The following is a 243793-nucleotide window of genomic DNA, read 5'->3' on the forward strand; positions in this document are numbered from 1 at the left end:
TCTGAGCCATGACCATGTGGCAAGCACAATACTAGGTTTTAAAGATACATTATCTCTAATTCCTCCCTAATCATGTAAGGGCAATATTACTCCCATTTTATAGAGGTTATGTAATAATTAGTAACTTACTCATGATCAGGCTGTTTGCAGAGTGAAGCACTGAGTTGAAGGACAGTGTTCAGATCTGCCTCAAAAGGGTTCAGGGAAGCTTCTGGAAAGAGATACTCTTCAATCAGGATTTTGAAGAATCGGTAGGGGTTTTCTAGGAGCCCAGATGGGGAAGGCATTAAATGCCACAGCACCTCTGTGAGTCTGCTGCAGGATTGGAACTGCAAGCAGGAGTTCCCTAGGCCCCAGGGGTCTTTATGCCCCACACCAGGGAATGCTAAACAGGACCATGGTTCCCTGCACCCACCCGGGTCACCATCACCTTCTGTCCCCTAAGACCATATTAGATCCTACATGAAGGGTGATTATTCATTTTTTTTAGGTTTATTTACTTATTTTGAGAGAGAAAACATGCGAACAAGCGGGGGGGGGGGGGGGGGCGGGGAGAGAGAGAGAGAGAGAGAGAGAGAGAGAGAGAGAGAATCCCAAGCAGGCTTTGCACTGTCAGCACAGAGCCTAATGCGCAGCTTGAACAAGAGTCAGACACTCAACCGGCTGAGCCACCCAGGTGCCCCAAGGGTGATTATTTTAGAGAGAATACAGTCAGCAGGCCTATAATCTCAAAGGATTTCCACTGAGGCCCAGAACTGAAATAATTATATGGAGGTGGAGTCCCTCACCCCATGTCTGTTGACCTAGCCAAGGGCACATCAAGTGAGGGGTGTGGGTTGGGATCTCCAGGGGGGCTGAGAAGCACTGACTGGACTGGAGTCAGGGAGATAGCCTCAATGACCTTGAGAAGACCCTACCAGATTTGGGGCAGATAAATGAAACCTCTTCTTTCATTACAGTCATTTCCCGTGCACTCTTTCCCTCTGCCTGTTCACTCCTCTCACACCCAACAGCAGCTGCAGAGGAGGCAGCCATCTTGGTGCAGTCACAGGTCTGGCGGACTGAGTCAGGATGTGGCATTAGGATCCATCTGGCTGGTTCCACACCCGGGGAAATCTGGACTCATCATCATTAACATTCTGTTTCTCTACGCAGATCAAGGAGAAGCAGGCATCCCGCACTAAGGACAGTGGCAAGGGGGAGACTCCTGGAGTAAAGCAGCCTTCAGAGCCCAGATCCCAAGTGTCAGGGCCACCCACACTCAGCACAGGGAGGGACTTCCAGAGAGGTGGGAGTTTTGAGGCAGATGGTGGGGAAAACTGTAGGACTGCAAGGTGGTGAGGCTTTGGTGTATGTGACACACAGGATTTCAGGTGTTCTTCAAACTCCTGCTTGAATAATGTGACTTTGGAGGAAGGAGGATGGACAAGGTACAGCCTTGAGCCCCACCAGCCTTCCACCCTCTCCTTGAAGCAGCCCCCACCAACCTCACAGGCCTAGTTCAACCCTCACATCAAGAAGCAGCCCTGGGCGAGAATGGCCCCCACAAGAAGCAAGAAGCATGTGCACATTCCAATAGAACACTCAAAGAGGCAATTATTTCTGGGCTGCCTATCCCAGCCCACAGTATCAGCAGCCAGGTTTCCAGAGCTGCTGTCATTGCCCCTGGCTGTTGGCAAAATTAAACTTATTGAGAAAAGAGACTGAGCTGGCCGGCAGCTCAAAGGGGTTGGAATCATTTGCTCGCCTGAGGCTGTCGGTGTGGGACTAGAGGCATAGGGAGTGGGGGTGGGGACATGGAGGAAATTATGGAGCAGGCCAAGTAGCATGGTAGACCCCCACCAGGGAGCACTCATCTGTACCATGTATACATTGAAGTGTGCACGGAACATGTGTCAAGGCTGCATGTCATCGGCCAAGATGTGCCCTCGGTATGGGCAGAGGCCCTGGTGCTCTTGATTGCCTCTGCAGCCCCAGTGCCTGGCACATAGTAAATGCTCAATAAATAGATGCTGAGGGGCGCCTGGGTGGCTCAGTCGGTTAAGCGTCCGACTTCGGCTCAGGTCACAATCTCGCGGTCCGCGGGTTCGAGCCCCGCGTCGGGCTCTGGGCTGATGGCTCAGAGCCTGGAGCCTGCTTCCGATTCTGTGTTTCCCTCTCTCTCTGCCCCTCCCCCGTTCATGCTGTGTCTCTCTCTGTCTGAAAAATAAATAAACGTTAAAAAAAAATTAAAAAAAAAAAATAGATGCTGAGTCCTGAATGAATGTGCACACTTAGACACCAGGCTGGAGTCTTGTCCTAAACACTGTGAGAATCTTCCCAGCCTTTCATCCAACACAGGTCACATGGAGGTACCTTGAGGAGTGCATCAGTGCCCTGCCTCCTTACTCTTTTCATGGAATGCTGCTGCAGGAAACTTAGTAAGTTCCCAAAAAAGTGACACGAAGGAGGGGGCAGTGGCCTGGTTGGACACCTTCCATAGAAGAGGTGCCTTCTGGGCCCTGAGACCACCGAAGTTCCCTCTTCCATTTGCATCAGGAATATTTGCCACCCAGACCAGCTTCCACCTGTCCCTTCTGATGTGAGCAGCTCATCCCTCCTGTCTTAAGCCTCCCTCTCCAGCCTTACTTGTGTCCATTTTAATCTATGGGATTAAATGATATGGGATTAAAAATGGGCACACATCTTTAATCTATGGGATTAAATGATATGGGATTAAATATGGGCACACATCTTGTGCCCCACTTCAAATTCACTCAATCTCACCTCTTACTCTGGCCACTGGTGTGCCAAACAGCTCTACACTGGCTTCATCAGTTCATGGGGTGTGATCTGACAGCACCTCACCCTCAGACCCCTGACCTTGTCCTCTGGCTGCCCCAGGACTTCTTTGTGGCCAGCCAACTTCTCAGGGCAACTCTTGACAGAGCAGGTGGGAACCCCTGAAGAAATGTTTCCCTTTTACTTGCCCCAGGTGATGGTTCAAGATCCTTCATAAATCTTCGCAGAATGTACCTGGTTGCTTGAAGCTGTGACCAACTCAGTAATACTTTCAGACATTTTCTCCTGAGGTCTTCTTGGCTCTGTCCTCTGACCCTCACCCCTGCTTTCCAGATCAGAGCCTTTGTCCCCATGGTTGGCTTTCAGGGGAATTCTGACCTCATCACTTCCCTTTGCCTGCTGCCCTCTCTGCCCCAGCCACCCTGGTTTCCTTTCTGTTCTTCGACTCTTTGCCACCTCAGAACTTTCAAACAAGCTTTTCCCACTACTTGGAGTGCTTTTTCTCTCTGCTTGACCCCTTGGCTGAGACCTGCAGTAGGCAGCCATGAGAAGGAAGATCCAGGAAAAGAACGTACCAGGCCAAAAGAATAGGAGTCCCAAGGCAAGAATGAAGTTGGCATGTTCAGGGTATGGCAAGGTTTTTGTGGCTAGAGGAGAGTTAAAGAGAAGAGGGTCAAAATGTCCCAAATGCGTTTTGGACAGGACAGGTTCCAGACCAAGTGTGGTTTTGTGGACCATAGTAGAGAGTACACATTTTTTTAAATTAATTAATTAAGTAATTAATTAATTTTGTTTTGTTTATTTTGAGAGAGAGAGAATGAGCAGGGGAGGGGCAGAGAGAGAGGGAGAGAGAGAATCCCAAGCAGGCTCACGCTGTCAGCACAAGCCTGACATGGGTCCTGAACCCATGAACCGTGAGATTACAACCCAAACCAAAACCAAGAGTCAGACACTCAACCAACTAAGCCACCCAGACGTCCTGAGAGTGTGCATTATAAAAAAAAAATTTTTAACGTTTATTTATTATTGATAGACAGAAACAAAGCATGAGCATGGGAGGGGCCGAGAGAGAGAGACACAGAATCCAAAGCAGGCTCCAGGCTCTGAGCTGTCAGCACAGAGCCAAATGCGGGGCTCGAACTCACAAACCGAGAGATCATGACCTGAGCCGAAGTCGGATGCTTAACTGACTGAGCCACCCAGGTGCCCCGAGAGTGTGCATTTTAAATGCATCAGGAGGCAAGCTCCGTGAGAACAGGGATTATGTTTTTTGATTCACTGCTGGGCCCCAGTATGAGGTAGGCATTCAACACATGTATGTGAAATGAATGCATACAATCTTTGCCTATATCCATGTCCTAACCACTCCTTGCCCCACACAGGTGACCGAGTAGTCCTCTCTTTTAAGATGACAGCTCTGGGGAGGGAGAGGGTCAGGCTGGATTTGTTTTATCCTGAGAGAATCATCTGGAAGTTCTTGCTCTGGGCACTGATTCTCCTTTCCCCCCCTCCCCTCTCTCACCTTCCCCTCTCCCTCTCTTCTCTTTTCCTACACTCAGTCCTAATGCTATTGCTCACTTATCTGCTCACACTGGGCTCTGCTCCTGACACCATTACTCACCTTCGTTGGTTCTTAGCTTCCTTAATGAGCAGCTATCTTATCTTCAGTCTGTGACAGGTCTCTTCCTGCCTGCCGCTTCCTGGGGAAACTAAGGTCTGGGGTGGGAGGGTAAGGCTCAGAGAAGGGCCCCAGTCTTCCTCCCTGCTCCTCTCCATGGTCTGAGGTAGATGAGAGAACAGAAAAAATGATTATCTCTGGGCAAAGGGGGAGGCAAGTGGAAGACAGCTGAAGTTTAGGGGTAGATTATAAAGGGAGGACCTGGCGTTCCTGCTGGGAAGAGTCCAAGGTAATAGGCTAAGATACCAACAGGAGGAATGGAGGCAGGACTGAAGGGGATTGAACCTGTTCTGTCAGGCGACTGAGGCCAGAGAGCCTCTGCTTGGCTAATGGTGTTTCCTGGCGTGGAAGACTCTGCCCTGTTACTGTTCTCCATGTGTGAAGGCAGGGAGATGACAGCATAACCTCTCAGAGGCCCTGCCAAATACCAGAGAACACTTGATTGAGATTCCTTGGTTACCATTGGTTGATCTGAGGCACCCTGGGTAGTCACCTCCACCAAGGGGCCAGGGTGACAGGGTTTCCATGCTGCTGTGCCACTGTAAGATACTGTACCTGGCAGGGGCCCTTCAGAAAATAGATGGCACACTCAGATGGTACATTGGACAGGGGGAAATGAAAGGAATATTTCCTGAGTGGGGTTACAGGAAACAACAAAGGACCCAGAGGTACCCAGGGCCTAGCCACAGAAGAAAGAGTTTGTAAGTTCTCAGCTAGAAGAGGAATGGATAGAGGAGGGAGTGGTATTGCCAGAACCTGGTGAGAGCTATATGTGGGAGAGCCATTGCCCCACAGGAGCTGTGGCCTTTTTTTTTTTTTTTTTTTCTTTAATATCATGAGCCAAAACCAAGAGTCAGATACTTAACCAACTGAGCCACCCAGGTGCCTTGTAGGAGGTATGGCCTTCTGTAAAGGAATTCAGCTGCTGATGGGACGCCTGGGTGGCTCAGTCAGTTGAACATCCACTTTGGCTCACGTCATGATCTCACAGTTTGTGAGTTCGAGCCCCACATCATACTCTGTGCTGACGGCTCAGAGCCTGGAGCCTGCTTCAGATTCTGTGTCTCCCTCTCTCTCTGCCCCTTCCCCGGTCTGTCTCTGTCTCTCTGTCTCTCTCCACCCCCCTCTCTCAAAAGTAAATAAACATTAAAAAAAAAAACAACAGAAATACAGCTGCTGCCAACACCGAGGCCCAGCAGTGGGGTGGAGGGGAGGGAATAAATACCCCTACCTCTCTCTCCTTTCATCAACTTATCTCCTGCCAGGCCTCCCATTGACCAAACCCAACAAGGAGATGAGGGCAAGGAGCCAGGGAACAGAAGAGAAAAGAATGGTGAGTAAATAAAAAACCTTTTATCTTCTCCTGATACTACCCACTCATAAGCTTGCTTGGTTGCTAAAAGGCTTCCAAGTCTCTGTACCACCTATGCCCAGAACTCATTCCATCTCTTAAGCTGAGGTGGACCAAGACTGGGCCAGGTTCAGGAGAGGCTCCAACCATGTGGAGGTGGAGTTCATATGCCACGAATCTACCTCTATTCCAGCTGTTCAACATCAGGACTCCCAGATGGCCCCATTTTCTTCATGTCAGGCTTTAGGAACAGCCAGGCTGTGTAATTATACTTTGCTAAAAAACCACTGCTGCTATTAGACTTTGTTTCAACTAGATGAAGCAGAAGGTTGCTCCCTGCTTTCCCCTGCATGGGCACTGGCCCCTTATCCTCTACAATTACTTTTTTCTTAAAAGATTTTATTTTATTTTAAATGTTTATTTTTTTATTTAGAGAGTGAGAGAGAGTGTGTGCACATGTGTGGGAGGTGGAGAGAGTGAATCCCAAGTGGGGATTCTTGATGTCTGTAAATGTAGATTTTGACACATGGCTTGATCCCACAAACCATGGGATCCTGACCTAAGCTAAAATCAAAAGTTGAACCCTTAACCAACTGAGCCACCCAGGTGCCCCATAAGATTTTTTTTTTTTAAGTAATCTAGGGGCACCTGGGTGGCTCATTCAGTCAAGCATCTGACTTTGGCTCAGGTCATGATCAACAGTTCGTGAGTTTGAGCCCCACATTGGCCTCTGTGCTGACAGCTCAGAGCCTGGAGCCTGTTTCAGATTCTGTGTGCCTCTCTCACTCTGCCCCTCACCTGTCTCTCTCTCTCAAGAATAAACATTAAAAAAATTTTTGTTAAAGTAATCTCTACACCTAGTGTGGGGCTCTCACTCACAATTCTGAGATCAAGAGTCGCATGCTCCACCAACTGAGCCAGCCATGTGCCCCTGAAATTCCATTTTGGTATGAGGAGACTAGGGAAAGTTGGGGAGCACCCTGACCCTCTTAGCATTTCAGAGACTGAGAAAGGGCCTGTTCCTGATTGACTTATCATTGAAATGGCAAATCCTGCCTTCCTCCCCCTTAGAACAATTAAATTATTAAATTGAATAGGTTTGTTTTCAACACTGTCTGAGTTCCCACCCTGACCCTCAATTTGTCCCCTCCTCCACATGAGCGCATTTCTTACCTGGTCACTCTGAAGACCTCTAAGGGAGGGACTTGAGGAACTAAGCTGTGGAGTCTATGGGTCCAGTCATAAATGTATACTGTATTATTCAGGGTTCTCCGGAGAAACAGAATCAATAAGAACTACAGCCATAGATGTAAAATAGGAAATGAGATTTATTATAAGGAATTGGCTCACACAATTATGGAGACTGAGAAGTCCCAGGATCTGCCATCTACAAGATGGAGACCTAGAGAAGAAGGGGTATAATTCTCAGGCCTGAGAGCCTGAGAATTAATGGTGTAGATTCTAGTCTGGATCTAAAGGCTTCCGAAGCAGGAACTTGGAGGGAAGCAGAAGACCAATGTTCCAGATCATGCAGTCAGGCAGAGAGGGAATTCAACCTTCTTCCACCTTTTTGTTCCGTTTGGGCCTTCAACAGATTGGTTAATTCTTTTTTTTTTTTTTTTTTTTTTAATGTTTATTTATTTTGAGAGAGAGAGAGAGCAAGCAGGGTAGGGGGCAGAGAGAGAGGGCGAGGATCCCAAGCAGGCTCTGTGCTGTTAGAGAAGAGCCCGATGTGGGGCTCGAACCCATGAATCGTGAGTTCATGACCTGAGCCTAAATCAGGAATTGTGTACTTAACCAACTGAGCCACCCAAGTGCCCCCAGATTGGTTAATTCTATGTGACAACTTAACTGGGACACAGGACGCCCTGATACGTGGTTAAGCATTATTACCTACCTGCACTGGCCAGGGAGGAGGGTGTTAGTCAATCCACTTCACTCCATGCACCAATTCTAGTGCCAATCTACTCCATAAACACCCTCACAGACATATCCAGGTATAACATTTAACCAGATATCTGGACACCCTCTGTGCCAGTCAAGTTGACACCTAAAATTAATCATCACAGATACCTACAAGCTCAGGTAATTGCTCCATCTTCCCTCTCTCTTCACCCTCCAAGGCCAAATAGGCCCTAGGTTTTCCCAATGTTCACACCTCATAGAAAATTACTGTTATGGCCTTTCCACTATCCATTTCCCCTAGCACCAGCTTTGGGGATTTGTCTTGGGGCACTGCTTCAGCATTTATAATCTTGGTGGATTGTTAATGAAGACCCCCTCCATTGCTTGGCCAAGGGCTTGACATGTGACCCAAGCTAGGCCAATTAGATGGTCTTTTTCTTAAATCTTGCATGGGATGACATGAAAAAAGAATTCATCGATCCCCAAGGTGGTACCCTGAAGGGATTATCCCTTAGCCCCAGCTCCCTTGATTTCACTGTCTTGGTTCCTCATCTTTCTGGGATAGCCTCTTCAGTATTTTCTTTGGTTCTTTGAGCCATCCTCTTTTCTTTCTAATATAATCATTTTTTGCTTAAGTTAGCTAGCATTTTTCTGTTGCTTACAACTAAACAGTCTTACCTTAAAATTCTTTCTTAGAGGAGCTGAGTGGTCTGCTCCTCTAGTGGGCTCATATCTGGAATCTCTGGATTGGATTAAAATCTTTTTTAGTCCTGGAATGAGACAAATGTTTGTCATGTCTCCTCTCAAGAACCCATTCTTTATTGCCTGACTCATCAGGATCCACTCCCAGCCTGACTTCTAGGTCTCTACACTCAGGTCACAGCCTGAAATAGCCACAATTATCTCTCTTGACTCCATATCACAAGTCCTACAGCCCGGTCAGGCTGATCTCCTTGTTATTTCCCCAAAATAGCAAACTCATTCCTATGCTGTGCCTTTGCTCGTGATGTTCTCGGACACCCGATAAGCCATTGGCCCTCTGTTGAGTGTCTGAGCCCCTCTCAGACTTTCAAACCTTAGGCCACATCTTGCCTCTTCCTTTCCCAAGGCTGTGCACTATCAGGCCCACAGTAGCTTCTGGATCAAGCACTTCAATGGGCTCTTTTTGATGTGGGACAGAACAAGTGATTTCTCTGGTCGAGCCTTATTTCTTTGGTAGGCTTAATTCTTTGAGGACTGAGTACAGGCTCCAGGTGTTTTGGTACTTTTCTTGTATGGGCCTCAGCATTGAGCACAAGGCTGGATGTACTGTGGGTAACTCATGCTTATTTCTCCAACAGCCCTCATTTGGAAATTGCCTTGGTCCTATAACCTACATTCTTCACTCATTTATCCAACATTTATTAAGCAGCTACTAAGTGTGGGTACTAAGCTACGCTCTGGAGGTTCACAATGAATAAAACATGGTGAAGGAATTCACAGTCTATGGCCAAGATTTATTGAGAATTAGGTGTAGCAGAATGACATATTGAAAAAATAACTGTCTAGTTTTTTTCAGCTGTAGGCTCACCCCAGAGGAATGAAAGGCATTCCACCACTCCTGGGGGAGAGTCAGAAGTTGTGTCCTTGACTTTCTTGACCCCCAGCAGGATTTGTGTGTTTCTACATAGAAAGGAAAATCTGCAAGCAGTGAGTTGCCCAGAAGACAACTTCCACACAGGCTTTCTTAACAGTTTAGGATCGGAGGTTTAATGCTTCCTGGACTGAAAATGGATGAGCCCAACTCAGGTGGGTGAGTTGGAGTTCTCAAGACTAGAAAGGGGAGGAAGGTATGAATTCCATCAGAGCAGGAACCTGAGCTCACATGAATGCAGGTTCTCTGATGTGGGAGGACCTAGAGGGAAGAATATTTAGGTGAACAAATACATGATAGTAACAGTTTCTATTTTTTGCACATTTACTCTATGCCAGGCACTGTGTTAAGCACTTTATATATATTCATTTATCTCTCCCAAGAACTCTATCAAGTAAGTACTATTATTTTTTCCATTTTACAGATGAGGCAAAGAAAAATTAAATGAGTTTCCCAGGTTATGGGTCTGAGGATCAAACCCAGGCAATCATTGAGTGCCATACATGACTGTGAGGACTGAGCACAGGGACACAGTTTGGGGAGGCTTGGTTAAACTTGTCACAGACAAGATAGAGCTGCCTCAGAACCCCCACCTTCAGGAGAACCTCCACATTCCAGGAAGAAGGCATAGCTGTGGCAACTGGAACAAACCGAGGTCGAGATAATCTTGGAAAGAAGGGGCATTTATCGATCAGCTATGGCCAAAGTAATGCTGCATAACAATCACGAAATTTCAGTACACACAGCAATGAACATTTGTTTAGTGTATGTGTTTAGCAACCAGTTGGGAGCTAATTGCTTATAGGGTGGCTTTGGCTGGGATAGTTTTGCTCTGCCCCATGTGTCTTTCATCTTCCTTCCAGGATCAGTCGGCTAGTAGGGGGATGTTCATCTCATGGAGATGGAGGAAGCACAAGAATAACAGCCCCAGTGCACAAGCCTATTTTAAATCTTTGTTTATGTCAAGTCTGCTAAAATACTCCTGGTCAAAACAAGTCATGTGGCCAAGCCTAGAGTCGAGGGTTGGAGAAACACACTGCCCAAAGGAGCAACCTGCATAGTTACCTGGCAAAGAACGTAGTTGTATAATCCTGTTACCTAGGAGGCAGTGAAGAGATGGAACAATAATCTAGTGTTCCAACAGAACTTAACCTGGACTTAATTTTGATTTAGAGAGACAATGAAATCTTACATTATATCGTGGAGCAGTTCATGCCTGTTACAAAGATAAATTCTATCCTCAGGGACCACAAAACTTGCTATGTGAATATTTAAATGTTTAGTTTTTATTTTAGTGAAAACTTTTTTTTTTTTAATGTTTATTTATTTTGAGAGAGAGAGCACATGCACAAGAGTGAGAGCAGAGGAAGGGCAGAGAAAGGGGGAGAGAATCGTATGCAGGCTCCATCCCACCAACCAACAAGACCATGACCTGAGCCGAAACCAAGAGTTGGACACTCAACCTACTGGGCCACTCAGGCACCCCTATTTTAGTGAAAATTGTAAAAATACCTCTTCACAAAAACATTCTTTGGATGGCCTCGTTGCCTTACAATTTTCAGAGCTCCATTGATCACCAAGAGTATCAACATTTAACTTTTTAAATTTTTTTTTAACCTTTATGTATTTTTGAGACAGAGACAGAGCATGAACGGGGGAGGGGCAGAGAGAGAGGGAGACACAGAATCCGAAGCAGGCTCCAGGCTCCAAGCCATCAGCCCAGAGCCCGACGTGGGGCTCGAACTCACGGACCACGAGATAGTGACCTGAGTTGAAGTTGGATGCTTAACCGACTGAGCCACCCAGGCGCCCCTCAGCATTTAACTTTTTAATATAGGTTTTTCAAACTAGGGTCTGTATTCTTAGGAAGCCATGCATTTTCAAGGTTGGGAAACATTAGTGAGAATGATACAAAACAGAGAATGTATACAGGAGGCCCAGGTACCGTGCTATAGGGCAGGTCTGGGGCTCAGGACAGGATTTATGGTGCCTTGCAGGGAAGCAGTGGTGGCACTTAAATAGGTCTTGAAAAATGGCAGGGTGGCGTCCTAGGGATAATTTCCAGGTTCCTTCTCTGTATGGAAATAACCAGATTCCTCATTTCTGGGACTTTTCTAGGTAGGGAGCTCTACCTTCCATATCTGCAAACGTGGAATTTGTTCTTGCATGTTTTTGCATCAGGGCTTTGTCCTTCACCTTCACAGATATGCTGCTAATTATAGCATTTGAAGAGGAGGCTGGGGAGTATAATGGCTAAGCTCCCTGGCTTTGAAGCCAGGTCAACCAGGGTTCAAATCATGAGTTTGACTATTGCTAGCTCTGCGCCCTTAGGCAAGTTGCTTGAACTCCAGGAGCTAGTTTCCTCCACTGAAGAAGCGAATCCTCATTCTCTAATGGGGTGTTTAAAGATTTACTACTCATCAATGAAGACTGGGCTTTCTTCATGGGAATATTTTTGACTTCTGATTAAATTTTGTTAATGGTTGTAGGATGATCTGGGTTTCCTATTTTAGGTTGAATCAGTATTAGTAAGTTATATGTGTCAAGCAATTTGTCTATTTCACATATATCTTCAATTTTATTGGTACAAAATTATTCATAATATTCTCTTCATTTCTTTCTAATACCTGAAGCGTCCATAACAATATCCCTCTTTTTACTTCTTTTTTTAAATTAAAAAAAAATTTAATGTTTATTTATTTTTGAGAGAAAGAGATAGAGAGAGAGACACACACACAGAGCATGCGCAGGGGAGGGGCAGTGAGAGATAGAGACAGAATCTGAAGTAGGCTCCAGGCTCTGAGTTATCAGCACAGAGCCCAACGCGGGGCTCAAACTCACAAGCTGTGAGATCATGACCTGAACTGAAATTGGACACTGAACTGATTGAGCCACTCAGGTGCCCCCATCTTTAAAAAAAAAAAAAAAAAAAATTTAAATCCCTCTTTTTCATTCTGAAATTGTTTATTTTTTTTTTCTTTCAAGTTTTTCTTGGTCACTATCATGAGAAATTCATCGGTTTTCACAGAATTGGCTTTTGGCTTGGCTGATCTTCTCTATTGCATATTTGGTTTCTGTTTCTTCAATTTCTATTTTTTATCTTGCTATTTCCTTCTTCATTATTTGAGTTTATTTTGCTGTATTTTTTTTCTAACTTATTAAGATATATCCTTAGCTCATTAATTTTCAATCATCTTGCTTTCTGACATGTGCATTTAAGGTTCTACATTTCCTTTGGAAGCTTAAATGGAAAAGATATACTCAAGTGCCTGGTCCCAAATAGGCACTCAGTAAACATTTTATCATTTCTATCATCATCACTGTCCAGGGTCAATTGTTATGAGACTCCCTAGCACAGTTTCTAGCTCTCTAAGGTGACATATGTCCCCTGAGTTTTCAACAGCAGACTCTATGAAGACTTATTTTGGGCCACAGATCTCCTCCCTTTTTGGGTTTTGGGGAGACTTCCTCTGGAGGAGAAGGTAGGGCATAGAGAGGGGCATGTGCCTTTGGCCCCATCTTTCTCAGGGAGCTCAGAAGTTCTCTTCCTAAGATGGCTGGCAAGGGCCCAGGCCCATGGAAAGTGTGAACTCTAGCCTGCAGGCCTGTGGCAGATTATATTTTCCAGAATTGGTCCAATACTATCTCCCACCCCACATGCTTTTTTAGACTTTGCTGTTCCCCCGTCAAGAGGCAGAGTATACTTCCCCTCCCTTTGAGTCCTGAGGGCTCCCTTATACATTCTAGATTACAGTGGAAGTAGTGCTGAGAAACTTCCTTGGCTTTGTGATGAGAGGAGATGAAGCTGCCACCTTGTTAGCTGAAAAACTCATGTTTAGAGCCCTGAGTCACCACATAGGAAGTCCATCTACCATGCAATCACCTTGTTGTGAGGAAGCCAGAGCACTTAGAGAGGTCATGTGTAGGCACTCTGGTCTCTAGTCCTAATCTTCAGGTCAGGGTGCCTGGGTGGCTCAGTCGGTTAAGCATCTGACTTGAGCTCAGGTCATAATCTCATGGTTCATGAATTCAAGCCCCACAGCGGACTCTTGGATCCTCTGTCTCCCTCTTTCTGCCTCTCTCTCCCTCTTTCTCTCTCTCTCTCTTTCTCTATCTCTCCCCCAAATAAATAAATAAATAAATAAATAAATAAATAATAAAAATCTTAAAAAAAACCAAAACTGTACTGATCTTCAAGTCAATCCAGCCCAAGCACCAGATATGTGAGTAAATGAGCCTTTGGGGATTCTAGCCCCGAACTGTTGAGAGACCCATATCCTTTTAATCTTATCAGCTGAGGCCTCAGACATTGAGAAACAGAAACAACCATCCCCACACCGTGCCCCATCCAAATTCTTGATCCAGAGAATGATAAACGTAAAAAAAAAAAAATGATTGTTTTGAGCTCTAAGCTTTTTGCTACACAGCAATAGATAACTGGAACAAGTGCTCATTATCTCCTCTGGCACCTCACTGCTCCACCACATGCCTTCAACCTCCATCATGCTCTGTTGAATGCTTTGGATTTCCCACTTCGGTCCGAGCAGAGCCTGCAGAAACAGCATAGCAGAGGTCTTTTGCGTGAGTCCTGTGGGAGAATACTGGAAATGGAGATTCTGTGATTCTATCAATTTGTCTAAACTGAGCTCTCCTAAAACCTTTGGTTCCCAACTTTTCCATGTGCTAAGATCTCCTATATCTCATTTAAAAAGCTGGGCATCTCCCATGTAATGTTGGTTGTACTTGGAGTGTGGCTTCATAACATAGCTCACGTCTATGGAGACCTTACTAAGTGCTGAGCACTATGCTGAGTATTTTACATACATTATCCTCCTGAACCTAATAACAAAGCTTGTGCTCAGGTTCTAGCTCACAGGGTTCCTAATAGCCGCCTCAGTGGTAGAGCAGTTTTATATTTGAGAGAGACAGAGACAGAGACAGAGAGAGAGAGCTAGGGAGAGGCAGAGAGAGCAGGAGACACAGAATCCGAAGCAGACTCCAGGCTCTGAGCTGTCAGTACAGAACCTGATGCGGGGCTTGAACTTAGGGATCGTGAGATCATGACCTGAGTGGAAGTCAGACGCTTAACTGACTGAGCCACCCAGGCGCCCAATTGTCCTCATTTCTGATCTTGCTCTTCTAACCTCAGGGCTGATAGTGTGATTTCCTGCAATCACTAATCTTTGGATAACCTCGTCTCCCTCTTTTTGCTCCTCTAGCCCTTCCCACATGTTTGTTACCAATTCCTCAAACTAAATTCCTCCTACTGGAAAAATCTAGAGTGATTTCTGATTTTTCCTGAGTGTCTTTTGACTGATATACTTGGCTTTACAAAACTTCGTATAACCTAAGCTTTATTCAACTCTCCAACCTCATCTCCAGTCATTCTCCATCCTGCTCATCAAGCTTCAGCCACGCCTATCTCCTTTCTCTTCCTCAAATAACTGCAGCCTTTCCTTGCCTTGGGGCCTTTGCACCTGTCATTCCTAATGCTTGGAAGGCTTTTCCTCCAGCACTTTGCAAAGCTGGCTCCTTCCCATGCCTCGAGTCTCAGCATAAATGTCAGCTTTGCCGAGCATCCCTCTCTGACTAGAACCTAGTGTGAGCTTACCCCTCACCTAAGTACTCTTATCACATCCCTCTTTTATTGTCTCCACAGCACTTATTACTAGCTGACCTTATCATGCTGATCTATTCCTTAACTTGTTTATTGTCTGCTGATTTATGCCTTAACTTGTTTATTATCTTTTTTGCAGACTAAAATGAAACTCTGAAGGGGCAGAGAGCTTGTCTGTCTTGTTTGTTACTGTATCCAGGGGCTGGCACGGAGTTGATACTTAATATATATTTTTGAGTGAATGAATGATGGAGTGAGTGATGTGCAAGCCTCTACTCAGGCCTGAGATATGCCTGGCCCCTGCTGATATGTTTAACATTGGAGGTTACCCAAGGGAGAGGTCTCCCTGCCTCCCTTGAGGCAGGACCACCAAGGTTTCTGCTCAGCAACAGGGCCCTGAGCTCCACTTGTGCCTTCATGCAGGCACCTCCTGGGCAGTGGGAGGCTTCCCTGTGGCTTTGCCTCTGTCTTCTGGCATGTTCTAGTCAGCCTGTTTCTTTCCATGCTTCCAGCAGGCTGCAGGGCATTAATGATTAAAAGTGCAAACCTGCCCAGGGCCAGTATCAATTAGACCACATGCCCACAATGTAGGCAGCTCATTAATTCCAATAAGCTAGGACCCCCTCTCAGAAAGCTTTTGCATCCGTGTACCACAGGTGATAACTATAAAGAAAAAACAAGATTGTTGAAAATTAATTTCACTGATCATCACATTCTTATCAAACAATAAGAAGCAGAAAGTTTCTGTTACATAAACATGTAACTGAAACCACTGCTATAATAACAAGCTGAATCCAAAAAAATACAATGGAATTCACACTGTAATACAACTCTAAAGAGCCATTATATTTTTCTTTGAAGAAATTATGACCAAATAAATTATGGTATCTTACTCTGTACAAAACAAAACAAAAACTCATTTTACTGCTATTGTGGAATAGAGTAGCCAGCAGGATGAAGCTTTCTTTGCAAGGTTGGATTTTCCACCAGGTCATCTTGTCCATCTCCCTGCCTCTGGGGAGACCTCTTTTTTTGTTTTAAAATCTTTAGTTTGGGGGTATCCTCTGGATACCAGGCTAGCTGATGCAGGCAGAGGAAACACACAGAAGTGACATAGAAACCTTTATAAGAACACTGGGAGTACAATTTCCAACAAAGTTTGAAAAAGGCATTGGGAGAAGCTGAGTCTGGGATAGGACCTGGGTTTGACCAAGCCAAGAAGGGCAGAAGAGTCTAGCCAAAGGCTGGCCTGCCCTGGACTCATTTACCAGCAATTGCATGCCCTTCCCCAGTCCAGGAACCCCTGGCTGGGCAGGTGGATGGGGTGGGGATGAGAGCCTCTGAACGCTCCCGGAGGCCGGCAGGCATAGTCACTTTGCCATCTTTCTATTATTTGTTCCCAATTCCTCTACATTAGGTTAACTAAACCATTCACCATTCCTTGTCTAAGTTTCCCACTTTCCCTCTTCTGTGGCTTTCTCATGCTGTTCCTCTGCTAGAATGCCCTCTCTTCTTCTATACCCATCTAGATCCTCTGGTATTGTTCAAGACTCAGCCGTAAAGCCACTTCCTCCAAGATGCCTTCTCTGATCTCTCCCCTTTGAACTCCTAATGCCTTCATCAAGGACTCTGATCACTTTCTCTTGTATAATGAGCATTTATGTGCTTGTACCCCTTTGTAATGATTATATTATCTTCCCCAATTGTTCACTTCTCTCTATAAAAGTACTGTGAATCACCATGCATAGCGATGTTAGTTTCAAGTCCTCCCCATGGAAGCAGGATACTTACCTTGTTGCAATCAGATTTGGTCATGTGACTTGCTGGCCAATCAAATGGCAATAGAAGTGATCAGAGCAGAAGCTTTAGGAGCCATCACAGTATCCTCTTTATCCTGTGCCACAGAATGGCATGTCCTATCCTAGAGTGAAAAAGACTCTTGGAGCTGAGCCAAAGCTCACCTGAAGCTGAGGAGCAAGAACTAAAGCACTGCTGTTTATAAACCACAAAGATTTTGTATTGTTTGTTACCACAACAAAGCTAACCTGAACTAACAAAGCTTTCCTGAACTTCAAGCTCCTTGGGGCAGATCACATCTTATTCATGATTTGTCTCCTCTCCTTCGTAAACCTGGCACAGAGCTAGGGTCACTTAGAGGCTTAAGTAACTGTTTACTGAGTGAGCAAATAAGTAAACAAACCTATCATTTACTGAGCGCCCCTGTAAGAATCCCTGACCTGGTATAGTGCTCTGCAGTTCACAATGTGGTTTTACAGACACTGTTTCAGTGGGTCTCAGAACAGCCCTGTGAGAACAGTGAGGGAGAGTGGACATCTGCTACTTTTTGTCTGCCTCACATCCCAGTTAGTGTCTGTCCAATATCTCCTATTCCGCTTGACTCTGCTGGGACTTCTAGGGGTATAAGAGTAGTCCCTCTAGTCCCAGGGGTAGGCATGTGACCCAGGTCTGCCCAATCCCAGGATCTCATCCTCTGGATACAGTGACTGGACCAGAGATAGGCATATGCCCTGAATAGGGCCAATCAGAACCCTTTCCTGAGAGGAGGTGCAGACCCAGAAGAAAGGTGTCTAGAGAGAGTTCCATGGGAAATCTCAAGAGGACACTCACTGTTCTGTAATCTTCCCATATTTATTCGACATGATCAAAGCTTCTACCTCATAACTTCTGTCTCTTCAAACATCTTTCACTCTCTTCATCCCTCACTTTCAGCTGATGACCTTGCCTCATCCCTCATGGAGAAAAGAAAAGCAATTTGAAGTGCCTCCTCATTTTCCTGGCACCAGCTCTACTTCCCTACCTGTATGTGTCCTCCATGATTTGCCTTCCCTCTTTATACAGTGGATTGAGTGTCTCTGCTTCCATCACTAGAAGAACATGTTCAATATCATACAAACATTCTCTAATATATTCCAGCTTTACAACATAAACAACTCTCCCATTACCCACATTTCCCTCTGTTGTCACCCAGTTTTTCTATGTGTCATGGCAAAACTTTTTGAATTTGAAAGAGTTGTGTATAGCTGCTGTCTGACTTTCTCCCTCAACATCCTCTCTTCAGCCCCTCCGGGTGAGCTTCCATCCCCACTGCTCCACTGAAATTAATCATGTTGGCATCACCACTGGTCTGAATGCTGCTGGGTCTGAGAGCCACGTCTCAGCAAGGTTGACCGCTACTTCCATCTTGAAACTTCTCTCCTCTTGGTTTCTTGGACACCACATTCTCCTGGTTTTCTACCTCACTGACCACTTCTTCTCATTCTTCTATGCCGGCTCCTTCTCTTCCACAAACCACTAAATATTGGACAGCCCCAGAGCTCAACCTAGTACCCTTTCTATTCTCTATCTACATCTAGTCCCTAGGCTGGTTTTCTATGACTGCCAAATTAATATCTCCAAAGCAGACCTCTCCTCTGAACGTCATCCTTATATATCTATCAGCCCACTTAACATCCCCTTTCATGAGACTTTATAGGTTGAATTGTCTCCCCAAAATATATGTTGAAGTCCTAACCTCTTGTACCTATGAATATGGCCTTTTTTGGAAATAAGGTCTTTGCAGATATAATCAAGTTAAGATTAGGTCATAAGGGGTTAGGGTGGCCCTACGGTCAGTATGACTGGTATCCTTATAAGAAGAGGAGAAGACATAAAGACAAGAGACACACAGGGAGAATGCTTTGTGAATACAGAGGCAGATATTGGAATTATGTATCCATAGGCCATGGATTGCTGGCAATGCCAAGATCTAGGAGGGAGACATGGAACAGATTCTTCCTCAGAGCAGCCAGAAGGAACCAACCTTACTGACGCCTTGGTTTCAGACTTCAGACCTCCAGAACTGTGAGAGGATACATTTCTGTTGTTTTAAACCACCCAATTTGTGGTCATTTATTACAGCAACCCTAAGAAACTGCTACTACATCTAATCAGCATCTCAAATTTAATGTGATCAGAATAGAACTCTTATCCCCACCCATGCCCTAATCCATTCCTCCCCTAGCCTTTCCCCTAAACCCTCCTTCCACCCTGACCCCTGGCCTCCTTTCCATATAGTAACCAGAGTTTTCTTGTTTTTTTGTTTCAAGTTTTTATCTAAATTCTAGTTAGTTAGCATATAGTGTAATAATGATTTCAGGAATAGAATGTGATTCATCATTTTCATATAACACCCCAGTACTCATCCCAACAAGTGTCCTCCTTAATGCCCATCATAAATCTAGCCCTTCCCCCCACCCACCTCCCACCATCAACCCTGTTTATTCTCTATAGTTGAGAGTCTCTTATGATTTGCTTCCCTTTCTTTTTCCCCTTCCCCTATGTTCATCTGGTTTGTTTCTTAAATTCTTCATATGAGTAAAATCATATGGTGTTTGTATTTCTCTGACTGATTTGTTTTGCTTAGCATAATACACTCTAGCTCCATCCACGCCGTTACAAATGGCAAGGTTTCATTCATTTTTTTACATTTTTTTTTAAACTTTAGAGACCACATCCACATGAATAGGGGAAAGGGCAGAGAGAGAGAGAGAGAGAGAGAGAGAGAGAGAGAGAGAGAGAAACTTAAGCAAGCTCTGTGCTCAGTGTAAAGCCAGACACAGGGCTTGATCCCATGACCCTGGGATCCTGACCTGAGCCAAAATTAAGAGTTGGCTGCTCAATCGACTGAGCCACTCAGGTGCCCCAAGATTTCATTCTTTTTGATCCCTGAGTAATATTCTACTGTCTATATGAACCACATCTTCTTTATCCATTCATCAGTCAATGGACATTTGGGCTCTTTCCTTACTTTGGCTTTGTTGACAATGCTACTATAAACATCGGGGTGCATGTGTCCCCTCAAATCAGTATTTTTGTATCCTTTGGGTAAATACCTAGTAGTACAGCTACTGGGTTATAGGATAGTTTTGTTTTTAACTTTTTGAGGAACCTCCACACTGTTCTCCAAAGTAGCTGCACCTGTTGGTGTGCATTCCCAGCAACAGTGTAAGAGGTTCCCCTTTCTCTACATCCTGGCCAACAGCTGTTGTTTCCTGTGTTGTTAATTTTAGCTATTCTGACTGGTTCGACGTGGTACTTTTGATTTGTATTTCCCTAATGATGAGTAATGTTGAGCATTTTTCGTGTGTCCGTCAGCCACCTGGATGTTCTCTTTGGAAAAAAGTCTATTCATGTCTTCTGCCCATTTCTTCACTGTATTATTTGTTTTTTGGGTGTTGAGTTTTGGTAAGTTCTTTATAGATTTTGGATACTAACCCTTCATCAGGTATGTCATTTGCAAATATCTTCTCCCATTTTGTAGATTGCCTTTTAGTTTTGTTGATTGTTTCCTTTGCTGTGCAGAAGCTTTTTATCTTGATGAAGTCCCAATAGTTCATTTTTGCTTTTGTTTTCCTTGTCTCCAGAGGCGACCAGTGTTCTTTTTAAAACATAAGTTAGATGATCTCTGTTGTTTCAAACCCTTCAAAGGCTTCCCACAGTCCTTTGAAAGTAATAAAAGTTCCATATCTTGGCCTACAAGATCCTTTGTGATCTGGCCCCTGCATCCTCTTGGTTGTCATCTCTTATTGTTCTTTTCTTGGCTCACTGCTCTCCACCCACACTGGCTCCCTTCTGTTTCTTGAACAAACTCATTCCTCACTTGGGACCTTTTCACTGAGTATTTGCTCTGTCTGGAGCATAGATGTGTCCAAAATGACCTTTCCTGACCACCTAACATAAAGAGGACCCAGTCTCTAAGTGTTAGTTCCTTCATGGGAGAGCATGTTCCTGTGTGTTGAGTCCATGGCTCCAGTCCCTGTAACCTTGGTTCTGGGCTTCCTTTGACCCTCTGATTAGAATTCTCCCAAGTCTGTGAATCAGTGCATTCAGTTTTTGTTTAAGAATTTGAGAGAGGGGCACCTGGATGGCTCAGTCGGTTGAGCGTCCGACTTCGGCTCAGGTCATGATCTCGTGGTTTGTGAGTTTGAGTCCCGTGTTGAGCTCTGTGCTGTGACAGTTCGGAGCCTGGAGCCCAATTCGGATTTTGTGTCTCCCTCTCTCTCTCTGCCCCTTCCCTGCTCGTGCTCTCTCAAAAATGAATAAGCGTTAAAAAAATTAAAAAAAAAAGAATTTGAGAGAGATTTCTGACACTTTCAGTAGAAAGTCCTACCTAATCAAAAGCTAAGCCTAGTCTCTACAAAGGACCCCATCCCGAAGAATGTTGTTTGTTTGTCCAGGCCCTTCCTGTGCAAGAAGCCCTGCTGGCTTTAGATTAGCATCTTCCAACTTTCTTTTTTCTCTTTTTTAAAAAACATTGTTTTTGCCATCTTCCAACTTTCTATCCTGTGATAGGAAAAGGCCGTTTCCAGCTTCTACCAAGAGAAGAGGGAAGCTGAGCTCACAGTTATCTACTAAATGTCTTCACCCCACCAACCAGCTGTCAGAGTTTCCCTGACCCTTGTCTCCTTGCAGACTGAGGAGGAAGCAGAGCAAGATGAAAGAATGTAGAGAGAAAGGAGCCTCGGGGATGTGTCCGTGTGATCTGCAGTTTGCTACCAACCCCAAAGTGTTGAAAAGAGCTCTGTAGCACCTTGTGATGATGATCACAATTGCATTTACTGGGCACATTCTGGATGCCAAGCACCATGTTAGGACTTTAATAATAATAGCTCATCAACTGCTACCGTTAGGGGAGTGCAGTCTCTGGACCAGGCACAGTGCTAGGCGCTCTAGAAACTGTAGAACACCTATTTCTCACAACATTTTTCTGAAGTAGATATTGCTATCCCCACCCAACAGATGTAGAAACAGATTCAGTGAGCAGAAGGGACTTGCCAGGTAGTTTCTACTGCAAAGCTGTGATCTTCCTTCTGCATGGCATTGCCTCTTTGCTAAACCTCCTGCCACCTGATTCCCAGAGTAAGAACAACCTGTGACTCAATGCAGGTACTAGGACCTGCAACTCTCCTGTTTCAGCCAGTGAGTCACCAGAATGAGGACCTGCACCCCAGGAATCTGACCCCAAGGAAGCTGTCTCCAGCCCTTTTTCGGCAGTGCTTTGGAGGAAGATATTAAAGCCTGAGTCACTTCCCTGGGAACTTCCTTGCAGAGACGGTCCCCAGAGGAAGATATTGCAGGATTCTGAGCTGGACTGTGCAGGGGGCTGATTCCTGCCAACTGCCAAAGGTGATTTGCCTCTGCCTGTTCACGTCACTGCAGCAAGGGTAGGCTTGGAGCAGTGTCCCAGCAGGAGCTTCTCCAGATGCGGACAGGCCTGGTCAGGAGCTGCCGGGGTGAGACAAGTACTATGTATAGTAGGCCCCTGGGGGTGGAGGTCTGGGAAGGGGATGGAGTGGGCATATGACACCAAGAAAATGATTCTTAAGGCCTCCTCCTAGGGGCCTACACAGAATGGCAACCTGAGATTCTGTGGGTCAGGGTTGAGGCCATATTAGTGAAAGGCCTTCAGCCTGACCCCCCTGTAGAGGACAGTGAGGCCACTGGTGTGAGCACATGCCATGGCCAAGAACTCAGCAGGGATTTGGCAGGCAAGTATCAGGAGCCACAGGCTGGATATTGGCACAGACCTGAGGGTCCAGAGAGAGCCCTACATGGCATGTTGGTGATGGAAGACTTTTAGGGACCTGGATTCCAGCCTCCTTATTGAACAGATGTAGAAACCACAGCCCTGGTAGGGGAGGTGAGCTGCTTCAGGTCCCATAGCAAATGAGTAATAGAGCTGGCACCTCCCACATCCTGTACCTCCAGGTGAGAAAGTCCCCATCTCTTCCTTGCTCTAACACTAAAAATAGGACAGGAAATACAGGAGGGGAGCAGTATTTAGCATGGCTGCTTTGGGAGGGCCCCTGTGTTTGAGCCCATGTGATGTCCCCTGAGTATCCCTGGAAAGCCAAGTTGGCATTCCGAGTTGTGTGGGTGTGGTTCACTCTTGTGCCAGTCACACACCAGCCCACCTCTAAACACAGAAGGGTGTTCCCCAAACCCTCTGGGCACAGCGTCTTTGCCTGTGATTTTCCTCTGATGATATCTTGTTTTGCCAACTAAATTAAGACTATGACAGAGAACAGAGACTACCTCTAGCAGTTTAGTTCAATTAAGATTTCACATCAACAAATTAAAATGCATTCTCACCGTCTGCAAAGTAAATCTGCCTGCATTTAGAAGGAGGCTCTGACATTTGCTGTTCAGACACCTTAGCCAATGTGAGCTGCATGTCAAAGAGGACCACCCACCCCTTCTGGGACTGGTTTGGGGGTGTAGGGCCAGGGCTCGTCTCCAGGGACCTACTGCTCTGGGCCAGGGCTTCCCAGTCATGAGTGTGAGGACTAGGCTAAAACTCCAGTAAACTTTTCACTGGTTCTCTGTAAAATGATAAAAACAAGAAGAATGTAGTCACATTTACCATAAATCTAAACCAGTGCCAACTAAAGGACTATCAACAAATACTTCTTTTTTTTTTAATGTTTTAATTTTATTTTTGAGAGAGAGACAGAGAGATAGAATGTGAGCAGGGGAGGGGCAGAGAGAGAGGGAGACACAGAATCTGAAGCATGATCCAGGCTGTGAGCCATCAGCACAGAGCCCGATGTGGGGCTTGAACTCTCAAACTGCAAGATCATGACCTGAGCCAAAGTTGTCACTTAACTGACTGAGCCACCCAGGCATCCCAACAAATACTTCTTGAGTGTGTAATTCATTGGTAACTCTTCAAGGGACCGAGGATACACCAATGAACAAAACAGACCAAAATCCTGGCTCTTCTAGAGCTTTCTTCTGTGGGGGAAAGACAGACAATAGACAATACAAATGGATGAAATGCACAATCAGTTTGAGAGTGAGAAGAGCTATGGGGAAAAAATAAAAGTAGGACAGAGGATAGAGAGTACAGAGGGCAAAAGGATTTGTAATTTTATTTTATTTTTTAAATATTTTATTTTTTTTAATGTTTAATTATTTTTGAGAAAGTGAGAGAGTGAGCAGAGGGATGAGGTGGGGGGTGGGGTGCAGAAGATTTGAAGCGGGCTCTGTGCCGACAGCAGAAAGACCGATGTGGGGCTTGAACTCATGAATTATGATATCATGACCTGAGCTGAAGTCAGATGCTTAACCAACTAAGCCATCCACATGCCCCAGGATTTATAATTTTATTTTATTTTATTTTCAGGATTTATAATTTTAAATAGGGAATTTGGGAAGGTCTCTATGAGAAGGTGACAATTGAGTCAAGTCCTGGAAATGTGGGGAGTGATTGATGTAGATTTGGGAGGTGTGGGAGGCAGCACTCGGGGCAGGGAGTGCAAAGGCTACTGGGGGATTGGTGGGTGTGTGTATGGCGAATGCTGAATGAGCAGGAGCCAGGAAGAGGAGAGGATGTTGGAGCAACAGGACTGGAGGCCTGGAGGCCATTGTACAGCCTTCAGATGATTCTCTTACTGAACAGGAAGCCAGCACAGGGTTGGAGCAGAGAAGAGGCTTTGTTTTCAAAATGAACAGGATGGCTGTGGCTGCTCTGTGGAGCACAGACAGAAGGAAGGCAAGGCTGGGACCAGGGAGAAGACCCAACAGGAGACTATTGTGTTACCTGAAGTGAGTTATGGTGATGGCCAGAGTGACAGCTGAGGAACTGAGGGGCACATCGGCTCAAAATACTTGATACCAGTAAGCATTTAAGGGCAGCAGCCCCTTGAGATCTTTGCCAAGTGCCGAATCTGTGCCACTATTAAAGCTCTCAAGTCCTTAGTAGTGGCACATAGACTGTCCACAACGTGGTCTCCAAAAAGTGGACGTTTTCCTCTGTAAAATTAGATGGATGATATTTTCTTTCTATACAAGGCAGGTAAAGAGTGTTTTCTCCATGAATATTGGAACAGAATTAGAATGGAAGTCCCATGAGGGCAGGTACTGTGCCCACATCCTGTTCTCAGATCTTCCCCAGCACCTATTTCAAGGGCCAGGACATGAGTACCCCCCAAATACTTGTTGAATGAGTGAATAAGCACCCTTTCTCCCACATTTTAGGTAGGAATTAAAACAGATTAAATAAACTCGGAAAATGTTACCTTAAAAAAAATAACTCAGAGGGCTTTTTAAAAATGTTTATGTATTTATTTTGAGAAAGAGAGAGGAAGAGAGAGAGACAGACAGACAGAGACAGCGTGAGTGGGGGATGGGCAATGAGAGAGGGAGAGAGAGAATCCCAAGCAGGCTCTGAGCTGTCAGTGCAGAGCCGGTTGTGGGGCTTGATCCCACAAACCATAAGATCATGACCTGAGCAAAAATCAAGAGTCAGACACTTAATGCCCAGGTACCCCCAGAGGGCTATTTGTAGGTAGAGTTTTTCATTTTTGTTTTGTTTTCTCTAAATATAAAGAGTTGTGGGGGCACCTGGTTGGCTCAGTTGGTGGAGCATGCAACTCTTGATCTCAGGGTTGTGAGTTCGAGTCCCACATTGGGTACAGAGATTACTTAAAAAAAAAAAATCTTAAAAAAAAAAAAGAATTGTCATTACATAGGTTAGGTTTTTGCTTCTAAAGGATTTGGGTAACTTAGGGGTTGTTTCTTGGTTTATCCCTTCCTCTTCTTTTCTGTTTCCGTTCTCCCACTTCCTCTGTAATCTGAATTGGCCGTCATGTAAAACCAAGTAGAGTTTTATGCTTCCTGTTTCTACTATTTAAAGTGGGTAAGTGGAATGTTTTTGATTTCTATCTCTTAGAAAAACCCAAGAAGTAAATTAAATTCTTTTTTACTTGTGTAACTTTCAATTGATTTTTCTCTCACTGTGTGTCAGCATTTCCACTTTCTGAGGCTCAGAAGTTGATACCACTTCCTGGTGAGAAGGAAAACACACCCAACATGCTACTCTGAACTGCCTACCACTTCAGACTTCTCCCCTATTTAACTTGCATCGTAATTTGCATAGATCTACATATGTTATGCAATCATCCTACTCTCTTACATTTATGCCTAAAATAATTTTTGCTTTTATGGTGTTTTTCTTCTCTGCTGCCTTCTTCATTTCTTACTGGTCTTGAGATTGAGATTTTTGTGAGAGGAATCAATGAAAGGTCAAAGAGACAGATATACTACCCAAACAGCCATAGAGGAGAGAAAGACTAGGGAGCAGCATGGTGAAATTGTCTCTTATTAATTCCCGAAATGTTCACTGTGCACCTACTATGTACTAGGCTATGTGCCAGGTGCTAGGAATACAGCAGTGAGCAAGCCAGGCACAGTTCTTACTCACATGGAGCTCATGTTCTATTGAGGAAAAGAGACAATAAACAAGTAAACACATAAATAAACACATAATCTTTAATACTAATACGTGCTGAAATGAAAACATAGTGACTGGAAAACTAGATTGGGTAGTTCATAGAAAGTCATTCTGGAAGTGACATTTGAGCTGAGGCCTGAAGTAATAAGGAGGGTGGAACAGTTTCCCAGACAGTGGGAACAGCCTTGAAATGAGAATGAGCTTGGAGAGCGTGAGGAGCAGAAAGGAATTTTATCATTTAGCATTCTTTTAATGGGAATAAAGAGAAGTAGCCACAATTCAAAATGGCACAATAAGAAGAAATTTTATTACCTCACGTAAAGAAGCCTGGGAGCAGGATGGGTAGGGTTCCTAAGGATGTTTTTTTTTTTTTTCTTTTAATGTTGATTTTTGAGAGAGAGAGAATACCTATGCACAAGTGGGGGAAGGACAGAAAGAGGGAGACAGAGGATCCAAAGCAGGCTCCATGTTGACAGCAAAGAGCACTCTGTGGGTGGGGCTCGAACCCATGGAACTGCGAGATCATGACCTGAGCCAAAGTCAGATTCTTAATGGACTGAGCCACCCAGGCACCCCTAAGGGTGGTTAATTTAGGAAATGAACATCACTTAGGGCCAAAATACTGCCTTCTTTCTGCTCAGCCATCCTCTTGTGCTGACTTTTTCTAGATGCCAAGATGGCTGCCAAAATTCCAACTCTGTACAACTTCCTCATCCTCAGTGAACAGAGGCAGAGAGAAGAGGGCTAACCTTTCCCTTTTCAGAACAGGGAAGCTCTTCCCCTGTCTCTATGCAGATTTCCCTTCACATGTCATAACAGCAAAATTTCACCACATGGCCATTCCCAAACTGGTCATTTTAGGGGATGAATGACTCAGATTTGTTGAGAGTTGGGCAGGAGAACAACATACCTTCTAATGAACTTCATTGAAGGACCAATGCTCCCAATTTCTGACAAAAACCAGGCTTCTGAGAGTGAAACTAGGCTTATGTGAGCAAGGAAGAAGTGGGGAATGGTTGACTGTAAGTTGGTGCTCAAGAATATACGCCTCAGGAGGCCGGTGTGGCCAGAGCGCTCGTATAGAGGTGATGTAGATGGGATTGAGGAAATGCAGAGTCTGTTTTAGGTTCTTCAAATGTAATTTTTCAGAACCATGTTAGTCTCTATAGGCCTTACCCCATTTTGCACCAATTACCCCCTCCAGCATGGTCCCTACCCCTGGCCCTCAGGTATCAGACACTGACTCTAATGCTAGTTGATGATACTGGGTAAGTCAGTTCTTTTGCTTAAGTCTTAGTTTCATTATCTACAGACATGACACGACAATATTTGTCCTGCTGGTGTGTCAGGGAGGTTGTAAAGATCAAATGGCAGAATATCTGCATGTCCTTTGACATGTGCCATAGTTATTATTATTGCTATTAGTGTCATTCATCTTCCAAGAGAAACAAAGGGGTTTTAAATTCTGAACAGTCACATCCTCCAGCTTCCTGGGAAGGGACAGCTGTCATTTTGGAAAGCTGTGCACTCTAAGAAGGTATGGGGGACAGCCTTGGGCACCCTTTTGCTCTTTGTTCCCCTTGATCTTTCCTCTACATCACCAACACCCTCTTCCCCACCAACAGCTTTTTGTGCTTCACCTCAGAGATGTCCTTAGAAATAAGCTGGGCTGATGTCTGATGTCCAATACAATGCAAGCTAAAGCTGGCTGAGTTATTATCTTTTTTCCTTGATAAAAAGAGTGAATGTATTTTCATTACTGGCAGAGTGCTTTTAGCCAGTGCGGACAATTAAGCCTTGGAAATGTAGCAATCCATTTCACACTGAGAAGAGATTTGAGGGATGACTTTCAGCAAACACCCAGGCCCTGGAGGGACCAAAAATGTGGCCACTGTGCCCAACAATAAAAAGCTATAGAGTCTTTGTGGTAATAAAGTAAAGCAACTCCCCACTGTCCCCAGGCAATTTGCCCCATAGAGATATGCTGCTGTTGGTCGTGCTGTGGGCATGAGAGCTGTGAACCTGACACTTTCCACACATACCTCCAGACCCTTCTCAGCCATCCTCCTCCTGGTTCTTCCTGGGGGAAGGAAGGAAGGAGTTCCATATTATGGGCAGTGGCTTCTACCAAATGTTACCTTTTAGGTTCAGACATTCTGCATGACTTTTCTTCATGATCTTTTGATCATCTCCCTCACCTCTCAAGTTAGAACCAATGTCCAAAGCACCAGATCTCTGAGACCAACAGGTTGTCCATTCCAAAGCTACTGGATCAGTGGAGCTGCTCTCCTCCAGGGCATGACAACTCTCCTCCCTCCTTCCCACACTTCTTTCTTTTTTCTGCTGTTTGGTTCCTTCTTTCTTAAATGATCAATTAGCAACTCTCATTTCCAACCCCTAGAAGCAGAGGTGAGATGACCACTTCCCATCTTCCCTGTCCCAACCCAAAGTGAAGGAAAGGGTCTTAAGCTGCAGATTCTTGGAAGCAACAAATTTGCTTGTAGTATGGCTTATCTGGCTACACATCTGTCTCCTCACTTATACTTACATCAACTGGGGCCACCTCCATCTCTGCCTCTTCTGCAACCAGCCCAGTGCCTGGGATAGGCAGCTCTCCTGATGTTTGACAAATGAGTCAATGAATGAACAAAACCACCTATGGGTTTGTTTATTTCTCATGGCTTTATCTTTTTGTTCTGTCCAACACCCACAGCTCCCCCCATTATAACTTTATAATTAGAAATTACTTCTGAGATGCAGGGACTGAGTATCAGTGGAATGATAGCAATCTGGTCTATTATTACAATTTTTTTCTTAAACCACTTAAGCTCTAGTTTCCCTCCTGTTTACCGTTAGAAGGGATGATCCCTAATCAGTTGTGAACTTTTGCCTGCCTGGAGGAAGTAAGAGGAGAGGGATGAGGTGGTTGTCCAAGCTTATTATCTTCTCCATTACTCAGGCGTGTTCCCCGGAGCTTTTGCATGATTTTATTTTAATGCTGTTATTTGTATTAGGCGGGTCTCCAGCTCAGCCAGGCCAAAAAAGGAGGTGGGGAAACCAGGGAGTTGCTGATGGAAAAATAAATACCCTGAAGGTTCATGATGATCTGACCATGGCTTTAATATGAAGCAAATTTTCTCTAACCTACTTTCCTACACTCAGCATTTCTGCTAGAAATAATTTGTAATTATCAAACTCCAGTTAGGCTAGAAGGCTCCTTGCAAAAGACTTTGATGTGATTAGGGAAAGGCTTGGAAATATAATTTGCATGCTTCTGTCCTTTCTGCATATGACATTCCTGGAGAAGGCACCTTGTCCATCCTGGCAGGAGAAATTCCAAGGGGAGATAGGAGCTGGGAACCAGAATTCAGGGTCAGAACACCTGCTGCTCCAAGACTGGCCAAAGAATAAGATGCTTTCCTGGAATATAATGAGCCTGAGAGATTTCACATCTCAGTATTTGAGAATTGAGAGTTAGTGAGTGGCCCAAAGTGAGACAATGGTATGTGCATGGTGACCAACAGCTGTGCCTAGCACTTCAGCATGAAGGCACTTTGGTAATTGCCCAGCACCCAGCATGGGTCATTCTAGAGGAGTCCTGGTCTTGCTCCTGGTTGAGAAATAGTGATAATTCCCACTATCCCCTCTCACATCTTAATCCTTCAGCAATGCAACAGCTGAGTCAAGGAAGGACACAAGTTAAGCAAGATATGGTGAAAAATACAAAATATTGTTGAAAGAAATTAAAGAAAACCCAAATAAGTGGAAAGACATCCCATGTTCATGGAAGACTCAACATTGTTAAGATGACAGTACTCTCCAAAATAATCTACAGATTCAACTCAATTCCTAGCAAAATCCTAACTGCCTCACACCAAGATAAAACTTGAACAAACTGAAAATCAACAATTTTTCTTAGATACCACAGAAACTGAAGTCACAGGACAAACCATCACCCTGAAAATTGGAGAGACAGATGAATACAAATACAGTTTACCTGAAGCAGAAGATATTGGAGCCAGGAACCAAGAAGAATGAAGTACTGATGCATGCTACAGTATCAATGAACCTTGGAAATAATATGCTATGTGAAAGAAGCCAGTCACAAGACCACACATTATATGATTCCCTTGATATGAAATATCCAGAGAATGCAAATCCACAGAGACAGAAACTAGATTAATGGTGACCAGGGCTATGGTGAGTGGGAAATGAGAAGTGACTGCTAATGGATACAGGTTTCTTTTTGGGGTGATGAAAATGTTCTAGTGTTAGATTGTGATGATGGTTGCACTGTTTTGTGACTATATTAAAAATTATTGAATTGTACATTTTAAAATAATAGTATGCCGTGTTGAATTAAGCTAAGCAAAGATGATTTGAGATAGGAAGCCCAAATTTCCCATCAGATTCAACTTGTAGACCATCTTTGAGAACCAGAGCCTTTGTAGATCCCATCCTTTTACCTGCTGTCACTTCTCCACAAGGCACTCCCTGTGTTTTGCTGATTTGATAGGAAGAAGTCTGGAGAATGGAAAAAGAGTGAGGAAGGGGGCTGAAGCGAGGTATCTGGGGTGCCTGTCTGGCTCAGCAGGTAGAGCATGTGACTCATGATTTCAGGGTTGTGAGTTCAAGCCCCAAGTTCGGTGTAGAGATTACTTAAAAAATAAAATCTTTGAAAGAAAGAGAAGGAAGGAAGGAAGGAAGGAAGGAAGGAAGGAAAGGAAAGGAAAGGAAGAAGGGAGGGAAGAAGAAAGGGGTCTAAGACTGGGAAATGCTTAAAACAAGGCTCCAGACCCTTGTGATCCCAGCCTGCACAAAGCCATCTCCTCTGTGAAGTCTCCCTGTTTTTTCCCCCTAAAGCTTTTTATCCAACAACATCGTTTTGACCCAAAGATCTCACACTGGATCCTTTACTGCCTTATATAGAATCTCTGACTGTTCCATAAAGAGCTGTTTTACTTTTTCCAGACATGTGTCCCCTCCATAGTGACACCACAACCACCTGCACGGAAGGATCCCTGTTTTAGTCTCACAGATCCTTTTTTTTTTTTTTTTTGAATAATTTCTATGCTCAGGGCACCTGGGTGGCTCAGTCACTTGGGCATCTGACTTTGGCTCAAGTCATGATCTCACAGTTCATGGGTTTGAACCCCTCATTGGGCCCTGTGCTGACAGCTCAGAGCTTGGAGCCTGCTTTCAATTCTGTGTCTCCCTCTCTCTCTGTCCTTCACCTACTCACACTCTGTCTTTCTCTCTCAAAAATAAGTAAAACATTAAAAAAAAAAAAGTAATCTCTATGCCCAATGTGGGGCTTGAACTCACGACCCTGAGATCTAGATTTGCATGCTCTACCAACTGAAGACAGCCAGGTACCCCTCTCACAGACCCTTAATGCAGGAAAGAACTTTGGTCAATTCCTGGCTTTCCTTGCCTAATTTAAATGTAGCCCAACTGTCAGACCCTTGGGTTTATCCAAGTCTCCCAGCCTCCTGGAGTTATCCTTCCCTCCATGTTCAGTCACGCTGCCCTCCACCCTTATGTAAAATCTTATGTAAAATAGGAAACCTCATGCTCTCAACTGTAGGTCTTTGAGAATTCTTGAGGGCTGGTTGTGGGTAGCGTTTAAGAAAACGGCTTTGGAGTATGGGTTCACATTCCAGCTCTGCCACTTAGTTTTGGTAGACCTTGGAAAACTCATTTAGCTTCTCTGTGCCTCAATTTTCTTATATATGAAATGGGGACAGTCAGAGCTCCTCCTTCATAGAGTTGATATGTACATTAAATGAGTTACTAGTAATATATGGATATAAAGCACTGAGAATTATAGGGGTGCTTGGGTGGTTCAGTCGGTTAAGCGTCCGACTTCGGCTCAGTTCATGATTACATGGCTCATGAGTTCAAGCCCCACGTCAGTCTTCTGCTGACAGCTCATAGCCTGGAGTTTCTGATTCTATGTCTCCCTCTCTCTCTCTGCCCCTCCCCCTCTCACACTCTGTCTGTCTGTCTCTCTCTCTCTCAAAAATTATAAATAAACCTTAAAAAAAAGAACTATATCTGCCACTCCACAAGTGCTGGAAGTGTATTTGCTCTTGCTATCTGTATCTGTTGAATTCTTGACCTACTCTGCACCCCATCCCTTTCTCCTCTCATGCTGCCAATATCTCTTCACTCTCCAAAGTATCCCTAATTAAAGACTAAGTGTGGTAATCCTACTAAAAGCTTGAGCAAAACAAAAGGGGCCACATACCACACAGCCATCAACTTACAAACGTGTCTTTGGCATCATTGTTATTTAAAGTCCCTGGTTATTCCTGCCACTAGATATCTCTCAACCACTGTCTAACCCTTCTTCTCTAATGCTAGCCTCCTGTCTTTTTGTGTACACCCACTTTCCATCAACACTTTCTCACATGTCCTCCCCCTTTCCCTCAGCCCCTTGCCCGGAAACTCAAGATTTCATAAGGGAGAAATTCACCTGTCTTGCTAAGCCTCACTGCATGAGGTGGGCAGAGGGGTGTGGGGACTGGCAGGGATATGTATCTTTTATATCCAAAGAGTCCTTTCTACTAAACATGGCTCTCTTATTACCAAGACTTAAAGAGGCCCAGCCCCAGTGTTCACCTAGGCAGGAAGAAGTTACCATCTCCCTAAGGAAAGCACTGCACATGCAGTAGAAGCTACGTAAAGCCCACACTGCACAAAGCACTAGCCAAAATACAGCATAAATAAAAGCAGCTTCTTTGTGCCACTTGGCTGACATAATTTGTTAGTAGGCCCAGATGATTGGGGAGTTATTGTTTTCAAGGGAGGGTCGGAGGTGATATTTCAGCCTATTAAGGCTTCTGCTTCCCAAGGCCTGATTTTCCTCTGGCACAGCATTGAACTTTTTCTTGAGCTGCCAAGGAAGGCAGGATTTCAGCCGAAGGTAATTTATGTTAATTTTTTCCCTTTCTGGTCCATTAAATTTTGTGATGTTAATATATATTACATGGGGCCTCCTTGCTGCTTGAGCTGCAGTATCCATTGGGTGCTGCAGGGTCCCCGCAGGGGGCTGCCTGCCCGCACAACTAACTTCCAGGGCCCCGTGCCTGCCCTTCCTGTACTGCGGGTGGCAGGGGGAGGGGACTTTCCACTGTTGGAGGCTTTCCTGAAGGGAGGTTGGCTCCCCTCTGCTTAGATGAAAGTTAATGATCCCCTGTAGTGGGACTACTGGAAACTCTGGGAGGGTAATGCTGCTGATGAAGACCTTCTCTGGGCGTTTCTTTGGAGTTCCTTTTGGCCACCCTCGTTCTAAGCTCAGTTTGATAGAATGCTAATGGAGGATCTCCTGAAAGAGGCTAGGGAGGAATAAATTGAGCAACACACATTTTTTTTAAAGTTTATTTATTTTGAGAGAGAGAGAGAGAGAGGGACTGTGAGCAGGGGAGGGGCAGAGAGAGGAGAGAGAGAATCCCAAGCAGGCTCCAAGCTGTCAGCACAGAGCCCCACGAGAGGCTGCATCCCATAAACCATGATCTCACGATCATGACCTGAGCTAAAATCAAGAGTCAGACACTTAACCAACTGAGCCACCCAGGTTCCCTCCCCGCCCACACACACTTTTTAAGTGAGCAACACACATTTCATGAGCATCTATTACATGTGCTTTCTTGAGGGGTTTGGCTTGGAGGATTACAACAGGAATTAAAAAGTAAATAAAATAGTAATAAAAAAACACTCCCCGTCCTGCAGGTGTTTTCTTTCTTGATCGTTGGAGGATGAGGAAAAGGAAAGATGTACACAAGTACAGTCAGTTCTGTTACAAGGTGATGTGGAGTTGTGCAAAATCCCTTAGGGCTTAAGGGAAAAAAGGGGTTGGGGGCACAACAGTGACAAGTCCACCAATGACACATTAAAAAAAAATAGGAACTTAATAAAAATGGTAGCACAGCTTTATGGGTGTTAAGTGGTTAAGAAAAACATAAATACTATGGTAGATATGGCACTTTGAAGTGAAAAAGTGAAGTCGGCCTGTGGAAGTGGATGTTGGGAAAGTTGCAGCTTGGGACTGGTTGTGAAGTGGTGGAGCAAGGGTTCTCTGAAATTTGACAGACTGTTGTGACAGTAGGTGTGGATGGCTCCCCACATGCTCTGTGTGTGCCATTTGAGTGTGTTTTGTAATTTCTATGTGGGTTGGTTCAGGTGGGGGCATTTGTTACGTGGTCACCTAGTATTTCCTGTGGATGAAGTGGCCCCAGAGCAAATGAGAAATTTCCATTTTTACTCCGATGAACAGCAAGTTTCCATGTTGGGTTGTGTTGTTTTTTTCCCCCCAAGCCTGGTCTCACTAATGGGACTATCCTGGAGTGGGTGGGAGACAGGAGGGTGTCCTGGAGGGCAGCCAGATTGGCAAGAAATCTAGAGTCAGGGATCGTCTGAACCGTGTAGACCTGAATCCCGCTTGTTGGCTGTACTCCTGAGGGAGTGCACTGGAGAGGCTGGACCCCCAACAGCCCCCTGCCTCAAGTCTGGCCTCCACATAGCAGTACTTCCTGATCCAAAGGGACCAGTGGGCTGGGATTATAGATGTGTCTGTCAGGGGTGTCCTATGTGGCTGACATGTGGAAGAACCTCCCTGATCCTGCCTGAGACACTGAGCTCTGTGGGGATGGGCAGAATGGCTGGGCTTCAGTGTTCCACCACCCTCAAGAGATGAGTATTTGCAGTCATCTGTAAGTGAGTTTGAGGAAGAGAAAGAAATGTAGTTACTTGAGAAGCATTGTGGATGGACTGGTGTTTGGACTTGAATATGAGGGAGACTAGAAAGATTAGGAGGTGGGGTTGGGAATGGTGAGTGCTTCTACGACATAGATTCCACATTCTGAGTCCAATAGCCAACTTCAGAGTATCTTCTGGGACCTTATCAAGGGGTGTAAAGGATCCTCTCAGGGACGCCTGGGTGGCTCAGTCTGTTGAGCATCCCAGTCTTGATTTCAGCACCGGTCATGATCCCAGAGTCATGGGAACAAGCCCCGTGCTGAGCCTTGAGCCTGCTTAAGATTCTCTCTCTCTCTCTCTCTCTCTCTCTCTCTCTCTCTCTGTCTCTCTTTCTCTAAAATACATACATAAATAAAGAGATACTTTCATTCAGGTAATTCAATAAACATTGGTAAAGAACAACTTTTAATCTTTTTTCATTTTGAGGAGGGTGGGTATTACATACTCGGATATCTGTGCCAAGACAAAGATAATAAATACCTCTCTCCAGCAGGTGAAATAAAGGATGCAGGGCAAAAAAATCTGGGTTTGAATCCCAGGTTCCTGTCAGGCTAGCTGTGTGAAGCTCAGTTAATTAACTACTTTCTTCAGAGCCTCAGTTTACCCATAAAATGGGGCCCTCATAGATTTGAAATGAGGAATACATAATATATATAAAATTATCTTGAAAGAGCCCAGTAAATGCTAATTCCCCTTTTCCATAGAACTAGCCAAAGCTGCTGCTAGTAGCTTTGGCCCCAGAATCTTCTTGCGGTATGCTGCCTGATGTCTCCACTGTTTGACCTGGATTCTCCATGGCTTGCTCAGATCCCTTCATGGCTTTTTCTCGCCTGCATTAATTCTAAGCACCTGCTTGTTATTAAAGCAAAATTCTCTCCTTGCCTGGTGCCTTATGATCTGAAAGAGCAGCTGTAAATAGAAAGCGTGCTCCCTATGATGCAGCACTATTGGCATTTTGCTCTTTAAAGGTTAATGGCCAGGGCTGTACCTTTAGAAAACTCGGGCTACAGTACTCACCAGAAATTATTGCACAGGGAGGCAGGGCTGAGAGGGGGAGGGTGTTGGAGTTCTGCGGAGTGGCATGGTGATTTCTGTAGGAAGAAGGGTACATTCTGGAAGAAAAGATGGGTCATTGGAAGCCCCCAGCCATGAGAGGTAGCAGGACTGTGGCTTCCTTCTCGCCTCTTTCCTGGACTGACTTATTGCCTGTCCCTTGCTGGAGAGAGAGACAGCGAGCGAGCGCTCCTGGGAGGATTTGTGGTGATAATTCAGAGCCTGATCATGCTTCAGTTGCAATTTATTTAAAGTTGACAATAGGGTTCCTGCCTTTTATAAGCAGATTCCCAGCACTTGAATCTCTGAGCCTGGATTTTTTTTTGTCATGATGAGAAAGTAGTTAAATTTCACACTTATTATAGCACCTGGCACTTGACACCCTCCAGAGACTTTAAAAACAAATGAAATAAAACCCTCAGCACCACTGTAAACAGGGAAGAGGGAAGAGAGACCAGATCCCATATCCCCTCTCCACAGGAGACAAACTCGCCTCACCTCCACCTCATTTTTTTTAGGCCAGTCTTCAAAGGGCTTTTGATTGGTCATCAGACAGGTGCTAGCTCAGAGCATCTCCTGGAGGTCAGGATCTGCCTGAAAAGTGGGTCAATCTGGCACCAGCATACAAGCCTAACCTACTGGACATAAGACTTCCAGACCCAGGAATCCTGCTCCAGCTTCCTGATCTCAGTATCAGATAATAATAACCAGTTAGAGAAGCTAGATGAATCTTTGTCAAATGTGTCCAGTTGTTGAAGTAGGTGGGCATATCTGCCCAGGGATGAAAAGGTGAATGCAGGATGGGCAGTGTGATTCAGCTGAGGGAAAAAAAAAGTACAACCATATGATTTCTCCCCAACCCTACAATCCAGTGAGTCCTGATATCCCATCCCTGATTGGGTCCCTATTGAAAAAACAGTGGCCTTTAGAGTCAGAAACCTGAGTTGACATTGTCCTTCTGCTGCTTAATAGCCTTAAAACTTAATTTCTCCAAGTCTCAGTTTCCACATCTGTGCAACAGGAATACAATACTGTTATGGTTTTCTATTGCTGTGTATCTAACAATCCCAAACTTAGTGGTATAAAAAAACAACCCATTTGTCATGCTCACAGAATCTGTGGGTCACTAATTTGGACAAGGCACGATGAGAATGGGTTGTTTCTGCTGCATGATATCTGGGGTTCATCTGGGATGACCCGAAACTGGGGTCACTTGGGACTGTTGACCTTAGTATATATTCATGGCCTCTCCACGTGGTTTGGGCTTCCTCTCAGCACCAAGCATAGTGCCCCTGGGCTCTGGGACTTCTTACATGATGACTCATGGTTCTGACAATGAGTATCCCAGCCAATGGGGCAGGAACTTCATGGCCTTTGATGATATGGCAGTGAAAGCATAGCACTATTTCTATCTTACTCTGCAGTCAAAGAAGTCACCAGTCTGGCCAGATTCAAGGGAAGAGTACATAGAGTTGACACCATCTCTCAGAAACGGGGGATCAAAGAGTTTGAAGCCATTCTAAACCTACCACCAAAACCTCTCTCTCTCTTGGATCCTGTTACTAATGAAATAATAATACTATACATAGTAGAGCTTCAATAAATACTATCCTGTATCTCCCTATCTCCTTTATGCCTTCCAGAACAATTTGCCCTCACTCCAAAGGAGAAGATCACAACCATATTGCCAAAATAACTAAAATTGCTTTGGTCTTTTCTGTCTTATGTCCCTTTCTAGACTATTACAAAGCCTGGGGAAATGGTCCCTCCCTGCCAAATCTTAGGGTGATGACCTGGGCCAGGCAGATGGTTTAATGACCCTTGGGTATTTTCAGATCTACTTCTCACAGCAAATTAAAAGAGGGAAAACTAAGTCCAGAGCTTGAACCCTCTGCTGATAGGGAAGCCAGCCATGTGATTCAGTTCTAAGCGTGTCCACACCTTGTGCTACAGCTTTAAGATAATTCTTTATTTGAGTGTGTACTTCCTTCATGCCCTCTAAGGAAACAATCCAGGGAGGTGTTTACATCTTGGAAAGAGCAGTCCAATGAGGCAAATAGACTGAATCAGAGGAGGGCTTCCAGGTTTGGAGCCCACACAGAGAACACAAATTCCAGTTATAAAATCCATCTCCAACCTTTCTTGAGGTCCAAGTTTTGTTTACTCTTGCAAGTTCGCTTCTTTTGTTCACAGAGAGAGTAGAAGCTTTGAGGGGCTTAGAGAAAGACCTCTTACACCAAATCATTCTCACAAGACCACAAGGAAGAGGTGAGTGTAAAGGAATCAGGAACATAAGGCTTCTTTCCCCCCTGAGATTGTATAAAGGAGCGTAAATTAAGGGAATAAACTACTATGGGAAAGAAAAGTGTGAAGTGTTCTAGCCAACTTTGAGGCTTTTTTTTTTTTTTAAGTTTTTTTAAATGTTTATTTTTGAGAGGGAGAGAGACAGAGCTTGAGCAGGGTAGGGTCAGAGAGAGGGTGACAGAGAATCCAAAGTAGGCTCCAGGCTCCAAGCTTTCAGCACAGAGCCTGACGTGGGGCTCAAACCCATGAACTGTGAGATCACGACCTGAGCCAAAGTTGGACGCTGAACAAACTGTGCCACCCAGGTGCCCCTGAGGCTTGGCAAGCACCTTTGGAATCAGGTTGTACTGCTTTCTGTTGGGGCTACCAAGTGATGCTGGTGAGCAGGTAGACAATGGGAACCATATGGGACAAGCAGAAAGGCTCTGGTTATCAAGGGTAACGTTAAAGCATGAAAGGTGGTATATTATTTATTGCTCTGTAACAAATTACCCCCAAAATATAGTGGCTTAAAAAGATGTATTATCTCACACAGTTTCTGAGGGTCAGAAATCAGGGAGCAGCTTAGCGAGGTGGTTCTCTCTCAGGAGGTTGCATCACCTGGGGCTCAACTGGAGCTGGAGGATCTGCTTCTCAGATGAGTCACCCATGTAGCTGTCTGCTGGAAGTCTCAGTTTCTCCGCAGAGATATTTGTGATATGGCAGCTGAATTTCAGAGCAAATGATCTGAGAGAGAGCCCAAGACAGAAGCTGGGGGCGCCTGGGTGACTCAGTGGGTTAAGTGTCTGACTCTTGATTTCAGCTCAGGTCATGATCTCATGGTTCTTAAGATGGAGCCCCATGTCGGGCTCCACGCCGACAGCACAGATCCTGCTTGGGATTCTGACTCCCCCAACGCCCCTTTCTGCCCCTTCCCCTGCTTGCGCGCACACACGTGTGTTCTCTTTCTCTCAAAATAAATAAATAAACTTAAAAAAAAAAATCTGCAGTGTCTTTTATACCCTAATCTCAGAAATTACAATTACGTTATGTCTGCAGGGTTGTTTTTTTTTTTTTTTAGATTTTATTTTTTATTTTTAAGTAATCTCTACACCTGACGCAGGGCTTGAACTAACAACCCCAAGATCAAGAGTTGCATGCTCTACTAAGGCGCCCCACTTCTGCTGTTTTATTTTGGTCATATACACTGACTCTGTCACAGTGTTGGAAGGAATTAGGCCAGCTGTATGTATCAGGAGGTAAGGATTACTGGAGGCTGGATACAGATGGGTGGGGCCCAGAGCCCAGGAGGGCAAGCGGTCTGGGCTCTTCCCCTGAGGCTTTTTGGTTCAGAGAAGGGCAACCTTTCTATGATCTCCACCCCATTTCTGTCTTCTCCACCCCTAATGAGCTGTAAACTCTGAGGACAGGGACTGTGTAACTGTGTCTATCTTATTCATTGCTCCTCCTAGTGCCTGGCACATCTGGTACATAGTAAAGACCTTGATAAATGTTTGTTGATTAACGAGACACATAGGAAAAGACCAAAGTAGATTAGGCTAAAAACAAAAAAAACCCATGGTAAATTGGATTAAGGTATTGAATTCCAGGCTCAGGAATGTGGACTTTGTATCATGGGTGATGGGAAGCTACTGGGCCAGGCACCTTTAGGCCCAGTTTGTATGCAGGCTCTGGCTGCTTCTGCTGCCTAGAACACTCGTCACAACTCCTGCCCAGCATTAAAGAAGGGTAACTAATAACAGAACAAAGTGTTGGAGAAAACAGGGTGTGTGTGGGTGTGTGTGTGTGTGTGTGTGTGTGTGTGTGTGTGTACAAAAGCTCCAGTAGAAGAAAAATATTCCAAGCCCAAAGCAAAGGAAAAAGGAATGGATGGAGATTCAAAGACATTTTGAGGTGGGGAAGAGAGACCTTTCCAGGCCACAGGGATCAGAGAAAGGAGGCAGAGTGAGAGACTTTGCACTGCCTTGCCTGGCTACTGGGAGTGATGAGGGAAAGGGAGGGGCTGTTTAGTTTCAAGGGATAGAAACCCCAAACTGGCTCAAGGTCAGGGCTGTTGATTAGAAGGCTCCTGCGGCTGCTGTTGCCCTGTCCGAGTCCTCTCGGTGCTCATCTCTGTACCAGAGCCTGCTTACAGCAGCACCTGGGACCCTGCCTGAGGGCTTCATTCTGGCCAAGGGAACACTTGGCCTCTGCACAGGATAAATGGGAAGTGCCAGGGAGTTCATGGGTCATCTCCAGAAGCAGCTCTCAGCTCTCAACCAATGACAGAAGTGTGTGTGTAGCCCAGCTTCCTCATTCCTAAGCAGGGCCCGCCCTGAGGCACCTCCCACATTGTCCGGTAGAGTTCCCGCAGTTCTGAGCTCCAGTTGTCCGAGTAGTAATTTAACACCTTACAGCACACCCTCTTATGGCTTCCTTCCCTTCTTTGTCTCACTTTCTCACTCCCTACCAGTGCTTCCTGGAGTCACCTCCTAAATAGAGTATTTGTGCTTGAACCCCTGTTTCAGGGTTTGTTTTGGAGGAACCCAAACCAAGACAGACATCTCACAAAACACAAGCATAGATGTCAGTCTTTAGGTCTAACTTGGAGGACATGAAAGGCAGGGCCTGCTTTTCCAAAGCCCAGTGTCAAGATGAAGTGCTTACAAGATGCTTCTCCCTCTTACAGTCTAGCTCAGGTGGTTATTACGCTAACAAGAGTCCCTGTCTTTTGTCTCCATCTTTTCAAAACCTGCCTTCTAATTGCCTCGTTTGGTATGTGCCACTGAGCTCATCTTATGTCTGATGTATCTGAAAGAGCTTCATAAATGGAAAAGCCTTGAGCAAACGGAACAGGTGGAGAAGGGGGGAGAAGAAGAAAGAGGAGGAGGAAGAAGAACAAGAGGCAGGAAGATGGAGGGGCTAGAAAGTAGCACACATAATGCATAATGCAGCGTCAGACACAGGAGGCAAGGGCAGGGCAAGGGGAGGCAGGTCACAGAAAGCGGCCAGAGCTGGGGGCTGAGCTTTTGTAAGAAGCTGAAATAAAGCCTGTGAATAGCATACATGGGCCTCTGCTTGCAGCTAGTTTTTCAACTCTCCTTGGCTTCTTTTTAAGTTCCAGCAGGCTGACATGTGGTAGACTGGAGCTGCATTGGCGATGCTGGGCTGCTCACAGCTGTGCGGCATTTCTTTGTTTTCCTCTCTCGTGTCTGTCTGTATCCACTGGCAACTAGCAGGGTGGGTCCCGGGAGGGGTGCCTCAGAGGACCTGCAGAACTGAGGCATAGGCTCTCCTGGGCTGTGTGGTACTCCGAGCACAAGGATCCCTCCCTGGAGCTGACCTGCAGACCACCGGGCACACAGTATGGGCTTTCTTCAAAGCTGAAATCCTGGGGTGGGGCAAGGGTGAGAGTGGACCCTGAGGAGCGGGGGAGGAGGGGCTTGGGTCAAATGTCAGCTAGGCCAACCCAGACCTCTGGGCTTTCTGGGGGAGATCAGGCAAGGACTGCAAATGTGATGGACAAAGAATGTGGGGGTGGCTGGGATGAAAGCTCCCTTTGCCCTTTTCCCCAGAGGAGACTCTGCTTGTTGCCTTCCTGGAATCCTCCTGCCAGGAGAGCTGGAGTGAGGAAAAAGGCTGGGTTTGCTACTCCTGGGGCTGGGAGGTGGAGAATTGTTGAGAGCTGAGGCAACAGGCCTGGGGAGGGTGAGGTAATGGCTCAAACCGGGGTGAGGCCGATTTGGGGTGGGTAAAGTCTTTGTTGTGTTCATTCATTCATGCATGCATTCATTCACACATTCATCTACTTGCAGACTTTTATTAGATTCCTGCTGAGCGCTGAAGCTGCTCAGGTGCACAAAGCTTCCTGATTTGCGTGTCAGGTTGCTGCCCTGGGGATGGCTCACCTGCTGTGGTGGAACCGATGTTTTTCTGTTCTCTGAGGAGCAAATTACAATCGTTCAGGCACAGGGGGTAGGTATGACTTTCAGACTGCTGCCTGTGGAGGGGATGAGCTTACAGGGGTAGGAGGTCTGGCAGGATTGGTGTGTCTCACTTTCCTGCCCTTCCCCCACATTCCTCTGGGCTCTGAGGGTAGGTACACTCCTGTCTTTCGAAGCATGTCCTTTTTACTTGGGCAATCTGCCCTTTTGCTTCTGCAGTTTTCCACTCCAGTCCACAGATTGGAAGGAACTTGCAAGATGATATATTTTCCCTTCCTTCCATCCCTTCTCTTTCCTTTCCTTCTAGTATTTACTGGCCATCTACCAAGAGCCTGGCACTGTACCAGGTACCTTCCTTAAGGCTGTTGAGAAGAAATGGTGCTTTCCCTGACAAGAAGTATTCTGTTGTCATTCCTCTCTCTCTGGCCACAGGGAACTACATAGAGGGGGCTTTTCTCCCTCTCTTTTTCTCTGCCTCAGTTCATTTCTCTGAAGTCCCAAAAGCTAGCCCTTGGCTCCCTTCTTGTGGACAGTCCATTACAGCCTCCCTTCCTTTCCCCATTTTCTGTGACATCTAGGGGCCAGATGAGGCCAAGGTACCCTGGGTCCTGTTCTCTCTGCCTGTGTCCATCTGTGAGCACTGTGGCCACATTAGGGCCTCTGGGATCAAGCTCTTGGGAGCCAGGACATTTTCTCACAAACCCTGAGGAGACCTAAACTACTACAGCTTTCTGGATGCCAAAGGTTCCTTCCCATGTGGCTCTTGCCTCAATAACCTATTCGCATTTGTGTGTGTGTGTGTGTGTGTTTTGGGGTTGGGTGTTTTTTTTTGGGATTTGTTTCTGCCTCAGGCACATTTTCTCTGTAATTTTTGGAACCCAAATATAAGGGAAATCTCATTTGCTCTGTTCTGACTCATTTACAATTAAATACACTTGTTCCCATCTGTGTCTGTATACATCTGCATACATTTGCTATAGCATCGCCCTTAATTTTGGAAAATGATGCGGCTAGTGTTATTTTTACCCTGATTCCCAAACTGGCTGAGAAGACCAGTGGGTGTTCACCCACCCAGTGACAACCCCCACCCAGGCCTGTCCCTGAGGGAGGTAGTGACATTTCTTCCATGGGCAGGGCATGCAGACCCCTGGTGGGTACTGCTTTTTGTGCTTGCCTGTCTTAGGGCTCCAGCTACAAGGACTGAGGGTGTTCCTGTCCATTTCAGTGCCAAGGCCTCATTGACCACAGACACTGGCCTTGACTCCCTAGGCCACTGCTGGCAGCTGCTTCACCATGCACTGAACTTGGATGTGGGAGTGGAAGGCTTTCTGACTTTCAAGGAAGATAACATTAAAGAAGTACTGCCAGGTCATCTTAGCCCATCCCTCCCAGCCTGGGAGAAGTGAGGAGCTGTCTTCACTGTTCAGAGGGATGTGGTGGCATGTGTGGGTGCTGCCTCACCTACATACCTAAAAATACCACACTGTGGTTTTCTACTGCTTTTTTCCCCCAAAAAACCTAAGTTACTTCATAAAGATATTCACATTTAATGAGATGGTGGTGCCTGTCAGCACACTTCGAGCCTTTTTGATATTTTCTCATTAAATACTTTTATTTATACTCATATGCTAAAATAGAACATGGCTGGGTGCCTGGGTGGCATAGTCCGTTAAACATCTAACTTTGGCTCGGGTCATGATCTCATGATTGGTGAGGTTCGAGCCCCACGTAGGATGAGCTAGGGTCCTGATTTGGACTCCACACTCTGTCTCCATCTCTGTCTCTCTTCTCTTTCTGCCCCTCGTGGGATTCTCTCTTTGGCCCTCTCTCTCTCTGCCCCTCACTCACGCTATCTCTCTCTCTCTCTCAGGAAAATAATAAATAAAATAAAATAAAATAGAAGGTGGCCAAGAAAAATTATAGGATGCAGAAAATAAGATGTCAATTGCTGTTAATCAAAAGAAAAATGACTCTTGATTTTGACTCAGGTCATGATCTCAAAGTGCATGAGTTCGAGTCCTACGATGGGCTCTGTGCTGACAGTGCAGAGCCTGCTCGGGATTCTCTCTCTCCCTCTCTCTCTGCCCCTCCCACCCTCACGTTCTCTCTCTCTCAAAATAAATAAAACTTTTATTAAAAATATCAAAACGATACTTGAAACAATACTTACTATCTCCTTATCTCTAACCTATGATGGAAATTCTGTGATGGGCAGTGCTGCTGCTGTTGTTGATTAATAATTGAGATCTACTCAGGGAAAGGCCAAGCTTTCATATTTTTTCTACATCACTTCCAAGACCCTAGACTCCTTTCTTCATGTTGAACCAACTGCACTCTTAAGAGGTATCATGAGATGATGTAGCATCATCCAGGGTGTCTTCCTCTTGCCTAACGCAGCTTTAGGCTGAGAAACACCGATCCATGGGCACCAGTTATAACCGAGGGTCCTCTTTGTGTCTGGCTTTACCTTGGTCCTATAACTCCACGGAGATGGAGACGCTGTCATCTCTGTCCTCAGAGAGCTGAATGGTTGGCCAATATTTCTAGTCTGAGGCTAGGGATCAGTTAGCTTCACTCCTCCGGTAGGTTCCTGAGTATCTACTTTTTGAAAGCCTTTACCCAGCCAAGACCTCGACTGGGTGAGGTCTTATCGCCTGCACAGTCTGAGTTGCTGCTGCTACACACACACGCACACCCACATGTACACATATACACACACGCACATCTTCCTTCATCATTTTTGACAGTTGTGGGCAGAGTCAGCTGCTCCTTAGACAATCAAGCCTATTATAGGTATCCCCCTTTGCCTAGGTTCTAGTCCTATAATGCCTCTTAAAATGTCTTCTCTTTTGCCTGGTTAACTTCTTACCATTCCTCGGGTCTTGACTTAGATACTCCTTTCTCCAAGAAGCCAGGTTGGGCTTGGAGGCCCCACACTGACCCACACAGCAGTGTATTGTAATTGCTTGGTGATGTGTCTGGTTCCACTAGCCTGTATACTTTCTGGAGTCAAGTGCTGTGTCTGTCTTATACCCCTTGTGCCTGGACAGGGCCTGGTATTTGGTAGCTGTTTAATAAATATGTATTAAATGAATGGATGAATGAATGCATTCCTGAACTAAGTCACTTTATAGAAACCAAGCTCCTTAAAGTTATTTCCATCCAATTCATCCTGTGGGAGAAACCAGTTTCTTTAAAGAGAAACTAATATGCAGAGATAAACATCTAGAGAGATCTACCTCATAATGAAACTAAGATGGCAATAGTTGAAAACGATCTGGGGTAGTAGAATAACAGGGGAATTTATTTTTATTAAAAAATTTTTTTTAATGTTTGTTTCCTTTAGAGAGAGAGAGAGACAGAGCACGAGCAGGGGAGGGGCAGACAGAGAGGGAGATACAGAATCTGAAGCAGGCTTCAGGCTCTGAGCTGTCAGCACAGAGCCCGATGCAGGTCTCAAACTCATGAACTTGACCCAAGTGAGATCATGACTTGACCCAAAGTGGGACACAACCAACTGAGCCACCCAGGCACCCTGAATAACAGGTGAATTTAATTTTCTTCTTTTTACTGGCATGTGATTCTATAATGAGATATATAACAAAAGAAGTTTTGAAAAGAATATACTATGTAAACTGAGGAGTTAATTTTTTAAAAAAAATTTTAATGTTTGTTTGAGAGAGAGAGAGAGAGAGAGAGAGAGAGAGAGAGCTGGGGAGGGGCAGAGAGAGAGGGAGACACAGAATCTGAAGCAGGCTCCAGGCTCTGAGCTGTCAGCACAGAGTCCAATGTGGGGCTTGAACTCATGAACTGTGAGATCATGACCTGAGCCAAAGTCAGCTGCTTGATCAACTGAGCCACCCAGGTGCCCCAATTTTTTTTTAAGAGAGAGAGAGTACGGGAGAGGGGCAGAAAGAAAGGGAGAGAGAGAATCTTAAACAGGCTCCATGTCCAGTGCTAAGCCTGATGTGGGCTTGATCTCATGAAGGTGAGATCATGACCTGAGCCAAAATCAAGAGTTGGATACTCAGCCGACTGGCACCCAGGCACCCTGAGGAGTTAATGTTTAATGGGTATGAGGTTTCAGTTTGGGAAGATGAAAAGGTTCTGAAGATGAATGACAATGATGGTTGCACAACAATGTGAATGTACGTAATGCCACTGATCTGTATATTTAAAAATAGCTAAAATGATAAACTTGGAAAATTTCATGTTATGTATATTTTACCACATGCACACAAAAGTTGCCCATCAGAGGAGTCTCATGTTGGGCAGGAATGGCCCGGCTCTGGCACCCCTGCTGTGGGTCAGAGGCTGAGAGTGGCCCAGAACAAGCAAGGCCTTGGTGTGGATGCTGTGATGAGTCTCAAGGTGGCCCAACTCTGTCCACCGCAACAGTTCTTTCAAAGGGAGATCTGAGCAGTGCGTCTCCATGGTCACCACGGCTGTGTGATGCCTCTGGACTCACACCTGGTCCAACACGCAGGTCTGGCACTTTCTGGCTCTGTGATCATCGTCAAATTATTCTACTTCCCGGTGTGTGCCTTAGTTTCTCTATTAAACAGAGGTGATGATGTTCATTCCTACCTTATAGTGTGTTACATAAATGAGCTAATATATATAAAGTGCTTAGAACATTACCTGTCCTAAAGTATGCTGTTTGTAAGAATTTGCTAGTATAACCACAAAGCATTTACTGTGATAAAGGCTCGGTGATAATAAGCCTGTTTGATTACTTCCAAAGAGCCTCCCGACAACCATGAGAGTCAGGTAATCTTTCCATTTAGAGGTGAGGAAATTGACACTTGGTGAGGCCACACAAACAATTAGAATGGAGCCCTGAGGAGGTCACAGGTGGCCTAACTCCAGTTCAGATCACATGCTAGGCAGTGCTGCATCCTGATCAGCCCTTTGCCCGTGGTGCTGGCTCTGGCCCCATTCTGAGAGAAGGGCTCCCTCCTGGTACTTGTCTTCAAGGATAGCATCTTCATCGTCATCATTATCAATAATTGCCATCATCTTCAGCTTCATCAGCATCAGCATCTGCATCATCCAAAAGGGCTTTATTAAAAGCACCTAATTACACATTCTGCTGTTCTGTATTTTAGACAACAATAATTACACACACGTTCTAGGAGCTTAGCAACTAAATCTTGGATGAGCACGTTAAGAGCTCCCAAATAGCAGAATAAAGGCACTGCTAATAGAGCAACTCACTCCTTGGGCAGGCTGCTGGACCTCTGTGAGTCTCACTGATAGGATAAAAATTACTTCCCTTCCCCATAGACCATAGTGAGATAAAGTTTGAGGACATGCTTGGAGGGGTGGGAAGCACTGTGCAAACTTTAGCTGTCACTTTTCTGGGCCTCTTTGTTTAATCCTGCAAGAGTTGATAGTGAGCATTCTCCTGTACTCCTATCCATGGCAGTCCATGAATGACGAGAGGCAGGGTCTTTTGGGATATACCCACCCCCTTTTGCTCTGCATTATCACAATTTAATGTGGTATTATTCTCCTGGTTTGGTCCATAGGGAAGAGGGTGCCTCTCTGCTGGAGGTCTAGATTTGTGACAACCCCTCCTACCATGGCTTCCTTATCCATGTTTCTCTGAACCACATTTTCCTATGTAGTCAGTCAACAAACATTCGTGAAGTGCCTACTGTGTGCTGATTACTGTCTTGTGTACTAGAGAGAAGGAGGTAAATGAATGCCTGCCTTTAGGAGTTCACAAACGTGGGCACGTGGGGCAAATAGAGGTAAATGTCTCATTGCAATACAGTAACAGTGCCTTGACAAAGGTGTGTACCAGGCTTGAATATCTAGGAGGATTTCAGCATTTGGAAGAAAAGAGAAAATGAGTGTGGAAGTGAGGAGGTTGGTGGCCAGGAAGGGAGGAAAGTCGTTCCAGGTTGTAGGCATTAGGGGCTATCATTAGCAAGGTAGGTCTGAAGACCTCCACCCACCTCCATCCCTCCAAAGCTTAGGGAACATTGCAGGGATGGAGTAGGATGAAGATAGGCCAGGACTGTTCATTCATTCAGCACCACCATGTGCCAGACATTGTTCTAGATACTGGGGATGAAACAGTGAACAAGAACCAAGCAGCAGACAAGAGCCAAGCTGTCAGGCCACATCCTAGAGGGAGAAGACCAACAATCAGCAAGTAGATAAACAACTAATTTTAGATGGTGACATATGCTATGAAGAAAATACAGTGGGATGATGAGATAGAGAGTGACTCTCCAGCTATCTTAGAGTGGGTTGTCAGGGAGGCCAAATTGAGAAAGTACCATTTAATTTGAGACTCGAATGATAAGAAGGTACTACCACAGGGATATCTGGGGAAAGGGCCCTCTAGGCAGGGGGACAGCTGGTGGAAGGGGGTGTTCCCAAGGGCCCTGTAGGCTGGGCTAAATTGTTTAGATTTTATCCTGTAACAATGGGAAGCCATCTGAGGCAGGAAGGATGCACCTAGGCAACATTTTGGAAATCTCACCCTGGTGTCCTGGGCCTTAGTCTCAAGGAGACACAGGACACCTTCTCCCCACCCCTGAATCTAAAGACCCCTTGGAGGGCAGACCAATCAGAAGACATTGCCCACTGCCAGGCTAAAATGGCTTTGGTCTAGAGAGCTAGATGTTTGGCTGGAAGTTCAAGATGAAAGCAAAATGCTGAGTGCAAATGATACTAGTCTGGGTGTGTGTGTGGTGGGGGGAGGGTTGTCCATAACCTCACCTTAAGCAAATTAATGAAAGGAATAAACCATTGATATCTGAAGGGCCCTTGCTCTGTCCACCACATTATGGCCCATGAGGCTAGAGGAAACTGGGTTCCCTGGTGTGCCCAGTTATGGAGACCCAGATAAGTTGTTGCTCAGCACAACCAGCAGATGTCTTTTGAATTAATTAATCCTGCTGGTCCTGTGCTGGGCTGTGGACAGTGGGAAGAGGCAGTAATAGAGTGGCCAAATAGGGTGGCCAAACTCATTTGCTAAACTAGCCCTCCCTCAGCTCAGAAAGCCTGAAGAGGGATTTCCATGAAAGCCTAACACCTATTTTCAGTAAGATCTCTTCTAGATAAAGTATGGCAGGTTGTGAGGGCACAGCCAGTTTTCTCTGTGTGTCCAGAGAAGTTCCTAATACTTCAATCGGCCTGGTCTTTCTCCTGCGTAAAGTCCTTCAGCAATTTCCTGCTGCCCTCAGAATGAAGTTCAAAAGATTCTAATCCTGCTTTACCTCTCCATTCTCTTTAATCTTGCTGTGCCTTGCTACTATACAGCCCAGCCATATTGAACACTTGGCTTTTTTCCAGAATCCGGTGTGTTTTCTGTTGCCTCCATGTCTTTGCATAGGCCGTTCTATCGTCCTGGAATGCCTTCTCTTCCCCCCTGTAACTCACCTCACCTGGCTAACTTCTACTTATCCTTCAGGACTCAGCTTAGATGTCAGACAGTGTTTCCCAGTCCACCTAGCTGGGGCTGGCCCACAGTACTCTCTCCCTACTCTTTCCCCAGCTTTATTGAGGTATAATTGACAATCTTCCTCTCCTTTTCTACCTAAAATTTCTACTTAAAATACATAGCTGCAGCTCATGCTTCAGGGCTCCTGAGCCCTCCCGGACTATACCAGGCTCCCCTCCTATCCAGTCACATCATTTGTCTTCCATAGGTCATATCACAATGGGTAATGATAGGTCTGTGTGTTTAATTGATGTATCTCCTCCACTAATCTGTAAACACCATGGGGATACGTGCCTTGTCTGTTTAGTTCACCATTGTATCTTAAGACCTGGGCACATAAGTATTTACTAAATGAATGAATGAATGAATTCTTCTGGGTTCCCATGTCACATGGAGATTATTCCCAGCACAGCACTTAGCTCATTATAAGAGACTATGTACTCCTGTGTCTCTCCAATGGTCTTGTAAGCTCCTTGAGGGGAGGAATAATGCTTTTGTCACCATGATTTCCAGTGCTTGGCACATTGCCTGGCAATTAGGCACCCAAAAAATATTCTGAATAGATGAATAGATGAATGAATGATGATAGGCATTCACTTATGTTCTCTTACACTCCATTCTTAATACAACAAAGTGACTATTTACTTATTTATTTACTATTTATTTAAAAAAAATTTTTTGTTTAACGTTTTTATTTATTTTTGAGAGAGAGAGAGAGACAGAGCATGAACGGGGGAGGGTCAGAGAGAGAGGGAGACACAGAATCTGAAACAGGCTCCAGGCTCTGAGCAGTCAGCACAGAGCCCGACGCGGGGGTCGAACCCACATACCGTGAGATCGTGACCTGAGCCGAAGTCGGACGCTTAACCGACTGAGCCACCCAGGTGGCCCTATTTACTATTTATTTTTAATGATATAGGCTCCACTCCCAATGTGGGGCTTGAACTCATGATCCTAGATCAAGAGTTGTAGTCTCTATTGGCTGAGCCAGCCAGGCACCTCAAAGTGACCTTTTAAAAATGCAAATCAGGGGCACCTGGGTGGCTCACTTGGTTGAGCTTCTGACTCTTGGGCTCAGGTCATGATTTCACATTTTGTGGGATCAAGCTCCCCACTGGTGCGGAGTCTGCGTGGGATTCTCTCTCTCCCTCTGTATCTTCCCCTTCTCTCTCTCTCTCTTGCTCTCGCTCTCTCTCGCACTCTCTCTCACTCAAAATAAATAAATAAACTTAAAAAAATAATTAAAAATACAAATCAGATCATTTTCACTCCAATTCTTAATCCCCTGGGAGCCTCCTGCTGCTTTTAAAGGATAATCCAAACTCCTTATTGTCACCTACAGAGCCTTCCACTGATTTGGCTCCTGCCTACTTTTGTGGCCTTATCTAGTGCTACTCTTTTCCTCATTTACTACCCCTCAGTACAATGGCCTTCTTTTTCTTCCTTGAATATGCCATGCTTATTCCCATCCTGGGGCTTTTGCACATGCAGTTTCCTCCTCTGGGACATTTGGCTCCATCACCATGCTCTTCTGGTCATTCAAGTCTCAGCTCAAACACCATCTTTTTAGTGAGGCCTTTCCTGACCTATCTAAATGAGCATGCTTCTTCCACATCACTCTTAATATTTACTGTATTTGAAATCATATTGTCCATTTAATTGTTACCTTACTGTCTTTCTCCTTTTCTAAAATGTAAATTTCATGAGGGCTGCTCACTACTGTATCTCCAGGGTCTAGTACAATGTGTGTCATATAATAGGTGCTCTGAAATATTTGTTGATTGAACAAATGAATGGACAAATGAATATGATAATTGTCTTCAGTGATAGAGGGGCAGGTTTCTGCCAGGCTCCTAGGCAGATGGAAGAGTGATTTATTGTGATTAAAGAAATAAAGAAGCCAGACCGGTAAGAACCAGTCCAGATTGTAGGTTTGCCATGCTCCACTGGGAGCTCCTGTAGTCCGGGAATCCCAGGGCCTACTCAGCCCAGTAGAGTCCAGTCAACCCAGAATCAGATTCATTCTGGGTAAACAAAAAGCAAAGGCTGACTTGGCTTCCATTTTAAGTTCTCTTGTATGCAGAATGCTTGTATGCAGACCTACAGGAGGATGTAAAGATTACAAGCAGGAGCATGTAAAGATTCCTGGCAGATGTATCTCTCTGCTTTGTTCCAGTGGATTTTATTTTCCTCAAAGTTTCTTAGAATCTAGAAAAATTGTTGTCAGGCAACAGAAGCAATGAATGGAGACACATGACTCATTCACCAATACATCTGAGATCTAAAGTGTAATAGTTTAATTCCATTTATGCTACAATGCAACAATTCTTATTTTGATCACACTTTTCATACTCCTATGAAAATCTAAAAATGCCAGACAAAAAAAGAATTTTTAGAATAGTGAATACAAAGAACCAGGTTTTCATAATAAAGCCCACTGATACTCTTCAAGAGAAGAATAAAGCCCATCCCCACTCCTCCATTCCCTCCCCTTTTTAAAAGACTTATTTTTAGATAAAATTTTGCTTCGTTGTCACAGTCTTTAACTTTTTTCCTTTCAAGTTCCCTTTTCCATTGTCATCAACAAAAATATGAGCACGAAAGGGGAGGGAAGTGTTTGTTTTTGTGTACACATCTTTGATCATATCAGAGAGGAGAGAATCATGAACACCCGCTGCTGACTGATTTTAAGAACTAAATCTTGATTTTACTTTCTGCAGGGAAGATGAATAGTATGAATAAAGAGAACCTTACACATGTGTTATAAGTGTCAAGGGCCTTAGTTTGATGTTTTTATTTTATTTATTAAAATTTTTTTTCATGTTTACTTTTTAGAGAGAGAGAGAGAGAGAGACAGAGCATGCGTGGGAGGGGTAGAGAGAGAGTGAGACACAGAATCCAAAGCAGGCTTCAAGCCGTCAGCACAGAGCCCGAACTCGTGGGGCTCAAACTCATGAACCGTTAGATCATGGCCTGAGCTGAAGTTGGACACTTAACCAACTGAGCCACCCAGGCGCCCTGATTTTTTTATTTAAAACCTAACCCAGTGGAGGCACCTGGATGGCTCAGATGGTTGAGAGTGTGACTTTGGCTCAGGTCACGATCTCCTAGTTTGTGGGTTCAAGCCTCACATCAGCCTCTCTCCTGTCGGCACAGAGCCCGCTTCTGATCCTCTGCCCCCTCTGTCTGTCCCTTCTCCACCTGTCTTCATATGCATGCGTGCGGTGCTCTCTCTCTCTCTCTCTCAAAAATAAGAACATTAAAAAAAAATAAACAAACCTAAGAGAGACAAGTGAGCCCTTGGCCTCCCCCCACCCCCAAGACCCCAGCCAGCCCCATTTGTCAAATTGGAGCTATGCAAAAAGACAAAATGCATACAGCTTAAGAATCTGGAATTTAAATTATTTCCATCATGATGTAGTCTTGACATGAAAACTGTTTGAATTTGGGTTTTCAACAAAAAGTTTTTACAAGGCATTGATATTCAGAGGCTAAGTGGGGGTCGTTAAGAGTCTGATTCTGGATTCTGGGGGATTTGGGTCCTAGCACTGCCACATATTCCCAGTGTGACCTGAATCTATGTTTTCTCATCTATAGAATGAGGAAAACAGTAGTAACTGTTTCAGGATTGTTGAGAGGCTTGGGTGACACATGAAGTTCTTAGCACAAAGCTTGGCATATACCAAAGACTTGTTAGCTATGAGCTATTATTATTTTCAGTTATGGAGTCTTAAAATAATTTTTTTACATTTTATTTATTTAAGTAATCTCTATGCTCCATGTGGGGCTTGAACTGACGACCCTGAGATCAAGAGTTGCATGCTCTACTAACCGAGTCAGTCAGGTGCCCCTAAAGTAATTATTATTGTATGAGCAAATGAATTAATGAGTGAGTTGTAAGTATACTTGACTTGACTTTGTTTTCTGTCTGGGCTTAGAATAGTTATGAGTGTTTTCTCAACTCTGGCTGCATATTAGAATCAATTTGGGAGATTTAAAAATTGCTTAGTCCCTACCTAGGAAGAGTTGAATCCCTGCTTCTGGTGGTGGTGCCTGGGTATGATATATTTTCTTTAATAACGCTTTTTTTTAGTTTATTTTAATTTTTAAAAGAAAGTTTTATTTATTTATTTTGAGACAGAGAATGCAAGCAGGGTAGGGGCAGAGAGAGGAGAGAGAGAATCTCAAGCAGGCTCCATGGTGTCAGCATAAAGCCTGATGCGGGGCTTGAACTCATGAACTGTGACACCATGACCTAAGCCAAAGACAGACACTTAACCGACTGAGCCACCCAGGTACCCTATTTGAGAGAGAGAGAGAAAGAAAGAGAGAGAGAGAGATTGTGTGAACACTAGTGGGGCAAGGGCAGAGAGAACGAGAGAGAATCCCAAGCAGGCTTCACGCTGTCACCCAGAGCCTGACGTAGGGCTCAATCTCAGGAACTGTGAGCTCACGAGCTGAAATCAAGAGTCAGATGCTCAACTGACTGAGCCACCCAGGCACCCCCTAGGTATCATATTTTAAAAAGATTTCCAGGGGCGTCTGGGTGGCTCAGTGGGTTAAGCGGCCGACTTCAGCTCAGGTCATGATCTCGGGGTCCGTGGGTTCGAACCCCGCGTCAGGCTCTGTGCTGACAGCTCAGAGACTGGAGCCTGTTTCAGATTCTGTGTCTCCCTCTCTCTGACCCTCCCCCGTTCATGCTCTGTCTCTCTCTGTCTCAAAAATAAATAAACATTAAAAAAAAATTAAAAAAAAAAAAAAGATTTCCAGTGGCGCCTGGGTGGCTCAGTTGGTTAAGTGTCCAACCCTTAGTTTCAACTCAGGTCATGATCCCAGGGCCATGGGATTGAGTCCTGTGTCAGGCTCCGCGCGGAGCTTAGGATTCTCTCCCTCTGCCCCTCTCCCCAACTTGGTGCTTGCGCTCTCTTAAAAAAACAAACAAAAACTCTCCAGGTGATTCTGATGTGCAGCCTGAGTTGTGAATTACTGAGCTATACAGAATGAGGACAAACCTTCCAGGGTGGCAGGGCTTTACTGCTTTCCCCCCACCTGTCTGGAGAGAAATAGGCAATCAGGGCCATCAGGCATTCATTTGTCTTTGACCCTCATGTGGTCCTACACAGTGGTTTTACCTTTAGTTTTTATTGACTCTTGTCCAAATCTGACCCTCTTTGTTAGCTTTCTTCAGGTTAAGCTAAGAGTCACTTTGATCTCTTCTATGGGACTTAATATTGGTGGTGGTCGTGTGTGTGTGTGTGTGTGTGTGTGTGTGTGTGTGTTCATTATTTCACGGCCACAACAAGGTAAAGATTTTCCAACTTTTCATTCCAAGGCTGCCAAGCCAGTTCTCATCTTCATCAGTTTTGGAACTTCACTCATTTGGTTTTACCTTCCTTAAGGGTTGTGAAGTGCCTCCCATGAGATAATATCCTGGAAAAGTGCTTTGCAAACTGTGAAGATATTTAACCAGTCCAATGTAGATAAATAAGAACAAAACTGTCATAATGTAGAGTCTCCAAAATGATCTCTGATAGTTCATCTTTATTGACATGTTGACATTATTTTGTGTAACTTTTTAGAACATTCCATAAAGCCTTGCTGATTCTTTTCATTGTTTTTCTATTACATTCTTAGTGTAGTTTAACCCTCATGATTATGTGCTCTATGTTCAGCAACCTGAAGTAAGTTGAAACCTTAATGCAAGGTTAACTAAATGCAAGCCTCAACCCAAATGTCATCAATTGACATTAGTGAACAATTTCTTGGCTTCACTGCCACTTGGTTTTCCTCCCATATCTATGGCCACTCATTCTTTCTGCCAATATATTTTATAAAGTTTTATTTATTTAAATAATCTCTGTATCCAACAAGGGGCTCAAACTCATGACCATGAGATCAAGAGTTACATGCTTTATTGACTGAGCCAGCCAGGCGACCCTGCAAATATTTTTAAAGTGCATTTTATGTTCCAGGTACTATGCAGAAGCAGAGAAGTGGAAAAAGTCAGAAAGATTCCTGTCCTCATGAAACTTAGAATCTAATGGAGGATACAGAAAATAAACCAGTAGACAAACAAGGCAATTCTAGAGAGGGATGAGTGCTATAGAGAGTAGAAATAAGGTAATGTGGTAGAGAGTGGCTGGGGTGTGGGGGTGTGGTCAGGGAAGGCCTCTCTGACCAGGCGATGTCAAAATTGGTCCTTAAGAATGAGAAGCAGAGGCAGGGATGGATAGGCAAAGCGTAGCAGATTTTCAGGACAGTGAAAATACTTTGTACAGTATTATAATGACAGATGCATGTTACTACACGTTTGTCCAAACCTGTAGAATATACACCAAGAGTCAAATGTAATGTAAACTGTGGCTTTGGATGAATATGATGGGTCAATATAGGCTCATCAGTTTTAACAAATGTACTACTCTGGTGGGGAACACTGATAATGGGGGAGGCTATGAATGTGTGGATACAAGGTCTATATGGGAAATCACTACCTCTCTCAATTTTGTCATGAACCTAAAACTGTTCCAAAAAGAATAAAATATTTTAAAAATGGCTGAAAAGATTGGGGAAAAAACAGTGTAAGTGATCTAAAAAATCCAGCATACAGACAGACACTAAATAAAATATTTAATTAAAAAATAAAAGAAAAAGAAGGAGGCAAGATGAAGAATTAGGGCAAAGAGATTTCCAAGTAGAGGGCGCAGGAAATTGACAAGATCATGATGTAGGAAAGGAAAAGGAGGGCTCTGGGGCTGCAGAAGGGAACTCGGTCTCCCGTTCTAGCTCTTCTTTCTCTTAAAAGTTGATCTTGGGCCTCCATCTTTTCTTTCTGCACGTTCTCCAGGTGCAGATGAGTCCCATACCTCTATCTCCACTCGGCCTTTCCTGAGTTCAAGATTTGGATATACTGCCGTCTACAGGATATCTCTTCTTAGATGTCTGGTAGGTACTAAAACTAAGCATGACAGAAAACAGCTCTTTGTCTGCATTGTTTTCCACGCTATCTGTACCTCCTTTACCTCCAGAGCTCTCCATCTGGGTCAGTGGCACCATAATTTCTTCAGCTGATCAAGTCAGAAAGCTCCATATCCAATCTATTGGCAAGACTAAGGATCTTCTGTCCTTTTGCATAGGTCCCAAATCTATCCACTTTTTTCCATGCACCACCCTTATATACTATTCTATATACAGAAAACCTAAAAGTGCTCTTAACTCCTCTCCCAGCATGTAATCACAAAACTTTGCTGTGTATTGTTACACACTTGTAACCATTCATTCAACTGAGTACCTCTTATCTGCCAGGCACAGTTCTAGGTGCTGGAACCACAACAATGAACAGAAAAATTTACCTGCTTTAACAACACTTACATTCTAATGGAGAAGACAGATAGTAAGTAAATAAGTGCTCATATAATGTATTAGGTGGTGACTAGTGCTATGAAGTACAGTAGGATAAAGAAATAAAATGGAAGGACACATGGCTGGTTCAGTGGTGGGGTGTCCAAATCTCAATTTCAGTTCAGGTCATGATCCCAGGGTCACGGAACTGAGCCCCTCATCTGGCTCCACACTGATCAAGGAGCCTGCTTAAGATTCTCTCTTTTTCTCCCTTTGCCCCTCTCCCCCACTCATGTGCTCTCTCTCTCTCTCTCAAAAAAAAAAAATAAATTAAAATTTAAAAATATCTTTAAAAAATACGAAATATAATGGAGAGGGTAGGGGAGGGAAGTGGGTGCTAGTGGTATTTTATGAAGGGCAGTTAGTGAATGCCGCTTGAACAAGGAGACCTTTGAGATCTGAATGAAGCCATGGGGTGAAATAAAATGCTATAGGGGGAAGACCATTCCAAGCATAAGGAACTGGAAATGCAAAGGCCATGAGGCAGGAAAGTGCCTGATGTGTTATGGAAAAGTACAGGGCAGTAGGGAAAGATGTAGGGGAAAAGCCAAAGATGGGTCTGAGGTTGCTAGGCAAGATCTTGTAGATTTTATTCTGAGTGAGATAGGACAAACTGGAGGGTTCTGAACAGATGATATGTTTTAAATGGCTTAGCAGCTATGAGAAAAGAGCATTAAAATGGATATGTATATGTTGTTCAAACATAAATAGGGTATCATGTGCACTGCTTTACAATCTGCTTTCTTCCAAAGTAAAATTTTTAAAAACAAAATATGATCATATTATCTCTTTGTGTAAAATCCTTTGTAGTGTCCCCTTCCCCTCGTAGTAAAGTGTGAAGCCTTAAAAAGCCCTCTCCAGTCTGGCCTCTGCTTACCTCACCAGCTCCTAAATCAGAGAACTTCTTTTCCTGTAATGGGACTCAGGGCCTTCAAAGTTCCTTGTCCCTTGGTCTAGAATCAAACTCTTTCCTTCCCTCCCTATCCATTTTGTCATTGTCTTTTTTTAAGGTCCCACTTATTCATTCTTTCATTCATTCAACAAATATTTATTGAGGGATCTGCTATGTACCAGGCACTATTCTAGGCATCAAAGACATAGCACTGAATAAAATAGACAACCATTCTCACTCTCATGAGGCTTAAATTCTGGTGGAAAACAGGAGAAAACAATAAGTTAAAAAATAAATATATAAATATAAATATAAGTATGACTTTATATGTCAGATGGTGATATACTCTAAGGAGAAATAAAAAGCAAGGAAAGAGGGATGGGGATGTTGGAGGAAATGGTTGCAATTTTAAATAGGGTGGCCAAGAGGCCTCCCTCAAAAAGTGACAGCTGAGCCTAGACCTGGGGGAGGTGAGAGAGTGTGAGTCAGGCAGTTATTTGAAGGAGAGCATTCCAGGCAGAAAGCAAAGGCCCTAAGGGGAGAGCCTGCCTGATGGGTTCCAGGAATAGTAAAGAGGCCAGTGTGTCAGAGAAATGTGTAGGAGCAGGTAAGGTCTGCAGGCCCTTATAAGGACCTTGCCTTTTCCTCTGGGTGGGATAGGAGCCATTGGAGGATTCTGGGCAGAGTAGGAGTGACATGTATGGACTTATATTTTAACAGAATCACTCCAGCTGCTGAAATAAGAGTAGACTGTGGGAGGCAAGGGCAAAAGTAAGGAGACCAGTTAGGAGGCTTCTGTGAAATTCAAGTAAGTGATAATGATGGCTTGATTCAGGATGTTAACAGTGGAAATGGTATAAAATACACACACACACACACACACACACACACACACACACACACACACACTACATTTTGAAGGTAGAGGCACAGGATTGGTTGAGTAATCAGATATAAAATGTGTGAGGAAAAGATCATGGTCAAGGATGATTCCAAGGTTTTTGGCCTAAACAACTAGAAGAACGGAGTTGCCATTTAATGAAAGGAAGAAAACTGTGGGATCAGCAGGTTTGGACAGTTGTCAGGAAATCAGTTTTAGACATATAGACATATAAAGTGAAATGTCTAGATGCCTACTAGGTATCCAAATGGAGGTATCAAGTAGGGAAATGAATATGGGAGTTAGAATTCAAGGGAAAGGTTCAGGTTGCAACATAAACCTGGAATTGTCAGCATATTTAATGCCAAAAGATTGGATGAGGTCGCCAATGGGTTTATGGCAGACAAAGGGGTCTGAGGATGGATCCTGGGACACTGTAACATCAGTTCTTAAACTTTTGGATCTCAAGAATCTTCTACACTCTTAAAACTTTTTGAGGATCTCAAAGAGCTTTTGTTTATGTGAGTTTTGTCTGTCAATGTTTACTGTATTATTACATTATCATCAAAACATCTTTTAAAGCAAAATGACAATGTTGTCGAAAACAAAAGGAAATTTAGGGAGAAGTGTCATTATTATTTGCATTTTTGCAAATCTCTTTAACTGTCCGGTTTAATAAAAGGTAACTGGATTCTCCATCTGCTTCTGCGTTCTGTGTGATGCCATATGATACATCATGTCGTCTGGAACACTATAGTGTACACCATGAGAGACTGGGAGTGAAAAAGGCAAATGATATTCTAATATTATTATGAAAATAGTTTTCACCTTACTACCCGCCCCCCCCCCCCAAAAAAAAAAAAAAGGGACTCAGGAGTCCTTGGAGTGCACTTTGAGAACTGCTGCTCTAACATTTAAAGGTTGGGAGGATTTAGAAGGAATCTCCAAAGGAGAATAAGAAGTTGCAGCTAGGGATGCTGAAGAAACTCAGAAGAACCTAGTGTCCTGGAGGCCCAATGAAGATCGTGTGTCAAGAAGGAGAGTGATCAAGCACTGATGATGGTAAAAGTCATCTGTGCACGAGACTGACCACTGGATTTGGCATCATGGAGGTTATCAGAGACCTTGATGAAAGCAATTTTGGTAGAGAGGCGAGTGCTAAAGTATGACCGGCGTGAGTCATAACATAAAGGTCACTTCCTCAGGTCGCTGAACCCAGCCTAGGTTAATTTCCCCCTCATATCTACTTCTATCTCTCTTCTATCTTCACACTTGACTTTCTTTTTATAGTTTTACCTGTTTTAATAGCTGTCTCTTCCATTATATTTTAAGTTGTGTGAGAAGAGCATCAGGGTAGTTTTATTCTCTATCGTGTCATGGTTCCCCCACCACCTGGCACAAAGGAAGTGCCTGGGACATGGTGAAAGCTCAAGTCTTCCTGGTAAGCTTTTCAAGGTTTCTCAGAGGTAGAAAGCTGACTCCCCTAGTTTACAGGGCATACTGCAAGTCCCTTAGCATATCCTTTTTGTCACCTGACCCTTCTCTTCTCAAAACAACCCTTGCGCTTTCATCTTTAAGGCCTTTGCACTGCTATAACAAAATACCACAGACTGAGAAATTTATTTCTCATAGTTCTGGGGACTGGAAAGTCCAAGATCAAGGTATCAGCATGGTAACATTCTGGTGAGAGTTCTCTTCCTCTCTTTGTGGTTCATAGAGCCTTCTTGCTGTGTCCTCACATGGCAGAAGGGGCAAGGGATGTCTCTGGGGCCTCTTTTATAAGGGCACTAATCCCATTCCAGAGGGCTCCACCCTTATGACCTAGTCATCTCCCCAAAGTCCCTCTCCTAATACCATGAGTTTTGGCACTAGGTTTTCAAAATATGAACTTTTGGGGACATAAATATTAAACCTATAGTAGGGCCTTATGCTTAGAATGGCTTCATGAATACTCTGCTGTCTTGAAATTGTTAATAATTTTTGAACAAGGGGCCTCACAAGTTAAGTAGCTGCTCCTGAGTGAAGTGATGGATATACAAAGGTATGGAGTATAATCCCTTAACTGTCTCTTGTTGGTTCAAACAGATATTTATTGATTGATTACTATGTTCTGAGGTAGCCAAGTGTGGTAGTGGGGGGAAGCCATGGCATTCCAGGCAAGGGAGACTACAGGAGCAAAGACTCTGAAGACAGAAAGAGAATGGGGTGTATTGGGGCAAGAATGGCTTGTTAAGGTCTCTCTCTTTGAAGTTTGTTCTCTCCCTTCATGGTCCTCTATTGTGCCTTGTCCACATCTCTTACCTAGCAGAAACCCAGAGTGCTTTGAATTACCGTGGGCACATTCACCTGTAGATGTTAACTTCGCACTGTCTAGGGGATGAGCATTGAGCTGGGGTGTTGGAGGAAATACAGGTTTTGTTTTCCAGGAGTTTGTATTCCCTGGGGGAGAAGGAGATGTGAGTAGTAAAGGGTAAACATGTTGTGGGCAGTCTCCCTAGTACCCTACTCAGTGCTCAGCACCAAGATTGCAGTGGGTACTGGGTCTTGCATTATTTTGGATTTCTAGGCCAATACTGAAATCAACCTTGTTCATCACCCCAGGATGAAGGAGTTGAAACTTTTAGGTTTTTTTTTTTTTTAAATCAGGCTGACAGTGAATATGTAATTGTTTTGTTTGTTTTTTGTTTTGTTTGTTTTGAAGTTATTTTAGAGCATTCACCAGGAAGATAAGGAAGGGTGGGGATAAACATTCCCTAAATGGCTTGAGGGGTAGGGATAAAAGCCAGGTCCATCAAGTGTGTGTCTGTGTGTGCAGGGGGCAATCACAAGAGGGGTTCCTGCTGTGACATGTTCCTTGTCCTTCAACCGGAGGTATCTTGGCTTCCGGATCTGTCAAGTGAGGGGATGAGTTAGGTGATTTCAAGGAGGCCTTCCACCTCACATTGTAAGGTCCCTGGATTCTAGTTCCACTCCGCCTCAAGCTGTGAGGCCAGTTTCCTTCCGTAAAATCAGTGTGTGGGCCTAGACTACTTTTCTGGAAGACTGTTACTCGGGAGCACCTGTGGCACTCCTCAGAGGAGCGTCCACAGGACTGCGTCGCCGCGCCCAGTCCCTGAGCCACCGGCTGGGGGGTGGGGCCAGCGCGGGCAGCGCCGGGAGACTCACCTGTGCGCGGAGCGGTGACTCACCTGCCCTCCCCCGCTCGCGGGCTGTTCCAGGAGTCACCGCTCCTCCTACTTCTCGGAGCGGGGATGGGTGTCACTCCCGGCCCGAAAGCCCACTGGGGCCTTGGGATGAAGTAACTCAGGGGTGAAGGGCGGAGAGCAAGAGGTCCTCCTGGGGGTCCCGCCTCGGCGTCGCCAACGTCTCTCCGTCGGGACCTCACCCCCAAGGCGAGGGCCTGGAAAGCGGGGCGACGGCGGGAGGCGCCGGGAAGAGCGCGCCGGAGGGAGGTGCCGGGAAGGGCGGGCGGGGCCGGGGCCGCGGGCGGGGGGCGGGGGCGCCGCGCTGCCCATTTCCTCTTCGGAGCCGGACTGGAGGGAGACAAAGCGGCGACCGTCGGCTTCGGGCCTCGGGAATTCTTCCTGCGCTCGCCCCACTCGCCGCAGGTAACTCTTCAGGCGGACGCGGGCTCCGCACCCGGGCTGAGGGGCTCCTCTTGTGGGCGGGCCGGCCACGGTCTTCTCCGCGACGCCGCCCTGAATCGGGCTTCTGAAGGGCTGCGGTGCGGCGCCCGACCGGTTTCTCTTGCGGGGCCCCCGGCCTGCGCCCTGGAGGGGCGAGCGGGCGGGGCCGCCTCTTCCTGGCGTTGGGGAAGTTGAGGGGCCGCAGTGGCTGGAGCGGAGCGAGCTGCAGCCCCCGCGCGGACGCGCCATTTCCTCCCGGGAAAGTTTCTCCCGGTTTCTAAACTTTGTCGCGGCCGACTCGGCGCGCGCGCCCGACCCCCTCGGCCGCCTTCCTTGTGGAGCGGAGGCTGCGCGCTGTTTCCGGTACGGGAGTGGCGGAGAGTTGAGCTTTCCTGTGAAGTGATTGTGGTTTGTGGTTTCCGTGGTCGCACCCTCCTCCCCCGCCTCCGAAACTTGGCTGGCGGGTGGACGTGAGGATTGCGGAGCCCCAGCTCCCGCACGCGCGGCCGGGGCGAATGTGAGGGTGCAGTGCTGTCTTCCTCGGACCGGGTCTGGCTGGGAAGGTGCGCCACACCCGAGTGGACTTTTGGCGTGTACCAAGTTAACCTTTGTTGTGCAATTACTCAGTCTATTCGTGCTGGTTAATAGGACGTACTTCCCTCTGGTTAGTTCTGGTATTCACGGGTGGCGTTGGAGTCTTTCTTGTGGACTTTTAAAGGAGTGTGCGTGTGTGAAGCACTTGTTGGAACAAATGTGGACCGAATGCCTGACCCTGGCTTGAAGGCAGGAATGGCTTCCCAACAATGCAGGCGGCAGTTGGCTCAAACCAGGATTGGCAGACACCCTCATGTCCTCCTGCCTCTCTAACATTTTTTTGGTGTTTGTTTTGTACAGAATCTACAGTTTAGAAGATTATGTTAAGATATGGTAAGTCTCCAAATAAACTTAGGGCATATCGTATATATGTTGAAGGAAACGGTTACATCATTGTATTGTTGCCACAGGACAAGCATTTCCATGAGAGGATATTTTTTTTTTTTTGGCACTGACTTTTTAAAGGACACTACAGGTATATGTTACTTTAAGAAAATGTAAGTTAAATTACTGTTATTAATTAAATAAATTAAAATAATTTATACAAATTTAATTGTTATTTTGTTTCATAAGATGTTAAAAGTGGAGAAATTACCGATAGCCTCTCGCCAGTTATTTATCCTTCTTAACTTTTAAAAAATAACTGTTTTATCCACTTTTCTTTCAGACCCACAGATGATTTAAGATGTCGTCTGTGCCCCCCCAAGAGTTGACAGTGTAATGTAGGGAAGGTATATAGCCTAGATGTCTTGCAGGGCAGACCCTAACAGTACTTGTGGATGGGTCAAATTTTATACACTACTAACGATAAAAGAAACTTGAGGACACATGGAGAGGGGGCTAATAAGTTTTGTTTGGAGAAGTCCAGAAAGGCTTCTGGAAGAGAATGGCATTTGAACTGGATGAAACATAAGTAGGGTTTTGTCAGTGGAGGAAACATAAAAGAGAAGAGGAGTTTGTGGAATTGTGACATAACTCTTCTGGTTTTCCTTAAATTTTTGGCTCTTTTCAGTTGTTTTTTTTTTTTTTTTTTTTTTTCCAGTCTACTCATGCCCGAGATTCTATCCAACATGTCTCAGTTTTTCACACCATTGACGTGGCATCACCTTCATTCCCATCATCAACATTTCATTCCAGACAGTGATTGAGAGATCAGGGGTGCCTTTTCCACGGTGAGAATCTCTTCTCACAGTCTCCCTGTCTTCAAACTTAGATACTAAAGTCCAAGCTTCTCTTCTTGTCGTGGATGTCTCACCTGACCTACATGGTCACCTGTACACCAGAGAGCTGAGTGTCCTAGGGGCTTCTCAGCCTCAGCATGCCCAGAATGAGACACTTTTCTGGAAACCTAAACCACATGTGGAGATCAGCAGTAACTGGTAGGGTCCTGGAATTTTTTTTGAGAAAGTAATAGCCTGAGACATGACGGACAGACTGGTTGTTGCAGGTGGTGGTGTGTAGTGCTAGTGAAGATCTGGGCAAGGGAACACTGTCCTCTGCTTGTGTTGAAGGTCCTGAGATAGGAATGAACTTCATGTGGTTTGAGACCTAAGAGAAGACCTGTATATCTTGAAAACTTTTGGGGTGGGGAGAAGGCCTCACATGAGATTGCAGAATGCCAGGTCACATGTTTGAATTTTATGCTAAGAGCTGTAAGCAGCTATTGTGGGGAGTTTCATGATCTGGTTTTTTTGTTTTTTTGTTTTTTTTTTAAAGTTTATTTATTTACTTAAAAAATTTTTTTAATGTTTATTTTTGAGGGAGAGGCAGAGTACGAGTAGGGAGGGGCTGAGTGAGAGGGAGACACAGGATCCAAAGCAAGCTCTAGGCTCTGTCCGTGATGTCAGCATGGAGCCCTGTCAGCATGGAGCCTGACACGGGGCTTAAACTCATGAACTGTGAGATCATGATCTGAGCCAAAGTAGGACGCCCAACCGACTGAGCCACCCAAGCGCCCGAGGTTCACTTATTTATTTTTGAGAGAGAGAGAGAGAGAGAGAGGGAGGGAGAGAGAGGGAAGTGTGAGTGGGGGAGGGGCAGAGAGCAGGAAGGAGAGAGAATCCCAAGCAGGCTCCACACTGTCAGTGCGGAGCCCAGCACAGGCCGAAGCCATGAATGGCGAGATTGTGACGCGAGCGGAAGTCCAAGGCTCAACCCACTGAGCCACCCAGGCGCCTTTCATGACCTGATTTTTTAAAGGAAGAGCACTCCTGCTTGTGCTTCGAAGCCTTGTGTACAAATGAAAATAGGGAGTTAAGCAAGGAAGATGGTGGGAATGCAGTGGTGGGGATAAAGGGAGCTGTATTTTGGGGAAATGAGACAGGACTTAAATATGGATTGGATGTAGGGGTGTAGGCTTATCTGTAACTATTTCCTCAATGATACCCCTGCTCCCATTGTATTTTGTCCCTTTCACGATGAGCTTTTAGTCATATCTCATGACTCAAGTTAGCCCTTTCCTTTCTGGTAGCAAACCTTCTCACCAGGAGGTGTCCTGCATTGTATTGTACCTTATTACTGATGTCCCTGCTTGCTTTTTCCTCCAGGAAGTGGGCTTCTGAGCCCCTTGATAACCTTAGCATTTGACTTGGTACCTTGCCTGGAGGGCAAATTAGATACTTGTTGAATGAATGAGGAAAAAGTGGCTTCTCAGCTTGGAGTCTAGCTTGTGGGTGGAACTGTGATGGATGAGGCAGTAGTCTGATTATGGCAAACTGAAAACCATCTCCATTCCATTCTTCTTCCTTTTCTACCCGTATCTAATCAGAGATGAAATCTTCTCCATCCAGTGTTCATCTTACATTAATTACTTTTTTCTGTTTTCTCTACTTCCACCGTAGTTTAGATTATCTTATCTTTGAACTATCAAAACTACTTGTTCTCGGGATAAATTGTTCTATTATTGTTTGCTTTGGTGCCTTTTTCATATTTTTTCCTTTGCCTGGAGCACTGTTCTCTTTTTCATCCATCTGACAAACTCATTTACTCTTTAAAACCCACCTTAGATGTCACTGCCTCTGGTTTTCTCTTAGAACTCAGTGCTTCTTGGGTCGTTTGTACATATTCTGTGGTTGCATCTTTTATACTGTTTGGTAAATATTTTTATGTATGCCTTCCTCCCAGCTGGGGGTTTCTTAGAAGTGAGGTCTAGGCTTTTATTTTTGACAAAACTTAAAGTATGATATACATGTAGAAGAGTGCTCAAATCATAAGAGTACCTGCTTATTGAAGTAGTTGAGCGAAGACCATCACATCCACTATCCAGACCAAGAAACAGTAAATTACCAGCCAGTACTCTGGAAATCCCTTCTTATCAGTTTGAAGTCACTACCTGTCTCTGTGCTCATTTCAGTTTTTAATCTGATATTTGGGAACATTATAGTTGCCATAGTTAGTTGAGTGTCATAGTGTTAATTAGTGTTTGCCATAGTTAGTTGAGTGTCTTCCTGTCTTCCCCTCCAGCTTTTCAGTCTTTATACCTAAGCAGAACTCACATTCATTTGAGAAACTTATTACTATCGCCTTGCTGAACTGGTCAGACTCTGGTTGGCATTCAAGGGCTTCTGAATTCTGGCCCTAACTTAACTTGTTCAAGTTTATTTTCTACTGTAAATTCAAATTAATTTTCTACTTACAGTAGACGTATGTGTTCTCTGCACCTGCCAGCCATTCATACTAGAGTGCCTCATCCTTCTCTGACACAAATGCCATCCATTTATGAAGGCTTATTAACATGTTTTACCATTGAGACATTTTTCATCATTGCTGAAATGATCTTTAATTGATGAGAAATCTAAAATTTGCCCCTGATTATGACATTCTCACTATCCTGTTTTTTGGTATTTTTTTTTTTTTGTGTTTTTTGGTGGTTAAATATATGTAACAAAATGTACCGTTTAATTATTTTTATGTATACTGGTGGCATTGAGTATATTCACGTTTTTGTGAACTTACCACTGCGATCCATATCTGGAATTTTTTTCATTTTCCCAAACTGAAACTTCATATTCGTTAAACAGTAACTCCCCATTTTGCCTCTCTTCAGTCCCCTGACAACCACCATTGTACTTTTCTTCTCTTAAATTTGATTACTGTAGGCACCTTACGTAGGTGGAATACTACAGTCTTTGTTCTTATGTGACTGGTTTATTTTACTTAGCATAATACCTTCAGGGTTCACCTGTGTTGTAGCATGTGTCAGAATTTCCTTTCTTTTTTAGGCAGAATGATACTCCATTATCTCTTCATCTGTTGATGGATACTTCGGTTGCTAGCACTTTTTGGCTGTTAATAACACATCTTCACCAACACTTGTTATTTTCTTTCTTTTTAAAAATTTTATTATTAATGAGAGAGAGACAGAGTGAGTGCATGTGCATGCGAGCTGGGGAGCAACAGAGAGCAGAGGAGGGAGAGAGAACTCCAAGCAGGCTCTGCCCTGTCAGCGGGGAGCCTGTCGCAGGGCTTCATCTCAAGAACTATGAGATAATGACATGAGCCAAAATCAAGAGTCAGTGCTTCAAAACCACAGTGAGATACCACCTTACACCTGTCAGGCTGGCTAACATTAACAACTCAGGCAACAACAGACGTTGGTGAGGATGCGGAGACAGAGGATGTCTTTTGCATTGCTGGTGGGAATGCAAGCTGGAGAAGCCACTCTGGAGGAGGTTCCTCAAAACATTAAAAATAGAACTACCCTACGACCCAGCTAATTGCACTACTAGGTATTTATTGAAGCGATACAGGTGTTCTGTTTTGAAGGGATACATGCACCCCAATTTTATAGCAGCACTATCAACAACAGCCAAAGTATGGAAAGAGCCCAATGTCCATGAATGGATGAATGAATAAGGAAGATATGGTGTGTGTGTACACAGACACCCCCCCCCCCCCACAGTGGAGTATTACTCGGCAATCAAAAAGAATGACATCTTGCCATTTGCAACTAAGTGGATGGAACTAGAGGGTATTACGCTAAGTGAAATTAGTCAGAGAAAGGCAAATATCATAGGACTTCACACATATGACGACTTTAAGGGATAAAACAAATGAACATAAGGGAAGGGAAACAAAAATAATATAAAAACGGAGAGGGACGAAACATAAGAGACTCTTAAATATGGAGAACAAACAGAGGGTTACTGGAGGGGTTTTGGGGGTGTGGGCTAAATGGGTAAGGGGCATTAGGGAATCTACTCCTGAAATCATTGTTGCACTATATGCTAACTAATTTGGATGTAAATTAAAAAAAATAAATTAAAAAATGTCAATAACCCATTGAGCCACCCAGGCGCCTTTCTTTTCTTTCTTCCTTTCTTCCTTTCTTCCTTTCTTCCTTTCTTCCTTTCTTCCTTAATAGCCATCCTAATGGAAGTGAGGTGGTATTTCTTTGCAGTTTTGATTTGCATTTCTCTGATAAGTGATGTTGAGTATCTTTTCATGTGCTTATGATCCATTTGTATATTTTCTTTGAGGAAATCTCTGTGCAAGAGTTTTAATTGGGTTGTTAGCTCCCTACCCCCCTTTTGAGTTATAGGAGTTTTTTATGTGTTCTGGATTTTAAAAAAATTCCAGCATAGTTAACATACAGTGTTACAGTTTCAGGTATATGGTGTAGTGATTCAACAATTCTGTGCATTACTTAATGCTCATCATAATAAGTGTATCCTTAATTCACCTATTTCACTCACCCCCACCCACCTCCCCTCTGGTAGCCATCATTTATAGTTAAGTGTCTGTTTTTTGGTTGTCTTTTTTTTCTTTGTTTTGTTAAATTGTACATATGAGTCAAATCATATGGTATTTGTCTTTCTCTGATTCATTTCACTTAGCATTATATTTTCTGGATCCATCCATGTAGCAAATGGCAAGATTTCATTCTTTTTTTATGGCCGAGTAATATTCCAGTGTGTGTGTGTGTGTGTGTGTGTGTGTGTGTGTGTTTTGTAACACACACCCCACATCTACTTCATCCATTCATCAATCGATGGGCACTTGGGCTGCTTCCATAATTTGGCTATTGTAAATAATATTGCAATAAACATAAGGATGCATGTATCTTTTTGAATTAGTGTTTTCATATTCTCTGGGTAAATATCCAATAGTGGGTGTACATTCTGGATATTTATTACTTTTCAGTATATGATTTGTAAATATTTTTTCTAAGTTTATGGGCTGATAATGTCCTTTGATTCATGAAACTTTTACATTTTGATCAAGGTCAGCTTATCTGGTTTTTCTTTTGTTGTTTGTGCTTTTGGTGTCATGTATAAATCATTGCCAAATCCCATAGCATGGAGCTTTTTATGCTTTTTTTCTCCCCTCAACTACACTGTGGACATCTTGAGGGAAGGAACTAAGTTACTATTGTAGCTGCTTTACCCTTCAGCACAGTGAGCACATGGTGAACAAGGAGAAAGTAGGGAAACATTTTTTTTAATGTAATTTTTAAATGGTCATAACGAACACTCAAGATTTATGTGTAGGGTGGGGTGTTTCCTGCTCTTGGTGATTTGTCATTGATTATGTCTGTCTCATGAATTAGGATGATAATGTGTTTTTAGGCGTTAGACAGTGTGTGAGCACAGGAGGGGCAGAGAGAGAGGGAGACAGAATCCAAAGCAGGCTCCAGGCTCTGAGCTGTGAACAGTGAGATCATGACCTGAGCCACCCAGGTGCCCCAGGGAGGAGTTTTGGGTTTTTTTTAATGTTTATTTATTTATTTTTTTATTTTGAGAGAGAAAGGACGGGAGGGGCAGAGAGAAAGGAAGAGAGAATCACAATTAGGCTGTGTGCTGCCAGTGCAGAGCTGGATGCAGGGCTTTGAAGTCAGGAACCATGAGATCAGGACCTGAGAAATCAGGAGTTGGACACTCAACCAGCTGAGCTACCTAGCCTGCCTTAGGAGTTTTTAATCTTTTAAGTCCCAGCTGGAGAGCTTAGAGTTTGAACTTTGCTATCTGTGTAATGAATAAGAGAATTTATGAAGTATATTTATTTAAACTTCTAATGTGATAAAATGATAAAATTTAATTCCTGAACAGGAAATTTTTTTATTCATATTAAGTGGGTTGTCTTGCAAGTAAAACTAGTGAGCTAGTTCAGTACTTAAATAGCATTAAATTGCAGGTTTACCTTCCTTAAGACTCTTCTAGACCTTAAAATCTTTTGGTAGATGCCGAGCTCCTTCAGGGTAATTACATCCTTCTGAATCTTTGACTCCTATGATACCTGACTCATTTTTTTTTTTAAATTTTTTTTTTTTAACGTTTATTTATTTTTGAGACAGAGAGAGACAGAGCATGAACGGGGGAGGGGCAGAGAGAGAGGGAGACACAGAATCGGAAGCAGGCTCCAGGCTCTGAGCCATCAGCCCAGAGCCCGATGCGGGGCTCGAACTCACGGACCGCGAGATCGTGACCTGAGCTGAAGTCGGACGCTTAACCGACTGCGCCACCCAGGCGCCCCTGACTCATTTTTTTAATTAAAAATTTTTTTAAATGTTTATTTACTTTTGAGAGAGAGAGACAATGAGACAGTATGAGTGGGGGAGGGGCAGAGAAAGGGAGATGCAGAATGCAAAGGAGGCTCCAGGCTCTGAGCTGTCAGCATAGAATCAAGCTCATGACCTGAGCCGAAGATGGTTGAAGATGGATGCTTAACCGACTGAGCCACCCAGGTGGCCCAATTCATTTATAAAGCCATATCAGATACTCTTCAATAAATACTGAATTAGTTATAGTAGGTATACATATGCTATATATAGGATTGTGCCAAGGGGTGGAGGCATGGTTTTACATCCAGTTTATTAAAGTTAAAAAAAATTTTTTTTTTTTAATGTTTATTCATTTTTGAGAAACAGAGACAGAGCATGAGTGAGGGAGGGGCAGAGAGAGAGGGAGACAGCCAGTCAAAGCAGGCTCCAGGCTCTGAGCTGTCAGCACAGAGCCCGAAGCTGGGCATGAACTCATGGACCACGAGATCATGACCTAAGTTGAAGTCAGACGCTTAACTGGCTGAGCCACCCAGGCGCCCCTTATTAAAAAAGTTTTTTGTAATAAAACTCATAGCACCTAAAGATAGACACTGGTAATGTTTTGGTGTACATCCTCTAATCTTTGTTTTTGGGTATGTATATTGACAATAACTTTTATAAAAATTAGTTTTTACTTTGTCTTCTTTTGTAATCTACTGTTCATTTGTCATAATTTGAACATTTCCCCTATTAGTAGGATAAGATTAACCTTTATTTTATGTATCCCTTTGAAAAAGGAAACACCACCAAATATACTAGACAATAACATCAATTGTAAGACCCATCCAGATGTTAGAGGCTTAAAAATGTGAAATATGTATGCTTTAGAACTGATGATATATGATTAATTGCACAGTACTGATATAGCATATTAATGATCGCCGACTATTCCATTTTGTAGGTTCTTTTTGATCAGCCCTATTAGACATTTAGTTTGCTTGTAGAGCCGTGTTAGTGTAGCTCAATCTTCTCCCCATCTTTGATTATTTCTTGAGGTTAACTTGGAAAAGGTTTCCTACTCTTAAAGTATTTTTTAAATTATAGTTAAACATACATAAGATAAAACTTCCCATTTTAATAGTTGTTAAGTGTACACTTCAGTGGCCTTAAATACATTTATGATGTTGTGCAACCATCATCACTATCTATTTTTGGAACTTTTTTTGTCATCCGAAACAGAAACTTTGTATGTATTTGACAGTGACTTCCCATCCTCCCCTCTACCCAGCCTCTGATAACCTCTCTTCTACTTACTGTCTTTATGAATTTGCCTATTTTAGGTACTTCATATAAGTGGAACCATACAATATTTGTCCTTTTGTGTCTGGCTTATTTCACTTATTGATACAATGTTTTTAAGGTTCATTCATGTTGTAGCATGTGTCAGAATTTCCTTTTTTTTTCCCTTAAAATTTTTATTGTGGCGAAATAAACATAAAATGTACTATCAATGGGGTGCCTGGTTGGCTCAGTCGATTAAGCATCTGACCTTGGCTCAGGTCTTGATGTCGCAGTGAGTTAGAGCCCTGTGTTGGGCTCTGTGCTGACAGCTCAGAGCCTGGAGCTTGCTTCGGATTTTGTGTCTTCTTCCTCTCTCTCTACCCCTCCCCTGGCTCTCACTCTCTCTCAAAAGTAAACATTAAAAAATTCAATAAAATTTGCTACCATTGATTAATGATATAGTTTAAATATTTATTTTGAGAGTGAGAATCCCAGGCAGGCTGTGTGCTGACAGGGGAGAGAGAGACTGATGTGGGCTCATTTGTGACCTGAGCTGAAATCAAGAGTTGGTCGCTCAACGGATTGAGCCACCCAGGTGCCCTTTTGTGTTTTTTTAGAGAGATAAAGAGAGATTGTGTGCACGTGTGTGTAAGAGAGCGAGCGTGGGGGAGGGCCAAGGGAGAGACAAAATCTCAAGCAGGCTCCATGCCAAGTGGGGAGCCCCATGCAGGACTCAATCTCAGAACCCTGAGCTAAAATCAAGAGTTGGGATGCTTAACTGACTGAGCCACCCATTTGTCCCTAAAATTTACTCTTACTTGTTTTAAGCCTACAGTTCTGTGATATTAATTACATTTATGTTGCAGTGCAACCTTACCACCATACATTTCTAGAAATCTTTTTATCTTGTAAAAGTAAAACAACTCCCCATTTTTATTAAACAACATTATGAACTCCCCATTTCTTTCTTACTCCAGTTTCTGGCAGCCACTATTCTACTTTGTCTCTTTGACTGCTCTTGGTACTTCATAAAAGAATCATGTAGCATTTGTCTTTATGTCTTGTTTTACTTATTAACTATTTACTTATTAACTAATTCACTTATTAACATATACTATGTCTGTATGTCTTGTTTTACTTATTAACATAATATCCTCAAGATTCATTCATGTGGTAGCATATGAAAATTTCCTTCCTTTTTAAGGCTGAATAATGTTTTATCATATGTATGTATATATACACACACCACATTATGCTTATTCATTCATTTCTTGATGAATGATTACTTCCATATTTTAGCTACTGTGAATGCTGCTATGAACATGAATGTACAAATATCTCTTGGAGACCCTGCTTTCACTTTTGGATATACCCAGAAGTGGAATTGCTGGATTATAGGGTACATTTATTTTTAATTTTTTGAGGAACTGTCAAACTTACCACTTTACATTCCTACCAGCAGTGCCCAAGGGCTCTAATTTCTCTATATCTTTGTCAATACTTGATATTTTCTTTTTTTCTTTTTTTTTATGGTAGCCATCCTAATGTATTTGAGGTGGTATTACATTGTAGTTTGTTTTTTTTTTTTAATTTTTTAACGTTTATTTATTTTTGAGAGACAGAACATCAGCAAGGGAGGGGCAGAGAGAGAGGGAGACACAGAATCCAAACCAGGCTCCAGGCTCTGAGCTGTCAGCACAGAGCCTGAAGCAGGGCTCGAACTTAACAAACTGTGAGATCATGACTTGAGCCGAGGTCGGATGCTTAACCAAGCGACCCACACGCCCTCATTGTAGTTTTGATTTGCGTTTCCTAATGATTGGTGATGTTGAATATCTTTCATGTGTTTTTTAGACATCCCTATATCTCTGGAGAAATGTCTATTCAAATCCTTTGCACATCATTGGGTTGTTGTTTGGTTTTTAGTTTTAGGAGTTTTCTCTATTTTCTGAGTATTAATCCCTTATCACATATGACTTGAAAATACTTTCTTCCATTCTCTGGGTTGCCTTTTGATTCTGGTAATAGTATCCGTTGATACACAAAAGTTTTCATTTTGATGAAGTTCAATTTATCTATTTTTTTCTTTTGTTACCTGTGTCTTTGGTGCCATATACAGGAAGTCATTGCCAAATCCAGTGTCATGAAACTTTTACCTGTGTTTTCTTGTAAGTTTTATGGTTTTAGCTCCTACATTTAGGTCTTTGATTCATTTTGAGTTTATTTTTCTTTATGATGTTAGGTAATGGTTCAACATCATTCATTTGCAGGTGGTTACGCAAGTTTACTCAAGACCATTTGTTGAAAAGACTGTCTTTTCCTCATTGACTGATTTTGACACCTTTGTCAAAAATCATTTGACAGTAAATGTCAAATTTGACTGTAAATGTCATTTCTTTCTGGACTGTCTGTTCTGTTCTGTTGGTCTATATGTCTGTCTTTATGCCAGTACCACACTGTTTTGATTACTGTAGCTTTGTGTTAAGCTGATGTCAAAATAGCTCTTGAAGCTAACAATATTTTGTATTATTCTGTGGTTTAGTTGTATGTATATGCTGTTGTGAAAATCAAATGAATCCATTTAACTTTCCTGTGTTTTGATTGTTGAAGTGATTACACAATTGTTTGAATTTGTTAAAACTCAAGGAATAGTATAACAGAGTGAATTTTAGTGCATATGAAAAGTGATACAATAGGTAAAAATAGGTTTTTTTCAAGTTTGATTACTTCCTCAGCCCAAATCATTTTTTCCTCATGAGTGACTGTGAAGCCACACCATTAAAAGTAAAAGTATTCTGGGGCGCCTGGGTGGCTTAGTCGGTTAAGCGTCCAACTTCGGCTCAGGTCATGATCTCACGGTCCGTGAGTTCGAGCCCTGCGTCGGGCTCTCTGCTGACAGCTCAGAGCCTGGAGCCTGTTTCCGATTCTGTGTCTCCCTCTCTCTCTGACCCTCCCCCGTTCATGCTCTGTCTCTCTCTGTCTCAAAAATAAATAAACATTAAAAAAAAAAAAGTAAAAGTATTCAAGGGATTTTCATTATAATGTCCATGTTAGCAGATTTAAGTCTTTTTTTTTTTTTTTTTTTAATGTTTACTAACTTTGAGAGAAAGAGAGAGCATGTGTGTGAGTATGAGTGGGGGAGGGACAGAGAGTGAGGGAGAGAGAGAATCCCAAGCAGGCTCCCCACAATTCTGTCAGTGCAGAGACAGGACTTGACATGCTCAATCTCAGGAACTGTGAGAGATCATGACCTGAGCCGAAATTATGAGTCAGAAACTCATGAGTCAGATGCTCCAGGTGCCCCTGGAGGATTTAAGTCATATTAGTACCTTCTATTTTCTTTTAAGAAAAAAAGTTAAATACATCAGGCATCTGTGAGCACTTCATGGAACAACAGTTCCTAAAATTTGCCCAGATTGTGAGTGTGCTAGCTTCCAGACCTTAAGGGTGTTTGTACAGTGTGTTGATCAGCTCAGCCCCTCACATGGTGGGCTGGCTTGAACGTGCTGAACAGTGTGGGGAAGTGGACAGTCTGGCTTGACTTGCCCTGTCTCATGCTGTTTGCTCACTTGCAAGAGCACTATACTAAATTTATGTGTTATTGAAAGTTCAAAATGTGCAGAAATAACCATGCTTCAAAATAAAACTTCAACATTGCTCTTTCTCTGTTGGAGCTGCTAAATGTTCATTATTTTCTTCTTTAGTTTTTTTCATAGCTATCAAACTTCTCTATGTGTGCCCCTAGCCCCATTTCTAATGGAGCTTGAAATTAACATGATTTCTGTTTACTTGTTGATGGACTGTCATCTATCAACCCCAGTTTTTGATAGTGATTTAATTTGTGCTTTTTCAGTGGCTCAAGTTTGGAGTAATGCATATAATGTAAATATGATTTGAAAGGCAACTTTGAGTGTTCCTTAAAAAAAATTTTTTTCTTAATGTTTATTTATTTTTGAGAGAGACAGAGACAGAATGCGAGTTGGTTAGGGGCAGAGAGAGAGGGAGACACAATCCGAAGCAGACTCCAGGCTCCAAGCCGTCAGCACAGAGCCTGACCTGGGGCTCGAACTCACGTGCTGTGAAATCATGACCTGAGCAGCAGTCGGCTGCTGAACTGACTGAGCCACCCAGGCGCCCCTTGAGTGTTATTTTAAATGTTTGTAATATAGATTGGTCATTTGGAACAAGTATTACATGAATAGTGTGATTTGCTTTAAAAACATTTTTTTTTAATTTGAATTTGTTTTTTTAATGTTTATTTATGTATTTTGAGAGGAAGAAGAGAGAGAGAGCGGGCTCACAAGCAGGGGAAGGGCAGAGAGGGAGAGGTGGAATACCAAACAGGCTCTGTCAGCACAGAGCCTGATGTGCTGTCACAAACTGAGATCATGACCTGAGCCAGGATCCAGAGTTGGATGCTTGGTGCGCCTGGGTGGCTCAGTTGGTTAAGAGTCTGACTCTTGATCTTGGCCCAGATCATGATCTCATGGTTCTTCGTGGGTTTGAGCCCTGTGTCTTTGCTGACAAGTGCAGAGCCCACTTGGAATTTTCTCTCCTTCTCTCCGCCTCTACCCTACTCGTGCTTGTTCTCTCTCTCTCTCTCTCTAAAATAAATAAATAAACTTGGAAAAATTTAAAAAAAAAAAAAAAAAGATGCTTAACCGGCTGAGCTGCCCAGGTGCCCTGGGTTTTAAAATTTGTTGTCAGCTGGGGGCGCCTGGGTGGCTCACTGGGTTAAGCATTGGACTCTTGATTTGGGTTCAGGTCATGATCTCATGGTACTTGGAATACAGCCCCAAGTCAGGCTCCATGCTGACAGAGCAGAGCCTGCTTGGAATTCTCTCTGCCTCTTTATCTCTGTCTTTCTTTCTCTCTGTCCCTCCCCCTCCCCCTTGCACTCTCACTCTGTCTCAAAAATAAAGTAAATATACTTAAAAATTTTTGTCGTCTGTCCCATGTTCCAATTATAGTAGAAGAGCAGGAATTACACTGTGGAAGTTGTTATAATTTTAAGCTGTAAAGTTTTTTTAAAAGAGACTTCCAGGGCTTTAGAGAAGAAACAAACTATCATTTGCCTTAAAATATTGTAATGAATAATTTATTATTATTTTTAAAAAATATTTATTTTGAGACAGCGTGTGTGGGTGCATGCAAGCAGGGGAGGAGCAGAGAGAGGAAAGAGAATCCCAAGCACGCTCCTCCATTTACTGACTGAGCCACCCAGGTGCCCCTGTAATGAATAATTTGATCCAGTTTAATCTCAGTGTTAAATAACTGGTCTTATTCCTTAATTGCTGATTTAAAGACTAGTTCTATCCTGGATTGCTTAATTTTGGCTATTGCATTTAATTGTATTGAGCTGTGGATTTCCCTCATTTTCTTATTCTGAGATTTCATTATTAAATATTGTCATAAATAAGTGGACCATCATTTACATTTTCAAAATGTTTTATTGTATCATTTTTGTTTTGTTTTGTTTTTGTTAATATTTGACATGAATTGAAGATGTGAATTGGAAGCCTGTTTAATTATTAGGTTACATAATCCTCTACTGGTTTATTAACCAGGTATAACTGCAGACTGTTCTGAAAACTGAAAGTGCTATCATAACTCAGGAAATGCATTCAGTGTGGCCCATTTCAAGTGACATGAAGGATAGGAGCCTTTGCTAATAGTCTGTTTACCCTGTGCAGCTCTGATACATGCTTTTCTTTGCAAGCAAAGATGCATTGTTAACTATTCTCTCATGGTATGATGAATATTTCATTATGTTAAATATTTCAATATTAATCTAGACTCTTAATCATGGTTTGTGAAAAATGATAGTGCAGTGAATAAGGCAGAAGCTGAAAGGGTAAGTCAGTGTTCATGGGGTTTTCTGTTTGTGGGGATCTCTGAATTGGTAAAGGTTTCTTACAGTCATCTTTTATCATTTTCTTGCTTCCTTGGACCTAAGGGTCATCATATTCTTAGAAAAGCTGTAGTCTGACTTTGAAGTGTATCTTTAGAAACCTGTCATTTTGCAGAGAAGTGGCTAAGTGAAATGTGAGCTTGATCTCTTGGGAGGAGGAGGGAAAACCAGGGAAATGGCAATACTTGAGAGAAATTTAAGCTTCTTTGGGGTCATTAAGACCAGTGAAAGACATAATGTTTTCTAGGTATCTTTATTGAGTCAGGGTCAGAGGCAGCATTTAGTTTGCTTTATCTCTACTTCAGTGGGAAGGGTTCAATTAAATACAATAAGTCTGCCTTTCAAAGCACATGCTGGGAGATGTTAAGAATGTGTAAGTCACCTTTGCTAACCTCAAGAAGTTTACAAACTAATGGGATTATTAGTCTTGCTATATCAGTCTATACTTACTTTTGCTAATCTGTAAGAAGAGACATTTCTTATTTCTTTCCACAAGTGCTAATGTTGCTAAATGAAACCTAAAACAGTCAAGGCTGGTATTAATCATTTATAGATTGTTACTAGGTGAAAGTTATCATGCTCAAAAAAGCCATGGTCCCTGTGTTCAAAGGGGAGTTCCCAGTTTCCTGGGAGACAAATGCACTGACAGTGCTGTGTGGCAAGTACTATAATAGAGATACTTGTGAAGTGCTGGGGGAACCCAGAAAAGAGGCAACAGCTCTTTCTGTGGGAGCAGAGGATATTTGTGTGAGTCTTGAAGGAAGATGGAAAAGTCTGGAAAGATGCTTTGGGCAGAGGAAAGGGCTTTTATAAAGGCCTGAAGACATGAATGTGCATTGGAGAAGAATTTCATGGAGTGGATGTAGGTGACTAGTCTGTTAGGCTAGTTGCAGTCAGGTTTGTAGACAGGAGTTTGGGTTTCACCCTGTTTGTGGTGGGGAAGTAGTCCCTTAGCCTTTGAGGAGTGGATTCTATGATAATGATAAATTAGGCTGTCTGGATAATGATTGGAAATGAGAAGACTTCTAGATATTTTAAACCAGAATGTAGGCCAGAGCCCAGAGATAGGAAGGGTTAGTAGAGTCAGGTATTTACTGATGTACAGAGGAGGGGTAGGGAAGAGGATGAGAGGCCTAGAGTCTCCTTCTAGGGTAGCTGGTTGGGTGCATCTTTGGTCAGCAGAAATGGAGAAAGCCAAAGAGGGAGAAGATTTGGAGGAAAAAGCTTGGCTTATGGCCTATGGAGTTTGAATAACTTAGCTCTTCAGTTGCTTGTTGGGAAAAGTCCTTTAGATTGGGGAAATGCTGCTCTGGCCACTTCTGACATTCACTGTGGTAGCTGTGAAAAGGTGGAGTTTGCTGCTTTGTTTTTTGGAGGGTGGATGGGTAGAGGGGTTGGTTTTAGGGTTTCTTAAGTAGTATTATAAACTATAAGAATAGAATGGGTCCAGTGTATTTAAAAAATATATATGTGTATATATTAAATATATATAATTAAAAAATATATATTTTAAATATGTTTAAGTAATCTCTACACCCAGTGTGGGGCTTGAACTCAAAACCCTGAGATCAAGAATCAACGTGCTCTTCTGACTGAGCCAGCCAGGTGCCCAGGGCCCAAAGTATTTTTAAATTGGGAAAGATAAAGACCAAACCTCTAATGCCTTTGATTTCTTTGCTTATCTTCAAACCTTATTTTTTGTCATTTAAATATTTATCTTCTATTTTTCACTCATGTTTGTTCTTGGAAGTCATCAAGGTTCTTTGTTGCCATTGTCTCCTCTTATAGCCTGAAACAGTATCCTTCCCCTCCTCTCCTTCAAGAGATCCTCAGTGAGGACTCCCTGACCTTTTGGGGACTCCCTCCTGGATATTCCTCTTGTATACTGATGTATTATAACTATTTTCTGTTGTATTGTAACTGTTTTCCTGTCTAGACTGAGCTCTTTCCCCCACTTTTTTTTTTTTTTTTTGAAAATCTTCAAATGTATAGAAAAGTTGAAAGTAATAGAGTGAGCACTTGATTCATCAATTCACTTAGATTCACCAGTTGTTAACATTTTTCATGTTTGCTCAGTTGCTTTATATAAGCTTTTTTTGAGGCATTTGATAGTGAACTGTTGATACCAGGGAACTTCACCCTTAAATTCTTCAGCATATAATTCCTAAGAATAAGACACTGCCTTTACCTAACTACAGTATCACATGAGAAATTCTATGTCACAGGAGAAATTTTACATTGATATAGTAACATAATTCCATTTAAAGAGAGGTCCAAAAATCTTGTTGGTTCTCCCTGGGAACTTAGGAACTTGGGAGAAATGCAGACTCTTACATCCTACCCTAGACCTACTAAATCACAATTTGCCTTTTAGTAAGATTCCCAGAAGTACTTACTGATCTCATGGTATAGTCCATAGTCCTATTAAATTCAAACCGTTGTCCCAGTGATGTTTTTTATAGTTTTTTTTTTTTTTTTTTTAATGCAGGAATCAATAAAAGATCACATAGTGCATTTAGTTGTCATGTCTCTGTAAAGTATTTCTGTCTCCCTCGTCAAATTGGCACTTTGGAAGAGTTTAGGCCCGTTTTGTAGATGCTCTACGGTTTGGATTGGTCTGATTGTTTTAATTTTTGGCAGTACTATGTATATGATGATGTATCTTTCTGAGGGCATCACAACAATTGTCACATTGTTCTGGTGGTGATGCCAAGTTTAAACACGTGATTAATTAGCATCTGCCAGATTTCTCCCTTGTAAAGATACCTATTTCCTTTTGTACTGTTGGGGAGGAAGAATTTCCTTTACCCTTAAGATCCTTCTAGCTGGACTAAGAACCAAATAGACATTAGAGTGATTAATAGGAGAAAATCGAATTTAATAATGCACGTAAGGTGGGGCACCTGGGTGGCTCAGTTGGAAGACCATGCAACTCTTGATACCGGGTTTGTGAGTTCAAGCCCCATGTTGGGTGTAGAGATTACTTAAAAATAAAATAATAAAAAAAAAAAAGTGTATGCAAGGGGAATCTAAGCAAACATGGAAATTCCAGACAGGCAACAAAATGCTTATATGAGCTAAGGAGAAAGATAGGGGCCTAAGGATATGAAGGAGAGAAAGACCATTAGAAGGAAGGTGAAAGGAGACATTTGGAAAACAAAGGTTGCCCTATTAGTAGATAATTTTCTTAGGTAAAGATAATTTGTTAATAGCTGTCTTCCTAATACAAGCAGGCAGTTGAGGGGGAGGTAGAGAGCTTTTACTGAATCTGCTGGGTTTTGATTGCTTTTAATTCAAAATGTTCATGCCAAAGCGGCCCATTTGGAGGAGGCCTGCCCCTGGTCCTCACAGTACTTAATAATTAATTGCTGTGATGATCTGATAGGGAATTCTTTAAGAAAAAAAAAATTTTAATGTTTATTTATTTTTGAGAGGGAGAGAGAACAAGCAGGGGAGGGGCAGAGAGAAAGGAAGACATAGGATCCGAAGCGGGTTCTGTGCTGACAGCAGAGAGCCTGATGTGGGGCTCAGACTCACAAACCTTGAGATCATGACCTGAGCTGAGTTGGCCACTTAACCGACTGAGCCACCCAGGTACCCCTTTTTAATTGTTTTTTTTTTTTAATGTTTATTTATTTTTGAGAGAGAGGGAGACACATGGAACGTGAGCAGGGGAGGGGCAGAGAGAGAGGGAGACAGAATTTGAAGCAGGCTCAAGGCTCTGAGCTAGCAGCACAGAGCTGAACATGGGGCCCAAACTCGAAAACCCTGAGATCATGACCTGAACCAAAGTCAGAAGCTTAACCAACTGAGCCATCCAGGTGCCCCTAAGAGGGATTTCTAATTAGTCTTTTTGTCCCTTGCATGTAGCAGGATCCTAGGATGTGGTAGATGGTCAGTGAATGGCAAAATAGATTATCACTAATGACAAAATTAGTTTCACCAGTATTAGAGACAATTCTTATTTTCACTTTCAGTCTGGGTAACTTCCTAGACTCATTCCAAGTTCAGGCATCTTTTCTCCTGGCTCTCCAAGAGTACAGTCCTCTTCCTGTGGGCTTCTCCTCAGCTGTGTGAAAAATTTCTCTGCCTTTTAGTCTCATTGTTCTAAAACAAAAACCTCTTTTCCCTTTTGTCTCTCATTTCTTTTGTGTGAGTCCAGATGCTGGTTTCATCTTACTTGCTTTTTTGACCAGAGTCATTCCAGTTTCTTATGGAAACAGGGACTTCCTGTGCGTCTATAATCAGTTGTCTGTTACAGTGACTTAGTGCAGCTTTCTGAGGAACACTCTTCTGTTGTTCATGGTCTCAGCCATATGGGGTAGAAGGTGAATACAGGAATAGAGATATTCAGTTCATACTGTATAAACACTCACTTCAGCAGCTTTGGAGCTTTTTGTTTTTTCCTTCCCTTGATCTTATGTGTTTTCTTGTTGTGTGTTCCAGACACATAGGCCTTCTCTTTCTCTAAGTCCCGGGAGATGTACTTTGTTACCTCAGCCTGAACGCTTTTCCCCCAGAAACTTACTTGCTTGACTCTTCCCTTGACTTTCAAATTTAATTTAAAAAGTTATCAAGATAGAAAGGTCCTTGAAGGATCCCATCTAATTCCATTACCATTGTCCTGGTTAATTTTCTTCCTAACGCTAATATAGTCTAGTTTACTTATTTATCCTATTACTATACTGTTGTTTCATGAAGGCAGGGTTTTTTGGTTTTGTACCATGCTGTTAGGAATAGTGCATACATGGAGAAAGCACTCAAATATGTGCTGTTGGAGTTGCTGAATGGTTGACTGAATATTGTTTCTTTAGTTTTACCTTTTGTCCTTTGCTTAGTGCTTTTGCTAATCATTGTGTCTCCTGATGATTGTGGAATGACAGTGTTTTCATTCAGCTGTTCTTGTGTTTCCTTACTGTTTTTGGTGCTCTCAAGAAAACAAGAAAAGGAACATAATAAGTGATTAAAAGTTTTATTACAAAAATAATTATAATTTTTATAAAATAATCATTATCATCACAATCGTTAAAAATTAATAAATATCTAGCCAAGTGTCCTTTTTCTCATAGATTTGTATACCTGAAAGGAAAGGGACAGCTTCTACTATGTGCCATATAAGTGCCTGATATAAAATGTATTTGGGTATGATGATCACATAGAAGTCATTGTTTAATGTAATGCAGTAGATGGGAGACTTTTTACTCTTTTTTTTTTTAATTAAAAAAAATTTTTTTTTAACTTTTATTTTTGAGAGAGCGAGTGAGCATGCACGCAGGTGAGGGGCAGAGAGAGAGACACACACACACACAGAATCCGAAGCAGACTCTAGCCTCTGAGCTGTCAGCACAGAGCCCCCCACCTGGGGCTTGACCTCACAGACCATGAGATCATGACCTGAGCTGAAGTTGGATGTCCCACCGACTGAGCCACCCAGGCACCCTGGGAGACTTTTTACTCTGATGATGTTTTGGCTCTTATTTATTTATTTATTTAGCTATTTAGTCATTAATTTATTCATTTATGAGAGAGAGACAAAGTGAGCAGGGGAGAGGCAGAGAGAGAGAGAGGATCCCAAAGCAGGCTCTGCACCATCAGCAGTGCAGAGCCCCTTGAGGGGCTTGAACTCACCATGAAATCTTGACCTGAGCTGAAATCAAGAGTTGCTTGCTTAACTGACTGAGCCAGGCAGTTATTTGTTTATTTTATTTATTTATTTATTTATTTATTTATTTATTTATTTAATAAAGTTTATTTACTTAGCTGAAACCAAGACTTGGGATGCTTAACCCACTGAGCCACTAAGGCACCCCTGTGTTTTCATACCTTTTATTTTCTTATCCCTTCTTCTTCCTTCTGCCTCTATTCCCAACCTGTTTACATTTTAGAAGAAAGTGACAGGCTTGGTGGGAGGGAATTTAGTAAAATTGGCATATGTCAGAGTGAGTCTTAATTATAAGGGTTACCTTGTAGGGTTTTTTGTGTTTTTTTTTTTTTTTTGACAGTTACTGGAAGATTGGAGAGTTGAGATTCCAACATCGTGTTAACTCTGTTTAATGCAGATGCAACTTGGCTTCCCTGTTACTGCATTGAGGAATCCACAATCCTATATCTTGTGCAATGTGACAGTTAACCATTACTGTGGGTACTTTTAATTTTAAAATTTCCTGATTTGCATTTAAATGAATCATCCTAACATTGCATCAACTTAACCTTGCTGGTAAAAAAAAAAATGGCATGGAGTAGCATGGTAAGGATATTCTAAAGCCTTGGATTGGACAGGTTTTAAGAATGATGTGGCCATTCTGTTGTAAATGAACATTTAATGTATTTAGAGAAGGTATGTAAGCTCTTCTCACCAATGAGGCAGTTTGCCAACAATCAGCCTCCTTGGTTCTGATGGAACTATCCTTTTATTTTCTGCTTATTGCTTCTCCATTCCTCTTTCTATCGTAAAGATTGCTAGTCATACGCCTACATCTCTACCCCTTTCTGAATTTATAGTGAACTTTTGTGTAATAGCCAGGATTGCTATTTATAAGGTAATGAAGACTGAATAACTACAGTTTAACTTTTTATTTAGTTCCACTAAGCATGATCCCTCCTGGAAAAACCTAAAGTTGCTGTAATTCATTAAGGTTGGCTAGCTCTAGTAGGTTTTGTAATAGATCTTGTGAAGGAGTGCTCTGTAAGCTAATTGGAAAACTAGAAACTGCCAACAGTTTAAAAGTTATTTGTTTAGCTACTCTAAATAATACCATTAGTTGTAGAGAAGCAGAAGATATGACAAAGATTAAGGCAGGAGCTTTGTCTTGGTAGGCTTGTAAATATTTTAAAATCAGTTTGCATAAATTCATTTCAACTAATACTGTGTCTGCTCTGCATAAAGCAGCTTGCCAGCAACTTAGGAGATATAAAGAAGCATAAGCATAGTTATCATCCTTAAACTTAAAATATAGCTAGGAAAGCCATAGGTTAAACTTGGGAAAAATTAATTACATTTAATAAAATAATTCACAAGCTGTTGAGAGAATGCAAATGAAACAAATACTAGAATTTCAGTGCTGGAAGGACTTGGAGCCTGGGATTCAACCCCCTTTATTTTATAGGTGAGAAAACTGAGGAGCCAGTAAGGTAACTGGACTTGCCCAAGTCAGAGAGTAAGTTAGTGACAAAGCTAGTACCAGAAGCCATGTTCTTTCCAGAGAACATAGTCTCATTAGATTTAAATGCTCTACTTGTACTTTCTGAAATCCTTTTTGGGTTGGGGTCACCAGAAGCATAACTTGGCTCTGTAGTATAGTTTAATAATGTTCGGCATCACTTTTGGCAGGGTCTTTGATTAAAGGTGCTGCACAAGGCACTCTGCTTCCATCATGGTTATTGAAAGACTTGAAAACACCCTGAATGGATTCTCAATTTTCTTTTTTTTCTTTTTTTAATTTTTTTTTAACGTTTATTTATTTTTGAGACAGAGAGAGACAGAGCATGAACGGGGGAGGGTCAGAGAGAGGGGGACACAGAATCTGAAACAGGCTCCAGGCTCTGAGCTGTCAACACAGAGCCTGACGCGGGGCTCGAACCCACGGACCGCGAGATCGTGACCTGAGCCGAAGTCGGCCGCTTAACCGACTGAGCCACCCAGGCACCCCTGGATTCTCAATTTTCAAGTGTCAGTATATTTCAAGTTTTTCAACGTGAGTGAGTGATTGAGTCCTTTACGTTAACACTTTTAGCAGCCAGAGTCTGGTGAATTTTTATTGGGAGGTTGGAGACCTCCTCAGAGACATTACTTAATAGAAAGTGGAGTTCTGGAATATAGAACTGGAAGGGACTTCAGGGGAGAATCTTGTTCACTGTTTGCAAAGTCTGGACCAACAGAGCAAGCATACTACTAAGACATGTTTGTCTCACACTGTGGCAAAATATTTTTGAGTGAGTTGCTGACACTAGTGAGACTTCACATAAATATGTGCATCTCTGGGTCTTTTGAAAAAATTCGTATGATCTGCCAACCCTACATCTGCGTGATAAAGAGTGCCTGGATTTACCTCTCCTGGCTTCTACTGGTGGTCTCCTGGAGAGGTCAGGTATCTTTTGCAATTTATTATTGTGCTTATACTCTACCTTTTTTTCAAGTTAAGAAGAAAGTGGAATTATTTTGTATCCCAAAGTATCAAAATTAGAAACAGAAAAGACCAAGAGGACTTTTTTTTTTTTTTTTTGAGAATGTTTTTATTACTAACGAGTGTGCAGATTTTTGGGGTACTCTTGTTTTTTCTCTAAGCTAAAGCTAGCTCTTTTCATGTGTCAGAGAAGCCTTTGTGTGTGTGTGTGTGTGTGTGTGTGTGTGTGTGTGTGTGTGTGTGTGTGTTTTGTCCTGACTTGGTCGGTCTGAACTTCACAGGCTTACCTTGGGCAGCTTCCTCTTTGTGGTTTCTCTGGAACAGCCTTCCTTCTCTTTGGCAACTTCCTGGTGGCCTGAGACCCTCTTTCTCAGCTCAGGGCTCTCATCTTCGTCCCCTCTTTTGCTCATGAAGGCCCGAGTTGTGGATTCTAAAGCTTTAGGAGTGCATTTGTGCTGTTTGGACCTTGATTTGCTGGTTTTCAAAAGTTACCAAGTCCTCAGGCCTGGTGGCTTTCCCCAGTAGGGGTTTGACTAATTGCCCTTCCCTGGGTGCCTTCTTTTCAAGACTTTTTATTTCAAGAAAAAATGGAGGGGGTGCCTGGGTGACTCAGTCAGTTAAGTGTCCAACTTTGGCTCATGTCATGATCTTGAGGTTCACCAGTTCAAGCCCCGCGCTGGGCTCTCTGCTGACAGCTCAGAAGCTCAGAGCCTGGAGCCTACTTTGGATTCTGTTTCTCCCTTTCTCTCTCCTTCTCCCCTGCTCTCTCTCAAAAATAAATAAACATTAAACAATTAAAATATATATATAACGTTAAAAACAAAAAAATGGGGCTGTTATTTCTTTGGGAAAGTGAATTGTTATATTGTTGTACTTGTTTAATAATTAAAACACAAATGTGACCACCTGTCTACTTGAAAACTAGCTTCACTTAACTTACTTCTTGGCACCTTCCCTGTACTACCCTTACCCTTGAAAGGTTTTCTGTTTCATTTGTGTTGTTGCAGTGGCTGTGGAATGCTAGGATACAGGAATGCAGAGTCTACGGGGCAAATCATTCTTTCTGAAATGTCTTATCTGTGACATTTGATGACATTTGCTTTAGCTGTTGTCAGCCCTTTAGCAATCTAGAGCACTCCATCTCCTAAGGTTTACTGACTTGGGCTGATCAGTTTTGTGGGCAGATAACCTTTAAAAACCAAAGTGTAGGCCTGACATAAGTGTGTAGAGCAAATTTGCCCACTTGCATTGAAACAAATTTCCTGGAAACTGGCGTTCTGTGTTACCAGATTAAACAAATCCAGATTCCTTCTGGCATCCAATCTCCAGTGATTCTAGGATGTTTTGATGCTTATATAAATCTGTGAAATGTTAGATGATGCTTGCATTAATGTTTTCAAAAATTTCTAAAATGTCTACCTGTTGTGCCTCAAGCATGCATTTATGGGAGAGGACACAAACATTTTTATATTAAAGTTGTCAAGAGTGGGCTTGTCACAGACAGGTGCAGTTCTGTCTTGTCCTGGTCATCATTTTAATGTATAGAATTTAGGTGTTGATGTTGCTTTCCATAGAGTCTAGAACTGCGCTGTTTGATGAGGTAGTCACTAGTGGTTGTTTGAATTAATTAAAATGAAATAAAATTAAATCAATTCCTCAGCCATAGTAGCCACATTTCAAGAGATCCTTCTCCCTCTTCTCTCTGTCTTCCTCTCTTATCCTCTCCTACTTCTCTCCTCTCCTCTTACCTCACCTTCTTCCCCTTCCCTTCCTCTCTACTCCTCCCTTCTCCCCTCTATTCCTACCCCTCCCTCTGTTTCCATCTCTTCTCCCTTCATTTCTCTCTTCCTTGTGTCTCCTCTTTCTTCTTTCTTCCTTCTTCCCATTCTCCCACTTTCCATTCCTCTCTATGTATGTAACTTACATTTAGTGTATTATATTTTTCTGAACCAAGTGAGATGAGAGTAAGTTGTAGACATCATGCCCATTATATGTGACAAGGACATAACTACAGTATAATTGATGAAAATATGAAAATTTGACACTGATACACTATTACCTAATTTAGAACTTACTCAGATTTTATCATTTGTCTCAATTTTTTTTTCCTTCAAGTACAGTTTCATTCCAGAGTTACTACATTTAGTTGTCATGTCTCTTTAGCCGCCTTTAACCTGGAAGAATTTCTCAGTCTATCTTTGTTTTTTTCTGACCATGACATTTTTGAAGACTGTAGCCAATTAATTTGTAGAGTATCCCTCACTTTGAGTTTGATGTTTCCTCATGACAAGATTGGGGCTAGTTTTGCTAGGAAGGAAATAGCAAAGTAATGTGTCCTTCTTTAGTGCATTCTGTCAGGAGGTATGTGTTGTCAATTTGTCCTATTGGAGATGTTGATTTTGATCACTTGGTTAGGTGGTATCTGCCAGGTTTTTCCATTTTATTTATTTATTTATTTATTTATTTTTTAAATTTTTTTTTTCAACGTTTTTTATTTATTTTTGAGACAGAGAGAGACAGAGCATGAACGGGGGAGGGGCAGAGAGAGAGGGAGACACAGAATCGGAAACAGGTTCCAGGCTCCGAGCCATCAGCCCAGAGCCTGACGCGGGGCTCGAACTCACGGACCGCGAGATCGTGACCTGGCTGAAGTCGGACGCTTAACCGACTGCGCCACCCAGGCGCCCCGGTTTTTCCATTTTAAAGTTATTCTGTCCCTCTCCCCCTTTGTGATCAGTAAATAATCTGTTGGGAATTAGCATGAGACTATGTAAATATTCAATTTCTTAGAAAACTTTCAGCCACTTGGTTTAGCATTCTCTGATGATTCTTCCCTGAATCAATTATTATTATGATGGTTTGTAAATGGTGATTTTTTTTCTGAATACATTATTTCTTCTACATTTATTAGTTTCTTATTGTATGGAAGAACTTTTCCTTCTCCTTTATTCATATTAACCTGGTCTCTCAGATTCTAATTTTATTGAGTGGATCATAATCTGTTTAATCTTCACAAAAAATCCTCTGAAGGTAATGATTGTCTTATTTTACAAATGAGGAAGGAAGTTCAAAGTGGTTAAGTGATGATTAAATATACCTCTTGATGGTATTGTCCTTACATAAAGATGTAAAGATTACAAAATAAAGATCCTGCTTTTTTTTATTATAAAAGTAGCTTTTTTAAATGCCTGTATAATTTTATAGTATCAGAAAATACAGTTAAGCACAGAGAATGTTAAAACTACCCATTATCTCCAACTCTTAGAGATAACACCATTGTTAATATTTTGGTTTATATATCTAGATATTTTTATTCCTTTCTGCAGTTATACATTACATAGTTTTGAAATCTCTTTATCATCTTCAATCATATATATTTTGAACATTTTCTCATAAACTTCTGTAACATTTCCCCCATTTTTTTAGATGAGAAATTTCAGGTGTACAAAGATACATATATCTTATAAAATAATAATAAATAAAATAATAAATCTGAAAACACCTATCCTCTACCTAGGTTTAATAGTTATGAGTGTCTGTTCATAATTCCTTGATCTCTCTATGTATATATTTTAACTTTTGCTGAACTATTTGAAAGTTGCAGACATCTTTATATTTCACCCCCTAAATATTGTAGCATGCATCTCCTAGAAAGTCAGTTTTCTACAGAGCTACAGTTTCATTATCATACCTGTGAAATTGAGGAGTAATTCTGTAATAACATCTAATATTTAATAAGTGTTAAACATTTACCACTTTCCTTACAAATGTCTTAATAGCTGTTTGTTTCAAACTGTTGTCCAGACAGGATACATGTATTGCATGAGATTCTTATGTCTCTTGAATCTATTTGTCTAGAATAGTCTTCTCACCTTCTCCCTCCAAGTACTGACTTTCTGAAGAATTAAGGGCCTTTTATCTTATAAAATATGCTACATTCTGAATTCATTTGTTTTCTTATGGTGTTGCTTAATATGCTTCTGTATCCCCTAGAAACTTGTTTCTTATGAACTTGAAATAGGATAGATTAGGGTTTTTTAACCTGCAGTGCATTTGGATTGGAAAAATTTTGTCTTTGTTTTCACTATTAACAGGAATTTAACATTTCCTTCTGTTATTAATGTAGATAACAAACTACTTTTCATTTGAACCTGTAACTTTATCACCAGTAGGAATCTCAGTGCTTTTCATATCTGTAGTAATTATAACATGATACCATGAAAACAAGTGCATGTTCATTATTACTTTGAAGTAGTCATCAGACTTCTTGCCAGGTTTTATTTAATGTTACTAGAGAAGCACATATATTACTGTTTCATTCATTTGTTTGTAAAGTATCTTGATAACCAAATTTCAGTACGTATGTTTCCTTTGTAATCCTTTGAATTGTGTTTTAGGCATTTGAAAAAACATTCTAAGAAAGGGCCTTATAGTTGAACTACCTAATACAGAATCCAATACTAGCTACAGGTGGGTCTTGAACAGGTGAAGTGTGTCTTGTTTGACTTTAAGTGTGCCCTGACTGTAAAACACATCCCATATTTGGCCACTTAGTACTTATGTAAAATATAACTTAAAAAATACTGAATATATGCTGAAATATTTTTTGGATATGTTGTGTATAGTCACACATTTCTTTTTAGCCCCCCCCCCTTTTTTTTTTTTATTTTAGAGAGCGAGAGTGGGGGAGAGGGGCAGAGGGAGAGAGGGAGGAGAAGAGAGAGAGAAAATCCCAAGCAGGCTTCACATTCAGCACGGAGCCTGATGCGGGGCTCCATCCCACAACCCTGGGATCATGACTTGAGCTGAAATCAAGACTCGGCTGCTCAACTGACTGAGCCATCCAGGCACCCCTCTTTTTAGTCTTTTAATATTGTTACTAAAAAATTGAATATTACCAGGTGGCTTACATTGTTTTTCTATTGGATAACGTTGGTCTTTAGGTTTTACTAGACTGCCAGAAGGATTGATGGCATTGAAAAAGGTTTTGAGTTCCTACATAGAGGCTTCATTAGACTCTGGTTAAACATTTTTGCAGTAACACTGCAGCTCAGTCACACTGAGGCTCTTGAGAAACATTTAAAGCTTTTTTTTTTTTTTTTTTCCATCAAGAGTACTTAATAGGTAATACAGAGTACTTTAAACATCTTCATATTGGGAAGCATATAATATTAAGTGTTTCATTATCAACGATGCTAAGTTTAGTTATTTGTTTAAGAGGGTGCCCATTAGATCTCAAATTTGTAAAGGTATGTCTTGGCCCCTTGTAATTGGTAACCTGTTAAGTTATACTTTGGCACCTTACAAGTATCCTGTTCCCCCAGTAGCCTTTCACTTAATGGTGTTAATATCCATTGATAATCTTTGCCTGAATCAGTTACTACATTGGGGTTTGCAAAATGGTCATTTTCTAATTCTATTCTACCTTCATGGTAAAGAAATTCCCTCGCCACTGTCTTTTTCTTAAGAGGATCTTTATGGTCATAGGATATCTTTTTATGTACCTTCCTGCCTGCCTGCCTATCAGTCAGGCAGTTGTAGTCATTATATTTTTTGATACTCAACTTGTCAGAAATTTGCCAATGGAACCTTTGTTTCCTCTGTGTTTTGATAGGTGAGTCTTTGTACCCTTCTTTGCTTTCTGCAGAATAGGATAACTCAGAGCTGGAATAACTTCCCTCCCTGCTTTTTTTGGAGGAGTCTTGGTTCCCTTTAATGGAAAGTGGCATTTAATAGAAATAAAGACCTGAGCAGCGAGAACAGTGTTTTTGTTTTTTTCCCTCTAAATTTTGTAAACATTGTTTTTAAGAGTGGTACAGTATTGTGTGATCGGTTGTGTGCTTTATTCAGGGATCTCTTTGAAATTTGTACTTTACTATGATTGTATGCAGTGCTGTTGTGAACATCATTGTATCCAGCTTTTTCCATGCACCTTAATTTTTTCTTTAGAATAAAATTCGGGAAATGGAATTTCTGGATCATAAAACACCCTCTTCTAGGGTTTTAAATATCTATCAAGTTGGTTGTCTGAAAGTTTGTATTTGTGTTTACCTCAGTTATGTACCTCACCTTTTTTCCTTTTGTCTTTAAGGCACTACTTAAAAAAATTTTTTTTAACATTTATTCATTTTTTGAGAGACAGACAGAACGTGAGGGGAGGGGCAGAGAGAGGAAGTCACAGAATCCAAAGCAAGCTCCAGGCTCTGAACTGACATCACAGAGCCTGACATGAGGCTCAAACCCACAGACCACAAGATCATGACATGAGCTGAAGTCGGACGCTCAACTGACTGAGCCACCCAGGCGTCCTTTAAGTCACTACTTATACAAGCAGTCACTAACTGTTGGGTGTTTTCATTGAAGTCTTCCCCTAGACTTAAAGCCTCTAATGGAAGTTTACCTTGACACTGATACATTGATATTTGACTAAGTGCGACTCGAAATTTCTTCTGGCTATGAGTGATAATAGCTGTAGGTGCAGAGGGCAGCAGACTTAAGCATTATGTTTTAATAGAGTAAGACAAGATGTTCTCTAAGAATCCATCAAAAAATGAAGGAGTTATACCTTTTAGGTAATACTGCACTAGAAGTGTTATGGAGTATGAAAAATCAGAATCAGGCCTTCATTCACTTTAGCTTTTCATCCTGCTTCTAAGTTGTTATGGAAAGACTAGAAATAGACCTGGCTTGGTGCCAGAGAAGCCCAAAAGGAAAAGCTCTATGTGTTTGGAAGTGTTTCTTGTGGTACCTCTACTGTTTATAAACTTGGCATCTGAAAGTGTAAGAGGTTAAGAGTTACTGGGCCCTCTTGTACAGGCTAATAAGAATTTTTCCCCCTCTTGTGGTGAATGTAGCTTTGTTGTTATAAAACTCCTTTATAAAAGTAGAAGATTTGTTATATATTTCATGTTTGTGTTTGATGTTTGCCTCACTTTGGCCTTTTGTTTCTTTTTCAGAAATGACTGCTGTCCATGCAGGCAACATAAACTTCAAATGGGACCCCAAAAGTCTAGAGATCAGGACTCTGGCAGTTGAGAGACTGTTGGAGCCTCTTGTTACACAGGTAAAAATCTGCAAACAAATACATAGGTGTAACATGGTTCCATAGTAGTAGTCCTGGGAAACAAACACAGAGCGTGGTTACTTAATTCAAAGCCTTATTTTGAGTGGTTGAGTTTAAGTTGGTAGTATTTAGACGATTTGGCACCACTAATTATTTAAATATTGATGCATGGATTCTTTTAACCCTATAGGAGCATAGTTACTGCCATTTTATTGAGGCTTATTGGCATTAATCGGGGATTAGTGGTATGTAATGTAACTTACCAAATGTTTGTATTTTGTAGACATTTTCTTGGCATCACTCTTTCCTTGTAAAGTTACAGGTTATATTCAAGAAAGATGGCCTATAGACCCTTGACTGTGAAGTCTCTTCCCCATGCTTAGGGTGCCTGGGTGGCTCAATTGGTTAAGTGTATGACTCTTGGTTTTGGCTCAGGTCATGATCTCATGGCTCATGAGTTTGAGCCTCAAGTCGGGCTCTGTGCTAACAGTGCAGAGCCTTCTTGGGATACTCTCTTCCTCTCTTTCTGTTTCTGTCCCCCCCCCCCCCCCCGCCCCCCAAATAAATAAATAACAAACTTCTCTTTGTCTAGGATCAATTAGTTGGTAATTTGAGGGTGTAGGTTTGGTTATGTTCTGTTAGAAATACGAATATCACTGTGTGATGATCTTTCATTAATTGTTAGCAATTAGTATAAAAAATACATATACACACACGTATATATACATATGTATTTATGTATTTTAATATACATGTAGGAGAAGTGTATGGTAAGACTCAGGAATAGGTACTTTCTTGGAGCCCATCCACTGTAGCTCTCAGCAGTTCTTTTGTGTGGCAAGCTACACTAATAACAAATGTTTAGTCATCTTCAACCTACAGATCAGCTGGTATTTTATATATATATATGTATGTATATATTTATTTATTTATTAACATTTATTTATTTTTGAGACAGAGAGAGACAGAGCATGAACAGGGGAGGGTCAGAGAGAGAGGGGGACACAGAATCTGAAACAGGCTCCAGGCTCTGAGCTGTCAGCACGGAGCCCGATGCGGGGCTCAAAACCACAGACTGTGAGATCATGACCTGAGCCAAAGTCAGACGCTCAACTGACTGAGCCACCCAGGCGCCCCTGGTATTATATATATTAATGATGGTTAATATTCTGGGACTTAAACCATCATCGCAGTAGGCTACTTTGGACAGTCCTTCCTTTCTTTCTTAAGAGCTTTTACTAATTAATTGCTGAGAGTTTTATGAATAAAATGTGAAACAATTCAGAAGCAAGTTACCTTAAAACATTTTGCACAGGTTGAAAACTGGAAAATGTGACTTCCATGTAAAGCTAGTAAGTTCATTGTTAATCTCTTTCTGGAACTACTACTAGTACTTCTTTTTTAAATGTTTATTTTATTTTTGAGAGAGAGAATGTGCATGCCCTGGGGGAAGGTAGAAGAGCGAGAATCCCAAGCAGGCTCTGCACAGATAGTGGGGCTTGCTCCCATGAACCCTGAGATCATGATCTGAGCCAAAATCAAGAGTTGGACCCTCAACTTACTGAGCCACCTAGGCACGCCTCTTCCTGGAGCTTCTTGATGACATGTAGAGATGTCTAACATGTTTCTAATCAGTTTTTAATTTGTAAAATGAAAGTAAAAACCTAGTTGTCATGTTTGAAAAATTAAAATATTATTTTTTATCTTGCACATTGAGGTAGCTAAATTATTTTAGGACCTAAATTTAGTGTCATTTCAGTATTTCTTAAATACGGAGAGAGTATGTGTTATTTGTTAATGCTTAGTGGAATTCATAAATGTGATGTTTCATTTTGTTATGAATAATTTATTTTCCCTGTCTTTAAAGATGGTAGTCTTTCTGTTGTTTTCATTTTAAATGACTGCAGTTTAATTTGTAAAAATGAAACTTTTAGGTTACAACTCTGGTAAACACCAATAGTAAAGGGCCCTCGAATAAGAAGAGAGGCCGTTCTAAGAAGGCCCATGTTTTGGCTGCATCTGTTGAACAAGCAACTGAGAATTTTTTGGAGAAGGGGGATAAAATTGCAAAGGAGAGTCAATTTCTCAAGGAGGAGCTTGTGGCTGCTGTAGAAGATGTTCGAAAACAAGGTAGGTCAATATTGCTTTTAATATAGAGAGAGGCAGACTGTTTTAGGAAATTAATCCTTGAAAGTGACCTTTTGTGGTCAGTATTCTCATTGTTATGCTTGCGAATTCCTCAGTAACTTATAATATTAAATTATTGGAGATGTATTAAGTTGTACTGCCTTTATTTTTAATCAGGAAAGATGCTAACAGAGGAACAGTTTATTTGGAGTATCTGAATTGACTTCTCTTGGGTTTCCCAAGTAATTGTTGAGTCTTAAGAAATGTTCTAACAACAGTTTAATAGGAAATAAATGGGGTAGAAGCTTACCTTTAATCCTATGTAATACCTGTTTTTAGTTCATGCTGAAGATACAAAGGTGCTAAAATGGAGAAATGTGCAACCATTCTGAAAATACCCTAGAAGTTGCCTCATTCTTTCAGGCTGGTGTGTTAAATTAGCCATGCGTACTGGAAGTGGTTTGAGTTTGAAATAAAAACAAATCTTGGCTTAAAGGAATCCTCTTTTGGGAAACTTAGAATTAATAAAAAGTGAAATTTGTAACCCACAGCTTACCAGTAGTGCCTACTAGAAAAACTTGTCTTTATGATGCTGTAAGTATGATAAGACTTCATATCTGGAGCCTTAAATTCTTGAACCTTGTAGTTGTGTGATAAACTGCTGGTCCAGCAGGAGGACTTAAACAAAGACAGTTTTTTGTAGAGCAATTATATATCATCTAAGGTGAATTGAGACCCTACTCTGTGCAGTTGTTTTACTGGCCTTTGGGAGAATCTTACTGGATCTCACTGGTGGCTGACAGTGGACACATTCATCCCTGTGACAGTACCCAGAAAAGGGCAGTGCATTAAAAGAAGATGCTATCTCCAATTGTTCTGAAATTGTAAACTAAAAACCTTGGATGTTAAATGTTTTTTTAATTTTCAGGCTGAAGATAAATGTTTCTAATATTGCCAATGATGAGATTATTTAAATTCCATATTACTAACTGGGTGGATGTATTAGTTATCTACAGCTGTCATAACATAAATTACTATAAACTTGGTGGCCGAGAACAACAGAAATTTACTCGTTCACAGTTCTGGAGGCCAGGTACCTGAAATCAAGGTGTCAGCAGGGGTGACTCTTTCTTGGGGGCTCAGTGGAAGGCTCTTTTGCATGTTTTCTCCTAGCTTCTTGGAGAAGCAGCAATGCTTGGCATTCCTTGGCTTGTTGGCTTGTCACTCCAACCTCTTCCTTCCATGTCACATGGCATTCTCCCTGTGTGTTTCTGGGTGTAAGTTTTCCTCTTTATAAGGATATCAAACACTGAATTAGGATCCCCCCTAAATCTGTTTTGCTCTCATCTTAACTTGGTTATATCTGCAAATATCCTATTTGCAAATAAGGCCACATTCATATGTTATGGGTGAACATGAGTTTTGGGGGGACACTATTCAATCCATTAGAGTGGGCTTTGAATGAATTTATTTTAAAGCAGTTGAATTGTCTAGTTCAGGATGATTTTTGAGCTTCTTGTTCAGGAAATCAGGATGGCTGTTACTTCATTGTCCTCTGTGAGAAGGTTTTGTTCTTCAGTCCTTTTTGCCTCAAAATAATATTATCAGATGAATTTTACCAAATATTGATTGAGTCTAGTAACTAAGACATTTATTTTCAAAATACATTTAATTGTTACAGATGACTTGTAATTTCGTTCTATATGTGTTCCTTGTTTCAGAAGTTTCTCTGATGTAAATTTGTAGCAATCATGGTATAATACATGCCCCCTGCCCCCCAAATACCCCACAGTTTTGAATGTATATCTAAATTTCTGTTTTCTTGTTTTTATTTATACCTGAGAAAAATTTTTATGTTGTTCTGAATTATAAGTACTTGTCTTTTCTAGTCCAACTTTGCAATTATTTATCATCATGATCTATTCACCACAATTTGCCTTCTCTCCTTGCCTTTTCTCCTTGCCAAAAAAAAAAAAAAAGCTAAAACTAAAACAAAAATATAACTGTCTCCCATCATCATTACTGCATCAGTTAAGAAAAGCTGAAGTGCCTTGCTTTTATCTGTTGACTTACTTTTTTTTTTTAATTTTTTTTAAGAATCTTAAGTAGTATGAAACCTCTCTCCTGTCATAAATAGAACAAAGTACATGTTATGACAATGGTTAAGTGCAGATTTTTTAATCAACCAAACCTTTCTGGTTATGTTGTCGAAGCTGTTTGCTCATCATTTGAAACCATGTAGTGGCATTAATATGTTTGCACATTCTTTGACAGCCCTCCCTTAAGTAAGTGGAGCCTGACTTTGATACTCTTGAATGTATGTTGGATTTAAATACTTTCACCTCTGTAAAGGATAGAATATGGTAGAAGTGATGCTGTATACTTTCAGAACTAAGTCATAAAGAGAGTATAGTATCGGTGTGGCTCTTCCTCATGGATTATTCAGTCTAGGGGGAAATTGTTAGTATCAGTTTGCCAAGCATGTGAGTAAGCAGCCTTGGGAGCAGATCCTCCAGCATTAGTCAGGTTTTAAAAGATGGCAGCCCTGACCAACTCCAGATTCTTGACCCTCAGAAGACTCAGCATAATAAATATTTATTTTAAGCTATCAAATTTTGGGGGTATTTGTTAGACAGCAAAAGATAATACAAACACCTTTCCCAGGTGGTCCTGAGCACTTACACAAAACTCTAACCTAACTACTCTTTTACTGCTAATAGAAAACACAGTAATTATGATTTATCTAGAACGTCATAGCAGATTGACTAACAGTTAGAATATAATTCTTTGCATTTTGAGTTTGTTGCTTATCCACTGGAACACTTGATTGTGAAAGGTTGTATAAGAAGATTTCTTTGTTGTGAATCAATGTGAATTACATTAGTTTAGTACAAGTTGGCAAATTTTTTTTGTAAAGAGCTAAGGTAGTAAATATTTTAGACTTTACTGGCTATAAGGTCTCTGTTAACACAATTACTTCTACATTTGTGTTGGGAAAGTGGCTGTTGGTAATATATAAACAAATGGGCATGGCTGTGTTCCAATAAAACTTACTTAGAAAAAGAGAGGGTGAGCTAGATTTAACCCATAGGCTCTGGTTAGCTGACCTCATATCTAAGGTTTTCACAGACTGTTAAAGATAGGACCTTACTGTTTTTAAACTACTTACGTATTTATTTATAACACTTTGGAGCCCAAAGCTAAACTTACTATAGTTTTGAGTTTATATAAGCCCTTTGCTTTCTCTGCAATCATCATTAATAACTAGAGGCTTGAATGTATACAGTTTTTCAGCATAACCTAATTTTCTTCTTGTATTTGCCCCTGATTACATGAATAATAAACACAAACATTTGTGAGTACATGAAAACCTTACCATAATAACACTGTCAGTAGGTAAAATATTCACATACATACCCAGGGCCACTTTACCTCAAGGCTAATGCAGTGGACATGTGAGCCTCCTGTGGTAGATGGGAGCCAATTATCAATTGCATACCATACAAATTCTTGTGATCTAGGGGTTTCATTTTACTGCCAGTCACCTTGAGCTAGTTGTTGAGTAACTAACTACCTTATGTGGGCTGAGGCATGTGTACCTCTTCAATGTGCTCTTTTCTTTTTTTGGGACCCTTTCCACCCCTACATGCACCATGCTGATTATATCATTCTTATCTTATACTTTTTCTTCCTAGCTCTTATCACAGTGGTAATTAGATAATTGGTTGTCTTCCCCTCTCCAGGTTCCAGTAGGACAGATAATTGACTATATTCTCCAAGAAGTGTGTGAGAAAAGGCTCTTGTCTCAAAAATTACAGTGCCAAATGCTTCCTAGTGCCAAATGTAAACACAGGGTTAGGGTTGGAGAATCTTACCTTTGAAAAAATTGAGATATGATTCACATAACATAAAATTCATCCTTTTAAAGTACATGCATCTGTGGTTTTAGGATATTCACAGACTTGTACAGCCATTACCATTATCTAATTACAGAATATTTTCAGCTCCCCAAAAGGAAATCTCATATTAGCAGTCAGTCTTCATACATACGTATACATATATATTTAACAATACCTAAAAAAGAGTATCTAAATGTATTTTATGAATCCTTGAATAGTGCTCTGACAAGAAAAAGAGGGCTCTTATCTGGGTAGGTGATATCCAAGGGACAGAGATGGAAAGGCCTAAATGCAACTTGTTTGAAAAGGGCAGACAGGGGCGCCTGGGTGGCTTGGTCAGTTAAGCATCCGACTTCAGCTCATGTCATGATCTCGCAGTTCATAAGTTTGAGCCCTGCTTCAGGCTCTATGCTGACAGCTGGGAGCCTGGAGCTTCAGATTCTGTGTCTCCTTCTCTCTCTCTGACCCTCCCCTGCTCAAGATCTATCTCTCTCAAAAATAAACATAAAAAAAAAAAAAAAGGACAGACATTTAAAAAAAGGACAAGTGATGGTAGGTTGGAAGTAGAGTGATGAGGAATAGCTTCTACTAGAAGAGTTTTTAAAAATCCATTAGTTACAATTCACGGTTGGATCTCAAAGGCCAAGATCAGAGACTTACTGTTGCATCTTGGACATTTCTTTGTGGTCAAAGGAGAAGGCTCAAAGAAGCTGAGGTACTGCTTCTGATGATAATGTGCTCAGGAAAGGGGCCAAATAGATAAATGATTAGTGTACTGGGCATTAGTGTATTTCCTGAGAAAAATCTTGTACAGCCAATCAGAGAAACCAGAGTGGGGTAAGGGCTGGGTGGTTTCTGATGAAGAGAGAGTGTCTGCTAGCACACGGGAGACTGGTTTTCCTGTTTTGTCCCAGAGCTTATAATCAGGACACTTGGACATAAAAAGTAAATTAATAGCATTAGTGGTATGCAAGGAATGGAGTGGAATTGGTAGGGTAAGCATGGGATTAGAAAATCTTGCTGAAGGTGCACTGGATCTTGAAAGGTGAAAGGAGGAAGGGGAAAAAGTCATCTAGTTAAGAAAACCAGTAGACTAAGCAAGATGTGCATGGGGGAACAGTTAGAGCCCTGACTGGAGAGGGGTGCTTCTAGGAAAGATTAGAAGAAAAGAGCCTGCAGCTAGATTTTAGAGGGTGGTTTAGAATGCCAGGTGAAGGAGGGAGAATTCTCAGGGAAATGATATGGAATCAAACTCTAGGGTTGGAATAGGGCTCACAGGTTCAGGTTCCAGTTCCAGTATACTTGAATATATCTAATGATATGGGACTTGCTACCTCTGGAAGTAGCTTTTTCCAGCATTGCTTTGTGTTTATTTTTATAGCTCTTTTTCTTCTTAAATTAAACTAAAATATGTCTCTTTAGCTTTCTTCCTGTTATAAGAAGTTCTGCCATCTGGGCAACACAGAATATGAGGAAAAGTGGTGTTTTCGGGAGATGAGTCTCTCAGCTATGTTCAAGAAGAGTTAAATGGTTGAGAGAGAGCCTGGAGGCAGGACCAATAATCAGGAGATCATCACAGTGGTGAGGGGTGAGATGGAACTGTTAAAGAAGGGACTGCTATTGCATACAGTCCAAAGGAAGAATGGGCCAGTTGTTAACTGCCAGGTTGGCCTGAGCAGATGGCTGGTCTTCTTTATAGATAAAAATGAGGGACCTAGTATGTGAAAAATTGTTATACTTTATTTTCCTGTAGCTTGAATCATTTAAGGCACTGTATGCTTCTAAAAACTCCACGGGAATTACCTAATATTAGTATATTCTCTTAGAGCCATTAAGATTTTGCTACACCAGTTTTCAGTCAAATTAAAAAGATCTGTTACACCGTTTGCTTTATTTACGCTAATAAAAAGTCAATTAACAGGTTAATTTTATTTTTCTTAACTTTTAATTTTGAATCACAGGAATTTTCGAAGATAGTACAGTGGTTCAGTGGATCCTTTTTTGAGTTCCCCCATTGGTTGTATCTTATGGAACTATGGTACAATATCAACATAAGGAAATTAACAATGGCATAATATATGTGTGTAACTCTCTGATTTTATCACGTGTACATTTGTGCAGTCACCACTGCAATCATGATACAGAACTATTCCATCACCATCACCATGATAAAGTTCTCCCTCATGCTTACCCCCATATAGTCACACCCATTTTGTTTACACTACCCACCACCTCTGATCCTTGGTAACTTGCCTGTCTCCATTTCTAATTCTGTCATTTCAAGAATATGGTGTGAATGGAATCAGACAGTATATGACCTTTTGAGATTGGCTTCTTTTAGTCAACCTGATGGCCTTGAGAGCCATCCAAGTTGGTATATCAGTTTGTAACTTTCTGTTGTTAGGTAGTATTCTATGAATACTCCATGGTGTATATATAGTTTGTTGCATAGTAAAAGCTTTTAATTTGAGGAAGTCCACATTTTTTTTACCCCCCCCCCCCCTTGTGAGTCAAGTTTTTGGTGTCTAAGAATTCTTCACCAGGGTTTAGCTTATGAATATTTTCCCTGTTTTCTTTTAAAAGTTATTTTTAGTTTTATGTTTTACACTTAAATCTTTGACCCCTTTTGGGTTAATTTTTGTATAATATGTGAAGTTTAGGGTGAGTTCATTTTTGCCCCCTATGGACTTCCCCAACCAGTATCATTTGTTGAAAAGATTCTCTTGCTTTTGCACCCTTGTCAAAAATTGGTCAACTGTGCTTGTATGGGATTATTTCTGAGTTCTCTATTTTGTTCCATTGATGTCTGTGTCTTTTCCTCCACCAGTACCCACACAGTCTTTATTGCTATTGCTGTATGAGTCTTAGAGTTGGGTAAAATGTTTCTTCCCACCTAGTTTTTTCCTGAATCGTTTTAGTTATTCTCTTTTGTTTTTCCGTATAAATATTAGATAAGCTTATCTGTATCTACAAAAAATCTGGGACTTTGATAGAATTACGTTAAACTTGTAATTAATTTGGAGAATATCGACATTCTTACTATATTGACCAGTATAGTTATGATCAAACTATATTTCCATCTATTTAGATTTTAATTTCTTTCATCAGTGTTTACATATAAGCCTTCTACATGTTATTTTAGATTTACATTACTTCATTTTTTAAAATGTTTATAAATAGTATTTTATGTATATGTGGTTTTGTGTTTCCTTTCAAGTCCATGGCTAAATGCATATGCATTTTACCCTAGTATTAATTGTAACTTTGATACCATTTTATTTTTTTTTAAAGAATGTAACAGTCATTATAGGCATTTTGTTTGTTAGTATAACCTTGGAATTTGTAATGTTTAAAACTGTATTTTTTATTCCATAATTTCCCTATTGGACTTAAAAGTTTTTATGTTTTTGATATAAATAATGCTCGAGTGAGTAAGCATGTACATATAGTGTCTCCCCCCTTTATTTTATTTATTTATTTATTTAACGTATATTTATTTTTGAGACAAAGAGAGACAGAGCATGAATGGGGGAGGGGCAGAGAGAGAGGGAGACACAGAATCGGAAGCAGGCTCCAGGCTCTGAGCCATCAGCCCAGAGACTGACGCGGGGCTTGAACTCACGGACCGCGAGATCATGACCTGAGCCGAAGTCAGACGCTTAACCGACTGAGCCACCCAGGCGCCCCTCTCCCCCTCCCCTTTTAAAAATTACATCATTAAGATACATTTCCAGGAGTAGAAATAATAGGGGCACAGATCTTTTTTATAAACAGAATAATTATATACAACAAAATACACAAATCTGTGTACAGTTTGATGAAGTTTTACACACACAGGGGCATACATTGGTTATAGGGCTTTTAAAATGTATTCCTAGGGGTGCCTGGGTGGCTCAGTTGGTTGAGTGTTTAACTCTTCATTTCCACTCAGGTCATGATCTCATGGTTCCTGGGTTTGAACCCTGCTTTGGGCTCTGCGTTGACAGTGTGGAGCCTGCTTGTAATCCTCTCTCTTCGTCTCTGCTCCTCCTCTGCTCACATATTCATTCTCTCTCTCTCTCTCTCTCTCTCTCTCTCCCCCTCTCAAAAATAAATAAACTTAAAAAAAAATGTATTCCTAACTGGTTATCCAGTATGGTTATATCATCAGTTTTCTAATATTCTTACAGCCTCACCAGTTACAAGGGACAGTAATTCAGTTCAGAGCTGTTGAAGCAAAAGGGAGTTTATGGGCCTTTGTAATTGAGAATTCTAGAAGTAGATTGTGATTTCAGGGATAGATGTGACTGACTCGAAGGGTGTGAGGCTTTTTTCATCACTTGGCTCCACGTATTTCATTTTACCCTATTTCCTTCGTTCGTTAGTTCCTTCCTTCCTTATTTGAATGTAGTTGACACACAATGTTACATTAGTTTTAGATGTACTACATAGTGATTGGACAGGTTTATACATTATGCTATGTTCACCACAGATATAGCTACCATCTGTCACCATCCATTGCTATTACAGTATCATTGACTATATTCCTTATGCTGTGCCTTTTATTCTCGTGACTTTTTTATTCCATAACTGGTAGCCTGTATCTCCCATTCCCCTTCACCTATTTTGCTTGTCCTCCTTCCCCTCTGACCATCAGTTTGCTCTCTGTAGGTCTTATTCTCTTTTTTGTTTGTTTATTTTTTTATTTTTTTATTTTTTAAGATTCCACCTTTAGTTTGAGGTGGTCATCTTAGCCAAAAAAGAACTTTTCTTCCTCTGTGTCTATATTTTAGTCATAGAAGGGACTGGTTAGCTTTGCTTGGGTCATGCTCAGCACTGAACCAGTTTCTAGTCAGCCTAGATCACATGTTTGCCCTAGAACAGGAGAAATGGGGGAGAGTTCTCCAAAGGAATACAGGATATAATAAATTGGCATTGAGTGGAAACAAATAATCCTTTTTGACAAATATTGGGATAGTCTTAAAATTTTTTGCTCTCTTTATAGGTGTAAAATGCTACTTCCTTATTTTTTTTTTTTCTTTTTTTTCCTTTTTATTTTTGAGAGTGAGCAATAGAGCACTAGTGGGGCAGAGGGAGAGAGAGAGAGAGAGAGAGAGAGAGAGAGAGAGAAAGAAAGAAAGAAAGAAAGAAAGAAAGAAAGAATGAATGAATGTTCAGCAGGCCCATGCCCAATGTGGAGCCCGTTGGGCTCTATCCTATGACCTTGGGATCATGACCTGAACCCAAAATCAAGAGTTGGATGCCCAACGAGCTGAGCCACGTAGGTGCCCCGCAACTTCATTTAAAAAAATGTGCATTATTTGGGGGCAGGGAGGATTGATGTTGACATGCATGTGTTTATTTATGCATATATTTGGAACATAAGGGTGTTTTTGGGAGTTCCTACGGCATTGGTAGGTATCTGTAAACATTCATTCTTTGTAGTTGATTGGTTGAATCCTGTTACTTTTCTTATCAGTTGGAATTTTACAAGATTCTGGAAGATTGAGACATGTCTTACTGGGCTAGAGGTGCTAATCTTTTAGATATCCCATCACTAATGTATTGCAGAGGTAGAATTAACTTAGAGTTGAAAGTCAATACGTAAATTTGTGTGTGTCTATAATTTTTTTAAATGTTTATTTATTTTGAGAGAGATAGATCGATAATGAGCAGGGGAGGGGCAGAGAGAGAGGGAGACAGAATCCCAAGCTGGCTCCACTTTGCCAGCGTGGAGCCCAGTGCGTGGCTCGAACTCAAAAACTGTGAGATCATGACCTGACCCAAAATCAAGAGTTGGATGCTTAACCCACTGAGTTACTCAAGTGCCCCTATGTCTCTAATCTTTTTAATGATGAGACAAAATCTGGTAGTCCTGGAAAAGGTGGTTGAGTTCTGTTGAATAGAGCAAGGATTGTAGCTAAAGTCATGACTTTTACTGCATACCAAACAATTTGGTTTGAATTTCGTTCCATGACTGCCATACCATTTATAACAACTTCTCATATATATGCTGTTGTTCACATGGTGGACAACATGAAAATATCAAGATAATTCACTGTACCCACTTCTCCAATACTGAGAAAACACTTAATAGTGAAACCAGATGGCCCTTCTCCCCACATGGCAGGAAAGTGAAAACAGAGTAAATTCTTTTACTGAATATTCTTGTCCAATAAATAGGAAGTACACACTTTAATGTTTGGCTTATGGTTTCCTCCCTTTCATGTTCATTTGTATTTAGGCAGTATTTGTTTTAAAATTTCTTTGGAGTCTTTTTAAGTTCTGGCTTTTGGATCGGTATTCCATTTCAGGTAAGCTTTGATTATAGTGCAAGCACATCGTCTTTGAGTGGAAGTACAACTTCAATTTACTGAGAGCAATAATGTTGTTCAGTACTAAGTCTCAATCACTACAAGAGCCATCTTTTCTGTAGAAAATGTCTTGTCAGTTTTAGAGCCAAAAAGCAGTATGTATTGGTCTACTGAAACAGTAGAGTGAAAAGTTGGCTAGTACCTACGTGATCTTAGTAGCTGTAGTTGATTGGTGAGCATTCTCTAATGGTCTTGTTGGATAGATAACTTCTTAGCTTTTTTTTTTTTTTTAAATATTTATTTAGTTTTGAAGGAGAGAGAGAGAGAGCATGAGGTGGGGAGGAACAGAGAGAGAGGGAGACACAGAATCTGAAACAGTCTCCAGGCTCTGAGCTGTCACAACAGAGTCTGAGGCGGGGCTTGAACTCTGGTTATGTGAGATCATAACCAGAGCTGAAGTTGGATGGTTAACCCAGGTACCCCCATTCTCAGCTTTTTTAAATTTTGAAAGCACTGAATTACCCAGATAAAACATATGGTCTCTTAGGACATTGTCTTAAAGAAGGGATGGGTAATGAGGGTTTTTAATTGATGTTAATTAAGAGACTTTTATTTTTATTTTATTTTATTTTATTATTTTATTTTATTTTTATTTTCTTAAGAGATACTCTTCTGTTTACCTCAGTAATTGTGTAGTAAAATTGAGGATATAGATGCCATTTTCCTTGGTGCAGCTTGAATGATTTGTATATAGGGAGAAAAATAAATATACACACATGGAGAGTATTTATGTACATATATATGTGTATGTGTGTATATATATATGTATGCATGTGCATACACATTTATCATATATATATATTTAACATTGTGAATCTCAGCAAGGCAATTTTAAGGAAAATAATGATTTATTTTGTTCTTGACAAAAGGATATTGAGCACAAGCTGTCAGGCTCTTGAGGCACAATTTTCTCCCTGGCAATGCCTAGAGTCAGATTGAAGGAGGTGAAAATTGGTCTCCTGTCCAGTGCAGATGTTGACAGCCTCAGACTGATATACCCACATTTGATATAGGCAGCCTGGAAGATAGATGTTAAAAGGCAGATATGATCAAGACAGAGCAACTGTCAGTGACTTTTTTGAGTAGGATTTGAGAGGTAGACGGGAGACAGTGGAATCTGGGTTTGCAAAGTTCATGATGTGAAGACTTGAAACATAGCTTTGTGTGGGTATGTGAGAGATTGCATTTTGATTTGGTCTTGTTAGTGTGGTTTTAATCAGGTTGGGATCATGAGCTTGATCTTCTAAATGGGCTCTTTGATTTTTCACAGGAGAAATTTGACAAGTATTCCTACCCTGCAATGTTGAGTGGGTTTCAAAAAGTGTTAATAATGATACTGTGGAAGAGCAATAGCAGAGAAACATTTAACATTTTGAAAAAGATAAAAGTTAAGTTAATTAGGTTTTCAGATTAGTGTAATGACTTTCTTCATCAAAGCTGCTAAAAAATCAGCTGATTTTTCTCATACTCTTCTTTGAGTTCTCGCTTCCTATTGTTACCTTGACTTTTACCTTTGTCACCTTCGTATATTTTTCATCCTGTTTTCTCCTCTTATTGTGGATGTCTCTTTTCATGTGATCCCCTGATGGCTGGGTCTGTTGTTGGAAGTGCTCTCACTCCAGTTCCTACCCTTCCTATGTTCCTGAAGACTGTGATTAATTTAAAACTTGTTCATTATTGACCTCCATTCCTCCACTCCCACCATTTAATTCATTTTCTCTTGCTATGCATTTAACTTGAGCAGGAAAAGCAAAATGTAAAGTCCAAAAAAAATCATTAACTAGTTGTCATCTGGGTGTTTTATGTCTTAAAGTTGTCTTTCTGACTTAAACTCTAAGTCTCTAGGGTGGAGGCTATATTTTCTTTACTTGGGATGTGTCAAGCATGCTGTCTGCTTCTGGATCATTACCCTTATGTGAGCATATGCTGCTTTGCAGAGACTTGGTTTCTGGCTGGCTATGGAAGTGAGGAAAGGAGAAAGAAGTTATTAAATTCTAATGTTTCCTTTCATTTTGAAATTGCTCCTCTTTTTTTTTTTTAAGTCTGTTTCATTAAACGTTTAATAAATAACACTAACAGCACAATAATACTTTTAAGTTACAGTGGGTAATAGTATTGCCTGAATATATTTGTACAGTGTAGCTGAGGAAGTTATCTTAGGTATTAAAATTTTGACTTTGGCATGACTTCAACCATGATGTTGCAATAACGTGGTTTCTACTAGTTAATTTCTTAAGAAAGTGATTCCAAGTTGAAATGCATGTTATGCATTTATTTGAATGTGTAATCAGGAAGTAAGTGCCTCTCTTTGAAGTGTTTCTGAATAGCAGCAGGGCACACTTGAATTAGTAAGGAAAATGAGAACATGAATATGTGTGGTACTCTATTTTAACTTTTTTAAAAAATCCATTTTGTCAACTGGAAAAAGAAATTTCAAAGCTTCCTTTACTTACATCCCCAGGGGATGAGAAAGGGCGTAGGTTGGAAGTTTTTCTGGGCACTCTCTGAGCTGATTCAGATGGCTTATAGTAGTTAAATAACATATTAAATGTTTATTTCCTGGGTTGATTTTCAAAAGATGAACAGTTTTGTGGATTAAAAATGGCACACCAGGAAAGTTCTCTTAAAGCCTCTGTTAGGAATTGAGTCATTGTCCGCTTTCCTCTAATTATGGAGGTACTATCTGGAGATCTGTGGTTGTTGCCAGATATCCCCACAGATGAATGGAAAGGCGAAAGTAGGGAGGATTAATTGTTCATCCCCATGTCACAGGCCATGAACGTTATGTCCGATATATACCATCATTTGGTTCATTCCTGCAAGGACTATGTAATGGAATCTATTACCCTTTGCCAATAGTATTGCATTTATCTTCATTTACAAGTGAGGAAAAGGTCTTATTTTATTACCAGATCATGGAAAATGAATTTAAAAATTTGGGGGTGAGGAGTGGGGCAGATTGAGAAATGGGTGTTAATTCTTGATTACCTTGAATCTAGCAAATAATTTTATGAAGACTTGGTCCTGTCTATTATTTAGTAAAAATGAAGTTGATAGAATAACAAAGAAGTAAGAAAAGTTATATCCGTTTTTGGTGAGATCTATTAATCAGATGTATTTAAGAGAATTTGGTATGAAGTAGGCTTATCACTGAACCTAAAGTATTAAAATGTAACTTTGAAGAATTAGGAATCCCATGGTAGGGAAGTTTTAAGTGTTCAAATTCAGGGTTGGATTTTTTTTTTTTACTTTTCTGTGTAAAAAGATGCCATTGTTAAGTACATGGTGATTTATAACAGATTTACTTGTGATATTGGTTGCTTGCTGTTTTGTTGTTGTTGGTGGTTTGTTGTTTTCTTTTCTCCTCCTCTGGCTATTCCTTGGGTAGAATTAACTTTTTAAAAATAAAAGCTAATTTTCTGCAGTGAGTGTTTTTGATAGTAAGAACAAAAAAAAAAAAAAAAAAAGAAAGAAAGAAAGAAAATAAAAATCAGCTCTAATTTTGTTACCCAGAGATAAAACCAATGGTTAACATTTTGTTTCTAGATCCTTAAAGTTTGTTTTCTATGAATATACTCACATGTGTAGAAATAGGTTTTGCTTGATGTGTCATTTACTTTTTTTACTTAACGGATCTTGAACATTGTTCAGTATCACTAAGTACTTTCCTATAACATAATATTTAGTGACAGTATTATTCTCTCTATATAAAGTAATATGATTTAAGGAGGTCATTTTGAGTCAGAGATCTAAATACTTGTCTTTAATATTTTTATGGCCAGAGTTTTATTTTCTTTTCACAAGTTTAAATAGGACAGTTTTTTATTTTGAAGACTGAAGTCTACCATTATTGACTAGTATGAGATAGTTGACTGAAAAGAAAACAAATTGAGGTATTTAAAATCATTTTTAAGATAAAGAGATCAAAATGAATTGAGCAAGACCATTTGGGAAATCACTGTGAGAGGAGGGATCAGAATTTGACATATGGCCCTGAAATTGATCCTGAAATGAATAAGGAATTTGAACATGTTTATGATGGTAAATGATTTTTAGCTATTCTCCTGAAAGCTTCTGTCATTTTGACACAGGGATGTGTTTGCAGTCCTCAAAAGCATATTCAGGTGGATGTCTTAAAATCTTTCTCTTTAAGATTTGGCAGTTGCTAACAGTGTGCTCTCATAAAAAGTTGTCTATAAGAAATACCTACTTAAGGTCTGTATAATAATTGAACTTCTCCTGCAGCAACTAAACAAAAAATGATGATAATGAGATTGGGGCTGCAGATGGCTCCTTATTTTACCACTTCGTTTACCCATATTTGGATAAGCTTCTCGAGACAGCTGATTTCACAAAGCTTTTATATTTCCTACTGTATGCTAATTTTATTTTTTCCTTATGTAGCAACACTAGTAGTCACGGGGTTTTTTATACCTTAGGAAAAGAAATTTTGTATATAGACTTTTTTGAGTGCTTTAGGTTATTCTTTTCTTGGAAACCCTGAGTTTTATGTATCACAGACATGAATTAAAGATACTTTCAATTTTTTTTTTTTTTTTATCATTTAAAACCTTTTTTTCTTTCAAAGTATGTATGTTCAGGGTGCCTGGCTGCCTTAGTCAGAAGAGCATGAGACTCTTGATCTTGGGGTCTTGGGTTTAAGACCCACATTGGGTGTAGAGATTACTTAAAAAACAAAAACAAAAACAAACAAAAACCTTAAAAAATAAAAGTACATATGTTCATTATAGAAAGTTTAAAAAAAAACACAAATCGAAAATAATCTACCATCATGCTGTACCATCTTGTGATATGCCACCTCTGTTAATATTTTCGTATATGTTGATGTACTCTGTCCTATCCTGTCTCTGTGATGTAAGCACATTGTGATTTCCATTTTCATTAAAAAATTTTTTTCCATTAGTAAAGGAACCTGAAGCCACTGGTTTATGTAATTGTTTATTTTTTAAAATGTTTATATATTTGAAATAGAAAGAGTGGAGGAGGGGCAGAGAGGGAGAGAGAGAATCCCAGGCAGGCTTCATGCTGGCAGAGTCTGTTGTGGCACAGAGTCCGATGAGCTCCATCCCAGGAACTGGGAGATCACCACCTGAGTCGAAATCAAGACACTTAATTGACTGAGACACCCAGGCGCCCCTAGTGGTTTATGTAATTTATAGGAGGTAAGCTTTACTCGTCCGGTGGGCTGGCAGAGTTCTTATCTTTTTCTGGACTTAAAGGTAGAAAAGGTTCTGGCTGAGGAGCATATTAGAATTATCTCCATTGCTATTTTAGAGAAGGTACAACTTGGCTCCTTATCTGTTAGGTGTCTTGTAGGACTATTAAAGGCTGTTGACATGTTTATATACCTGTATTTTTGAGGACCTGAGACCTTCTGCTATGGCGTTGTGGTTGGGAGTCGTTCTTGTAGTATGGCGTGGGCTTTGTGGGATGTGAAGTCATAAATGGGATAGGTAAGGGAGATTACCAGTTCCTAAAAACTGGAAGAAACCTCATATTGGCTTAATTCCTTTTTTTTTTTTTTTTTAAACAGATGGAAAAACTCCCAATAAGGGGAACAGAGGCAAACTTCGTAGCTGTTACCACAAAAGGACAGTTTATTTTTTATTTTTATTTGAACAAATTTTACTTTATTTATTTTGAGAGAGACAGAGACAGTGCAAGTGGTGGAGGGGCAGAGAGCAAGAGAGAGAGAGACAGAGAGAGAGAGAGGCAAGCAGACTCCATGCTGCCAGTGCAGAGCCTTATGCAGGGCTCAAACCCATGAAACCGTGAGATCATGACCCAAGCCAAAACCAAGAAGAGTCAGACGCTTAACCGACTGAGCTGCCCAGATGCTTTGATGTTTTTTTTTTTTTTTAAAGTTTATTTATTTATTTTGAGAGAGAGAGAGGGTGCATGCAGGGGAGGGGCAGAGAGAGAGAATTTCAAGCAGACTCTGTGCTATCAGCACAGAGCCTGATGCAGCATAGAACCTGATGTGGGGCTTGAACTCAGGAACCATGAGGTCATGACCTGAGCCACAGTTGGATGCTTAACTGACTGAGCCAACCAGATACCCCCACATTCTTAGTTTTAAAGAAGAGCAGCATAACAGAATGTCTCATTTCCTAGGCTCCAGAGAAGAAAAACCAATCCTTTTTTCTATTTTTTATCTTTCTCATATATCCCTGACCCCATACTCTTTTCAAGCCTTTTCTTTTCCTGTAGTTTTATTTAAAAATTGAATTGCATTGAAGGGAGTTTACTTAAGATATTTGATGCTTCAGAACAGCTTTGATCTTGTCCTGTTCTAATGTAGAACTGGGTTTTTGGTTTATATCTTTTACAGTTGCCCTTTGTCCTTGTTTTGAACTCCATAGTAACTTAATTTTTATCCTCAGCTTAGTTGGGGGAAAAACATCAGGGGATGGGCATGTTGACAGTTCTGATTTCATGGCAGATAGAACAGTAATAGGGGTTCTCTTAAATTTCATCTCCTTTGTATCATAGTGAATACCAGATGCAGTGTGTAGTTAACTGGAGACAACTTGAACAAGGCCAGAAGACCCAGTTATATTTTCAGCCTTTACTGCTGACCGTGTGACTTCGGACAGATTGCCTTTCTGCTGCAGTTTTCCCAGTTTGCCTTTTTGTGTTTGGGAAGAGTGCTTTTGATAACTTTTCAAAGTAAACTAATTGAGAGTTCTATTTTTTTTTTTTTTTAATGTTTTAAAAAATTTTTTTGAGAGAGAGAGAGCAGGGTCATGGGGAGGGACAGAGAGTGAAGCAGATAGAATCCCAAGCAGACTCCATGCTGTTACCACAGAGGCTGGCTTGGGGCTCAAACCCACAAACTACTAGATCATGACCTGAGCCAAAGTCAGCTGCTTAACTGACTGAGCCACCCAGGCACCCTTACCCTGCTCAGTTTTTAGGATAGCCTCACTTACTGCTTCTGAGAAAATGAGATTCTCTAACAACGCTGAGCTTCATACTGCCTGGAAGCCAACCTCTTGCTATCTCTGCTTTCTATTCTCATCTGAGGGTCCAAGAACCTCCTTTTCACACTCTCATGGGTCTCACTTCCTCCTGTGGTCCTGATTATATGTGTTCCTGTCTGTGATCTAGAGTCTTGCTTCCTCACTTAGGTGTCATTAGTGTCTTTTTGCCTTCCTGTCCCCCTCCATCTATCTATAACTAAATTCCAGTAGTGATAATAGATAGTATGGGAGTGCAGGCACCGTTCTAAGCACTTTACTGAACGTTTGGTTTCATGTCTGCGGCAGCCGTAGGAGGTAGATACAGGCAATCCTCACTTTGCATGGGTCCAGTATACACAAATTTCATGAGCCACAGTTTAGTGAAATAAAACTTGTCCCTAACCAACATGGTTCAAGTTTCAGTTAACATGATATATTGTGAGTGAATTCATGAAGTACAGGCTTCATTGCTAGCTCTTACATGTACGTATCACTACATGAATAACAGATGTGCATTAGGATTATTGACCTATCATGTTCCTTCTCTCTGGGTGACTGGTCACTGTGCAACTGTTCAGTTCATTCTGTGTGTGGTTGTGTTGCCTCCTTGTCTCCTGGTGATAAACTCAATATGAACCCTTTTACAAAATGGGGTCATTGTGGGGTTCCTAGGTGGCTTAGTTTGGTTGAGTATCCGACTTTGGCTCAGGTCATGATTTCCTGTTTTGTGGGTTCATGCCACATGTCAGGCTCTGTGCTGGCAGTGTGGAGCCTGCTTTGGATTCTCTGTCCCCTCCTCTCTCTGCCCCTTTGCTGTTTGCTTGCTCTCTCTCTCAAAAGTAAACTTTAAAAGAATTTTAAAAAAGTGTTGAAAGAATGAATTTACTAACAAAGATGGAAGTGCAGCAAAGAAACAAAAAGTGATAAACCTGGAATTTAAATATGAATAGAATATAAATTAAGTTATAGGATAAATAGCTGCCCGGGAATGTTGACACTGCTGCTGTTAAAGAGACTCTAGGTAAGCAGTCAGAAGAACTTAGTGAAGGCAAAGTTATTGACATAAATGAGGAAAATGATTGTGCAGAAAAGGATGATGATGTCCCAGAGGAAGTGATGTCATCAAAACCTTTACACTAAAAGAACTTTTGGAGATATTTCATGACATTGAAAGTGCAAAGGATAAAATGTTGGAAGCTGATCCAAATTTAGAAGGAAATAGGACAGTTTGCCAAGGGATAGAAGAGATGCATTGTCTGTATCCTAAGTTAAATGTTGAAGAAGGCAAGTGTTGTTCAAAAACTACTTTTGAGTATTCTCTTACAAAGAAAACACTAATTTTCACTGTACATAATGTTTTAAGTTACAGTGTACTAAATCTACAGTTTTTTTCATTTCCCTGTACATTTATAATTAGTAGTAAAGGAGCTTTTAATCTTTTGTCAAAAAATGTTAAAGGTCACACAGGATAATCATAATTTTTCGCATTGATTAAAGATTACTTTGCACTGTTACAACTTGCATGGTTATTTTCATGGACCTGGACTACTGTGCAAAGTGAGGATTATCTATATTATTATCTCTGTTGTACATTTGTGGAAACAGAGACCTGTTTAGTGGTGACGCTGCAGTTTCTATGTGACTTCCAATTTTATCCTTTTCTCTCCCATAATACTGCTACCTGTCTACACACACACACATCCACACACACACGCGCGCGCGCGCGCACATGTGGAAAAATTTTCTTTAATAGCCCTTGACTTTTCCTCTTGGTAGCAGCTCAGATTCTTGAAAGAGCAGTCTTGTTCTGTTACCCTTGAATTGAAATCTGCCTTTTGCACCTCCCACAAAGCTGCTCCTCCTCATTGCCTCCTTACCAGCTGCACTGGCTTCCTTGGTTTTCCAGGATCATTTTAGTGTGCATCTGCCCTAGGTCCTTTGAGTTGGTGTTCCCTCTGCTTGAAATGTTTTCTCAAGATAGCCACATTGCTCCTGTGCTTCCTTTTTTAAGGCTCTCCTCAAGTGGTGCTTTTTCACTGAGGCCTGCCTTGATCTCTCTGTGTTAAACTTTTTTTTTTTTTTTAACGTTTATTTATTTTTGAGACAGAGAGAGAACATGAACGGGGGAGGGTCAGAGAGAGGGAGACACAGAATCTGAAACAGGCTCCAGGCTCCGAGCTGTCAGCACAGAGCCTGACTCGGGGCTCGAACTCACGAACCGCGAGATCATGACCTGAGCTGAAGTCGGCCACTCAACCGACTGAGCCACCCAGGCGCCCCTTGATCTCTCTGTTTTAAATTGTATCTTTTATCCCCTCTTTGTCATTTCTGCCACTGCCCCTCCCTCTCATAAGTACTTTTGTTTAACAACTATATAATTGACTTTATTACGTTTATCATCTTCCCCTCACGTTAGAATATAAACTCTCAGGAGCCAGGGATTTTTGTCTGGTTTGTTAATTTTTATCTGAGTGTTAGATTGCTGCCTGGCTCATAGAAGGTGTTCGGTAAACATTTGTTGAAAGAAGGCATGTATTAATGCTCTTAAAAGTGGTTGTTGAATAGATGAATGCTCATGAAACACCATACAGACCCTTTCTGCTGTCTTCTCATTTTGTTTTACTTAATAATTTCTACCAACCCTGTATTGTCTCCAAGTGCAAGGCAATGAACTAGACATACATATGTTATCTTAGTTGTCCCGCCCAGCGAAGTATTCTCTGTATTTTACAGAAGAGGAAACAGGCGGTGGAGTCCAGTCACATAGCTGGTAAGAGAGAAAGCTAAAACTCAGGCTTATCTGTAACTCCAAGGCCTGTGCTCTTTCAGGTCACTGCCTTTGATATTCTTTGTCTCTTTATTGAGCCATAATTCACATACCATAATATTCACTCTTTTAAAGTGTACAGTTCAGTGGTTTTCAGTGTATTTACAAGGTTGTACAGCCATCACTACTTTGTAATTCTAGAACACTTTGATTACTCCAGAAGGAAACCCCATACCTATTAGCAGTTAGTCCTCACTCTTTCTGCGCCAGCTGCTGGCAGCCACTAATCTGGCTTCTGTGTCTGGATTTACCTGTTGTGGACATTTCACATAAATGGAACAATACAATATATGGCCTTTTATGACTGGCTTCTTTCACATGGCATATGCTTAGATGATTCATTCATATTGCAGCATGTATCCATTCATTGTAGCATGTATGAGGGTTCCAGTTTCTCCACATTCCTCACCAACATTTATTATTTTCTGTCTTTTTGATTATAGCCATCCTAGTAGATATGAAGTGGTATCTCATGATTTTGTTATGCATTGCCTTTATAGCTAATGAGGCTGAATGTCTTTTCCTGTGCTTATTAGCTGTTTATTTTGTTTTAATTGGAGAATGTATATGTAATTTCATTGCCTATTTTTGAATTTGTTGTCTTTTTATTAAGTCATAAGAGTTCTTTTTATATTGTGTTTACTAGATCCTTCTTACATATATGGTTTTCAGAAATTTTCTCCTGTTCTGTGGATCTTTTCACTTTCTTGATAGTATCCTTTGATCAAAGCACTAAAATTTCAAATTTGATGATGCCATTTAATCTATGTTTTCTTCTTATTTGTTCTTTTGGTGTCATAGCTAAGAAACCATTGGCTGATCAGAGGCCATGAAGACTTATGGTAGTGTTTTCTTCTAAGTTCTGTTTTGAAAGTATATGGTAAGAGGTAGAGGTTCATGTTCCTTCTTTCTGCATGTGGATATCCCGTCCCAGTACTGTTTGTTGAAAAGACTATTTTTCCCCATTGAATGATCTTGGCAGCCTTGTTGAAAATTAATTGACTCTATTTCTGGATTCTTAATTCATTTCCATTGATCCTGTATGTATGCATTTGAGTTTTCATCACTTTGGTTCTCATTGTTTCTCTTGTCAGAAAGTTGTCTTCCTCCCTACTCCTAAATACACAGTCTCAGGGGCCACCTTTTTTTTTTTTTTTTTTTTAAATCATCATAAGTGCTGTGGCCCCAGCTTGAAACCTTTAAGTCAGAGTGAGGAAATTTCTTTTTCCTCACTGTTTATAATCAAAGGTTATTATATCATTTAACCCTTGCCTTTATCATTTATTAAGATTCTTTTCTTGGGCTCTCACTGTGCCTTTCTGACCCATCTCTGGGGTCAGGTTTATTTTATATACTTTTGTTAGGTTAATTCTGTGTATCTATGACTTTGACTTCCTGCTTTGGCTCAGGAATTCTTTGTACTATGTCTGTGGACTTTCCATCCCTATCTTCTGCTTCTTCTGTACACATCCTTCAATTCCCAGTTAAACTGGAGGACTCAGCCTCTAAATACACCTTCTTACTGTGTGTCTCAACTTAAAAAAATTTTTTTTTCACGTTTATTTATTTTTACAAGAGAGAAGAGAGGGAGACAGAGCACGAGCTGGGGAGGGGCAGAGAGAGAGAGGGAGAGAGAGAGAGAGGGAGAGAGAGAGAGAGAGAGAGGATCCCATGCAGGCATTGCACTGTCAGCATGGGGCCTGACGTGGGGCTCCAACTGAAGAACTGCAATATCATGACCTGAGCCAAAATCAAGTGTCAGGCGCTTAACTGACTGAGCCACCCAGGCACCACAAATGTTGCTGTTCCTTTTGCTTGAGATGCTGACTCCCTCAATTTTAACATCAAAAATCCTTCCAGTCCTTTGAGAGAAGAGTCCATTTCACAGTACCATGTTTCCCATAAAACTGTTGCTGGCATTTTACTTCTTCCTCAACACTGGTTGTTAGTGCTTTTTCCGTTGAAACTGTGTGTACTTTTATGTTTTTCTTAAAGCTTGTATGTTAAAATGCCACATAATTTATGTCCGTGGCCATGATCACATTCTTTTTTTTCTGGATTGTAAACCACTTGAAAGCAGAGATAGTCTTGTTCAGCTTTGTATCCCTAGTGGTTGATTTGTTTTAGTGTTAGCAAGTTCTCAATAAATAAGTGAAGTTCTACTTATTGTATAAGCCAATATCTCTTGTTTAATATTAATATTGTTTAAGGTAAATACCTTTTTCTGCAAGGCTTTTGAGATAGCTTCTTCATGAATAAATAGCTTTTCCTACCATCTCTCCATAGCACCTTGTCCACGGGGCTATTGTAATTCTGATTGTATTGTATTACTCCCTGATTTGTGAGCCCGTTGCATCTAGGTATATTGTCTTAATCTACCTTTAATTGTTTGCTTGTCTGTCTTCCTCCCTCTTTAGAGTTCCATGAGGACATGGGCTGTTTCTTGGGTGCTGTATCACTGGCACTTAAGTCAGACTTTGATGTATAGTGGGTGCTCATATTTGTTGAATAAATGAATGAATGAATGAGCTCACTATTTTTAGTTATCATAAGATAACAGTTTTAATGTTACGTATCCACATCATTGCCATATGTCACTATCTTTCTGTGTCTGTGTCTTAGGTTCAGGAAAGTTTTTTTACTATGAAATTCTTCATTGTGATTATTTCTTACCTGACATATTTGCAGAGCTTGTCTTTACTCTTAATACTATACTGTGCTCTAAGCCCAATTACTATATGAATCTGACGGTGAATTTAACTTTTTCCCCTCTAAGGTCCTATTCTACAGCTAAATTTGATAGGAGAAATTTGGTAAGACTCTTTAGATAGAACTAGGCTTCTTGAGAATGCACTTTTTTATATTACTGGAAGAGATGTGAGAATGAATGGCCTTTAGGCTTTAATCTGGAGTGGACACATTCAGCCAAGGGAGGAAGTAATTGCTTTCTCAGGAATCCACAGATAGTCCCCATACAGGCACTGTCCGAATAACTGATGGAACAGACACAGTCCTGGCCCTCCATTTGCTTAGAGCTGTAAGAAAAGAGGGACAATAGACACTTTAAATGATTATTAATAGAAACATGATGAAAATGTAAGTTATTTTACAAGTTTCTAGGAAACATTATAAATAAATTATTAGTATTGTTGAATTTAGGATTGGATACTATAACCAACCATGGGTAGTCCTAGAAACTCTGGTAAAATATATTGCATATATTTTTAGCTCAATTTTTTAATTATGGATATTAATACCTGTTCGTTATAGAAAATGTTTTTATAAGTACAGCATAATGTAAAGAGCCAGATTGTAACCTAGTATAACTATTATTTGCCTTTTGATTCCTGTCTTTTCTCTCATTTTTTTTAAACAGGCTACATATATCTATCATTTTCTTTTCTTTATGCTTATGGTTTCATTATATACATTAACATTTTTTCATATATATGTTAATATTTGCATAATAGTCAATTGTAGAATGTACCATAATTGACTTAACTAGATGCTTATTGTTGAGTATTTGAGTTGTTGTCAGGGTTTTAGTATGAGGAAAATGAATAAGTCATTGACTCCGCTCTGACTTTTCATATACCGGTGAGATGGTTAATGAAGTGTGGTGGTCATACATAATAGTTGCTGTATTTCTGTACCATTCTGTAGACGTGAGGGTGGATCACATTAGATCCTTTTTTTTTTTTTCTCACATCTTTTTTATTTTTTCTCCTTAGGATACTTATAATGCTCCTTTCTGAAAAGGAGCTGTTTTGTTTTTTAAAGACCCCCCCCCCTTTTAATGTTTATTCATTTTGAGGGAGAGAGAGAGAGAGAGAGAGAGAGAGAGTGAGCGCCCGTGCGAGAGCCCATGTGCATGTAGGGGAGGGACAGAGATAGGAGACTGAGAAACCCAAGCAGACTGTGCTGTCGGCGTAGAGCCTAATGTGGGGCTCTATCCCACAAACTGTGAGATCATGACCTGAGCTGAAATCTATAGTTGGATGCTTAACTGAGTCACTCAGATGACCTGGAAAGGAGTGTTTTTAAGGCTTTTTATCTATAGCACCAAATCACTTTCCAGAGAGTGTGTTTTGTTTTTTTGTTTTTTTTTTTAACATTTATTTATTTTTGAGACAGAGAGAGACAGAGCATGAACGGGGGAGGGTCAGAGAGAGGGAGACACAGAATCTGAAACAGGCTCCAGGCTCTGAGCTGTCAGCACAGAGCCCGACGCGGGGCTCGAACTCACGGACCGCGAGATCATGACCTGAGCCGAAGTCGGCCGCTTAACCGACTGAGCCACCCAGGCGCCCCCAGAGAGTGTGTTTTTACCAACAGTATGCAAGGGTGTTTTTCTTAGTGACTGCTGTAAAACAAACAAAAGAAAACAAAACAATAAAAACGGGAGCCCTTAAACTCTGTGCATGGACTGTGTAAGGTTTGAACTATTTTTATTGTAATTTTTTTAAATATAGACCAGTTATTTGGTTCATTTCTGATGAGTTTGTTTTTTCATGATGTAAAACAGGTGATTTGATGAAGACTGCTGCGGGAGAGTTTGCAGATGATCCTTGTTCTTCTGTGAAGCGTGGCAACATGGTTCGGGCAGCTCGAGCTTTGCTCTCTGCTGTTACCCGGCTGCTTATTTTGGCTGACATGGCAGATGTCTACAAATTACTTGTTCAGCTGAAAGTTGTAAGTACAGGCCTGTGCCTGTAATTTGTTCTCTCCATCACAGTGAGGCTGCTGCTGGCCATGCTTAATTCAGCATTCCTTAGAATTTGGTTTGGTTTTGACCTTCGTTTACCCAAGTGCACCAGGAATGTTTTCCTTTCGTTTCCATTTCCTTCTCTACTCTAGGTGTATCTCATACCGATAGTGCTGTGATTCTGTTTAGTCTTCATTCTGATGCAGAACATGTAGCAAAGATAATGTTTTGACTCCTTCTCTCTGCAGTAGTGATTAAGCATTTCCTTGTACCAGTAGAGTTCCAGAGTTGAGAAACCAAGATAGTTTAAATTGTATTGTTTTATTTTTATTTATTTATTTGTTTGTTTGTTTATTTATTTATTTATTTATGTTTATTTTTGAGAGAGAGAGCGCAGACAGAATCCAAAGCAGTCTCCAGGTTCTGAGCTGTCAGCACAGAGCCTGATGTGGGGCTCGAACTCACAAACCATGAGATCATGACTTGAGCTGAAGTGAGATGCCTTGAGCGCCACCCACATGCCCCTAAATTGTATTGTTTTAGATAGCACGGTATATTGCTCCTCTTCCCACTTCCCATAAAATTCCCATGTAATAACTGCTCAAATGTTTGAGGGTCATGTAAACTGAAGAGGGAGTTTGGATTGCTGAGGAACTGTTAAAAGGAATAAAATGTTATAGATTTTATATACATATTTTATACATATTTGTATTGTTTAGAATTTTTTTTATATACATATATATACATATATACATATTTGTATTGTTTAGAATTTTTCTTATTTAGGAGTGTGTTTTGTAGGTGGAAGATGGTATCTTGAAACTGAGGAATGCTGGCACTGAACAAGACTTAGGAATACAGTATAAAGCCCTGAAACCTGAAGTGGATAAGCTGAACATTATGGCAGCCAAAAGGCAACAGGTATAGTCATGATTTGGGTGCATATTAAAATTGTTTATATTATTATCTTGTGGGAAAAAGTGATTTTAACCTGAGTTTTCTGAAGGTACAATTACCACCCTCTGACAGTATAGTTCCATTAAAACATTTAATTTGTGAAGTGTCCTGTCACTATTGTGTTGTTAAGTTGCATTCATGTTAGGCTTCTATTTTAATTCTTGTGAAAATTGTGCTTTAAACTTTTTTAAAGTTTATTTGAGAGAGAGAGTGGGGGAGGATCTGAGAGAGAAGGGGAGAGAGAGAGAGAGAAGGGGAGAGAGAGAGAGAAGGGGAGAGAGAGAGAGAGAAGGGGAGAGAGAGAGAGAGAGAGAGAGAGAGAGAGAGAGAGAAAGAAACCCATTGCAGGGCTTGAACCCACAAACTGTGAGATCATGAGTTGAGCTGAAACCAAGAGTTGGATGCTTAACTGACTGAGCCACCCAAGGGCCCCTTAAAATTGTGCTTTAAATAACTTGGTGTCTGGACAGATGATAAGGGCTTTGTTATGTGCCTTCAAGGATTAACTTCAGTTGGCATTGGAGTGTAATTCAGATTTTTAAAAACCATAAGCCAGTTGAAACGTATTGGAATTACTGGCATATCAGAAACTATCACTGCTCTCCCCCCATGTTTGGTCACTTTTCAAGTTATTTCTTATAAATCGTTCTTAATAGTTTCCTTAGTGTTATGAATTTGTGTTGTGTGGCATGTGGATCAGTGTTCTTCTTCTTCTTCTTCTTTTTTTTAAGTTTATTTCTTTTTGAGGTGCAGAAGAGGAAGGTTCAGAGAGAGAGAGGGAGAGAGAGAATCCCATGCAGTCTATGCTCTCAGTTCAGAGCCCATCATGATCTCACCAGCTGTGAGATCATATCCTGAGCCGAAATCACAAGTCGGACGCTTAACTGACTGAGCCACCTGTGTGCTCCTGGATCATTGTTCTTATTTTTCCAAGCTTTGCTATCCTTTTGGTGTTTTGGCTTTTAGGGTGCTTTAAGTCTTCTCTGTGGTCTTCCTGTCGGATGCAGTATGTGCTCTAGGGGAGATGCACATGTCACCATTCAGTTTCTTAAAATTTCCATAGTTCTGATCAGGCTTGTGCTTTTTCATAAAGCCCTGAAAAGATAAATTCTTGTTATCATTTGCTAATACTTGTATCAGTTAGGATATTTCATGCTGCAGTTCAGAAAACCCAGCTCCAAAACTGCTTGAACAATGGGGGATTTATTTTCTTACTAATCAGAAGTCCCAAATTAGGTGTGATTTTCAGGTAGCTAAGATAAAAGGTTTTGCAAGTATCATCATGGATCCAGGTTCTTGACCTTTTCCAGCTCTGCAGTGTTCACTGTCCCTGGTACTGGATGGCTGTAGAAGCTCTGGGCATGATATTTGTACAGATCACTATGTCCAGCAAGCAAAAAAAAAAAAAAAACCCAAAAAACCAACAACAACAAAAAACAAAAAACTGTTTCTTCCATAGGTCTTTTTTAGAAGCAAATGATGTAGAAGCTCCTAACAGATTTGCCCTAAATCTGAATTTTGTAACATACCCATTCTTCACTGATTATGAGTGAGAAGAAATCAGTTGTTATGTCTGACTCTGTGACGAAGATCTCCCCTCTGGTCTGGGATGAGAGTATCTTTCTTCAGGACAGGGACACCCAAAAAGGGCTCTGACACGCGTGAGGAAAATGGAGTCAGTACTGTAAATGTCCAATATATGCCAGTCTCAGCTTTGCATACTTCTTAGTAACTTTCAGTAGTATAATAGTATAAAATCTTTACCCCATAGGATTGAAAAGATTAAATTAAGTAATGTATGTAAAGTATTTAATATGATTATGGACCATATTTCAAACTTAGATTATGATCAGACTGAATTTGCACATATGAGATCCTGGTTTTACATTTCCATTACTTAATATTAGACATTATAATATACCTAGATTTGGTGTATTGCCTAAGTAATTTAGTTCATGTAGACATAGTTTGTTTTTATCATTTATTCCTGTGTTGGCTTATGTCTCCATCAAATAAATCACAAATAAGTTTTTTTGTTTTTGTTGGGCCTCATCGATTATAAAAACTTGTTTTGTGGTATGGTAATTCCATAAATATTCATGCTGGACCAATTATGTTTACAATTTATTTAATGTTTTTGATGTAAATTCTCATTTGTTTTTTTGTTTTTTGTTTCGTTTTATTTAAAAAAATGTTTGAACATTTTTAATTTATTATGTATTTTGAGAGAGAGAAAGAGAAAGAGAAGGAAGTGGGGAGAGGATTAAGGAGAGAGAGAATCCTAAGCAGGCTCTGCACTGTCAGCACAGAGCCTGACGTGGGGCTCGATCTCATGAACCATGAAATCATGACTTAGGCTGAAATGAAAAGTTGGATGCTCAACCGACTGAGCCACCCAGGTGCCCCTAAATTCTCATTTAAATACATGAAATAAATGTTAGCTATACTTAAAAAATAAAGTTTGGTGAATAGTCCCACAGTCATAATGCCTAGTCTGATTTTAGTTTATGAAGGCTTATTATTTGAGGAAAGTGAGAAAATTTAGACTGACACTATATTGCCTATCTTTGCAAAATGGTAGAATAGGTAAATTGATGTTGTTCTTGAGATAGAACACACTGATAGTCCAGACCTTTGTATGCTATTGGAAAAACTTACTGAAGAGTAATGCTGCCTGACTTTTTTTCTTTTTAATGGTTATTTATTTTGAGAGAGAGAGAATACATGCTCATGAGCAGGGGAGGGGCAGAGAGAGAGAGAGAATCCCAAGCAGGCTATGCGCTGCCAGCAAAGAGCCCAACACAGGGCTTGATCCCACAACCATGGGATCATGACCTGAGCTGAAATCCAGAGTTGGACGCTCAACCTACCCAGCCACCCAGGTGTCCCAATGCTGCTTGACTTTTTAATTCTCTGTGCCATGAATACATGAAGAGTTCCTTAAACATAATCCCTGATGTATTAAAAAAAAAAAAAAGTAGTAAATTTCAAATACTTCTGAAATAAGATGTAATTAAAATCTTGAAGTTATTATTTAACATGCTGAATGGTTTTCTGTTTGCCTCTCCATATCTGTTTTCTACCCTTGTTCATCCTGTTCTTTGCCCCAGGGATCTGACCTGTCTGGACAGCCTCCAGGCTGGGTTTGACCAGTGGTAGCATCAGTAGGAGATCAGAGGAGATAGGAGATAGAGGCTGGGGTTTTATTCCCCTGGCTCCCACCCTGCTTGTTGCTCTGGGTGGCTAAAGTCATAGCCCCTGTTGGGTGGTATTCTCTACACACCTTGCTCCCTGGATTCTGGTAACTGTTGCCTCCTTGTTTCTTCAGGCCTAAGTGACCTAACAGCCTTGTGGTTTCCCTGTACTTTCCTTATACCTTTGTAACAGAGTCCCTAAAACGTCTTTGAGTTAGTTAGTTTGATTGTACCAGCTGTTTTCTGTTGTACCTTGATTGATACATGTTTCCATTTTAAAGTTTGTCTTGGGTTTTGTAGTATGTCCTGGTCATTTGTAGTTTTAATTGGGCCTAATTCTTAAACCTTCACCTGTGGCTTTCTGCAGTAGAATCCATTGAGTAAGTTGGCCATGGGCTTCTTTGTGCCTCCTGTTGATAAAATAGTCTTTTGTAGGACCTGGGTCTTGGTGGTGTATATTCCTATAAACTAGTGCTTTTCTTGGGAATTAAATTGCTACTCATTTTATCCTAAGGTCCCAGCCTGGTAGAAACTTCATTCTTCCTTTTGGATGTTGCCCAGTGTTCTCCTTCGGTAACTGGTAACAGTTTTTCACACTGTGTGTTTTCTGGCAGAATTCCTCTCCTGCTATATGCGTAGCCCCTAGACTATTTTCACCTTTAACGTCTTCTCTGCTCAGGCATGATATGTAATAATTAAGCTTCTCATTGAACCTCTTATCTTTGCAGACAGCCTGAGTCCAGAAAAGGGGTATTTCCTCAAGAGCAATATTTGGGTGTGATGTATATACTAGCTCCTTTAGTGTCCCTTATATCATTTAAGCAGCAACCCCCCACCAAGGAAATGCTAAACCTCGTAAGGTCTGGAGGCTCTTTGGAGTTTACCTTTTTCTCCTTAATGTTTTTCTGGAGCATGGTGTGGTGGTGGTAAGGATGTTGCTGAAAATAATAATGAGTAACTCTAAAAAGGTGTTTACTATGTGCTACACACTGTTACAAACCCTTTATAAACACACATTCATTTAATCTTCACAGAATAGTATAAGGTAGATGCTGTAATTGATAGATACTCATTTAAAAAGATGTCCATTCACTTATTTTTGAGAGAGAGCACACAAGCATGAGTGTGTGGGAGGCAGTTAGAGAGGTAGAGAGAGAATCCACAGCAGGTTCCACTATCACTCAGAGCCAGATGAGTGGCTTGATCTCTTGACATGAGATCGTGACCTGAGCCAAAATCAAGAGTTGAACACTTAACCAACTATACTCATCTTTATAGATCAAAGAGCTGGAGTACAGGGAGGTTAAATAATGTGGCAAGGTCATTCATCTAGTCAAAATTGGAGCCAGGTTTTTAATCCAGGCTGTCTGCCTCCAGGGGCAGAGATTTTGTCTGTTCAAATGGCTTTTACAATCCCTGGTGCTCAGAATATTGCTTGGATATGGTAGTGTTTACTAAATATTTAATGAACAAGTGAATAAGCCACTTTGCTGTACTGCACATCCATCCTGGAATGGGATTCTAAATGTGGTGCTAATCTGTTATTTTCTTGGGCTGGAATATAATTTGCTCACTATAAGTGTTGAATTTCCTTTAGACTGCAGGCTCTTCTTTTACTGTAAAATAGATGGCAGAGGTGGGGATGGGCCAGCACTGACCTTAGTCCCTGTGAGGAGAATTGCATGTGCCTCCTGTGGTCAGTTCTGTCTCTTAGTCTGATAGAGATGGAGTACCTGTATGGTTACCAAGTACTGGGTGGTGGATGTTCCACCCACCCAGGTACTAGAGCTTATTGAGGCATTTGGTAAAAACATAATGCTTCTTACCTAGTCTCTGAACTCTGACTTTAATGATTTTTTTTCCTGAAAACTTGAACAGACACAGTGGTAATGGATAGTAATGAATTTTTTGTGTAAATGAATATGGACTAGCTGGGTTTGCCTATGGACCTTTTCTTTAAGTGTAGTTGTTTGAATTCAAGAGAAGATGTCTGATCACATGTGTCTATGGGTACAATTTTATATTAACAGTATAAAGAGGGAAATGAGAGGAAACTTTCACTTGAATTTCCAGCTCTTGGGTAGAAGGAGTGCTATAGATTACTTAGAAGTAAGCTTTTATTTTTTGGTCACTGCATGTGATGCATGTGATGGTTAGTTGAAATCACATTGAAAGCCGTTATTTCTTCTTCATGTTTTCTGTTTGCTCCTGAGTGTGCTTGAAACACAATTGGATTGATAAAGTTTGGGAAAAATTGGCTAAAGTAGACCAAGGGACTCTGATTTCATAGGTAATCTATTATTTTCCTTAATAGCTCATTTTTTTTCACCAATCCAGATTACTTATCACTGTTACATATTTTGAAAATAATACTTAAGATTGATTATTATTCTTATAATAGTAAATAGTGCTGCCTTGTGGTAGTGCCCATTTTCCTATGTTTACTTAACAAAATCTAGTTTCTTTGTACTAAGACAAAAGTAGTTCTTGAGAGAAAGCTGAACACTTTAGCAGTTAGGACAAATGATGATATATAGTTGTCATTTTCATCATAGGTTAAAATATATCCCCCTTACTTGGTAAATAGAAACCTCTCAGGCATAAACTGTGATGAGGACAAGATGTGTAGAAAATGCCACACACAACATGTGCATCAGCTGCTTAAGCATAATGGTTAGCCCTTGCCCCTTGTCATAGCTTGAATCTTGAGGTGATCATCAGTTCTCTAAATCCATGGGGTCCTGTTTCTGAATATTGTACCTACTCTAGTCTTTAGAAAGGTAGAAGTTCTCATACCAGGCCAGGCAGGGGCTTTAGGAAAGTCAAGTGTTGAATAGTAATTCTGGCATCTATTAACTTTTGGTCACCACAAGTGTCTTTGGTAACCTTTGTAAGAGACTGTATTGATCTAGGTTATAGATACTTAGGGAAGAATTCCAAAGCTAATTGCAAAGCATTTTATGAAACAGAGGACGATATAAGTACTTAGATGCAAATGCCTCCCTAGAAGACTTCACAGTCTCTGAGGTTGTGGTGATGGCCAGGCATTTAGAAAATGCCACACAGAATGTACCCACCATCTGTTTTAACTTAATGGTTAGCCTTAGCCCCCTGTCATTGCTTGAATCTTGAAATGATCACTGATTCTCTAATAAATCCATAGGGTCCTGTTTCTGAGTATGTAGCCTAATGTACTATGCTACAGGGCATTTGGAGTGCTGTGAGCTATTACTTGCAATTCAGATTCCAAATGAGAAAAGAACTCTAGGAAGAAAAGTAAGCTGTCATATTATACAAGGTTTGAGTAAAGATGCAAACCTAAAATATATAGTGAAATGAAGTTATCAGAAAAAAGAAACCACTTAGATGTCTCTAATGCTTAATTAGGAACTCATCTAAAAAGATGAGCCATTAAATGGCTAAGTCAGACTTCAAATTGAGTTATTGACTTTGGCCTTTCTTAGTTAATTTTCTCTTACTGTTTACACATGTAATACTCTTTTAAAACATTTAAATTTGTACTGTAGGGTTTAGTTGGTGTAATTAACATTAGAATTCTATTCACAGGTAAAATAGAACAGATCAGGTGGTCAGTTAGTGTTATCACTTCTAATTCTCTTTTGTGGTGGTAATACATACTTACTAAAGACTTAAGTCTCTCCCTCTCCTCCTGAGCACTTTGAGTAATAATGGGATACCAGAAATATCCTCTTCCTATCTTGGTTATTTGTCACTTATTTGGTATCACTTATTTGTCACTTAGTATATCCACTCAGTCTAATAGATGTCAGTAGTAAGATCCATGCTAGGAATCTCAAGTTTTTTTAAACTGTGGATTATAATTATGGTGTAGAGGAAATTGAAAAGGACAGTTTCACTTAAGACTGCATGTATATAAAGTATTACAATAAAATGGAAACCTTTTGAGAAAAAGAGTGTGTGAGTAGAGGAGAGGGGCAGAGTGAGAAAGAGAATCTCAAGCAAGTTGCACACTCAGTACAGAATCTGATGCGGGTCTGAATCCCAGGACTCTGGGATCATGACCTGAGCTGAAATCAAGAGTAGAATGTTCTCAAATGACTGAGCCACCCAGATGCCCCAGACAATCAAATAAAAACCTTTCGGATTAAAGTCATGGAGCACATGAATCTCAACTTTATGCCTTAATGACCTATGTCCTAAGGCCATCTTTGGGATGGGGAGTGGGGTGGGGGAGTTGTGTACTTAAGAGAACAGCTTGGCGCATCCTCACCTAGTTGGTTTGCATAGTTCATGTACATCTGTGGTGTCCCAGCCCAAATTAACAAAACTCTTATAATGAACTTTTGTGACTTAATGACAAGTACTCAAACTAAATCTTACCCTATTTAAATGTGTATTTGAATGATTTTTCTAATTTGGTTGGAATAGGTACATACAACTTTATGTAGTTGTGATGAAAGTGCCTAGTCAATTTTGTGCTTTGATTTTTAGTTAGTGCTAATGCTAGGTGGCTTACATGCATTATCCCATTTGATCCTCAGGACAGTTAGAAGACAAATATATTATGTTCCTGTTTTACAGAAGGTGAAACTGAGTATGGGGATTTTATTTTATTCTATTTTTAAAGATTTTTATTTTTAAGTAATCTCTACACCCACCATGGGGCTTGAACTTAGAACCTAGAGATCAAGAGAGTCTCATGTTCTAATGACAGAGCCAGGCAGGTGCCCTGAGGATGGGAGTTTTAAATAAGATCACAATAGCCAGGTAAAAGAGCTGGAGATTCAAATTCAGAAGTGTCTGGTTTGGAAAAGTTTGAACTCTATGTACTGACCCAGGCTGCCTCCTTTGTTATGAAGCTAAACTGTTAATGAAAGTATTGTGTCTAATTAGTAGAAATTCTTAACTTTTCAGCATTTACTGACAAGTTTTTTTATGATTACAACCCATATAAAGACTGCTCCAATTTCTTGTTTTCCTCTTATAGGAACTGAAAGATGTGGGCCATCGTGATCAGATGGCTGCAGCCAGAGGAATCCTGCAGAAAAATGTTCCGATCCTTTATACTGCGTCCCAGGCATGCCTCCAGCACCCTGATGTTGCAGCCTATAAGGCTAACAGAGACCTGATATATAAGCAGCTGCAGCAGGCGGTCACAGGCATTTCCAATGCAGCCCAGGCCACTGCATCAGACGATGCTTCCCAGCACCAGGGTGGAGGAGGAGGAGAACTGGCTTATGCGCTCAATAACTTTGATGTAAGTTACACTTGGGAAGAAACATCAGGTTCTCGACCATCCACCCAAAGTTAAGAGACTTCTAGGGAAATGTGATCAAGGTTTCTGATGAAAGTTCAATTTCTACTTAGATTTGTAATCTGTGTCAAAAGAAATTTTAGAAATCTTCAGTCAGTTTGATCTGACTTGGCCTACAACGTTTTTCTTGTTCTTTTTCTTTTGTGTTAAACTTATGAATTCTTTTATGTAACTTATGTGTCCTATCCGATCATTCTCTGTTGAAGATATGAGTTTGGTTGATTTCACCCAAGATTTTAACCTTTTGGTAGATGAAAGCTCTCTGAGATATAGAGGCAAAGTGTATGTAGACTCTCCTGCCTGGAGCCCACAGACACATCATAAGTGATTACCACAGAGTATCTTCAATGTTGTCCTTACTTGTGTGCCTAGATGATATACTTCTCAATAATCACAAAATTTAATCAAGTGGAAGGAAATTTGGGCCTAAAATACTTTCTTAGCATAATTCCATATAATTATCTTTTATGGTTGATGCCATGGGTCTGTTCTTTGTATGCATTCTGTGTGCACACTGTTCTGTGTATCAACTCTAACCTTAATTCTTTTGGTGGTTTTTGTGTTTTTTTCAAAAACTTCTACCCACAATGCCTCATGGCTTCCAGTAGATGGCAGCAGTTTAAGATTTCTTTTTAAGGTTTTTTTTTTTTTTAAGCCAACTGGTTGGGTTACATTAAAAAAATTTGTTTTTTTAAACATCTATTTTTTTATTTTTGAGAGAGACTGAGCACAAGCAAGGGAGGGACAGAGAATGAGGGAGACACAGAATCCGAAGCAGGCTCCAGGCTCTGAGCTGTCAGCACAGATTATGACGTGGGGCTTGAAGTCACCAACCGTGACATCATGACCTGAGCCAAAGTTGGACACTTAACCGGCTGAACCACCCAAGCACCCCTACATTTTTATAAACAAACAAATAAGTTTAATAAATATTTAATAATTACAAATATTTAACAAATATAATAAAAATTAATTAATTGATTGATTGATTTAGGGAGATTATGAGTGGGAGAGGGGCAGAGAGAGAGGAGAGAGAGAGAATCCCAAGCAGGCTCCACACTGTCAATGCAGAGACCGATGCAGGGCTTGAACTCACAACTGACATCATGATCTTGAGCCGTAATTAAGAGTCAGGATGCTTAACTGACCTAGCCACCCAGGTGCCTCTATTTTTTTAATTAACATAGAAAATTGACTAGCCTGTGGCTAGCATCTTTTCATAAGTAGGAATACTTTGAAATATAGAGTCTATATAATGGAGTGCATTTTGTTTTAAAGTTTTTCCTTGCCTTTAACTTTTCTTACTTTGTCTCACCTTTTACTTTGGCTTGGGCAACTGATCCTTGCTGATGTACATGGCTGATTTAAGACTTCATAAATCGTAAAGACAGTGTTAATTCTACAGATCATGGTGTTAGAACTGACTTTTTACCCTGGAGCCTTAAACATTAAATGACATTATAGCAAACATTTACCATGCATCTTATAATTTATTGGCACTTTTTTCCATCCCCCTCAAATTTGGCAGTTTTAGGTATTGGCCTCTTTGAAGGCACTAAGGATTACATTTTGCCCTAACTTGAGTAGTAACTGCCAGAGCCCACTTAACCTCTTAGGGCTAGAGTGAAACTTCATATAATGAGGGGGTTGGACGAAATGATCATAAGCCTGTTGCAGCTCAGTGACTCTATTAAAATTCTATCACGATTCATTCTTCATTCCTGTTGGTCAGAAGGCATTGTGTATTCAGTTTTGAATACACAGTAAAAAAGAAAAATATCCGTTAAAACGTAGGTTAATAATGAACTTGAGGTATTGCATTTTCAGTTTTGAAACTGATGATTCTTGGGAAGGGAAAGAAGAAATAGATGTATACTTACTGGCAAAGGGCAAGCTTTTTTAAAGAAAAAACTTGGCATTTAACTTGAAATGAGTGCGTAAGAATAGTCCCTATAAAAAAAAGTTAAATGCAAAATATTTGCACAGACATTTACCAGTGTCAGAATAAATTGTATCAAGTGGAAAAGTTGGAGGGAGGCCAGTAGCTGCTGTCCTTGGGGTATTGATGTTTGACCTTGTACTTAAAGCTTGCTTGTGACCTCACCTCATGCATCACTGGTAAAGTTGGATTTAAGTGGAGTTGGGGGGGAGTGAAGAGGAGACAGTGAGGATTTCTTCTTACTGGGGCAGTTATACTTCACAGGGTGGCTTTGTTGGGATGGATTGTTATCATCTCTCACAGATAGCTGGAAGCCTTTAGGTAAAGAAAGCCTCTAATTTAGACATAACAGGATAAATTTGACTGCATTATTTATACAGTTAGATGAGATGTGTAAGATGAGGAAAATAGATTGGAATTGATTGTAAATGCATCTTTCTCAAACTTTGAGGATAGAGTCGTTCTGTTTTTATTGTTTTTTTGCTGTGAAATAGTTTGGCTAATGTCATGGAGCAGTTTTATACTCTACGTAGAAAAGGAAAAGAGAGTTAACTTATTTTCCTTGCAGTTCTCATTTGGTAACTTCACTAATAATGTGTAAGCTGACATGTAGATGTTCAGATTCAGTAGCATGAACATGATTTTTATGCTGGCATAATTTATATTTGCATTTGTGGTAGATCTTACCTAGGCCCCATTCATTTGGAAGTATTGCTTCCAGTTCCTTTGAGAACAGTATCTACCATAGGGCAACTTGTATGTCTCTCATCTACCAAGAAGTATAACTTGCTTTTAGGCATTGGAGTTTTTGTATTAAACCTTGATGTTTCTGATCAATACTTTCCTCACCTTCTTGAATAATGGAGGGAACAGAAATGAGCACTAAGATTCAATAACACTTTTCTCTGCAGAAACAAATCATTGTGGATCCCTTGAGCTTCAGTGAGGAGCGCTTTAGGCCTTCCCTGGAGGAGCGCCTAGAGAGCATCATCAGTGGGGCTGCCCTGATGGCTGACTCGTCTTGCACGCGTGATGACCGGCGTGAGAGAATTGTGGCAGAGTGTAATGCTGTCCGCCAGGCCCTGCAAGACTTGCTCTCAGAGTACATGGGTAATGTGAGTATTCGAATTTTTCTTTGAAGTAAGAGGTGTTTTTCATAACAGATGCTGGATCTCAGATGTTTAAAAAAATTTTTTTTTTTAATGTCTATTTTTGAGAGACAGAGAGGGGTGGGAGCAGAGAGAGAAAGAGGAAGACACAGAATATGAAGCAAGCTCCAGGCTCTGACCTGTCAGCACAGAGCCCGATGTGGGGCTTGAACTGTGAGATCATGACCAGAGCCAAAGTCAGATGCTTGACCAACTGAGCCAACCAGGCACCCCTGGATCTGAGATGTTTTAACTAAAAATGACAAGTATGTTCTTGGCTCTGTGACCCTTTACAGTGGGGCAGAATTTTCAAGGAATGCATAAATAAACGGGGTTCTATGTTCCCCATCTTTTTAAAAAAATATTTATTTTTGAGAGACACACACACACACACACACACACACACACACACACACACAGAATCTCAGGCAGCCTCCAGACTCCGATCTGTCAGCACAGAAGCACAGAGCCTGACGTGGGGCTTGAACCCATGAACTGTGAGGTCAGGACCTGAGCTGAAGTCAGACACCCAACTGACTGAGCCATCCAGGCGCCTCTCCCAACTTTTCATATTGAAAAATTTTTAACTTGTGAAAATCATAGAGTGAACACCTATTTTTTATCTAGATTCATTAGTTATTATTTAGATACATGTGTATGTTTGTGTATATAAATGTATGGTGTATTTCTATAGATATATACATACATATAACATTTTTTTCTATTAAACATTTGGAAGTAAATTGCTGACATTGTGTTGCTTAAACACTAAATATTTCAGCCCCCATGTCCTAAGGATAATGGCCTTCAGTATCCTCAAAATTTCCATTATCACATCTAGGTGGCCATCTAATTTTGGGCAAAAAAGAATGGTGAAAATATTTATAGTTGGGAATTTTTTTCATGAACCGTATAGAATGTCATAAGACTAGGTAATTACCAACTAGAGCTGTATTAGGCAAACTGAGTAGTAATTTTGAATTTTTAAGGTTTGTGTTTAAAAACTGGTGCTGATGGGGCGCCTGGGTGGCTCAGTCGGTTAAGCGTCCGACTTCAGCTCAGGTCACGATCTCGCGGTCCGTGAGTTCGAGCCCCGCGTCGGGCTCTGGGCTGATGGCTCAGAGCCTAGAGCCTGCTTCCAATTCTGTGTCTCCCTCTCTCTCTGCCCCTCCCCCGTTCATGCTCTGTCTGTCTCTCTCTGTCTCAAAAATAAATAAACGTTAAAAAAATAAAATAAAATAAAAACTGGTGCTGTTAAAAAATAGAAAAAGAAAAGCAGTGCTATAAAAAATTTTTTCCTTTAGGTAATACTGTATCTACTAATTTTTATTTCTGTTGTCATTATCTTCCTATTTCCTTTAATACTTCAATTCCAGTTGTTTAACGCTTGGAGTTATTGTAATTTATACCTTGTACCCAATATTTACTGTTGCAGGAAAGGAATAAATTAAATAAAATTTATATAAAATCATTTTAAAGGGAAAAGGAACAATACAAACTGGTTCTTACTAGTGATTTTTGCCTGTTTAATGCTTTTCAGGGAAAGGTCTTGATACTTTCTCATTTATTCATTTGCTGTACATCTTATTTGTTCACTTATATGCCTATTTAAGTGAACGTATAATAGTGGGTCATGATGGAGTTCCTAGGGGGAGGATGAATGCCTTAGTGTGTTTATCTTGTTTCTACCATATTGTGAAATTAGTGAAGCATATTGAATTTTTTAAGCCATTGCCATGTTTTGATCATATGCAGTCTACCTCAGAAAAATGAGATTAGAGGCTTAGTTAAATCAAATGGAAAAAGCAGCTGATAAGTCATAGTGAAAATGTGGTGCACATTTATTTTATTTTATTTTTTTTTCAATTTTTTTTTCAACATTTTTTATTTATTTTTGGGACAGAGAGAGACAGAGCATGAACAGGGGAGGAGCAGAGAGAGAGGGAGACACAGAATCGGAAACAGGCTCCAGGCTCCGAGCCATCAGCCCAGAGCCTGACGCGGGGCTCGAACTCACGGACCGCGAGATCGTGACCTGGCTGAAGTCGGACGCTTAACCCACTGCGCCACCCAGGCGCCCCAATGTGGTGCACATTTAAAAAACCTTATCTAAGTTTGAAAATCAGAAAATATAAAAAAATGGATAATTTGAAGAATGGTTCGTGATAGTAAGAGTTTTAAACGGGGGCGCCTGGGTGGCTCAGTCGGTCAAGTGTCCCACTGTTGATTTCAGCTCAGGTCATGATCTCACGGTATGTCAGTTCCAGCCTGCATTGGGCTCTGTGCTGACATTATGACTTGAGATTCTGTCTCTCTCTCTATCTGTGCCCCTCCACCTCCCCTGTTTGCTCGCTCTCTCTCTCTCTCTCTCTCTCTCAAAATAAACAAATAAACTTAAAAAAAATTTAAAAAAAGTTTTAAACAGGGAAACAACGGACTCCGTGTATGTGTGTGGATCAGTTATCTGCTATCACATGTAGTACAGTAGTGGTAAAAAAAAAAAAAAAAAAAAAAAAAAAAAAAAAAAAATCTAATGCAGTTATGATTAGGAAAACGCTTTGAAAACAGTCTTTGGGGGGGAAGAATATGTGGTAAGTTTGTTCTTATTGCTCCATATGAGAGCTTCCTAACCATTCTGCATATGAGAGCTTCCTAATGATCCCTTGAGTCTTGGGGTTGGTTGGATCTTGGGCTAGTTGTCTCTGGTCGTGAGTAACCTTCTAGTTTCTCTCCAGAGTGTCATACAAGGAATATTTTCAGTTTGTGCTGTGGATGTAAGTAAATGTAGGAAACGCTCATTTATACTTGAAGACCTGAAGACTATAACATCACTCTTACATAATAACATTTTATTATGTACGGAAAACTAGATCTTTGTACGGATCTATGTACGGAAGAATGATCTTTGTTTGGCTTAAATTTAAAGATCATGGTGGATATTTAGAAAGATATTACCTTGAGATTCAGATTATACTTTATTTTTTATTTTTTAAATTTTTTAAATGTTTATTTATTTTTGAGAGACAGAGAATGAGCAAGGGAGGGGCAGAGAGAAAGACACAGAATTTGAAGCAGGCTTCAGGCGCTGAGCTGTCAGCACCAAGACTCAGGCAGGGCTGAAACTCACAAGCAGTGAGATCATGACCTGAGCCAAAGTCAGATGCCCAACAAACTGAGCCACTCAGTCACCCTGAGATTGAGATTATATTTTAGAAGATTGTCTCTGGGCATATTTTTCTTAAAGATAAAATATTTAGTTCCTTTGTATTGACTCATGTAACCTTGAGCAGGCTAGGTGCTGTCAAAAGTGATGGAGTGAAGATAAAGTGGAGGTGGGGGGCTTGGGGGAGAGGGCAGTGAAGCACATTTGAAAGCTTAGTAAGTAATAGGGTCTGCAAGAAGCAGAAGCAACTGGGATTATAATTTTGCTTATTTATGAAGCTTTCAAAAACATATAGAACCTTTGGTAACAATCAACTGGCAGTGTCTGCCTATCACTCTGTTCATACTGAGTATGTGTCACATGCAAAGTCGAGTGCTGGGCACTGTGTAAAAGGAGGAATGATGCACTGATCGTTTCCTTTTGAGAGGGTCTCTATAGAGCATGTATAATAATGACAATTTTTACTAGTCACTATTTTTATAGATAAAATAAAATCTTGCTATAGTCTCTAGTCTTGCTTCTTCATCCTGTGTTGCCACTTAGTAAGTTCCATTGGTTTTCCAAACTCTGTGGCAGTGATTCTGAATTTTAGATGCACATTAGAATCCCTGAGGAACTCTAAAAGAAATCTTGATGTGTAGGTTATACCCCATTTAAATCAGAGTCACTGAATTGAGGTCCAGGTGACAGTATTTTTAAAAGTTCCTCAGGTGGTTCCAATGGCAGAGAAACTCCTCTGGTGGTTTATTGCATGTGTCCTTTACTGTCTTCACTGCCTTTGCTTTATTCTAGGCTTTACTCAGTTTCTCTGTTTTCTAGTCTGTTCTACTTGCTCAGGCCAGCCTGAGCTTATGCCTTCAGTAGGACATAGTTCATTATGTGTTTGAAATTCTTTTCCCACTTCTTTAAAACCTAACCTGCTCTTGGTTCAGGGCCCACATTTCCCCCATCCCTTTGCTGAAGGCTATTTCAAACTGCACTATTCTGCATTATTTCTTTGTTGGTTGAAGTTTTGTACCCAATTGTTGACTTCCCTGAATTGTTGCTTAGTTGTATTTTCTTTATCCATGTAATTTCTGTAACTGTGTTTTAAGCTTTTAAAAGACAGGAAATATTTTTAAAATACTCTTTCAGGAACTAGTGTAATACTAGAGGAGGTACTTAGTAAGTGATTGCTTTATAAACTCATGCTGACTTGGGAGAATGAATAAAACGAACAATTTTGGATATTCATGGTGCTAGGGATACATTAGTGACTAAAATAAAAAAAGATCCTTCCCCTTATGGGCCTTACATTCTAGAAAGTTACAGGAAAGGAGGCCATGGGTGGTTTACCTCTACTTCCTGTAGATCTGTCAGTATACAGATGACATTAGTAGAAAAAATTAAACTGTGTGCTCTGAAACAAGCAGTGAGGCAAAGTGGTATCCTGGGTCATAGTAGAGTTAAATTTAATTCATCAGGTGAGAGCCAGACTCCCTCTTAAAGGCTCCAAGGGCCAGGAGGCCAACAGCCTTAATGTTCCTACATGCATTGTGGTTTAAAGTGTTGGAAGTTACTTTTGCCTGTATTGCTAACTTAACTGTAGAGAGCTAAGAGATATTGATGTTAAAAGTAATGCATTTGACCCTTACTTACTTAACATTATGGAAATGCCTCAGATGGATGACAGTAGAGGTCTTTTGACATTGAATGGATCTTGGTGGTTCCACAAATGATTTCCAGGTTTCCTTGAAATGAAATGTGGTTATTGTGGTTAAGTTTAATTTGTTCCTGCTCTGTCAGCTTAAGGTTACTCCTGGGAGGGTTCTAGAGAAAGAAAAACAGCTTGGATGGGTGTTATAACCTTAAAAGATTTAAAAGTAAATGGATTGAAATAAAATGAAATATAATTGAATTTAAAAAATTATCACTCTATTTTTTCATAATTGAAAGTTATGCATATGCAGTAAATTACTGAACCACCACTACCATATGTAGGAATATGCATTCTAATTTTTTCTCCTTTTTTGTATGGAGGTTTAAAAACATTTTTTTTTAAATTTTAAAATAGTTTTAACCCTCTTTTTTTTTTCCATGTTTTATTTAATTTGAGAGAGAGAGAGCGAGAGCACACGTGTGTTCCCGTGCACTTGGGGTTCAGAGAGAGAGGGAAGGAGAATCCCAAGCAGGCTCTGTTGTCAGCTCAGACATGGGCTCTGTTGAGGGATATGCTGGTTGCAATATGTTGCTTTCACCCTTTATTAGGGCATCTGCTTTGAGTTGTTTTCCCAGTAGTAGAATTTACTGTAACCACGCTTATTTGTCTTTGTTACCACACCCATCTTCAAACCCCCAGACCTTTTCAAAAAATAAACAAAACTCTTCTTCCCCACTCCCTCACCCCCAGCTGCTAGAAAATTTAAAATTATGTAAGTAGTTTTTATTACTTGTTCACATTATATCTCTCTTGGGTAGTTGTAACTACTGGGTAACCAGCCAGTTAAGGTGAGTAGATAAGAGTTTAGCATCACCCTCCTCGTTGAATGTCCAAAATGGTACAGTATCCATATATAGTAGCTATCATAGCTTGTATTTTTCATACCTAAAACTTTAGTTTTAGACAAAAAAAATGGGTAGAACTTAGGACCTGGTGAGGATGATGTTGCTTAAGGATAAGTTTTATCTTTGTTCTTGCCCAAAAACATTGGCTACAGTGGTATTAGGATCCTAAAAGGGGAATTCAGTAACTGGGCATTTTTTGGTATTGTACTGGGCATATATTTGAGAGCTTTGACTATGTTAATACAGCAGGTATAAAATTTTTATTTGATTTGGATAATAATTTGATAAGGAATGTATGAATAGGATGCAGTTAATAGTCACTTTCAAAGATATATTGTTACTGTAGTGAAGGGAAGCACTTAATTTAGATGCTAATCTCTTCTCAGTTTTGCAAATGCCTTCCTGGAATCATATTAGCAAAGCCAGAGCTTCCCAGCCTTTGAAGGAGTCTTCGAAGAGCTTGTTACTATATCATTTTGTGCTGCATTTCTTATTTTCAAAATTAGAGTAGCTTACTTTTTTTCTGATTATAATTCTATGTTCGTTATATATCACGTGTACTCCTACCACCTATTTTTGGTGTCCAGCATGCCAGCCTCCATTGTGCATAATGTGTAGATGTACATACATATCTGTTCTTACCATGTCTTCTTTTTTTCTTTAAAAATAAAAAGTAAGGATTATCTGCATACCATATGCCACTGTGCTAAAACACATACATTATTACCTATTTTACTGCCATAATAACCCTTGGTGGTTATTTGCTTAAAAATGAATATACATACAGCTGAGATCTCTGACCTGAAAGTCTGAACTCTTAATACTTTTATCATTGTGCATCTTCACAGCAGCAAATACGATTTTACATCATCATCTTTAATGGCTGTGGAGTTTTCCACTGTTACCGCTTTATAGATGACTGTTATGAAATTAGATACTCCACCCTAAATAAGGTAAACCCAGGTGTGGTATAGCTGCTTGAAGTGAGTGGAACACAAAGATTTTTATAGTGTCCTCTCAAGCTAGGCTAGGCTGTCTGGTGTTACTTGAGTGTTACAGATGTTTCAGTTGGCTCCCGTGTGCAGCCACCCAGGCTGAGTTTTGTTATACATTATGCTATGATTTGCATCTTTGTTTGAACCTTTGGGTTTCCTGCAGTAAACTCTCACCTGCATTGCTAGTTCATAGTTCTATAGCTGTGCTTTCATATGATTTTATTGATTTGTTAGTGTAAGCTTTTCTGTGAGCTGCCTGGCATATTTGGGAGAATTTAGGCATAAATAGATGCTGCATTGAATGCAAAATTTGAGCATGTGTCGGACTTGTTTCTATTGATGGAGCAGCATTTATTTAATTTGGAAATCTTAGTTGTCAAAAATTGTGTGATTTTTCTCATGGTGGGAGTTGAGAGTGAACATTTTGTGTTGCTTTCTAAGAGGTTCAAGGTACTTGCTATGGGTGCTACTCTGGAGTTATGAATTGCAGTATTTATTAATGGCAAGTTTTTAACCTTTTATGTTCAGAAAGATGCATGTTTATGTGTTAAATGAAATGGTACTGGCCTAACGGAGCAGTAGTGGAATGGTCTCTTGAGATTAGGAAGATGGAGTAGACATGGAAGCCTGCCCAGTGTCAGGCTGCAGATGGATTAGGTTTTAGGCTCTGTGAGATTGCTGTTAGACTATCCTTGATATTACCTTATGCTCTTAGGATATCGACAGACTTGAAAAGATTTTATATAAAAAAAATGTTTGGGATTAAAGGGTTAAGCCTCTAAACACATCAATATTAGTAAATTTTGCTATGTGGTGGGATAATAGGCAGTATAAATTTTCTTTTGTGTTTTTCTCCACATTTTTTGATGTTGTTTGTTATGGTCATAATGACAGAAGTAAACTTAGACCCTTATTTTATGCATCTTGAATTTTTAGGTGTGTGTGTGTGTGTGTGTGTGTGTGTTTAAAGATTCCATGTTTACATAATCTGTGAAACTAGCATGGAGCTTTTACCCATAGCCCCAAGACCAAGAGTCACAAGTGCCATTGACTGAGCCAGCCAGGTACCCCTTAGGCTTTGTTGATAATCCTGTACTGTGTTTATTTTCAAGGGATTATTAACATGGGAAAATTGAGGATTTTTCACTTTAATAAGGCCTTGATTCATCTTTTTAAGATAATAATTCATTCATGACTAGTTTGAAGTGATCCGTTACGTGGTTTTTTGTTTTACTATAATATACATTTCTGACAGGTGTTGGTCAAAATATAGTCTGTTATCAATGTGTGATAGTGATTGCTTCATCCTTTTCTTGAACTATTTATCCAAATGATTTTTATTATTATTTTTTTATGTTTATTTATTTTTGAGAGAGAGAGCATGGGTGAGAGTTGGGGAGGGGCAGAGAGAGACACACATACATAGAATCTGAAACAGGCTCCAGGCTCTGAGCTGTTAGCATAGGGCCCGATGCGGTGCATGAACTCAGGAATGACGAGATCATGACCTAGGCCGAAGTCAGATGCTTAACCAGCTGAGCCATCCAGGCGCCCCTATCCATGTGATTTTTGACCATGGAAGTATAGAATTGTAAAGTTTAGAATTTGAAAGTGCCATTAGTTATCCAGGGCAAGAGTTGACAAATTATAGTTCTCAGGTCATGTCTGTCTTGCTTCCTATTTTCGTAAATAAGATTTTATTGGAACACAGCTCTGTCCATTTGTGTACTTATCATCTATGGCTGCTTTTCCACTACAGTGGCATAGTTGAGTAGTTGTGATCTAGAATGTCTATATGTGACATACATCTAAAACTAAAAGTAAATGGCCTCTAAAGCCTAAAATATTTGCTCTCTGGCCATTTATAAAAGTTTGCTGAGACTTAATTTAGTCCAGACAACTAAGTCTTTTGAAGGTTCTAAATTACAAAATCAGTTTCTTTAATAGATATAAGACTATTTAGGTTATCTGTTTCTTCTTGGATAAATTTTTGAAGTTTGTGAGTTTAAAGGAATTGGTCCATTTTATCCAATTAGTGAGAAATTTTATATGCAAGGAGTTGTTTGTAGCATTCTCATAGTATGTTTTTAGTGTTTATGGGGAGCCTGTAGCCATATTCACTAATTCTTTTTATAAATTTTTTTTTATGTTTATTTTTAAGAGCTAGAGACAGTGTGAGCAGGGAAGGGGCAGAGAGAGAGGGAGACACAAAATGTGAAGCAGGCTCCATGCTCTGAGCTGTCAGCACAGAGCCTGATGCAGGGCTCAAACTCACAAGCCAAGAGTACTTTTCACATGTGATGCTATAGACCGTGTGCAGTAAGCTTATGCTTCCATAGAATAGGACTTACTAAAGCTTGATCAAGTAACTTCTCCAGAGCTGCTTTCTCAACTATAAAACAGGGCCATTAATGTCTGCTCTTCCATGTGATCTTATTAAAAGGCACAAAGAACCAATCAAACACGGCTAGGTAAAATGATGAAGGTGGGATAATGGGTAGTAGTATTACAAAACATATCAAAGTGCTTTGAAACAAAAGAGCAATAAATGAAGTATAGCTAAGAACAAGGTAAACAGGGATCTGCATAGACTGAGACTGAAGGTGTTGTCTCTTTTTTATTTTAGTTTTTTTAATGTTTATTTATTTTTGAGAGATAGAGATAGAGCACCAGCGGGGAAGGGGACAGAGAGAGGGAGATAGAGAATCCGAAGCAGGCTCCAGTCTCTGAGCTGTCAGCATAGAGTCTGATGCAGGGCTTGAACCCACAGACCGTGAGATCATGACCTGAGGTGAAGTCGAATGCTCAACTGACTGAGCCACCCAGGCGCCCCAGGGCTGTTCCCTCTTAAAGAGTGGCACGTCCTTCCTGGCTTTGGGTGACAACTCCTATTCCTTGGTGCTCTCTTCGTGGAGCAAAGAGCCAAAGTGGTAGTCCACACCCCCAGTCCGCATGATCTTCAGTTCAAGCATTTAAATCACAACTGACAAGAAGTGTCTTTTTCCCTCCTCCCTTGGTGGGGGGGAGTGGTAGAGAATAGATAACTTACTTGATATGAACATAAAACTATAAAGTGCTATACAGTTGAAAATTGGCATTGTTTTAGAAAGTTGTAATATATTTCCTTTTTCCTCATTTATTCTCTTTGGCCCAAAGAGTAGGCTTTACTTTGGGCAAAGTTGTCATCTGTTGATAATAAGAAATTAATTCATTTAGAATATTGTAATTGTTTAAATGGGCAAACTAGGTGTTTTGGGAGGCTACCTGTTTATTTTATCTAGAATGTCCATATGTGACATACATGTAAAATTAAAGTTTATCAGTCATAACTTTCTTCATTAATATTTTCTGTCCATTGATCTTTGTGTTTTAATGTTTATTTATTTATTTTAAGAGCAAACAAGCAAGTGGGGGAGGGGCAGGGAGAGAGAGGGGGAGAGAGAGTCCCAAGCAGGTTCTGTGTGGCCACCACAGAGCCCCATGCCAGGCTTAATTCCCTGAACTATGAGATCGTGACCTGAGCCGAAATTGAGTTGGATGCTCAACCAATTGACCCACCCAGGCGCCTCTGTCCATTGATCTCAAATTTTTTTGTAATTACGTGTTCTAGAAGACTCATGGTAGTTAATAAAAACTCTTGAGTTTCCAAACTGTCCTTGCCAGAGACAGGTATAGTCTGCTGTGCTAGGAAATTTCTTTTTCTCTCATTTCAGTCCTGCTTTGTTGAAAGTTAGTTTGGTTTTCATATTTCTTAGTCATAATATAAAATTAGAAGGGTGAAAGTCTGTGGAATGTGATGTTTTCTTCTCTAAGTGAATGTCCTTATTCTTTCTGTTTATTTTGGGTTGAATCTGTGTTCAACATCTGATGACTGCTAAGTAAGTGCTTGACAGTCACTAAATAGCTTATTTATTTTAAAGTGGAATATGGATATTTAGAACCAAAATCAGTTCTGAGACTGCTGAGAACTGATTTTGTTTGGTCATTCTCTGGAAATGGCACCGGGACCTTTTCATAATGGCATGATTTGGAGACATAGTATAAGAAAAATACTTTCTTGCAGTGATTTATGCTAAAACATCTGGACAGTAAATTGTCTTACAAGTGTTATTTTCAGATGTGTTGAAATGATTGGCCTCCTGTTCTGGTTTTATTCCAGTTGCAGATTGTCTGACTTTCGGTTTAGTAAAAAATTTGCATTTTGTAATTGTCTACCAAATAGAATGCAGTGTAGCATCTTATTTCAAGGCTTCCTTGCTAATTGTCCTTTAAATTTAATGTCAGAGCTTACTTGTCCTGAATTACTTCTTTCTACTTTGAGGCAGAATTACTGGTTTTGTAGATTTAAATACGAAACTCCTCTTCTAGGAATGAAAAGATTTATGTTTTGGCTTGCCTTTGTTTTGTGTCTGTATGAACATTGATTATTATTCCTTAGTATAAAGAACTTTGAAATACGGTGTAAGAAAAGTTGTAAATATTTGACCAGTGATATCCAGTTATCATCTTTAAAGCTCATAATCATAAGTATACTTGTTGCCGGGAAGCAGAACTTACTTATCTTGCTGCTGCTTTTTTTTTTTTTTTTTGATGATTATGTACTGTGAAAAATATATAAAACCATTATATGTGGGAAAATTGGTTTTTAAAAGTTGGTTGTTCATATAAATACCCTTAGTGACTTCTCTTGTGATAAAGGATCCCCTTGCCCCTTGACTTTTTCGAAGTGACTATTAAAATTTCTTAATTGAGGAAATGGACTCAAAAGTGTTAGGAGGACATTTGTTGGTTTCTCTTTCTCTTTCTCTTTCTCTTTCTCTTTCTCTTTCTCTCTTTCTCTTTCTCTTTCTTTCAAGTTTGTTTACGCAGAGAGAGAGAGAGAGAGAGAGAGAGAGAGAGAGCGCGCGCACACATGTGTGGTCTGGTGAGAAGCAGAGAGGCGGGTAGAGAGAATCCGAAGCAGGCTCCATGCTGTCAGTGCAGAGCCTGACTTGGGGCTCCATCTCAGGAACTGTGAGATCATGACCTGAGCCAAAATCACGAGTCCAGATGCTTAACTGACTGAGCCACCCAGGTGCCCCTGGTTTTTCTTTTTTAAAGCAGTGTTAAATTTTATAGCATTCAGAAAAAAAAAAAAATCCAGTTTTAAATACTGGAAATTTCTAATCAGTGTTTTTTAATTTTTATTTTATTTTTAATGTTTTTATTTATTTTTGAGAGAGAGAGAGAGAGAGAGAGAGAGAGAGATATTGATTGAGTGCAAGCAGGGGAGGGGCAGAGAGAGAGAGGGAGACATGGAATCTGAAGCAGGCTCCTGGGTCTGAGCGGTTAGCACAGAGCCCGACGTGGGGCTTGAGCTTGTGAACTACAAGATCATGATCTGAGCCGGAGTTGCACGCTCGACCGACTGAGCCACCCAGGCACCCTGTCTAATCATTGTTTTTTTAAAGCTGACTCTATTGGCTAGCTCTTCTTTGCTATATCCACAGCTCTTTCATTTTCGCAAACTCTAGAAGCTAAAATCAAAAATTTTTTTCTCTTGACTAGGGTTTCCTAGCAAGTACAAAATTAGCTGTTAATTTAAAGCTACCCTGAATCAAGAATTACATTAATTTTAGGTTATAATGATGAATGTCAGTAACTGTATGGTTGTTTGTTTATTTATTATTTGAGGCTTTGGTCAAGTGCTGGTTCTTTCAACTCTCAAGAGTTGACATGATTTTAATATTTAAATATGAACATAGATTTATGGAGAATGGTACATATAGGAGAACCCCTTATTAAATGTGTTTAAAATGTGTTTAAAAATATTCCAGCAACAAAATAATATCACAAATGAAACAGGAAAGCAGAAGGTTGATGGTGGTTAAAGCTTGGTGACATTGCATAAGGAATTTGATTTACTGTTCCTAATTCTTTTGGACATGTTTGGAAAATCCCATAGTAAGTTTAAAAAAAAAGATATCTCATCATCACTATGGTTATTTGAGTAGTAGGATATTAGATGTCTAAGGACATAGTTCTTGCCATCTTTACTGCCTTTCTGAGGGCATTTGTCTGTCTTGCAACCTCTGGAAGACCATCCAGCCCCCTTCTCCATACCCCAGTTCATAGGCTGGCCTGTGTTGTCTCTTAGGCCAATTAGATTCTCTTGAGGATTTGTAAGGGAAAATAATGAGAAAATGATACAATTAGTAAATGGGAACTAAAGCAGGAAATTATGACATTAGTTAGAGTCATGAGGGGTCATGGTAGAGTGAATTTGTGATTGAGCAGCAGCTATGAATTAGATGGGCAGCATAGAGGGTAAGAATGGGTCGGGTATTTGAGACTGGAGAAGGATGCAACCAGCTAAGAGGATCTGAGGCTGCCTGTATTGGTACTTGTAAGGCTACTTGCTGAGCTATGCTTGGGTTCTTGTATACTTGTGTCCTTTATCACTAGATTTGGTCTCTTTTTTCTCCAAAAAGAAGCAAAACTAATGTATTTATTGGATGATACCGTTTTTTTGGCTAAATTCTTAGTAAGCACTTTTTTAGAAGGTAGAAAATGGTTATTGCTTAATCATTTAGGCATTCCATGATCTAGTTCCTCAAGCATTAGCAGAGCCATTGCCCTCCCCTGAGTAATTTCTTTCCTTTTTTTTTTTTTTTTTAAGTTTATTTAGTTGTTTTTGAGAAAGAGACAGAGAGAGAGTGAGCAGGAGAGGGCTAGAGAGAGAGGGAGATACAGAATCTGAAGCAGGCTCCAGGCTCTGAGCTATCAGCACAGTGCCTTACGTGGGGCTCAAACTCATGAACCGCAAGATCATGACCTGAGCTGAAGTTGGACACTCAACCGACTGAGCCACCCAGGCTCAGAGCCACCAGGCTCTGAAAGTTAATTTATTTATTTTGAGAGAAATAGTGTGAGCGGGGGAGAGGGAGAGAGAGAGGGAGAGACTCCCAAGCAGGCTCCATGCTGTCAGCTATCAGTGCGGAGCCCCACATGGGGACCCCACCAAGCTTGAGACCATGACCTGAGTTGAAATCAAGCCACTGAGCCACCCAAGTGCCCCTTCCCTGAGTCATTTCTTAAAGCTCTATTATGTATAGTGCGAAACTTTTAGTTTGTTTTCAACTTGACTGTTACATAGTTTAGTAGTAATGTTTACCTTGTTATTCACTAGACTTTGATTGAATAGAATTGAATAAATGGTTGTAGTCAGGGCTTAATGCGGGGAGAATAATTTGTGTTCGTGAGATTTCCTACTAATTGAGAAGATGCCTCAGTAGTTATTGGTGGCTTAAACACTATTTTGTTGTTCAAATGATTTTTGAGTCCTTGCTTTTGCTGTTGATTATGAAGGCATGGCCTATAGCTAGAGAAAGCCTTGCTTGAATATGAACATCCTGTCTACTGTTAACTATCTTGTTTTTCCTTTTTCCTTTTTTTGTGTGTGTGTGTGGGGAGAGGGGTGGGGGGACAGCGAAAGAGACAATCTTAAGCAGGTCCTATCCCCAGCACAGAGCTTGATGTAGAGCTCCATCTCATGACTGTGAGGTCATCACCTGAGCCAAAATCAAGAGTCAGCCACTTAACTGACTCAGCCACTCAGGTGCCCCATGTTTTTCCTTTTTTAGTATTCTTTCTTTGGGCAAAAACAAGAATGAAGAGATCTGGCACAGAAGAGATAATACTGATACAATGGAGTTTAAAAAAAAAGTACAAATGAAATTCTTTTATTATTGTAAAGCACTGGAGCAAGCATGAAACTATATTAAATAGGATATACAGAGACAAAACGACAAGGTTGACATTGATTGGCATTGAGGAGTGGGTGAAGGGAGAAACAACAATAGATTTAGAATTAGATATAAATTAGTAGGCAGGGGATGGTAAACCTCTTGGCTTGGTGGGAATGAAGACACATTAAAGAACTGTTTTATAAGCAAAGCTGGCTGGAAACAGTCCTCCTTCCCCCTGTTAGTGGGTGGCTCACTGACATTATCAGAGGTCTTGGGAAATATTTGCCTTTTCCCCTTTAATTTGATCCTGTGTATAAAGTTCCTGCTCAGACTCTAGATTAGGGACTTGTGGAGAGAGGTGTTTTGATCATATTGTTATTTTCATATTATAATATCTTCATTTGGCAGCTTTTTTTGTAGGGTGGATTTAGTCTTTGATATGTTTCCTCAGGCCCAAGAAAATTATCTGCTAAAGTAGAAAGGAAACTATTCCATTTAGCCTCTAGACAGTGACACATTAAGGACTAATGACTGCCAAAAGGAAATGTCAAACACTAAGCTAGTCTACTTTCTTTGGCAGCTGAGAATCCGGTGAATCAACAGTTTTAGGGGGTGTATATTTGATGTGGGTGGAAGAAGAGAGTGTCTAACATTCTTTAAGGCCCTGTTAAGTTCAGCGCTCTTGGACTTGGTGCCAGCTTCTACTTTTGTAAACTCAAGCAAGAAAGACACATGCTATAGAATACTTTTCATGTAGGTAATACTAGATAGAAACATTGTGAAATTTGTTTATGGGCTTTGTTTTTATGTATTTTTACTTAATTGTTGATAGCTGGCTTAAATGTGTTGCATTTGTATGCAGGAGCATACTTTAGAGTTTCGATTGCTTTTTGTACCCTTTACCCCAAATAGGAGTTATCTGAAGAGTCTTTTTTTAATTTTTTTAAATTTTTTATTTTTGAAATGTGTATTTAGGTTTGAGAGAGAGAAAGAGAGAGAGAATCCAAAGCAGGCTCCAGGCTCTGAGCTGTCAGCACAGAGCCCAATGTGGGGCTCGAACCCACAAACCGCAAGATCATGACCTGAGCCAAAGTCAGATGCTCAACCGACTGAGCCACTCAGGCATTCCTCTGAAGAGTCTTTTGAAAGAGAATGGATTGTGATTCTGGAGGTTTAAGGAGCAAATTTAGACTGAATACTAAAAATTACTTTTAAGGGAAGGACAACACATTTATAACTTGAAACTTAAAATCAAGTGTGGTCACCATGTCATGGATATTGAAAATTTAGTCCTTAAAAATTCACATGCAAGAATGTGGGTGGATAGCTAAAGGATACAGGTGATGACAATGTTCTAATGGTAATGGTTGCACATATCAATATACTAAAAAACATGGAATTGTACACTTAAAAATTTTTTTTAATGTTTATTTCTGAGAGAGAGAGAGAAAGAGAGAGTGAGAGTGCACACAAGCAGGGGTGGCGCAGAGAGAGGAGACAGGATCTAAAGCCGGCTCTGTGCTGACAGCAGACAGCCCCATGTGGGGCTCGAACTAACCGACTGAGCCACCCAGGTGCCCCTGGAATTGTACTTTTTTTTTTAATGTTTACTTTTTTATTTTTGAGAGAGAGAGAGAGAGCAAGCAGGGCAGGGGCAGAGAGAGAGGGAGACACAGAATCCAAAGCAGGCCCCAGGCTCGTGAGCACAGGGCCCGACGTGGGGCTTGAACCCACAAACTATGAGATCATGACCTGAGCCAAAGTCGGATGCTCAACCAGCTGAGCCACCCAGGTGCCCCTGGAATTGTACATTTTAATTGAGTGATTTATATATTAATTATATCTTAATATACATTCTAATCAGTATACATCGTAAAGCTGTTTAAAAACATTCACATCTTTTTCCATACATGTCTATATGCGTTTATACACATATATCTGTGCTAATGATGTGATGAGTGTTTTATATTTCTTATAGGAGATAGGAGCCAAGGCAATTGTTGTATCCTATTTGAAGTAAAGAATGTTTTTCCCAGTTTGAAATGGGGTCCATGTTTGCTATTGCCCTCAGAATGATACTGGTTACATTAAAAGCCTACATTGTCTCAAAGTCGGCCTCTTTAATCTGGCTTTGTATTGAACAGACTAATGGCCTCCAGTTTTGTGTGGCTATTTCATTTAAATTATGAATATGGTGAGTTAAAGGTTTTTGAACCAAAAGTAGTTTAAAAACTCAGAAATCAGATTGAACATGTATCATTTCAATTCTTCATTTTTATTTTGTCTCTGTGAAAAGTGATACATCTGTGCAATGTGCATCTTGTTGGTCCTTAAATCATCACGTTTTAAAGATTTTGGATTTTTCTCTTGACAGTTTTGCATATAATCACCTAGAATTTGATTATACAACTCTAAGTACTATGGAAATGAATCAGCCTTTTTTATTAATGACATAATCTTTTGAGATTTAAAAAGAATTTTTTTAATGTTTATTTTTGAGAGAGAGAATGAGAGAGTGTGTACGAGCGAGCACAAGATGGGGAGAGAGAGAGGGAGACACAGAATCTGAAGCAGGCTCAGGCTCTGAGCTGTCAGCACAGAACCTGATGCAGGGCTTCAACCCACAAACTGTGAGATCATGATCTGAGACAAAGTCTGATGCTTAAACTGACTGAGCCACCCAGGCACCCCTTTTTAGATTTTTTTGTGTGATGAGAGGAATACAATGGATTTGGGGAAGGATTTTGGTTGAAACAGTGGTGCTCATAAATATATAGTAGTATCTCATAGCTATAGTCTAGAATCACATGAACTTGAAGGAATAGCAAAAAAGTTGTAGCAGAGGTTGTCAGTGAAGTGGCCTGTTTGAACCAATATTCGTTAATTTGTTTATCTATAATAGATGTTTGCTCTTACTGCTTTTTGGGGTAGTGCTTGTAGCTGAACAGGATGTGTTTTCAGTTTACTTGATGCAGACTTTTCCTGACTTTTGTGGTGTACCTACCAAACCTGTAGGTGCTTATCCTATAGGGTTGCTGCTTCCCAGTATAGGCCAAAATTAGCAGTCTCCTTACGGGTTTCAGTGATCCTAAGGCTTAATCACAGAAGTTTGCTGAGGTTTTTTTTTTTTTTTAGTGTTTGTTTATTTTGAGAGAAAGAGTATGCATGCAAGAATGGGGGAGGAGCAGAGGGGGAGAAGAAGAGAGAGAATCCCAAGCAGGCTATGCACTATCAGCGCAGAGCCCAATGCAGGGTTTGATCCCATGAACCGTGAGATCATGTCCTGGGCTGAAATCAAGAGTGGGATGCTTAACCAACTGAACTACCCACATGCCCCATAAGTTTGTTGAGTTTTATCATAGAAATTGCCAGCAGCAATTTTACAAGCAGAAAGTAGGTCTTACTTCACTCTGTGTACATAGTACAAAATTATAGCAACTAACAAGAGGTCAAATTAACCATAATGAACTCTTTCCAGGGTTTTTCCATTCATGTTAATTTGCTGTGTACTTCATTTCTTTTATCTACTGGTGCTTGCTACCAGACCAGGCTGAAACAGGCAACAAAAACAAATTAATATGATGGAAAGAATTTAATTCTTCTTAAGCATTTTCTGCAACTAGGGAAAAAACTGAAGACATTTACTTTTTAGCTGTCATAATTTCTTAATTAAAATGTTAGTTGAAAAAAAAAACCAAATATGACCCCCTTTCCTCAATTTTCACTATTGCTTTATTTGAGGATGTTTGCATTCTCCTCCTTGCTTCCTTCTTTTCCTTACTCTTCTCTCCTCTCCCCTCCCCTCTTCTCACCTTCTCATTTTTCCTTTCCTTTTTTCTTTCCTTCCTTCCCTCCCTCCCTTCCTTCTGTCCTTCCTTTTATTTAAGTAACCTCTATACCCAACCTGGGCTTGAACTCACAACCCCTAGATCAAGAGTTACACGCTCCACTTACTGAGCCAGCCAGGAGTCCCCCCTTTCTTTCTTTCTTAGTAAATTCTCAAAGCAAAACCTGATGGTGGAATTTCAGGCACTGAAATGAAAAAAAAAAAAAATGTAAGTAGCCAAATTACAACGACAAAAAAAAAAAAAGTTAAGAAGCACAAAAGCAGTAAAAGTAAGTATATCTGTAAAAATCAGTGATGGGACTCACAGAATAAAAGGATATAAAGTATGACACCATATATCTGGGCAGGAGAGGAGTAAAGAATTATTTCAAACTTAAGAGACCATCAACTTAAGATAGACTGGTGTATGCATAAGATGTTACAGACAAACCTAAGGTAACTAAAAATCAAAAACTGGTAATATATATGCAAAAATTAAAGAGAAAGGAATCCAAGTATATCACTAAAGAAATCCAAGTATATCACTAAAGAAAGTGAGGGAAGAGAGAAAGAGAAGAAAGGATTAGAGAAGTCTCCAAAAACAACCACATAACAAGTAGCAAATTGGCAATAAAGAAATAAACTTATCAGTAATTGCTGTGAATGTAAATGGATTAAGCACTCCAATCAAAAGACATAGTGTGACAGAATGGATAAAATACAAAAATAAGACCCATCTGAATGCTCCCTGTAAGAGACTCACTTCACACCTTAAGACACATGCAGATTGAAAGTGAGGGGATGGAGAAACATTTATCATACAAATGGGTGTTAAAAGAAAGGCGGGGTAACAATACTTACACTGGTCAAAATAGACTTTTTTTTTTAAGTTTTTATTTATTTTGAGAGAGAGAGAAAGCACAAGCAGGGGAGGGACAGAGAGGAGAGTGAGAATCATGAGCAGGCTCTGCACTGTTAGTGTGGACCGTGACATGGGGCTCCAACTCACGGACTGTGATATCATGACCTGAGCCAGAGTTGGACGCTTAATCGACCAAGCCACCTAGGTGCCCCTGGTCAAAATAGGCTTTAAGACAAAGACTGTAATATAAAAGACAATGATACTACATAATAATAAAGGGGAGAATCCAACAAGAAGATAAAGCAGTTGTAAATATTTATGCACCCAACTTGGGAGCACCCAAATACATAAGAGAGTTAAGAACAAAAATTATGGAACTAATTGATAGTAATGAAATAATAGTAGGGAACTTTAACACTCCACTTCCATCACTGGACCGATTATCAAAACAGAAAAATAAGGAAACAGTGACGTTGAGTGACACACTAGACCAGATCAGTTTAACAGATATATTTAAAACATTCCATCCTAAGACAGCAAAATATACATATTTTCAAGTGCACAGGGAACATTCTTCAGAATAGATCACATATTAGGCCACAAAACAAATCTCAACAAATTAAAAAAGATCCAAGTCATATCACGCATCTTTTCTGACTACAATGCTATGAAACTGGAAATCAACCACATGAAAAAAAACTGGCGAGAAAGGACGAATATATGTGGAGGTTAAATAACATGCTACTATGCAATGAATGGGTCAACCAAAAAGTCAAAGAAGTCCTAAAAATACATAGAGAAAAAAGGAAACGAAAACAACAGTGGTACAGAATCTTTGAGTCACAGCAAAAACAGTTCTTAGAGAGAAGTTTATAGCAATACAGGCCTACCTCAAGAAGCGAGAAAGATTTGAAATAAACAAGCTAACCTTACACCTAAAGGAGCCAGAAGAAGAAAAAAACCCAAAACCAGCCGAAGGAAGGAAATAATAAAGATTATTATTAGCAGAAATAAATGATACAGAAACCCCCAAAAAAGCCAATAAAACAGATCAGTGAAACCAGGAGCTGGTTCTTTGAAAAAAATCAACAAAATTGATAAACCTGTTGCCAGACTCATCAAAAAATAAAACAAAAAAGAGAGGACTCAAATAACATCACAAATGAAAGAGTAAATATAGCATTTGACACCACAGAAATACAAAAGAGTATGAGAGTATTATGAAAAATTCTATGCTAACAAATTGGACAACCTAAAAGAAATGGATAAATTCCTAAAAACATATAAGCTTCCAAAACTGAATCAAGAAGAAATAGGAAATTTGAACAGACTGATTACCAGCAATGAAATTGAATCAGTAATAAAAAACTCCCAACAAACAAAAAGTCCAGTATCAGATGGCTTCATACGTAAATTCTACCAAACATTTAAGGAAGAGTTCATACCCATTCCACTCAAACTTTTCTGCAAAATAGAAGAGGAAGAAAAACTTCCAAATTCATTCTATGAGGTTGGTATCACCTGGTAACCAAAACCAGGTAAAAATAGAAGAACTATAGGCCAGTATCTCTCATCAATACAGATGCAAAAATGCTCAACAAAATCTTAGCAAACTGAATCCAGCAATACATTAGAAAGTCATACACCACCATCAAGTGGAATTTATTCCCAGGATGCAAAAGTGGAATAGTATTTGCAAAACAGCATGATATGTCACATCAGTAAAAGAAAGGATAAAAACCATATGACCATTTCAATAGATGCAAGAAAAGCATTCAACAAAGTACAACATCCATTCATGATAAAAACTCTCTGCAAAGTAGGTCTGCAGGGAACATAACATAAAAGCCTTATGAAAACCCACAGCCAGCACCATACCCAATGGTGAAAAACTGTGAGCTTTTCCCATAAGGTCAGGGAAAACACAAGGATGTCCATTCTCACCACTTTTATTCAACATAGTACTGGAATTCCTAACCACAGCATCAGATAGCCAAAAGAAATAAAAGACACCCAAATTGGGAAGAAGGAAGTAAAACTATTACTGTTTGCAGATGACATGACACTAAATGTAGAAAATCCTAGACTACCCCAGAAAACTACTAGAACTGATAAATGAATTCAGTAAAGTTGCAGGATACAAAATCAGTATAATAGCTGAGAAAGAGAAATTAAGAAAACGATCCTGTTTACAGTGGCACAAAAAATAATAAAATGCCCAGGAGTAAACTTAACCAAAGAGATAAAAGACCTGTACTCTGAAAACTATAGAACTTTGATGAAAGAAATTGAAGATGACACAAAGAAAGGGAAAGACGTTCCATGCTCAAGGATTGGAAGAACAAATATTGTTAAAATGCCTATATTACCCAAAGCAATCTACATATCTCCATCAAGATACCAACAGCATTTTGCACAGAACTAGAACAAATAATTCTAAAATTTGTTTAGAACCACAAAAGACCCCATGTAGCCACAGCAGCCTTCAAAAAGAGAAGCAAAGCTGGAGGTATCACAATTCCGGACTTTAGGTTATATTACAAATCTGTAATAATCAAAATAGTATGGTATGGGCACAAAAATAGGCAACATTGATCAATGAAACAGAATAGAAAGGCCAGAAGTAAACCCACAATTATATGGTCAATTAATCTTTGACAGAGGAGGCAAGAATATCCAATGAGAAAAAGTCTCTTCAACAAATGGTGCTGGGAAAACTGGACAGCTACATGCAAAAGAATGAAACATGACTACTTTCTTGTATCACACACAAAAATAAACTTAAAATGGGGCACCTGGGTTGCTTAGTTGGTTAAGTGTCTGATTTCAGCTCAGGTCATGATTTCATCATGGTCCATGGGTTCAAGCCCTGCATTGGACTCTGTGCTGACAGCTCAGAGCCTGGAGCTTGCTTCAGATTCTTTATCTCCCTCTTTCTGCCCCTCCCCCACTTGCATTCTCTCTCTCTCTCTCTCTCTCTCTCTCTCTCTCTCTCTCTCTCTCTCTCTCTGTTTGTTTCTCTCTGTCCCTCCCCCCCTCCAAATAAACATAAAAAAAAAAACCCTCAAAATGCATTAAGGATCTAAATTTGAGACCTGAAACCATCAATATCTCAGGAGAGAGGACAGACAGTAATTTCTCTGTCTGTAGCAACATCTTCCTAGATCTGTCTCCTGAAGCAAGGGAAACAAAAGCCAAAATACTATTGGGACTAACCTCAAATTAAAAAGCTTCTGCACAGCAAAGGAAACCACTAGCAAAACTAAAGGACAGCTTTATGTAAGATATTTGCAAATGAAATATCTGCTAAACAGTATCCAAAATACATAAAAAACTTAGACAACACACCAAAAATGATTAATCCAATTTAAAAATGGGCAGAAGACACCAAATAGATATTTCTCCAAAGAAGACAATACAGATGACCAAGAGACACATGAAAAGATGCTCAACATTACTCATCAGGGAAATGCAAATCAAAACCACAGTGAAATAGTGCCTCACACCTGTTAGAATGGCTAAGATTAACAACACAAGAAACAACAGGTGTTGGTGAGGATGTGGAGAAGAAGAAACTCTTGGTGCCCTGTTGGTGGGAATGCAAACTGGTGCAGTCACTGTAGAAGACAGTATGGAAGTTCCTCAAGAAGGTAAAAATAGAACTACTTACCCCACCATCCAACAGTCACACTATTGGGTATTTACCCAAAGAAGAGAGAAATATTAATTCGAAGGGGGTACATGCACCCCTATGTACGTAGCAGTATTATTTATAATAGCCAAATTTTGGTAACAGCTCAAGTGTCCATTAATTGATGAATGGATATAGAAGTGGCATGTATATGCAGTGAAATATTATTCAGTCACAAAAAAAATCTTGCCATTTGCAAAACATGGATGGATCTAGAGAGTACAGTGCTAAGCAACATAAGTCAGAGAAAGGCAAATACCTTATAATTTTACTCATGTATAATTTAAGGAACTAATGAACGAAGAAAAGAAAAAAAAGCCTCAAACCAAAAATCTTAGAGAACAATCTTAGAGAGCAATCACTTGGTTACCAGAGGGAAGATGGGTGGGGGCATGGTTGAAATAGATGAAGGGATTAATAGTACACTTATCTTGACGAGCACTGAGTACTATATGGAACTGTCGAATCAGTGTATTGTACACCTGAAATAATAGAACACTATATGTTAACTACACTGCAGTTAAAATCAAATGGTTCCTCTGTATCTTTAAAAATTCTTTTAGTTGAGGTTTAGTGGTCCTGCTACTGGTTTGATGAAATCTACCTAATGTGAACGTTTATTTTTCCTCTAGAGATGTTTGTATTACTTGTTTACTAATATGTATTAGTTATGGCATGAGGACGTTTTTTATTGAAGGGATTTTCTGTAGAGTGACACTGTTGTAGTTCTTGACAGCTGCAGTGAGTGAAGAGTTACCTAAATTCTTCAAGTGTTTGTGGCCTCAACCCTGAGTTGGGGATGATGATTGTGCCTACACACAGCATGGTTGAGAAGGGTGTAAAATAGTCTCTGCTGTTAATACTATCGCTACTGTTAACACTGTTATTACTAATAGATTTTAGTATTTTGAGTAGTTTAAAACTTCAGGTTCTTTATTTTTTACTTTTACCTGTTCTGCTTTACTCCTTTATGGTGATTTCTTAGAGTAGTTGTATTTCTCTTTCTGCTGAGTGAAAGAGCTAATTCCTTTCTTCCCTCTCTCTGCCTTCTCCCCTCTTCTCTTTCAGCAGTGGTCAAACACGTTTGGAGAATTATCCCTTTTTTATGTGCATTCTGGTAATATCTAAAGACTGCATTAATTTTTCGCCAAATGTGTTCCTGCTGATTGTGTTGCAGAGGTTATTTTATTGCTCTCAGTTTGTCTTAGCTGTCTTGCCTGAAGTTGGTGGCCTTATTCCCAGATTCATAATATGTTCTCTGTGCTATTAAAATGTATATTTTGCTTGGGTCTGGCATACTTCTTTATAGTTAATTCTGAGTTATCTGGCATGGGGAAGCGAGGCTCTGATCATCAGTGTTCATTCTGTGAATTGAGTTTTGTATAGGCTTTTCTGTATAAAATCTCTTCATTATTCTTTCCCACTCAATTTTGGATTTATTTGGTGATTGCATTTGAAATAGATTTTTATTTGAATACTATAACTATTCATATGGTTTCTTGTTCATTTTCTATAAGTTGTGTTTGTATTTCCGCTGTACTTTATTAAACCAACTTTCTAGCACTAGAGAAAAATGGTGTTATGAATAAGACTTTCTCTGGTTTTATTAGTAAATCCAGTAGCTAATTGTTTCAGAAAATTTACATACTGTAGAGCTGGTTAAATAATTAACCAGAAACAATAATTTTGGGCCTTCCCTGTATAGTATAAAAAGACACTGGAACAGGTAGTGTGAGGTCTAGAAGGTTCCTTTTCCTTTATGTTATATCTTTCTCTAGAGCTCTAAAATGGCTGAACAGAAAAATCGTATTAGGAAAAATCTTTGTGTTTAAACTGGGCTGACTTAGAAGTGAAGCATGTGGGCTGGTTGGCATCATCACCCTTCACTTAAGATATGAATGGTTGCCTTCAGATGTTATTTGTGAACTTGTTCCTTAGATTAATGGTTAGTTGCTTTAGAACTGATGCTAAAACTAGGAGCGATGGGAAGATGATGGTTCATTTGCTAGCTCTCCTAGGTTCCTTTTGAAAAAGGTAGATCTTTTGTTAGAGCTGACATTCTTATGGCTGCATTATGTCTTCATAGCCAATAAAAAGTTGTTTTTCTAATTCTTTTTTTTTAATTTTATTTTTTTTAATTTACATCCAAATTAGCATATAGTGCAACAATGATTATAGGAGTAGATTCCTTCCTTTAATGCCCCTTACCCATTTAGCCCATCCCCCCCCCACACCCCTTCCAGTAACCCTCTGTTTGTTCTCCATATTTACGAGTCTTTTATGCTTTGTTTTCTCCCTGTTTTTATTTTATTTTTGTTTCCCTTCCATTATGTTCATCTGTTTTGTCTCTTAAAGTCCTCATATGACTGAAGTCATAGGATTTTTGTCTTTCTCTGACTGACCAATTTCACTTAGCATAATACCCTCCAGTTCCATCCACGTAGTTGCAAATGGCAAGATTTCATTCCTTTTGATTGCCGAGTAATACTCCATTGTATATGTATACCATATCTTCTTTATCCATTCATCCATTGATGGGACATTTGGGCTCTTTCCATACTTTGGCTATTGTTGGTGCTGCTATAAACATTGGGGTGCATGTGTCCCTTCGAAACAGCACATCTGCATCCCTTAGATAAATACCTAGTAGTGCAATTGCTGGGTTGTAGGGTAGTTTTATTTTTAGTTTTTTGAGGAACCTCCATACTGTTTTCCATAGTGGCTGCACCAGCTTGCATTTCCATAATTCTTTTTTTTTTTTTTTTATGTTTAGTTAGTTTTTGCGGGTGAGAGAGTGTGGGGGAGGAGCAGAGAGAGAGGGAAACAGAGGATCCAAAGCAGGCTCCCCGCTGGCAGCAGAGAGCCTGATGCAAGGCTTGAACTCACGAACCGTGAGGTCATGACCTGAGCCCAAGTCAGACACTTAACCGACTAAGCCACACAGGTGCCCCTATTTTTCTAATTCTTTTTTTTTTTTTAATTTTTTTTTAATGTTTGTTTATTTCTGTGACAGAGAGGGACAGACCATGAGTGGGGGAGGAACAGAGAGAGAGGGAGACACAGAATCCGAAGCAGGCTCCAGGCTCCAAGCTGTCAGCACAGAGCCCGACGCAGGGCTTGAACTCACAGACTGTGAGATCATGACCTGAGCCGAAGTCAGGCGCTCAACCAACTGAGCCATCCAGGCGCCCCTTTTCTAATTCTTAAAATAGGTCAGATATGTACATGGTTCAAAACTGAAAGGGCGTAAGAGTGTCAGATATGTACATGGTTCAAAACTGAAAGGGCGTAAGAGTGTCAGATATGTACATGGTTCAAAACTGAAAGGGCGTAAGAGTGTTGAGTGAGTGTGTGTGTATAAAGTCCCCTCTCATTCCTCCACCAACTACTTTTTCTTACAGTTTCTTTGCTCTCCTTCCAGGAATCTTTTATGTAATGCAGTAAAATACACAAATAAGGAAACACATATACACGTGAGCTAAGGATTGTAGATGTGTCAGTATTGAGAGTTATATTATTTGATTATAAAATAGGCTTTCCTATAATAATTTGCTGATATCTACTTATTTTGTTTTTCCTTTTAAAAATATTTTCCTAGGAGTGCATGGGTGGCTCAGTCGGTTGGGCGTCCGACTTCAGCTCAGGTCATGATCTCACAGTCCGTGGATTTGAGCCCCGTGTCGGTCTCTGTGCTGACAGCTCAAAGCCTGGAGCCTGCTTCGGATTCTGTGACGCCTTCTCTCTCTGCCCTTCTGCCTCTCACGCTCTGTCTCTCTCTGTCTCTCTCAAAAATAAACATTAATTTCATATATTGCAAAAAAAAATTAAATAAACATTAGAAAAACATTAAAAAAATAAAATAAAAATATTTTCCTAAGTATTATATATTTTGCTGTTACAGCCACTGAATTTTATTCCACATCCCTCCCTTTTGGCCCAAACCTTCTGTATTCTTTTTTTAATTCTAAATAAGCTATTTCCTGTTTGTTTGTCCCCCCCCCCCCCCCCCCCCCCCCCCCCGTGTCTTTCTTAGATCTTTAAACTTAGAGGCCTCTGTTCCTGTTCTTTCTACTGTGGCATCAGCTCACACTCCCTTATTGGAGTGAAGTCTATAAACCTTAACTGCCTGGAATGTATTCATTGTGTCTTGTTTCATGTCTGAATTGTTTTTTACTCAAGTCAGATTGAGTGGCTTTAGGCTATATGTTCTGTTATTGACTGTTCTGTGTAATATTGAGGATACTTTTATTTAACAAAGAATCACTGCTAAAGATAGCATATTTTAGCTTATTATCTATATAGTCAATAGGTGTTTGCTGTCTTCTTTGAAATGTTTATTCCAAAATGTCAGTTCTTTTTACACTTTATAATTCATTACCTTTTCTCATCATAGATGGTTTAAAGTAGTCTTCATTCACTATAAAAACTTTGAAGGTTTTGTCATTCCACTATAGTCCCTTTCAGTTTTGCATATTTGACAGTTCCTTTGGTTTGTAACTACTACCCTGGCTTTTGTCCAGAAAACCTTCATTTGTTTTTTTCCTAACTTTGAGTGATGGTTTTGGAGCCTAAAATATGCGTATTAATGCTACAAAAAATTAAAAACAAAACACACCCTGTCTAATAAATACCTTTTGGCTGACTGATAGTAGTTTCTCCTTACTAATATTGGCCCTTAAACTTTAGCCATGCACAGAGTTTTCACATTCATTTTAGGGATATTGAATGTTTCCTAAAGCCATATGGTAAAAATTGGTATGCTGTGCTCTGGGATGAAAGAAGACTGTTCAATAAATAAACAAACAGGGGTGCCTGGGAGTCTTGATCTCTGCTCAGGGTCATGCTCTCAGGGTTGTGAGTTCAAGCTCTGCTTTGGGCTCTGCCCTGGGTGTAGAGCCTGCTTAAGATACTGTCTCTCCCTCTGCCCTTCTTTCCTGCTTGTGCTTTCTCTCTCTTTCTCTCTCTCTCTCTAAATAAACAAACACAGAAAGTACTCTTTCCCTTATGCCAGTAGAAAACGTGTAATGTTACCATTGATACATGCTTAGAAAGTTCAGATTCCAGAAGGTTCACAGAATGTTCTGTCCAGAGCATGTGATGGATAATCAGCAGAGGAGAGCCCATAATCCCTTTTTTGTTTTCTTTATTGGGCTTCTATCTCTTTGAGCCTCTTTTCCTGCTCTGCTCTTCACTATTGTGCCTGATCTCTGACCCCAGAGCTTCTGGGGCCCTTGGCCATACATCATCCAGAGGTTATCCAGTTGATTATGGCAGCTGGTCATCATGGGAGATGATGCTATATTTCTTGTGGGTAGAGATGGACCATGATCACATCATTGAGGAGATGGATGATTTCTTCTTCTAAACAGGACAGATATTCAGTATATGTATATCTGTTTAACATGGGTGCTCCCCAATCATTAGTGCTCCAGTGCTGGAACAGGATTCTAGAGAACACTTCTGGGCCATTAACCTTTTGAGTAATGGAGTGTGTGTGTGTGTGTGTGTGTGTGTGTGTGTGTGTGTGTGTGTGTGTGTGTAAAGGTTTCTAATATTTTGGTAGTTTTACATTTTTTTTTTTTTTACATTTATTGATTTTTGAGAGACCGAGTGAGACAGAGCACAAGCCAGGGAGGGCAGAGAGAGAAGGAGACACAGAATCTGAAGCAGGCTCCAGGCTCTGAGCGAGCTGTCGGCACAGAGCCTGACTTGGGGCTCAAACCCACGAACCTCAAGATCATGACCTGAGCCGAAGTCAGATGCTCAGCTGACTGAGCCACCCAGGTGCCCCATTATTTCAGTAATTTTAATAGTGCCTCAGTGTATTCCCGTGAATATGCACCTTGCCTGTGAGGTTGTGGGTCAGTAGCCAAATCCCCTCAGCCCAGATCAACATTTCCTGCTTCCATGCTCAGCCTAGCTCAGGTAGGTACTTTCTTTCACCTTTTTCTCAGGTGGTGTTCCAGGACAATGATTCTATCCTCTTCTTCACTGTATATCTTTTTTTTTCTATTAGCTTCATTCTTTCATTTTCTGCTGTTTTTCTTTTTTGCATGGTTGTTATTTACTTTCTAAGATCCAGTGAATCTGATGATTACTATAGTTCACTTATAGTTCCTTCTTAAAGTGTATATTGCCTTTTAAAATATTATAACCGTAAGAAATCAGACTTCGCTTTTAACAGTGAAACTACATGATACAAAAATGTATAAATGCAGAGGTAATCTTTTTAAATATTTTATACACACTCATTTTCTCTCTTTTTTTAATTATTCTGAGAGAGAGAGAGAGAAAGAACCAGCAGGGAAGGGGCAGAGAGAGAGGGGGACAGAGGATCCGAAGCGGGCTCCATGTTGACAGCAGAGAGCCCGATGTGGGGCTCGAACCCATGAACCATGAGATCATGATCTGAATCAAAGTCAGATGCTTAACCTACTGATCCACCCAGGCGCTCCTCTTTTTAATGTTTGTTTATTTTTGAGAGAGAGAGCGTGAGTGCGCGCAAGCGGGGTCAGGGGCAGAAAGGGGGACAGAGGATCCCAAGTGGACTCTGTGCTGATAGCGGAGAGCCTGATGTGGGGCTCAAACTCACGAACCAGGAGATATGACCTGAGCTGAAATTGGACACTCAACCAACGGAGACACTCAGGTGTCTCCCCTACTCCCCCCACAGAGCTTTTCCTTAAATGGGAACTATATACCTGTGGTGGCTCCTCTTAACTCCCCTTTTTCCTCTCACATCCTTCCTTCCACTCAGATTTCTCCCCCATCCTACATCTTTCTCTCACACAGAACCAGTGTTAGCAATCTGGTGTGATTATCTCCATACCTTTCTTTGCTTATGTAATAGATGTCCATTTTCCACACCCCCAACCCCCAGTCTAGATTTTTTTTTTTTGCATAGGTATTTACTTGTTCAAAGTTGAGATCATTGTTTATAAACTGCTGTGTTACTGTTCAGTAATACCTCATGGAAATCCTTTCAGTTCTTCTGCTTTACCTCTAATTTATTCTTTTAATTGCTGAGTAATATTTCATGGTATGGATAGACCATAAATCATTTGACAACATCCCTCTTCTTGTGAGCATTTGGTTAAATTTTTTAAAGCACCATGAACAGTGTTGCAGTGCTTTGTGTTTGCTGCTTTACTTCTATGAAATAAATTGATTTGCTGGGTTTCATGGTGTATATATATATATATATATATATATATATATATATATTTTTTTTTTTTTTTTTTTTTTTTTTTTTTTTAATGAATGCTGGTGGATTATTTTTTTTCTTTTTCTTGTTTTTTTTTTTTTTTAATGTTTATTTTTGAGACAGAGAGAGAGAGCATGAACAGGGGAGGGTCAGAGAAAGAGGGAGACACAGAATCTGAAACAGGCTCCAGGCTCTGAGCTTGTCAGCACAGAGCCCGATGCGGGGCTCGAACCCATGGACCGCGAGATCATGACCTGAGCCGAAGTCAGACGCCTAACCGACTGAGCCACCCAGGAAGCCCTGGTGGATTATTTTCTAAAACCTAAACTATTTGCAGGTCTACCACCAATGTATGAAAATAGCCTTTTCTTCACATCCTTTAATAGTAGGTGTTGTTTTAACATTTCTAATTTCATGAAGTCAAAGCTCACTATTACTTTAATTTACATTTCCCTGACCACTTTTGGATTGAAATAGTCTTTTTATATACTTTTAGGTCATTAGATTTGCTTTTCTCTGAATTGCCTGTTGGTATCCTGTGCTCATTTTTCAAATGACTTCTGTGTCTTTTTCTTTGCTAAAGTTATTTGTATATTATGGGTATTAACTTAATTTCTCCCCATCTGCGTTGTGTGTATTTTTAAAAATCTGTCATTTGTCTTTTGCTGTTGCATATGGCTTTCTTCTCTTTTTTTTTCTTTTCACCATATCAGAGTTTTGTTTTTATTTTCATTTATGGGTGTTTATTTTTTGTTTTATGTCTAGATGAGTTTGTAGGGTACAGATGCCTTCCCTACCTTATATTATTTAAACACACACACACACACACACACACCCCTTTGTGTCACTTAGGGTTCAGTCACAGAAGTAGAGCGACTATGAGAGGAATATATTATAGGGATTTGACATTATGCAATCATTGGAGCAGATTAAATAGTCTGTGTAAGGCTTTGCTTGTGTATCTGGTGCTGGAGCCAGAAGTGAGCAGGCATGCTGTCAGTAAGAAAAGGTGGTACATGTGAAACAGGGTCACTGGAACACGAGCTAGGCTCCATGAAGGACAGCCTGGAATTAATATTGGCTTCTTGCTACATCTTTGCTTCCAACTCTTGATGATAGAGCTTTCTTGAATAAGATGGTTCCCTTTATCACAGATCTAGAAGTCAAAAAAAGCTGAAGGAGAAAATCCTGTAGAAGTTGTGGTTTTGATTGTTGCCCCATGCTAACAAAATGAGTCAGCAGAAAAGCTGTAATGTATAGGACCCACATTAGTGCCTTGTACCTGCACCAATCTTACCAGCATTAAACAAATGGTTGCTGTTTCATTTCTGCCTTCCAAATCTCATGCAAGGATGTCTTATGTGGTCCAGGCTAAGGCAGAATTATGTAAGGAAGGGACTTCTGGGAAATGTAGTTCCAGATTAGCTAAATTGGCATAGTACAAATAATGTCATAATCTTTCATATGCCTGGTATGAATTAAGTACTTCAACTTAATACTCCAGTTGGATAGTGACTTATGTTTTATGCTATTTATTAAATAAACTGTCTTTTTTCCCCTAGTGAATTGGAATACTACTTTGTCACATACTCAGTTACACTAACAAATAGGTACTTTAGTTTAAATTGAGAAATTGGTCTAAACTTAGTTGTGTTTCAGCATTAAAAGATTTTATTTTTCGGTCTTTGAAATACTTACAGGTAAATGATCAAACTTTTCCTCCATTTACTAACTGTGTGCTCAATTAGTTTTTTTAGGTGAGAAATTACAGTAATAGCTACTGCTTGAGATTTAAAGCCTTCATTAATGGTTACTCTTCTTTTTTTGTTGGTTTTAAGTAGACTTTATGCCCAACTTGGAGCCCAGCACAGTGCTTGAACTCATGACCCTGAGATCAAGGCCTGACCTGAGACCAAGAGTCAGATGCTCAACCAACTGAGCCACGCAGGCACCCCCTAGAAGAGAAATCTTCATTCCATATTTGTGTAACACACCTTTAGAGCAAAGGCATATTTCCAGTTCTTGCTTAAGAATGGAACAAAAATATCCAAAAGGAATATGCTGTGGCTACGCGTATATATGAAACACATGCAGAAATAGTACAAAAAAAGGAGAAAGGGCTGTTTCACCCTGGTTCTGGGAAATAATTTTCACATTTGAAATAGAGTTTCATATAAACTGACATACCATAAATACAAACCTCTTTGTAAAAGTTTCATGGTTGAGTATAGGCTAGTAATTAATTGTCTGCCTTTGTGCTTTTAGGCTTTATAAAAATTCTTTTCACACAGGCCATTTTAATTGTTTACGATCAAAATTCATTTGACCTGGATGTATAGTGCCAGACTCCCAGTCAGGGGGCTAATTTAGTGATGGTTTTCAGAGCCTTTCCTTCTATACCAAAATATGGTAAACCTGCCTTTCATTTCTCACTGACATCACATCTGCAGGATTTTTATACTTGTAAATAGTTTTAAGAATATTTATTTTGTTTTTATTTTTACCCACATATGCAAAATTTGTGTGGATATCTGCAGTTTATTTATAGATAGACAAGTTTCCGAATGCAAGCATTGAATGTGACTCTGCACATATTCAAGTGAGAGGTTCTTTTTCTAATCAAGTAAAAATGGCTGGTATAAGACTCGAATTTAGGGGGAGGAGCCAAAGTTAAAAAAGAAGATCTTTGACAAGAAATGAGCTAAATAATGACTTTGTAAAATAAATAGAGGCTGTTTTGTCTTGACGTAGAGTCTTTTTGCTTCCATTTTCCCTCCAACTGAACACATGTGCTTGTGTCTATACACACACTCTCGTACATAGACATAAGTGAGAAATGTAATTGCTTGAGAGCTCCCAAGTAAGGAAAGACAATGAAAGGATGTGTGAGTGGGCTGCTGAGCACCACTGGAGAGAAGCCTAAGTGGAAGAGAAGAGAAAGAAAGAACATTTTGACAAACCCCTCCTACTGCAGTAGTGTGAAATGTAGATATTTCGGGGGTACAGTGAAAATAGAGTAAATGATTTTAATGGAAGAATTGATTTGACCCACTACATCCCTCTATTAGGAAAAAAGAACCCTCTGAACCTTTCTGTAGAATTTTTTCCAGTTTTCTTGTTTGTTTTTGTCTAATTTATTGCATGTCATCTTACTCTTCCTTATACTGTATAGACACTAATCATTAAAAGAAGTAGTGACTTTTTAATAATGTCTTCCTATATGGAACGGGATTTCTTACCCTGTGGGACATAAACTGAGTGATTTCTCCACAGGACTGGCATTACATTTTCACTGATCCTCAGAGAGTTTTGAGTACCAGTTGTAACCCTTGACATACTTTCATTTTCGTAGAGAAAAAACATTGGGGTTTAGAATATGAAGACCAAAACTGGTCCCTACAAAGAACATACCTAGGCCTAGTTTTTTCACCTTTATTTTTAATCAAGCAGGCTAACAGGGCAGCTCCTATATATATATATATATATATATATATATATATATATAGTTCTCGTATATAAGTATTATTGTGGATACAGGAAATTGCAGATCTACCAGTGGATACCTTTTTAATACCAGCGACAGATCTAACATTTACTGGGTAAAACATTTTTTTCTGTCTCCTAAATTATGTACATTGTTGAGTTTTTATCTTTCTTTCTCTCTCTCTCTCTCTCTCTCTCTCTCTCTCTCTCTCTCTCTCTCTCTCTCTTAGCTTAGAATGCTGTTTTACCAGTGGTTATTAGTTGTGGATACTTCCCTAGAGGTATGTGGAGGACCCACACTTCATACAGTGTTTGGTGGATGAGACAGGGTCTCCACTCTGTCACTCTTAGCAGAGAGGACAGCATGTCCCTTTTCTTATAAGAAGGAAGAGTTGGGGAAAAAGCAACAAGAGTTGATTTTCGGTAGGTTCTCCCCATTTGGGTTTTCCCCTACTTCCATTAATTCAAAATTAATCTAGAATTGTTAAGTTTTGGAAAAAGTCTGGATATCTGATAATTTTCATGGTTTGACTAAGTGGCGAAATTTATTAGCTAGTCTTGATTGTAATGAAAATGGAGAAAAAAAGAAATGTCTGTTCTTATTTGAGACATTGAAGAGTTTTCATAGTTGTGATTTGTGAAAGGGTATTTCTAAAGAAGGAGAAAGTATTTGATTATGGGGAGGGAACTAAAGATTACGATAGAGTTAAATTTGAGTAGGGAATGAAGGGATTCTGAAATACTGAAACTTGTTTATTGTGAAGTGTAACCCTTAAGATGTCATGTTTCATCTTCAATTTCTGTTATTAACATGGGAGGTAGATGATGGTTTGGGCTGGGGCGCCTGGGTGGCGCAGTCGGTTAAGCGTCCGACTTCAGCCAGGTCACGATCTTGCGGTCCGTGAGTTCGAGCCCCGCGTCAGGCTCTGGGCTGATGGCTCGGAGCCTGGAGCCTGTTTCCGATTCTGTGTCTCCCTCTCTCTCTGCCCCTCCCCCGTTCATGCTCTGTCTCTCTCTGTCCCAAAAATAAATAAAAAACGTTGAAAAAAAAAAAAAAATTTAAAAAAAAAAAAAAAAAAAAAGATTGTATTGGCAGCCATGCCACATGGTTTTTAACAAAAACAGCAGTTCCACTGAGGTTTCTAACAGTGAAGCCATTAACGAACTTCTTATATATGAAAGTAACAAATTAAACCTTATAATAAGATTCTATTGTAGTATATGAGGGAGTAAAATTAACAGGTTGTCACTACACTGTGCTCCTGCATTTCTTTTTAATATTTGCACCACATTGGGGAGTCATAAATTATTGTTCTAAAAGTTTAAAACTTTATCTTGTAAAAATGTTATCATTATATGATTAAGAGTGGAGAAAGGGGTAGGTTTTACTAGACTGAATGGGACCCTAGTAAGAGCTTTGCTTCATATTTTTCAAGGTGGGAACCAGTCCTGCCTTTTTTGTGCCTAATTCATAAGAGGAAGTTGTTATTGACCCTGGCCGGCGGGGGGTGGGGGGAAAGCTGCAAAATGAAAACATGGAGCAACTATGTATGTTTTTAGAAAATTGTTGTAGATTGGAGATGTATAGTGAGATTTAACATGGCAACTTGGACACTCTTTTTTATTGCATCCTGGTGAATGAACGATTTCTTACATATTTTTCCCTTATATCCTAATCTTCTACCCATTTCTCTTGAACAGGGCTCTTGTAGAGAGCCATTTGTTCTTTCTTTCTCAGCTGACTGCTGGTTCTTACCTTTGCCTGTCCTTTAAATAAATCTCTTTCCCTTATCCTTCTTCCTTAGCAGCCATTTCTGATAGTCGAAATTCTGGGTTTTGTCTTTCTCAGCAAAGCAAGAAAAATTGCCAGAATATGGTTTTTTTCTAAATCATTGCTTTGATCATCATATCACAGCCATCTCCAGAGATCTGGAATGGCTGCTCTTGCTGACCACGTTAAATCTACACACCCTTTCTGGTCCCAGAGTCCCTTTGTCACTTGGCTCATTTTAGCTGTACTTACTGGTAGCATCTGTCACATTGGTGGTTCTGGCTGCCCTTATACCCAGTGTATTGAAATCTTGCTGGTACTTTTTGAAGCAAGGTTAAAGCTCTTTCTCTTTAACATTCTTGAGTGCCTCCCTGTTCTCTGAGTATTAGTAATCTAAGTAGGACTGTCCAATTCACATTTTTGGGCTGATTTCTCTTTTATTAGTTTTTTTTTTTTTTTTTTTTAATTTTTTTTTTTTTTAACATTTATTTATTTCGAGACAGAGAGAGACAGAGCATGAACGGGGGAGGGGCAGAGAGAGAGGGAGACACAGAACCGGAAGCAGGCTCCAGGATCTGAGCCATCAGCCCAGAGCCCGACGCGGGGCTCGAACTCACAGAACGTGAGATTGTGACCTGAGCCAAAGTCGGCCCCTTAACCGACTGAGCCACCCAGGCGCCCCTCTTTTATTAGTTTTTAATGAGTATTGTTTTATCTCATATAGTAGGAGTTGAAGTAGTACTTGTTGAATAATTTAAAAATGTTTAGTCGTCATCATAGTCATCATCATAACACACTTTAGCACTTACCGTGTGCCAGAAAGTGTTCCAAGTGTTTTACGTGTAGTCCCATTTAATCTTCAGAGCATGAGTTTTGTACTGTTAAGGCTTAAATGGCTCAGGGTGTCACAGGTACTAAAGTGGATGTACTATATTTTGAACCTAGTCTGGCTCCATAGTCTAAGCTCTTAACCACTGTGTAACACTGTAGGTCTCATTGAAAGGAATAGTACATTAGATTGTCAATACTATAAACTACAATTGTAGTTATATTTTTCCTTTCCCCGTAACATTTTATTAAGGAGATTTTCATACATACAGAGAAGCTGGAAGAAATATACAATGAACACCCAGATATATATATACATACCTATTTCCTAGATTTTGTGGTTAACATTTTGTTAGATGCTTTATCACATATTTATATCCCTGTATCATCTTATTGTTTGGATGCATTTAAAAGTCAGTTGCAGACACTTGTATACTTCACCTCTAAACAGTGCAGCATGCATACATATCATTAACTGGAGTTGGTTTTTTTTATGAAAATGTACACAGTGAAATGTACAGATTTTAAGTGTACTGTTTGATGAGTTTTGATCAACACACACACTTTGTAATCCATACCACTGTCAAAGATAGATAAGACTAGACTGTTAACCTTTTTGCCGAATATTTGACTATTCCAAGTACATGAGCTGTACATATGCCCCCCAAATTGAACCTGCTTTTCTGATTGTCCCATGATCTTTCATTGGTCCTTTAGTTGATTACACTGACCTCATTGAGGGCAGGTCCATCTCTAGTACCTGCTTGGTATAGAGAATATACTCAGATGTTCTGTGAGTGATGGACTTGTTATATAGTAATCATTTTTCCTAAAGCAGTGTATGTGCAGACCTTTAATTGGCAACAGTTTATTTGATAGGTAATGTTTTAAGATCATTTTCCTGAATTAATCTGACCTTATTCTCATTAATTTTCCAATAGAACATGCTTTGTTCAAGTGGCTTTGATGTTGAGGGGCTCTTGCCCTTGAAACTCATCCTTTTGTTGTTGTAGTTGTTGTTGACTGCCATTTGGTGGATACTGTGTAAATTCCACAGACTCGTGTAGGAAGAAAGTGTGTTTCTGTAGGTCTCTTCTCCACCTACACTCATTCCCTTGGTAATCTCATTGAGTCTTGTGACTTTAAATACCTGTGTTTACTGATGATGACTTCAAAATTTACATTTCTAGATCTCTACCCTGAACTTGTCGTCTCTACTTGAATGGCTAATAAACATTTCGATTTTAACATGTCAAAAAATTAATAAATCTTTCCCAGGTTTCCCCTTCCCAAATTGTGTCATACATAATGGTCTCAATTCCATTTGATATCAAGAGTTGGAATTCAATTAGCGTAAATGCTAGTTGATATCGTAATAAAGCGGGTAGCCTTTCATAGTTTTTATTTCATTCCGAGGCCATACCTCCTTTAATTTAAACCCAGTGGTGTGTATGTTTAAAAATTGACATAAAATATTTAAAAGGTGAGCTCCTCAAAATATTGTTTATATGTTTTGGGAGACTAGTAGATTTGTGTTTTTTACAGAAATATGTTTAATAGTTTTTGTAATTTATGATGATGCATTTGGTGGGGATGTCAACTAGCTAGACTTCACGTAAAGTCTTTATGGTTGTTCAGTTCTTCCCATTTGATCTGTAATTCATATCACATCTAATTCTAAGCACAAAACGGGTGATATCACTTATGCACTGTGGTATTTTTTGACACTTCAGGAATGCTGCTTTAAAACAGAGAGAATTCCTGACCACCTGCTGTTAGGTTTTCATGGAGAGTAATAGATAAATGTTAGACTGGCAGTTTTAACACAATAGCAAAATGGGGTCTCATTGTTGGAAGTTGACGGCAAGTGTCAGAGAGCAGTTTTTCACATATTGGCCTGAAGGGATTGTCAGGATAGAAGAGGGAGATGGTGATGTAGCGCTGTTTGAGATGCCTAGAAGAGTGTGCCTAAGATTGGTAAATTCTTTTCCCTTTCTTTTTCACTGCCATTATTTTTTTTCCTGGTGAATTTCCAGGGGAAATTAGGGAGGTTGATCAGAGAGAAATAGCACTTCATGGTCACTTCTCAACAGAGTTCTTAGTGTCTGCCATATGCAGCAGTCCTGCCTAGTAGTGTTAATCAGGGCCTGGTGGTCATGTTTTCTTTCCTCTTGGGAACAAAACCCGTCAGAAAATACTTTCACATGAAAGATCAATGTTTTTGTGTCCAGTTCTATGGAATCCTGACAAAACTGGTATAAAATTTTAGAGGATAGATGAGGGAAGTAAGGATTACAGTCTGTCATTACCCCAAGAATTGTATATTTCCAGGGGCGCCTGGGTGGCTCAGTCGGTTAAGCGGCCGACTTCGGCTCAGGTCATGATTTCACGGTCCGTGAGTTCAAGTCCCGCGTCGGGCTCTGTGCTGACGGCGCAGAGCCTGGAGCCTGTTTCAGATTCTGTGTCTCCCTCTCTCTGACCCTCCCCCGTTCATGCTCTGTCTCTCTCTGTCTCAAAAATAAACGTTAAAGAAAAAAATTAAAAAAAAAAAAGAATTGTATATTTCTGAAATTTTCACAACAATGTCCTCCGTATACCCATGTCCTCTTTGCCTCAAGGCACATTCCTCACTCTAAAATAAAAAACCAGGAGAATAACTATTCATATTAATGATGTGAAAGGTCTTGGGGATTTTATTTGATCAGAGAGCTTGAGTGAATGCTAATTATTAAAGCAAAAAGGGTACTGTTCTTAAATGGCTGGTGTTTCTGACCTTTTGAAAGTAAAAACAAAGTGAATAAACTATTTGATATTTGAATTTGTACAAAGGGAAAGGTAGACTGTGAAGACAATGTGGATGAGGGATTGTGTTTCTAATGGTGTCTCCCAAATTATGTGGATCATTTTGCATCTGATAGTTACTTAGTTTTGTGGAGTCAAGGAGCATCTTTAAAATTACAGATATTTTTTAGAACGTTGGTGCTCAGCATTGGATATACTATAACTGAATGGTCTCTGCTCAGTAAGGTGGTTTTCCTTGGAATTTTGGGAGCTGTGAGGAGAAGCAGGTATCTGAAAAGCTTGTATATGTGGTGGTAAGTGAGGATCTAAGAGCAAGCCCAGTATCAAGAGATGTGAGAAAATGGAGAAAAGTTGTGGAGGATGGAGGAGATAAAGTGATCTTCCTTGTTGGATAAACTGGATCATGATCTTAGAAAGACAATCCATGAAAAAAGTTCTTTGTCTTAAAAAATTGGAGCCATAAGGTCTGCAGTTTCTGAAAAAGACTGAATGTATTCATTCAGACGGGTTAATTCTGAGCAAGCTTTATATTTAATATTTTGGTAATATGGGGGATCAGCAGTAATCACGAAACATACCTTTCTGTGTGCATTGAACTCAGGTTATCTTTGTGTTTAAAAAAAAAAATTTTAATGTTCTATATTTTTGAGAGAAAGACAGAGTATGAGGAGGGGAGGGGCAAAGAGAAAGAGAGACACATAATGTGAAGCAGGCTCCAGGGTCTGAGCTGTCAGCACAGAGCCCAACACCGGGGCTCAAACTCCCAAACCACAAGATCATGACTTGAACTGAAGTTGTACACTTAACTGACTGAGCCACCCAGGCACCCCTCTTTGTGTTTTTAAATTCTCATACCTCTCCTCATATCAGTAATTCTGGCAAATCTGCCTAGGAACCAAATCTGCCATAATTGGTTGGGCTACTTCCTAGATCAGATGTGGTAGACTTGAAGTACATTTTCTTCTAAGCAAAAGAAATAAACATAATAGTGATCCTTCATTCTTAGCTGTGTATTTTGTCCTAAAATAAAATAGAAGCTGAGATATCATTGGGATTATTTCTTATTTCTTTTGAAAAATCGTATCTGTTTATAATAATGAATAAATAGTAGAGTTGTCTTATATAGTTTTATTGAACAAGGGAAAGAGATTATCACTGGATTTTGAGTGACTACCTTAGACAGAAGGAATTTTGGAATTAGGGAATCTATCTTTTGAAATTTAGCCTTGATTCATAAAGCCAAACCAGAGTATTGTCATACATGATATTACAATACATTTTATAAAGCACATTACTTGACTGTGGGATAATGTGGTCAATTTTTATATCAATTCTAGATATGAAATGTGTATGTAGGCTATTGACTTATTAAAAGTTGTCGCTAATCTTCATTTTAGATACGATATATTAATTTAGTGAGTTAAGTAAGACTAGAAAGTAAGGAGTTTCTTGGAGTAACACAGAAGTCGGATATGTTTTTATATGATTATATTCTCTGCTTGATGGATCTGTGGCATCGAGTTCTCCACATATGACTATTAAAATAGGAAGCATTTATTTAACTTTTATTCTGTTCCAGCCTGTTCTCAGTACTTTACATGGATTAAATTCCCCTTTGGTTGTTACTACTATTAATTCCATGGTAGGGATGAGAGGCCTAAGGCATAGTGAGGTTAAAGGATTTGTCCAGGGTCACAGGCCCAAGTGTGGAGGCTCTTAATCAGTGTGCTCTTTACTCCTGTTGAAATCTAGGTAGTTGTTCTAATAATGTACAGACTGAGTTAAATTTTAAAGGGACAGTTAATTTTCTGACAGCTATCAGACCAGTGAATGGTTTATCTTTTTAAATCTGTTCTTTCTTAGAAAATTTTAGTTAACATCTTAGAGACATCTTATCCAAGTAGAACATTTATGATTATCATTGGCACAACTAGAGATGATGCATGAAATGTATTTCTTTCATGATGTGGTAGAAGAATTTTAAATTTTACATTGTACTCCTCATCTATAAGTCTTATAATGGAGCATATACTTACTGGGTGTCCCTTAGGTGATGGAACACTGTAGTTTGGATCCTAGGGATTTGATAAGGAGGAAACGTGAACTATTCTCCCAAGTAGGTGCATGTTCGATCTTGCTGACTTTATAGGCACCATGCTTATGTAGACTTCCTTACCCTTAGCTTTTTCAAGGGTTGACAAGCTTGCCTGTTCTTCAGAACCTCTTTGGAGATACTGTCTGACATTTTTCCTTATTGATACTACAGCTGGTTCTATTTTATAAGTAATTAACAGGGTTTTGCATGTAAGTGTCTCTCCCCTCAAATAAAGTAGTGTGCTCCTTTTATCAGATGAAAGCTTTTGGTTTTGCTCTTTGCCTTAGCCACCAGGAGGATCAAGGCCAAAGTAGTGTAACTCAGGGGCGCCTGGGTGGCTCAGTGGGTTGAGTGTCTGACTTTGGCTCAGGTCATGATCTCACTGTTTGTGAGTTCTAGCCCCACATCAGGCTCTGTGCTGACAGCCTGGAGCCTGCTTCGGATTCTGTGTTTCCTTCTCTTTCTGTTCCTCCCCACCTTGCACTCTGTCTCTCTCTCAAAACTAAATAAAGATTAAAACAAAATTATATATAAAAAAACAACAAAGTAGTGTAACTCAAAAGAACTATTTCATTGCTCTACTAGGGCTTTTTTGTAAGTTACCAACACCCTTTAGAATCTGGGGAGATATTTAGACATACATACAATATTTGCATTATAATTACATTATATAATATATATATAATTATATAATTATAATATATATTGTATAATATATATAATAATATATATAATATATTATAATTACATTATAATTACAAGAGGTTCTTGCATTCCGTGAAACATATCCTGGGCCCTTAGAATTAAGAATCCCTGCTTCTGATGTTTTCGCATCCTTATTTCAACCGTTTTGTACATAGGAGTGTATTTTCCTAAGTTTCCTTGACTTCATAGAATTAAGTTATATGTAAGTGATAAATAAATAGTTGTCAAAGGTTTAAAGTGCTGAGCAGTTTGCCTCTATGTGTTTGGCAGCTAGGCTATGGGAAATGTTTTAGTCTATCTCAAGAGGAGCTTTTTGCTTCTCATGATGATGAACATGTAGGCTAATATAAATGGCTGTAGAGTTTTTGTCTGATTTTTCAAAGAAGTAACCTAGAGGTTATTTAAATATATGTATATATAATACTATATATTTAAGTTATACACATATGTATATATGTGTGCACGTATATGTATATATATGTGCGTGCGTGTGTGTGTATTTTTTTTTTTTAATACAAATATGGAGCCTAACAATGGAGTTCTTGTTCTCTGGACACAATTTTGAAAGGATATTCAGTGAAGTTATGACATTTTTACATCTTTTTACCATGGTTCTTGGTAAAGGGGCTTGATGAAAGTTGTAAAAAGACTTTGGGTATTGTCTCTGAGACTACAGTTTTAAAATCTAGTTCTCAGGTGAGAGGAGAATCTTCTCTCTTAGGGTGGTGGTAGAGTCATTGGCCCTGCCTTCAGGGTGATTGTTCGCAGATGCTCCTTTATGTTGGGTTTCTGGTGGGAGGTCCTGAGTTGGAGGCCATGTGCTAGGCTTTACTCTTAGGCCTCCATGTATAAAGGGATGGTGTATGTTAAGTTTCCAAACTTTGCATGATAGGATGCCTCATGGTACTTTCCTTTGGAAATTTCTTCCTCTTTAGTGTGTCCTCTTTGGATAGAGGAAAGGAGGCTCAACATCTGTCTCTAAAGAGTGTTTCTAAAACTTTGGCTAGTGTGGAGGAACTCATGCTAAGGAGGAGAAATGTTAGGAATAGCTGTGATTTTTCACCTCTCTTTCCCTTGGCTCTTTGTGAAAGACAATTTGTAGTACATTCTGTCTAAGGGAGATTTGAGTACCCAGCTGGTTAGATATATTTAAAGAAAGGAAAAAAATCACTTGAAACAGACCTTGAAGAAATCTATTATAAATTTGAGTGGGAACCTGAGAATGCTGTGGCATACAGGCAAAACTAATTAAAATAACTGATAAAGAAATGAGATGTAGCTTTACAAGGGATTTTCAAGATTTAAATGTATGACAATTAGGTTAATAAGCTTTTTTAACTCCATAAAGTATAGGAATTCAGTCCTTTGTGCAGTTTGAAACCACTATCACCTGTGCCCTCTAGTGCATAGTGGATGAGTTTGACAATAAAATTTTGTGCTGTGGTTCCTTCCTGCCTCTGCCCTCATTGCTGCTGAGATTCCTGGTGTGATCACTGTCCTAGCTTCTCTGATTCTCTGATCCCCTCATCTCTGGATGAAAGGGGTGGCCTTATTTCTTCTTGCCTGTCTGATCCTACTGCACTGCTCTGGACCTGGAGAAGTAATAAGTGTATCCTGACAAGTATGGCAGCTCCTGGCAGTCAGTTCCTTGAGACCAGGGCCCTTTCTGCCCCCAGTGCTACCCAGGCATAGCATCCTGTTCTGGGGGGTATTTATGCCAAGCAAGGGACACTAGTTGAAAATCTTGCCTTCCTTTTCCATATCCATATTTACTGAGCTGGTGTCTGGGATAGAATGGGTCATGTAGGGATCCTAGAGATCCCAGCATGGTCAACTCCTGTGGACATCCCTCCCAGGAGTGGTGTGCAAGGTGCTGCTGGGATCTGTCTCCCACCAGTGGACCCCCAAGGTAAAGGCCAAGTTGCCATTTGCTGGGTAGAGGCAACCTTTTTGAAGCTGCCCAGGCTGTGGTGTGGTAGCAGTCTACTTTTGGGGAGAATGGGAGATGGCAGCCAACCTTAGGCCCTGTGATTCTCAAGGATAGCTGTTTGTCTATTTGCTAAGGCTTGTGACAGAGTACCTTGTTAATGTGTAACTGTTAGGTATTGTCACGGTAGCTTTTTAACTAGGCCTCCCACTCTCCACCCCCCCGACAATTCCCCACCTGCCCACACCCCACACCCGTTACTTTCTTCTTAGCTTAGTTTAACCTGTCTCTTAATGAAGACAGTCAATTAGCTGCCCTTTACTCAACTGGCACATTTGGCATTGTAGAGAACATGGTACAAAACAGATGTTCATTTAAGGTTTCTGTGTCTGTCACAAATGGCTTTTTCAAGTTTCACGTGTCAAAATTACTTGCCTACCAAGGGAAAGCTTAAAAAAAAAGACATTCACTTTGTACAGTATACACAATTTTAATAACAAAACTTTCCTGTACACTGCACTTTGTTACCACCCCCACCCCAGCCCCCAATATAATAGTATTTTCTTCCCAACCCAGTTGCCCACCTCCCAGCCAAAAAAAAAAAAAAAAAAAAAACAAACAAACCGAAAAAGGCTCTTAAGGTAATTGAACACAATGTGTTTGGACTTTTAGTGTCCAGTCTCAGTGTTGATAAGAAGGTTCATCAAACATTCCATATATCAGACTTGTTTTTAGTTTATCAAGGAAGAAGAATAGGTTAGTTGAAGGAGTAGCAGATGTTTCTAAATGTAATAGCTGGATGAAAGCTTAACAGCCATTTTCTATTTGTTTTTGGCCATATTCAAGCACTATGAGTTTGCCCTAGGTTAAGAACAGAAATATTTAATTATCTATGAATGACTTTATCATCCTTAGTTTTTTTCTAGTTGAAGCTCTTTAGCCAATAAGATCGGAAAATCATGGCCTAAAACAGACTTTTGAGACAGGTCTGTCACTGTATATCTCTGTTAGGAGCTAAGCTTCTAAAAATATTCTTTTAAAATTTCATATAGATATCCACATTTTAGGGAGAGAATGGGGCATTATACAGCCTTTTATTCCCTGATAACCTGTGTAGGAAGTATGCATTAAGAAAATGATATGCCTGTTTTGAATTTTAGGTTTTGGACCTAGCGATACAGAGGGCTCATTTTTATTGGAAAGATGGAGTCTAGCTCTTGGTGACTAGCATTAGAATAAGCAGATGGATTTTAATAATTAGTGGAGTTGGAAAGTTCAATCAATTCCATTCATTGAATCGGTATAGAAATTAACTTAGGCACATTAAGAAATTACATGTGTTAGTGCAGATTTTTGGCTTAAAAAATTAGTATCTTTGCTATTTGATGTTGGCAGTGGGTATTCTCTGAGTTGTGTGTGGATTTGCAAATTTATCGGCCCACTCTCATTTCAGAAGAGTGATTGAAATCGCTGGCAAGCTACAGAAATGAATATAAACGATTCCAAACAAGCTCTGGGTTACTAGGTGGGTACAGTATCATAGCCTTCTTAGCTTTTCTTTGTCCAGAGAGATTTAATTATTTTTCTGGTTCTTGATTAAATGATCATTTTCCTCTAACCTTGAAAGTGAAAAAAGGCCGGGGTTGGTGGGGGAGGAGGAGGTGCTGAAGAAGATAAGACTACACTGAAAAACAAAAGCCCTAACATTGTATTACCAGGATCTGCAGTGTAGCTGTGATGCTCTTCTGCCCTAGCCAGTTGGTAAAGAGAGCACAGATGACTAACAGTCTCATCTTCAAACCTGTGCTGATACTGAAACACAAATAGGCCAAAATTAAATGGAATCCTGCCTTCTACAGGCAATTGAAAAGGGAAGTTTGCACTTTAAATGGAAAAAGGAAAATGCTATCTGGCACTGTTACTTTTCTCTGAGAGCATTACCAAAAAAATGGAGGGCAAAAAATTTTACAGTTTTCAACTGGAAAATATTCCTTTGTGGCTTTGCTATGCTGTTCGCCAGAATTAATGAATGGCTTGCTTTTCCAATTTACTTTTCTATATACATTAAGGATTTTGTCAATTGGTGGTCCATTTTACTAAGTATAATCTTTAAGATTACTGTGGGAATTCTCAGCCAGTATTTCTCATTCTTCATAATTTCAGTTAATATTGGTTGTGGATGCAATGATGGAAAATACTCCATTGCTATCCTTCAGGGCTGGTGGAGTCTGTGTTCCGGGCCCAGTTGTATTGTGACAAAGCTGTGCCGAGACAAATGGCCATGGTTACCCTGATAAATGGGTTGGTAAATTTTAGCTCGTGGAGCTCTCATTTGTAATGGGGCTTCTGATCCAGCCCCTCCATGGGGAAGTAGTGAGTTGTGCTCTATGTTGTAAAATCAGCTTCTGTGTCTGCCCAGGCAGGCCCAGGCTGGTTTAACAAGAAATGAAATGCTCACCGCTCAAGATCAGCTGAACACAGCTGGGCTGAGACTTTGCCAAACTAATCTATCCACCTTAAAAAATAGAGCACATTTTTACCTTAATAATTTGTGATCTCATCTGCTTTTTTACAAGACATGTTTTCTTTGAAATGTATTAAAGAAGACCCCTTTCTCTGAGTATTAAAGAAGAAAAAAATTATAATTAAATCTTGTGGGTTAAACTGTAGTCTTAGCATGTTTTCATTTCAATCCTGAGAGGAAAATATGCTCTGAATGATGGATATCATGTTAATGGTCATCTTAAGGAAAAGATAACCTGTTGTTTTTTTTTAATGGTTGTGGTTTTCTCTAAGGATACATGCCTTTTTTCACATACATTAAATGTCAGTTGTAGAAATGCTCATTTTTTCAAAATTAAGTCAGTGGTCTAATTTAATGGGTTTTGCTACTGCATACATGGAGCCTCGTTTATGGAAAAATTATGTATGGATTGGTGACTTTCATCTAAATCCCAAATATGTCATAGTTTCTTTGTAGAAATCGTAATCAAAGAAACAAAATACTTACGGCAGTTTTCTGCATGAAAAGTGTGGCATCGTTATCATTTGTTAATTATGGAATGTATCTATTAACACTTTCTTTTTCAGCTGCAGGACCCAGGGCCTTGCCCTGTTTGATGCAGATTGTGTAGTTAACCTTTGCCTCTCTCTTGGTTGCCTTTTTAACTTAAGCTAAACTGTTTCTGTGGGTCACATTTCAAAATGCTGCCTTTCTGTTTCATCCCTTCACATCCTTGCCACCTTCAGGTTACCACTGTGTGGCTGCACAGGCATGTAGGGTATTCTCCCACGAGAAAGCTTGCCTCAGTAATGTTATTCCCTTCACTTAGAAGGAACTGCTCTTACAGTATGGATATGTATCTTTATTAAACAGTCAAATTTTAGCATATCATATTTAGAAAGTGATTTTTTTCTTGGTTCCATTGTACTGTATTCTAGTATATTCTGTTGCTAGCCGATTATTTTTAATTTGGCTTTTTGAGGTTTGAAGATTAGGAAAAGGCAGAAGAAAGAGGTTTAAACCCCTTTGTCAAGGCATCTTTGATCGTAGAGGGAGGGAGAGAATTGGTGTGTGTGCTTTCATACTACAGGGAACAGGTCACAGGATTGTTAAATGGACTCAGTTTATCTCTTTTCTCTCCGAAATAATTTCTAAATCTTTTTTCACATATAAATGTAAATATAGGATTTAGTAAACTAATTAGTAAAATGATGATTTTTAGATTAGTTTAAAAATTGTCTAAGTGCCACAAAAATCAACATTTCCATTATAAGTCAAATTAGAGTTGTATAATGTGAAGTCAGTGTGATTATTTACTATTGATTTCATTGTAATGAGACCTTTTCACAATCACTTGGATTCATTGTTTAAATATATTAAAGAGAGTCACTCAGCTTATTAGAATTACATAAAGGGTTCTGATTTCATAATGTGGACTTTGATAGTATCTACTAACCCAGGCAAAAACTCTGGAAGAAGAGTGTTTAATATTTACCAGTCTTCAGCATACATGAAATTCTACTTCCCACACTGGCAATAAATTGTGGATTTGAGTAAATACCAAATTGTCATAGACGAAAACTTTGCTAAGCCTCCTTTTAAGCAGCAAGCCAGTTGTGGTTCTTGGGATGGAGAGCAGTGATCTAACAAGTATTGATCCATATCTTTTTCTGCTCAGTAGCTTCTTTCCAAACTGTTTTCAGTAGAAAAAAATAGCATATGGAGACCTTAGTGTAAATGTTTACACATGATAGTATATAATAATTACATACATGAAATGTCTTATTTTGAAATAAGCATTTTTAGACTTTGCAACAAGAGTGCAAATTAATATGAGCTTTGCTTCATATAACACTTAAAATATGGGTTCATTAAAAAAAATTAAAAATACTTCAACACTTCAAAAACTTAAGTCTCCACTTGGTTTGGAAAATTAGGCTTAATGTCACCATTGGTAAAAATTAGGTATGTATTTATCCCCTACTATGTAAAATAGGTTACTTATCTGATGTAATTTTTGATGACGGGTAGATATTATACTTCACATTCTTTGTATGGCAGCTGCTGACACTTGCACTGTCCATAACCATTAATGATGATGAAGGGTCCTTCATGGGTGGGTTCATATTCATTATACGGTCCTTGGTCTGACATGTTTGACATATGGAGTCGTGTTTGGGATCGGAGCTGCCTGTGGTTCTGAATCATTGAGCACTGCCTAATTCTTCTTAAAGTGGGAGGGCAGCACTTCCTGGAGATGAACACTATAAAAATAATAAAAAAGAAAGAAAACAATAAAGCCATTGTTCCTGTAATTACCCGCTGAGTGAAGATGGCATTGTCTGGTTCGGGAAAGTGTTCCTCAGTAGTAACTGCTATGCCTGCAGTAGTTGGGATTTCTTTGTCTCCCACATGGTAACTTGATGAGCTTATTCTTTTTGTATATTCAGTGGTTGGATCCCTATAAGTTGTAGCCATGGCAGTGACAGTGGTTGATAAATTCCAGCAGAGCTGAAATCCATGGACTGCATCTAGTATATCCTCTCCTTGGGTGTGGTCAGGACTGTGACATAGGATGGAATGTTCCCACCGACCTTGGAAACTGCCCAGCCAGGAGGCCAAAGCACATATTCGAGGGCTGCATTCCCACAGATTGCCAGAGAGGCCAACAGTTGTGAGGGATCTCAGGGAGTTTAAGATCTTGGAATCAAGGCTATTTAACTTGTTGTTATCCATGAGGAGAATTTTAAGATTAGGCATCGTGTCAAACACTGTCAGGTCGATGGCTTTGATTTCATTTCCAGTCAGGTCTAGCTTTTCTAAAGTGCCCCAGGTCCACTCCATCCCACATGTCAAGTTGCTAATTTTGTTCCATTGTAAGAAGAGTGTGTGCAGACTGCTTAGCCGTAGGAAATGAGCAAAATTAATCTTCGTCAGCTGGTTGTGCTCTAGGTGAAGCTCTCTCAGTTTGATTAATCCTGCAAATCCATTGCGAGCCAAACTTCGCAAACGGTTTGTGCTCAAATCCAGAAACTCCAGACTACGACAGTCCCAGAATAGGCGTACTGGGATAGTCCGCAGGGAGTTGGACCGTAAATGCAAGGTCTGCAGTTTCCGAAGGCCATAGAAGAGCTCTGGGTGCAGAGATGACAGCTGATTAAAAGACAGGTCCAAATTTTGCAGGTTAATCAGTTGAGTAAAAGTTGTGTTTGGTAAATAAAATATTTTGTTGGAACTTAAGATTAATTCCTTAAGTTTATATAGTCCTTGAAAAGCATCTTCTTTTACTGTTGAAATTTGATTGTGGTCTAAGTGGAGCCAGGTAAGTTGACTGAAGCTGGCAAATTGATCCCTTTCGAGCTCTGTGATGTGATTGTGCCTCAGGGACAGGCCCAGAGAGCCCTTGTCTGTGGCGTTTGGCACTGAGCGGAAGCCCTGAGAGTCGCAGTAGAAGAGCAGCTTCTCGCAGCGGCATTTGGGTGGACACGCCATACCCAGGGCAGGCAGCATTTTTAAAACCATACTCATTGCATATATTGCTGCCAGCATAGGGGCCCCTAATGGCCACTTGAAATGTAAGCCTGCAGAATATAATTTAAGGAAAACAAGAAGATAGGATATTTTTCAGCAGAATGTATGAGCTCTTAAAAAAAACAACATAACATTATGGCGAAAGATATCACTGCATATAACTTATTTTTCATTTGCTGCAGAAAAACTAACCTTGTTAGTATGACTAGAACACAACTTAAACCATTAAGAAAAAAGATAAAGAATATTCTGTCATTAGCAGTATAGGCTTTTACCTAAACCTCAAAACCCAGAAATTTGACAGTGATCTCCCTCATAAAATGTGAATTTGGTGGCTTATTTTAAAAAGCATGATACCTTGCTGACTGTATAAGACACATAAATGCATGGACTTACCCATTCTTCTGAGCACATTGGAGGCTGCATTCAGTCGCGGTTGTTAGACTCAACGCAGTGAGTCTGTAAAAGGCTCTAACATGCAGGAGCCTTTGACCAGTTTCCTGTTTTCTGTGTCCCAGGCTTTCTGAGTAAAATCATCCAGCAGGGTGAGTTATTTTTTCCTTAGGATATTCCTCTCGAAAGCATTGGTTTCATTTTCTCTGTCTTCTCTGATTCCTCAATCAGTTTTGAATGTAAGTTACTAAATTTCGTCCTCCTTTAACTGCTCAGCTGGTTAATCAAAGCTTCAGTCTCTCCTTTCCGCAGCCGTTAGTTCTCTCGGTCTTAACTTGTTGATGGCAGATGGGCGGCTTGTTGCAGAGAAGAGCTCCTGGAGCAGCATGAGTGCATTTACTGAAAAGCTTTTCCGAGAAACGGCACAAGAATGGAATTGCTTATGTGCTGCGACCACACAGAACTGTATATAGGCTGACGTCACCGGGTGACGTGTCTTTTGTTTGGGTTTTCCAGAAGCTTTACTGTTATAAAGCACTGTGCTTTTTAACAGTATCAGGGTCGTTGTAAGACCCCTTGATTATAATAAAGCGAGAAAGAGAGCTCCTGACTTAAAAACATGGTATTCCTGCAGTGTATGAAGCAGCAGTGAGGTTGTAATAAAGGCTGCATTCAGGAAGACCCATCTGAACAGTGAGTTGGGATAGCAGAGTGATGATTTTTAATGCTTGGAAGAACCAGTGTTAGACTGCCGATTCTGCAGAGAAGAGATCATCTAAATGGGCAGGAGCCTGCACGATTTATGAAGTGCAGATTTAACGCCAGCCTATGCAAGGTAGTGCCTGCTGCTCTGGTAGTTTGGAAAGCTACTCAGTCACCTTGTTGTCATGCTTGGTTAAAATGGAAGTATGACTGTGATTTGCTTTACGTGTGTTGGAAAACTACCCAGGTGGGCTTGGCTTCTTTGTCATTAAGAGCTTAACATCATAAACTAAGAATAAAGGGGGAAGGGAAGAGAAAAAGCTTATAAAACTAAGTATTTGGTTAGTTTGCTGGTTGAGAATTTAAGGGGAACTTGAATTAAAAAGATGGTCCTTCTCTGTCTCGTGTTACAACGTTTTAATCACAGTGCTGATTGAAAAATAATGCTGATTTGATCCTTACATGTCTTACTAGGAGAAAAGGTTAGGGTGATACTGTCATTTAATACTGTGTGCCCTAAACATTAACAATGGAACAGAAGTGATTTAGGACAAGTGATAGAGCCTGGTTGGATTCTGGTACAATCCAATCTCAGAATCTCACCTACTCCTTCACCTGAAAGCCTCAGCTAATGCTGAGCATGATTGGGGCATTGTGGCACCCAGATAACAGAGCATTTGCATACTTAAGAGCTTCTGCTGGCACACCTAAGAACTGACTTTGAGTTGCACACTAGCTGTTGGAATCTCTGGTGAATACAGAAGGTCACTCATACTTTGGACTAGGGTTTTTGCTTTGGCTGTTATTACTTGACCTGATGGTGTCTTCTCCCCGTTGAATAGTGTCATCACTGTTCAGAACTTGGTTTTGAAAATTAAAGAACCATGATTAGTATAAATGTGAAGGATTTTTCTAGCATTAGTGAGAGTCCTATATTCAGGCCTGACAAACGTAATGCCTTTTACACATCGGACCTTATTAATTTGGCCTTCCATGGCAATTTCTGTCATAACCATTGGTGCTTAACCTTCATGGGTCTTGTCTTAGAACTGGAGGCAAAAATCTCAAAACTACCCTTGGTGTCTGTGAAACCAGAACATCACTGACCTGTGGGCTTCCAGGGGCTTCATCCCATTGGGCAAGAAGTCATTGTCTTAAGAGGCATAGTTTCTATGTAGAAGGGTGCTACTGGAGTGAGGATTGGAAGAATCCAAGGTCCTTTATTCTGAGCGCTGTGTAAAGGTGCTGTGAAAACAGCAGCACATGCTGGTGGATAGTCTGAATTCTCCTAGAAGCAGACCCCAAGAAGGATTAGAATTATTAGAGTTTTGGGATGCCTGGGTGGCTCAGTTGGTTGAGCCTCCGACTCTTGGTTTCAGCTCAGGTCATGATTTCATGGTTCATGGGTTCAAGTTTTGTGTTGGGCTTTGCGCTGACAGTGTGGAGTCTGTTTAGGATTCTCTTTCTACCCCCCACGCTCTCTCTCTCAAAAACAAAAAAACTCTTAAAACCTTAATATTTCTCCGTCTCCATCTCCTTTTTTTTTTTTTTTTTTAATTTGTAAAGTTCCTGGGAAGTACAAAAGGAAAGAGAAGACCATATGAATACTCTGAAGGCCAGTGGCGTCTTCAGACCACAGGGCAAGTCTGACACCTCTGAAAGGAGAGAGGAAGGAAAGATTTGACAGATAGTCTTAGACTGCAGTGCATCCCTAGGCCAGAGAGAAGCTTCCAAGCCAAAGTTGCCCATGAATGGAACCCCACATTCCTTGGAACAGGCCTGCACTAGTACTCCCACCTTTTTCCTACATGCTGGTTAAGGAATGAAGGGAGGGAGAGGTCCTCAAGGATGCCACTTGCCACATTGACCATCTTTTCCATAGTCTTGTCTGTCTATAGGCTACTAATTCTTTACCTGGTTCTGTAGACTGATTTGCAGAATTCTGTTGCTTGTGCATTTTTCTGTGAATAAGATTTAACCAGACTCTTAAAGGGTCTGTGATCCTAGGTTACAGAATTTCTGTTCCATAGGAACTTTGTTCCAAAACACCTAAGGAGGGGAGTCTGATAAGAGTAGTCTCTTAATTTCTTTTTAAAGGAAAACAAGCCCTTGGATATTATAAATGCCTTACTGAAGTCAGCTACTCTCTGATGGAAAACAAAAACAAAAACCTTTGCCAGGCCGGAGGAACTGGATTAAATTCTTCCGTGGAGCAACCACAATTGGGATTGAGTTGCATATGATAATTTAGAAGGAAAAGCATGTCCTTCCCCTTAGACTCTTGGTTCCTTTCTCCTCTCTAGTCTGCTTGCCTACCTCTTATATGTTAACAAATGGAAAATGCTTAAATTACATTATCCCAGCACTATTATACCAGATTTGTGGGCAAGGAAAATTGCTCAGAGAAGGACCTGTGAAATCAAGAGTAATTATTTTTTGATGCATCTGGAGAAGTGCGCAGTATTGCACCGCAGAAGTAAGCAGTAATACAGTATCACAGGACCCAGAGAATTTGTTCTGGGTTACAGGTCATCTTGCTCACTTGCCTTCTCTTTGGATTCAGAAGGTTCAGTCTTTGGAACCAAAGAAGATAGTGTGTTTGTCTTAAAAGTTGGTGGAGTACATAGTTCCCATTGGTGGAATTTTGTATCATTTTTTAAAATCTTTATCTTTCTTTAGCTAAAAGGACTAAACAGAGACCCATGTTCTTTCTGAATTAAACGTTGTTTGTTTGTTTTTGGTTTCATTTTAGAACAGTTTTACTCTCTACACATATGCCTTTGACTTAATTAAAGTGGCAGTACAACCTCTGCAAAGTACTAACCATAGCTGTTTAAATTTTCACTGCTTTAGTTATTGTTCATGACAAGGCAAAGGAGAAGTAAAATCTAACTTGTCTCTTCTCTTTGTGAATGGTTTTAAGCAAATTGAGTGAGTCAAGTGGTAGGGCTTAGGTGCTGTAGTTACATGCATGAAAGCTACTCTACATGAAAGTTTGTTTTTAATATGAATTACTGATTAGATAGAATTATTTCTCAGCTTGGAGAGGCAGATGTACAGATATATACATGGAGTTTTCTGTTCTTTTGTAGGAGAGTGGAAGCTTAATTTTGAATTATGCTAGAAAGTGAAATGTTTTTTAAATCATGCCCAAATCCAAAAATTGTAATAACTCTAGCACACGTGGTGTTGCACAAAAGGTGCCCTGGAGAAGTAATGTTAAAATAAATCTTCTTGCTACCAGTCTTGATTGATAACTTGGAGAAACTCTTCATGTTTATCAAAAAGTAATAGTCATTTTTAGGGTGGAGGTCCTGGATTTTGTGGGTCTCAGTATGTCCCCTTGTAAGAACCTTTCAGGGTTCTTATTTGGCTGCCTCATATTTGGGCCTACCTTAGAGTAAGTGGGTTTTACTAGCCTTCTTTTGGAGGGAGGGAGGAAGGAAGATGAGAGAAGACTATGGTAAATCCTAGAGTTTTTCACTGCTTTCAAACCATGTATATTTGAAGGCAAATATGTGACTGTTGATTCGCTGTTTAAAAAAGAAAAGAAAAGAAAAAGAAAAATCATTGAGGTTGATGCTGAACATGAGCTTGTTATCTTCCCAAGAAACAAAGCATACCTGACAGAGGCAGATAGAGTTTGTAATGTAAGAATTGATGGCTTTACCAATCTATTGTATTGGATATTGTCTAAAGAGTAGTTGATAGTCACAGGTGGAGCCAGAGGATCTGAGAGCATTCAGAACACTAGGCTCCTACAGTGTTGGCGCTCACTAGACCACTGTTGCATGTAAATAAACATGTGGGTGGTTGGGCATCTTCCTTTAAAAAAAAAAAAAAGGCATTTTTAAAAATAAGTTGTCCACATAAGGCCTCCAGAATCCCCCCCCCTTTTTTTTTTTACTAGATCTTTGTCCCTATCCCTGCCCTCCATTGATTTTGATTTTTAAAAGTCCTTTTGTTCTCTTAGTAAACATGATTGAGAAAGTAGTAAGAAGTAGTGGTGGCTTTGCTAGGGATGGTGAACTGTGTTCCTTTTGATGCTATAACTTAAAAAGTTCAGGATTTCTTCTAGCTTTGGAGGCATGTACTTTTTGGTAGTTGTTGCTGTTGGGGGTGGCAGGGCTAGGATCATGTGACAGCCTAATTTTGTTGTGCTAGAGTTATGTTCTGTGCCCAGGGCTAGGTAATTCAGCTATAGATCTTTGGGTGATACACCTATGTTGGACGTTAGGTGAGGGAAAATCTTCCGTAGAAGTTTGGGCACAGGTACATTTCAGCCATGAAGATCTTTTATTTTCTCTACCATAGACCTCAGACCAAATAGAGCTGATCTTAAAATCTTTTTTTCTAAAGTTTACTTATTCATTTTGTGTGTGTGTGTGTGTGTGTGTGTGTGTGTGTGTGTGTGTGAGAGAGAGAGAGAGAGAGAGAGGGAGAGGGAGAGGGAGAGGGAGAGGGAGAGGGAGGAAGGGGCAGAAAAAGAGGGAGAATCTTAGTCAGGCTCTGTGCTGTTTGCACAGAGTCCATGCGGGCCTAGAACTCACAAAACCATGAGATCATTACCGGAGCCAAAATCAAGAGTTGGATGCTTAACCAACTGAGCCACCCACGTGCTCCTTAAAGTCTTGGTTAATGCACAGACTGATTGAAATTTGTATTGCCAAACCCTTTTCTTATTCTTGTTCTGCCAGTGGCTACCTCGTGTTCATGTTTCCCCCTCCCTCTGTACGTGGCAGGCTTCATTTTTAAATTCTGAAATATGGCTAAGTTTGGATTTGTTCTTCCTGCTTCTCCCTCTGCATTTACAAGTAGTTTTCTGTTTAGATATGTTTCTCATCCTACCCACATAGGTGGCCCACAGGTATACAAAAAGCCATTTGCATAGAGTAGAATTAAGAGTTAAGATATCCATTCATATTTTCTTGAAGAATCCCTTCCAATTTTAGAGGCTTTTTGACCCCATTGGGTAAATTTAAAAGGGTGAATTTGCATGTATATTGACTAGATGTTGGCAGTCTTCATTGCTGAACCTGGGAAATGTCATTCCCTTTAGAAGTCTGGAGTAGAAGGACAGCGACATGTGCTGAGACCAGCAAAAAATAAAAATAAAAAAAATAAAAAATTGAACATATGATGTCATCAATGCAAAGAAAATCAGTAACAAAAATTTGGTCCAAAGAGAACAAGATCATTTCTTACTCTGAAAGTCTTATAGTATGGCAACATTATAGCTGCGGTTGAGATTAACCCATATTACTGAAATGGTTCTGCTAAGGCTTGACATCCTGTGGGAGTTGATTCTCTACTGCTGCTTCTTTGTATGTGTGTGTGAGAGAGAGAGAGACAGAGAGACAGAGAGGGAGAGTGTGAGATATGGGGTGTCTAATGGCTTCATAGTTTCCCCTTGTATGGCTCTTCTATAATATATGGACATGTAGTTTGTTTTGAGCCTTTTGGCTTTTGCAGACAGTGTAAAATGAATACCCTTTTAATATCTTTGCATCCTTAGGCAAGATTTTATATAAATTCTGAACCAAAAAATCACTAGGTTATAGAGTGTGTCTATTTAAAATTGATAGTAGTGCCTGGGTGGCTCAGTTGGTTGAGCGTCTGACTTCGGCTCAGGTCATGATCTCACAGTTAGTGGGTTCGTGCCCCGCATCAGGCTCTGTGCTGACAGCTCAGAGCCTGGAGCCTGCTTCGGATTCTGTGTCTCCCTCTCTCCATGCCCGTCCCTGCTCATGCTCTGTCTCTCTCTCTCTGTCAAAAATAAATAAACATTAAAAAATTTTTTTTAAATAAATAAACATTAAAAAAATTGTTTTTAATTTGATAGACATTACCACATTGCCTTCCGAAAAGTTTTAAACCATTTCATACTTCCCCCAGAAGTCTGTAAGTGTTCAGTAACCACCCCACCAACTCCTTCCCCACCCCCACAACATATTGTAAAATACCTGTGAATCTAATAGGTAAAAAAAGCTTTCTTTTCTTTGTTTCTCTTATGAGTAACATTGAGTACCATGTTGTATATAGGTGTATTGTCATTTTGTTCCTTCATGTGGACTGTGTATTTCATTTGCTCATTCCCACTTGAAATTGGTCATTTTCTTAAAGATTTGTAAACTGTTCTTTTATTAAAGAAATTATTTTTTTCCCAGATATTTTATAAGTATTTCTTCCACTTATTGCCTTTTAAAGGTCTTTGCTTTATATAGGTAATTTTATTTTTATGTATGTATGTATGTATGTATGTATGTATGTATGTATGTATGTTTTATTTATTTTTGAGACAGAGAGAGACAGAGCATGAACGGGGGAGGATCAGAGAGAGAGGGAGACACAGAATCTGAAGCAGGCTCCAAGCTCTGAGCTGTCAGCACAGAGCCCGATGCGGGGATCGAACTCACGGACTGTGAGATCATGACCTGAGCCCAAGTCGGACGCTTAACCGACTGATCCACCCAGGCGCCCCTATAGGTAATTTTAATGAGTGGCAAAACTGATGAGAATCTTCCTTATATTAAATAAAGCAAACATACCCTTGACATATTATGTTCAAGATCCAGTACCTGTTGGATGAGCATGAGATGTTGTAAAATTTTCAGTAAACAAAGATTCCCTGTTAACACATTATCTTAATTAAGTAGAGCAAAGAAGATCAGAGCTGTTTAGAAAGTTTTTTAATTGTTGTTAATCAACATAGAAATCAGAAGAGTTCCATGATTTATCAACAGTTCTTAGCCTGATATTCCCAGATAATGAGCATTTTAAAATCCTTCTGAAATATCCACACAGTTGGGTCATCTTATTCTTTTTTCTGGGTTATTAATAGTTTCAAAATTAAGGCCTTATTTTACGACTTTCATATACTTACTTTTTGTATCTGTTTACTTTAAATACTTGTTTGTACTTCTGTTAACTTTCTAACTTACAGCAGCTATTTAATGTGTAAGTATTAGCATCTGTTTTAAGAAAAAGATTAGAATATCTCAGCTACATGCATCAGTTTGTGCCGGGACTGTTTTCGTATTGGCTCTCTAACTTTTCCCCATCCTGGGTTTTGTCATATTTTTCTCCAGAAAGATAAAGGAATAGTTCACATTTGGTTCTGATCTCCCAGGATTTGGTGGAATGGTGCCATAGATTCATTCACTGGAAGCACTGTAAAAGTTTTCACTCTGTTTTTCCCTGGAAGTGCTGTTTATTTTGTACTGTTACTTTTTAGGTCGAGTAGGCTTTTGTAGGCTCACCTGGGAACATTTGTCACATTATTTCTAGGGATTAAAATGTACCTTGAGATGCCGCCAGCTGTGCCAGGGACACATTTCATGCCTTCCCGAATGGGAAGAGTTGGGCTAGAGCCCAACTAGAACTAGAGTTGAGAGGTTGTAGGGTATGGGTGAGTAATTGTCGACATATGCACCAGTCACAACAGTGCGACAGTGTCATCTTTGGCAAAGGTAGGAGTGGTTTGGGGGGAGTTGTAAATTTGTTATAGGAGAAAAGATTACTCTTTGTGAAGCAAGGGTCTGGTCTTTGGAAGAAAAAAAAATGCTTGTTTTTTCACAGGTTACCACCAAAAATGGGGTAAAATCCTCCTGAAAAGTTCAGTTATTAATAATTAAAAAAAAAAAAATTCAGTGCCTGACTCAAATGTAATCTTGTGCATAACTTCCCCTTATTACTCTGACCCACTGTTAATTCATTTAGAAGTCCTATCAGGCCCAGCACAATACAGAGTATTGCTGAATTATATGTTGTTCTGAATTATTTTAGCTCAGATTGTAAACTCTCTGAAAGAAGGATTGTGGCTAGTCCTGCCTACTCCAGTGGATGCAAAGTAGGTGCTCTGTAAAAAGTGTGTCTAAATAAATAGAATTTATTATTTGGCCACGCAAAAGGCAGGTGGAGTGGCTTCTTTATGCTTCTGTTGAAGATGGATTTTGAAAGCCCTTTTGCTGTCCCAGCTAGAACTATGTTGCTAGAAGCCATCTAGCTAAGAAGTTTCCCTCCTCATTTCAGCTGCTATTAACTTGCTGAGGAGAACCTATATGTTGAAACCCCAAATATGCCTAATATTTTTTTCAGAAAGCCCTTTTGTCACTGGTTAGCAGGACAAATATGTCAAATATGAATGAACCTAGGTAGCCTCTCTGTTTAGATGGAATAGAGTCTCTCAATTAGGTAGGAGTTGAGAATCATTTACTTTAAAGGTTAAATGAGCACCTTTACTTTGACATAGCTAAAACTAGAATTAAAAGATCCTAAGACTTTTAATTTCAAAGAGAAGTAAAATCTTGTTTTACAAATAAGCAACGTTTCCAATTTCATCAAGCTCATTTTTAAGGTTGTAAGTGTGTAGATGCATGTGTACTTACCCCTATTTTAAATGATTGGAATTCTAAAGTTGCGCGCGCGTGCAAGTGTGTGTGTTAGAGGGGTTTTGATTTAAAAGGTGGTCTGTCTAGTATAAGCTAAAAGCTTCAGTAAATAACTGCTTCTGAACTGTCCCTTCCTGATCAATGAGGCATAAACTTTTATTTCCTACAGTAACAAGAAAGACAAATTGATTTTTAAGGTAGTTTGACAAGTACAGATTTAACAGATTCATAGTCTGGGTTGCATCTTAAAGTAAATTTTGCTGTTGGCTGTAATTCCCCTCAAATCAAGTTTGAGGATTTGGTTTATGTAACTTGCAGAGTAAATCCTTCTGCACAAATTGAGGAAATTTCTGGGGATTCAAGGTTACAAGGGGTTGGAGTTTTCATGAGGTCATTTAGCCCATCCTTTGGGTTTTAGATAGCCAATGTTTTCTGGAATAAATGATCTACTAGAAACATCCTAAAATGTGGCTAGGAAAAACGACAAACATGACTTGGAGAAGTTTTCTTGAAGTGTGCACTTGTGTGTCTAAGGAATGTACTGAGACTTTCCTCATTAAGGCATTAGTTATGAGGTCAATTTGATTTTTAAAAAATTCAGTTTTAGTCACCTTTGCCTTAGATCCTGCTCTTTTGATCTTTGAGATTGTGACTAACTATATTTGTCAAGTTATTTTCTGACTGAAGGCTGTGAGTAAATCACAGTTTATTCCTGCAGGTAGAAATTCTCATACTTCAATCAGTTTTGTTGAGATTCCCCCCCCCCCTTTTTTTTTACTTATTAATATTACTGAACTACTTAACTTTATTGGCAATACAGAACTATTGGGGGAAAAGATAATGGATATGACCCTAACCAGATTTGATAGTGAACGTACTAATTTAGCACTTGTATTTCAACTCTCTGTATTCCTAAAATCCCGTCTTGTCATCTTTTTGTCCTCTGCTAAATAGCCTATATTTCTTAACATTTCTTCTGTTTTCTCTTCTTACAACCAATGGAGATAGGGGCAGAGGGACAAGTGTCATTGTCCCCATTTAATAGATGTGGGATAAGAGAGAAAATGAGTTAGAAATGTACATAAAAGGCACTGAGAAAATATGAAACCACATCTCTCCATCCCAACTATTCACCTGCTGTGCTGGCTTGTGTACTGATGGCATATCTATACCAGAATGCCTTGAGAACACCCAAAAGTAGAACGTTGGGTTAGATTCCTTTGTCCATTTGTATCTATCTTGTGATTACTACATGTTTTATTTCACATTTGTTGGCTGGGTATTTAGTAAGGAAAAACTTTTAATATACTTTATAGTCTGACTCACCTGATGTCTTACCAAGATATTTCCAAGCACGTGGCTAGTCCTCCCTGGGGTAACTTAACTTTATTTCCTTTTCTTCCAGCTACTATCTATTTTGGTACTGCTTAAAATGTTCCCGGATGCAAATCTCAACCTCCTGAACCCTGGAGCAATGCCCATTTACATAACTGTCTCAGAGTGACTAATACATTCTTTCTGTGCAATACAATTGGATTAAGCTTAGCCTAGAACTTAAAAATACATGGCTGAAGAAATCTTACAAAGCATTCTTGTTCGAGCTACATAATATACATTATTTACTCTGACCCATCATGGTACATCTTAACTTTAAAATTCATTGTTTCACATTGTTTTGGTCCCAGGTGCCATTTTTCACATTTTAACATTGTTCAAATCTCAGAGTTCATCAAAATCAGGTGTAATCTCTTCTTGCTTGCAGTTCAAGGAGAGCTGGTTCTTTAATGAAATTGATGTATGCTGAACCTTGAATTAAAATATTAAGTTTAATTTTTCAAGCAGAAGCATTTAAGTGAAAGTCATATCTCCTGGATTATTTTATTTTGGTTAAAACTCCATCAATTCTCACCATCAGATAATGTGGAGCCTAAGAATTGTAAGGTTAGGTTTTTATGAACAAAGTCACATGGTTCTCCCCTGCCCTGCCCGCGTTTATTTCCCAACTTTGGGCTAAAAGAAATTGCCTTTTTATTTACTTTTTATTGTATTTCTAAAAAAAATTTTTTTAGTGTTTATTTTTGAGAGAGAGAGAGAGCATGAGTGGGAGAGGAGCAGAGAGAGAGGGAGACACAGAATCTGAAGCAGGCTCCAGGCTCCAAGCTATCAGCACAGAGCCCGACCTGGGGCTTGAACTCACGGACCACGAGATCATGACCCCAGCCGAAGTCAGATGCTCAACCGAAGAACCACCCAGGCGCCCCAAGAAGTTGCCTTTAAAAAAAAAGTTGGTTTGGGGCACCTGGGTGCCTCAGTCGGTTGAGCGTCTGACTTCGGGTCAGGTCGTGATCTCATGGTTTGTGGGTTTGAGCCCCGCGTCGGGCTCTGTGCTGACAGCTCAGAGCCTGGAGCCTGCTTAGGATTCTGTGTCTCCCTCTCTCTCTCCCCCTCCCCTGCTCGTGCTCTCTGTCTCTCAAAAATAAATAAATGTTAAACAAAAAAATGTTGATTTGAGCAAGAATAGCTATCAGCTGTAATTTTCTCATTTTGCAGGCTGGACGTAAAGAAAGAAGTGATGCACTCAATTCTGCCATAGATAAAATGACCAAGAAGACTAGAGACTTGCGTAGACAGGTAAGCTGGGAAAAAATGTGTCAATTGCTTTCCTAAGTTCTCAGTTTTGTAGTTTTGGTTAAAATTCTAGGAAGTATTTGGCCCATATATTTTACTGGGGTAAAAGGATGGTTTGTCACAGGAAACTGCCTATCTCTATTTGGTAGCTAATAAGGTTCTAACTAGCTAATAAAATCTCTTGGGGACCTGGAATAATGGAGTCCCACTGGGATGGACTGAATCAGTTAGCTTTAGTGTGAAAAGGATGTACAGGTAAGAAAATGAATTTCAAACGACTTGGGGACCTGTGAAAATACCCTGAAGGATCTTGTGGTACTAGATTACATACAGGAGAGACAGAAATTGCTGTTATTTGACTTGCCCCGCTCTGATTACACACTTGAAGTTCCCTTAGATCCTTGGTGAAGATGTGCTTCCAGTATAAATAGGTGGTGATAAAGATGTTTGGGTTGCTCAATTTTCCAAGTTAGTAAATACAGAGGAAAGAATCTCTTCGTTTGTTAAATCAAATGTATTATGTATGTGATAAATGTATTATTTGTATGCATAATGTAGTGTGATAAAATTAGTAATTTTATTACTAATGTGATCAAATTAGTATTAAGACTTAAAAAGAAGTTGCAATGGGGTGCCTAGGTGGCTTAGTCGGTTAAGTGCTCGACTCTTGATCTCATCTCAGGTCTTGATCTCAGGGTCATGAATTCAACTCCCTCATTGGGATCCACGCTGGGCATGAAGCCTACTTTAAAAAAAAAAAAAGAAAAAAAATTTGTAGTAATAATAGTTTCCAGACTTAATAGACATTTTATTGTTCATGTCTGATAAAAAGCAAAGATGGAATGTGTCTTTATTTGTTTTTCTTCTAGTGAAGTCATATCTTAAACGGTTATAAAGAAAACCGTTAATAGGTTTAAGGTTCATAGTGTGCTAACCCTGTTCAGATAAGCCAGAAAGTACTTAATCCTCTCTTTTCACTTTTAGTTAGGAATATAATTGCATATGTTCCAAGGCTATATGTATCAATTCAATCCAGAGCTGTTTTCTGTTCAGCTTTTTACTATTCCTTTAAGAAAAAAGTTTTAGTTTTGTAATTCTCCCCAAAAGGGGGATATTATCTTGAAACTTAAGATTTTGTTATTAAAATGCTATAACTATAGTATAAGCATTATCTTTAGGATCATGTTTCCTCTGTCCCATATTATATAACTTCATGGCTTACGTGAGGGATCCTCATAAAAGTGCAGCCAGGCTATCATGAGCTTCCACTAAGATTTAAAAGTACCAGAGAAAAAAGCAGTCTAGTTTCTTAGTAGAAATAAAATCAAATTTTTACAATTTAATTATTAGCTACGCAAAGCCGTCATGGACCATGTTTCAGATTCATTCCTGGAAACCAACGTTCCACTTTTAGTATTGATTGAAGCTGCAAAGAATGGAAATGAGAAAGAAGTTAAGGAATATGCTCAAGTTTTCCGTGAACATGCCAACAAATTGATTGAGGTAAGTGTATTATCAGTTTCATTAACTGTGTAACTTGGTGAAGTTTAGTGATTTTTAATCACATTATTTACTCAGCTAAAAATTTTAGGAAGCTCATGTAATATACAATATGTATAAAATGAAAGTCTTTTATTACTACTTAACATCCATCCCAAACTACCATTTTGGTCAGTTTACATTAATTCTGTACATTGTTAAATATAGATAGTCCCTATCCTAGAAACTTAACATCTCCACTTAATGTTAATGCAAATAAAGATAATTACCTACCTGAACTCAAAAGACCCTATAAGAAGGACGTCGTGTCTAGAAGTTGGAGAAATTTCATGGCTTACATCCTAGGCTGCATCCTGGCAAATTACCTAACCTTTTTCAGTTCCCATTTCTTTTCTTTAAGATGAGGTTACTATTGATAACTCTCTTGGGATTATTTTGAGGTCTAAATCTAATAGAGATGATGTATGTCAAGTGCTTAATTTTTTGCCTGAGACATGGACTCAGTCCATTCATCTTATTTTAAAATTGAAGAAACATGCTGTTAATTAGATATGGTTGAACAGTAAAAATCTTCATATAAGTGCTTGTTTTGTAAGGTGACAAGAAAAAAGAGAGGTGAATTGCTATTTAATTTCCAGGTAAGTTAGACTTGTTCCTGCCTTTTAATAAGTGAAATTATATTATTGTTCAACTTATTCATTATTACTTTATCTTTAAAAATTGACATATATAGTAAACACATACTGAAGTTATTTGATTTTGTAACCTTAACGTAAAATATCTAATATTTGGAAAAGATATTCCGTAGACCATTTGGTAATTTGGTTACTACGTAAGAACAGAAAATGGGCCTTTTATGTAAAATGTGTTTCTTGTGCATTTGGATTTATAGTGACATTAGGCCAGGTTAATACCGTAAAAACGTTCCAAGGAAAACATCAGTAATAACATTAAATGCATTACGAATTTTACATCTAGTTTTCTTTGACTATTAAATGTTATTTTGACCTGAATTAATTATGTACAGAACACATAGGTCAGTCTTCTATTCAAGTTAATGATTCTCTCATTTGGAGTTAAGAGCAGAAGAATATCATTTTGTGTCTCCATTAAGCATTATCTTTTTCACAAGAGTCACATGATAGTATGGGGTGTACCTCCAAATACACAAAGATTGTCTTTAGGAAGCCAACCTCCTATAAGTAGCCTACATGTTAGAAAATGTGCCTGCAAGAGCAAATGCAGGGACACTGCCAGCCCAAGGCATGGGGTAACAAGTACCAGTACTGGAATGGGAAAGGGCTCAGTGTGGTCCCGAACCTCAGAGGGCAGCCTTTGTCAGTACTGCAGCTGGAGGACTCTTTATTTGGGCCTGCATTATCATCCTCATCCAACACAACTGATGCTTGCTGAGCACCTACTGTGCACCAGGTATATGCAAATACAATGTATTTTCCATAATACCTTTCTCAGGTAAGGAAATTGAGGCTTAGAGAGGTTAAGTAACTTGCTTTAGGTCCTCCAGCAGTGAGGACTGTGCCTTTTGAGCTTGCTGATTTAGTGAACACTGAGAAGCATTTGGTGGACCTGATGGCCCTGGAGACCTTGCTTCAGGAGCTTTGTCCATGCTTCTACTTTTTATTTAATTCCAAACATCTCTAACCAAGGGCCCCTAGAGTTTGGTGTTCCCTATCACGACTCAGTTCTGACCACTTTCTCACCTCTTTCCTCTCTGTGCCCTCCCCCCCACATCACCCTCCATACTTCTTATATATGTATTAAATGACACAGCCTTTTTATTGCTTGAGGCACAAGTAAAGGCTTTGTAGTACCACTCTCCAAACAGTTAAATTACATTTATGGTAATAGAGATACTAGGATATATAATTGCATATGTGCTTGAAAAGGAAATGAGTTTTTAAAGTGTCGTAGAAGGCTCCAATACTTGACTCATGGCAGAACTTTATTCTTCAGTGACACGGCTTCTCTTCCCCACATGACTTTTGTGATTTAAGTATTACTATGAACACTGAAAAAGTGAGGGACTTTTTTTGAACAAAAGTGAGGCGCTTCATTGTGATTGTTTTGTTACTTCCTTTCTCTTCATTCCTGTTCCCTCTTAAATTGGAATAAATGTCAGCTGACGTTGATTTTTGTGGTCATTTATAGTTTTTCCTGGGGTTTAGGAGAAGAGTTTGTGGGAAAGTTGAGTAGAGCTAGTGGTGTTAGGCCACTAGCAGAAAAGGAGGGGGCTCTGATTCTGCAGCCATTAAGAGTTCTGCCAGGTATGTTTGTCTTTCTAAAATACTGCATTAAAATTCTTTGCTAACCATCTGCAGTTAGCACAGGCCCCACAGCAAAAGGGCATGATCCCCACAAGATTGCCCTCACTGTAGATGTCAGCTGCCTCCTGTACTAATGACTCAAAACGCTATAAATTCGGGAGTTTCCATGATCCCCCTACAAGACTGCCCTCACTTCAAATGCTGGCCACAAGTTTGGAGGGTCCCCAGGCTACCCATACTCTGACCCACTGGCTACAAATATGGGGCTTCCCATGGCCCACTTCAGGTGTGATAATGTGCTAGAACAACTCCTAGAACTCAATAGAATGCTTAGCATTACTTATCTAGGGGCCCACCAGGAGTTACTTCATTAACATAAACCATCAGGGCCAATGATGAATAACAGAGACACTCCTATCATGATTGAAATCTCATGGATATGGAAGAAGTTTCCTCCCAGGAAACCAGGACAAAAACCAGACATTCTTTATTATAGGACACCTCCCCATCTTGAAGGAATGTGAAATGCCTGGTTTTTAGGTCAATTGCTATACAGTCATAAAGCTACATGGAAGAGGTAAGCCCATGCTGGTATTTGTTTCCTGTAGCTTTATGTTTGGCCATTTACCCGGTGACTTACCATTTCTCTTACCTGGTTCTTCTTCCATTGTTCTTTTCCTTGGAGGTTCTCCCCCTTGGGAGCTAGGTTTTCTGCTCTCTCTCAGGAAATTGGGTCCATCTCTTCACACCCCAGTGAGTGTTTTTTCCTCATAGAATCATAGATTCTCATTCTGGTACGTAAAACCGCTTCTGTGTAACATCCATGAATCGTTACTTCTCTTTTCTTGGACTGCTTCTGTAGGGGGAAACTCCCAGGCCTCACATTGCATTGGTGGGTTCTCTGGTTGTTAGCAACAGGGAGCCACACTCTCCTTCTATGCAGCTACTTCTGTCCATCTTTTTACTGGTGTACACAGTGAATTGAGAGGAACCATAAGTGTAAATACACACCTGATTTCGAAGATATGGTATGGATAAAAAAAGAATATACAAAACTCATTAGCTTTTTATATTGATTACATGTTGATATGTAATATCTTGGGATTAGAAACACCAAATTATTTTTGCTAATTTCACCCTTTTTAATGTGGCTACTGAATAAATTTTAAATACCTAGAACCTTTCAGCCTGCCACTAGAAATCATTCTCGACTGAACATTTCTTAGTATATAGTTGGCCGTTTAGCCCATTTAGAATCCCTTTATTTTTATCTTACTCTAAATTACCTAGGTAAAACATATCTATATTATTTCCAATATCCCTTTTGGTAACTTCCATCATTACTCTATTAATATCTGGATAACCGTAGGAAGCATAGTTTATATTCTAGCAGGTTCTTTGTGGATTCCAGCTGCCTTTCACCTTCCCACAGATTTCTTTTTTTCTTTTTCTTTTTTCGCCCCAGTTTTCCCGTGAGTATTTGAGTGGTCCCATGTATCAGATAGCTGCTCTGTGGGGTTAGATGCACTCCTCTCATGTCTCGATCCCTCAACTGGGTAGTCTGATTTATTGCGTGTTAGAAAATGTGTTCTTTAGCATTGAAGTGAAGCCAAACATGTCACCACCTTATGTCCTCTGCACTGCTTGGGCCCTCTGCCTGGAATGTTCTGTCCACTTCTCACCCCTCATCCCACAGGCTTTTGCTCAGATGTTACCCCTGCAGAGAGGCTCTCCTGGATCCCTCATCCCCTCCATTCCACCTTCCACCATTTTTTTTAACCCTGTCATCTGTTTTATAGCCACCATAACATTTTTCACTATCTAAAATTACTGGGATTGTTTTGTTTTCTTATGTTTTCTGTTTCCCACCCCATACTCTAACAGAATGTAAATTCTTTGGGAACATGGGCCTAGAACAGTGCCTGGAACAAGTATGTGCTCAGTAACTACCAGATGAGTGAGTGTACTAGTTCTCAGGTAATAAACATTTAAGTCACTGAGGTGCTCAACCTTCAGATCCCTGGACTACCATCCCTGAGGATTCACACTTACTGGTCTCAGAACCACACTTTGAGAAATTCAGAATTCTGTGTTATGACTGAACACCATTGTTATTAAACTTGATATTCTTCTCATTCTGTATCATGTGTATATGAGGGAATGAAATGTACAGTCTTTTGGGATGTGAAGATGAATGGGGAAATTTGGAAACTTTTTAAAAATTAGGTGACGTTGATTTGAGCAGTATTTTCATTTGCTAGCACCAAGCTTTCAACAACCAATAGCAGATTTTCTAGAGTTGTGGGAGAAAAAAAATTATGATGGAGTCTCACAACAAATATTTACAGTGTTCCTGATATGTCCCAGTCACTGTTCTAGGCACTAGGGAGATGGTAGCGAATGAAACAAAAATCTCTACCCCCATGAAGGTTATGTTCTACTAGAGAGAGGGAAGCAATTAAAATACATTTATATAGTATGTGTATTTTGTACAGTGTGGTATAAATGGTGCTGAGATGATATGTGAAAAAAGTTAACTGTTTTATCAATGTTTTAAATGGAAGCAGAGCTAAAACTGTTATTTAAGTAGCATTTTAATACATGACCAAAATAAAATTGGAGCAGATGTGTTGGCACTTGCTAACTTGGTTTTTGGAAGTCTTATTTATTGCGTTAATAGAAATACTTTCTTCCCAGACCAAGTAAAATAGTATAAAAGGGTTATGCTTTAATTTGGGGTGTCATGTAAAGTTGCTTCAAATATATTCATAGTTTCTGAGTGGTATTAGGGAATAACACCCACTTAGAAATGGAAACCTTTTATGGTACCTTCCTTGTATATCACATGATGAAAATACAAGATGAATTTCAAGACTAAAAACCACATACTGACTCTTAAGTTTTTAGAACAGAAGCAAATTCCTCCAGTCCCTCTGTGTGCACAGTTAGTGTCAGGAAGGCTGTGTGAGGCTGGCTGCCGATTCAATCCTTAGTAAATGACTTTTGTGATTTTATTTGAAAAGGCAATTAACAGTATTTGCCATGAAGTTGTTCTTATTTTCTTGGGTTCTGGCTGGGACCTCTGCGTGTCTCATACCACATTTGTCAGTGCAATCCATTCCCACATCATACTGAAGCCCATATTCTTGTGTGAAGGGTGCATATAGGTTGTGTGTCCCCAAGGCCCGTGAGTAAGGGAGCAAGAGCTGAGGGTCATTACTGGTGAGCGGCATGACGCTTCTTTTCACCATTTTCTTTTGTTCTGGAGTATAGCACTGAGGGCTTTTCTTTCATCTTTTTATGAAAGATCATGGCTGTGCTTCAGGGTAACTGTAATACCTTTTATACTTGACTCTTTCTCCCATATCAAGTTAATGATTTCTTTATGTTGCTCTTCATTTTTAAGCATATTGAGGTAAAATATTTATTTTGTCAGAAAGAAGCAATACCCATGTGTCCTTTTTAATTGCTTCATTCTTAGCCTACCTCCTTTGGCTGTGAGCAGCTTAATAGCTAAAGAGCAGTCAGTTTTTCCTTTTAATTTTGCTTTCTTCTGAGTCCTTTTTCACGAATTGAGAGTGAAATAGGAAAAATGCCATTCATGAAATCTTGCCTCTAAAAACATATATCATTTAGTATTCCTTTCCTCTCAGACCCAGACATTGCATTAAAATAGGCCTTTTATCATTATGAACTTGCTACAATAAGATAGTATCTCATTCATTGCTTTGTGTATTAAGAATCAGAAGGTAAATGTAACTGGTATGCCTTTATTTTTTAAAGTTTTTATTTATTTATTTTGAGAGAGAACGCAAGCGGAGTAGGGGCAGAGAGATAGGGAGAGAGAATATCCCGAGCAGGCTCCCAGCTGATGCGGGGTTCCAACTCACAAACCATGAGATCATGACCTGAGCGGAAACCAAACATTGGATGCTCGACATCCGAGCCACCCAGGTACCCCTAACTGGTATGCTTTGGAGTTGGATTATCATTGTTGAGTTGCCACATGCCCACCCCTCACTCCAAAGTATTTCCCATTATCCAGGACTTCATATGGTATGACATTATTGGCTTAAAGTGTGTATTTTTACTGCAAATTGAACGATCTGCATTATAACTTATATTCTGTGGTTTGCCCATAATGTACAGGAAAGTGGCCTTGAAGAAGGCTCTGTAAGGAGCATTTGAATTGAACACTGACCTTATGTGATCCACCTGTGACAGCTTCAGTATTTTTCTCAGTGCCTCTGTATAATACTATAGGCTGAAATTCCTGCAAATAGCAAATTAAATGAACCTTCCATTTTCTATGACTGTAGTATGTTTAAAGCAGTCAGTATCATTGGGGGGGATGCTGACCTTGGATTCCAAAAGAATTTATTAAACCTATTGAGCTTGGTCTTTCCACATTTTTTTTTTTTTTTTTTTTTTTTTTAATTTTTTTTTATTTTTTTTTAAAATTTTTTTTTTCAACGTTTTTTATTTTTGGGACAGAGAGAGACAGAGCATGAACGGGGGAGGGGCAGAGAGAGAGGGAGACACAGAATCGGAAACAGGCTCCAGGCTCCGAGCCATCAGCCCAGAGCCTGACGCGGGGCTCGAACTCATGGACCGCGAGATCGTGACCTGGCTGAAGTCGGACGCTTAACCGACTGCGCCACCCAGGCGCCCCGGTCTTTCCACATTTTTAAAGGTCTGTAAGTTCACATGCTTGAGTCTCCGCCAAACAAAAGTGTCTTGTGTGTACTATTTTAACATCTCATACCCAAACAAGTGTTTTTGGTCGAACTTAACTACCTACTCAGATTTTGGGATGGTCTAGTGAAGGCAGTAGATGAACCTTGTTCTCAGGGAACATCAAGATTCTTTTCTCTTGGAGCATTGGTAAGAGTAATCAGAGAAACCCTGCCCAGTCTTTACCCTGCTCCAGAAGAGCCCTCCTGTTACCTCATCAGTAGAGCTGATGAACTGATGTTTAGATAGGCACACTTTCTAGGTGTACTGACATTATTCAGGCAGTTAGATAGAAATAGAGAACTTTTGAAATGGTCTATGTGATACCAAGTAAATAGAAATGATTCCTTGGGTGATGATTTACAATGAAAGCCTTTTAAAAAGCCTTTAAAAAATACCAAATATCAAAGCCATTTAAAATAATTTATGATGTTTTAATAAAGTCACAGTTTCCAAATCTGTTACTAGAGATGCTTATATTTGTATCCCGCCTCTTCCTAAAATTAGATTTGATATAGTTTATTTCAAATAAAGAGAGACATGATAACATAAGGTAGATGTAGAAAATCAGGAACTAGGAAAAGAATAATAGACAATCTTGAACTATAATTGCCATGCCTGAGTTTGGATTTGGCACTGAACTTCCTGGTAGCAAGAAGGAAAGGATGAAACACAGTTGTGTAGTTCTTGTCCTTAGAATGGAGGGAGAATGCCCCCCCCCCCCCCTTTTCTTTCATGGGAAATAAGCCTATGCTAAAGATGTGAAAAGAATCCTTACATGGGGTTTTTATGTATTTATACTTAAGGGTCAGTGAATGATTAAATATATAGGGTTGCTCAACATTTTAATACAGTATACTGACAGATACCACATTATTTTCCTTTTAAAAAATTTGTTTTTAATTTTTGTGGTTTGTCTCTTAAAAGACAAGGTCATATCATTCTTCAGGTGCGAACAGCTGTGATCTGGTGAGGAGCCTACCTGGCATGTGGCCTTCAGCCTCCCAGTGACATAATTGGGGAGGACAGAGGGCTGTGAGTCAAGTGCTTCCTTCCGATCATCCAGTATAGCTTTATCCTTTCTTTTTAAAGACAGTGTACAACTTTTGTTTATGTTTTAAATGTATTTTATAAAGAGTAATGTTTACTTATTTTTACTCACTTTAGTAAAGTTTTTTTTCCTGTTAGAGAATTTTGTTCATATACATTCATTATGGTTGTGACATGTGGATTCATTTTAACTGCTGCATTTTGTTCTCTTTCTCCTTAACCCTCTGCTTCCATCCCTCCTCTGTTTTTAACTGTCTTGACTCCTTTGCATGGGATTGAGTCCTCTCGCCTCCTCTTCTCCACCCCCCACTCCCCCCCACCTCTCCCTCCACCCCCCTTGTTTGGAAGTGGTAAACTCTGTTTTATTAGTAGTGGTTCTGGATATTTTAGCATGCATGTTTAACTGAGTGGTTGAGGGTTAATCAGTATCTTTTCCTCCTTCTGAAACTATGTCAGAATCTTAAAATGCTTTGACTTCAGTCATTCTCCAACTTAAATGTTACTGTTGTCCAGTACTTTGGTTCTTGTAAGTTTTAGTCCCATGAGTTAGGTACTAGTGGTATTGCTGAATTCATTTTTTCCACTTTGCTTAAATTGTACTTGATACATTATTTTCACTGCTTCTCATTTCTTCTTTCATGTTGTTAAGCCTTCTGTCTGGAATTATCTCTTCTTCCTAAAGCATCTTTGTTACAAACTTAGTAGGGGGAGGGAAGATCTGTCTGGAGTAAATGATCTTGGGTTGTTTTTAGTCTTTATTGTGCCCCAAATCTTAGAGAAACAGTTTTGTTGAATATATAGTCCTAGGATTATCCCCCTGCCAGGTCCCCAACTCCAGTGATTTGAAGATACTATTTCCCTATCTCTGGCATCCGTCATTGCTGTTAAGTCATCAGTCAGTCTTACTGAGCTTACTTTGTGGATAATTTGTATTTACTTTCTGTTTTTAAGACCTTGTTTTAAAACTAGAGTATTTGTTGTTGTAAAGATTCACTGCAGTATGTCTGGTTATGGATTTCTTTTTATTCCCCTATTTAGACTTTGTGTTCCCAAATATGAAATTTATATTTCATCCACTCTGAAAATTTTTCAGTCATTCTCTCTTTCACTATTGCCACTCCCTCTTTCTCTGTCTTTGCTTCTGAATCCCTCATGGTTGAATAATAGATACTTTCAGTGTAATTGCATGTCTCTTAATTTTGTGCATTGTCTCCATATTGTGAAAATTTCTTAGTTTTCCTGAATAAGTTCTTAAGTTTGATTTTACAGGTTAGTACGTCTCTTTTTAACAGTACGTGATATATACTAAATTTCTAGGAGGTATAGAAGTTACAGATTTTCTCTGGAAGTTCTACTTTGATCCTTCTTAAATATGGCTAGTCATTTTTTACTGTATTTTAACTTTGCTTGCTTTTCTTTCATTTCTGTTAACATAATATATTTTTTAATACTCTAGTTTTGATCATTTGAGTATCTGTAGTCATTATGAATCTGATTACACAATTGTTTTGCTTACTCCTGCCCAAGATAGCTTATTTCCTTGTATACTTCCTGCATTTTTTATTGTAAATTTACCTTCCTGGAATTTTGTATATGAGAATTCTTTGAGGCCTGGGTTTGGATGACCTTCTATCAGAGAAAATTTCCATTTATATTTGCTTCTGCCAGTTGCTTAGGGACACCTCCCCTTGTGAGGGCCAAGGTGTATTGGTCCATTAAAAACCCAGATTCTAATCACAGAATGGAACATACCCATTTCTCTATTCCCACCCCTGTGCAAGCACTGTTTTCAGTGGTTTCTTTTATAAAACTCTTTGAATTTCTGCTTTCTTATGTCTAGCCTCTGATAATTTCCCTCAATTACCTGGTTAGCCCTGCATCAAGAAACAAAAAAGAGTTGGAAGGTATAAATTGCAGAGTATAAAATTCACATCTACCCCTTTTAAGTATACAACTCTGATTTTTACTAAATTTGTAGAAGTATGCATCCATTACCACATTTCATTTTTTGGTAAGATATTTTGTTACTCCTAATAAGGTAGCCAACACCCTTTCCTCAAATTGGGAAGTTGGAGGCTTATCCTCTGTTCCATCATCATTTCTCTTGTGGATTTGGGAATAACTGGTAGAAGTTTCTTGAGTGATTGTGAAATTTATATGATGTGTAGTTGGGACTTCTCACTTGATGCATGTCAGGTTTACAAAGTTGAGTTACTGTAATTTTGGACTTGTTGAGAGCTCAGACTCAACCATTTTAAAGAGGAAAACTTAAGTGGTAGCATGACCCAGAGCCACAATGGCAAGTAATGCAGGTTTTGAGCTTCAACCTCTTGAGCTTTATGGTTATAGTTGTGGACTTGAGCTCCCTTTTCCAAAGTTCTTTTCACTTGTTTTACTCCCCACAATGGGCATAGGCTGTTAGGTTATTAATTTACCACCAAGAACAAAAAGAAATCTCACTTCCTGCAGAGGTTCCAGAGTAAGGGGCAGTGGAGCCCCTCAGCCAAATATGAAGGAGAAGCAGTTACTGAGGGCCGTGGGAAGAAACTTGTGCTGACCTTACACAAATTTAACCTTCATTTAAAAGTCATCAACACATGTATAATAGAGGAGAAATTGTCATAATGGGGTTTTTTTCCCATTATGGAACTTCATAAATTTTATTTAAGAAGAGAAAATCTAGTATAAAGGTAGAGTTTTCCTAAATGTCTGAAAAGTTGTTTTTTTTTGTAGTGTGCAGATGTCATATTTGTTGATATGACACAGCCTGGCTGTGACATTTCTTTTTTCCTCCACAGCATAAATTGTTACTGTGCTACTCCTAAAACCAGCAAAAATCCAGGGCTTTTTTTTTTTTTTTTTAAATCAGGGAGTTGCTGGTTTTCTGAAATGTTCTGCTCTTCTCTAAGGTCCAAACTTCCACAGTGTAGGCATAGATAGTGCAAGAGGCCTTAATGATTTCAAAGCTTATGATTTCATAGGTCATAGTGTCAGTCTTAGGCCACCTCTTGAATTAGCAAGAATCAAAGACATTTAAACTGTTAATACACAAGTTACCATGATAGCAGAGATACAATTATTTATTCCCAGAGAAAATCTAGAGGTAACTGCACAGTGTTCTGCCAGGTTCTCTGGAAGTTTGGTCTATGTATTTTTAATTTAAACTTGAGTCTCTTCTTCAGTCTCAGTATGAACTGCTCTCCCAAATTTCTAGAGCCCCAGAAGGAGACATTTAGGAAACCCCTCCTCTCAGCCTCCCCTTTCACTGTTGTCAAGCGTGGCACTAGTATATGAGGTTAGCATCTCAGAGAGCTACGGTTGAGATGTTGCATTTGCACATTTGTCATTGTTGGAAGTGAGTAGCCCTGTCCCTGGAGGGTGAATAGAAGCTCATTCATCTGAAGAAGACTGTCAGTGACAGGCGCTCTCTCCCTCCTCCCAGGCCAGGCAGGGCGGCCTCCTGAAACAGGCAGTGTACTCTTGTGGAACATTACTGCTTCAGCAATACATCAGAAACCATTTAAGTAACGTTTTAAAATAAAGAACAAGTCTTGCATAGCCTTTATTTTGTTAGGAATTGTATCAGGAAACAGGAAAGATGGTTTACAGAGGTCAGCCATTTCAGCCTTAGCCACCCACACTCTCATGTATCTGATCTATAATATATAATAGTTTACATAATCTTTGCTTCTTACTTTTCTGGATCTTACAGATTCATAAAATTGGGTGAGTGTAAATTGAAATAAAATGATGCTAGTAGTGACTAGAGAGTAAGGATAGAAACAGAGTGACAGACCTTCCTGAATTTTACACTTGGCTGGCCTCCCAAATAGTGGGAGTGGGGCGGGAGTGCTGGGTATTAGTATGCTCACCTCAGCAGGAATCTTTGTTAGTCTCAAATTACTAATGTAGTGATGAGCCCCAAATTTTATATTTGTTTTTCAAAATGCCTTCTTAAGGAATTGAAACAGTGGGAGTTGCAGATTCATGAACATATCTAAGTTAAGCTTTCTCCTGCACTGTAGCATCATTGAGGGATAATGTTTTTTAAACATTTTATATTTTACAAAATAGAGTTTTGGTTATGTTTTGCAGTAATTTTTAAACAAAAAAAATCTGCATAATCAACTGTATTATCGTGAAGACTAGTGCCTGTTTGCTCAGGTCCAGTTGATACTAGAAAGTGGAATTGTAATCTTTAGGGGAAATATGTTACTTCTGTATATGATTTTGAAGACCCCTAAACATTAAAGATCTGACTTAATTTTTTATTTCTTTACATTTTATATTTAAATTGCATGTTAGTTCTGTTGTTTCTCCTTATGATTAGGCATTGCAGGATTCTGATAGTTAGCAGTCTTCCAGAAAGCTGATAATCCCTAACCATAATACTGCAAACAACAGCCATAATAGTACGTAATTTTTCTTTTGCCTGTATGTGCTTAAGTTGGGTGGAGGAGTGAAAATCAAAGGTTATCACCATTGCCCTTGTTTACTCTGGCATTTAAATTCCCGGAAAGTGCCTTTGATATTAAACTGCCTACGCATCTGTCATTCATAACTCAATTTGCAACCGGGGGGGGGGGGGGGGGGGGCGGGGCGGGGGAAGATGTGTCTTAGCACAATGTATTCATTTGGTCCTTGGTATTACCATTGGGGTTGGCAAGCCTGTTTATGTAGAAACATGGGTAAGTGATCACAGTGCTCACAGTTGCTACAGAGCAAGGTTCTCACCACGGCCAGGGCTTCAGCTGAGGAAGTCTGACACAACTTGGAAAGATTGTTTCTGGCTACTGGAGCAGTGTCGTTAAGATACTTTGGACAGAAAGGTCAAGAGTTCAGTTCAAATAAAGCAGTACCATTCAGAAAGGAGTTCAGCTTTCAGTGCTTTTGAGAACCTAGTTGAAGGATAGTTTTCTTCTAACTGTGGGACATCATCCCTGTTTATTTTTCCATTTCTGATGAAGATGGCCTTGGGTATATGTTGATGTTATCTTAATACTATTTTTTTTTAATTTGAAAAATATCTTTGTGTTTAAATAAACCTCTTGGCTTAGTAAGCAGCCATTCACCTGTAAAATGAGAATAGCATCTTAGAATTTCTATTTCTTTTCTTCAAGAACCAGCTACATGGTATATTTGTAATTGAGGACACCAGCTTTTCTTTCTGAATGCCCTTGATTCCTTAGCTTTTCTCATGTTGTTGTCCACACCATGAGAACTGCCTTTCTACTGTTCAGGCAGGTAAGAGAGCATGGTAAAGCCTATGAGTTACATGCCCTGGAATCTCATTCTGCCAACAGTGTGACCTGTGTTACAAGTCGACATAGTCTCCTTAGCACAGAGATTTAAAAAAAAAAAAAAAAAAAAAATTGTCCTCCTAGGTAGGTAATTAATTTGAGAAATAAAATACCATTTGTGCTCTTGGCATGTGTTCTATAAAAGATCAGAGGTGGGAGTGGGTATACATTTGTTTTCCTTAGGGATCAAAAGAAAAATCTTCTAAGAACTTTTTATGGTGTTCCTTCTTCTAGGTTGCCAACTTGGCCTGTTCCATCTCAAACAATGAAGAAGGTGTAAAGCTTGTTCGAATGTCAGCAAGTCAGCTAGAAGCTCTCTGTCCTCAGGTAAGGTATGACCAAAAATGTTTATGGTACCACTGAATTGGAGTTTGGTTACATTGGAGATCAGGTTTATTTTTTTAATTTTGTTTTTAGAATTTTACATAGAAGTCTTGAGGACAAAACACTGATCCAGAGTTCACAAAGCTTGTAGAAATTTATGTTCAGCTTCAAGTGACATTTCCTTGGGGCATCACATATTACTATCCTTTGCCTTTCATTAAAAATGGATAGTGTCTTTCATTGCTGGCAAGTGGAGGGTGTGTAGTGACCTCACTACTCAGTCTGTAACCTCCTTGAGAGAGGGCCATCTGCAACATTTGACAGTCCTGGATTTAGGGTAGTTATCTGACAAACCTGAAGGAGTAACAGTTACCCACCTATGCTCCTTAATGCCTGGGATTTGGATCTTTGTGATGGAGGGAACAAGATCCAAGAGCTAGAACCATTACTCTGTAATGTCCTGAAGTAGCATTTTGGTACATATGTTAGCAACGTAATCCAGCTAGCTACTGAATTAAAAGCTTGAGAACTTTTCTCCATTTATGATGGCATATTGGAAGACTAGCGATTATGGCAGTCTGGGACTCTCGAAAGACTCTGAAGTACATAGAAGAACAGTTGCTTTGTTAAATGACCAACGTGTTGGCCTGCCTCCTATGAGGGGAACTGACCCTGTCTGTGGGGTCCCCTGCTCCTTGACAGTCACAGGTGTTTTTAAGCGGTATAAGTGCTGTTTTCAGTGGAAGAGGCTGCCCTTCTGATTTCCCAAGCAGAGACTGCTCATGGGCCTACTCTGAGGATTTACATTTACTTTCTCTAAATGTCCTGTCAGATGGCAGTGGCCACAGATAAAGGGAAATAAAGCAGAGGAACGGGAGTAACAGAAGAGAGGTCATAGGAATGAAATTTCTATGTTGTGTGTGCAACCAGCTTTAAAATATATTGAGACCAATACTTTGGCCCTTTCATATAAATAATTCCTGACCCTCAAGATAGGCAACCAAAAGAAGTAAAGCCTGATTATTAATCTGGGATCTTAACTGGTGCACAGGTTAGTTAAGGCATTTGTTCTAATCGTCATTCATGTGTATCTCGCTTGCCAGTGAGAGTTGGTTTGTGTAAACACTACTATGATAGGCCATTGTGAATCCACATTATATGATGAACATCTTTTCAGCTTTCATACAGTCATGAAATCCAGTAGAAATTAGTAGCGGTAAAGATAATAAGCACAATGGATTGAATGACTTGTAGAAAGTTCATGGATGACTAAGTTGTAAGAAGTAAATTCAGAGTAAATTTCTAAAGATGGGGCATTCTTTCCCCAAGTTTATCATTTTACCCTATCAGCACTTTGTTTTTAATGTCTTTGGTTCTCCGTTTGATTTTGAAATGCTTGAAAAGCCACAATGCTTTCACATATCAGCTGAAACAGATGGTAACATACGCTGATCACACCTACCAAGAGTATTTATATAAATGATCTTAAGCCTAGGAGAAAAAATCACATGGAGAGTCTAGTAGATCCTAATGAAATGGTGGTGTGCACAAATCATGTGTGGCTGGGCCATGTTGTGCCGGTTTGAGTTTGCCCTCAGCATTGTTTCTCTCTTGGGTATTTGATTTCTTCTAGTAGAACAGACCTTCAGGAGGAGTGGGTTTAGACCGTGCCCAGACCACCCTTAGTATTAGGTGTGTGTCCTGGATAAAAAGGTGTTTTCCCAAGTGTGCTTCTTGTCTTCCAGACTCTTGCCTAGGTTCATTTTTGCCCCTGCTCAAAGCAGGGCTGGGCAGACTCAGTGATGGCAAATACAGCAGACATTTGCAGCCATGATAGTGACAAACTTGAGTAGTATGTGCCGTTTCTACATGAGGAAGCTGCGATTCCACTCCAGGCCAGTATTGCCAGGTCCTTTCATTATTTTTAAAGAGAAGTCAGCAATTCAGGTTTTTCTGTCAAGTCTCAATTTTAAACGATAGGTAACTAATCAAAAGTTTAGAAAGTCTTTGAAGAGGGTAAACCAAACTCCTCTGAGACTGCATCTGGCTTACCCTGGCCCGTGCATTGCATTCTCAAAGCGCTTCTTCTTCAAACTGGCTGGTGGCCATCCCTGTGAGGAAGAGGGCTTTCCCTGGAGCTCTCTCTCTCCTTACTCTTCATTCTGATGTGGGCAGTGACCTCTACCACCAGGGCCCTGAACTAGAGGTGTTCCCTTCCACAGACACTGGCTTGTGTGATAAACAGACTAGGCTGGTTAGTTCCTCAGGAGTTTAGGAAGGGGTTTAATATGCTGCAGCCTATATGGCACAAAAACAGACACTCAGATCCATGGAATAGAATAGAGAACCCAGAAATGGATCCACAAATGTATGGCCAACTAAACTTCGACAAAGCAGGAAAGAATATCCAATGGAATAAAGACTGTCTCTTCAGCAAGTGGTGCTGGGAAAACTGGACAGTGACATGCAGAAAAATGAACCTGGACTACTTTCTTACACCATACACAAAAATAAACTCAAAATGGATGAAAGACCTAAATGTAAGACATTTGTAATGATGTAAGACATCAAAATTCTCAGGGAGAAAGCAGGCAAAAACCTCTTTGACCTTGGCCACAGCAACTTCTTACTCAACACGTCTCTGGAGGCAAGGGAAACAAAAGTACCAATGAACTATAGGGACCTCATCAAAATGAAAAGCTTCTGCACAGCGAAGGAAACAATCACCAAAACTAAAAGGCAACCAACAGAATGGAAGAAGAGATTTGCAAATGACATATCAGATAAAGGGTTAGTATCCAAAATCTATAAAGAACTTCTCAAACTCAACACCCAAAAAACAAATAATCCAGTGAAGAAATGGGCAGAAGACATGAATAGACACTTCTCCAAAGAAGACATCCAGATGGCCAACTGACACATGAAAAAATGCTCAACCTCACTCATCAGGGAAATACAGATCAAAACCACAATGAGATAGCACCTGTCAGAATGGCTAACATTAACAACTCAGGTAACAATGGATGTTGGAGAGGATGCGGAGAAAGAGGATCTCTTTTGCACTGCTGGTGGGAAAGCAAACTGGCACAGCCTCTCTGGAAAATAGTACGGAGGTTCCTCAAAAAATTAAAAATAGAACTACTGTGCAACCCAGCAATTGCACTACTAGGGTATTTATCCAGGGGATACAGGGATGCTGTTTTGAAGGGCCACATGCACCCCAAGTTTATAGTAGCACTATCAACAACAGCCAAAGTATGGAAAGAGCTCAAATGTCCATCAATGGAGAAGGAAGATGTGGCATGTGTACACACACACACACTGGAGTATTACTTGGCAATCAAAAAGAATGAAATCTTGCCATTTGCAAGTATGTGGATGGAACTAGAGGGTATTATGCTAAGCAAAATTAGAGAAAGATATCATATGACTCACTTATGAAGACTTTAAGATACGAACAGATGAACAAAAGGAAGGGAAGCAAAAATAATATAAAAACAGGAAGGAGGACAAAATGAAAGAGACTTAAATACGGAGAACAGAGGGTTACTGGAGGGGTTGTGGGATGGGGGATGGGCTAAAGGGTAAGGGGCACTAAGGAATCTACTCCTGAAATCATTGTTGGACTATATGCTAACTAATTTGGATGTAAATTTAAAAATATAAAAATTAATTTATTAATTAACAAAAATGCTGTAGCCTATAGACAGTTATTAGAGTGCATCTTTATTGTGAGGCTGCTGGCAATATCTGACCACAGGATGAAGTACGTGTTCGATTTTTCCATGCTGGTTTTTGTGCCTCACACCCACACTCTTGCATGTAGGAAGCCCGGGCCCCTGTGTTGGAGATGTTCTCCTTATGTAACTCTTCTGTGGCCCCACCTACATTTTGGAGTTGGCTCCTAGACCTTATTGTTGAAGGGGAGACATGACAGATGGAACCTCCAGAGGAGCTTTTCCCCCATTTTGTCAGTTCACTCAGTAGCAAATTAACTTTGGAAATGAGAACTGTTGTGAAGTACTAACTTTGTAGCAGTTAAGTGACTTTAACTTCAAATATTTGAGATTAATTAAAGTTGAGGAGGAAGTAACCTGAAAGTGGCTTTGTTTTGTTGCTTGGGGGAACAAAAGCACCCACATTTTTTTGTGATTTGCTGTTGCAAGAAAGGAAGTAGGTCAGCTGTCTCTGCCTGCATTGCCTGCTACTCTGTGGCTGCACTGTCTCTGTTCATCTGGAGGGGGACCTGCTTCCATTTGAGCAGAGAGCCCTAGTCTCACATGCCTTTATAAGGGAAAAACCCAACTGTTATGGGGATAAATATGAATCTGTACCCCACATATCCCTGACATGCCTTGTTTGTAGATGTGCCCAAGTCTTAGTCTGTGGTAGCTGCTTAAAATATTTCACTTCTTTAGTTCATTTGGTGCTGGGCAGCGAAAAAAAGGAAAAAGAAGGTTTCTGACAATTGAATCTTTAAAATTGTGGGAGGGCATTTTGGAGATGATCTCACTTAATATTTTATTTTTCTTAGTTCATTTGTGAGAATGAGCATTGTACATTTAGGTTAATACAGATCTGGCACTTTAATAATTCATATAGCCTGGTTTAATGCATGGCCTTTCTTGGAAATCTACACAAAGGTGAATTAAGTATTTGAAGCCACAGCTTATCTGCATTTCTTTCTTTCTTTTTTTTTTTTTTTTTTTGTCCTTCTCACTAACTAGAGAAACAACTTACGAAATTGCCCATTCTTCTTGTGCCTCCTTAGATTTATCTTCCATATTGCTTCTTTTCCCTTTGTGCTTTTGGGAACACTGATCATTTTTGTGGCTGACAGGCTTAACAAGCATCAAATAAACACAAACCCAGACAGGCCTGGCCTATAGGTGGTGAGAAAATATGTAGCTCTTATTGGAGCATCTAAGGCATACAGGCCAGGGTACCCTGTGACCTCAGCTCTCACGCATCTATTATTTCACAATCATAGGACCATCTAACTTTGAACCACCTCACTTTTCCACTTCGGATATTCTCTAATCTTTTATTTCAAAGCAGCTTAACAGAAGAGCTCGAAGGAGATGCTTCTGACTAAAGGTTTCAGTACCTTGCCCCCTGCCCCTTCCACTCCTTCTGACAGAGATCTGTTGGTAACATGCTGCCAGAGACATTGCAGTCTCCCTGTAAGGCTTGCATATTGATACTGGTCAGTTGTTTTCTTTTCTGGTACAGTCTGATTTCCATAGCCTAACAGTTGGAAAGTGTTTACTTCTCTTCTGTTTTCTTGAAAAATCTGTATAATTGATATTAGTCCTTTAAATGTTTGGGATAATTTACCACTGAAGACATTTGGCCTGGAGTTTCCTTTGTGGGAAGGTTTTTAACAATTCAGTTTCTTTAATCGATAAAAGGATATTCACATTAGCTGTTTATTCTTGAGTGTCTTTGGTAATTTATATTTCATCAGTTACTACTATGTTACTTTATTCCTTCTGCCAGATTTGGGGTTTAATTTGTCCTTTTTCTAGTTCTAAAGTTAGAAGTTTTTAGATCATTGATTTGAGACTTTCTTTTCTGATGTCACAGTTAAACATTTAATGGTATAAATTTCTCTTAAAGCACTGCTTTAGCTACATCCTACAAATTGTAATGTGTGTGTTAAATAGTATGGGAATGTCAGCAAAGATGCCATTGGGAAAATGATTTAGAAGCAAAGACCCAGAGGAGATGATAGAACAAGTCATGGAGGTATGGCACTCCAGGCAGAGAGAACAGCAAATGCAGAGGCTTTCAAAAAGAGGGTCAAATTTCTAACAGATGTTTGGGTGGTTTGGGGCTTTTTAGGGCCATGGTAAGGCCTTTGGCTTTTTACTCTGAGTGACATGGGAAGCCAATGAAGGATTTTGAATAGAGGATTGACATGATTTAATTTAGGTTTGAACAAGGCCTCCCTGACTTCTGTCAGGAGGGATGGAAGCAGAGATATCTCTTAGGAGGCTGTGCTAATAAGCGGGAAAACACCCCTCACCCCCCACAAAGATGTTCATTTCCTAATTCCGAAACCTATAAATGCATTACTTTAAGTAGCAAAAGGGCTTTGTAAAGGTTAAAAAAAAAAGAGAGAGAGAGAGAGAACTAAGGGTAGATTATCAGGTAGGGACCCCAGTATAATCAAAGTATCGTAACAGGGAGACATAGGTGTCAGAGTCTGAGAAGACACTGTGATCGCAGAAGCAGGCATTGGAGCCATATGGCCACAAGCCGAGGAATGTGGGCAGCCTCTAGGAGTCAGACTGGATTCTCCTCTAGAGCCTCTAGAATGAATAGGTCTGCTGACACTTTGACTTCTGATGTCCAGAACTATAAGATAATACATTTGTGTTGTTTTAAGTAAAATTACTTCAGTAATAATATGTTACAGCAGCATTAGGAAACCAAAACAGAGGCTTTGGTACTAATCCAGGAAAGAGTACAGTGGATGTGGTAAGCACTGATTAGACTCTGGATATATGATGATAGAATTTACTGAAGGATTAAATATGAGGTGGAGGGGAAAGAGAGGAGTGAAGGAGAATTCCAGGGTTTTGAATATAAGTAGCTGGAAGGATGGAGGTGTCATTTATTTTGATAGGGAAGCGTGGTTTGGGGGAACAGCTAAGGAGCTCTGTTTTAGACACGGTAATTAGATATGCAAGATGCTAAGTGAAATTCAAGGAACAGATCTAGACAGGTTGTATAAATGTGAGACTCATCAGCACACATAGGATACCATGAGCCTGGATGTGCTCACCAATAGAATGAGTATACCTAGAGTAAAAAAGTCTAGGTACTAAAACTGGGGTTCTCTAACATTTAAAGTTTGGGGATATGAGCAAAGAAGACTGAGGAAGGGTTAGTAAGACCAGAAGAACACCAGAAGCTGGCTCTACCTTGGAAACCAAGTGAAAAAGAGTGTTTCTAGGAATGATGTTTATTCCTGTCAATTGGTTGTTGAACGTGAACTGAGAATTAGTCCTTGGATTCAACAATATGTAGAGATGACAAATGACCTTGGACAAAGGAGTTTAGGTAGAGTTTAGGAGACATAAGCTTGACTAGAATGGGTTCAAGAGAGGAGAGAGGGATTGGGTATAACAAGTTGGCAGCTCTTTCAGATTTTATGTAAGGTTTATAGAGACATGGGGTGGTAGCATGAGCTAGATACAGGATTGAGACTGTTACTTGTTTTTTATTTTTAGTTGGGACCCATACTAGCATGTTTTTTATGTTTACCTGTTGAAAATAATCCAATAGATGAGAAATATTTACAGTATAGAAAGAGGGGAAATATCGATAATACATAATTAGGAAATAGTCCAGTAAAGGGGAAATATTGATAATATAGAATAATATCAGTATAAATATTGATAATACAGAATAGATAATCTATATAACCAATAGAATTTATAATAGACAATATCAATATAGATACTATAGAATGGATGAAGAATTGCTAGAGCAATGTCCTGGAGTAGGGGAGAGGAAATAAGATGCAGTGGACAGGTAGAAAGGTTGGTCTGAGATGGGAACATAGATTGAACACCTATATTTTTAAAAAGGTAAGACAGTACCTGGTACAGATGCAGGTAAGTGGGTAGATGTGGTGATAGGAACTATGGACATTGTCTTTTGATCGCATTCATCTCACTCAAGTAGGAAGCAGCAGGCTTTGAAGCTGAGACTGAGGATACTGGCTGAGGTAGGTGAGAAAAGAAGGTGTGAAACAAATACTCATTATACTCATTTAGAGTCCAGGCTTGAGAGGAGGAGATTTACTAGACTAAGGAAGTATAGTTCCCTTGCTGTCTCCAACATTATGTGTCTTGAGTGATCAAGAATTTTAAAGCAAGACCACTCCGCATTCTTGGGACAGGAAATTGTGAGACATCTGAGTGGAGCTGTTTGGTATAGAGCAAGCGATATGAGTTGGGAGCTAGAATAAATGGTCTGGATAGGAGATGTGGGAGTAGTTGGCACCTAAGTGGTATGTAAAATCATGAAACTAGATGAAATTGCTCACTGTGAGGAGAGGAGTGTAGAAAGGAGAAAGGGCAGCATAGAAATAAACCTTGAGGAACTCTGAAATTCTTTGATGTCGAAGAAGACAAGGCAGCAAAGAAGACAGAGAAGAAATAGCCAGAGCAGTAGAAATTAAACAAAAAGTCTTCGAGAAAATCTAACCTCTAGGCCTGACAAAAAACACTTTGTAAACCAGGAACATAAGAGAATTTGCTCAGCCTGGTAACATCATACCAGGTGAAACGTAATATTAACGGGAACAGGCTGAGTCCTTTCACCAGACAATCAAAAACAAGACAAGGATGTCCTATTCAACGTTGTTCTAGAGGTTTTCAACATGGTGATAGTGCCTCATGTGGGGCTTTTTGCTAATTTAATGAGAAAAAATATTAACTCCCATTAATTTTTATTTCTTTTGATTTGTGAGAGTAAATTTTTTCCCCTAGAACATAATTTTCCCCCTAAAAACATAAATAGATGTTTTTAAATGTTTTAGATGTTTATGCATTTTTGAGAGAAAGAGAGCGTGAGCGGGGGCGGGGCAGAGAGAAAGGGAGACACAGAATCCAAGCAGGCTCCAGGCTCTGAGCTGTCAGCACAGAGCCCGATGTGGGGCTTGAACTCGCAAACCATGAGATCATGACCTCAGCCGAAGTCAGAGGCTTAACTGACTGAGCCACCCAGGTGCCCCCATAAATAGATTCTTTAGCTTTGTTAGCTTTTAAATATAAGCATGAAGTGAGGGTTTAACTTTATTTTTCTCCAGATAGACCATCAAATACAAAACCATGTACTGTTAATCCCTCCTTGTATGTGATGTTAACTTTTTTCATTCACTATGACAGCGTCTATTTTTAGATGATTCTATTGTAATTACTTTAGCTTTGTATTACATTTTAATTACCTCTCTTCCATTACTCTTGCTCTCTTTCTCCAAGGTTTTTTGGCTATTCCTAGCTGTTTATTGTTCCAGATTAATTTGTGAGTAAGTAGGTCAGTCTTCCTATGCCTAAACATGGAATATGTTTGTTTATTTAAGTTTTTGTAATATTCCTCAGAAAAGTTAAATCACTTACTGTTACTTTAATACTGTGGGTTTCTTCAGAGATCTAGTCCCCTTTATTTCCCGTTAATTGCTTTCATAAAGATTTGACATTCCTTTCATTTTACTTTCTTTTTTCTAGTATATAAAAAATTGATTTTTTAATATATATTTATATTGTCTGTAGCTTCCTTAATGAACTCTTTATAATACTAAATTTTTTGGGGGTGACTCTCTTCAGTTTCCTAGATAAACAGATCATCTGTATTGAAAAGTCATTTGGTAGTCTCCTTTCTAACAGCTTTTTCTTTTATTTCTATTTCCCATTTGATTTCATTGGCTAGAAAGATCATTATATTATTGTTTAACTAATGGTAACAGTAAGTATAACATTAATAACATCTATTTTTTAAGGTAAATGATTCTAGTTTTCACCAAAAAGTATAATGTTTGATGATTATTTAAAGTAGTATGTTCAGAATCTTTCTAATTTACTCAGAGTCAGAGTCATCAGAAATGAGTATTTAATTTATCAAGTGTCCTTTGTAAATAGTTTGTAATGAAAATGAGAAAGTTAACCTTAGATAAGGTGCTTTTTCTCCATTATACTGTATGAGATAAGATATATTATAGAACAAAGAGAGCAATTTTCTTTTTGTAATAGAGGAATTATCTTCGTATTTAAAACATATAATTAATTCCCTGCCCGTGTTTACTTGGCTATCTTAGGAAACATTTTTTTCAGCCAAGTATTCTTATACAGTCTAGCTCTGCTCTGATTCATTGGTGCATTGGTGAATCAGTGAGTTAAGTAGTGAAGAGAGTAGTCCACAGTGGTGAATCACCTGGTGGGAAGTGAATGGCAAGAAGGAAGAGAGGCAAAGAACAAGTCTTGAAATGATGAAAATATGGAAGACCACAGTATAACACATGGAAAGATGGTGGGATAGCTCTTCTTACAATAATTGATTGTCCAAACCCATATGCTTTTATAAACGGGCTGTTAATAATAAGTAGCTGGCCCAGTCCCTTATGCCTATGAGTCTGTAGTTTATAATCTTGTTGGTCTGTCAGTTCGAGTTGTTTAGGAGGGAAGAGGAACAGCTGCGTCAGTCTAGTAGGTGTGATTCTTCAGTTTGTTTACAAGTCTTTGTTGACTGCGTTGAATAAAATTCTTGAATACTGCTGCAGTATATTGGGAATTAAGACCTATAGGCATGTGGTCCCTGTGTCACCTAAAAAAAATGTGTCCCAAATCCTGTCTTCAGCTTTGCATGCCAAATGCTTCTGTGGTAAGTATTTTTCTGCTTCATCCAGACCTCGATTCCATCACCACCAGTTTTCTCTTGTCGTTGCTTCCCTTCCAAGTTGCATTATCATAAGTATATTTATTTTTGATAACCCATAAGGATGGTGGACCTAGAAATGTTAGTAATTATCCTCTCAGTTCGATTTCATTATTTACTCATTGAGTGAAAACAGCAAAGGATTGAGTAGGTATTTCTCCAAAGAATCTGTGCTAATGGTCAATAAGCATAGGAAAAGATGTGTAATATCATGCACCATCAGAGAAAAGCAAATTAAACCACAATGAGATAGCACTTCGCACCCACTAGGATGGCTATCATTAAAAAGAAAAGAGAGAAAAAAAAAGAAAAGAACAAGTGTTAGTGAAGATTGGAACCTTCATACATTCTGGTGAAAATGTAAAATTGTGCAACTGCTTTGGAAAACAAGTCTGGCAGTTTGTCTAAAGTTAAACATACGACCCAGCTATTCCACTCCTGCTGATGGACCCAAAAATAATGAAAACACAGAAACATGTATGTGAATGTTCATAACAGCTTTTTTCATAATGGTCAAACAAGTGGAAATGGTTCATTGATGTATGGATAAATAAACTGATCACCTGATGTATGGATAAATAAAATCTTGTGTATCTGTATAATGGCATATTATTTATCAGTAGAAAGGAATGAAATACTGACTGACATATTTTCCAGCGTGGAAGAACCTCCAAAACATCAAGTGAAAGAAGCTAGTTACAAAACCCACATATTAATATGATTCCATTTATGTGAATTACCCAGGATAGACAAATCTACAGAAAAAGAAAGTAAAGTTAGTGGTTGCCAGTAGGTAGTTTTTTTAAAAAAAAATTTTTTTTTTCAACGTTTTTTATTTATTTTTGGGACAGAGAGAGACAGAGCATGAACGGGGGAGGGGCAGAGAGAGAGGGAGACACAGAATCAGAAACAGGCTCCAGGCTCCGAGCCATCAGCCCAGAGCCTGACACGGGGCTCGAACTCACGGACCACGAGATCGTGACCTGGCTGAAGTCGGACGCTTAACCGACTGCGCCACCCAGGCGCCCCCCCAGTAGGTAGTTTTAAGGAATGAGCAAAATGGGGAATGGCTGCTGATGTATATGGGGTTTGTTTTGGAGTGATGAAAGTGGTCTTGTGGTAATGGTTGCACAACTGTGAATATACTAAAAATTACTGAATTGTAAGGTTTAAATTGGTGAATTTTTTGGTATGTGAATTATATCTCAAGCCAGGTGCTTTTTGTACAGATTACTTTTTAAACTTCAGAACCTGAAATAGCAAACATTCGTCATCAAATTATTAAGAATAGTGGGTAACTCTATGAAACCTAGAAATCGTGTAATAGGAAAATAACAGTGTAAATCCAGAAGATGGGATAAGAAACAGTTAATGTTGAAGAAGAAACAAGATAGTCTTATGTAGCATGGAATTTTATATTTTTGTCATGGGATGTACTTGTGTATGGGTATTGTATATAGCATAAAGGCTGGAATATAATGTCAAAAATTTTCAAAAGTTGCTGTCACAGAGTGGAGAGGTTGGAGATATTTTCATTTGTTTGTCTTACTGTGTATCTGCATTTCCAATGTATTTTCTTTTACCCTCACATCTGCTACTTATTGTTTAACACTTCTTCATCTTCGTAAGTGTTGTGGTGGAACACGTGGTATCATGGATCCTTGTGAAATGTCTATGAGACAAAGCCATCACCAGTGTATTGACCAGAGTGTCCCACCTATCTTCTTTTCATGCCTCTGGAAGAGTAAAAAATGAACTTCAATATCTTTGCAGGTTATCAATGCTGCATTGGCTTTAGCAGCAAAACCACAGAGTAAACTGGCCCAAGAGAACATGGATCTTTTTAAAGAACAGTGGGAAAAACAAGTCCGTGTTCTCACAGATGCTGTCGATGACATTACTTCCATTGATGACTTCTTGGCTGTCTCAGGTAATGAGCTGGTTCCCCAGAGAAGCCTGTGAGAATGTGCATAATAACTTCTAAGTCACAGTAATGGACAATCAAAACACCCCCAAGTCTGGGCAAGTAAATTATTCTAGCAATAATATTGTGCTGGTTTTGATTTTAATTAAAAAAAACAACAACAAACTACCACTGGCTCCTAAACAGTGGGAGGTGGGTTGCAGTTGTTTCCCTTGTGGTGGGGCTGGTCTAGATCTTAGAAGCATGAATTTGAAATCTGGCTGGCAGTTTTCTCCCATTTGTATAGAGTAATATTTTGCATCTGTTGACCTGTACAGCACCGTGACCATCCACCTCTCTTGAAGCTATTGTATTTAGAAAAAACATTGACCTGTGTCCTGTGAGAGGCTGTGGTTATTTATTGTAAGCCTGTGAAACTTTAGAGGAGAGGTTTCCAGCACCATCATCTTTAGTTCATTTTTTAAAATAAATTTTCCCCCTTCCTGGAAAGCTTCTTCCTCTCTCCCTGGGAAATGATCATAGTTTAACTGCCTACTTTTTAAAGGACTCTGTCTGCATGGTGCACAGATAGAAAACAGAGAGGAAATATTTAAGTGCCATTTAATTATGAACTTGCAAAAAGTAAATCTGGGTAATTCACCTCACAAAAACAGTTGATTTCATTATATAAACATAAACTGGTAATGACATAGTAAATTGCATTCATATAGAAAATGTCTGTCAACTGCAATTCACTGTTTATCACACAGATAAATTTCAATCCATCTCCTTCACATTGAGCAAGTATAAATGCATTCTTCATTTAACAGGGCTTCTGCTGCCCTTAGCTACATGCTTGCTCTCTGGAGGTGCCAGGCCTCCTGAGGCCAGTGGCTGTGGGCAGACTCAGCGGCTGGGTACTTGTAGGGCTAAAACTACCTGTCACCCTAGGGAACCACAGGCTGGAATGTGGGAGATGTGTCTGTCAATGGAGCTTGAAAGAGAAGTGGGGCTTAAGTACATGCACAGCGCAGTCCTCCAGCAATGACCTATATATAAGGTTACAGTGTGTTCTGCATACCAATGTCCTCCTGTCTCTGCCTGTTCTCCTTGGGGTTGGTAGCTTTGGATGTAGTTGAAAGAGTGGGGAACAGGCAATCCATAAACTGCAAAAAGAGGGGATAAACCATGCTGCTGCAGGACTGCCAAATTGCAGGTGCCGGTACTTTAAAATGAAAACCCCATTTGCAAGCACATCTTTGCTGGTGCCAAAAATGCAGCAATGGCTTTTTTGGGAAATCTTGGCCTTCTGTTGTTTTTCCCAATGAAGTACTGAGTTATTCTTTTTCATAGGTTTAAAGAAAAACATTCCACCTTCACAGCACACTTTTAAGCAAACAAATTCTGAAACCTAAATGTAAAGCCCCCCTCCGGAGATAGATACTACATTCCTAAACTTGCTTCTTGTGATGAGGTTGGGTATATATCTCACGCTTGGTCTCAAGGGATTTTCAGTCCTTCTTACAGCAAAATAAAATGTAATAGAATCAAATGTCCCTCATGCAACATTCTTCAAATTGGAGAACAAAGAGGCTTCTGCAGTAGCATTTAGTGGCATCCAGGCAGTATCTTTAGGGTATATGACATAAAATAGAAGAATGGTAAAGAGAAATTAAATTCTTTAACAGATACACTCTTATCTGGTGAGCATGTTCAATTTTTATGCAAATGTGGGAAAGTATAAGGGCTGACTTGATGGAAAGGAGTCTAGACTGTTGCTATTTAGGAAATAAAAATACAGAACAGTTCTCTGAGTCAGGAAGTGTTGGTGCTTTCAGAGTATGTGAATTCAGAGGTCTACGGGTTTTGTCACAGGTTTGCTTAGTATCAAATGATTAATATTCATAATTCTTCTGTGCTTTATAGGGGCATGGGATGAAGGGGAGGATACAAGCAGATTTCTGTGCAGAGTTCTCCTCAACTGACTAGTTAGTTGTTGGCATTCACACTCTTTTATACCTTCACACACCCACCTCACCCATGGAAATTTGAGCATCTTTTCATGGTAGGATGGGGAACTAGAGATGTCTAACCATCTCACCTGACACAGTCTTGCTAGGGAAGTGACTGGCTGTCATCACAAGGAATGCCACTTTGAACTAGGCAGGCCCCTACTGGTCTCCAGTCCTTAGCCCTTGTACAGTTCACAGCATCTCTAATTGTGCACCGTGGATTGGAGAGGAGGTGTCAGTCTGCAGCATTCATGGATAGTCTTTAGACAGTAAGTCGTGTCTTGTCCTCATCCTGATCTTCCCCCTCTGCGGGTTTCTCCTTGCCCTCTGGCATGCCGGTGCTTCAGTAGTCCTGTCTGTGAAGTAGGCATGGCTTTGAGTAGACGAGCTGCCAGGCAAGTGCCCAGCACAGAGTCTAGCTTTGGGTGGTGGGTTTCATAAATCTATACTAAATGCAAAGTAAGGATTGTGCTTGACTCCTTGGAGTGGTTGTTTTCTACTGTATTCTGATACCTCTGGCAGTGTGATAGTTTTTAAGGAATATTTCCAATAAGGATTTTCTACCATGAAATCCTTCTTGGAACTCATGGGGCCTAGAAATTTGCTGAAGCCTGCCCACTAGCCAAGAACCCCCTCTAAGGGAAAGTTATTTAGGGAATAGGACTGAGAGGACTTTTTGTTGCTTTATCTCTATTGTTGCTGGATATTCTGTCCTGTTGGTTCCAGAAGTTCCCTCATACCTGCCACAAGCCCTGTCTAAATTTGTGACTCAAAAACTAATGGTAACTTTGTGTATAATTTGGTGAAGCCCCCAAACATTTCATGAGGCTGCAGGGCAAGGGAAACTTGACAAAACTCTGTGTTACAATCAAATTGGAGACAATGGCATTTGAAAGTAGGGGGACATGCCTGCCATCCCAGGGAAGAGGGAGTGGAGCTCCTTTTCACCAAGCTTTTTTCACAATGTGCCTTGTAAATATTGGAGATGTTAAGATGCTAGAGCGCATTCAGCAGACCACAAGTATATTTATATTGACTGATCCCTTAAGGACAGGAGTTTGAAATTTATCAAAGTGATAAAGACTGTTTGAATTTCATTTGAATTGTATTTGATAAACGTTTTCCATGGAAGTGCAATTTACTTTCTTGTGCATTTATTCTGCTTACATGTGGAAGCTTTAGTGTCTTCTTTTTTTTCTTTTAATTCAAGTGTTTGGTTAGAGTGGTTCCAATTGGGTTTATTACATTTTTTACCACGTGCTCTTGGAAACAAATAGTATATTGCATTAGATACATTAGGGCAACACGTAAGAGTGGTAATTTGTACTTTTTCTTCTTCATTAAGGGTCACCGTGCCCAATTTGGTCTTATTGGAAGGCCATTAAATAAAAGGATTACAATATCTAATTTTTTGTTTTTGTGTTGAAGAGCAAAAAAAACTTTGAAGATAAGGTAGTGAAGATAGGTTTGATTTCTGACTCCCCTGCCCACTAGCTGTGTGACCTTGGAGAAGTCCCTGCCCTGGCTTGCTCATTATTTAATGGTGATTTTTTTTTTTTTTTTAATGGCTACTATGTAAAGAGTTAAATGTCAAGCCCTCAGTATTTCCTGTTATAGATTAAGTCCTCTATATAAAGTATTAAAATATTATCATTTCATATGTGTGCATAAGGTTAATACCAATAAAGATATCCAGAACAAAGGGTACACAGAATGGGCCCTGTTACATATCATGAATTGAAGTATGAGTTGATGCAGCATTCTGGAGAATTCCAGTTGGCTTGGTTCCTGGAGGCCAATTAGGCACTGCATATCTACTTTAAACATATATATGCCTTTTGAGTTAGTAATCCTATTGCTAGAAATTTTTTTCAGGGATATGTACACAAATGTTTGCCAAAATACCTGTACAAAGTTGTTCATGTCAACCAAAATGTTGAAGAGAAGACTGGATAAGTAAATTATGGCCCCTCCATCTATTCAGTAAGGTACTTTGCAGCCATTAACATGAATGAGGCAAATGGGTGGATGCAGGCCTAGAAAGGTTTTCAAATGAAAAACATAATAGTGTCCATAATATGGTCCCTTGTTAGATAGACTGTTGTATATGTGACTTTTTTTCCTGTTAGAGGCACCTCCCAGTGATGACTGTTTAACAATTGAGAGTCTTTAACGGGGTATAGATTGGTGTGTCTAACCATAAGGGACCCATGCTGAGGTTCCTTGGAAATTCAATTAAAGCTGAAGTAACTTAAGATTTTAGTTAGCCTGGGTACCTCCAACCCTCTCGTGTTTGTGCACATTCACTGGAACCTCGCTTTTCCCTTAAGGCTCAAGTGCAGAGAACAGGATTGATGTTGTGTCCTGGGTATGTGGTAGCCTCAGCTGGATGGGGCTTTCCTAGAGACAGCTGTTCAGTGACGGTAGACACTATTACTTTAGTCAGCTTCCTGAAATAGAAGGCTTCCTTTGTTGCTAAAGAATAGCAAGCCCTTCCCTGGTTTAGGTTCACTGGAAGAAAGCCAGTGTGAATTCAAGAAAGTCTAAATTGATTTTTAAAAACATAGGTGTCTAGATGAAGGTTAACAAATCACTGGTGAAAGTTTGGGCTATTTTGCTTAATGAACAAAAAAGAACGTCATGCTTCATTGATTCTAAGATGGGCTTCCTCCCCCATACTAACAATCCTGAAACAAGGATGAGTTTTAAAATCAATGATGCAAGAAAACATTGGTTCATAGTTTAGTTAGTGATACTTTTTCTTTCCCTTCCTGCTGCTTTCCTTTCCTTAAACAAAATACAGTGTAAAATGTTTTAGGTTCAGCAAAAGCAGCAGTTCTTTTTTTTTTTTTTTTTAAATGTTTGTTTATATTTGACACAGAGAGAGAGACAGAGCATGAGTTGGGGAGGGGCAGAGAGAGAGGGAGACACAGAATCCGAAGCAGGTCCAGGCTCTGAGCTGTCAGCACAGAGCCTGACATGGGGCTCGAACTCACGGACCGCGAGATCATGACCTGGGCCAAAGTCAGACACTCAACCGACTGAGCCACCCAGGCACCCCTAAAAGCAGCATTTCGTAACCCACAGGTTGGTATGGTGTGCAGGCCCAGTACCACTGTGTTTAGTTTAATTATATAGAAAGTTTGTATATAAAAGATGCTTCCAATGGGCTCCCCATCCATTCATTCTTATGAATGGTTCAAATAAATATCCTTCCTAAAATTTGTTTATGTAAAAAGTTTAATAGGTTTTCTCTGTTGATAGTACAATGATAGAAACCCTACAGGTCCCCACTTCTTTTTGAATTAGTAGACACAAAATTAGGGTTTTCTTTGCTTTACCGTGGTAATTCATTTTTCTTTTCTGTAATAGGAATTCACACTGTATTCTGGCTTTCACTGAAAATAATTTATTTAAAGAAAAGAAAGAAAAACTTTTAGAGCAATTTTAAGTTCACAGCATAATTTAAGAGAAGCGTACAGAGATTTTCCATCAGTCTGTAAACCCACACGTGCACAGCCTCATCAGCATGTCCCATCGTAGTGGCACATTTGTTACAACTAATGATGTATCCATCATAATAGTGTCATGTAAAGTATTCACTGCTCTAAAAATCCTCTATGTTCTGTCTGTTCTTCCTACCCCCTCTGACTCCTGATATTTTTACTACCTCCATAGTTTTGCCTTTTCCAGAATGTCCTATAGTTGGAATAATACAGTATGTAGCCTTTTCAGATTGTCTTCTTTCATTTAGTAATATGTATACCATGTCTTTTCATGGTTTGATAGCTCATTGCTTTTTAGTGCTGAATAAAATTCCATGGTCTGGATTTACCTCATTTTATCCATTCACCTACTGAAGGACACCTTGGTGGTTTCCAAGTTTTGGCAGTTATGAACAAAGCTGTTGTAAACATCTGTGTGCATGTTTTTATGTGGACTTAGGTTTTCAACTCCTTTGGATAAATACCAAGGAGTGTGATTGCTGGATCATATGGTAAGGGTGCATTTAGTTTTATAGGAAACATGTTTTCACCAACTGTCTTTTTAATTCTTTCACATGGTTATTTCTTTCGCATTGTGATTGTTTTCATTTTATGCCACTGTACCTTTAGTCTCAGAACAGAGACCCTTACAGAGTTCCTGTCTCTGGTCTCTTGGGAATTACAAAGGCAGTGCATTGTGGTATACTGTTCTTTGATAGATCTACTAAGTACCACTTGCCTCTGCCTCCATTTGACATGAGAGGAAATAGCACCATGACCACTATCTTAGTTTTGAGTATCTTAAGAGGTCAAGCTTATTGTTCCCTCCCTTCCAGACATTGTCATATATAACTTGACTGAGTATGTTAGCAGAGGCTGTGAGGGAAGGGTAATGGCTTTTGGAAGTGGATTAAATCAGGAAGCAGTCCAGAATAATGACATGTCGATGCATAAGGTGGCCAGGACTGGCAAAGAAATGACCAGATATGTTTCTTAGATTACTTTTGCCCTAATTGTTCTAGCTCTGCCAGAAGAACTAGGGCCATTAGTCTTTCACCTATTGTACCTCGTACTCTCTTGGCTTAATTAAGTGAGCATATCCTCTATGAGTTCTTGCATGTCTTGAAGAAAGCTCCTTTCTGAGCTGGGAGGCAATGGCTAGATGATGACGTGGTGGCTTTCCTTTATGTCACTCTCCAACCAACTTCACGGAGTCTGAGGAGCCCTGTCATTTGGGCCATATCCTCGTGGTCCCTTCAGTTCTGGGTGAGAACATCCCCTTTTACCATTCTGGGTTAGCCCTTACACATTGACCTCATCCATTTTAATGGCTGTATAGTACCCATAATATATTATCTACTGTCCTTAGACATTTTGGTTGCTTCCACTTTGCTTTTATTATAGATGAAGCTAAAGCTAACTCAGAGGTTCCCAGTATCCAGTGTCAAGCATTTTGCTTTGAGGAAAAGTAGGTTTGGTGGGTCCTCAAAATGTCAGCTTAACAGGATTCAAGGGTTTTTGTAAATACCACAGCAAGGTACCCCCTGCACCCATGAGAGGGTTACTAAATGTTTTGCTTTAGATGGGCTTCCTCTATGCCCTCCAGAGGAGGCTTCAGTCTCCTTTCCAGCGCCTTCTATCCCAGGGCTGTCCTGGCTTCTTGGGAGATGGTCTGAATACATTGGCATCTACTGAGGGAGGGGCAAGAGAATGGAAGGAATGAGACTTATCGTGAACCCCTCCCTCTGTTTTAGACTTTGTTTTGGGACATTAGGTCAGTGAAATTATTTAAAGAGAAGTTAGTAGATTTCTATAATCTGAATTTTCTGCCTGGTTTGCAAAACACCTGTGCCTTAAAAATCTCATTTGACCTCTGTCTCTCCCTCTTTCTATAAACCTGGAATGCAGATTGTTATTCTTGGAGGTGATTACAGTTTGAGTTTCTGTGGGACAGTTTTTTTTTTTTTTTTTTTTTTTTTTTTTTTAAATATTTTTTTAACGTTTATTTATTTTTGAGACAGAGAGAGGCAGAGCATGAACAGGGGAGGGTCAGAGAGAGAGGGAGACACAGAATTGGAAGCAGGCTCCAGGCTCTGGGCCATCATCAGCCCAGAGCCCGACGTGGGGCTCGAACTCACAGACCGTGAGATCGTGACCTGAGCTGAAGTCGGACGCTTAACCGACTGAGCCACCCAGGTGCCCCTGTGGGACAGTTTTAATCCAGTGGTTAGTCTGGTCTGTTCAGTGAAATGATACATGAAACGCTTTGGCACTGCAGCTGGCACAAAATGAGCACTCAGTGAACGATAGGTGCCAACTTAAAATTTTCCCCTTCTAGTAGAATGCCTTCTCCCTCATTCAGCCTTTTGTTTGTTCTTCAGAAAATCACATTTTGGAAGATGTGAACAAATGTGTCATTGCTCTCCAAGAGAAAGATGTGGATGGGCTGGACCGCACAGCTGGTGCGATTCGAGGCCGCGCTGCTAGGGTCATCCATGTAGTCACCTCAGAGATGGACAACTATGAGCCAGGGGTCTACACAGAGAAAGTCCTGGAAGCCACCAAGCTGCTCTCCAACACAGGTTCGGGGACTTCCTCCCTTCCAGTGCTCCCCACACACAGATGGGTGGGCCGGGCCATCCTGGGAGTTCAGGCCCTGTGGTTAGGAAGGATGAGATCAGGATGTAGATCAGGTCTTCACACAACATGTCTGGGTTGGACATCAGACCTTGAGAAGTTGATCAACCAAATTAAGGCCTTGAAAACCCCTTTCCTTCATGTGTCCCACAGCTAATGATGGGAATAATTCTGAACACACTATTTAAGGTGAATTTTTGAGTAAAGTCTCTTGTTAGTGGATAAATACCAAATTAAGGAGAGTCTTAGTTTTAAGCGAGGCCTCCTGTTTATCTCACTTCAGTTGCTCACCCATCCAAATCCTGTATTGCAAAATCTGGTTAGAGACAAAGATGATTTGAGTCTTGGTAAAATATAGCATTTAATTTATTTCAACTGTAAATACTCCTCACATAGGTAGAGGCAGATGCTCTTCATCATATACCTCATCTCCTCCTGTCTGACTGAGGGATTGAGGGAGGGCTGGTAGAATGATCATGTCTGCTGGCCTAGCAGGATCTGCCCTGCCTCTTTCTCCACAGTCATGCCACGTTTTACTGAGCAAGTAGAGGCAGCTGTGGAAGCCCTCAGCTCGGACCCTGCCCAGCCCATGGATGAGAATGAGTTTATTGATGCCTCCCGCCTAGTGTACGATGGCATCCGGGACATCAGGAAAGCGGTGTTGATGATAAGGGTGAGTAACTGCATTTCAGACATTTTAACAGCTTCTTTCTTATCATTTGCTAAACTTGAGCAATGCATCATTCTGGAACTCAGCAGATGCGGTGGCAGTATATTAAAACCATGAATCTAAAAGCTGTTAGAATGAGATATATTTAATTATGTTGTCTAAAATGACTTTTACTCGCAAGTTAGAGCCCAAACTTGGGCCAAGAAGGGGAGCTAGTGTGAACTGGCTTTGATGATTTAGTTTCAGGCAAACAGCTACCACACATAGGAGGCTTCTGGTAAGTTAGAGGGATACTACACAGAATAAAGGCTTTTCGGTTATTTGCAGAGAACGGAGTATTTCTTTAATGCAAGTTGAAGTTACTGTTCACATAGAATACGTTCTCTCTCCTCGAAGGGGTGGCAGGGAGGCAGGAGGCTCCTGGGGCCCCAGTGTGTTGAGGCTAAGGAGGAGTGCCTATGACAGACCCTTGAGAAACTACTAACCCCTCTGTAATACAGCCCAGGGGCTGGTGCTAGGTCTCACAGCTATCTTTCCCTCGCAATTTCCCTAGCGATTGATCCCTCACATGCTGTTAGGAGTATGAACATATTGCTCTGGAAGCTGAGAGCAGGGATAATTCTCACCAGGCCACCTGGGGGTCCCCCAGGCCTGGGCCGGGCCCTCCTCTAGCTGCCCAGCCTGCCTGCTGCATACATGGCTATTGTGCCGTGTTGTCAGTGTAGTGGGGTCACGGGAGTGTCATTTACATGGTTTGCTCGTCCAGCCCTTCAAGCTAGGCAGGGATTCTGTCCCATTTTTTTTTTTTTTATCCTCTCAGTTTGGCATCCTGTAGAACCTAGTCAGACCGTCAGCTGGAAACAGAGGCCATTTCTAAGGCAGTTGCATCAGGCTGGACCCAGTTCGTATGCAGTGTAGAAATACTTGGGCAAGACTGTACCTCTGGGTAAGGAGGAAAGATAAATGTTCTTGGATTTCCTGGTTGGCTGCTGGCTGTTCCTACAGGTCCCAGGTCCCCTGGATGTGTTGGAGGTTGGGGGCAGGGAATTGGTTCTTCTTGCTTTCTCCATCCCTTCATTCCTGTGCTCAAGAAGAATCCTGGCCTGGTTGAATAACAGGTTAAACCCAGCAGCTCTGTCTCAGTGCTGTGAAGGGATCCCAGGTCACATAAACCACTAGTAATGAACACAGCCCTATTATTCCAGAGCTCTTTTCCACACTGACAGACAGCTAGAAATAAAAAGAACATTAATGATAAAAAGGAGTCATTGGGTGTCTGAGGTTAATGCTTTTGGGGCTTAAAGTGTGACAAAAACTGCGTACATGCCAGGAAATGCATGCAGATCCTAGAGTCCTGTTGGGGGAGAGCAGGTCCTTAGAGCAGGCAGGCCTCCTAAGACTCCTCTTCTAGAGCTGTGTCTGTGAACAGGTGCCTCCTCTCTTATCTTCTCTTAAAACAGAGGTGCTAGTGGTTGATGGTTTTAATTAGCTATAATGTAGATAGTGTGCCCAGCACAGGGCCTGGCAGTGGGGTAGCTGTGCTGGGCACCAGGATGGCCACAGCCCTGGCAGAGGCGTACACAGCCGCGTGTGCTAGAGCCAGGGCACAACTGAGGCCTGCGAGGCAGCTACACTGCAGGCCCTGGCTTACTGCTGTGCACTTGGACTCCATTCCTATTTGAATTCAAGAATCATCCTTCCATCCCCCAAGCCTCTCAGTCTTGTGTCTTGTCCTCCTCCTACCTCAGCTTGCCTTCCATAGTCACACCTGGTCTTTGTCATTTCCAGTGTCCAGTGTCCTTCTCTGCAGCCCCCACTGTCCAGAATGTGACAGTCCTCTGAGTCTTCCTCACCTGTCACCCTTACCCAACCACGCCTGTCTTTGCTTTGTTCCTTTTCTAGCTTTTTGCATCTCTGGTTAGTTAGTAGACTCTCTTTTGCCCCATTCACTTCCTTATATGGCTTTGCACAATCCTCTTCTCTTGAAATCCGCCATCTGCTAAGCCTGATTGTAGAATAGGGCAGCTGCCCCTACTGTGGTCCCAGAACCAGGCAGCATTGCCCCACAACCCTAGCATCCGAGAATGTTTCAGACCTTCCTGCTCGCCTCCCCCCCTCCCATGGGGCCTGGGGCTGTTTCTTTAGGGTGTGGAGGTGGTCTGGACGTCCTGCCTGCCCCCTGCCAAGTCTCTGCCCATATACAGCATACAGCACACTGGCATTTCTCCCATCCGTCCTCCTCCTCCTTAGTCTGCTTTGTCCTCGTCTCTTCAGCTCCTTACCAGTGGCATGTCTGGTAGCAAAGCTGTCGGCTTCTTCTCTTCTCACACAGTCCTCATTCCCTTGGGAAAAACATCCAGGGTGACTGTCCTGAGCTCCACACACAACCTTCCACTTTGCCTGCTCTCTCTGGCCACTTGATTACCTAACAGGCATCTGCTAATCTTTTACCCTGACCCTCCTCCACCCAGTCTTCATGGGTTAGTAGATGGCAACCTACCTTCCACTTGCTGAGGCCCAAACCTCAGATTTGCCCTTGATTCCTCTTTTTGTCTCAATTCCCACATCTCATCTACCTTCACAATAAATAGAGCATTTGAGCACTGCTCCCACTCTGGTCCTGGCCACTAGCATCTCTTACCTGGATTCATGTACCTGCCTCCCTATTCTCATCCCTTGAAGCCTAGTTTCACTCTCCACAGAGCAGCCGAAGTGATCCTTTCAAGTTTCAGTTAGGTCATGTTATCCACTGCTCAGCACCCTCCACAGGCTGGCTTTGGCTGGCATCAGCCCTTACACTAGCCCACAAGGCCTTCTAGAATTTCATCTGCTGCTGTTCTTCTGGGGCTGTAGTTGATCCTATAACCTGAGGGCAGTGAGCCCAGTCCTTCTGCCATGACCTCCTTGCTCATCTGATTCCCCAGGTGAGCTCCTGCCTCTGGGCCTTGGTTGTGGTGACTCCCTCCTGCCAGGACACTCCTCCCCCAGGTACCTCCCATGCTCCCTGTTCACATGTCACCTTCTTAGGAAACCTTTCCTGACCACCCATATGAAATTACAATCCTCACTGCTTTATTGATTTGTATCACTGATCGCTTTCTGATGTCTCATAAAATTCACCTTCTCATTTTGTTTATTGTCATTTCTCCCCTTAGAATATATGCAAGAGCAGGGATCTTTGTGTTAGTCATTTTGTATCTCCAAGGCCCAGAACAGTACTTGGCACACACATACTCAGAGTGAAAGAATAGAATGTATTTGGTTTTCTTGGCAAGAATAGTTCTTTGGTCTGTGATGGACTAGCCAGGGTGGAACCAGAAGCAGAGATCTTATCAGGAGGCCTTCCTTGGAGAACGCTCCTTCACAGGCCATTCTAAATGGCCCAGGGTGGTGTACTGTTTCACACTGCCAAGTCAGAGAAACTCTAGGATCTTGCATTCATGTGTTCCTTCCAGCTTGCTGGTGCCTGGGGTGACCGCCGCTGTCCTTACCTCATCCCATTGAGGGAAAGGCTCAGCCTCTGCATGTGTACAAACCCAAGATAGTTTTGGCCGGGCCAGATGCTTCCTCACCCATCCTCTCTTTTAAGCCTCACAGCGAGTCCTTGGGCTGGGCTTGGATTAGGTCCTGGTGCAGATGAGGGACTCCCCTCAGTGCCCTCCTGTCACAGGCCGGCCAGCTGGGCCAAGAGCCAACCCCAGCTGTTATGCCTGCTGCCCTGTTACTGATAACTTCCAGAAGACAACATTATGTTTCAAGTCAGCTAATCATCAGAGGCTGGAGGTTGTGCAAAATAAGAATTTTATTCCATAATTAAAGCAAAGAGCTGGGACTGGTATTCAGGACCTTTGGTGTATACTCAGACCTCACCTGCCATATTCTTTTTGCTTTGATCAAAGTCAAACAAAAAAACCATAAAAATACATTGCCTATTTGTACTCCTCAAAGCAGTATCCTAAGAGAAAGCCTAGCATGAGTTAATTCATTAATTTTCTTTTTGTCATAAAATGAGGTTAGAAGAATCTGCTAATGTTTGGTACTTCTCTTTTCACTACAGTACCTTTTCTACCCAAGATAATTCTCACCTTTGTGTTAGGATACAAGTGTTAGAGGAGTACATTATGTCAAAGAGAGTCCTGACTCTGGTGAAAGTTGAAGCCCTAACCTCCCATAAAGAAAGCCCTAGACTCTTTGGGAATTGTGGATGTGGTACCTTCACCTGATGATTGTTGGACCAGACACCCCACATGTGCATTAGTGAGGCCAGGGTCTTGGACAAAGAATGATTTTAACTACATCACTGGAACATGGCACATGAAAATCCAGAATTCTGGGTGTTCATACATTGGGCCCAGAGGCTTGGAATAGCTGAAGGCCAAAGGCCCAGGGTTGTGTCTGACTTGTACTTTCTGTGTTGATGGTAGACCCCTGAGGAACTGGATGACTCTGACTTCGAGACAGAAGACTTTGATGTCAGAAGTAGGACAAGTGTCCAGACAGAAGATGATCAACTGATTGCTGGCCAGAGTGCCCGGGTAAGGGACAAGTTTGACTTGCTTTCCCTGTCCCTCTGGGAACTCGGCTTTTTCTCTTCCAGGAAAACACTCGATTTTGAGAACACCATTTTCCCACTCTTTCTCTGGCAGCAGGACTCAAGTTAACCTAAGTTGTGGCACATGCTAGTCAGATATAGGTTCCTCCAGAATGTCTTCTCAGCTGGGAGCAGAGAGGAACATGGCACTGTGCCTCAGCTGTGCCCTGGGGCTTTGGTTTATGACAGAGCCCTGCATCAGGAAAGCCCTAGATCCAGTCAATGTAATGTTTGTTAAAAAGGATTGTGAAATTCGAAAAAGGTTGCTGTCTTTGCCCATATCAATGCTACCATGGGTATAAACGATTTAATTATTCATGGGTTAAAAAAAAACAACAGTGGTACATTCAAGAAAATCATTCAGAGCCATTGCATTCATTTGAGTCATTAAATCTTCAATCAATAGCATTTATGTTTTTGGGAGGATGCCAAGAAATATTTCTATGGAGTCTTTTTCCCCTCCTTAGAAATTATTTTGAACAGCGAATGCATCCTTGCTTTGGGCCCCACTCCATCATGAGCACTTGGGGAAGCTGAGTGGGGAGAAGCCCAAGGCTTAGGAGTCTGTGGACCTTGAGGTGGGCACCAGGCCTCCAGGTGCTGCTTTGATAAAGTTTAAATGCCATGTCAAGTAACTAAAAGTAGCAGCACCGGAAATGCCCAGTCAGGACCCACAAGGCAAAGGGCTCCATGCATCAGCCCCTTCTCTTAAGTCCTCTCCCCATGGCAGCAGGCAGAGGATAAAATTCTAAAGAATTAAGTTAAGCAGGTTCTGTTCCTATACAGGTGTGATCTTCAACCTTCCCTATTAGCCTTCTAATCCCTCACACTGTGTTTTCCTCCACACAAAAACTTAAAAGTGGGTCGGAAATTCAGGCTGCTGTAAACGTCTCAAAATAAGAAGAAATGGACCTTTAGGCAAAATGAAACCTATTAAAGTATTATCCTACCTGTGTCATAGATTGCTTGGTAGAAATATTTGTGGCTAATGCACTGTGAGAACTTCATATTCTCTTTATGTAAGAGCTTTCTGTGTTTCTGATTTCAGGCGATCATGGCTCAGCTTCCCCAGGAGCAAAAAGCAAAGATTGCAGAACAGGTGGCCAGCTTCCAGGAAGAAAAGAGCAAGCTGGATGCTGAAGTGTCCAAATGGGACGACAGTGGTAATGACATCATCGTGCTGGCCAAGCAGATGTGCATGATCATGATGGAGATGACGGACTTCACCCGGTGAGCCGTGCCCGCCTCCCACCAGTTGCACGGAGGGGAGCACTAGGCTACTTGCAGAAAATCTTAACTTTTCTGTTCATCTTCAGCTACATACAATGATCCTTATGCTTTTTTGTCAGAGGTAAAGGACCGCTCAAAAATACATCAGATGTGATCAGTGCCGCCAAGAAAATTGCTGAGGCGGGATCCAGGATGGATAAGCTCGGCAGAACCATTGCAGACCACGTGAGTGACAGGCTTGCTTCTTGGGTTCCTGAATTCATCACGGGACTGAGGGAGCCCAGCCAGGTCCATCCCAAGGTGGTGACGACAAGATTTTTCTTGGAACACAGCACTCTGCTCCTCTCTAAAACTGTTCTTAACTCGTCAACCTGCTTGGTTAATACCAACATAGATTTTTAAGGATATCTGAAGTCCTCTTTCTTCTTTGCTATGTCTTAGCAGGCAGGCAGGACCAACTTGCATTAGAGCACCTCTTTGGAGCAGATGTGTGTGTCCTGCCAGTCATTACTGTGCAATGCTATTGCTTCTCTCTTTTCCTGCAGACCTTCAGCCCGGGGCAAGAGCTGCTTCTGTGGATCCTCACACACTGAATGAGCCTAGATAGACTTCTGCACTGCTTGTTCTTTCTTTCTTTCTTTCTTTCTCTTTCTTTCTTTCTTTCTTTCTTTCTTTCTTTCTTTCTTTCTTTCTTTCTTTCTTTCTTTTAAATTTACATCCAAATTAGCATATAGTGCAACAGTGATTTCAGGAGTAGATTCCTTAATGCCCCTTACCCATTTAGCCCATCCCCCCTCCCACAACTCCTCTAGTAACCCCCAGTTTGCTCTCCATATTTATGAGTCTCCTCTGTTTTGTTCCCCTCCCTATTTGTATATTATTTTTGTTTCCTTTCCCTTATGTTCATGTTTTGTCTCTTAAAGTTCTCATTTGAGTGAAGTTACAGGAATTTTGTCTTTCTCTAATTTCACTTAGCATAATAATACCCTCCAGTTCCATCCACGTAGTTGCAAATGGTAAGATTTCTTTCTTTTTGATTGCCGAGTCATACTCCATTGTATATATATACACCACATCTTCTTTATCCATTCACCCATTGATGGACATTTAGGCTCTTTCCATACTTTGGCTGTTGTTGAAAATGCTGCTGTAAACATTGGGTGCACTGCTTGTTCTTAACCACTGAGCCTTCGTCTCTTTTCCTTTGTCAGAAAATGTGGTTCCTATTTCCTCATTTACAGCACATTTCCCTGGATGCTCTAAGTTTACCATTAGGGACCGTGTTTGCACATTATAGTTTTTCTCCACAGATCCAGATCCGCCTCCCCACCCCTCATCAGCCACTTTCCTTGAAGCATCTAGGCTATAGGATGAATGGTAGTGGTTCCTCACCACCCAAGCCAAAGATTTAGAAGCCATTTTTGACTCACCTCTTTCATGAAATCCAGGACTAAGCCCTGGTGCTTCTCCTGGCCACACTTAATTGTGACAACATCCAGTGTTTTCCTTTCTGCAACCACCAGTTCAGCCCAAACCTCCACGGCCTATATCTGGACTGCCGTGGCCTGTCCCCACCGATGCTGCCATCCACTCCCTTCTGCACACAGCCACCAACACCATCTTTTTGTAGCATCATCTTAACGTGCAGATCAGATATGGCTCTGTGCTTCCTCAGTAGCTTCTTAGAAGAAAATGCAGAAGCTCCAGCATGGTCCGTAGGCCTATTTTATACCACCTGCTGACTCTGCACTCCATCCTCACAGGAGGGAAGCATTTGCCATAAACACTTGAGAGAGGTGCTCTGTTTCAATGTTGGGATGAAACCTCCTAAAGTCACCCTGAGCTTAGGCAGCAAGACAGGAATTGGGCTGCCCTTGAGTTTCTCTGTGACTGGTCAAGACATCACCATCCCCAGGTATTCTTTTTCTCACTTTGGTTTACTCATCCTCCATCTTTGCCTCAAGTGAACATTTCCTTTTATCAGATGTTTATAGTTTTCATCACAGTTTTGACCACATAAAGTGCACCTAGCAGAAGAGCTATTCAGATGGTTATTATGTAGCTCCAAGCACTCTTGTCTCCAGAACCAGGCTTTTGCTTGCTGAGGTTTTTTTCTCACCTTGAGGGGCATGGACCCTGCAGAGAGCAGTTTAGGGCTGGATAACTCATGTCTCTTGCCCTTTACTCCAGCAAGGAGAGAGGCGTCATGTCGGTGGCACCTGGGGGTGGGATGTGTTAGGGCCTGGAACTCTCAGGGCTGAACCTGTTGCTCTTCCTTCAGTGCCCCGACTCAGCCTGCAAGCAGGACTTGCTGGCCTACCTGCAGCGTATCGCCCTCTACTGCCACCAGCTCAACATCTGCAGCAAAGTCAAGGCTGAGGTGCAGAATCTCGGTGGGGAGCTCGTTGTCTCTGGGGTAAGTTTTATCCATGGAACGAAGTGATTGTTGGTAATATGCTGGCCTTTTTCCAAAATGAAAGTAGCCTCCTGTCCACACACACTCCTTAGCTGCCCAGCAACTGGGAAAGTGTGTTGTGGTGGAGCCCATGGTGGCAGTGCCCTGCTGAACTGCAGTGCTGTTAGGCATGGCGCAGTTGGTGACGGCTGGGAGCCATTACAGGGCTGGCCTCTTGCTGGGATAAAGTATTTTTACCTTCCTTGCTGTTCTTCCCCCAGAGAGGAATTGAACCTGTTCAAAAATGCCAAGATTATATAGATATGCTTTCTTAGACTTCCTCCACCCTTCTCACTTGAGTATTATCTCTTCCCCTTGTCTGTTCCCCTGCCACAGTTCTGGACCCCTTGTCACATTGGGCAGGGCAAAGAGGATGTCTTGCTTGACATGCTGGGCTCCATAGATTCCCTGTAGCTTCTGCTAATCTGCTGGGATTTCATTTTCAAAGAACTACTTTGTATGTGGGGCATATTGGTGCCCCCGCGTGTGGGGAGCTTATATCCATATTGAGAGAGGAAATGCCCCGGATCATGACTGAAAAAGCATCCTCGTCAGTGCTGGTGGTTACAGCTCTGCAGTCAGTTAGAAAGAGACCATCTTCCTCCAGCTTCCTAGAGTGAATAAAGATTTGTTGAAAGGGGAGGATGGTGCCTTATGTTTTTTGATTCTACTCCCTTTACTTCTAAATGGCTGAAACCTATGTATTTTCAGGTTTTTTGGGTAAGGTCAGTAGCCACTGGGAGAGCTAATCAGGAACACGGCTATTGCCTAGGCCCCTGGTGCACACGGGGCTGAAGGTCACACTTGTGTTCCTCACCGCCCCGTCTGTGCCTCTTAGGTGGACAGCGCCATGTCCCTGATCCAGGCTGCCAAGAACTTGATGAACGCGGTAGTGCAGACGGTGAAGGCATCCTATGTGGCCTCCACCAAATACCAGAAGTCTCAGGGTATGGCTTCCCTCAACCTTCCAGCTGTTTCGTGGAAGATGAAGGCACCTGAGAAAAAGCCCTTGGTGAAGAGAGAGAAACAGGATGAGACACAAACCAAGATTAAACGGGCATCTCAGAAGAAGCATGTGAACCCTGTACAGGCCCTCAGCGAGTTCAAAGCCATGGACAGCATCTAGGGCCACCCTGCCCAGCTGCCCCCACTCTTTGGGGCTTCTAAAGATCAGTCACAGCTCTTCACTCAAATGTATTTGCTAAATAGAACACTGATGTTAGATTCCACAGAGAAATAGGCAGATTTTAAACCTGGCCAGGTGGTGAATTTTTGGCAAGGACATACTTGTGTTTAAATTGGTTAAAAATACTTTTGGAATTCAGGAGCTTATTTCTAGCTATATTTTTATAAGGTTAAATAAAAATAAAAATTCCATAACCAAAGAGAAACTCACATTAACTTGTTAGTGATATTCTTGACTGAGTTCTCAGTGTGGCATTGGGGTTTGAGATGCTGTATTGGAGTCAACCTGGGTTCAGTGAGGGGGCCTCCACCAAGTCCTGGGTTCCGGGGGGGCGCAAGGAGTGGGGTTGGCTGGTAGCACATGACCAGACATGTTCCAGTGTAAACTACCCTGGGCATCTTAGGAAGGTGTGCCAGGAGAAGGAACGTTCCCAGAAAGGTCTTGGAGGGACAAGCCACATGAAGCTCAGTAAAACGTAATGTATCATGAAGAAAACTGATTACTCTCTTTATGACATGAAATGAGAATTTTAATGCCTGGTTACAATTACTAATGTACTCTGCTGCAGGACATTAATAAAGTTGCTTTTTTTCAGACTAGAATGTTGTGATGCCCTAATCAGAACATGCTTTTTTTTTTTCCCTTTCCTCAGCTTCAAATGCAAATTCATCATTGGGCTCACTTCTAGTAATTGCAGTGTTTCCTGCCTTGGGCTTTGCAACAGAAGCCTGACAAAATAGTGTTTGCTTAGGCAATAATTTAGACTTTACCTTATTTGTGATTACTACAGCGATTACTATAGCTACGAGGTATAATTTTACTGTCTTATTTAAATTTTATTAATCTGAATGTTTTTTACACTAACTTTTCCCAATAAAGTCCACTATGAAACCAAGTCTGAGAGGCCAAAGTTGTTTTCTTTGCCTTCCAGAGGAGTTGGGTTTTACATTAAACATCTCTTGGATTTGCCCACAGTATCTGTGGTGCTCCCAGCCCTCCTGGTATCCCTGTGCTCAGGGCAGAGTGTTACCCAACACGGGAAACTACCTGTGGCTCCGGGCTGTGAGGTGCGTGGGCGTGGCCTTGTAGTTTCTGTGCCAGCCCACTAGGGAAGGACTCACCCTCCTTAGGAACTCCCTTGTTCAAGCTTCAGGTGCAGGTCAAAACCTTGGAGCCATCCATGTCTGTTCTGAAATGTCCTACCAGCTTATAACTGTGGTAACAGCTGCCCTGTCCCTTCCCAGCACACAGTCCCCGAGTCCTCTTCCTCACTTCCATTCCAGTCAGCTATGTCCCCACCACTCTGGTACCGTCTGTTCCACCACCAGATGCAGTGGCTCTTTGTCTCATCAATGTCACCATATAAGTGGGCCAGGTGGACACTTCCGCCCACCCGCCCCTCACTTGACTTCTAGAACACCTGACTTTGGTCTTGTCCTCCTTACCGGCTCCTCCTCCTCCTCGTTGTTCAAAGTTGTGCAGTCCCAGGGCTCAGGAGCTGGGCTGCTTCTCTCTCTGGCTCTGCTTTTTCTGATCTTAACCATGCTCCTGGCTTTAAATACCAAATGCTAACTTCTCTCAGAACTTGACTCTTGAACTCTCCACTTGGATGTCTTCATCAGTATCTGAAACTTGAGCTGTCCGAATTCTTTAAAATGTAGGCGGGTCCAACGGATACTGCTTCTGTTACTATCACCTGGTCTAAGCTGTCGTCACTGTGTGAATTATTGTGTAAAAATTTCACCAAAACTTAGTAGCTAAAGCAACACTCATTTCAGTTTCTGTCAAGAATCCAGGAGTAGCTTAGTGGGAGGGTCTGACTTGGGGTCTCATGAAGCTGCAATGTCTGAGGGCTTGACAGACTGGGGGCTCTGCTTCTGGACTCCTTCACGTAGCAGTTGGCAAAAGGCCTCACTCACCCCATGCCACGTGGGCCTTCCCATACAACAGCTCACAACATGGTAGCTGGCTTCCCCCAGAGGGAATGATCCAGAGAAATTGGCAGCCAGAAAAGATAATGGCAACCAGATGGAAGCTGCAGTGTTTTTTTTTCTTAAACTTGATCTCAAAAAAAGTGATAAATCATCACTTCCACTGTATTTTGTTGGTCACACAGACCGCCCCCCACCCAGATGCACTGTGACAGGGGACAGCACGCCGGGGCAAATGCCAGGAGCTGGGCTCCCACAGTCCTCTGTACCAGGACCACTGCAGTACCCTTCCCCCACCCCCAAGCTTTCCTTATCATGCTGTTTCCTCACTGCACTCCCCATGGGAGTGCACAGTAACCCCTATAAATGGGTCCCATAGTGTCATTCTCTTAGCTCAAACGTTCCACAGGCTTCATTTCCAGTAAAAGCTGAAGTCCTAAATGATGGGCATGGTCTCTTGCCTGTCTGGCCTTTAACTCTTGGCATTCACCCTTTGCACTTGTGTTCCAGCCTCCTGAAGGGCACTTCCCCCAGAGAGTTCCCTGTGCTTCCTTAGGGCCTCTTTCAGGCATCTTGTTGAAAGTTCTCTGACCTGCAACACCTCCTCTGATAATGCCATACCCTGTCCTCTCTTCACAGTTTGTGTATCTGTTTGGGTGGGAATCCATTTTGTTCCTCACTGACTTTCCAAGGCCCTAGTCACAGAGTGAGCAGCTGCCCTGGGACGTCCAGCAGGGCTGAGCCCACAAGGCACTGGCCTCCTTTTGCTCAGTCCCTCCCTGGGCTGAGTCGGGACCCACACTTGGGCCGTTCCCAAAGCTTTTGTTGCCATCATTTGGTTTCAGTCCACAACTCTTCCACCCTGAGCTCAGATCTAAGTCTGTCCCCTGTTATTTCATCACCCGACCTGCTGGCTGCCCTACAGCCTCACCCCCTTCCCATCCCAGCTTCCCCCTCAACCCATCCACTGCTCTCCAGCAGAGTCCAACTCCCCACTCATCATCTGAGCTGCTGCAAAGCTTCTTAAATCAGCCTACCTCAGCCCCCAACATCCATTATCCATTCTCACCTAATAGCAAAGGAATCTTCTGGAAATATCTCCTCAAGAGTCAACAAGCAGGTCTCTCTGCAGAACCTGGCAGACTGTGGCACTGTGACCCTGCCCTAAGTACCCAAACTGCCTCCTGGAGATGGTTCCTGGGACACCTCTGTGCTCCCCTGTCACAAGCATGTCCTGGTCATCACCTTTGCCATATGGTCATCCCAGGCTTAATACCATTACTTGCTTTAAAAGATGAACTTCTCCTCCTCATAAGCAGTATCTGGAATCATGTTGATGTGCTATTTTTTTTTCTAGCATACATTCAGATAACATTTTAATAAATGTTCATGTATCACCTAAAAACTTCTTGTACCGCAGTGGTGAACACCAGCCCACAGCTTTCCCCGCTCCCCCAGGCCCTGACCCGGCCCTCTCCACCACAGCCCTTGTTACATCGGTACAGGCGCTCATGGGACCACCCTGCATTCCGCTGGAGAACACAGTGTCAGTCTTGTTCAGCCTACTGTCCAGCAAAGCACCTGGCACATGCTTGAGAAAGAGCTGCTGACCCATTCGCTGATTTAAACCTTCTAGCAGAAGATAAATGGAAGGCACAAAACAGGCAAGTGAGGAGACAGCAGAAATCCTCACAGGAAATTTCCTGCCAGGAAATCCTCACAGGCCACGATCTAAAGCTGCATGGCCCAGGCTGAGGCAGAGGGAGACTTGCCCCACCGCCTCCTTGGGGGTATTCACTCCATCTTTGCCACAAAAACTGTTTCCCCTCACCATCCTGAGGCTTGCTTCTCAGT

The 243793-nt window shown here is 40.5% G+C and overlaps 2 protein-coding genes and 1 long non-coding RNA gene across 5 annotated transcripts; 1 reads left to right on the top strand and 2 right to left on the bottom strand.

The window, feature by feature from the left end:
• Nucleotides 1-46977: 46977 nt before the first annotated feature.
• On the bottom strand, nt 46978-62389 carry LOC122218291. Its single transcript, XR_006201975.1, has 2 exons — nt 62093-62389; nt 46978-47341 (listed from the first exon to the last, which is right to left on the bottom strand). It is a non-coding gene; the product is annotated as an uncharacterized LOC122218291 (long non-coding RNA).
• Nucleotides 62390-62426: 37 nt separating this feature from the next.
• CTNNA1 (catenin alpha 1) lies at nt 62427-240903 on the top strand. 3 transcript variants are annotated; one of them, XM_042936417.1, is made up of 18 exons: nt 62427-62535; nt 92896-93002; nt 94937-95132; nt 119717-119883; nt 120698-120817; nt 129017-129286; nt 132194-132397; nt 194123-194203; nt 195551-195703; nt 209304-209396; nt 221613-221769; nt 229621-229821; nt 230398-230549; nt 234971-235081; nt 236186-236367; nt 236487-236592; nt 238649-238783; nt 239661-240903. In XM_042936417.1, the coding sequence occupies exons 2-18, from the start codon at nt 92898-92900 to the stop codon at nt 239946-239948; spliced, it is 2721 nt and encodes a 906-aa protein (XP_042792351.1). In that variant the 5' UTR covers nt 62427-62535; nt 92896-92897; the 3' UTR covers nt 239949-240903. The 3 variants fall into 3 exon arrangements, with proteins under 3 accessions (XP_042792351.1, XP_042792358.1, XP_042792341.1); XM_042936424.1 differs by lacking the exon at nt 62427-62535 and adding an exon at nt 62601-62916; XM_042936407.1 differs by lacking the exon at nt 62427-62535 and adding an exon at nt 63448-63480.
• Nucleotides 176668-183964, bottom strand: LRRTM2 (leucine rich repeat transmembrane neuronal 2). Its single transcript, XM_042936465.1, has 2 exons — nt 182484-183964; nt 176668-182137 (listed from the first exon to the last, which is right to left on the bottom strand). Exons 1-2 carry the CDS (start codon nt 182485-182487, stop codon nt 180591-180593), a joined length of 1551 nt encoding a protein of 516 aa, XP_042792399.1. The 5' UTR covers nt 182488-183964; the 3' UTR covers nt 176668-180590.
• Nucleotides 240904-243793: the final 2890 nt, after the last annotated feature.

Source organism: Panthera leo, chromosome A1, assembly GCF_018350215.1.
Source record: "Panthera leo isolate Ple1 chromosome A1, P.leo_Ple1_pat1.1, whole genome shotgun sequence".
In the NCBI taxonomy this organism is placed as follows: domain Eukaryota; kingdom Metazoa; phylum Chordata; class Mammalia; order Carnivora; family Felidae; genus Panthera; species Panthera leo.

What these genes read in the sequence shown, in the direction of transcription:
- CTNNA1 (XM_042936407.1), top strand. An exon ending in TGGAGCCTCTTGTTACACAG is followed by an intron (nt 93,003 to 94,936) that starts GTAAAAATCTGC and finishes TGAAACTTTTAG; the next exon opens with GTTACAACTCTGGTAAACAC. An exon ending in ATGCCAACAAATTGATTGAG is followed by an intron (nt 195,704 to 209,303) that starts GTAAGTGTATTA and finishes TCCTTCTTCTAG; the next exon opens with GTTGCCAACTTGGCCTGTTC.